The 274,161-nt window shown below is 40.5% G+C and overlaps 1 protein-coding gene and 1 pseudogene across 2 annotated transcripts; one reads left to right on the plus strand and one right to left on the minus strand.

Annotated features, from left to right (window-relative positions):
• Positions 1–24,679: 24,679 nt before the first annotated feature.
• Positions 24,680–209,231, minus strand: NOTCH2 (notch receptor 2). 2 transcript variants are annotated; one of them, XM_060090369.1, is made up of 34 exons: positions 208,929–209,231; positions 157,119–157,200; positions 127,285–127,544; positions 122,746–123,081; positions 113,008–113,130; positions 90,704–90,937; positions 89,211–89,366; positions 88,483–88,671; positions 87,431–87,544; positions 86,510–86,623; positions 81,805–82,038; positions 77,985–78,095; positions 71,451–71,643; positions 69,953–70,098; positions 68,045–68,158; positions 56,507–56,626; positions 55,956–56,108; positions 52,821–53,049; positions 51,474–51,675; positions 49,882–50,035; positions 49,315–49,499; positions 47,328–47,460; positions 42,855–43,091; positions 39,928–40,040; positions 38,468–38,973; positions 36,762–37,109; positions 35,768–35,910; positions 35,355–35,565; positions 34,810–34,906; positions 33,163–33,331; positions 32,264–32,565; positions 31,312–31,459; positions 30,217–30,314; positions 24,680–29,286 (listed from the first exon to the last, which is right to left on the minus strand). In XM_060090369.1, the coding sequence occupies exons 1-34, from the start codon at positions 208,999–209,001 to the stop codon at positions 27,898–27,900; spliced, it is 7,416 nt and encodes a 2,471-aa protein (XP_059946352.1). In that variant the 5' UTR covers positions 209,002–209,231; the 3' UTR covers positions 24,680–27,897. The 2 variants fall into 2 exon arrangements, with proteins under 2 accessions (XP_059946352.1, XP_059946354.1); XM_060090371.1 differs by lacking the exons at positions 24,680–29,286; positions 30,217–30,314; positions 31,312–31,459; ... (24 more) ...; positions 89,211–89,366; positions 90,704–90,937 and adding an exon at positions 112,603–112,856.
• LOC132483674 (ubiquitin-conjugating enzyme E2 D3-like) lies at positions 100,078–100,478 on the plus strand (annotated as a pseudogene).
• Positions 209,232–274,161: the final 64,930 nt, after the last annotated feature.

Consider the following 274,161-nt stretch of genomic DNA (forward strand, 5'->3'; position numbering starts at 1 on the left):
GGCTGGCGGGCTCTAGAGCGCAGGCTCAGTAGTTGTGGCGCACGGGCTTAGTTGCTCCGCGGCATGTGGGACTTCCCAGACCAGGGCTCAAACCTGTGTTCCCTGCATTGGCAGGTGGATTCTTAACCACTGCACCACCATGGAAGCCCTGTTGTTGTCACCTTTTTAATCAATTTTTTATTTTGTTACCTATGGTTTTAGTGTCATATCCAAGAAATCATTCCCAAATCTGGTGTCCTGAAGCTTTACCCCTAGGAATTTAATAGTTTTTGTTCTTACAATGAGCTGTTTAATCCATTTTGAGTTAATTTTTGTACATGTGTAAGGTAAGTGTCCAGCTTTATTCTTTTGCATATGGATATCATAACATCTGTTAACATATCATAACATATGTTAACATATTTGTTAACATATAACATTTGTTAAAGAGACTGTATTCTTCTTATTGTGTAGTCTTGACATTCTTTTTGAATATCATTTGGCCATATATAGAAGGGTTTATCTCTGGGTTCTCAATTCTATACCATTGGTCTATATATCTATATTTATGCCAGTACTAAACCATCATAATGACTATCAATTATTATATTTTACCAATATTAAGTCTTCCATTCCATGACCCTGGGAGGTCATTCCATTAATTTGAAACATCTTTGGAAATGTTTAAGCAATGTTTTGCAGTTTTCCACATCTAAGTCTTTCACCTCCTTTGTTAAGTATATTCCTAAGAATTTTATACTTTTTAAGGCTATAGTATTGTAGTATAGTGGGAATATTTCCCAAATTTTCATCTCAGTTTGCTCATTGTTAACATATAGGAATGCCCCTGATTTTTGAGTGTTGATCTTGTATCCTGTAACTTTGATGAATTCATTATTAGTTCTAACAGGGTTTTTTGGGGGGTTTTTTGTGTGTGTGTGGAATTCTTAGGGTTTTCTGTATATAAGACCATATCTTCTGCAAACAGAGATTATTTTCATTCTTCTTTTCCATTTTATATGTGTTTTATTTCTTTTTCATGTCTGATTGCTCTGGCTAGAGCTTCTGTACTATGTTGACTAGTAATGACAAGAGTGAACATCTTTGCCCACTTGTTCCTGATCTTAAAGGGAAAGCTTTCCCATTGAGTATGATGTTAACTGTTAGCTTTTTATTCATGGCTTTTACTATGTTGAAGTAGTTTTCTTCCCTCCCTCATCTGTGGGGCATTTTTGTCATGAAAGTGTGTTGAATTTTTTCAAATGCTTTGTTTGCATCAATTGAGATACTCATATGGGTTTTGTCCTTTGTTCTCTTAATGAGAGAACATTAAGTACATGGATTGATTTTTCACTTTTTGGACCATCCTTACATTCAGTATAAATCCCATTTGGCCATGGAATATGATCCCTTTCATGTGCTGTTGAATTCAGTTTGCTAGTATTTTCTTTAGGATTTTTGTATCAATATTCATGAGAGATATTGCTCTGTGGTCTTCTTTCCCTGTTATCTTTTATCTGGTTTTGGTATTATGGTAATGCTGGCCTCATAGAATGAGTTTGAGAGTGTCCCTGCCTCTTTAATTCTTTGAAAGAGTCTAAGAAGTCTTGATGTTAATTATTCTTTAAATATTTGGTAGAATTCTCCTGTGAAACCATCTAATCCTGAACTTTCCTTTGTTGACAGGCTTTTGATTAATTTTCAATCTCCCCACTAGTTATAGGCCCACTTATATCTTTTATTTCTTTGTGATTCATCCTTGGTAGGTGTTTGTTTCTAGAAATGTATCCCTTTCTTAGGTCCTCCAATTTACTAGCATATAATTATTCATAGTAGTCTCTTGTAATTCTTTTTATTTATATGACATTAGTTGTAATGTTTCCTCATTCATTTCTATTTTAGATATTTGAGTCTTCTCTTTTTTCTTACTATGTCTCATTTAAGTTTGTCAATTTTGTTGATATTTTCAGAAAACCAACTCAGTTTCATTGATTTTTTTTTTTTACTATTTTTCAATTCTCTATTTCATTTATTTCTGTTCTAATCTTTATTTTTCCCTTCTGTCTGCTGAATTTGGGTTTAGTTTTTTTCTTCTTATTGTAATTCCTTGAAATGTAAGGTAAAGTTATTTATATGAGATTTTGCTTCCTTTTTAATGTAAGTGTTCACTTCTATAAATTTCTCTCTTTGTGCTCCTTTTGCTACATCCCATGAGATGGGATATTGTGGCTTCATTTTCATTTATCTCCAGATATTTTCCAAATTCTCTTATAATTTTTTCTTTAACCCACTGGCTTTTAAAGAGTGCATGGTTTCATTCCACATTTTTGTGGATTTTTCATTTTCCTTTAGCTAGTTTAAAAAAATTTTTTAATTGAAAAGTATAGTTGATTTACAATATTATATTATTTCCAGGTGTATATCATGGTGGGTGATTCAGTGTTTTTACACAATGTATTCCATTGAAATTTGTTACAAGATAAGAGCTATAATTCCATGTGCTGTACAATACATCTTTGTTGCTTATCTCTTTTATACATAGTAGTTTGTATCTCTTAATCCTCTACCCCTAATTTACCCTGCCTGCCTTCCCTCTCCTCTTCAGTAAGCACTAGCTTGTTTTCTATATCTATGCGTCTGTTTCTGTTTTAAGCATACATTCATTTGTATTATATTTTAGATTCCACATATAAGTGATAGAATACAGTATTTGTCTTTCTCTGTTTAACTTATTTCACAAAGAATAATATTTTCTATGTCCATACACATTGTTGCAAATGGCAGGATGTCATTCCTTTTAACAGCGAAGTAATACTCCATTGCATATACATATCCCACATCTTCTTAAGCCAACTATCAATTTATGGGCACTTGGGTTGCTTCCATGCCTTGGCTATTGTACATAGTGAAGCTATGAACATTGAGGTGCATGTATCTTTTTGAATTAGCATTTTCATTTATTCCAGATATACACTCAGGAGTGGAATTCCTGGATCATATAGTAGTTCTATTTTTAGTTTATCAAGAAACCTCCATACTGCTTTCCATAGTGGCTGCACTAACTTGCATTCCCACCAACAGTGTATAAAATTTCCCTTTTCTTCACATCTTCACCAACACTTGTTATTTGTAGACATTTTGATAATAGCCATTCTGATAAGTGTGAGGTGATAACTCGTTGTTTTGAATTGCATTTCTATAATAATTAGCAACATTGAGTCTCTTTTCATGTGCCTGTGCACTTACCAAGGTCTGATGTGCTGTCTGTGCAGGTTTCTACAGCTCTGTTCAGACAAAACCCAAGATCAAGTCTTTTCCCCTGTTGTGGTCTTCCCAGATTTAGTGCAAGGTTGTGGCATGAAGTGGGCAGGGTTGGAGCATTTCTTCACCCAGGCCTGGGATCTCAGTGTTGTGGCTGTGAGAATGGAAGCAGCTGGGTTGCTGTCAGAAGTCGGGGCTGCTTCTATGGCACTGTTTGAGAAAGCACCAACAATGGTTGCTGCCATCACAACTGGACCTCTCCCTGGGCCTATGGGTCTCCTCTGTGTCTTTTAGATGGAGCCTTTTCCCAGGACCTTGTTGTTCCAGATCCAGTGCCACGCCGTGGCTTGGAGTGAGTGGGTCCTGCGTGTTCCCTCAGCTCAGACTGGGGGCCCAGAGACGGGGCAGTCCCTAGGGCAGACGTCTCTCCTCCCAGTCTGGTGGCAAGCCAGCACCTGCACACTCCTCCCGAGTGGAGTCTAGGCTCCTCCAGCCTTTCTACCTGTCCCAGCAGTTTTCCAAGTAGCCAAGGGGGCTTGTCTCTTCCCTGGAGTACCCCAGGACTGAGATGCCCAGTCTATGGCTCAACCCACTCACTCCCCAGGGGGAACGTCTTCCCCTGTGATCTCCCTTTTCCTCTTAGTCCCCTCCCAAGGGCACAGGTCTCAACCCAATGTGATGCTTTTCTTCCACCTGATTACATGGGAATTTTTCTTGCAGCCTTGGTCATATAGGAGGTCTTCTAACAGTTTCCAGTTAGTTTTCCATTAGAATTGTTCCACATGTATATATATTTTTGGTGTGTTGGTTAGGGAAGGCAAGCTCCATGTCCTCTTACTCTGCCATCTTCATTCCCCCACTCTGTAACAACTTATTTTAAACTGATAACAACTTAAATTCAATCGTATGTAATAAAATTATATACAATCTTAGAGGAAAAATACTTTGTAAATTAATCAAGGAGGTAAGTTTGACAGGCTTAAATGTAATTCGGGTGTTCTGTCTCTCTCCTTTGCTGTACAGAGTAGCTGAAGTGGTGCCTTCCCCAGCTCAGGTTCCCTTTCATCTCAGAGCTCTGCTCAGATAAAGTCTGTCTCTATAAAAGGAATCTTGGTGTGAGCAGCTAAGCCACTTCTCCTGCCCCCATGTTACTAAATATAAATGGAAGAAAAAATCATATGTAAGCACTCTACTCTTTTACATCCCTACCCTCTCTCATTTTATCTTATTTATGACACAAATTACCTCTTTTTATATTGCTTATCCTTAACAAAAATTTATAATTGCTTTTAAGAAAATTCTGTCCCAGACTTACAAGTTGTTAACTCACCTATATCACAATACTATGGCACTCTTTGTCTAAATATTTACCTTTGTCAGGGAATTATATATTGTTGTATGTTTTTGTATTGCTATTTATCATCCTTTCACTTCAACTTGTGGAACGCCTTTCAGAATTTTTTAAAGATATGCCTAGTGGTGATGAACTCCCTCAAGTTTTGCTTATCTGGGAAAGTCTTACTTTTCCTCTGTTTTTAAGGATAGTTGGGCAGGTGTAATATTCATGGTGACCCTTTTTTCTTTCAATAACTTTAATATATCATCCTACTCTCTATATCTGAGAGATTTCTGCTGAGAGATCTGCTGACCAATCTAGTGGGAGCTCCCTTGTATGTAACACTCACTTTTCTCCCTCTGCTTTCAAGAGTCCCTCTTGATTCGTGACTTTTGACAGTTTGATGATCATATATCTTAATGTAGGTCTCTTTAGATATATCCACATTAGAGTTTATTGAGCTTCTTACATTTGTATGTCTATTTCTCTCCTCAGATTTGGGACACCTTTGGCCATTTTTTCTTCAAACAGTTTCTCTGCTCCTTCCTCTGTTCCTCACTTTCTGGGATTCTCATTTGTATATGTTGTTTCAGTGGATCGTATCCCCTAAGTCCCTTAGACTCTCTTCATTTTTCTTCATTCTTTTGACTTTTTCTTCCTCTGTTTCACTAATGATGAAAGCCCTATCTTTTAATTTGCTGATTTTTTCTTCTGCCTGAGGAGTCCCTCCAGTGAACTTCTCAAATAAAGTATTGTATTCCTCATTTCCAGAATTTCCGTTTGGTTCTTCCTCATGGTTTCTATCTATCTCTTTGTTGATATTCTCATTTGTTCATGCATCATTTCTCTGATTTTTTATAGTTGTCTATCTGTGCTCTCGGTTAATTCGTTGATCTGTAAGTTTGAATTTTTGTCTGGCAATTCATGTATCTCCCTTTCTTTAGGTTTATTATCTAGAGATGAAATTGTTTCCTTAAACATGTCATGGTTGCCTGTCTCTTTTTATGTCTTGTTTTGTTGCTGTTGTTGTTGTTCTATTTAGGATTTTGGCGTCTAAAGCATCAGTCAACTCTCCCAGGCTGGCATCATCCAGGGCGGTTTTTCTTCACACAGCCAGGCAAGACAGTCTGGAGACCTCTCAAGTCTTTTCTCCCTCTGTGTGTGTGTGTGTGTGTGTGTGTGTGTGTGTGTGTGTGTGTGTGTGTTTAATGTATAATGTCTATGTGTCCTTTCTGGGCTTGTTTATGCAATTTTTTTTTTTTCTTTTTGCGGTATGCGGGCCTCTCACTGTTGTGGCCTTTCCCGTTGCGGAGCACAGGCTCCGGATGTGCAGGCCCAGCGGCCATGGCTCACGGGCCCAGCCGCTCCGCGGCATATGGGATCCTCCCAGACCGGGGCACGAACCCGTATCCCCTGCATCGGCAGGCGGACTCTTAACCACTGCGCCACCAGGGAGGCCCTATGCAATTTTTTTGAAGTGATTTGCCAGTTTCTATTCAGGAGCTCCCACTGCAACGTTGAAGCTTATCTGGTGTTGTAGTAAATCACCATCCTGGGGCTCCACCTAGTTTCTGTCTGTAGTGCTGCATACCCTGGTACATGGTTTATATCTTTGCTCTGAAATGCCTCAACATGGCACCTTTGTTCCTGTCAGTACTGGAGTACAGGCAAGACAGACACTTGTCCCTTGGACTGTCCCCTGAAGGTCATTTGTACTTACATTCTACTCCTTTCCCTTCCCAAGAAGAAGATGGGAGTTGAGTGTTTCCTCCCAAACGTGCTGCATAAGTGTGTTTGTGGATCAGGGGATGATGGAGAGGCTCTCTGGTAAGAAAAAGTGGATAGAGCTGCAAATTCTGTAGCCAACTTTCATGAAGATGGCTTCACGCTCCTATGGGGTATGGTCGTCTTTTTACTGGTTTCTGGATTTCTCACAGAGGTATTTTGTTGGTTTGTAGTAGTAGAGGAATGTCAGGGCTTCCTACTCCACCATTTCGCTGATGTCTTTAGTCTGTTCAGTGGAACGTTTTGCAATGGTAGAGATGTTAATACAGCCCAATACTATAGCTACTAACCTTCTGCAGTTATTGACCTATTAAATGTGGCTATTGTGACAAGGCAACTAATTCTCAAACTTATTTTAATTACAGTTAATTTAAATTTAAGTAGCCACGTGTTGCTACTAGCTGCCATATTAACCAGCACAGCTATAGAAGGCCCAATTTCCTATGTTTCTAGAAGTATTTAATATCCAACTCTTTAATATAGGCTTATTAGAAAAAGAAGACATAGCACATTATTTAAAACGACCTTCTCTGATTATTAGTGAGACTGAACTTTATAGCAGCTTAATGCCAATCTACTCTTTAAATTATTTCTAAATTGAGATAAATTTACATATAACTTTATATAAGTTGTTGGTGCACCACCTAATGATTCTCTATGCAGTAGTCTCCCCTTACCTGGGGGGGATAGATTCCAAGACCAGCAGTGGATGCCTGAAACCAGAGATAGTACCAAGTCCTATATATACTATGCTTTTCCCTATACATACATACCTATGATAAATTTTAAGTCATGAACTAGGCACAATAAAAGATTAACCAAAACAACTAATATTAAAATACAATAATTACAACAATATACTGTTATGAAAGTTATGTGAATGTGGCCCTCTCTCTCTTTCAAAATATCTTACTGTCGGGCTTCCCTGGTGGTGTAGTGGTTGAGAGTCCGCCTGCCGATGCAGGAGACACAGGTTTGTGCCCCAGTCCGAGAAGATCCCACATGCCACGGAGCGGTTGGGCCCGTGAGCCATGGCCGCTGAGCCTGCGTGTCCGGAGCCTGTGCTCCACAATGGGAGAGGCCACAACAGTGAGAGGCCCGCGTACTGCAAAAAAAAAAAAAAAAAAAAAAAAAACTTACTGTCCTGTTCTCACCCTACTTCATCTCGTGAACCTCTGAGATGATGCAATACCAATGCAATGAGATGAAGTGAGGTGAATGATGTACGTACTCTGAAGGGAATTCTCCTTTACAGTTGACCGTTGAACAGCACATGTTTGAACTATTGGCTAATACAAGATTTCTGCAAAATAAATACAGTACTACATGATCTGTGGTTGGTTGAATCCACAGGTGCAGAACCGAGGATCCAGAGAGCAGACTAACGGACTTGAGCATCCAAGGCTTTGGGTGTCTCTGGTGGATCTTGGAAACAACCCCCCGTGGATACCAAGGGACAACTATAATATTTTTGGACTGCAGTTGGCTGCAGGCAACTAATAATATGGAAAGTGAAACTGAATAATGGAAGACTACTGTATTTATGTATTGCTAAATGATCACCACAATAAGTCAAACTAACATTCATGACTACACAGTTATACTTTTTTTCCTATGATGAAAACTTACAAGATTTACTGTTGTAGCCACTTTCAAATGTACAATACACGACTAAATTATTCTTACATTTGCCACTTTGTATCCTTTGCCCATTCTCCTCTTACATGCTTTGCTCTGCTTTTTGATTTGTGGGCGCTACTAATATATTGCAAATTAATTTGGCCAATCTGTTATTTGTCATTAACCTATACAGTGTCTTTCACCATACAGAATATTTAAAGGTCTTCCACCTTCTGGGTTTCATGCCATTCTTTTGTCCTTCCTCATCCTATGATTGTAAAAATGTCTGTCTAATATGTGTTTTAACAAATTTCTCTTAGTACATCTCTGAGTTTTGATTTTGGTATGGAACCCAATACTGTCTTCCAGGTGTGGTATGATTCTGTTCTTTCTTATTATTGGATCAAGTAGTGAATAATCCTATAACTGACAAAGGGCACTCTAAATGTTTTTAACAAATCAATTAGAAAAAGACAGATAATCTAATAGAAAAATGAGCAAAAAGTTTCTGCAGACACATCATATAAGAGAAAATTCAGGTAGCCAATAAACAGATGGAAAGGTTTCAATCATATTATTAAACAGAATACTGCAAATTAAAGCTACTATCTGATGCTACACCCATCAGGTTTAGCAATGATTCAAGAAACTAATAATATGAAGCTTTGGTGAGGATATAGAATGATAAGACCTCTCTTACACTTCAGTGGCAATAAATCAATAAAATGACTTTAGATACCTGTTTGACATTATCTCATATAGTTGAAAATAGGCTCTATGATCCAGAAATTCCATCTCTACCCTACAGAAATGTGTACATATGTACACTAGGATACATGGATGTAACAGTACTCCCCCAAACGGGAAAGAAGCCTAATTTCCATCAGTGGTGACTGCAGCAATGGAGCTAACGAATCTGAGTTATATGCAACAACATGGATATTACAAACAAAACACAAATGAACATATAAGCCAAAATCAGGCAAAACTGAACTTTATTTTTAGGTGTACGTGCATAGTTGATAAAAATAAATCAAGGACATTATGAGAAGAACTCTCAGGGAAGTTGTTACTTCTGGGGTGAAGGGAAAGGGCTCTAATCAGGAAATAATGGAATAGGGGCAGGGTATGGTTCATGTAGCTTCCAGGGAGCTCTGGTGTTGGTAACACATTTCTTCAGCACTACTGTTTGCTGTACATATTTGTTAAAACTTTCCTAAGATTTCAAGCTCTTTTGTGTATATATTATATATCATGGTGAAAAAAAAGTTTTTGTAATGTAACTTTTTTGTCTCTTTCTGAGATGTGACAATTACATATGCTTTGTTATCATTAATCTTTAGGTTGACAGATTAGCATAGACTCATAAAGATATCGTTGAAGGGATAGTGCTGGTAGATTAAATATGGCTGGTATTTTTACTTACATTGAAAAAACTATCACGGGTGCATTGTGTTCCTCCCTTTTTCTCCTAAAAGATAAAAAAATAGTTTCGATTTTTTGAGATGACCATTATGATTCATTACATCCCTTTTGTTAGTGAATTAATGAAATGGTTATTATATGGACTCTAAAATGTCTCTGCATTATTCATATTAAGATAAAGCTAAGCACAACAAAGAACAGCATTTATTTCTCTTTAAAGTTACCTTCTGAATCTATCCTTTTGGGTTCAGTCAGTAGAAAGAAACTCTACAGTAATTGAAACAGGAAAATGTAATATAAAAAAAATATTAACTGTAACAAGAGAATGGAATAACTAGAGATTGGCTATTAACATGTATAAAGAGAAGTCTAAAGAATATTGAAACAGTGGATATATAATAAAGCAGATATGATATGATACATGACATGATATATATGATAAAATATGATATGATATATGATATAGCCACCAATCCCAGGGATGAATTAGAGCATCTGTGGCAAGAAGAGTTAACCTCCTCCTAGGGCTGAGATCCAGATCTCGTTGGAGGGCACAGCCTTAGATCACTGAATAGCAGAGAAATCACTGAGGTACACTCTGGTAGGTCTTGCCAGAAATCCAACCTCTCATGTCCTGGGGAAAACTGTTCACAGGAATGTGTCTCACTGAGGCACTGCAGGGCACTGGAGAAAGTTGTTCATGGTGAGGTCTGTCACTGGGGCACTCTAATACACTCTACGACAGAACCACCTGGGGAAAAGTGGGTGCCTGGTTGCTGGGTGCCTCTGGTTGCCTACACTGCAGATGTGGGGCCCTAGAGAGGCTAGCTGCACTTCAGAAGTTTGGTCTGGGGAAGCTACTTCAACTGCAGGAGAAGCCTGTCTAGGGAGTCACTGGAACAAGAAAAGCAAAACTCTTACTCCTAAAATTTCTCTCCAGCACTCTCTACTGATAAAGCTTAACTTAGTGCCAGCTAACAAATCTAAGATACTTAAGGGCCCAGATCCATTTGCACAGGCAGAAAGGGTGATTTTAGAGCTAACTGGTCATAAATTGATAATCTAGTAAGTCTGCTATGAGGGACTAGATTTGCGAGTCAGGACAGGCAAGATCAAAGAATTCTAGTTAGAGCTCTATTTTCTCTCACCCAGATGTTGGAGGCTGGAACAAGGTGTGAGGATGGCACCCTTAAAGGATGATTCTTCCTGAGGCACAGATGGAATAGGCAAACCCGTTTTATTTCCCCCACCAATGTTCTCCATTTGGTCAACAGAGGTCTTCCAACCCATACCCCTCAATTATACAGTTTTTCTCACTTGACTTAGGTAGATACACTTCTGAACCCTATGACCAGAATACATGTAATTTCCTTCACAATTTGGTTGAATTCAACTCATCACTAATAGAAAAGGTTCCAATTTCTTTAAAATGTTCTCTTGTCCTCTTTAATTGCAACAAGCTCTAAAAGTTTGTATTAGCCTGTGGACATTTTATGCATATAATTCGTTGGTCTACAAGCAATGACTGTGTGTTTCTTTCTTTTTTTTTTTTTTTCTTTCCTTGCTAGAACTAGGACTTCCAGATCAACTTCAGATTGGGAATATATGAAAGCTGGTATCTGCATTATTCCTAACTTTAAAGGAAACTAACTTATACATTTATTATTAAGTATAATGTTTTCTATAGATTAGATAACCTTTATTAGTTTTAGGAATTTTATATTTCTAACTGCTGTTATATTTCATAATTTTTATCATGAAGATGTAATTTTCCCAAATACTTTGTTGATTCTACTGAAATGATTGTATGAGTCTTCTTAAGGTGTGATATCTAGTAATTGATTTACTAGGTGTTAACCATCTTTTCTTTTCTGAGGAAAAAATTATTAGTCATAGTGTATTTGTATTCATCATTATGAACTTGCTTCTAGTTTCAGTTTGGTAATAATTGATTTACAATTTTTGCCTCTATGTTTCCAGGTAAGTTAGGTCTATAATTTTCCTTACTTGTATTATCCTTGGAGGGTTTTTCTATCAGAGTTAAATTAGATGCATATACTGACTTTAGGAGTGTTTTATTTTTCATTCTCTGGAAGGTTTATGATAGGCTGCTCTTTTAAATTTCAGTGTATTATTATAGCAGCTAGGCCTGAATTTTCCCAAACATATTAGAATAAATTTGTTTACATTCATAATTTTTTATCTACTGTATCTGCCAAAACATCCTACTTTTATTTCCCTAGTACCTGTTAGTTGTGCCTTCTTTATATTTTTATTTAATTTAACTATCTTTATTACATTCTTTTAGTTATTTCATAATTTCTGCTTGTCTTGGTTATTTCCTACTTTCTATTTCTTTGGATTTATTCTGGGTTTCTTTGTCTAATTTCTTAAACAAAATGCTATGCCAAAACAGTCTTGAGAAAGAAGAACAGAGCTGGAAGAATCATGCTCCCTGACTTTAGACTATTCTGCAAAGCTACAGTAATCAAAACAGTATGGTATTGGCACAAAAACAGACATATAGACCAATGGAACAGGATAGAAAACCCAGGAGTATACCCATGCATTTATGGTCAATTAATCTATGACAAAGGAAGTTCAAGAAAGTTCAAGAAATTTGCAAGGAAGTTCAATGGAGAAAAGACAGTCTCTTCAATAAGTGGTCCTGGGAAAACTGGACAGCTACATGTGAAAGAATGAAATTAAAACATTCCCTAACACCATATACAAAAATAAACTCAAAATGGATTAAAAATCTAAATGTAAGACCAGATACTATAAAACTCCTAGAGGAAAACATAGGCAGAACACTGTGACATAAATCACAGCAGTATGTTTTTGCATCCATCTCCTAGAGTAATGGAAATAAAAACAAAAATACACAAATGGGACCTGATTAAACTTAAAAGCTCTTGCACAGCAAAGAAAAACATAAACAAAGCAGAACAAAAAGAAAACCTATGGGATGGGAGAAAACATTTACAAACTATGCTATGGACAAGGGATTAAACTTCAAAATATACAGACAGCTCATACAGCTTAATATATATAAAAAAAACAAGCAATCCAATCAAAAAATGTGCAGAAGACCTAAATAGACATTTCTCCAAAGAAGGCATTCAGATGGCCAACAGGCACATGAAAAGATGCTCAATATCGTTAATTATTAGAGAAATGAAAATCAAAATTGCAATGAGGTATCACTTCACACCAGTCAGAATGGCCATCATTAAAAAGTCTACAAATAATAAATGCTGGGAGGAGCTTCAAGATGGGGGAAGTGTAAGACATGGAGATCACCTTCCTCCCCACAAATACATCAGAAATACACCTACATGTGGAACAACTCCTACAGAACACCTATTGAACGCTGGCAGAAGACCTCAGACCTCCCAAAAGGCAAGAAACTCCCCACGTACCTGGGTAGGGCAAAAGAAAAAAGAAAAACCAGAGACAAAAGAATAGGGACAGGACCTGCACCAGTGGGAGGGAGCTGTGAAGGAGGAAAGGTTTCCACACACTAGGAAGCCCCTTCGTGGGCGGAGACTATGGGGGGCAGAGGGGGGAGCTTTGGAGATGGGGAGGAGAGCACAGCCACAGGGGTGCGGAGGGCAAAGCGGAGAGATTAACGCACAGAGGATTGGTGCTGACCAGCTCACACCAGCCCGAGAGGCTTGTCTGCTCGCCTGCCGGGACGGGCGGGGCTGGGAGCTGAGGCTTGGGCTTCGGAGGTCAGACCCCAAGGAGAGGACTGGGGCTGGCTGCATGAACACAGCCTGAAGGGGGCTAGTGCGCCACGGCTAGCCGAGAGGGAGGCCGGGGAAAAAGTCTGGAGCTGCCAAAGAGACAAAAGACTTTTTCTTGCCTCTTTGTTTCCTGGTGCACGAGGAGAGGGGATTAAGAGCGCCACTTAAAGGAGCTCCAGAGACAGGCGCGAGCTGCGGCTATCAGCGCAGACCCCAGAGACGGGCATGAGATGCTAAGGCTGCTGCTGCAGCCACTAAGAAGCCTGTGCACAAGCACAGGTCACTATCCACACCTCCCCTCCCAGGAGCCTGTGCAGCCCGCCACTGCCAGGGTCCCATGATCCAGGGACAACTTCCCTGGGAGAACGCACAGCGCACCTCAGGCTGGTGCTATGCCATGCCAGCCTCTGCCGCCTCAGGCTCACACCACATCCATACCCCTCCCTCCCCCAGGCCTGAGTGACCCAGAGCCCCCGAGTCAGCTGCTCCTTAACCCCGTCTTGTCTGAGCGAAGAACAGACGCCCTCCAGCGACCTACACGCAGAGGTGGGGCCAAATCCAAAGCTGAACCCCGGGAGCTCTGCAAACAAAGAAGAGAAAGGAAAATCTCTCCCAGCAGCCTCAGGACCAGCGGATTAAATCTCCACAATCAAGTGATGTACCCTGCATCTGTGGAATACCTGAATAGAAAACGAATCATCCCAGATTGAGGAGGTGGACTTTGGGAGCAACAATATATATATATTTCTCTCTTTTTCTCTTTTTGTGAGTGTGTATGTGTATGATTCTGTGTGTGATTTTGTTTGTATAGCTTTGCTTTTACCATTTGTCCTAGGGTTCTGTCTGTCCTTTTTTTTCATTACTTAAAAAAATTTTTTTCTTAATAATTATTTTTTATTTTAATTATTTTATTTTATTTTACTTTATTTTATTTAATTTTATCTTCTTTCTTTTTTTTTCTCCCTTTTATTTTGAGCCATGTGGAGGACAGGCTCTTTGTGCTCCAGCCAGGCATCAGGGCTGTGCCACTGAGGTGGGAGAGCCAAGTTCAGGACACTGGTCCACAAGAGACCTCCCAGCTCCACGTAATATCAAACAGCGAAAATCTCCCAGAGATCTCCATCTCAATGCCAAGACCCAGCTCCACTCAATGACCAGCAAGCTACAGTGTAGGACACCCATGCCAAACAGCTAGCAAGACAGGAACACAACCCCATCCATTAGCACACAGGCTGCTTAAAATCATAATAAGGCCACAGACACCACAAAACACACCACCAGACGTGGACCTACCAACAGAAAGACAAGATGCAGCCTCATCCCCCAGAACACAGGCACTAGTCCCCTCCACCAGGAAGCCTACACAACCCACTGAACCAACCTTAGCCACTGGGGACAGACACCCAAAACAACGGAAACTACGAACCAGTAGCCCGTGAAAAGGAGACCCCAAACACAGTAACTTAAGCAAAATGAGAAGACAGAGAAACACACAGCAGATGAAGGAGCAAGGCAAAAACCCACCAGACCTAACAAATGAAGAGGAAATAGGCAGTCTACCTGAAAAAGAATTCAGAATATTGATAGTAAAGATGATCCAAAATCTTGGAAATAGAATGGACAAAATACAAGAAACATTTAACAAGGACCTAGAAGAACTAAACAGCAAACAACCAGTGATGAACAACACAATAAATGAAATAAAAACTTCTCTAGAAGGGACCAATAGCAGAATAACTGAGGCAGAAGAACGGATAAGTGATCTGGAAGACAAAATAGTGGAAATAACTGCTGCAGAGCAGAATAAAGAAAAAAGAATTGAGGAGAGTCTCAGAGACCTCTGGGACAATATTAAATGCACCAACATTCAAATTATAGGGGTACCAGAGGAAGAAGAGAAAAAGAAAGGGATTGAGAAAATATTCGAAGAGATTATAGTTGAAAACTTCCCTAATATGGGAAAGGAAATAGTTAATCAAGTCCAGGAAGCACAGAGAGTCCCATACAGGATAAATCCAATGAGAAACACGCCAAGACACATATTAATCAAACTATCAAAAATTAAATACAAAGAACAAATGTTAAAAGCAGCAAGGGAAAAACAACAAATAACACATAAGGGATCCCCATAAGGTTAACAGTTGATCTTTCAGCAGAAACTCTGCAAGCCAGAAGGGAGTGGCAGGACATATTTAAAGTGATGAAGGAGAAAAAACTACAACCAAGATTACTCTACTCAGCAAGGATCTCATTCAGATTTGACGGAGAAATTAAAAGCTCTACCGACAAGCAAAAGCAAAGAGAATTCAGCACCACAAAACCAGCTTTACAACAAATGCTACAGGAACTTCTCTAGGCAGGAAACACAAGAGGAGGAAAAGACCTACTATAATAAACCCAAAACAATTAAGAAAATGGTAATAGGAACATACATATTGATAATTACCCTAAATGGAAATGGATTATATGCTCCAACCAAAAGACATAGACTGGTTGAATGGATACAAAAACAAGACCCATATGTATGCTGTCTACAAGAGACCTACTCAGACCTAGGGAGACATACAGACTGAAAGTGAGGGGATGGATATTCCATGCAAATGGAAATCAAAAGAAAGGTGGAGTAGCAATTCTCATATCAGACAAAATAGACTTTAAAACAAAGACTATTACAAGAGACAAAGAAGGACACTACATAATGATCAAGAGATCGATCCAAGAAGAAGATGTAACAATTGTAAATATTTATGCACCCAACATAGGAGCACTTCAATACATAAGGCAAATACTAACAGCCATGAAAGGGGAAATTGACAGTAACACAATCATAGTAGGGGACTTTAACACCCCACTTTCACCAATGGACAGATCATCCAAAACGAAAATAAATAATGAAACACAAGCTTTAAATGATACATTAAACAAGATGGACTTAACTGATATTTATAGGACATTCCATCCAAAAACAACAGAAAACACATTTTCCTCAAGTGCTCATGGAACATTCTCCAGGATAGATCATATCTTGGGTCACAAATCAAGCCTTGGTAAATGTAAGAAAATCGAAATCATATCAAGTATCTTTTCCGACCACAGTGCTGTGAGACTAGATATCAATTACAGGAAAAAATCTGTAAGAAACACATGGAGGCTAAACAACACACTACTTAATAACCAAGAGATCACTGAAGAAATGAAAGAGGAAATAAAAAAATACCTAGAAACAAATGACAATGAGAACACAACGACCCAAAACCTATGGGATGCAGCAGAAGCAGTTTTAAGAGGGAAGTTTATAGCAATACAATCCTACCTGAAGAAACAAGAAACATCTCAAATAAAAAAATCTAACCTTACACTTAAAGCAATTAGAGAAAGAAGAACAAAGAAACCCCAAAGTTAGCAGAAGGAAAGAAATCATAAAGATCAGGTCAGAATAAATGAAAACGAAATGAAGGAAACGATAGCAAAGATCAATAAAACTGAAAGCTGGTTCTTTGAGAAGATAAACAAAATTGATAAACCATTAGCCAGAATCATCAAGGAAAAAAGGAGAAGACTCAAATCAATAGAATTAGAAATGAAAAAGGAGAAGTAACAACCGACACTGCAGAAATACAAAGGATCATGAGAGATTACTACAGGCAAATATATGCCAATGAAATGGACAACCTGGAAGAAATGGACAAATACTTAGAAATGCAAAACTTTCTGAGACTGAACCAGGAAGAAATAGAAAATATGAACAGACCAATTACAAGCACTGAAATTGAAACTGTGATCAAAAATCTTCCAACAAACAAAACCCAGGACCAGAAGGCTTCACAGGTGAATTCTATCCAACATTTAGAGAAGGGCTAACACCTACCCTTCTCAAACTCTTCCAAAATATATCAGAGGGCAGAACACTCCCAAACTCATTCTACGAGGCCACCATCACCTTGATACCAAAACCAGACAAAGATGTCACAAAGAAAGAAAACTACAGACCAATATCACTGATGAACATAGATGCAAAAATCCTCAACAAAATATTAGCAAACAGAATCCAACAGCACATTAAAAGGATCATACACTATGATCAAGTGTGGTTTATTCCAGGAATGCAAGGATTCCTCAATATATGCAAATCAATCAATGTGATACACCATATTAACAAAATGAAGGAGAAAAACCATATGATCATCTCAATAGATGCAGAGAAAGTTTTTGACAAAATTCAACACCCATTTATGATAAAAACCCTGCAGAAAGTAGGCATAGAGGGAACTTTCCTCAACATAATAAAGGCCATATATGACAAACCCACAGCCAACATCATCCTCAATTGTGAAAAGCTGAAACCATTTCCACTAAGATCAGGAACAAGACAAAGTTGCCCACTCTCACCACTATTATTCAACATAGTTGTGGAAGTTTTAGCCACAGCAATCAGAGAAGAAAAAGAAACAAAAGGAATCCAAATTGGAAAAGAAGAAGTAAAGCTGTCACTGTTTGCAGATGACATGATACTATACATAGAGAATCCTAAAGATGCTACCAGAAAACTCCTAGAGCTAATCAATGAATTTGGTAAAGTAGCAGGATGCAAAATTAATGCACAGAAATCTCTGGCATTCCTGTATACTAATGATGAAAAATCTGAAAATGAAATCAAGAAAACACTCCCATTTACCACTGCAACAAAAAGAATAAAATACCTAGGAATAAACCTACCTAAGGAGACAAAAAATATGTATGCAGAAAATTATGAGACACTGATGAAAGAAATTAAAGATGATACAAATAGATGGAGAAATATACCATGTTCTTGGATTGGAAGAATCAACATTGTGAAAATGACTCTATTACCCAAAGCAATCTACAGATTGAATGCGATCCCTGTCAAACTACCACTGGCATTTTTCACAGAACTAGAACAAAAAATTTCACAATTAGTGTGGAAACACAAAAGACCCCGAATAGCCAAAGCAATCTTGAGAAGAAAAACGGAGCTGGAGGAATCAGGCTCCCTGACTTCAGACTATACTACAACGCTACAGTGCTCAAGACAGTATGGTACTGGCACAAAAACAGAAAGATAGATCAATGGAACAGGATAAAAAACCCAGAGATAAACCCACACACATATGGTCACCTTATCTTTGATAAAGGAGGCAAGAATATACAGTGGAGAAAAGACAGCCTCTTCAATAAGTGGTGCTGGGGAAACTGGACAGCTACATGTAAAAGGCTGAAATTATAACACTCCCTAACACCATACACAAAAATAAACTCAAAATGGATTAAAGACCTAAATGTAAAGCCAGACACCATCAAACTCTTAGAGGAAAACATAGGCAGAAAACTCTATGACATAAATCACAGCAAGATCCCTTTTGACCCACCTCCTAGAGAAATGGAAAGAAAAACAAAAATAAACAAATGGGACCTAATGAAACTTAAAAGCTTTTGCACAGCAAAGGAAACCATAAACAAGACCAAAAGACAACCCTCAGAATGGGAGAAAGAATTTGCAAATGAAGCAACTGACAAAGGATTAATCTCCAAAACATACAAGCAACTCATGCAGCTCAATATCAAAAAACAAACAACCCAATCCAAAAATGGGCAGAAGACCTAAATAGACCTTTCTCCAAAGAAAATATACAGATTGCCAACAAACACATGAAAGAATGCTCAACATCATTAATCGTTAGAGAAATGCAAATCAAAACTACAGTGAGATATCACTTCACACCAGTCAGAATGGCCATCATCAAAAAATCTACAAACAATAAATGCTGGAGAGGGTGTAGAGAAAAGGGAACCCTCTTGCACTGCTGGTGGGAATGTAAATTGATACAGCCACTATGGAGAACAGTATGGAGGTTACTTAAAAAACTAAAAATAGAACTACCATACGACCCACCAATCCCACTACTGGGCATATACCCTGAGAAAACCATAATTCAAAAAGAGTAATGTACCAAAATGTTCATTGCAGCTCAATTTACAACAGCCAGGAAATGGAAGCAACCTAAGTGTCCATCAGCAGATGAATGGATAAAGAAGATGTGGCATATATATACAATGGAATATTACTCAGCCATATAAAGGAACAAAGCTGAGTTATTTGTAGTGAGGTGCATGGACCTAGAGACTGTCATACAGAGTGAAGTAAGTCAGAAAGAGAAAAACAAATACTGTATGCTAACACATATATATGGAATCTGAAAAAAAGGGAAAAAAATGGTCATGAAGAACCTAGGGGCAAGATGGGAATAAAGATGCAGACCTACTACGGAATGGACTTCAGGATATGGGGAGGGAGAAGGGTAAGCTGGGACAAAGTGAGAGAGTGGCATGGACATATATACACTACCAAACGTAAAATAGATAGCTAGTGGGAAGCAGCCGCATAGCACAGGGAGATTAGCTCAGTGCTTTGTGACCACCTAGAAGGGTGGGATAAGGAGGGTGGGAGGGAGGGAGATGCAAGAGGGAAGAGATATGGGGATATATATATATATATGTATAACTGATTCACTTTGTTATAAAGCAGAAATTAACACACTATTGTAAAGCAATTATACTCCAATGAAGATGTTAAAAAAATAATAATAAATGCTGGATAGGGTGTTGAGAAATAGGAACCCTCCTACACTTATGGTGGGAATGTAAATTGGTACAACCACTATTGAGAACAGTATGGAGGTTCCTCAAAAAACTAAAAAATAGTTACCATATGATCCTGCAATCCCACTCCTGGGCATATATCTAGAGAAAACTCTAAAAGATAAGGCACTGCAATGTTCATAGCAGCATTATTTATAATACCCAAGACATGGAAGCAACCTAAATGTCCATTGACTGTTAAATGGATACAGAAGATGTGGTATATATATACAGTGGAATTTTACTCAGCCATAAAAAAGAATGAAATAATGCCATTTGCAGCATCATGGATGGACCTAGATTATCATACTAAGTGAAGTAGCCCAGAGAAAGACAAATATCATATGATATGGCTTATATGTGGAATCTAACAAAATGATACAGATGAAATTATTTACAAAATAGAAAGACTCACAGACATAGAAAACAAACTTAAGGTTACCAAGGAGGATAGAGGGGTGGGGGAGGATAAATTAGGAGTGTGGGGTTAACATATACACACTGCTAAATATAAAATAGATGAACAAAACGGACCTACTGTATAGCACAGGGAACTATATTCAATACCTTGTAATAACCTATAATTGAAAAGAATCTGAAAAAGAATATATATATATAACTGAATAACTTTGTTGTATACCCGAAACTAACACATTGTAAATTAACTACATTTCAATTAAAAAATTTTAAATCCTTATGTTATTGTTTCAGTCTGCTGTGGCATAAATATTTAGATGAGAATTTTTCTACTTAAAAACTTTGGTTGCTTTCCATAGTTCTAATAATTACTATTTCAAAAATAGTGGTAGTATTTGATAAGAATTTTTGTATAGTTACTAAATATCTTCTAACATGTTTTATTAATAACTGACATTTATACATTAAATTTTTTTCATAGATATAGGGGTGTTGGTTAGATTTTTTGTTTCTAATTTGATAGTGCCATGTTCAGAGATTACTGTCTATATGATACTGATTCTTTGAAACTACACTAAGATTTTAAGATGGCTTTACCTAGGTATAATTTTTATGAATGTTCCAGATATTCTTGGAAAATTCATTAACTGTTATTGTGACAGGCAGTGCTCTGTATATAACGGGGTGTTGAGAAGGTATTCTTCCTGTCTTGGAGTGTCAGCACAGGCCTCTTGATGTCTTTTAGTCAAACCACAAGGAGCACCCTGGTGAGTCAAAGATGGATTCACTGATGCTTTTTGCTGCAGGGAAAATTACACACTAAGGGGAAATGTGGTATCTCAGTAAGTGAGTATTAGGAAGAGCTTATTATGGGATTGTACTTATCTTAGTTGATATTGAGAGAGGTTTAAAAAATTGAGTATCTTAATGAATATTATCAAAGTTGCAGGCATGATCAGATGAAATGTGTTCTTCTCTTTAATTACATCCCCAAACTGGATTTTGTTTATAACAAAGTTTTTCTACAAAGTAATTTTACGTTGTTTTATTTACTGAAACCTAGGGTAGGTTTTTAGTATATTTTCTTGGGCTGCCCAAGTATATAGTCTTATTAATCTCAGATGAAGATATCTTCTCTTCCTCCTTTCCAATCCTTATATGTAAAATCCTGCAATAACCATAGTAACAAGATTCTGATGTAACATGATTACTGGTTGGTGACCATCGTCTGCCAGATCCTTATTCTTAAATCTTTTCCAGGAGTGGAGGGAAAGGGATGATTGAGGTGAGGGAGAGAGAAAAATGAGACAATCCTATTACAGGAAGACACAAGCTGGGTTCTTACATCCCAGTATTTGCTGGCCTAAATTGTCTGAAATAGGCATAAGAAGCAGGTGATGATTTACAATGAAGAGCTTGCAAGTCCCTGTCTAATTACAGAACCCAGACTCAATCCCAATATGTTTATGCTGAAGCAGCTAAGTGCCACCAGGTAGTACCAAATAGCAGCCAGGGCCCAGACAGGTATGGATTCTCCTGCTGGACTCCAGAACTCCTACCCAGCTAGCCAATAGCTGGCTTGCCTTGCTCATTTAAGTAATTTTGCAATTCTGTGGTCTCACAATTTATACAACGGAATTTGAAAATATATTTGCTTCATGGATCACCTATTGCAAATAGCAATGTTGTTAAGCATAAAATAATCTCCACAAATTAAATTTATGAAAGCAAATAACTGGAAAAGGAAGGCGGGAGGAAGGAAGGGAGGGGAATGGAGGATATAGGAGTCTCACCTATATTACCTCATTTTTGAACATCTGAAACAAATATGAAAAAATATTAATGTATTATAATTTTAAAATATAAAATTATACATAGTTATATACTACAGTATTTATAATATTAGGTGTTTATACATTTCTGTCAGTATTATAGATACATTTTATTGAAGTATAACTCACATTAGTAAAATTCACAAATCTTAAGTAAATTTTACATGAAATTTTATGTATACATTCATGAAATCACCACCAAAGTCAAGGTATTTTCTGTCTCCAAACAGATTTTTCTTGCAGTCTTCTCAGTCAAGACTCCTCTGCCCCAAAAGTACCCACTACTCAGATCTTTATTTATCAGCTGTTTGCTTTTCTGACTTACATAATGGAATCATGCAGAATGTATTTTCTAGTGTCCGGCTTATCTTGCTCAACATTATGTCAATGACACCTCTTTATATTGTTGCATGTTATTCTTTTTCATTTCTGGGTAGTATTCCATAGAGTGACAGCACCATAATTTATCCATCCTCCTGCTGATGATTATCTTCAGTCTGGGTGCTCAAAGACAAGGTGGTGAAGAAACACACTAGTTGATCAGGAAAAGAAGTTAAGTCAGGATTATCAGTACATAATTTCCCTGCCTTCACATATCAGTGGCAGGCTGTCAATAGAAGTTTTTTTAGAAATATTATCATTGGAGGGAAAATGGTTTGGATAATGTTGTGTTTGCACCTTCCAGATCCACTCTCTTCCTTTCTCCACCAAGATTTCTCCTCCAGGAAGCTGACCTGTATCAATGGTTCAACAGACTCCTTTATTTTCAGTCTTTGACTTGGATTCAGCAAATAGAAAGTCCAGGGTGGAAGTGTGGTGGGGAATGAGATCAGGATGTTCATTTCTTGGCTTCCTTGCAGTGAGAGGGCCTGGGGCTCACCATGCCCCTGGCAGAAGTCACAGCTCTCCTTGAGTTAACTTGTTCTATAGGACTCCCTCCTTTCAGTTTCCAGTAACCTCTCCCAGCCTTCACGCCTTTGGACCGGGAAGTGGTAATAGATGCTGATGCTAATGAGGACTTTCTGCACTACCCCTTAGGTTTCCCCTACACCCCACACGCATTTCATAATTAGTTTTGATAAATAAGCCCTTCTTGAATTATCCTCATTTGAATTTGCCCACACTTTGCAGTCAGGACTTGACTGGTGCAGATGTTTTAAATGTGTTTTCTTAAGGTCCGTTTCAAAAGAAGGAAAAGTTGTATTCACTCTTTGCTTCACACACATTCACATACCTACAAACACACACACACACACACACACACACTCCACACGCACCACCTCTCTCTTCGGGGCTTTTGCAAGCACCTGATTCATACTTCATTTTAAAAATACTATCACCAGGGAATTCCCTGGCAGTCCAGTGTTAGGACTCCATGCTTTAACTGCCGCAGGCCCAGGTTTGATCCCTTTTTGGGGAACTAAGATCCCACAAGCCGCGTGGCAGTCTAAAGAGAAAAACAATACTGTCACCAAATGAGGTGAATGACCTCAATATCATGCAGCAACCTGAGGCAGCGTTTATTGTGAGAACTGGGAAGCAGAGGCAGTAACAGGCTTGTAGTTTGCCTATTGCCCATCACATCATCACAGTGTGCAGACATTAAAGACGGTTGGTCTATTATCATGTTCTGAGAAAAGAATTCACCCCCTCTCCTTGAGCTGTGAGGCCTTTTAGTTGCATGACAGGGAAGCCCAGTCCCGGGGTCCAAGTCTATTGTTCCAGCTGTGTGATACGGCAGCCCTTGGCCTCCTGCCCTGCTCTCCCTTCTTGCATTTCATGCCTAGGAAAGCCCTGGATAGTCCCTGCATGATCAAGCAGTAGGTTTCTACGCTTGCAGTTGCAGGAATAGGATGTGATGGACAGCCCAGATCCACTGAAGTAGGTTTCCATGGAGCAAATTTTTGTTACCACAGAATCTGAAAGGCTCTGAGAAGCCAGCCTGTAGAGAACCAGGCTTGGGCGAGACATTCCTTAGCTCTCAAATTCATTTTCTCTTTACACCATTTTAAAAACCCAACATGAGGACTCAAATGTGTTTTATATAAAATTATAACTCAGGATAACCAGTATATGATACCAATTGTGTTTAAAATGTCATATATACCATCAATGTCAAGTATTTGTGTTCAAACATCTCACTGATTGACAAGTAAATGTATGAATGAACTTGGTAACATCCATTTATGCAAAATAATATTATATAGCTGTATATTTTAACTCTATACAAAATTTAAAGAGGAATAATATTGGAAACTAATGGTTTAGTTAATAGCACCATTGGTTTTATTAGTTATATCCCAAATCCCAATTCTGGCTTTAGCAAATATTCTACATTTCCACTGGAAGGCACTTTGTCCTGAGCCATTGTCCATTTGTCACCAGTTAGTGAACAGAGAAGTAACTCAATCTTGTGATGCTTCCTATCTGGCAGAAGCTTTCTCCTCAAAAGCATTTATTTATTCTCTGCCTGGTGAAAGAAAAAAAGACTAGTGCTAGGCTCCGTGGGATTCAGAATGAGAAGAAAATGTTTTCTCTCTCAGCAAATTATGACATCATAAGGTAAATCATTGCAAGACCAGCGATGCAAGAATGGAAAATAAAAACTGCAGTGCCCATTGAGCTTGACATGTAACGTTTTTTATTTTGTGATAAAAATGCTTCCATATAAATTTCATCTTAACTACTTTCAGAATGAAACTTTGAAAATTAAAAACAAATTGTGCATTTTCCTTACTATGTATAGTCAGGAATATGCAGTCATTTTACTGGTTATGGGTTTCTCATACAAACAGATATCGTATCACTTTTATGAGAAATTTACACAAGGAAGAAGCCACAGTACCAAGCAGTTATGAATGGGAGCCTCAGGGCATATAAACTTGTCCTCTCAAACAGTCATTATACATTCAGTATATTAGTTAAGGCCAAAATCCCCAAACAACCTTCCAACAGAACATTACACCTTTGGTTCTTTTTTATGCAAGAATTATGAACTAGCAAATTTAATAATAAGATGATATAATGGACTTGCGCATCATAGCTGACTGCTTACATAAAATCTTTAGCTCTCAGTCTCTCTTTCCTTCAAACCTCTCCCTCCCTCAGCAACATGTAAGTCAGAAAATGACACTTAATACAAAAGAAACAAATAAAAAACATATCCCCAAAGGCAGACAGAAGAGGAATCAAAGGAAGAATTTATAAAGATAAAACAAAAATGTGGGGGGCACAAAGGGTGACCTATACCTGGCATAAAAGTTGTATCCCATACAAACTTAGTCTCCAATTCAGCACCCATGTGAGAAAGTGATTCTCCACCTTACCTTCTCTTTTACTAGGCACTATACAACTGAAGTGTTCTTACAATCTAAGCAATTGATAAATGCTGGAAAGGCAGTGTCTTCCTCATCACTGAAGCCTGTTGTCTTTAATGGCAGCTTTCACATTCATTTCCCCAAAACCCACAGAGGAATAAGCAAGTTAGGCCTACAGTGTGCCTGTGGATGGAGGAGGCTACAAGGGATCAAGCTACTGGATCAGAGGTTGACACTTTGAGGAAGAGGGGCTGGAATGGGATGACGGAGAAGTGCAGATGTGTGGGGTCCATAGTGATCCATGTAGATAGGTTCTCCCCACCTGTGAATCAACAAATGGGTCCAAGGATAAAGAGTCACCATTTAGAATGATAAAATACTACATACTATGAAAGGGGCTGGTAGAGTTGCCATGTGAGAGAATAAAATACAAATGAACAATCTGCTTATATCAGGGAAAAACAAAATATTTTTTTAATTCAATGAACTTGGGCAGGACTGGGAAAATCCTTTGTACAGTTCCATGCGAACAGACACACAGGGTTTCCATACGAAGTCACAGACAGATAAATCAGGTAAATGGGAAGAACTGATGAATACTCCCAGGCAAGGCAGGAATGAAAACTATCAAAACCAACACGGAGTAGGCAGACCACCTATTAATATCTACAAAATGTCCCCAGAAGAACTAATTTTCCATGTGTCATGACATCATAGCACCGGGCAGAAGTAACAGTGTGGAGACAGGACCAGTTGTTAGCTGACTCAGGGAGAAGAGGAAGAGAAGTATTTTTCTCCTCTTCCTAGTGTTGGCTAGAATGCTTCGTCCTTGACAGAGGGTCAAAAAAGTTGCCAACACCACAAATACAGGAAGCAGACTCAGGTGAGATACAATCACAATCTGAACATGAGGATGACAAGACAGTGAGTCTGTAATTGTCCATTATCATCTAGAAGGTGACTCTATGAAAGGAAAATGTCCCTGATAAGTGTCCACATTAGTTCCCTAACAGAGAATCTCATGATGGATTGAAAGGAAAAGAAATGGTAGCAAAAAATAGCAAAGGCTACCTCATAGTTCCTCCCCTTCCAACCTTCTTGTAAGCCAACATTCTATTTCCCACACTCGAACAAAGAAAACCCACTGTTCAGTGAGAACCTACTGGGTGCACCAGTAATCAGACCCCACAGTATGGAGGGAAGCTGGGTGAAGGGGCCTGGGCTCAGAAGGAACATCAGGAAGTAGAGACTACGGCCATCTGACTAGGGGAAGACGACTGTCACAGGGGGCCCTTGAGTGGAGGAAATTTCACTTCTGAACAGTGAGGGAATATTGTTTGAGACATTTGCTTCTTGGAGATATGTGGAGGGGAAGGCTCAACAGCTAAGATGATCTTCATCTGCTGGATGTGTGAGTGAAGCAGGCCGAGCGTTCTAATATCAGGGAACAAATGTGTTTCACACTGGCAGTCAATGGAATGCTTGGCAGGGATGGGTCAGTGAGTAACCACTCCTTGCATGAGTTACCTTATCTCTTGGTCATTCCAACATTCCAAACCTTTGTCTGTTTGGGTTTTTAAAGGGCTCATATTACCTACACTGCCAAGGATAAACCTTCACACTTACTAGGCCCACAAATGGAAAAAACAACAGATTCTTACTCTTCTACCTGGTAAGGTTTGTAGGAATCCTGTATGCAGGCAAGAGAATTCAGGGGCAGCCTCTTGAAGGGGGTTCTGGTCCCCTAAATGGGTTCAAAGAAAAATATTTTGCTCCCCTTCTTCTTTTAGGAATGATATTATGTAGGAGAATGCACTATGTCCATTTTCTAAAGAAACATACTTGAAAGTTTTCTGCTGAGAACCATAAAAGTAAACCCCGTGAGACTCCTAGGGACACTGGGAAAACAGGAGGGGAAAAGAAGGCTGCAGGTGCTTTCCAGAGCAGGAATGATTAAAAGCACAAAGGTCCTGCCCTATAACATGCAGGTGGGTTTCCAGCCACAGAGAGGTGCAACAATTACAGCACCAAGTGAAGTCAAAAGACTTTCCAAGGATGAGAATATAAGATAGGTCAACACCGGCAGAATTCCAGGGCACAATTCCCAATAGGACTCTACTATAGAATCTTCTCATGGATATAGCAATAGCCCCCAAGGCTGAAAATACAGTCCAAGCTGCAAGAATGTCTGCAACAGGCATCAATCTTGTTGCCCACACTGAAGAGAGGAAACACGGTCCCAAGTCTTGTATTCATCTTGCAATTCCACGAACCTGGGCGTGATGGGCAAGAGATTACAAGGAGCCTTGTCCCTTCCCTGCTCCCAAAACCCTGCAGATACACAGCGAAGCTAAGAAAATTGCTTCCTTTGCATCATCTACAAGATAAGAGCATCTCCTCTCCCCTGCCTCCGGAAGCTGGTTCCAGAGATTTCTTCATTTCTCTCCCGGACGACCTTCATTTGCTCCTCAGCAGCATTTACGATAGGAGTTCTGTCCCTATGCTGGAGGCAGAGTGTTTCATGCATAGACCTGCATGTTGCTGCGTGGCGGCTCAGACATGTGTGCCCCAGGTCCCCGCTGGCCTCCTCCAGCACCCCCAGGAGTGGGGCTGGTGGTCACATCTGACCAGTCAGAAGCAGAGTGGGGGGATGAACTTGACCACTGGTCAGGAGACTCTGGGGATGGTGTCAGGTAGGGATGCTCACCCTGGAGGTGACCACTGTGACTGGGCGTTCTCTCAGCAGCATTGGAGGAAGCATAGCTATGCTGTGAAGGGGGTGTGGGATACTTGCCCACAGAGGCTGGAAAGGGATGGTAGGCTGGGAGAATGGTCTGAGCAACCTGCCCATCCTGCTGGGGCATCATGGCAGTGGGGAAAGCCATACTGGGCAAACGAGCCATTTCTGGAATCTGATACATGGTGGGCAGGGTGCCTGCAACAGCTGGAGGGCAGCTGGATGGAGGCTGGGCAGCCCCGGCTGGTTGGGCAATGCTGCCTTTGGGGATTAGCTGGAAAGTCACGATGGGGGGCAAGGGCTCTCGAGGGGCAGGTAAATGCTTCCCTTCAGGCGGCCTGCTCTGGGGAGTTATGCCAGGGTGAGTGCCCTCAGCTGGAGCCAGGACCATACCAAACATCTCGTTGTACTGGGTCTCATTCACCTCCACACGGTTCATCCAGTCCGCTGGGACAGTGACTGGATGTAGCCTACCCAAGCTCCCCGCACTGCCACTGCCTGGGGGAACAATGTGGTGGTGTGACAGCAGCTGGCTCACTGAGGGAAGCACAGTGTTGGCCCCGTGAGCCAAGGGCTGCATCTCATGAAGGTTAGAGAAAGACAGTGCATGCTGTGCATGGACTGGGGCAGGGGGGGCAGCAGTGGCCAACACAGGGTTGGGTGAGGCCTGTAAGATTCCGGGGGATGTAATCATCGGAGAGGATGTGGTATCAGAAACGTATGTGTGAGGAGATTCTAGGGAATCGACGGGGGACAGAGTCACTGAGCTCTCAGACAACTGGCCCTTGTCACTCAGAGACTTCTTCCTCCTACTCCCCTTGGCATCCTTGGCCTCCTTGGCAAGGTTAGGGAGGCTACAGGGCACAACACTCTTGGCATTGGGCCGTCTAGACTTCTTGCCCATCGGGGTGTGCTTCAGACTGAGAAAAGATCTGTTGGGTCCACAGATGACAGGTGAGAGAGCAGAAGTCAGCACGGTGCCTGGAGGGCTCGGGGTCACATTGTACTCATCCAGCAGGCGCACAATGTCATGGTGCATGCGGTCCCGAGCCACGTCCCGGGGAAGACGATCCATGTGGTCTGTGATGTCCCGATTGGCAAAATGGTCTAACAGGATCTTGGCTGCTTCGTAGCTCCCCTCCCGGGCAGCAAGAAACAGAGGGGTCTCTTCCTACAGAAAAGGCCCACACAGAGCACATTTTAATAACACTCTTGAGAATACAGCAGTGTTTCTCAATCTGTTTGTTATCATCCCTTTAGACACGTTTTCCTAACTTCCTTCCCGCATGAAATTTTAATATCACAGATAAAGTGTATAACTACCTACGTACTGAATGGATATCTGTACTTTATACATAAAGAAAGTTAAGATTATTTTACCCCACCCCAAGAAGCAATTTTGCCCCATTGGGTGCTACATCTCCTTAGTGGGGAACATGTGAGATAAAGCATGTCCCCAAGCCAGAAATTCACTTAAAAGAGCACTGAGCTTATCAAAATAGGGTTCTAAAAGGAATAACAGGTAGAAATAAGAAAGGTATGAGGGGAAGAACCTAAAGCATTTATAGAACTGGGAAAAATAAGGGAAAGTAAAAGAAAGAAGAGACAAAACATCTGAGAGAAAGAACTAACATAAGGGAAAAGAGGAAATTAATGAGAGAAGATAAGATGAGCAAGAGAGGGGAAACATGACATAAAACTCAGAGGAAGAAAAGCAAACAGGAAAATATCATGGTGCCCAAGAACAGGGGGGAAAAGTATCAAGAAAACAAATAAGAACAAACAAGTGAAAAGGAAGTGAGTGTGAACAGAACGAAGACCAGGCGAAAGGGAAATGTCAAAGAAGAGAAAGGCAGAAAAGGCTACACCAAAGTTATTGACAGGAGAGCCTGATGCAGACTGAGTACTGAGTAGGCGGAGGGTCAATCCTGACACTTCCCTGGTTAAGCCCAATACAAGCACTCCAGCTCTCTGGACCAAGTTCCAATCTGCTTCCATCTTTGTCTATCCTTATCAAAAGAGGAGCTACAGGAGAAAAGCGAAGGCCTTATAATCTGAGGCACTGCTATGCTTGCCCCCCAGCTCAGAGCCCAGACTGTACCTTGTTGTCCTGCATGTCTCGGTTGGCCCCATTTTTCAACAGCAAAAGGGTCGCCTCCACATTATTCACAGCAGCTGCCCAGTGAAGAGCAGATTTTCCTGCAGGAAAAAAACATTTTTAGGGCTTCCCTGGTGGTGCAGCGGTTAAGAATCCTCCTGCCAACGCAGGGGACACGGGTTCGAGCCCTGGTCCGGGAAGATCCCACATGCCGCAGAGCAACTAAGCCCGTGCGCCACAACTACTGAGCCTGCGCTCTAGAGCCCGTGAGCCACAACTACTGAAGCCCGCACGTCTAGAGCCCGTGCTCTGCAACAAGAGAAGCCACTGCAATGAAAAGCCCGTGCACCCGCTCGCTGCAACTAGAGAAAGCCCACGTGCAGCAACAAAGACCCAACGCAGCCAAAAATAAAAATAAATTAAATTAAATTAAAAACAAACAAAACATTTTTATAAGCAGACACAGCAGAAAGACATGTCCTACTCCTACTACTGGGAAGCATCAGGATTTGTACAAGGAAACCTTGAACTTCTCAGACAACAGTTGGAAGCCAGTTCTCTCTGGGGGCCCATAGGAAAAACCCAAGTATTATCTTCATTTTCCTCTATTCTAGAAATACTTCAGTACAGGCTGCTTAGCCTCCAGAAGACCTCTAAGTAAAAGGATCATCTGTCTATGGTACCACATCCCTCACATGGCAGAATCTACCCTGTCACACACTGAAGACAATAACCTACTTATTTATTACATGCCAGAATGCATAGTTAGAATATCTCACAACCCTCACCTCCACAATGAAGTTGGCTCTCACATCCTCATATCAAGAGTGGTGTGCCTGGGAACGTACACAGGGAAACCTTCCCTAGACCTGCTTTGAGATCTGAGAACCCTCACTAAAAGTCCCTTCCCAGCTTCATCTATGGACCTCCCACTGTCTCAGATCTCTGAACTCAATATGGTAAAAGGAAGAATGGATGACTGAATGAATCTTCAGTGGATTCGGATCTGGGACAGCTCATTAAGGACCTTGCAACAATCTTCCTCCTTAGAGGCTTGCTTTGCAGGTAGGAATCTGGATCCCTGCTTCTCATCCCTACCGTGGTCGTCCACTGCATTCACATCTGCTTGGCAGTTGATCAGCTCTGCCACCATTCCCTCCACAGCTAGGCGGGCAGCCAGGATCAGGGGTGTAGTGCCATCATTCATCCTGGCATCTAGATCAGTTACTCGGTTGCGGATCAGTATCTAGAACACGAGAAAGTACAGAAAAGAGAGTCACCTGGATACAAAAAATAATGAAGCTAAGATAAGAAATAACAGCATCAGAGCTGAGGCTACACTGTAAGTCCCTGGAGTACAGGGAATGTCTTGCTATCTTTGTGCCCATGGTTCTACCATGGTCAGTCAATAAATATTTGTTGAATGAATGAATGAAGGAGTAAACGGATGAATGAAAATACAAACAAATAGGTGCTCAAGCTTTACAATGGCTATGTAAACTAATGTACTTCTACTTTCTAAAGAAAAAAGAGGGATGTGGGAAAATACCACAACCTCAGTTATGGTGTATAGGTTAGGATGATACAGCATGCCTCCAATTTCCTCATAAGGGTAGAATAATAGGGCATCAGGTATACATTATACAAGAAACCCACCAAGGAGCAGCTGGAAGCCCATATGGTCAGATATATCTAGAGGGAGAAGCTGACACTAGTCAGAGGCTTCATAACAGGTATCACTCCCGTCTGATCTTTTCATCTGGGAGGCATTTTGCCACGTCAGAAACAAAACAAAGCTAAGCAGTGATTAACAATCAGAAGACTGGTGTTATCTGCTGTTGGCTCTATTATTTCCTGGCTGTAAATAGTCAAGTCTGTTTGCCTGCCTCCCCTTTCCTGCTTTCCCTTTTCCTTTCCAGCAAGCAGGACTCTTATCATCTGCCTTATTCTCTCAAAGAATCATTGAACAAATGTAATGGGATATTAAGTGCCTTAATAAAGGGAAAATATACTAGATCCATAAGGAACCAACTCTTTACATGTTCTTTACCTGGAAGACACCTTGGGCATCAGCTGCCACTGCAGCATGGAGAGGGCAGCGGCCCATGTTGTCCTGGGCATTGGCGTCTGCACCTGCATCCAGGAGGCGCTTGGCAGCATCGGCCCTCGAGTAGCGGGCTGCAAGATGCAGGGCCATCTCACCAGTCCGGTCTGTCTGGGCTTGGAGGCTGGCACCCTGGTAGACCAAGTCTGTGATGATGTTGGCGGAAGAGTCCTCTGCATCTTCATCTTCATCACTCATATCTGAGCTGCCTCCTCGGAGAGAAGCCAGCATCAGTGGGGTGCACCCATCTAGAGGAAAGGAAAATTCCAAAAGGTATTCGAGGAGGGGAAGGACATTAATATTCAATTAACCCTATTGTTGTTCAATGTGAAGAAAATTATTCTTTTGTGAAAAAACTCTGTGATTCTTGTCGTAATTGGCAATTGACTTTTCCTTGATAATATCCTTTCTGTAAAGAGCAGCTGTTCTCTACGTTAAATAAGCTTTCCTGTTCAAGTTCCTAAGTGCTATGTTATTTTAAATTGGACAACTTTTTAAAATATCCAGTATTAATAAACTATGTGCACTAAGGTACGAACTAAACCAATTCTCTATCCCTCTGCTTTGGAATATTATGTTTTTGTCCTACTAAAATCAATCCCAAATAATCAGCCTGTTTGCTGTCGAGCATGCTGTATGTGAAGCAATGTGAAATCTTCCCTCTTTTCTCATATAAATTCATAATTTCTGCAAGCCTGTGTTCCTTAAACATTCATTTCCTCAAGCTGATTTCCAATCTGTGAAATCAGAAGGGAGCATATCACCAAGTGGGACAAACACAGGGATAAGGTGGAAGCCAGGGCAGGCATACGCAACGAAAAAGGGGAGGCTTTGCAGGTGCTGACCTGGGCCGCGGACGTTCACGTCCAGCACATCAACCTCCTGCTCTGCCTGTGGAGGAGTGAGAGCCAACGATGGTGTCCTACGGATATCTGCAGCTTCAAGGTGCTGCTGTGTCCACGGCCGTCGATCGATGGGATCATCTTCTTCCGAGAGTAAAGCCTCATCTTCAGCCTGAAAGGAGAAGACAACTCTCCCTATCAATCTGGCCCACGCCAGGAGCTGCAGACAAGGAGCTAGTCCAGAGTCTCCCATCACTTCTAATCTCCCACCCAGTTTTCTCTGTCCTCCTATCTAACCTTCCACATTATTATCCACATTGGCTTCCTACTGCTCTCATGATGTGGTTCCTGTTTACCTCTCCTGCATCATCTGTACAACTCTCCTAACCTCCCCAATCCCATACTCTAGGCTTCAGCCTTACTACGTCACCTATATTACCTACCTAACATGCCATCTACAGATCCCCAAAGTACCATTTTCCTGCTTCTGGGCTTTTGACTATGTTGTTCCTTCAGCCTGCCATGGTCTCTCCCAATTCTTTGTCTGACTAACTCCTGTCTACCCTTCAAATAGACAGTAGACTCTAATTCCTCTTGTTGGTCCTAAAGAGCATCCTCTGCTCACTCTTCTTAACTGAGCATGTGTTAAGTATTTACATGGCACTCCATGACAGTTTCTACTGCTACCTGAAAGGTTCCTCACAATAGGGAACAAGCCTTGCTCAAGGTTGTCTCCCTGTACCTTGTATTTATCCCAGTGCCCAGCACAGAGCAAGCATTCAGGAAGTATTTATTGAATAATAATATTATTATTATAATTTTAAAACCAGCTGCCCTTTATGAAGTATTTAGTATGTGACAGAAACTAGGTAAGGCAATTTACACGTATTGCTGTATTTAATCCACACAACAACTCATAGAGAAAAGAATTATTATTATTTTCCTTATCTTACAGATTAAGGTAATTAAATACAAAGAGGTTAGGTGATGTGCCAGAGTTTTGGACTTGGATCCAGTGCTGACTATAGCTAAAGCAACGTTCTTAACCATCATGGTGTACTTCATGCCTGTATTCCTCAAGCATTTATTTCCTCAAGCTGATTTAGACTATCCTTGGGATACATGCATATCCCAGACCTGTATATCTATGGGTGAATGGTCTCCTTTTTCATGTCAGACTCGGCCCAATGTACCTCTGACTTCTATACGGCTTTAGTTTCCAGGGCTCAAGCTCTGAAGCCTCCGAACTCAGTGGTCTTTGGCTCTCTTCCATTGATTAGTTCCACCTTCCCTTCCAGAAGGAGAAGTACCCAGAGAGGATAAGGGAGAGATCTAGCCATGAAGGAAATTGCTATTTACACACAGTAGTCCTTATTCAAGTACCATCAGCATGACACTTGAGGAAGGAAGCATGTTTGTTTTATTATTTTTAAAGAGTTCTTTTTGAAAAACTTACACAGGTAACCCAAGGCCATCAGTGACCTAAAGATTCCTGCTTTTTCAGACAACCTAGGATAGCCTCTGCCTGGGCAACATGTAAAGAATATCACCCTTTTCTCCCATTCATGACACTCTAGATACCAAAGGACAGAAATATGAAATGTGAGCAGATAGTGGATAACAATGGTGGCTCTACCATGGCTAGCTTACCTTGGCTTTCTTTGGCTGGGGCCCTTCATCATCGACCCAATGTTCACTTGTTCCAGAACCAATTAGGTTAGCCTCCGAGACTTGCACTGAGAGATTTCTGATGTGACAGAATTATGAAGGTGTAAAATAAGAACAGATGTTATATCATAAACAAACACAGAAGTTTTCAATACTTTTTCTACCATCACACACTCTCATGGCTATAGTCAGACTTTCAGGGCCTTCGGCCCAGGAAAAATGGGCAATATTACATCCCATTGCCTGAGGAAATATCCTTTCCTTTCCCACTAATCAAGAGCTGACAACAAAAGTGTGCCTGCCTCATCACAGAAGCTGAGGACCACTGTGATTATATGTACAGAATTGAAGCATCCAGACTCTTTTATTTTCTAGTCACTCAGTAGGCATCCAGAATCATGGTCAAGTGTAATAACACAGCATGGCCAGAGCTCAGAATATAAAATCATGATTCAACAAGATCTAATTTTCCTCTTATCCATGCTCATTATTACTGTGAATGGTAGCTTGTTGGCAGACTCCCTTACTTCAGCCCCACGGCATCCTGTCCCACTGGCTCACGACGTTTGTGATTGCTGGAGTCACGGCGAAGGGTGAAGCCTTCAGGCAGCCAGAGGGAGCCATGCTTACGCTTTCGTTTTGCCATGATAACCCCCAGCAGGATAATAAACAAGACAATAACAACAGCAACAGCAAGTAGATAGATAAGCTGGGTGCGTTTTGGGGTCAGGGATTCACCTGAAAGTGCAGAGAGACAGGGAAAAGTGATGAATGAAACATCCACCTCTCAATATTCCCCCTACATTCCTTTAGAGAACAACTCTGACCTCACCAGCCCTGAGAAATAGAGAGCTGCACATTGTAAACCATGCCTTGCTCTTTCTGCCCGCAAGTGACACCTTTCTCCCCATACTTTCCCCTTAATTCCAGTGCTACTCACTGACAACAGACACAAGAGGGTACGACAGGGTCCCCTGGATGGCGTGAGACGCCAGAAGAGCTGCTGCTGCATCCGTATTCTTGAAGCACTGGTCTGAATCTTGAACACACTGGCGGTTGTCAATTTCCAGGAATACCTGAGAGCTGTGGGAAGCCGAGGGGAAAGAGGTAAAAGGGAAATGGTGAGAAAACGGAAGGGTGTCAGTCCAGGAATCTGAGTTAGATAGAGAGGGTGACATGAGCCTTCTTCCTCACCCTCAGCCTCAGGCTCTCCACCTCTGGTTGCTGCCTCCAGAAAGATCTCAGAAATTAAGATGTTGTCCATCTAGATCCTAAACACTAATTCTCACTTGGAAGATGTCTCGCTATCCTTGGTTTGGCTGAGTCTAAGCATTCTGACTTAGGCAACATAAGACAAAATGAGAAAATGGGGTGAAGCTGTCTTTGGTGGGCTTCTCCTACCCGTTCCAACGTACTCAACGGTACATAGAGCCACTCTAAAAATACACTCCTGCCCCGTGTTTTTGTTCCTTACTCTCCTTTGTCTCTGCATCTGTACTTCAGTTAGCTATCGAATTGAACACTGTGAGATATACTAACAACGTGGTGTGTGAATGACAGAACGTATGCAGAACATCACTACTGTCAAAGAGACATAAATGAAGGGCCTTGAAAAGAAGGCCAGGATTAATACGAAGAGGAGTCATTACTAGAGGGATTTAAGGTAACTCTGGCAAACGGTTAGAGATTCTAGCACTTGAGGAGGCCATCCTGACATCCTGCCCCCCACTTGCTCCAGCCCACTTTTCAGGATCCCAAAATCAAGGCAAACCTTTAGCACTAACGGTAAATACTGGGTTCATGGGCTTGTGTTACTTGGTTGGCTGTTCTTTTTTGGACCTTTCATTTTTATAGGTGCAGTTATGACTTCTGTGTATCAAAGTGCTCAGCTTGATAAAATTAAGCTTTAAGAAGTTCAGAAATTAAAAACTTACCCAGCCACTTCCTGTTCTTGATCGCCAGGAAGGGACCTGCGCGTCAATCTCTGCTTCTTCATGGCAGCTGACTTTTCACCATAATAGGGGTAGACCATGAGGTCCCCCTGGGCATCCCGTTTGATGCGTAGGTTGGTGTGGAGCAGGGTGCCCAGTGCCCGCAAGAAGCTGCGAGCATCCTGGAGCAGTTGTTCAGGTGGCATCAGCACCACAATTACCAGGGTACCCTCTGCCAGGTTCTCTGGCCGGTCAGCAGCACAGTCTAGCCCATCCCAGCCACACTCCTCACTGTTGCATCCCTGGTCACAATGGTTGTCTTTGAAGTGGTCTGCACAGTATTTGTCATATCTAGGCAGGGGGAGGCAGAGGAGGAAGAGAACAAGGTAAGGGTCTCAGACCAGACTGGAGCTCTATTTGGTTTCCCCTTGGAACTAATGTGGATTTTCCTACCCATTTTCTATGGCTCAGATTAAATCCCGAATGTCCCATGAAGCCTTCTGTGACTCTCCTATCCCTGTCTTCTTGGAGTATGTATAGTCTATACCCCTTAGTGTCAGTGAGTGCTCTCTGAATGAGAAACAAAACTCACTACACTCGTGGGCCCCCAGGCAGCTCATAATCTTGTTAAATCAGATTTGTAAACAAATCTGGAACAAAAATCTACTTGGTTCATGCTTCCTTTATTTATTTTTTTATCCATTGCCTCTAGGCTTTCAGAAGTAAAACATGACTCTAGAGAGTGCTTCCAGAAACTGGATAGTAGCCCTGTACCATCAAGAGATGCTGTACAGTGGAGCATGTTGATATGGCCCAATTCTTTTCTAATCAAGATTGAATCCCAGCTCTGGAAGGTATAGATGGGGAGCAGTGTGTCCCACACAGGATACCAGATCTAATTTGTACAGTATCTTTCAAACACTGGGAAAAGGAAATTGAATCCCAAAGCCCAGTGATGCAAAAATCATTTTATTTCCACTCTCCTCTCCTCCCCCACTCCCATCCCTTGATGGTTCCACCACCTAGTACAACTTGTGCCACTCTAGCTCAGTGAGGAGGTCAGGAGTAGCTGTATGTGCTTTGGCAAGTTCTTGAACCTCCTAGGTCTCAGTTCCCTCACCTGTGAAAGGCCATTAACAATACCTATGCCTCACAAGGTTGGTGAAAATTAATCAGAGTTAAACTAAATGGGATGACTAAATGGAAAGTCATTATGTAACCCACAAAGCCCCCTATAACTGCAACAGTGAAGACCTGGAGGGTTAAGTTAGCTAAGCAAGCTTATGCTTCCTGATAAATCTGATGGGAAAACCCTGCCTTAGGGAAAGGAATGGGGCAAATAGAGAGAGGTACAGACCTTTCCATCCATCCTGCAGGCAGGTTATGTGAGAGGCTGCCTGAGAGTGGGTAACAACACTTCCAAAAGTTATTTCCCCCAGGAGGTTGTGAGAGCAGCAGGCGAGGAAGCAGAGACAGGCAGAGAGAGGGCGGTTGTGCAGTGAGCATTCCTGCACCTCTGTCAGCAAGGGAGAGCACAGGGCAGCGTGCGCTGGGACAAGGCTGACACCAGGAAGAAGAGGGCCCCAGGGCACCAGTCCGTAAAGCAGAGGCAGCTTGGGCTGAAGCACTGGAGTGGTTAGGAGCAACAACAAGAAACCAAGGTATGTTAGTGACAGTGTCCCTCAGTTCTGGGGACCCTGGATGCTTACTTGCATGTCTTGCTATTCCTCTGGCATTCAAAGTTGTCAAACAGGCACTCAGCCGTGTTGCACAGCTCATCACACTGGTTGTTGATGTAATCCCAGCAGGGGAGCGGGGAGGAGCAGTTGGCCCAGGGGTTCTCCATGGTGAGGGAACAGTCACCCCCATCCCACTGGCAGGCATGGCTGTTGCAGGCCTCATCGCAGACGCCATCCCGAGCTTTGTCGGCACAATACTGGCTCAGACAGGTGGCAGGAGGGGTGCTGGTGGGAGCTGTGTAGAATTCACAGTGGCTGCCCCAGAATGGCGGAGAACACTTGCAAGAGTAATAAGGAGGCTGGCGCTGAGGGTAGCAGCTGCCCCCGTGCTGGCAGGGGCTACTGGCACAGCCTGAGTCGCAGTCCTGGGGGTTGGGGCAGAAGCAGCGGGGTCCTGAGGCTGTGTGCACACACTGCTCCCCTCTCCTACACTTCACTTGTCCACAGCTGCTCTGGCATCTTGCCCCAGAGAATCCCTGTGGAAATCAGTGAACAAATGAGAATGGCAGGCTGACTCCTGAGGGCATGCCCCATTTTCTCTCCCAATCCCCTCTCTGCCACACCTCTAGGGAAGTAAAGACTAGACCCTTGGCTAAGATCCTTCCATGTAGCCTCCTGGACCAAGTTCTAGGAAGAGACCTCTTCAAGTCAACCTATAGGTTAGGGCTGGCAGTTCCATAGGATGAGTATAGAATTTTCTCACTCTAAGAGCTCAGTTCTAGAAATGAAGTCAACAGTTCGTGGTAGGATAAGAGTCAGGTGACACCGTATCTATTAGCACCTTTCCTAAGCATCATTAGATCACTCATACAGTGACTTTATAGGGGGAAAAACTCACTTCAGAGTATTAGGTATCTAAAAAACTTTCCTATGCCATTTCGTTCTTGGCCTTCTTGCTCAGTCCAGGCCAAGGTTACTGGACAGCTTTCCTTTTGGTATCTCTCCACACATAGTGATCTGTGTTAGAGAGGTTTTAGCCTCTGGCAGTAGCAAAAGTGTTTGCACAGCAAATGGCTAACGTTAGGCTTCCTTCTAGTTGAAGAAGCAGCCCGCTCTCAAATAGTCCCTGCCAAGGAATGTGAGCAGAGTGGCATTTCCAACCAACTCTCTCCCAGTCTGGGCAGTAAGACTACCCTCCAGCATAAGACCCAGAAGCCAGAGACACTAGCCCTGATTCCAAGGGAACATTCCATTGCCCTTGGTGTTTCTGAAGATTGACAGTCACAGATCAGGGAGCTCACTGTTTCTGGAAGTATTTTCACAGTTCTAAATGGAAAACTGAAGCACTTTCTCCTAAAGAGGCTAAAATTAAGAAATGTCCCCACCAAGATAGCTCCCCACAGAGCTCGGAAACACCAGGTTTAATCTCAGCTTCGTCACAGACTGTGTGGAAGAGAGCATCCTCCTTCAATAGGCAACATGGCACTCACCGGGGGACAACGACAAATGAAACCATCAGGCATGTTGCTGGCCACAGCACAAGTCCCTCCATTCAGGCAAGGCATCTGGGGACACACATCGACGAAAGTTTCACAGTGACGACCTCAGAGTAGAAAATGAAAGGGTGTTTTAAAAGGCAGAAGTAGTAACTGCAAGTTACAGAACAGAACACTACTGGGATGTGGGCCAGTCAAAGGATTAGAGAAGGAGGAAGAGATATGAGAATTAAGTTCTAAGCCTAAGGGAACAAAAGAGGATGAGGAAGGCACTCATTGGATCTCAACATGCGTGGCCCATCACCGACTCAGGGCAGTTCCCTCATCTGTCTTATCTATAGTAATAAGCACAAATGGCACACATATGTGCCTGAATTGACTCACAAAACAAGACTCAAAAAACAAGATTTTTTACAAAAAAAAAATGACTAATCCCTCAAAAAAAAAAAGGAAAATGACATCTAAGCTTTTTTTTGAAGGCATTTTCACTTTCATGAGTCAAAAGAAACATTTAGCAAAAGTGTTCACTGCATTTTAACACCCTCTATTTCATGAGAGGCTACACCAGACCAATACATCTAAATGGTGATTAACATATACACACTACTATATATAAAATAGATAACTAATAAGGACCCTACTGTATAGCACAGGACACTCTCTACTCAATACTCTGTAATGACCTATATGGGAAAATAATCTAAAAAAGAGTGTATATATGTATATGTATAACTGATTCACTTTGCTGTACAGCAGAAAGTAACACAACGTTGTATCAACTATACTACGATAAAAATTAAAAGAAAAAAACTAAGAAAAAGGGTGGGGCTTCCCTGGTGGCACAGTGGTTGAGAGTCCGCCTGCCGATGCAGGGGACACGGGTTCATGCCCCGGTCCGGGAAGATCCCACATGCCGCGGAGCGGCTGGGCCCGTGAGCCATGGCCGCTGGGCCTGCGCGTCCAGAGCCTGTGCTCCGCAACGGGAGAGGCCACAACAGTGAGAGGCCCGCATAGCGCAAAAAAAAAAAAAAAAAAAAGAAAAAGGGTGATTTGCAGTTTATAGCGAATTTTCATCAGTGACGTCTCTTTTCAATCATTTTCTAGCCTTTCTGTAACCTGACTGGCACTGTTTCAAAACACAACTTAATATTCCCAGAGTTAATGATCTCTAGGCACAGTTCTAAAACAGAAGGTAAACTGAGCCCACTGTTCCATGACAAACTGAACTAAGCAAATGAAATCATGGGGGGACTTTTGGCAAATGGCAGGATTCAGGCCCCATCTGGCCTTCAGGCACTTGGAAGGGAAGAGATGGCTTTAAAAATCAAAATGAAACTAAAATAGCAGTAATTTTGGCCAACCAGAATAATGAGGCAGGAGTTACAGATGTTTGTTTCTTCAAATCATAGCAGCAGACAATAAGCAAGAGCAGCCACCACATTTGCATGGGGCTCAGGGACTGATGGTCCCTTGATGTTCACCTCAGCATCAGTACCCCACCAAAACTGCAATCAATGAGTCAAAGGATTTTTTATTCACAAGTGTAGAAAATGTAGAAATACCACTTCCTGACTAGGGGACTCCAATTCAAGGTGGCCTCCATTCCTTCCTTCATCTATTTCCTTCTTTCTTTGTAAGAGCTTATCATTGTTTCCAAATAAAGGAAGCCTCAGAGGTAATGAAAGGAACAGGAGTCATTTCTTCTCTTCTGGCTTCTCAAGCACATCATGACCAATATGAGACTACAGACAGATTGTTCATATTCCTTCTGTCCAGTGTTGCCTCGAAGGCATAATGTTCATAATGGATTGTTTCTCTTTTGATAATGTACCTAGGCATTTTCTATATTTCAAAATCCATCCCATTTTTAATAAAATTCCCAAGTTCTTAAAGGTAGCACATCTTCAAAATTGGAAGGAAGAATGTCTGGATATAATAGACTCAGAATGTAGCAGAGTCCAACTTGTCAAACTATTAGTAAGTAGACTACTGCAGACTCTCATCTGACTCCCAAGGAATACTTCTACAGCATAAGATTTGGATGGACCCCAGAAGTGCAAAACAGATTTCTGAGTATCTGATGATACTGCCATATTTAGACATAAACAACTATTTTAGCTCCCCAAAGTCACCAAGCTGCCCTCCTCCAGAAATAATTAGTAAGTATCTATGATAAAGTCCCTATTCTGAGGCAAGCCTTGGTCATCTTTATAATCTGTGATGAACACAGCCAAGTCTTAAGACGGCAGGTCATACTTGTGACTTCTGAAGTTTTCCTTTTCAAACCCTCATCAACCAATTTTGGTTAAACACACCCCAATTTGGATCTACTCCCTTTAAGTGTCCTAGAAGACTCTAAGCCTCTCTGGATTCCCACAGAGGTGGAAAGGTCACAGTGGCAGCGACTACCCAGTAACTCAAGTCACTACATGCCAAAGGAGGCAGGGTGATGAAACCAGAGTTAGATGTAAGGTTCCTGAAAACAAGATGCTATTTTGCTCAGATGAAGAGTTCTGGAGATGGATGGTGGTGATGGTAGTGTAACAGTGTGAATGTCCTCAACACCACTGAACTGTATACTTAAAAATGGTAAAGATGGTAAACTTTATGTTATGTGTATTTTACCTCAATTTAAAAATGTTATTTTGCTCAACTACTCCCAACATTCTATTTCTTTTTTTTATATTTCTGCTACAATATGATATAATGAATGTATAAAAAAGAGATAGCATCTCTCAGGAATAGCAAACATCGATGGAGCACAGACCTAAGAAAAAATTGGGCCCTGAATTAAGCTGGTCTAGTTTTTCACATATGAGAAAAGCTTCACTTGGGTCTGGGATGTGTCATACAGGGCCCAATTTCCTCACTAAAATCCCCCTCCTAGGCAGAGTGGCTGGGGAGGCTGGAAAGTCACTCACCGGTAAAGGCACTGCGGCAAACACAAAGGTAGTCGTTGGTAAGCTGTATGCAGTCTAGGCTGCCCTCAGAGCTGCAGGGGTTGGAGAGGCACTCGTTGATGTCCCCCTCACACCGCTCTCCAGCAAAGCCAGGCAAGCAGTGACAACTGTAGCCCCCAATCCTATCCACACACTGACCGCCATTAAGGCAGTGGGGACCCCTGGCACAGTCATCAATGTTCTCTTCACAAAGCAGGCCTGGAGGAAAGAGAGGAGAGAAAGAAAATCATGACAATCCTTGGAACGCTGCTTTCCAGCAAGGGAGAACCACCCTTGTTGGCACTTTCACAATTAGTCAGGTTACATTCCCCAGTCTGCGGTGGGAACTTTTAGGTCAGGCAGGGCAAAACACACTCTTGATCAAGGGCAGCTGCCATCCTCTTGGTCACCAGTAAGGAAAGAAGGTACTCAGGGCTTCACATGTACTCTCCCGCACAACCAAAAGAAGCAGCCCACTAGGTAGTAGCTAGCATTATTTTCATTAATTTATTCATTTTGATTCAAAATATAAAAACAGTTAAAAAATAACAATAAATAAATAAATAGATTACAAGTAAGAATTGGAAGAATTCTTGGTAAGAATTGGAAGTAAATTTTGAGTGACATAATTGGCTTTTCCTGTAAATAGTGTAAGCACGCTAATATCTTATATTGAAAAAACAGAGGGGAAATATCCTGTTGAGAGCTCAAAGGTTATTCCATTTAAAACAGAACTCATTCAATGTGCTGTATTTGTAAATGAGCCATCAAGCATGATTATCTGTAAATATTTTTGAGAAAGAAACAAAAGAAATCAATGACTATTCTAGAAATGATTTCATGATTAATTCAAAAAATTGCAAAAGAAAGGAAAGCAGTTCTGTATTCCTACCACTTGTAATACCAAGACTATTGGAAAGAAAAGAAAAATGTAAGAAAAGACCTCATTTTCAATAGCAATAGCAAAAGATAAAATACCTAAGAATAATCTTAACAAGAAATGTGCTACACCTACATGAAGACTTTAAAATAGACCTGAAAGGCTCAAAAGGAAACTTGAATAAATGGAAAGACACTATGGTTTGGTTAGGAAGACTCCTCATCATAAAGATGTCAGTCTTCTTTACACAAATTCATAAATTTAATGTGACTCCGATAAAAATACTAACAGGATTTTTAATAGACAATCTGATTCTAAAATTATATAGAAAAACAAACTATAACCACAGCCTGGAAAACCCTGAAAAAGAAGATCCTTAATATTTAAAGCAGAGAGGCATTGATAAATTAATAGAATAATAGAACAAAAAGGAAAGCCCAGAAAAACACCCAAATACACGTGGGAATTTAGAATTTGATAAAGGTGCCATCTCAAATCACTGTATGAAAGATCAAATATTCAGTAAATTGTGTTGGGACAAGTCAGTAGCCATATGGAAAAAGTTCTCCAGTATTCTAGTACTTGAAGAAAATATGTGAGAATTCCTTTATAATCTTAGAATGTGAACAGTGTTGCTGACTAGGATTCAAAATACAGAAACCATAAAAAAAAACCTGATAAATTCAACGTGATTAAAAATAAAAATCTCTGCATGAAAAATTCCCATAAAGAAAATTAAAAAACAAAAAGAAATACATCGGGAATATACTTATATTTTGTTTCATAGACATCTGTTCTCTGTAAAATATTAAGATAAACAACATAACAGGAAAAAAGGATACAGATATGAACAGAGAAACCATAGAAAAAAGAAAATCAAATGACTCTTAAATGAGAGTATGTCCATTCACATTGAGGAGAAGCCCATAGGTTTGCTCATACCTTGCAATTCAGTAATATCAACCAAAATTACAAATGCACATATTCTCTAATCGAGCAATTCCATTTCTGAAAATTTATTCTACAAATACACTTACACACATGCTAGACAATTCACATTTCTATCATTAGGGCACTGGTTAAGTAAAATATGGTATGCCCATAAAAGGGATTTCAGCAGAATAAAAAAGATTAAGGAAGTTCTATATTTTGAATATAGAAACATCTCCAATTAAGTAAAAAAAAAAAAGAAAAAAACCAAGTACAAAATACTGTGTCTAATCTATCTTCAGAGTAAGAAGTGGGTATTAAAAATATCTTTGTCCTTGGCTTCTATATACATAAAGAAACTCTGAAGGATACATTAAAAAAAAAACTCAAGAAAGATACACAAAAAACTAAAGAAAAGTGGTGTTTACTTGTTTGTGAGAGAAGGAGAACTAGGTATATGGGAAGGAGATTTTTCACTGTATGCTCTTTCTACGTGTGTGTGTGTGTGTGTGTGTGTGTGTGTGTGTGTGTGTGTGTTGGGGCGGGGGGTTGTATAAAATTGTGGACCATGTGCGTACATTACCTATAAACAAACAAAATCAAAAATTGCAAAGTAAAAGCAAACCGGTATGTGCTCCCACTCTCATAGAATATTTGGTATTCTATGGACTGCTAGTAAAATGAACACAGATGCTTATCCTCCCATCAGAATAGAACCAGCAGTCATGAACAGACCTATCAAGTAAAAGAGAGGCCAACCTCAGCCTGAGGCAGAAGAACTATTACAGTTAGCTCTTGACGTGGGGGACTGGAGGCAACCCAGGCCAAGATCCAAAGCTCAGGAGCATAGAAAGAAAAGCAATAGTGGTAACTCTAGCAATGAGGCTGTGGGACTTGAGAGTCCTCTGGAATGTTCACCAATGGCCAGAGAGAAATAAATACCACTCCACATATCTAACCAAACACAACAGTATAATAACTCAATGAGTTCTAAGTATGACAAACTCAAAGAGATCCACACCTACACACATCATAAAAGACAAAGAGAGAATTTTGAAAGCACCAAGAGAGAAGCGACTCGTCATGTACAGGGATCCTCAATAAGGTTAGCAGCTAATTTCTCATTTAAAAAAATGGAGATCAAATCACATGGGATGGAATGACACATTCAAAGTACCAGAAGAAAAAGACTTAATAATAATAGCAAAACCATTATTTCAGCCATCCTTAACAAATTGTTAGAAGAGAGAAATTTCATTTTCTTATGAAACGATCCATTCTAGGACTGATATCTCTAATTAATAAAAAATTAACGGTAAAAAAAAAAGTTAATGGTATAGCAGAGATTTTAGTGTAGATGAATATCCATGTGCTTGCCTACATTTCCTAGTCTCCCTTGAAGTCAGGTTGAGACCATTTTACTACTTCTGGCCAGTATACTGTGAGCAGTAGTGATGGGTGTCACTTCCAGACTGAGGTATTGAAAGCTGCTACATGACCCTATAAGTCTGTCCCTCTTCCCCTGCTGTGGAGGTCTTGGAGGCCCCGTGCTGCAAGCCACATTTCTAAAATATAAAGAGAGGTAGCCCAACACACTCAGACTTGATTTGAGTGACAAAAAAAAAATTGTCGTGTTAAGCCACTGAGATTTGAGGTTTAATTTGCTACTACCAGAATCACAGCTTGTCCCATACAGTACAAGTATTCAAAGGACCAAGCTAACAAGTCAAAATTAACTTCTACTTCTCTTTCAAGTACTGAGCAGAGAACTCAGTACTTTTACAGGACAAATCTTCAAATATTCAAAGGCTGTTTCTACCAAGTTTTTTCTTCCCCCTTAACCTCGTTGCTCAATAACTAGCCTACTAGTGGGGTACTCCTCCATTTTAATTTAGCCGAACTCTGAACTCAAGAAGGGTAAATTATCAAAATTCACTGACACAAAGGTCTAAGACAGTATAAATATTTCTCTAACATTCTATTCTCTTTGACAGTGAGAATCGATTTCCCACCATTGCGGATGGCCTCTTACTTTTTATTTTTTTCACAAGCTGCTCAGAGCAGGTACCATTATAACTACATCTCTTCTAAAAAAAAAATACTCTAAGCTCTTTCCAAGAGATTGTTTGGAGGCAGGGGAATGCCCCTGGCAAAATGATGGCCCCATCATCCACCATCTAGGGTTGTATCTCATTAGGTCTTCCTGCAATTCTTAGTTACAGTCTTGGGCCATCAGTGTTCTTCCCTGGCCTTATGAAAATAGGCAAATGTTTTCATGTCCTTCATTTCCCCACTTTATGGAGGCAAAACTTGGCAAGTTTAAAAAAATACATGAGCTGGTAAGTATGAATTATTTTTTCAAGAGACCACTAGTTGTCTTCCCTTGAAGCACCAAGAAATCTTGCTAACCAGATTAACTTTGTTGCAACCTTATGTCATTTTCACATTCTATGTTTCATGGATTCCAACAACAACCAGACAGAATTGGAGTCAGAACATCAGAGCTAGGCAAGAGATGAACGAAATGGCTTGAACTACCAGGATTCAGAATAACGCTTGATTTTTAAAAACCCACTCAACACTAAAAATGCATTTATAACTTAGAGAATGCCTTGGATGGAAGACAGGTAAGGTTGATTTCATACCCCGAGTGCCTGGTGGGCAGGAGCACTTGAAATGGTTCACAAGGTCGATACAGGTGCCTCCATTCTGGCACGGCTGGTTCTGGCACTCATCCACTTCATACTCGCAATTGACACCCTGATATCCTGGGACACACTGCCAAGAGCAAGCAAAACGAACAAGAAACATTGGCCCACTGTAGGACACAGACCATGAGAGCAAATGAGATCTGGTAAGTTACTGTGACCCTCTTCCCCCAACTCCTACCCAGCCCTTGTACGCTTCTCTGGCATCATCACACTCTCTACTAACAATCTTGTGCAGAGTTAGCTCACATCTTACTGGCATTTATCACTTCCAGCCAAAAGTGATAAAAAGCCACTTGAAGGGGAAGGCAAGGACTGAATATTCTGAGCGATATTTCAGATGATGCTTGTGCAAAACTTTTGTCCCTCCTGTGTGCAGGCTTCCCCTAAAATATGCATTCCTTTGTATGTGATGAGGACCCTGTGACTCACTCAAATGGTATGTGTGGATGGTAGTAAAGATATCACATGTATTGATCTCCAGGTTCAGGAAACTACATGTTTAAGTGTGAGAAACTGACTGGTATGGGGTGAGGGCCCAGAGAGGTGGGCTAGTTAGCTGGGCTAGAGGTAGGGGTTCCAGGGCTTTTAGGGCTGATCAAGAAAGAAGATACTGACCACGAAGTGGCTCTATTTGGGAAGTGCTTTGAGTCCCTCGCAGCATAAGATCATCCAGAGGGAGAAAGAGGGTAAGGAGAGGAGGGCAGATGAACTTGGAGGGAAGGGGGTTACAGAGAAGGGGCTGATGTGGTTGGTGATATCACTCAGCAGCCAGGCCAAGGTCTGTGGATCAGAGAGCTCTGAAGGGCAGCTGTGGCTTGGTATCTTCATGTCCTGGGGCTTATCTTACCTATGGCTAGCAGTGTCTGGTGCAGGTTTGCAGAATATACAAAGCAGGCAGGCTCTAAGTGGCTAAATTCTACTTATTAAGGCTATGTTTAAAACAACTGGATGTGTAAAAATTTGAGTTTGGTTCCAGTGGTTTTTGAGCTAACAGGTCTCAGCCTGCTGTGAAGAAATAAACAACTTAGGGACCAATATACAGATGCCATCTTTGGCTCATTTATGATAAGTAGACAAGCAAAGCTTTTCTCAGTGTTGCTTGGTGGTCTAAATTGGTATCAAATCCATGTCTCTGGTCTTTTGTTAAAATCTTGATCTAACCATTATCAGCCCAGACATTAAGAAGACATGACATGTCCTTTAAAAGACACACACATCCTCAAGTATACACATGTAACAGTATGACACTACACAGAACAGGCTAAGCAACATTTTTTTTTTTTTTTTTTTTTTTTGTGGTACGCGGGCCTCTCACTGCCGTGGCCTCTCCCGTTGCGGAACACAGGCTCTGGACGCGCAGGCTCAGCGGCCACGGCTCATGGGCCCAGCCGCTCCGCTGCATGTGGGATCTTCCCAGACCGGGGCACGAACCCACGTCTCCTGCATCAGCAGGCGGACCCTCAACCACTGCGCCACCAGGGAAGCCCATAAGCAACATTTTTTTGAGAGAATTATTAGTTGGTTGATCAATGACTGTATACAAAGATGACATGGGTCAAAGGGACACGCCTCAAAGTGGCTTCTCCTATCTCAACTACTACTCAGGGAAGTACCAGGGGACGCTGGGCTGGGTGGGACTGTGAAATGCACAGCAGGCGAATGTTGGCTTTGAATCCTGGAAGCAACCCTGTGGAAGATGGTTCCAGACCTCTGTGAAAATACCTTACCAGAGCTATTTTAACTTATTGCACAGGGGGACTGAAAAAAAACAGTGATTAGTAAACATTGTAATTGTAACTGGAAAAAAAATCTATAAATTGTGAAAATAAGACATAAGCAGCTAAACTCAATATGCTAATATTCGTAGGAGTTGTGCCATCTTCTGGGAGGTCTCTGACCTCTCCCTGCTCATCTTACTCACCTCACATCTGTATCCACCAATGAAGTCCCTGCAGGTGGCTCCGTGCTGACAGGGATTGGACGAGCACTCATCAAGCTGATCTTCACAGTAGCTCCCGGTGTAGCCCAGGGGGCACTGGCAGTGATGTGAGTTGCCAGCACTGATACAGATGCCTGAGTGCTGGCACAAGCGGTCAACGGGCACCCCTGGGAAACCCAGTGGAGGAAGAAACATCATGGGAGAGCATACAACACGTCAGGTTCAGACCAACTAATCTAAGTCGGTTGACACATGAAATTTTATTATTGTCTAGTTTACAATCCTCGGTAACAGTTTTATATTAAAAATAAACAAGCCCTGAAAGTGGAATATTCCTTCATTTCACTTTAAATACCTTTCTTTTTGGAATCTCTAGAGCTGTTCCTCTGCCCTTTCACCTTCTGTTTCAGACCCTTTCTCCAGAGTCTTGTCCATCCACTCCTGTCTTCCTTTCCCTTTCCTCCCATGATAACAATATTTGCCCTAAAATGCTACTGGTCAGTCAATACTTTGTGGACTGATCCTTAAGTCTGAGGGGGCACAGCTCACCTCTGCGGGAGGCCGCAACCTCACAGGAGACACTGGGCACGTCACAGTAAGCACCAGCCCATCCAGATGGACACAGGCACCGGGACTGTGCTTTTTCCTGAATGCAGGTACCTTTGTTTTTACATGGAGACCGACTACAGAGGTTCACCAGGGTCTGAAACAGGGGCATACATATACATCAACATTCAGACACCAGAAACGAAAAAGAAGTTACACTGCATTTTAAGAAATCAAAGGAAAGCATACTAATTAATAATTTAAAAAAAGAGCCCTCACCCAAGCCTTAAACTTAGATCCACTGTCCCCAGATAATTTAATCATTTTATACAGTCTAATTCCTTTTAGCTCTGCTATTTAAAAATTCTTACCACACAAGTTTAAGAATTTGAGGAAGCCCAATAGGTTAAGTTATCCCCTACGCCACACTTATGTCTAGAAACATGGCCACCCTATGGGGCTAGAAAGAAAGAGTTAAAGCTGTCAGACAGCTCCTATGTGCTACTCTTGAGTGAGAAATCCATGTGGGGCTTGATCAAATCTGTCTGTGGTGAATATGAGTGAAAGGACTTAAAGCCTGTTAATAAACCTAAAAACTGTCAAAGAGTTTACCTGATGGGAGAAACTCAGGCTCATGAAAAGCATGAGACAAAGACTGTAAGTGAACTAGCACCTTCTCCAAAACTCACATGTGGTGGCCTGGCCCCCGGGGAGAGGAAGGCCAAACACAACAATACAGACCTTTTGTGAAAGAAAGGGGGAAGGGCAGAGCGCTCCACGAGCACCTGTAGTCTGCACTGTGAGAACAAGCAGGAGCCCCGTGAAGAATACCCTCCTGACCCACAGAATCAGTAACAAGCTGTTTAATAGGCAGAGGTGCTTACAGCACCTTTGCTTACAGCAAAGCCTTATTGAAGTGTACTCTGTAAGTCTAGTTAAACTTGGCCATTTATTCCTAAGTTCTTTGGACTGCTATTATTCTACCATGTACCATTGTTTGAGAGGTAAAGCTACATAAAATTAAACACAATGCTGTTTGGTATGCAACCTTGGAAAAGTTACTTTGCCCCTCTGGGGCTCAGTTTCTTCTTCCATGAAATGAAAGGCTAGACCAGTCAGCTCTGAGGGGTCCTGCCCTTATAGAGTCTATGAAAACGTATATTATTATAAATAGTTGAATTTAAAAGACATGTGAATAGCTTGGTTTTGAGACTGTTACAATATTGCAAGACATGATAATTCTCGTTATCCCCTTAGATGTTGTACCTGAATTTTAAAAATCATATTTTGATTGTTCTTTATTTCCCTTTTTGTATTTCCTAAATGATATCTATGTGCTTATTTCCCACATGCATTTTCTGCAGTTCTTGGTTAGCCTGTTATAACAATTTTATATTTGTTAATCCATATAATCTTGCCAGTGTCACCATTTTGGAATCTACCAGCTATTAAGAAGCTCTCCAGATTTATCTCAGGGACATCTCTAAGACCCAGAACTTTCTCTTTTGGGTGGGGCTTATTCTGCCTAGAACAGGAATAGGTACAATATTCAACTATTCTGAGGGAGCTGAATGAATGGGATGGAGTCTAATTACCTGACAGTTTTTCCCAGTGTAGCCCAATGGGCAGATGCAGCGGTAGGTACCCAGGCCATCAACACATACTCCTTCATTCAGGCATGGATGAGAGTTGCATTCATTGATCTCATGGAGGCAGAAGGGGCCAGTGAAGCCCACAGGGCACAAGCAAGAGAAGGAGTTAATCCCATCGACACATGTGCCACCATTGAAACAGGAGCTAAGAAGCAAACAGGGAGAACAACATTAGCTATGTAATCTGGTTCCTCTGATCTGCTATTTAAAAACTAAGGTTCCGGGGCTTCCCTGGTGGCGCAGTGGTTGAGAATCTGCCTGCCAATGCAGGGGACACGGGTTCGAGCCCTGGTCTGGGAAGATCCCACATGCCACGGATCAACTGGACCCGTGAGCCACAACTACTGAGCCTGCGCGTCTGGAGCCTGTGCTCCACAACAAAAGAGGCCGCAACAGTGAGAGGCCTGCGCACCATGATGAAGAGTGGACCCCACTCGCCGCAACTAGAGAAAGTCCTCGCACAGAAATGAAGACCCAACACAGCCAAAGATAATAAATAAATAAATAAAATGTGACACCTTTATAAAAAAATAAATAAAATAAATAAAATAAAATAAATAAAAACTAAGGTTCCTGGAATCTAAGATATTACAGAGGCAAATACTCCTGAGCACCCAAAACTCCTATATCCAGTAAACTTTACGTTTTTCCAAACTAGAATGGGCGCCAGTCAGCCTGAGTCTCAGCTTCCTTTGCACAGCCAAAAAGATTAGAGGAGTATTTAAAAGTCTGAGCTTATTAGAGGCTCCTAAAGAAAGTGAAGGTTTCCAAGTTTTACCCCGTGCTTCTGTAGCTTTCCATGTATCAAATTTCATTTTATCCCTAAGTCAATTTAATTTATAAGGGAAGTGTTAAATAAATAGCTCTTGACTCTAGATTTCTTTATGGAAGAGAAACAGAACAAATTTGTTGATAATAAAAAAAGAAACAAACCTCCCAGAAATTACTTAAAGAGGAATGACAAATCTACAAAGAAATAGGAATTTTTTAATTGTCAACTAAAATGAACAAGAGACCAAAAGGATATGGAATAGAATTATAGCTCTTTCTGTTCCCTATGCAAGCAACAAATGATGATCCATCTCACTAAGTTTTTCAACCTCTAACCTTTGAGCTTGTAACTAGATGCCTACAAGGAATCAGGAACTAGGAAATAAGAGGTGATTATGGGGTGGGATCCAAGTGGATGCCTTATGCCTGTCCCTTGATCCCAGTACTGTGCTCTGTAGTTTCCTCCTGTTACTCCCTTTGCCCCTAAGACACTGGTGCCTGAGGACACGGGCTGCTCACCTCTCAGTGCACTCGTCAATGTTGTTCTCACAGTGGACTCCATCAAATCCCGCCTGGCACTTGCAGGTGTAACTGTTGACATAGTCAGAGCAGGTCCCTCCGTTCTTACAGGGTTCACTCAGACACTCATCCATGTCTGTCTGACACCTGTCCCCAGTGAAGCCCGGAAGGCACAGGCAGGAGAAAGTATTCACTCCGTCTACACAGGAACCTCCATTCTGGCAAGGATCTAAGCCATTGCACACAAGAATTAGAACTCTGAACAGCAGCATCAAGTTAACCTTAGACTCATAAAGGTGAGTACCCTGCACTGAGTCACACAAAGAACAGAAACAATTCTGACTTTTCTTTGCATCTATTTTGCCCTGACTCCTCCATTTATGAAAATGAATGCAGTAACACTTCCCTGAGATTCTTAATAATAAGAATCTGTTTAATACCTGGAATGAACTTTCCATATACCACTAACAGTTCTGCAACCTTAATAGTCATAAAACTTGTATTTGTTCCTAAAACTTGCATTTGTAAATCAAATATATGGCCCAATACACAGAATCTCAGAAATATCAATAAAGATTTTCAAAAGGTGTATGTGGTGGTGGAGTGGGTTGGGTAGGATGGAATAGATATTAATCAGCCCCCTGTGCTAATCTATCTTTGCTTTCTTTTCCCTCACTCTCTTCCTTTCTTCCCCCATTTCATTTTTCAAATGTACACAGAACATTTACCAAAACACATACACTGGGCCATATGACATGCTTTAATAAATTTAAAGTAATTCAGATCATGTGAATTATGTTCACTGATCACAATGGAATTAAACTAGAAATCAGTAACAAAACCTACCTGGAAGGAATCAGCAACAAAAGATATTTGGAGACTAAAGAACACACTTCTAAATAACTTATGAGTCACAGAACAAATCCAAATGGAAACCTGAAAGTATTTTGAGCTGAACGAAAAGAACATGACACATCAAAATTTGTGAAACACAGCTAAAGCAGTGTTTTGAGGGAAAATGTATAGCATTAAATGCTTATTTTAGAAGTAGTAGAATGAAATAAAATCTAAACTTCCACCTTAAGAAACCAGAAAAAGAAGGGGAAACTAAAACCAAAGTAGGCAATGAAAAGACTAAAGAGCAGAAATCAATGAAATAGGAAACAGTAAAACAACTGAGAAAAATCATGAAACTAAAACTGGGTTCATTAAAAAGATTATAAATAAATACATACCTACATACATAAGTACACATACACATAATACATAAACAGATAGATTACTAAAACCAATAATGCTCTACCAAGAGCAACCAGATGAAAAAAGAGAGAAGACATAAATAACCAATATCTGAAATAAGAGAAGGGAAATAACCCCATTTTAAAATAAACATTAAAAGTACAATAAAGGAATATCATGAAAGACTCAATGCCAACAATTCTGACAACTTAGATAAAGTAAAACTCATTCCTTGAAAGATGCAAATCACCAAAGCTCAATGAAAAAGAAATAGATACCCTGAACACCTATTAAAGGAATTAAATTTATAATTAAAAACCTTCCCAGAAAGAAAATTCCAGGCCTAGATGTTTAGAAGAAATAATACTAATTCTACTCCAAGTCTTCCAGAAAATAGAAAGGGAACACTTCCTGATTTGTTCTATGAGGCCAGCATCACCCTCTTATCAAAACTATACAAATATAGGGCTTCCCTGGTGGTGCAGTGGTTGAGGGTCCACCTGCCGATGCAGGGGACACGGGTTTGTGCCCCGGTCTGGGAAGATCCCACATGCCGCGGAGCGGCTGGGCCTGTGAGCCATGGCTGTTGAGCCTGCGCGTCCAGAGCCTGTGCTCCGCAATGGGAGAGGCCACAACAGTGAGAGGCCCGCGTACCGCAAAACAAACAAACAAACAAACAAAAAAACAAAAAAACTATACAAATATAGTATAAGAAAACTAGAGAACAATATGTCCCATGAACACAGATACAAAAATCCTTAGCAAAATTTGAGTAAATAATATCCAACAATATATGAGAGAGATAACACATCATGACCAAGTAGAATTCATCCCAGAAATTTAAGGTTAGTTCAACATTTGAAAATCAATTAACGCAATCCACTTACATTAAAAGACCTTAAAAAACAGTATTACCACCTCAAGAGATACTGAAAAATCATTTGAAAGAAAAGTAACCCTCACTCATTATTAAAAGGAGGAAAATTCTCAGCAAACTGAAGGTAAATTGCAAAATTCTCACCAAATTGAGGTAAATTGAGGTAAATTCCTCAATTTAATGCTTTTCCCTTAGAATCAAGAACAAGGCAAGACTGGCTCCTCTCACCACTTCTATTCTGCATTTACTGAAGTCAGTGCAATAATGCAAGAAAAATAAATAAAATTCATACAGATTTAGAAATAAAAGAACACAGAAAAGAAATAAAGGTATAACAGTTTTATTTATTTAGAAATAACATAGTTTATTATCTCTATAAAAAATCCTAGGAATCTAAACTAAACCAGAAGCTATACTAATCTGGAGTTAATGATAAGTGAGTTTAGCAAGATTACAGAACAGAATTACTCATTAAAACCTTTAAAACTCATATTCCCTCTCTTCAAAAAAGAGTTTTCATTATATGATTCTATTTATATAAAACTGTAAAAAATTCCCACAATCTATAGTGACAGAGATAGATCCCTGGTTGCCTGGGACAGGAAAGTGGAAAGGAGAGTTAAGTTACAAAAGAGATGAGAATACTTTCACGGGGGTGGACATGTTCAATATCTTGAGTATTGGTTTCAGTCGTCATACGTCAAAACTTATTGACTGGTACATTTAAATACTGGCAGTGTATTGTATGTTAATGATACTTCAAGAGATGTGCTTTTTTAAAAAAGCTTTCATACCATTGTTCCCACTTTGTCAATGTACAAAACTCAGTAAGGCAATACTTAGAAGTGACTACCCTGCCTTAACTCCTAAAGCCACTAGCTTCAAAATGAAGATTTTTGAAGTACAACGATTAAAGACATGTGGTAAACTACTGGATGGCCAGCCTCAGCGCTGAGTCCTTCTCTACTCCCTATGTTCTCCTCTCCCTTGGGGGCTTAGGAGCAGGCTGGCATACTCACTGGCAAGGCAGTCATCGATGTCCTCCTCACAGTCCATACCACTGAAGCCTGGAGGACACTCGCACATGTAGCTGCCCTGGGTGTTATGGCAGAGACCGTGGTTCATGCAGGGCTTGGAGACACACTCATCAATGTCAACTGTACACCGCTGACCTGGAAACATAGGGGCAATGAACGGTCCAGTCTTTGGAAGTTGATTCCCACAGAAATTTATGTGGGGCCTGAGCTTCAGCTGGGGTAGGTGGGGCTACTCCAAGGATATTCTGGTTGGTCTCCTGCTTTGGGAAGTCCCTTAAGGCTTCTGTGCCCCTAGCAGTTGATGCTACAATCCCCCGTAGAACATCATGGTTTCAGACTCTGGTTGGAGTCCTATAGACCCAGAGACATGCAAAATGGAAAGGCTTTCTAAAACATTCCAGTTAGCAGCTTCTATACAAGGCCTCCATTCTTCACAAAAAAGGGCAAGCCTCAAAAGACCAGGTCCTCCGTGTCATCAGATAACCTGACCACTTTGTTTAAGGCTCTTGGTTTCCCCATTCCCATGTTGTTACCTTGCCAGCCAGGAGCACACAGGCAGGTGTAACTCTCAAAATTTGGTGCCTCTTTGCAAACACCAGCATTCTCACAAGGGTTTGGGGAACAGGGAGCTAATACAGTCTGACAGTTCTTGCCTGTAAATCAAATGACAGAGTTTATTATAGAGAAAAATTCCAAGGAAACTGAAACTCCCCCCCACCCCACCAAATTCTATACTAAAGGATGATCTCTGAATTCAGGTCTAACGTAATGGATAAGAGCTTTGGAATCTGAGAGACCTATGGACTTTTGTGTCTTGGCTCTGATGTGATTACTAACAGTGTGATCTCAGGCAAGTTATCTTCTCTGAGCTTCCACATAAATAAGATGGGAATGAGGATGGTATATAACTCATAGAGGCTTTTTGTGGATTAAATGAAAAAATGCTTACAAAGTCCTTATTAGCATAGGGCCCAGTACCTAGAGTAAATACTCAACAACTGTTGGGCTGCTGTCATCTTCATATTATTATCACGAGTGGTTACATGGATTTGGAATCTGGCATCAATCAGGGGTGATAGTTTCTGCATCTTCATAGCTAAGATTCAGCTACTCAGAAGCTTAGCCACACAGATCTACCTTCACATGAGCAGGGAAGAAGTAATACAGCCTCCTACTCCTCAAAACCTCTGCTGGCCTGTTCCAGAAGGCAATGGGGTTGATGAGAAGGCCATCAGAGGTGGAAAACAGTGAAGTAATACTGAATGCCTAGTAACATCTCTCCTTATATCAACATCAATAACATGACATTGATAGTTGCCCATCAACATTTCCTATCTTAGTATACTGAATATAAGACTCCAGAAAAAAATTAAAAGAATGCTTTTATTAAAGGGGAGATAGGCTTTTTCCAAGATGGCAGAAGAGTAGGAGGACGTGGAGTTCACCTCTCCCCACAGATGCACTGGGAATACATCTACAAGTGGAACAATTCTCCCAGAGCACCTGCTAAACACTAGCAGAGGACCTTGGACACCTAAAAGGACAAGAAAGATCCCCACGTAACCAAGTAGCATGAAAGAAAGAAGAAGGGAAAAGGAAGAGGGGAGGAAGCAGGATGGGACCTGTACCCCTGGCAGGGAGATGAAGGTGAGGAGAGGTTACCATATCTGGGGAAGCTTCCTCACTGGCAGGGAGATCAGGTGGGACAGAAGGGGAGACTTGGAGACTCAGAGGAGAGCCCGGCAACTGGTCTGTGGCAGGCAGGACACAGTGAGGCCTATGCAGATGGTCCGTGCCACAGCCCTGTGTGCCCCAGCCTGAGACGGGTGCCTGCAGGTGCACACGGGGGCTGGGTGCCAGAACGTGGGGTTTGGAAAGCAGACCTGGGGAGGGGACTGCTGTTGGCTGTGAGGAGACAGCCTGAAAGGACGGGAGTGAGGAGCTCTGCAACCAGGAATGCTTGTGGAAGAAGCCCAGACCGCCACAGAAGTGAAGTGCCATGTGCAAAGGACGGGGTCGCCATTGTGCAGCCTCTCTCCTCGTGAGGCGGCCCCTGCCTCCATGGGCACGAGGGAGCACTCCGGCTGGAAGCGGTTTGCGCACCCCTTCCATCTCTTCCTCTGCCCCCATCCCCCCCACCCCAGCCTGGACAGCATGCTGGCGCCTGTTGCCACCTGGGCTCTTTCCAGCCTGATGAGCTCGTTTGCTCCGGCCACCTCTGGAGCAGACTCCGGTGAGAGGAACACACACAGAGGTGGGGCTGAAACCACAGCTGAGCCCCAGGGGCTGTGTGACTAAGGAAGAAGAGCTTAAACCTCTCCTCACAGCTACACGAACCCAGAGTTACACCTCCTCTGATGGCTTCCTAAATTCAGCGCCTGCAAGACATCCAAAAGGATAACAAGTGCTCTTGCAGCTGGGATGGGTCTGGCTTTAGCAGCTGTAGGCTTTGTGGGCACATACACAAAGGTTGGGCCAGGTCAGAAGCTGAGCTGCCGCCACAGCTCCCACAGTGGGTCCAGGTTCATTATTACTGCAGTCCTGGGACCTGACTTCATTGGATCTGTGCCAGTGGTGAAAACAATGCCTGAGAGTCACCAGGGCCAACTGCCAGCATACCCACAGTTAAAGTGGGACCAAGAGCAATGCCAACAACAGTGTACTTTGTGAGCCTGCACAACAGGCAAAAGGGGACACAAAAGAGCACATTCACAGGTGAACAGCTCCAAAGGAGGAATACTCAATGACTCTTCTCCCAGTGGGAGCACTCCAATCCCACCTACCTTGCACTGCAGATCAGAAACACAGTTAAGAAACAGATCTGGGGGCCTCTACTCCAACAACTAGGGATCAGGCCCTGCCCCTGACAGGACAGTGACAACCACAGAGCAAAAAGGAGGCCCTGCTCAATATCCAGGACCAGCTCTGGTCACCACAACACCAATCAAACTCCCTATCAAGGGGATAATGGTACAAGCCTCTGGACCAACCTCACCCACCAGGGGGCAGACACAAAAAGCAAGAGGAACTACAATCCTGCAGCCTTTGGAAAGGAGAACACAAACACAGTAAGTGTGACAAAATGAGAAGTAAAAGAAATATATTGCAGGGCCTCCCTGGTGGCGCAGTGGTTGAGAGTCCGCCTGCCGATGCAGGGGATACGGGTTCGTGCCCCGGTCTGGGAGGATCCCATATGCCGCGGAGCGGCTGGGCCCGTGGGCCATGGCCGCTGGGCCTGCGCGTCCAGAGCCTGTGCTCCGCAACGGGAGAGGCCACAACAGTGAGAGGCCCGCATACCGCAAAAAGAAAAAAAAAAAAGAAATATATTGCAGACGAAGGAGAGAGATAAAAATCTATAAGAACAACTAAATGAAGAGAAGATAGGCAATCTACCTGAGAAAGAATTCAGAGTAATAATAGTAAAGATGATCCAAGATCTCAGAAAAAGAATGGAGGCAAGGATCGAGAAGATATAGGAAATGTTTAACAAAGATCTAGAAGAACTAAAAAACAAACAGAGATGAACAATAGAGTAACTGAAATTAAAAATACACTAGAAGGAATCAATGGCAGAATAACTGAGGCAGAAGAACAGATAAGTGACCTGGAAGACAAAATGGTAGAAATCTCTGTGGTGGAACAGAATAAAGAAAAAAGAATGAAAAGAAATGCAGACAGTCTCAGAGACCTCTGGGATAACATCAAATGCACCAACATTCGATTTATAGGAGTCCCAGAAGAAAAAGAGAAAAGGCCTGAGAAAATATTTGAAGAGATTATAGTCAAAAACTTCCCTAACATGGGAAAGGAAATAGTCACCCAAGTCCAGGAAGTACAGAGAGTCCCATACAGGATAAAACCAAGGAGGGGGCCTCCCTGGTGGCGCAGTGGTTGAGAGTCCGCCTGCCGATGCAGGGGATACGGGTTCGTGCCCCGGTCTGGGAGGATCCCATATGCCGCGGAGCGGCTGGGCCCGTGAGCCATGGCCGCTGGGCCTGCGCATCCGGAGCCTGTGCTCCGCGACGGGAGAGGCCACAACAGTGAGAGGCCCACATACCGCAAAAAGAAAAAAAAAAAAAAAAAACCAAGGAGGAACATGCCCAGACACACATTAATCAAACTAACAAAAATTAAATACAAAGAAAAAATATTAAAAGCAACAAGGGAAAAGCAATAAATAACATACAAGGGAATCCCCCATAAGGTTATCAGCTGATTTTTCAGCAGAAACTCTGCAGGCCAGAAGGGAGTGGCAAGATATATTTTAAGTGATGAAAGGGAAAAACCTACAACCAAGAATACTCTACCCAGCAAAGCTCTCATTCAGATTTGATGGAGAAATCAAAAGCTTTACAGAGAAGTAAAAGCTTTACAGAGAAGCAAAAGCTAAGAGAATTCAGCACCACCAAACCAGCTTTACAACAAATGCTAAAGGAACTTCTCTAGGCAGGAAACACAAGAGAAAAGAACAAAAGAGGAAAGGAAGAAAAAAGGATCTACAAAAACAATTAAGAAAATGCCGGGCTTCCCTGGTGGCTCAGTGGTTGGGAGTCCGCTTGCCGATACAAGGGACACGGGTTCGTGCCGCGGTCTGGGAAGATCCCACATGCCACGGAGCGGCTGGGCCCGTGAGCCATGGCCGCTGGGCCTGCGCATCCGGAGCCTGTGCTCCGCGACGGGAGAGGCCACAACAGTGAGAGGCCCACATACCGCAAAAAGAAAAAAAAAAAAAAAAAACCAAGGAGGAACATGCCCAGACACACATTAATCAAACTAACAAAAATTAAATACAAAGAAAAAATATTAAAAGCAACAAGGGAAAAGCAATAAATAACATACAAGGGAATCCCCCATAAGGTTATCAGCTGATTTTTCAGCAGAAACTCTGCAGGCCAGAAGGGAGTGGCAAGATATATTTTAAGTGATGAAAGGGAAAAACCTACAACCAAGAATACTCTACCCAGCAAAGCTCTCATTCAGATTTGATGGAGAAATCAAAAGCTTTACAGAGAAGTAAAAGCTTTACAGAGAAGCAAAAGCTAAGAGAATTCAGCACCACCAAACCAGCTTTACAACAAATGCTAAAGGAACTTCTCTAGGCAGGAAACACAAGAGAAAAGAACAAAAGAGGAAAGGAAGAAAAAAGGATCTACAAAAACAATTAAGAAAATGCCGGGCTTCCCTGGTGGCTCAGTGGTTGGGAGTCCGCTTGCCGATACAAGGGACACGGGTTCGTGCCGCGGTCTGGGAAGATCCCACATGCCACGGAGCGGCTGGGCCCGTGAGCCATGACTGCTGAGCCTGCGCATCTGGAGCCTGTGCTCCGCAACGGGAGAGGCCACAGCAGTGAGAGGCCCGCACACCGCAAAAAAAAAAAAAGAAAGAAAAAAGAAAATGCCAATAGGCACATAAGTATCAATACTTACCTTAAATATAAATGGATTAAATGTTTCAACCAAAAGACACAGACTGGCCGAATGGATACAAAAATAAGATCCATATATATGCTGCCTACAAGAGACCCACTTCAGACCTAGGTACACATACAGACTGAAAGTGAGGGGATGGAGAAAGATATTCCATGCAAATGGAAATCAAAAGAAAGCTGGAGTAGCAATACTCATATCAGACAAAATAGACTTTAAAATAAAGACTGTTACAAGAGACAAGGAAGGACACTACATAATGATCAAGGGATCAGTGCAAGAAAAAGATACAATTGTAAATATATATGCACCCAACATAGGAGCACCTCAATATATAAGGCAAATGCTAACAATCATAAAAGGGGAAATTGACAATTAACACAATAATAGTGGGGGACTTTAACACCTCACTTACATCAAAGGACAGATCATCCAGACAGAAAATTAATAAGAAAACACAAGCCTTAAATGACACATTAGACTTAGATAGACTTAATTGATACTTATAGCACATTCCATCCGAAAGCAGCAGAATACACTTTCTTCTCAAGTGCACATGGAACATTCTCCAGGATAGATCACATCTTGGGTCACAAATTAAGCCTCAGTAAATTTAAGAAAACTGAAATCATATCAAGCATCTTTTTTGACCACAACACTACGATTAGAAATCAATTACAGGAAAAAAACCTGTAAAAAACACAAACACGTGGAGGCTAAACAATATGTTACTAAATAACCAAGAGATCACTGAAGAAATCAAAGAGAAAATTAAAAAATACCTAGAGACAAATGACCATGAAAACACGATCATCTAAAAACCTATGCAATGCAGCAAAAGCAGCTCTAAGAGGGAATTTTATAGCAATACAATCCTACCACAAGAAACAAGAAAAATCTCAAATAAACAATCTAACCTTACACCTAAAGCAACTAGAGAAAGAAGAACAAACAACCAAAGTCAGTAGAAGGAAAGAAATCATATAGACCAGAGCAGAAATAAATGAAATAGAGACAAAGAAAGCAATAGCAAAGATCAATGAAACTAAAAGCTCATTCTTTGAGAAGATAAACAAAATTGATAAACCTTTAGCCAGACTCCTCAAGAAAAAGAGGGAGAGGACTCAAATCAATAAAATTGAAATGAAAAAGAAGTCACAGTGAACACCACAGAAATACAAAGGATCATGAGAGACTACTACAAGCAGCTGTATGCCAATAAAATGGACAACCTGGAAGAAATGGACAAATTCTTAGAAAGGTACAATCTCCCAAGACTGAACCAGGAGGAAATAGAGAATATGAACAGACCAATCACAAGTACTGAAATCGAAACTGGGATTAAAATTCTTCCAACAAATGAAAGTCCAGGACCAGATGGCTTCACGGGCAAATTCTATCAAACATTTAGAGAAGAGTTAACACCTGCTCTTCTGAAACTCTTCCAAAAAACTGCAGAGGGTGGAACACTCCCAAGCTCATTCTATGAGGCCACCATCCTCCTGATACCAAAACCAGGCAAAGATATCACAAAAAAAGAAAATTACAGGCCAATATCACTGATGAACATAGATGTAAAAGTCCTCAACAAAATACTAGCAAACCAAATTCAACAACACATTAAAAGGCTCATACACCATGATCAAGTGGGATATATTCCAGGGATGCAAGGATTTTTCAGGATCCGCAAATCAATCAATGTGATACACCACATCAACAAATTGAAGAATAAAAACCATATGATCATCTCAATAGATACATAAAATGCTTCTGACTAAATTCAACACCCATGTATGATAAAAACTCTCCAGAAAGTGGGCACACAGGGAACCCGCCTCAACATAATAAAAGCTATATATGACAAACCCACAGAAAACATCATTTTCAATGGTGAAAAACTGAAAGCATTTCCTCTAAGATCAGGAACAAGACAATGAGGTCAACTCTCGCCACTATTATTCAACATGGTTTTGGAAGTCCTAGCCATGGCAATCAGAGAAGAAAAAGAAATTAAAGGAATCCAAATTAGAAAAGAAGTAAAACTGCCGTTGTTTGCAGGTGACATGATACTATACATAGAAAACCCTTAAAATGCTACTGAAAAACTACTAGAGCTCATCAATGAATTTGGTAAAGTTGCAGGACACAAAATTAATACACAGAAATCTCTTGCATTTCTATATACTAACAACGAAAGATCAGAAAGAGAAATCGAGGAAACAATCTCATTTACCATCACATCAAAAAGAATAAAGTACCTAGGAATAAACCTACCTAAGGGGGCAAAAGACCTGTACTCAGAAAGCTATAATATACTGATGAAAGAAATCAAAGATGACACAAACAGATGGAGAGATGATACCATGTTCTTGGATTGGAAGAATCAATATTGTGAAAATGACTATACTACCCAAAGCAATCTACAGATTCAATGAAATACTATCAAATTACCAATGGCATTTTCCCCAGAATTAGAACAAAAAAGTTTACAATTTGTATGGAAACACAAAAGACCCCAAAAAGCCAAAGGAATCTTGAAAAAGAAAAACAGAGCTGGAGGAATCAGGCTCCCTGACTTCAGACTATACTACAAAGCTACAGTAATCAAGACAGTATGGTACTGGCACAAAAACAGAAATATAGATCAATGGAACAGGATAGAAAGCCTAGAGACAAACCCATGCACCTATGGTCACCTAATCTATGACAAAGGAGGCAAGAATATACAACGGAGAAAAAGACAGTCTCTGCAATAAGTGGTACTGGGAAAACTGGACAGCTACATGTAAACGAGTGAAATCAGAACACTCTCTAATGCCATACACAAAAATAAACTCTAAATGGGTTAAAGACCTAAGTGTAAGGCTGGATACTATACAACTCTTAGAGGAAAACATGGGCAAAATGCTCTTTGACATAAATCACAACAAGATCTTTTTCAATCAACCTCCTAGAGTAATGGAAATAAAAACAAAAATAAACAAATGGGACCTAATGAAACTTAAAAGCTTTTGCACAGCAAAAGAAACCATAAACAAGATAAAAAGACAACCCTCAGAATGGGAGAGAATATTTGCAAATGAAGCAACTGACAAGGGATTAATCTCCAAAATATACAAATAGCTCATGGAGCTCAATTAAAAGAAAACCAAAAAACAATCCAATAAAAAAAATGGGCTGAAGATCTAAATAGACATTTCTCCAAAGAAGACATACAGATGGCTAAAAAGCACGTGAAAAGATGCACAACATCACTAATTATTAGAGAAATGCAAGTCAAAACTACAATGAGATATCACCTCACACCCGTCAGAAGGGCCATCATCAAAAACTCGACAAACAATAAATGCTAGAGGGGTTGTGGAGAAAATGGAACCCTCCTACACTGTTGGTGGGAATGTAAATTGATACAACTGCTATGGAGAACAGTATGTAGATTCCTTAAAAAACTAAAAATAGAATTACCATACGACCCAGAAATCCCACTCCTGGGCATATATCTGGAGAAAACCACAATTCGAAAAGATACATGCACCCTAATGTTCACTGCAGCACTATTTACAATAGCCAGGAGATGGAAGCAACCTAAATGTCCATCAACAGAGGAGTGTATGAAGAAGATGTGGTACATACATACAATGGAATACTACTCAGCCATAAAAAGAATGAAATAATGCCATTTGCAGCAACATGGATGGACCTAGAGATTGTCATACTGAGTGAGGTAAGTTAGGCAAAGACAAATATCATATGATATCACTTATCTGTGGAATCTAAAAAAAGGGGCCAAATGAACTTATTTACAAAACAGAAATAGAGCCACAGATGTAGAAAACAGACTTATGGTTACCAGGGTGTAAGTCGGGGGGATAAATTGGAAGATTGGGATTGACATATACACACTAATATATAAAAAATAGATAACTAATAATGACCTACCGTATAGCACAGGGAACTCTACTCAATACTCTGTAATGGCCTATATGGGAAAAGAATCTAAAAAAGAGTGGATATACGTATATGTATAACTGATTTACTTTGCTGTACACCTGAAACTAACACAACATTGTAAATCAACTATACTCCAATAAACTTTTTTTTAAAGGGAGATAAAGTTGTTTTTAAAGTCAAGTTACAACACACACCTGTCAGAATGACTATCATCAAAAAGTCTACAAATAAAAAATGTTGGTGATGATGTGCAGAAAAGGAAACCCTTGTACACTGTTGGTGGTAAGGTAAATTGGTACAGCCACTATTGAAAACTGTATGGAGGTTCCTCAAAAAACTAAAAACAGAACTACCATATGATCCAGCAATTGCACTCCTGGGTATATATCTGAAGAAAATAAATACACTAATTCAAAAAGATACATGCACCTCAATGTTCAAAGCAGCCTTATTTATAATAGCCAAGATATGGAAGCAACCTAGGTATCCATCAATAGATGAATGGATAAAGAAGATGTGATATGTGATACACACACACACACACACACACACACACACACACACACAGAGGAATATTACTCAGCCATAAAGAAGAATTAAATTCTACCATTTGCAACAACATGGATGGACTTAGAGGATATTATGCTTAGTGAAATGAGTCAGACAGAGAAAGACAAATACTGTATGTTATCACTTATATGTGGAATCTAGAAAACAAGACAAACAAATGAATATAACAAAATCGAAACAGACTCACAGATATAGATAACAAACTAATGGTTACTAGTGGGGAGAGGGAAGGGGAGTAGGGCAAGATGGGGTAGGGGATTAAGAGATACATACTACTATGTATAAAATAGATAAGCTACATAGATATAATGTACAGCACAAGGAATACAGCCATTATTTTGCAGTAACTTTAAATGGAGTATAATCTTTAAATATACTGAATCACTATAGTGTACACCTGAAATGAATATAATGTTGTAAATCAATTATACTTCAACAAAATAAAGTCAAATTACAACTAACTCAATTTAAAATTTTATCCTAAAATTTTGTATTCAGAAAGAGAAAAATATTACCACAAATTTTCATCAATATCCCTAACAAGCTTTTAATGTGTCTGGTCAGAATAATGGCTCACAAGGAAAGGCAACGTTGCCTAGTTCCCTTCATGCTGGCCAAATTCAGTGACACTTTGAACACTTAATGACACTCAGCACTGAAATTTTAATCTACATAGGTTTCCAGTCTAATATAATTTCTCAAAATTCACAAGTAGTAAATTCTTTTAATAAGATCCTAATACACAGAAAAACCAACAGCCAGCATGTAGTCAAATATTCTTATAGTATCTGAAAAGCAAGAAGACAAATATTTTCAAGATGACCTGTGCACCTTAGTCATATTCAGGTAAGTCTATAATGTGCCTGAGCAGTGACACCTGCTTATATCTCCCTACAGCCATCAATTCTCAGTCTTTATGGTTGTAAGTGAGACCATCTGCTCAGTACCAACAAATGTGATCAGCACTATCACTGTGAAATGGCATTATTTAGACTGTCTGGGGATAGCTAGGGATCTCTGATAACTGATTTTATCAGTCAGGCTGGCTAAATGAACTTTCCCTGCATGAATGTTTCTTCTAAAGAGGTGGCAAAGATAACAATGTAGTATCAAGTCTTTCAGGTAACAGAGGCATGCTTCTGGCCACTCTGCCACTCCAAACAGCCTAGAGTCACTAGTAACAGCTATAATCAACAGCCTAAGACTCCAGGGGAGTAAGAACTCAGCCATGCTCCTGCCTGCATGCTATGCACTGGAGAAACATGCAAAGTCATTGTCCATGTTTCTGTTTTGTTCCCCACAGATGAAGAAAATGACTGACGAAGAGGTAAACGAGCCACACAAATACAACCAATCACAAGATGGCAGTAATGAGGCAGGAGACTACAAAGAAACGTCCAAGCACACTCCTATAATACCACCTGAAACAAAGAACACCTGATATGCAATGAAGTCACACCCATGTCTTCTGTGTGTGTGATCGCCATCCAAGGGGTAGTACCTCTCTGAATAAGATGCAGTGGCACTGAACATGAGGAGAAGAATGACAAGAGGATAAGCTTTGGATTCAGAGAGACTTAGGGACAAATCCTAGATCTACCACTTATCTATGTGACCTTCAGCAAGTAACCTCTCTTTGCCTCAGCTTCCACATGTGTAAAATGGTGATAGGAACTTCTAAATACTTTGTAGAATTATTGTGAGCACTAGATCAAATAATCCCAAGCATGTAAAGTGTCCGGCACATAGTAACTGACCAATAAGTGGTAGTTGTTGTGTTAGCAAAACTCAGACTAAGAGCACAGGCCATAGAGACTCTGGGTCCATTCAAATAATGACTAAACCATCAGCTATGTGTCAATTCCAGCCATATATAATTTTAAAAAATTTTCAAACCCTAAAAAATAAAGGCAGCAAATGAGTTTCCCCACCACTTGCATCTAGAGAGGCCACAGTGTTTTCTCAGAGCTGAAGACCCAGTCAGTGAGGGCAGGAAGGGTGAAGAGGGAGTGATTCCTCAGAGCAGCATCACTGCCCCACAGACCACATCTCTAAGACTCAGAGGTTTGGAATGACAAGGCAAGACCAAGCAACCCTTCTGGTCCTTGCACTTGCAGGACTCACCTGTGTATGGCAGCACACAGTGGCAGGTATAACCACTTATATCATCAAAGCAGGTTCCTTGGTTCAGACATGGATTCGAAGCACATTCATCAATATTCACCAGACAGTTATAGCCTGCAGACAGAAAAGGGGAAAAACCAAAGACAGTGAAACTTCGTTAGCCTCCTCATCATCTTATTTACTAAGCAATCGTCTCAGTGGTAAACGTTAAACGCCTCAGAAATTGCATTAACTTCTTCAGGCCACTGGAACACCTGTTCATTCATTTCAGTGTCAAGTCCCTGACATAGTCAGTCAGTAAAAAGTGCTTAATCCATCAAAAAATGAATGGAAGAACAGTATATTCTAATAGCTTGAAAGTCTAATGCACCTCCAAACATAAGTAATTTCTCCATTATGGACCATGAAGTTCATTAGGGTGAAGACCTACTACTACATCTAAATAGAAACTCTTTCTATACAGAGTAGCTGGTGAGGGCTTAAAAACAGCCTGTAAGTTATCAAGGATAAAATATTTGAATACTTAAAGCCTCTGATTTATGCTCACTCTTTCAAATGCACAGTCTCTACCATCGATGTGGTAGGGCTTCCTGAAGTCACAAAGCTGTTTCCCCTGATCCAAGACACGAAATCTACTCCTACTATGAAAAAGAGAAAAGTAAGGAAGCATTCATGGGGACAGGGCTGTACCAAATGCCACACGCCTTTGTACCTTCAGTAGGGCCTGACACAGAGCCTTAAAACTGAGGAACTACAGCACTGTACAAAAGAAAATGATGGTCTAGGAGTATAGAGGTCTGGGTTCAAACTGTACTCTGCTACTCAATAGCCGTACAACTTTGGACTTTACATTTTGATTTTGATTTTGTTGATCAGCAAGTCTCAATGAGACAAAGAAATAAAAGTGTTTTTAAATCTATAAGTTTCTTTGCAGATGTAATATATCTGAATGTCAGAAAATTACTGACTAAAATACGGTCTCAGAAAATTTTCAAGTAATCAAATAAAGTGACACTGAAACATACTGACGTATTACAGTAGCCTGGCACAATTTTTGAGTGGTGAAATCAGTGACTATATGGATAGCGAAGCACAAATGTGAATGATTTACCCACAGGTTTCTCTCTCTTGAGTATCTAAGAAAAAAGCAATGGGAAAAATACAACAGAGACAACTCAAAACGTGATTTTACACAATACCCACTATTATGCATTTTTCCAGAAGGCCATAGGTGACTATGTATCATCTAAGAATATCTTAGGGCTTCCCTGGTGGCGCAGTGGTTGGGAGTCCGCCTGCCGATGCGGGGAGCGCGGGTTCGTGCCCCGGCCCGGGAGGATCCCGCGTGCCGCGGAGCGGCTGGGCCCGTGAGCCGTGGCCGCTGGGCCTGCGCGTCCGAGGCCTGTGCTCCGCAACGGGAGGGGCCGCGGCAGTGGGAGGCCCGCGTACCGCAAAAACAAAAAAACAAACAAAAATCTTAATGTGTAAGAGAATTTGTTGGAAAGGTTTTAAATACATGGATTCTTCCATGATATTATTGCTACAATTACAGTAAAACAAAATTTTCATTCTACTACCAATATCTCTTTCGAATTATCATAGACTCAAGCCTACATTGGAGCTTATAATTAGAACACCTGTCCAAAGTTGTATAAGTGGAGTTCTAGTTGTTCACCTTAAATGGTACTGTTTCAATAACTCACCTCTCTGCTAGTCTGAAAATAGAATCCATGTATAAATCTCTTTATGTTTTTATTCCCCAACTGCCCTATAAGTATTAAGTACTCAAATTATGTTTGCTATATGAATGAGAAGGTAAAAAGGGAAAGGAAGAAGTGAGGCAAGCCATATGCACCAACAGAAAGGCAGAGAGAGAAGGGAGATAAAAATATGCACTTTTGCTTTCACCTTTAAAGCCCTTCTTGCAAGTGCACCTGTATCCATTCACCAGATTGTCACAAGTTCCTCCGTTCTGGCATGGATTAGAAAGACATTCATTTCTGTCCACTTCACAGTTGATGCCAACCCAGCCTGTATCACAGAGGCACTTGTATCTGAAAGAAGACAGAATTATTTACTGTTGGGGGATGAATGTACAATTGAGTCATAGTTGAAATACACCATTCTGAAAAAATGAAGGACCAAGGAACTCTTGGGTAAGCTAATCTCATTTCTGATCCTCTATGGACCTATACTTGAGTCACCATGTGAATCATGTGGGCCCATCTGGAGTATTCAGTAAACACACCTTCGTGGCCCACAAAGATGCTAGAGAAACTAAGTAAGTATAGTAAGTTTTCATACGTAAACAGTGGTTGGTACAACAAATCAGGACAATCTGAAAGACACGTTAACACAGATAAATCTGCAGTTTCTTTTCTTCTATATAAACTAAGAGTAACGCAAGCCTTAGGATCACTTGTTTCTGGTGTAAAACAGACACCCAGGAAGTAGTGTAGTTATCAGAGACACTAAGCCACTCTGAAGAGCTCCTGGGATGTCTGACTTCTGAGACATGCTTTGTTCTGACCTGAATCCCTGCCCCCAGAAAGCACTGAGGGTACTGAGCAGGAAAAGGAACAAAAATGAAGGTATTTGAAATATATGCACATTGTTCACAATCTGAACATCATTAGCACTTAGAATGTGGTATCAGGAGATAATAGCCTCCTAGTCTGGAGATCCCTTTAAAACAAGTGGGTGGGTTGGGATTCTTTGAAGGCTGCTATACTCTGAAACAGGAATACTGAGTTAATTCATCTTGGAAATAACTTGATTTCCTATTTACCTCTTAATACACTCTTCGTTCTTTCACCTGTTGTAAGCATGGCAAATGGTAATGCCCAGAGCCCTGTCCTCTGGCAAGCACAGCAAGAGTACACGACTATCTCACGGAACCTAACATCACACTCTGTGATTCTAGAAAATTACTACCAACACATTACACAACCCTCAGGGGCTTGCAAACTGCGAACATTTCATCAGGGCCATGTCTAAAGTTAGCTGAGACCAGATCTACTTCAGTGGCACCCACTGGTACCATGATAGAACAGAGTCGGGCTTTTCTTAAGCCGGGGGGAAAATCAAATAGAACATCCCTCAGAACTCAATCTTGCAATAAGTACTAAAAGTGCAATTGCCAAAGACTCATAAAATTACCCAGGATTCCTCCCATGTACTGACTACCCACATGAGGAAAGAGACATTCCTCCTTATTTTCCACCTACTCAGTCACAGAAGGTAGAGAAGAAGTGGCGATTTAGAAGACTAGGACGCAGACTACCGAAATCTTCAGTGAAGTCTCAGCTCAAGTCCTGACTGACTTCTACAGGGTATGGCCAATACTAAAACTCAATTGGCTTCACACAAGTCAATAAGAAACTATTAATACATGACAGCTACTCACCCACTGAGGCCCCCAGTACAGTTTCCGTGGACACAGGGATTGCTCAGGCACTCGTTCACCTGGGAGTAGCAGCTGGGATGATGGGGCCCCTCAGGGCATATACAGCGGAAACCGTTCACATCGTTGATACATGTTGCACCCTTGCGACAGGGATTGGAGGCACACTCATCAATGTCAATGTTACATCTCTGCCCTGTAGAGAAGGGAGACAGTTTTTGTCAAATACAAAATGCTTAGGGAATAGACACAGAACTATGAGATCTATTGTGTTGATACCTTCATCTTCATAGGCTATAAGATGCCTTGGGCACCGCATGTCAAGACTTAAGGAATAAGACATCCAACAGCACTTAGTGCCATGCAAGGAAGGAGCAAAGGGCACTGTGCTTTGATAATAAAGTTAACAAAATGCTAGAACAATGTTGTAGTGTTTTAACATGTATTTCTTCACTCCATCTTAGAAATGGGGAAACTTTACAAGGATTCAAAAAGCGAACATCAAATGTTACCAGAGTTGGCTGCTCCTCTTGTTGCTGTTTGGAGTACTCTCAAAGAAGCTTTCCTTATCACTGTTTTCAGCTGGTTTACTGCATTCATTTTTTCAGTTAGTCAGTCTCTTACATTTCCATATATGGTAAATCTCAATTAACAGGAATGTTTCGTGAGTAGACTATTAATTTAATGATTAAATTAGTTAAAAAGAAAAGCTATTTTACTTTCACTTTTAGAGTTGTATTAATCCATCTTTTGCCTCAGGAAGAAGAGTATTCTAAGCATAATTTTATTGTTCTCTGATCATTGAGAAAACCATCCAGGGTCTCTCAATGTAGACCAGTGGTTCTCAAACTTTAATGTGCAAAAAGAGTTGCTAAAAGTACTTGTTTTAAAAGGAGATCCTTAGAGCCCCAAAACCACATTTTAAATAATGTAGGTGATTCAAATACTACATTTTGAGAAACTCTGATGTAGACAATTATTAGTAGTTTATCATCAAATAATAATGTAAATGTTCAGAATATATGAAATTGAACTGAATATGTTCTTCCTCTAAAACATATCCAAGACTGCACTTTGAAAAGATGTCTGCTATAACCTTCACATTTATTTCTTTAAGTGGAACAAAGTATGCCAGTTATGTAAGAGTTTTGCTTTAAGTTTTGAATAAATGAGATTTAACTATATATTCCAAGATGATATAAAGTTTTAAAATAACCCATAATTCTGTAAATGAGTGGCAACAAGCAACTGCTATGAAGGAATTTATACATTTCTAAGAAGACAATTTTCTGATTTAGATAAAAACAGGCATTTTCATTTAAAAAAGAGCAACCCTGCATTTAGAACAGGAAATTCCAAATGAAATAGATACACACCCCTTTAAAGTATGGGTATTAACATTTTTTCACCCTCCACTGCTCTCTAAACCATTATTGGTGGTTCTTGAGGTAAAAACCCATAATCTGGTAGTAGTTGCTATTTTCCTCTTAAGTGTTTTATTAATAACTTATTTTAAAATACTACTTTCTTAGCTTCAACCTCTGATTTTTTTTTTGGTGTTTGCCACTGGCACCAAGATAAGAGCCAGAACTCTTCAACTGTAGCACTATCCTCAGCCTGCAATCCAGTGGAGAATGAGAGGAACAAGCCTTTTCATTTTCTGTCCTTTTTTTGGGAAGAATCTTCTCAGAAGCCACTCCTCTCACATTTCCTTCATTTGCTTTTAAAGCTCTTTGCAGAATCAATTTTCAAGTCATCTTTAGCTGAGAGGGTTAAGTGCCTCTTTGTGCAGTCTACTTGATGGACTGACAGCTGCTTCATTAGCAAGGTCCCACGCTTAAAGTAGTGTTAGAAACCCCAGCAACAGAAACACCCAGCACAAGGGTATGTGCCTTGTTGGGCTCAGTAACTACTGCATGAGAAATTAACCAATGTTTCTTATCTTGTAGGTAGGTGCCCAAAAAATTAGTATTTAATGAATGAAAGCATGGTATAGTCCAGACTCGAGAGTCTGATGTTGGGATGTCAGAAGTTCCATATGTGATTCTGGTCATTCATTCAGCAACATTTTCTAAGTGTTCCCTCTGTGCTAGACACTGTTTTAGAAAATGCTGGCTAAAAAGATAATTAGGGAGGTCCCTACCTTCTGGGAACTCACAGTCCTAGCAGTGTGACTCACTAGCTAAGACCATGGACACATCAAGCTCTATCTTTCAGTTGCCTTATTTGTTAAATGAGGATAATAAAACTTCCCTATCTGCTTTCTTTGTTTTGTTCATTTTTAAATTAAGACGTAACTGACATATAACATTGTGTAAGTTTAAGGTATACAATGCTAGTTTGATACATTTTATATATTGCAATATGATTACCACCACAGAGTTAGCTAACACCTCTATCACTTCACATAACTATCCTTTCTTTTTGGGGTGAAAACAATTAATATCTACTCTCTTAGCAATTTTGAAGTTTATAATGCAGTACTGTTGACTATAATCACTATGCTATGCATTCTATCTCTAGAACTTATTTATCTACTAGTTGCAAATTTGTACCCTTAAACAATATCTCCCCAATCCCCCACCCCCCAGGCCAGACCCTGGTAAACACCATTCTACTCTCTGGTTTTATGAGTTTGGCTTTTTTATGTTCTGCATATAAGAGATACCATATAGTATTTGTCTTTCTCTGTCCGACTTATCTCACTTAACATAATGTCCTCCAATTCCATTCATGTTGTCACAAATGTGAGGATTTCCCTCTCTCTCATGGCTGAATAATATCGCATTGTATATACACGGCATATCTTCTTTATCCGTTCATCCACTGATTTACACTTAAGTTGTTTCGCTATCTTGGCTACTGTGAATAACGTTGCTATGAACATGAGTGTGCTGATACCGCTTCCAAATACTGATTTCAGTTCCTTCAGACATGTACTCAAGTGTGGGATTCCTGGATCATAGGATAATTCAATTTTTAATTTTTTGATAACTGCCGTATTGTTTTTCCATAATAACTGTACCATTTTACATTTCCATCAACAGTGTATAAGAATTCCCTTTTTTCCACATCCTTGCCAACACTTGTTCTCTCTTATCTTTTTGAGAACAGCCATTCTTTCAGGTGTGAGGTGATTCTCTCACTATGGTTTTTTCATTTCCCTGATGATTAGTGATGCTGAGCATCTTTTCATGTACCTGTTGGCCATCTGTACGTCTTCTTTGGAAACAGATGGTCCTTTGCCCATTTTCCCCCCTGATTCTAAACATTTGTTTTCCTTCATCATTTATACATTTTTTGAAGTTTCTGATGAATGCAGTCTGGGCTCCGGATCACACTCTAAATCTTTTTAAAGGCATCATCTCATTTTCTACCACCTTTGCCACACTCAGTGCTCCTCACTCCCCTTGTGCTTAGCAGTGTGCCTGTTCAGGATATGCCATTATTCGCTTGACTGTGGGCTGGAGAACCAAAAGCAATTGCATGTTCAACATTTATAAATTTATAATTTATAAACATTTATACACCTTACTCCTGATTAGAAAATACTGTAAGAGACTGAGAGAGAGACAAGACTGTAAACCTCGTATCTATTTTTTAAATTGTATTTTGGTGACTTTATATAGTTGTATAATGACATTGTAATGAGGATTAGCTACATTAGTAGCTACGCATGACTAGCCTTTCAAATGCTATTTGAAAAACACTAGGGTTTGGTAGATTGTAAAGCTTTCAGAACCTCACCTGTTTCAGATGATACTGGATTTCAAAATACAAATAATGATTTACAAGTTAAAAATACAATCAGTCTGTGGCTAAATCATGTAGCTCTGAGAATTAGAGTGAACATTGCCAATATCCTCTATCTGGAAATTACTGGGTATTTTCCAATAATATTTTCCAAAACTGGGTATAGCTACTCCTGACTAATGTGTTTTCATTTTTAATTGAGGTATAATTGACATAGAACATTATATTAGTTTCAGGTGTACAACATAATGATTTGATATTTGCATATATTGAAAAATGATCATCACAATAAGTCTGGTTAAAATCTGTCACCATACGAAGTTAAGAATTCTTTTTCTTGTTATTTGCCCAATTTTTAATTGGATTATTTGCTTCTTTACTATTGAGTTATATGAGTTCTTTGTATATTTTGGATATTAACCCCTTATCAGATATATTGTTTGCATATATTTTCTCCCACTCTGTAGGTTGCCTTTTCAACTTATTGTTTCCTTTGTTGTGCAGAAGCTCATTAGCTTAATGTAGCCCCATTTGTTTATTTTAGTTTTTTGTTTTTTTTCTTTGTGGTACACGGGCCTCTCACTGCTGTGGCCTCTCCTGTTGCGGAGCACAGGCTCCGGACGCACAGGCTCAGCGGTCATGGCTCACAGGCCCAGCCACTCAGCGGCATGTGGGATCCTCCCGGACCGGGGCACGAACCCATGTTCCCTGCATCGGCAGGCAGACTCTCAACCACTGTGCCACCAGGGAAGCCCTATTTTAGTTTTTGTTACCTGTGCTTTTGGTTTCATATCCAACCTATGTACTTTCATGGACTGTTATAAGAAGTCAGCAAAATAATGGACATCAAGGTGAAACTGAAAAAGTAGTTTATAAAACTGGAAAGTATTCTATAGAAGTACCACATGATTTCTTACTTTTCCTGTTGAATCATTTAGTATAAAGAGGTCTGTAGAGGACAGAGAATTTAGTCTTAAAAAAAAACTCCCTTAAATCTGTTCAAGCTGTTATTAAAATTGTAATTAAAAAATAGTAGTATTAAAATAAAACAAAGGCAAGACTAAAACGCCTCATATTTACAGGTCATGAGTATATATCACAGTTGTCTCTGATATTTTCAGCAACTGACTTAAAAAAACAAATAGGAAAAACAGCCGTAGAAAACTGTTCCAAGAACAGGGTACCACCCAGTAACCAAAACATTCCATTTCTTGGTTATGCAGTTTCATGCTACACCTTAAGTTTATTTTAGAATATTTTTAGCCTATGTCCTCCCTCTTTGACCTTCCTGATTTGCTAAATGTTAAAAAGAGAGAGCATATGATTCACTGACATTTCCAAAAAATTTAAGACCAGTCTAAGGCTTACATATGTAAAAAGAAACAACAGCAGGCACCTACTTAGGCTGTCCAGTGAAGTGGGAATGAGTATGGACTCTAGAGTAGGACCCCCTGGGGTGGAATGCTGGCCGCAGTGCACTAGTACTGTTACTTAAGCTCTCTTGAGCTCTGGGTTTCTCATCGATACTGTAGAAATAATAATAGCAGTGACAATTCAATGAGCTTAGGCACTTAATTTAATGCCTGGCTCAAAATAAGGCCTTGAAAAATGCATATGTCATTCTATCTAGCAGGAATTTTTGTGTATTCAGTTGGCTGTCACTTAATGTTGGAGTAACACATTTCAGGACACAGAAGTACATCTGGCTATACCAGCAGTGCTGGGCACTAGATATAAGAGGTTTCACCACACCTGTCTTCTGAGTTATCTTCCACTGAACAGAGATTACGGTGACCCATGTGGGCCATAAACATTCCTCTCTCATGTCCACAATCACACCAAGCAGTGCAATGGCTTGTGAAGTACAGAGAGAGGTAAGTTTCCGGCAAGCAAGAGGTATCTCTTCACTTGGCTCTGATGGCCTTTTGACATCATAGTTTAAAAGAACTCCATGGGAAGTTTCTCACCTTGGTTGCAAATGACCACATGGTATTTATTAAATGGTAACATCATTATGTAAGTGCCTGCTTCTATGTGGCACTGTCTAGAAAGAATGCGACAGGCACATTATATGCTCTCTGATGGTGCCATTAACAAACGGATGTGTCAGTAAAAGCCTTCAGTAGAGGCTCAGTAACCTCTAGCACTTTTTGATCAGGAGGGTAAAAGATAAAGGTAATCTTATTAGCAACAAAAGAGGTAAAAGAGAAGATGCATGTGAGTTTGTGTGTGTGCACACATGGTGTGTGTATAAATGTTCTAGCTGCTTATAATTTAAGAAGAATTATAACCAATTTTATTTTAGTCACTTACCTTCTTCCTCCTAGAGGGAAAAAAAAACCTCTCTGTGCTGGCCAAAAATAGTTTGATCCTCCCAAGTTTTGGCCTTACCCAACAATCCTCCATAAGAGGAAGTACTCAGAAAAAAGCATTTAGTGTTTCCATAGAATTTTACCTTGGCCATGCCTTTACAGAAGGTATTCACTACTAAGTGTAGAAAAATAAGGGTGGCTTTGAAAGCTATATAATTCAAGTCTGAAAAGAAATTCTTTTCAGGTAGTTATAAACACATGGCCTAAAAACCCTAACTAATGAAAAGTTTCATGTTACAGTTTAGGGAAGCCCTGTAAGTAGAAAACTGGGCCAGAGAAGCAGAGAAACAAACTTCTAACTTTCCAAGAGACAAAGAAATAGGAAATATTTGAAAAGTAATTTTCCTTTTGATGCCCTTTTCCCAAAGTGATGGCGCTGAAGGAGGAGTCACCCAACAAAAAGGAGCATTACCTGTGAATCCTGGTGAGCAGACGCAGCTGTAACGATTAACGCCATCCATACAGACTCCATGGACACAAGGGCTACTTGCACAGTCATCAAAATTGATTTCACAATTAACACCTGCAAAGATGAAAGCAACGAGAAACCATGCAATATTAGAACAGAAAATACCAATGATCTCTGCTTGTGGTGCTAGGTGTTAAGAAATCTAAGGAGTATCTAGCCAACCCTGAATGCAGGAAAGTAGCAGTTCTCAAAGTGCAGTCCTCCAGGCCCCATCAGGGGCATCATGAGGTCAAAATGATTATATTAACCATATACTAAGCCACTATTTGTTGTTTTCATTGTGTTGGAATTTGCACTAATGATGCAAAAGCAATGGGGGTTGGATTGCTGGCATCTTAACAGGAATCAAGGCAGTGGCACCAAATTGTACTAGTGGTCTTTTTATTCTTCACCTCCATGTACTCAGTTAAAACAAAACAAAAAGACAGTTTCACTTAAGAATGACTTTGGTGAAGCTGTCAAAATTATTAACTTTATAATTTGATTATACCTTGACCCTTGAGTATACCTCTACTGTTCTGTGTGATGAAATGGAAAATATACATAAAGCAATTCTGTGGCATGCCAACCTTCAGAGCTGTCTCCAGGAAAAGCAGTTGTGTGATTGTTTGAGTACTGAACTGAAACAGTTGCTTTTTGCAAAGAATCCCATTTTAATTGAAAGAACAATTGACAGACAAACCAGGGCTATTCAGACCTAAGTACGTAGCAAACATTAAGTGAGAGAAATAAACCTGACATTTCAAGGAAAACAACTGTGACAGTACTGTGCTCCAAAGATAAAATTTAAGCTTTCACATGAAAATTAGAATTTTGGAACTTGTATCTACTACTATAAGCTTGATACTGACTGTCCCTATGATGGGCTAAAGTTAAAGATAAAGAGTCTGGTAACTTCCTTCTGGGGTATGCTGCCTTCCTCCTGGTCTGTTCCTCAGATGAATGGTAGAGTTTGGCTCTGTTTAGGAAGGTTTAATTGTAGATATGGGTAACTAAACAGTAGAGATACACCAATCGTTATTGTCACCATTATTCTCTAAAACTACTCATGACATTTCATTATTTATTTAACATGAATTTAGTCATGTGGTTGGGTATCATAGTAGAAGAATATCTTGGTAGTTTAAAAAGTCTAAAAATAAAGCCTGATAATTAGGATATAAACTAATAAATGAAACTTACACAACAAAATGCCATAGTTTTTATTCACTCACACTTTATATTAATATTTATTGATAATAATCACTATATTAACAATTTGTTGAGCCATTATCATGAGCCAAGTACTCTGCCTCCTACATTCCATAACTTTATTCTCCTCACTCCACTGCCAAATCAAGTTGTGTTATACCCATTTTATCACGAACTTGCACAACTGCATCAGCACAGTTAGGATGTGAACCCAGCTCTCTGGATTCCATACACTTCACCGCACCATACTGGTCATTCTGTGATTAATGAGGCTATACTGCCTTACTAGCCACAGATGAGGGAAGGCTTCAATATTCCTTGATTACAAATGGATACCTTTAGGAGATGTGTCGAGCCCTTGTTTGACAACCCCCGTTTACTCACAATGGACCAAGGCAGGCCCCAAACAGCCATGGAGGTCCAATGTGACTCTGCCCCCAAATCCATGTTTCATTCTAGCAGGAAGAGACACCCAGCTCAAGCTGGGCCAACGAGATTACCTCACTGAGACGTTGGAACATGAACTGGGTGACCTATGGTCTGCATGTGTCCCTTACTTCCTGCTCATCCCCCCAAAGCCTCATTGTTCAATTCTCACTTGGCATCTGTAAGATACTTCTGTGTGCTTTCACAAAATTCTTTCTGCTTGTCTGTTTTGTAGTTGTTGTTTGCTTGTTTGTTGATGATTCTTTTAGCTAGTCAAGGTGGTTTCTGTGACTTGAAACCCAAAAAAACTCACTTAAGATCACAGGTATCACAGGCATCAAAAGGCATGAAAAGTGATTCTGGGTAGTGTATTGCACTTTAAGTACTTAGTGAGTGAGAAACCACAATTATAACCAGCAAATTGTAAAGCATCCCTCTATCCACACACTCATCCAAACCCCAACCTACCAACTCAGACTATATTATGGATGGGTTGTGGATTCTTATTCTAGAACTCGAGAGTCTATTCATAATGATTGATTGAATGAATCCTTTCACCCAGGCTCCTGGTACATGCCAGGTCTTTCTCCACCCATTACAGGCTAAGATCTCTTTATGCTGCCTGCATCTCTTTGCTTTAATACTCCAAACAGCCACAGGAATGGATTTGGCAGTTTTCTGAGAGAACCAGGGCCTTCCTTCTCTATGCTGCCTGCACACCACTGTTATTCACTGCTTGCCTTTCTCACTGACAGCTACTTTCACCTTGACTTCTCTCTCCTCCCCAGGGAACACACCTGACCCAACCTGGCATGATATAATCCCAGAGAAAACAAAGTGCTTGCCAGCCCACCACTCACCCAGGTGTCCAGTACATTTGTTGTAACGGGAACGACAGCAAAGCCTAAAACAGCCCCACCATTCTAAAGGCATCCATTCAATTGCTTGTAAATCTCTCAAATTTCTTTTCCTACTGCAATTTCTCATGTCGGGGGACCAGCCCGGAAGCAAATTGCTTTTGGAAGGTTTCACAAAGATCTATTCAGCTCTTTTAGTGAGTTATCTAAACGTAGGGAGGGGGAAGGCATTTTCAACTGGGAAGGCATGGGATGTTTCTCGTATGCTTGAGCAACTCAAAAAGGACTTTGTTTTCAAACTTGGCATGTATGGGTTCCTGGATGAGGACCAGGCCTTTGACAAGTTTGAAGAAATGGATTTGGAAATAACAAGATGAAATGAGGGCAGCTAACCTCCTCCCCCACCTCTGCCCCCTACATAGGCCATTTTCCTTAAATGGAAAGTGAGTTCTCAATAAATCACTCCTCGTATTGGCAGGTTCCCTTCTAACAAAGGCACACACTAGTTAATCTTCCACTAATACATTTTCCTTTGATCGGAGACACAGAACTTCTCTGTCCATTAACCACAGTTGTGACCATAATTATTCCTCGAATAAATAAAACAGGATCTACTGAAACCTGTGAAATGCTGCTGCCTGAGAAAACAATTCAACATTTCCCCAGCAAGGAGCAGCATGCCCTCACAACTAACAAGCAGTCATTCAACTGGAGTCAGGAAATGCAAGGAACTTGGGATGGGAAATGGCAGCTCTGCATTCTAACTGACAATGGAACGTGTTGCAAAGTCTCTCTTCTCCTTTAGATTTCTCCCCCAAATGGCCAAGGCCCACCAGAGAAAAATATCAGGAGAAAAGTGTCACATTAAAAATACTCTGAAAACAGAGGAAAAACTATTGGAAGAACTGGAGGGAGGGAGGGAGGGAGGACCAACTTCATTAATCTGATTGAGGTTGAGGTTAAAGAAAAAAAGACAATCAAATCAAGCCACAAAGGCAAGATGGCTTTCAATTTTAAATAATAATTTCCATTTTTTGAAGTGGTGTGCCTCCTTTTAATGAAAAACACATACACAAAGTCATCAGATTTGCAAAGCTATTGTCTGTAATTTCTCTACTGGCTAGAGCCATCTGCCTCTGAGACATTTCTGGCTGTGGCTTTGGCTGAGCTTCTCAGAATCAAGACTATTTTTTAGGTATCTAAGCATATGCCAAGAAAGTCTGAGACACCTGCGTAAATTGTTTCTGAAAAACAGTGAAAACTCCAAAGGAAATACAGCCTGGGCTTACCTGATGTGCCTGGCTGGCAGTTGCACTGGTAACCATTTACGAGGTCGATGCAGCGACCCTCATTCAAGCAAGGGCTGCTGTAACATTCATCTATCTGGTCGCTGCAGATAGCGCCCATGTACCCTGGATTGCAGATGCAGGTGTAGGAATCAATCCCATCCTGACACTGGCCATGGTGGCAAGGATCAGGGTCACAGTTGTCGATGTTCTCCTCACACAACACACCAGTGAATCCTTGGAAGAAATTGTACCAAAGATGCTTAAAAACCAAGGCAGACATTGCATACCTGAACGTAAATGTAGCCGGCATCCACTTATCCTACACATCCTAAGTCTTAAACAATTCATACTGCAGTCAATGAGCAGTTGGAACTGACTATTTGCATTGGTTTATAAGGCAAGCCTAGAGAGTTTTGCTTAAAATAAAGTTTTTCAAGTCAGATTTGTAGAATTCAAATAGCTTTTTCTAAATAATAATTTCATTGCAGAGACGCTTTAACTGCATCTTCATTTAATATTGGACTTCAGTGGGGAATAGCTCTCAATATTTTTCCTTAATATATTTACCTCTATATTCCTTTCCTCCCAAACCCAACTGCATATTCAGGTACTATATTAATGGTTTCATGTACCTTATCTTCCCAATTCTGACCTGAGCGGACAGAGAACTTTTCTCTGTTCCTCTCAACCTCCCAGGGATCTATGCATATACAGTAAGTTTTTAATAAATACTTGTTAAATAAAATGAATGAACAAGTTATGACAGTTAAAAGAAAAGAGACATATAAAAGTTCCTTTATTCAACATTAAATCCTTTCAAAAGACTCTAGGAGGGCTCTCCTCCCGTTTAAACATGAGTTCAAGGTTTGTAAATTCTCTCCAGTGAAGATTATTCTCCACAAGCATAATCTGGCCAGAGGAAGACAAAACCTGAAACCTCTCCAACCAGAGACAAACGTTCGTGAAAAGAGAAGAAAATTAAGTGGATCATCTGACAGGGCCCTCTCTAAGTAGGCCTAATAAGTGGTAATGTTCCAATACTACTGAATTAGTAATTCTCTGTGTTTATTGTTATGACTTAGTTTGCTTTTCTGTGATCACACAAAAAGAATCAGACACATGATGCTTAAAATCCTTTAAGAATCCATCTTCTTGCAAAAATCCTCAACAAAATACTAGCAGACAGAATCCAACAGCACATTAAAAGGATCATACACCATGATCAAGTGGGGTTTATTCCAGGAATGCAAGGATTCTTCAATATACGCAAATCAATCAACGTGATACACCATATTAACAAATTGAAGGAGAAAAACCATATGATCATCTCAATAGATGCAGAGAAAGCTTTTGACAAAATTCAACACCCATTTATGATAAAAACCCTGGAGAAAGTAGGCATAGAGGGAACTTTCCTCAACATAATAAAGGCCATATATGACAAACCCAGAGCCAGCATCGTCCTCAATGGTGAAAAACTGAAACCATTCCCACTAAGATCAGGAACAAGACAAGGTTGCCCACTCTCACCACTCTTATTCAACATAGTTTTGGAAGTTTTAGCCACAGCAATCAGAGAAGAAAAGGAAATAAAAGGAATCCAAATTGGAAAAGAAGAAGTAAAGCTGTCACTGTTTGCAGATGACATGATACTATACATAGAGAATCCTAAAGATGCTACCAGAAAACTACTAGAGCTAATCAACGAATTTGGTAAAGTTGCAGGATACAAAATTAATGCACAGAAATCTCTGGCATTCCTATATACTAATGATGAAAAATCTGAAAGTGAAATCAAAGAAACACTCCCATTTACCATTGCAACAAAAAGAATAAAATATCTAGGAATAAACCTACCTAAGGAGACAAAAGACCTGTATGCAGAAAATTATAAGACACTGATGAAAGAAATTAAAGATGATACAAATAGATGGAGAGATGTACCATGTTCTTGGATTGGAAGAATCAACATTGTGAAAATGACTCTACTACCCAAAGCAATCTACAGATTCAATGCAATCCCTATCAAACTACCACTGGCATTTTTCACAGAACTAGAACAAAAAATTTCACAATTTGTATGGAAACACAAAAGACCCCGAATAGCCAAAGCAATCTTGAGAACGAAAAATGGAGCTGGAGGAATCAGGCTCCCTGACTTCAGACTATACTACAAAGCTACAGTAATCAAGACAGTATGGTACTGGCACAAAAACAGAAAGATAGATCAATGCAACAGGATAGAAAGCCCAGAGATAAACCCACGCACATATGGTCAACTTATCTTTGATAAAGGAGGCAGGAATGTACAGTGGAGAAAGGACAGTCTCTTCAATAAGTGGTGATGGGAAAACTGGATAGGGACATGTAAAAGTATGAGATTAGATCACTCCCTAACACCATACACAAAAACAAGCTCAAAATGGATTAAAGACCTAAATGTAAGGCCAGACACTATCAAACTCTTAGAGGAAAACATAGGCAGAACACTCTATGACATAAATCACAGCAAGATCCTTTTGGACCCACCTCCTAGAGAAATGGAAATAAAGACAAAAATAAACACATGGGACCTAATGAAACTTCAAGGCTTTTGCACAGCAAAGGAAACCATAAACAAGACCAAAAGACAACCCTCAGAATGGGAGAAAATATTTGCAAATGAAGCAACTGACAAAGGATTAATCTCCAAAATTTATAAGCAGCTCATGCAGCTCAATAACAAAAAAACAACCCAATCCAAAAATGGGCAGAAGACCTAAATAGACATTTCTCCACAGAAGATATACAGACTGCCAACAAACACATGAAAGGATGCTCAACATCTTTACTCATTAGAGAAATGCAAATCAAAACTACAATGAGATATCATCTCACACCAGTCAGAATGGCCACCATCAAAAAATCTAGGGCCTCCCTGGTGGCGCAAGTGGTTGAGAGTCCGCCTGCCGATGCAGGGGATACGGGTTCGTGCCCCGGTCTGGGAGGATCCCATATGCCGCGGAGCGGCTGGGCCCGTGGGCCATGGCCGCTGAGCCTGCGCGTCCGGAGCCTGCACGTCCGGAGCCTGTGCTCCGCAACGGGGGAGGCCACAACAGTGAGAGGCCCGCATACCGCAAAAAAAAAATAAAAATAAAAAAAAAAATAAATCTAGAAACAATAAATGCTGGAGAGGGTGTGGAAAAAAGGGAACACTCTTGCACTGCTGGTGGGAATGTGAATTGGTACAGCCACGGTATGGAGGTTCCTTAAAAAACTACAAATAGAACTACCATATGACCCAGCAATCCTACTACTGGGCATATACCCTGAGAAAACCATAATTCAAAAAGAGACATGTACCAAAATGTTCATAGCAGCCCTATTTACAATAGCCAGGAGATGGAAACAACCTAAGTGTCCATCATCGGATGAATGGGTAAAGAAGATGTGGCACATATATACAATGGAATATTACTCAGCCATAAAAAGAAACGAAATTGAGCTATTTGTAATGAGGTGGATGGACCCAGAGCCTGTCATACAGAGTGAAGTAAGTCAGAAAGAGAAAGACAAATACTGTATGCTGACACATATATATGGAATTTAAGAAAAAAAAATGTCATGAAGAACATAGGGGTAAGACAGGAATAAAGACACAGACCTACTAGAGAATGGACTTGAGGATATGGGGAGGGGGAAGGGTAAGCTGTGACAAAGTGAAAGAGCGGCATGGACATATATACACTACCAAACGTAAGGTAGATAGCTAGTGGGAAGCAGCCGCATAGCACAGGGAGATCAGCTCGGTGCTTTGTGACCACCTGGAGGGGTGGGATAGGGAGGGTGGGTGGGAGACGAAAAAGGGAGGGGATATGGGAACATATGTATATGTATAACTGATTAAATTTGTTATAAAGCAAAAAAAAATTTTAAAAAAACGAATCCATCTTCTAAAATAAGAAAAAAATATCTTGAATTATATTCATAACTCCTTTCTTAAACAGTCAGATGAAAAAAGAAACTGGGAATTCACCTTTTCTACTAATTTCTAGTCCTTTTCTACACAATGATGGTCTGTGCAGAAGCAAATGTGTAATAAGGGACATTTGGCTTATTCAAATCCACTCCCAAATTAGAAATGTCGCCACAGATCAGAAATGTAGAATATTTGTAAACATTCTTTTTGACCCTAGTAGCAGAAGTCAGGAAAGAGGACCCAAACTTTCCCAGACAGAGCTCCCTCCCCCGTTCAAATACACATCCAACTCTCAAAGCATCAGTCATCTTTTATGCAGAAAACCTCTGCACTTGCACACCACTGCCCCCAGATTTCTGGGCCTTTGTTCGATCACTTGCCTCAAGAAACACAGAGACAGGTCTCCTGCTGAGAAGCCCCAGTGAAAAATAGCTTTCAACTGGAACTCTTCCCTTTTCCAAAGGAGTAGGTCAAGCCAGCTGGAAACTCACCGCTGCCAAAATCTGCCCAAGAAAGACAGGGGCACCAAATGGAAATGTCCAGGCCAAGCCACGATTGTGGTGAAGGAGGCGGGTGTTGTAGAGGAAACAGTGAGAGAGCAGCAAGAAACAGGCTTGGAAGAAGCTCTTTCTAAACCCAGAGCAGCCCCATGTTAGTGGACTGGCCTGGCAGGCCAACTAGAAGAGGACGGTCTCCTGTTTTGTTCAGGCAGACCTACCAGAGGAATAAGAAGTGAAAAATTCTTACCTGTGGCGCACTGGCATTCATAACCATTTGGGTGATCTATACACTTTGCCCCATTCAGACATGGAGTACTGGAACAGTCGTCAATATCGATCTGGCAAACTGGCCCAGTGAAACCTGAAAAGGGTATAGCGATGACACAAGTCAAAGGATTATCTTATATCTTCCTTACTATGAGAATGATGCCCAAAGAGAACTGGGTTGTTATTGGCAGGGTTTATACCCGTGGGTCAGCAAATGGAGAATTATTCTCCCCAACAGGTAACTAGGATAACTGGGTGAGGCTCAGGGCATCAGAGGTACCTGCGTGTCTCTCTACCTTTTTCTTCCCAGCACAGATTTCATTTCTAGTTAAAGTAGGGACTGAATGGTTATAGGCAGAGCCCCCTAACAAGTGAATGTAGCTTCAGAAGAACTGGGACCTCCTCTCTAAAGAAACAAGAGAGGCTATAGACTCTGGCAGAAAATTTAGCATGCCTTCAACAACAGCTTTGGGGAGCAAAAGGAGAGACACAGCGTTCTCTGGAAAGAATTGCCTTGTGCTGTTTCTGTACCCATGGGTGAAATGTCTAAAAATAATCATCTCACAGAAAGGTTTCAAGAATATGACCCACAGGAAAAAATAAAATCCTGAATAACCTAGAACTAAGGCTTCCGTGAGGTATGAACTTTCCCAAATGTACACACAGACAGAGAGGTCATGGGCCATTCAGAATAGACTTGGACTTCTGGCCACAAAGGATTTGGAAGATACACTAGCTGAAACAGATCTCCCATTTCTGTACACACACACTCCTATCCTGAAGCACTCACTTTAATGACTTCCTCATGTACAGCCCACACACGTTCTCTCCCTCCTCCCTTCCCTGTGGTCAGTCAGCTTTGTGCTTTCAAAGAAAACAGGGGCAGGTGGTGGGCATTTACCAGGCGGACACAGACACTGGAAGCGATTGACTTTATCCACACACTGTCCATTGTTCACGCAAGGGTTGCTCTGACATTCATTTATCTCCAATTCACAATGCACACCTTTGAAACCTGAACAAAATGGACCACACAAGTGGCTTAGAAAAAGACAAAGGCGCGTTCTAGCCAAGAAAGCACAAAGTTGCAAAGATGACTATATCCTCTATGAGCATGAACATTTCTGCAGAGGGAAAAGAGGACTCTGCTATGATTGGAAACAGTCACTGTAAGCATCAGCCAGACAGGGGAATATTCTGGGATATCCATGTCTCTTTGGAGAGGGGGAAGAGGTCACCTCCAAAGACCTGGGTAAGACCTAGCATGCCAACAAAGACTGAACCGCATTCTCTGATCAGTCTAGGCTTTGCTTTCGGGACAGTGCCAGGCCCACAGTGCCAGTCCAAGTTCCTAAAGACCAGCTGAGTCAGAGATGCTGTTGCTCTCAGGGTGCAAGTAAAGGTCAGGAAGGCCTGCCAAGGCTAGAGAGGCCAGCACCCTCAATCAGGCAAAGCAGCCACTGGCAGCCATCATTTTTAAGCTGGTATTAGCTGTGCTGTCTGAGGATTCAAGCAATGGTCTCTGCAGAAGAGTTCCAGAGTATAACAAAGCATGTGTATCTCACTATGAGATAAATGGCAAGTTCCTATACAATTATGGGTCATATTATTTTCTATAAATGGAATGGTATGCTATTTGTAACATATCAGTGGATAAGGAAAGCTTGCTATTTAAAGAATTTTTATGATAAATCCTTTATTAAATCAAAGTCTACTTGCATTTTAAAAATCTTCTGAATTTTTCTCTCACATGTATCTGGGTTTTGACATAATGGGGTTGCTTTTCATAGCTCTAAGAATGCTAAGATGGCCTTACTTCTTAAGGGTCCCCTTGGCGGGGGATTAAGTGGTAACAGAGCTTATGGAATTGCCACGCTATACTGAGTGCTCTGACTAAGAGAAGCACAGTGCAGTGCCTCCCGTCTAGATCCCACGCACTGATGGCCCATGTACCTGGCATGCACAGACATGTGAAGCCTCCAATCTTATCCAGACAGGTGGCATCATTCTTGCAGGGGTCTGAATGGCACTCGTTGATGTCCATCTCACAACGAGGCCCTGCATAGCCCTTCAGACACTCACAGTGGAAGGCACCATCTGTGTTCACACATTTTCCTGCATGCTCACAAGGATTGCTATTGGCTGGAAGACACAAGCATCAATCACCACGATCAGAGCACTTGATGGGAGTTTCCAAAAATGTGGACTACAGAAGTGGGTCAGATTATTAGCATTAGGGCCAGGTCTTTAAAAATCTGGTTCTCAATTTCCTATTTTCTTCTGATCAATCAATCAATAAGAAAGTAAGTAATAAATAAACAAGATGAAGGAAGGAAGGAGGGAGGGAGGGAGGGAAGGAAGGGAGGGAGGAAGGGAGAAAATAAGGAAAGAAAGACAAACTAGGACAACCTCAACTCTTGTGAGTCTCTACTGTTCTTATGCCCAAACTGTCACTAAGGTAGGGCTTTATGTTAAGAGTCAAGTACAAACCTTCTATATATTGCAATTCCCAGAACAGAATATATGGTTACACTGGAAGGTTAGCTGTGAACAGTGGGCATATATCAGGTGAGATCCGAGGTTTGGGTGAAACATGCTCGTAGAGTAAAATGCGCTTCAGCTTAAATGCTTGCTGAGCTCGATAGACACCATGAGGAATCGGAAAGGTTCTGTGTACTCACCCATGGCACACTCATCCACATCTTCTGTACAGTCACCCCCTTTGTAGCCTTGTGGACAGGTGCAAATATACTGCCCATTCAGAGGGTTGGTATCACACAGTGCCCCTTTGTGGCAGGGGTTGCTGATGCATGCATCATCCAGATGACATAAGAGACCTGTCACAGGGTGGGGTAAGGAGAAGAAAGAGAAAATGTCCCTTACTCGGGGAACAGTTTTCTCTTTCATGGAGGACGGAAAACCTTATGACTGGCACATCAAAATCCAATATGAAGATTTAGAGGCAATTTCCTGACCCAATCTTAGGGACATGCTGCAGCCAGCAGCAAAGCAAGGAGCTTCTGAAGACAACCCTGGTACTCTGACCCTGAGCCCTTAGCTGGACCCCTTCCCAAGAGGAGATAAAGTGAGACCATAAAGTGAGATGGTTAGATGATGGAGACAGGAAAAGGGAGATATACTTCCCTCTGTGCTGTCATGTTTAACAAATAAAAATAGAGGACTCCCAGTTCAATCTGAATTTCAGAGAAACAACACATAATTACTTACTATATGTCCCAAACATTACATACATCCTGTATTTTATTAGGCAACCTACTTTCCCAAGATCATGCTACCTGATGATCTTGGGGCCACCTGCATTTCACTAGCCTCAGAAGAAAAAAACAGCCTAACATCATCAGCCTATACTCGGGCAGCTTTTTAATAGTGTCAACATTCCTGGCTCAAGTGCCCTCAGGACTCTGAAGATATTACTAGGCCCCATGTTCTGCATAGTTCACATGGGAACTGGATTTTCCAGTCTGAAATTAGCTTAAGAAGAGGTGACTAAGGCTTCTTCTACAAAGCTGGAGGTGGGGCTTTTGGAAAGGCATAGATATAAGAACATTTCAAAACTGCTAGGCACAAAGTTCTCTCACTAAGCAATCTCCTTCCATCACATTCCTCCCTTCACTGCTCTATTCCTAGAACCAGAAGCTGTTAAACTGAAAGGCTAGAGCAATGTTAACTTTGCAGTTGGTAAAAACCTTCCCTTAGAGGACAATATGGAGAGCTGGAATGCACTTAATTGTTTCCCTCTTGACAACTTTTTCTGAGTAAATGGATTATTTCTTCTTAAAATAAACTGCCTGCATCCATTTGTGAGTAATTTTGTCTTAATTTATGAGAAATTCATCTTAATTTCGGAGTTGCCTTTCAGCTTAAAATCTTAAGGAGGGCTATAGATGTTCCCAAGGCAATAGTTGCTAACTTTCATTTTGGGGGGATGAAAAACTGAGGTACACAGAGTTGAGAGCCAAAAGTCCTAAGGAAGAAGACTAATTTCACAGCACTTTGGCTAATTACATTTCCAGAACAGCTTTGAGAGGCACGTTCCTACAGATGGAAATTAAAATGACATACCCCGTAAGGGATGAAAGAGAAGGAGGCAGAATTCCCAATTGCTCCCCAGCCCTTTCCCTCATTTCCAACTCTGTTCTTCCGCTGGCCTTACCTGCCTTTCCTTCTGGGCACATGCAAGAGAAGGAGGCCACACGATCAATGCAGGTGGAGCCTGGAGTGCAGGAGGCGAAGGCGCAGTCGTCAATGTTCTCACTGCAGTCATCTCCACTCCAGCCATTAACACACACACAGCCATAGCCCCCATTGCGGTTGGTACAGGTGCCCCCGTTCTGACAGGCATTGGGTTGCAGCAGGCACTCATCCACATCCTCTGTGCAGAACTGTCCTTTGGGGGGAAAAGCGCCTTTGATTAGGGCTCTTAAGTCTCAGAGGATTAGTACCATACCAGCCCCCAAATACTCTTCACCCTCATGTGACCTGCCTGAAACTGAGGCAAAATGAACTCACAGCAGACCAGGTCCTCACATGAATTTTAAGGCCACCTTAAGACATCCATATAGTTATTCCAGGCAAATAATTTAGAGAATTCAAGTTGCCATCCCTAGAAACTCTGACACCATGAAATCTAGCCAACCTATCAAAGAGAAAATTGAGTCTTATAAGTTCCTTAAATCTGATTTGGTTAAATCCCTGGGACAATGAATACATAAGTGAGAAGAGCAAGGAGAGAAGAGTCTAAGAGATGAGTAAGGACAAGAATAATGAGAAGCAACCTAAAAATAAAAGCTTTAGGGCTACTGTTCTATATCTTGACCGTATCAATGTCAACATCCTGTTTATGATGCTGGATAGTAGTTTTGCAAGGTGATGTTACCACTGGGGAAAACTTGGTTAAGGGTAAACAGTATCTCTCTGTTCATTCTTATAACTTTGTGTGAAACTATAATTATCTCAAAATAAAAGGTTTAATTAAAAATAATGGTAAAGGGCTTCCCTGGTGGCGCAGTGGTTGAGAGTCCGCCTGCCGATGCAGGGGACACAGGTTCGTGCCCCGGTCCGGGAAGATCCCACATGCCGCGGAGCGGCTGGGCCCTTGAGCCATGGCCGCTGGGCCTGCGCGTCCGGAGCCTGTGCTCCGCAACGGGAGAGGCCACAACGGTGAGAGGCCCGCGTACAGCAAAAAAAAAAAATAATAATGGTAAGGGCAAGCAAGGGTAGAGAGAAGAAATTAAGGAACTAAGGACAATAAGAGCCATGGTAAAATATGAATGTGAAAGGCCAAGCCAAGATGATGAGACTGGAGCAAATACTGGATTAGTGGAATGAGATGTGGGAAGCCGACCTAATGTAATAGAAGATGGAAAAGGATCAGTTTGTTCTGCCTAAAAAAGCAACCTGAAGGATGATAATAAGACCACTTCTGAATGGACTGCAGGTCACTATGAGAGCAAGGATCGGGGACTATGGCAAAGGCTCTTAGGCCCAGTGACAATCGACTTATAAGCAAGGAATCTGTGATTAGCAAGCCAGGCCATCTGAGCTGTAAAACAAACTGATGAATCTTTCTTATCAGAGGTCTTTTAATACCAGTTTAGGGAGCTACCAAAGGGAATGAATATTCAGATCATATGGATTCTCTAAAACAGAACATGACAAGTGGCTAAAACCCAAAAAACCTCAAGGTGTCCTTAATTCTTTCCTTGTAAAAAACTCACTGGGGCTCCCCAGGTGGCGCAGTGGTTGAAAGTCCGCCTGCCGATGCACGGGACACGGGTTCGTGCCCTGGTCCGGGAAGATACCACATACCGCGGAGCAGCTAGGCCCGTGAGCCATGGCAGCTGAGCCTGCGCATCCGGAGCCTGTGCTCCACAACGGGAGAGGTCACAACAGTGAGAGGTCCGCGTACCGCAAAAAAAAAAAAAAAAAAAAAAAAAAAACCTCACTGAATAACTCAAAAAGGCACTCTGATGAAGAGGCCTCTTAATGACAAAGCACAGGACTTTTATACTCAGAAAATGCCAAGGCTATACCTAGTCCCCAGATAACAATTCAACTTGGCTCAAGTATTTTCAGAGTCTGCAAAGTGCCCAACTGTGTAGCCATCACTGCTAACAGAAGCTAGCTGTGTCTGATCCAACCTAACTGACAACCTATTCTTTACTCCTATCTAACCTATACATCCATTATTACAGAACCAACATCATTCTATTGCACTTCTTTGATTGCACAGCAATCTCCCATCACTTGGCTGCAAGCAACCTCAGTTCAGGAATATTTTTTGTATTCCCAGCTAATATCCCTCTACCTAAGATGGCAGAATGGGTGTGTGGGCATCTCTGGAACTCTGTGCTCAGGATCCTGCTTCTTTGCTGCTCTCCACACCCCATTTCATCCATATAATTCTTGAAGGAGCCACCATGTCTTTACATGGTCAGGCATGCCTTCCTGGTCACAGCTGACTGACCCAGGATGGGCATCTTATACAAACTGTCACTGTGTCTCTTTTCCAAACTTTTGGACTAGACACCCTCTACCACATGGACCAAAAGAATAACATGACCAGTCTACACACAAAAGGATAACAGTGAATCAGAAGTACACAGAAAAGAAAAATAGAATCTGGTGGCATTCAGGTTACTGATTCCAATTGTTCCCAATGACTGACTCTTCATAAGTCCATTCAAGAGCACAGCCATTCTGAGAGATGTCCCTTCCAACAGGTTTCCCTAATTTCAGATGGAGATCTGTCAATTGCAACCTGCAGTATTAACGAATACAAAGTGAGTGAGCGAGTGAGTGAGCGAGTGAGTACAGGAGCGATCATTTCCCCAGGGTAGACGATGTCATTTAGTATAGAAAGCTTTGCTCCCCTACTTTACTGGCAGAAATGCTACCTCAGATTAAAGACAGGTGTGTAATTAAGATGCAGGTGGGATTTAGAAATGAAAACATAACCAAGAAGCAGGTGACGAGTTTCTGTAACCTGGAAATTACCGAGAGTCTTGTCTCTTACACTTATGACTCAAATACTGTGCTAGCGTCAAACCAAACTGACTTGCTGAATGTGAGAAATTTGGGTGTTATTCTTCTTCCTTATTGGCTCTGTGATAATTCTGAGTATAAGACACTGTGATTTTAAAACATCTCATATGTATTTCGTATGCATTATAATACCCAGACACTTAAATATTGTAGTAAGACAGACTAGGTTAATGAAACAATGCTTGGAATGAAAATTTTGTTCTCTTGGGAAAGGAAACCAAGAGTCACTGATTGCCTACTATGAACCAGGCATTGTGCTTGAGTTGTCACAATCATTATCTCATTTATAGTTGAGGAAACGGGCTCAGAGAAGTAAAATAACTTGCCTGTTGTGAGGCAGGGAGTGTAGGAGAGCTGGGATTTAAACTAGAGCTGCTGAGTCTCAAATTCGTAACAAAGACTTGAGGTGTGAATCTCACCATATCAAAACAATCTCTGTGCATCTCAGTGTTCCCAAGCACACAAAGGCATGGGGAAGGAGACAGGACAGGAAAGGTGAAGATTAAAATCATGACTCGCACCATCAAATTACTGGGAAAAATTATGACTTCAAATTACTGTCCAAAAATCAAATGTATTTTTTGAGTACAGTTGACTGTTTTTCTAATGAGGTTGATTTTGAAGGTTAGATACCTTCATCAAATACCTTAGGTGTTTGGTGTTAGATACTGTTAGAGAAATCAAATCTACAGAGTCAAGAGAATACTGGCTTAAAAATAATCTTTTATAGAATGGATCATTTTTCTCTAAGGTTCAGGCATATTTCTCCAGAACAAAACCCTTCCCAGGCATATTTATGCCAGAATTTTTTCCTCATTCCAATTCTAGCAACCAGTCATTACATTCAGAATATAAAAACAGTAACCAGGGTGCCACTAAATTGCTTGCTCCAAAATTCCCAGTGGAAAGTCTGCCAACACACTGTGCTTCCTTCATGTCACCACCCCTCTTGGCAAAGGAGGAAACCAATGCAGAAGCCTAAAAATAAGAAACGTGAGGCTCAGAAAGGTTAGGTAACCACCAACCCCACCATCCCCACCCAGAGTCATAAACTGGTAAGTCAGAGCACTATCATACAAACTCAGATCAATTTGGCTCCAAAACTACCGTTCTTTCTACTGCAGCACAGTTAACTGTGCTGGGTCTGGTCCACAAGATCTACAGACTAAGTCCCTGATCCTAGGGTCTTAAAGCACACAGAGAAGGCATGGAAGCATGAGACAATAAAAGAAGACCCTTGGTAGAAATGAATAAAGACAAAAAGTCACTAAGTATTGAAATAGGAAAGTTTCTTGGAGATCTACTAGAAGGGCTGGGTCCATTGTCTGAGGTCATTCAGCTTTTCCCACTACTCTCCATGGCAAGAAAGCGTCAGCCTGGGCTGGAGGAAGAAGGCTTACTCAGGTTGGTAGGGTCAGGTCTTGAAGACATCAAAATGACTGGAGTCTATTCTCAGTTGGGGTTTGAAATGAGAAAAGGCTGGAGACCATTTGAGGCTTTGAATTCCAATATGAATTGATACAACAAGCAAAGGGAAGCTATTGTAGGCTCTCAGGTGGGGGAAGGTAGGAACAAAGTTGCATGTGAACATTAGTCTGCCAGTAGAATACAGGAGGGACTAAAAGCAAATGACTTTCTTTTAGTAGGGAGAGAAGGAGAAAGCACTAAGTTAGGAGCTACCTAGCATATAAAAGCCTCTGGTGAAAAGCAAGAGCTGCGTTCTTTCCATGCCCTACCTAGCTACTACACCTTCAATCCAAACAAGTCTCAGCATGTGTCAGCACACAAACTCTGCTGGTGGACTCCCAAAATATGTTGCACAGAGCTCGGTTAGGCAAGTTTTTGAGGGCATCAATTATCCCTCTTACTAATTTCACCTGCCAGGTATTGCAGGCTACTGGCACCTGACATTGGGACTAAGGCAGTGGGCTATTAGGCTTTTCCCATCTCCTATTAGAAAGGAAACCACTTGTTTCTAGAAACTACTTTCTCTATTGCCACTATGAGTCTGTACTAACTTGGTATGAAATGCTACACTACCAAATCCTTGGCTGACACCTTAAACACTTAGAGCCACCTGTATATACTGATAATTCTCTGGGTGATAGCTTTTGTTTCATAAATATATCTCAAATCTCTATCTTTCCTTCATATATTTTACTCTATAGCCACAATGGCTTACTGTTGGCTCCTTAAGCATTAAATTCTTTCCTACCTCAGAGCCTCTGCATATCCTGTTCTCTTCACCTCAAATATCCTTCTTCCTCTTATTCGTATGGCTAATTAATATTTCATACCTTGACCTTCCTTATAATTTAAGTAGACCTCCAAGCTCACACTCCTAATTTTTCTCCTTTATTACACTTACTCCATTCGGTCTGTCTTGTCATTTATCAAATGGTGTAATTTTATATTCATTTGTGTTTTGCAGTGTCTGTCTCTGTTAGACTATAAGCTCCATGAGAGCAAGGACTTTGTTGGCCATTCACCTCGGTTTACATGTCAGGCTCTGTACCAGACACTTAGCATCAGTGGTGAAGTAGACCTTAGATTCAACCTAATGTGCTCATCTTAACAGACAAAACTAGGACCAGAGAGGTACAGTGACTTGTCCACATTTACATTGTCCACATTGGAAGAAGAATTAGAAATAGACAAAATTAAAAACAGACATCAAGTGCTGAAAAGGACATTGGGGTGTGAGAAAACAACACTTCAAGTTAGTCTTCAAAATGACTGTTGAGGGAAAGGGCAGGGTTTAGAAACATATGGGAAGAGCAAGATGCCTAAGCAGTGCTATAAATGAAGACAATACAACTAAGAACAAGTATGCTATTTTATATATAGTAGTGTATATATGTTAATCCAGCCTCCTAATTTATCCCTCCCCCCCTTTCCCTTTGGTAACCTTAAGTTTGTTTTCTATGTCTGTTTTGTAAATAAGTTCAGTTCTATCTTTTTTTAGATCCTACATATAATTGATACCATATGATATTTGTCTTTCTCTGTCTGACTTACTTCACTTAGTATGATAATCTCTAGTTCCATCCATGTTGCTGCAAATGGCATTATTTCATTCTTTCCTATGGTTGAGTAATATCCCATTGTATATATGTACCACATTTTCTTTATCCATTCATCTGTCGATGGACACTTAGGTTGCTTCCATGTCTTGGCTATTGTAAATAGTGCTGCAATGAACATTGGGGTGCATGTGTCTTTTCGAATTACTGTTTTCTCTGGATATATGGCTAGGAGTGGGATTGCAGGATCATATGGTAGCTCTACTTTTAGTTTTTTAAGGAATCTTCATACTGTTCTCCACAGTGGCTGTACCAATTTACGTTCCCACCAACAGTGTAGGAGGGTTCCCTTTTCTCCATACCCTCCCCAGCATTTATTATATGTAGACTTTTTGATGACAGCCATTCTGACTGGTGTGAGGTGGTAGCTCACTGTTGTTTTGACTTGCATTCCTCTAATAATTAGTGATGTCAAGGACCTACTGTATGGCACAAAGAACTGTACTCAATATTTTGTAATAACCTATAAGGGAAGAGAATATTGCAAATCAACTATACTTTGATTAAAAATAAATAAATAAAATATGACACAAATGAACCTATCTACAAAACAGAAACACACTCACACACAGAGAACAGACTTGTGGTTGCCAAGGGGGACGGGGGTGCAGTCAAGTCTGTGGTTAGCAGATGCAAACTATTATATATAGGATGGATAAACAACAAGGTCCTACTGTATAGCACAGGGAACTATACTCAATTATCCTATGATAAACCATAATGGGAGAGAATTTTAAAAAGAATGTATACATATGTATAACTGAATCACTTTGCTGTACAGCAGAAATTAACATAACACTGTAAATCTACTACACTTCAATAAAAAATAAATTTATTAAAAAAAGAAAAACAATAAAAATAAGCACATGGTATTGATTTTGTAGGAGTGGGGTCACTTTCATAATGATCTTTTCTTATTGCACCGTCCTATGGTCTTAAAAGCAAAGAATGAATGAGTAAGACTATGGGCAGTGCCTGTGTCAGAAAATATAACAGAGTGAACCCAACAGGACTGTACTGAAATGGAAGCTGTGACCTGGGCCTCACGAGCATCAAGTTCTACCCATGTGAGCTTAGGACCACTAAACAGACACCATTTTATGAGCTGCGAGACATCTGGATACAAACAGCTCATTATGGTTTTCTCAGGACATCACAAACAAACCATCAATCTGACTTGGAGTTACAAGTGACTGGGAAACAAGAGGAAGAAAGGGAAAAAAGGAAACAAAAGAAATGGTCGCTGAGCCTTAGCACTTCTGGAAGAAGCCCTCCCCTCCTAGTCACCTCTCAACTTGGCGGCGGGGGGGAACCTTTTACCACATCAACGGCCCTGCTAAGGAGCAACTCTCATTAGCAACAACAATCACCACGGGAGGAACATGTAAAAATGAGCTTGGCTGACCCCTGCCCTGACCCTGCTACCTCCTCTTCTTTGGTTAAGTCAAGAGAATTCCGTCTCCAATAAACGCTTCCAGCCAGCAGTCACCCGGGCTCCTGAGTTGGGGAGTTTCCTCTTTTCATATCATAGCAGGGCATTCTTGTAACCTCTGTGCTACAAACCTTCTCCTCTACACACAGGAGAGTTTCCATTCCGCTCCTTAAGTGAAGGGCAGGGGACAAGCTTGACTATTCTACAACTTCCCAGGACGAAAGATGGTTGAAACATTTTGCACAAACACTGGAGTCTACAGGGTCTGCCTAATGAGAGGCTGTGTGCGTGCACTCACGTACAAGCACACACATGTATATATGAGGCTAGGGTTACAAGTGGCTAAGGGGATCCTGTAGGTGTGCGGGATACACATGCAGATAAACGCAAGAATCTCATGAACATTCCCATGAATCCTAGACACCATCATCTTTTTCAGGCCTCCTCAAAAGCCTGGTTTCCCTGCATCCTGCTCAGTTATTTTTTTCTAAAGAGTCACCAACTTAATCTCATCGTGTACAGTGGATTGTGTCATTTGCCTGTTCAAGCCCTTTGATGCCTTCCATTACACTTAGGATAAAATTCTAAATCCTATTTACATTTTCTGCCTACCTCTCCAGTTTCTCCCCTTGAAATACCACTCATGCCAGGCACTCTGGCTTTTTATTTCTATCCTTTCTCAACATGATCACAATCTTCCCCCCCCTACGGGTCTTTGCACAAGCTGTTCCCTGTACCTGGAGCACTCTTAGGTTCAACCATCCCCTAATAATTCACACCCACCATCCATAGCTGAAAGAGACAGTACATACCTACCCCAAACTCAACTAGTTCTACCTGTTAATATGCTAATAACCTCTACTTTTCCCACTAGGTACTTATTATAGTTCAAAATCTTACAGATAATATGCTTTATGTCTGTGTTACTAGACTGTAAGTTCCATGGAGAAATGGGTGGTACCATTTTCTTCATCAGTGAACCCCTAGCACTTAGCACAGTGCCCAGCTAATATTTCTTGAGAAGTAATCAAAAATATTTGTTAAACAAATTTGATCTGCTCTTGTCTTCTCTCACTTAAGTCATTCTAACCTCAAAATAATAATCATCTTTCAACTCATCTCCCTCACACCTTTAGGGTGTCTCTATCCTATTCATACTCCCAAACTTTCCATCACCCCCTTATTTACATCCCCCCATCAATACACATGCCTCTTATTCCACCCTTTTCCTTAGCTGCTGAACTCCATCTCATTTACTCCACACCAAATTCATCCTTCCTTTTGACCTTAATCCTTCAACTGTGTCTCAAGGGTGACGCTATATTGTGGGGTACCTTATTTCTTCAATTGAAACCCAAGACTTCCCTAAAGACTACATCCCATCAGCAGGCAGCCCTCCTCAATAGAGGTCCTCCTCTTCCAGTTGCCTGCATCTGCATGAAGGTAAATAGGCAAAGAATCACTCTTTCCTTTATTTCCTAATGGTGCTACTGACTTCACATAGTAAGCATAGACTTATTCAGTTATTTCTAGGTAGTAGACACTGTGATGAGTGCTTACACTGATTGTCAAATGTAATACTATCAAAATTAGTCCAGATTTACAAACATAGTACAGACCCGGTCCACACTGAAGAAAGATACTAAAGTATCTCAGGGAAGTAAGGAGAAGAGACCCTGACAGCACGCAATAATAGCCCTGAATTTGGAGGCATGAAATTGGGCCAGGAACAAACTGGAAAATTTAATGCTCCATTCATTCATTCATTCAACAAATATGAATATACTACATGCCAGGCTTGACCTGAGACTAAAATGGTAAACAAAAGAGTTGTGGATTGTACCCAGAACGTACAGACAAGTAAGGGTTTTACAACCAAATAAATAGTTATAATAGTGGGTAAGAAGTGCTCTAATAGATACATATTGCCTTAGGAACACAGAGCAGAACAGAGAAGAACTATGTTCTGAGGGTCCAGTGGGGGATGCTATGTTTCATTGGCAAGCCAAGATTATGGCCTAATGGCAGCCTGTACCAAGGCACTGTGGGTTTTTTTGACAATTCACTTTCCTACAGACTACACCTTCAAACCACCTAAGGTTGCATTTACAACAAAAATTTATCATCCAAATATTAACAGTAATGGCAGCATATGTCTTGATATTCTAAGATCACAATGGTCTCCTGCTGTAACTATTTCTGAGGTTCTTTTATCCATTTGTTCACTGCTGTGTGTTCTAAACCCAGAATGATGCCCTCGTGCCAGAGAGTGCACAGATCTATAAAACAGACGGAGATAAGTACAACAGTAATATCATGAATGGACTCAAAAGTATGCCACGTGGGTTTCCTGGTGGCGCAGTGGTTGAGAATCTGCCTGCCAATGCAGGGGACACGGGTTCGAGCTCTGGTCTGGGAAGATCCCACATGCCGCAGAGCAACTAGGCCCGTGAGTCACAATTACTGAGCCTGCGCGTCTGGAGCCTGTGCTCCGCAACAAGAGAGGCCGCGATAGTGAGAGGCCCGCGCACCACGATGAAGAGTGGCCCCCACTTGCCGCAACTAGAGAAAGCCCTCACACAGGAATGAAGACCCAACACATCCATAAATAAATAAATAAAATTTAAAAAAAGTATGCCACGTGATGCTACTTTAAAGTCAGAATAAGTGCATTACAGCTGAATAAATTGTAAATTACTGTTAAGAAAGAGAGAGGGAGAGAGAGAGGAGAGAGAGAAAGAAAGAGAGAGAGACTTTATATGTTAACCAGGTTGTGTAAGAATGTGTACATATGTGAGAGGATGTGTAGAAAGGGGGATGGTGGGGAGGGTACTTCAGGCAGAAGGAGGTATATGTGTACAGGTTTGAACAGAAGGCAAAATGTGACTTATTTGAGGCAATGAATAAAAACACTGTGGTTCAATTACAAGGCATGCATCAGTGGAGATAAAGGCTGGAGAGGGAGTTATACTCAGAGCCTTGGAACTCTATCTAAAGACAAGGGGGACCTACTGAATCACTTTGGGCAAAGAAACAACACAATCCAATTTGTGTTTCAGAAAGCCCACCATGCTGCTACGGGGAGAATGGACTGAACTCCATCCCATCCTTCCAGGTCAACAATAATTTAAAGCACTGAGGAGTCCCAGGGCTCCTGTGGCTGCTATAGCAACAAGAAAGTCTGTGGTGCTTCTGGGGCAAATTCCGGATGCAACAGCACCAAAGAGCATCCAGCCTCAGCCACTATATGGGAGTGATGGATGTTGTGCCAATGTCAGGTATTCAGAAAGCTGATGCTGGCACAGAGGCGTCTCCACACAGAGAAGAAAATGGTGCCACATTTCTGTCTCCCTGCTAGGAGGTCCACACTCTGGCTCTTGCTCTTCCTTGGGCTGCCGGGCTGTTAAACAGTTTACATAAAGAGCCCCTCACTTCCCTGGAAGAAAAAACTAACTGTAGCAGGGGTTCCAAAGAGACTCAACTTACTCTATTTATGGGCAAGCCATTACTAATGAGCAGAATGAGTAAAACAAACAAACAAAAAACAACCTGGAGTCCATTAGAACATTTTTCAATATAAAAGATGTAGAGGTACCAGTTAAGATGTAGATGAAAAGCATATTTGTGAAAAATGTGCACTTCCAGAAACTAGTACATTATAGAAAGAATTGGTTCTGTATTCTAAAGAATTTTACACACATGTAGGTTTTCAAAAAAAATGAAAATATAGGGCATCATACTCTGATGAAGTGGGGTGGGCTGAGAGAAAGGCAGAAATAGAGAGGACCTAGATGCAATGAGTAAATACTATAAGAATAAAAGAATGTAAATCAACTATACTCCAATAAAATTTTTTTTAAAAAAATATAAGAATGCCGTTCAAATACAAATCAGAATTGAAAATGATAAAGGACAGAACTGACAATGAAGAAAAGTCAGTTATGAAGGAAAAACTGAGGAGGCTCTTGTGAAATGCAAAGGAAAAAACAAGCAGGGCTTCCCTGGTGGCGCAGTGGTTGAGAGTCCGCCTGCCGATGCAGGGGACACGGGTTCGTGCCCCAGTCTGGGAAGATCCCACATGCCGCGGAGCAGCTGGGCCCGTGAGCCATGGCCACTGGGCCTGCGCGTCCGGAGCCTGTGCTCTGCAACGGGAGAGGCCACAACGGTGAGAGGCCCGCGTACCGCAAAAACAACAACAACAACAACAACAACAACAAAAACCAAGCAGATTAAAATATATAGAGAAAAGATTTTAGCTATGAGGAAGAATGAAGACCTAGTGTAAAGGTAATAGGTGTTCCTGAAGACACAAAAACAAATGAGAAACATAATCTTTTCTGAGGTGAGAATAGACCTAAGTCTGCAGATCCAAAGGGCTCGAAAAGACTAGGAAAAAATAATAGGAAATATACCTATACCAATATTGGTTAAAGTTCTGATTTTAAAGAGGGAGGAGAGAGGTGAAAGGAGAGACAGAAAGAGAGAGAGAGAAAGAATGACTAAGCAGACATTGGACTTCCCTATAATACTCATTACAAGAAGCAAAGGAACAATGCCTAGGAACTTCATAACAATGTAATTTGTGACCCAAGAATTCAGTATATACACAAGATGTCATTTGTGTATGAAGGCAACTAAATTAAAAAAAATATTTTTCAAATATACAAGAGCTCTGAGGATATGCCAACATGTCACTTTCCTGTAAAAAAATTCTCAAAGATATACTCATTTAACTGAAAAAGTAAATGAAAATAAAAGACTCAGGAATGAGAAGGTTGTGATATAAATGTACTGGTAGTTAGCACAGAACAACTTATACAGAGAACTAAGTCTAAAGTGTTATAAATTGGATTTTAAAACAGTATACATAGCAATAATTTTTAAAGAACATGGGTTAAGACTTCAAATTTCAGTAATAATAATACTATAATATAAATTTTAAAATCCCAGATCACATGAACAAAATCTGGAGAGTAAAGAGAAGATTAAGAGAAGTATGCTCATTCCTTACCTTACAGAAAAGGATATACTTTCATTTTTGACAGAAAAAAGTAGAGAGATGAATCCAAATCCAAATTATTCTAAACATGTATATCTTTTAAAATTAAAAAAACACTAAACACTAAATATAATTTAAGTCATTTCACCTCTATTGTCCTCGTGGACCAACTTCCACTTCCTCGAATTACTTAAGCACATGGTTTATGTTCCTCTCATTCTTTGCTCTCTCATCTCCCATGAAATCAACATCTGGGTTGAGGACCAATAAGGTCATCTGAGCCAAGAGTTCTTACTTTTCTCAACTCAACAGACCTCCACATCCACTCATTATCACAAACAGACTCACATTCTGGATTTCATTATAAGACACTCATTGTTCCAACTCCAAGATCTCAAACTGGTACTTCCACTCTCTGAATATAACTTCCAATCTCCCTTCTCTCCCATTCCCAACAGCCATTTCACTTAATTTTTCTCCACTATAACTTGAAAGAGTAAACCACTCCTAAATAACCCAGTTCACTAACAAACCCCTTTCCAGATACCTTAACTCTTTGTCTAGCCAAGGTTCTATGACTGGTCACATGAATGAAGTTTCTGTCCCTAAAGCTACTGCCCTGCTGCCCCGTCTCTCTCTTTCTGTCCCCCCATTTTTCACCTGTACAAAACCTTGAATAAGTAATTTATTCCCACTCCTCCTTTTACTCCTCTCTCAATATCCATTTTTCTCTTTAACCTCTTGCAATCTGGCTTTCTTCTCTCCTTTATAGAGAAACTCCATTTTAGAAGATTTCCAATGACCTCAAAACTTCTAACTAACTCTCTGCAATTATCATTTGCATTTCAGTCTCCAGGTTGTCATTCATTCAATAACCATCATTTGTTAAAATTGGTCCTGGGAATGCCAAAATAAGTAAGGCCAGTTCCCAATTCCCCAGAGGCTGAGAGTGTATTAGGCGAGGCAATAAGCATATAAAACAGTAAGAGCAGTATAATATTGCAGGTGCTATAACAGAGGCATGTAGAGTTGAGTCAAAGGTACAATCTTAAAATGCATCCCCTGACTCAGTGATGCTATAATGGCAGAGCTTCTTATGAACTCTTACACATCCCCTTCTCTTACCTTCATTCTTTGGATCCCTTTCCTCATCACTTTTCTTGAGTGTAGACTTAAGATCCAGACCCTCTGGCCTTCTCAGTCCACACACTTTCCTTACAGACTTGTACATTTCCAAGGCAACCAAAAATAAGACTCAAAATCTGAGTCTCTAGCCCCTACTACCTCCATTTTGACCTCCTAGGTCTTACTGCTGAATGTTTTCACTTGGAAAACTCACCTCAAACTCACCACCATCTCTAGCCTATTTCTTTATCTCTGTCAACAGTCCCCACGTTCTCCCACTACTCAGATTTTAAAATAGGAGTTAATTCTTCTCAATCTCCCCCCTCATCCAAACAAGTGCTTAGATCAGTGGTCCCCAACCTTTTTGGCACCAGGGACCGGTTTCTTTTTTTTTTTTTTTTTGCGGTACGCAGGCCTCTCACCGTTGTGGCCTCTCCTGTTGCGGAGCACAGGCTACGGACACACAGGCTCAGTGGCCATGGCTCACGGGCCCAGCCGCTCTGCGGTGTGTGGGATCTTCCCAGACCGGGGCACGAACCCGTGTCCCCTGCATCGGCAGGCAGACTCTCAACCACTGCGCCACCAGGGAAGCCCAGGGACCGGTTTCTTGGAAGACAAATTTTCCAAGGACCAGAGGGCGGGGGAATGGTTTTGGGATGTTTCAAGCACATTACATTTATTGTGCACTTTATTTCTATTATTATTGCATTGCAATATATAATGAAATAATTATATAACTCACCATAATGCAGAATCAGTGGGAGCCCTGAGCTTGTTTTCCTACAACTAGATGGTCCCATCTGGGGGTGATGGGAGACAGTGACACCCAAAGTGTGTTGCTTATGTCCAGTCTACTCCATAAGATGCAGCTTCATTGTCACTTGCCACTCACTGATAGGGTTTTGATGAGTCTACAAGCAATTGATTTATTATGGGCTCTGTGCAGTCACACCTCTCTGCTATTGATAATCTGTATTTGCAGCCACTCCCCAGCGTTAGTATCACAGCCTCGGCTCCACCTCCGATCATCAGGCATTAGATTCTCATAAGGAGCGCGCAACCTAGATCCCTCGCATGCGCAGTTCACAGTAGGGTTTGTGCTCCTATGAGAATCTAATGCCGCCGCTGATCTGACAGGAGGTGGAGCTCAGGTGGTAATGAGTGATGGGGAGCGGCTGTAAATACAGATGAAGCTTCGCTCGCTCACCCGACACTCACCTCCTGCTGTGCGGCCCAGTTCCTAACAGGCCATGGACTGCTACCAGTCCATGGCCTGGGGGTTGGGTACCCCTGACTTAGATGGTCCCCAATTCCTATCCATGCTTCTTTCAAATTCATGATCATTCCTACTTTTTAACTCCTATTGTGGTTATGTGTTGACTTTCTTATTTCTTCCTAGTGAATTTGACCATTCTTCAAAGATTAGGAATCGATATATTTCTTCTTTGTGTCTCTTATAGCACCTAGCATAGTATGTAACTGTAAGTTAATCAATAAATATCTGTTATTGAAGCTACCTTACAACCATTCTCTGAGGGCTTAAAAAGTCATGAAATGAAACTGGATCTTTCCTGGGATGCATCAAAAGCCAGACATTGAGTCATGGACCACAAGGGCAGAAAAGATCCCTCAGTCTCACCTCCTGCATTTATTGGGCCACACTAACCACTCACCCCTGTTCCCACCAACACAACCACTAATTAGCTCTGAGACCTCTGGGATGACAGTGCTTTAGGTTAGCACTTCAGCAGCCTGCCCAAATGATAGCAAACTGAGGTTGGGTTGGGGCGGGGGGAGCAGAATTCAAAAAAACAGGCTTATTTTCAAATCCCCACAATCAAGCTGACAGCAGAGAAATTGAAACGGGAGATGCATTTTTCCATTCCTCCATGCAGACTACAAATGAAAAAACTTTTGCAGTCCCAGATATACTTAGTTTCCACTCTCACCAAAAAGCTCCATTTCTATAGTATTAAAAATACAGAAAAGTGATTTTGAGAAAAGCCTCATTCTAAAGAACAACTTGCACCAACTAGAGGCAAGTCTGAAATAGGAGCACTGAGTTCAAAATCAAAATACCACCATGAAAAGACTCCATTCCCAGAGAGCACCTCTGGCAGTATGTAGTTGGTGATTTGTGCCAAAAATTTTTGCTAAAGTTGGAGCAATTGACGGCAAAGGGAGTCTTAACTAACACTTTAGGTTCATCGTGCTATAAAGGAGAGCTGAGAGAAAATGTGATTGGTTTTATTTGACTCATGTCCACCTAAGTTCCATTGTTCACTTCTGCTTAGTGTCCCAAAGCACTATTCCAAGCCCAAGCTGAAATTACATTTCTGGGTTCTGCACAGGAAAATAAATCATGTCTGCCCTAGGAGTGAACCCAAAACCAAAAGCTGCCAGAGAGGAATTTGTGAGTTGAGTTTAGAGTCAACTTTAATTCTGAAGGAAATGAACCTTTAAAAGGAAAATTCAAATAACAACCTATGTAGACAAAACATTAATCTACACTGCTTCAATTAATTTGGGGACCTTTTATAACTTTTTTTCTTAAGTGGATATCTGCCAGAGCAGACCTTCTCTCATAAGATGGCTTGGAGCCAAATACAGTAATAGTCAAGATGTTTGTGCTCAGGCTTCCTCAAATCCTTAGGTATACATACATATCCTAAAGGAACATCCAACTACCGACTTATCTCTATAACAAGATTCCTATTAAAAAAGTAAACCATTTGCCCAACTCCCAACACCAATTTCGTTCTTCCACCTGGGCTTTAGTTTGTCCAGAAGAGCGGTAGCCTTTGAAGGCACAAATTAGTACTATTCTAGACAACCATGTCAGGTAAAACCACTCTGCACTGGGCTAGGGCACAGTTCTGTCCACAACTGATGTGGAAACCACACAAGAACAAGGTCAACATAATTTCCTCTAGTGAGGCCAATACAAGGGCACCTCCAGGATAGCTGCACGTCCAGCCCTCTACTACCCAGAATCAAAGAGGATGCTTCTATACAGTACATTTTTGCATCTAAAGTAGGGTTGTCCACTCTATGACATAAATCACAGCAAGATCCTTTTGACCCACCTCCTAGAGAAATGGAAATAAAAACAAAAATAAACAAATGGGACCTAATGAAACTTCAAAGCTTTTGTACAGCAAAGGAAAACATAAACAAGATGAAAAGACAACCCTGAGAATGGGAGAAAATATTTGCAAATGAAGCAACTGACAAGGGATTAATCTCCAAAATATACGAAGAGCTCATGCAGCTCAATATCAAAAAAACAAACAACCCAATCCAAAAATGGGCAGAAGACCTAAATAGACATTTCTCCAAAGAAGATATATAGATGGCCAACAAACACAAGAAAGGATGCTCAACATCACTAATCATTAGAGAAATGCAAATCAAAACTACAATGAGGGGGGCTTCCCTGGTGGCGCAATGGTTGAGAGTCTGCCTGCCGATGCAGGGGACACGGGTTCGTGCCCCGGTCCGGGAAGATCCCATATGCTGAGGAGCGGCTGGGCCTGTGAGCCATGGCCGCTGGGCCTGCGCGTCTGGAGCCTGTGCTCCACAACAGGAGAGGCCACAGCAGTGAGAGGCTCGCATACTGCAAAAACAAACAAACAAACAAAAAAAAACTACAATGAGGTATCACCTCACACCAGTCAGAATGGCCATCATCAAAAAATCTACAAACAATAAATGCTGGAGAGGGTGTGGAGAAAAGGGAACCCTGTTGCACTGTTGTTGGGAATGTAAATTGATAGAGCCACGATGGAGAACAGTATGGAGGTTCCTTAAAACACTAAAAATAGAACTACCATATGACCCAGCAATCCCACTTCTGGGCATATACCCTGAGAAAACCATAATTCAAAAAAAGTCATGTACCACAGTGTTCATTACAGCACTATTTACAATAGCCAGGACATGGAAGCAACCTGAGTGTCCATCGACAGATGAATGGATAAAGATGTGGCACATATATACAATGGAATATTAGCCATAAAAAGAAATGAAATGGAGTTATTTGTAGCGAGGTGGATGGACATAGAGACTGTCATACAGAGTGAAGTAAATCAGAAAGAGAAAAATAAATAACGTATGTTAACACATATATGTGGAATCTAAAAAAAAAAAAAAAGGTTCTGAAGAACCTAGGGGTAGGACAGGAATAAAGACGCAGATGTAGATAATGGACTTGTGGACATGGGGAGGGGGAAGGTTAAGCTGGGACAAAGTGAGAGAGTGGCATGGACATATATACACTACCAAATGTAAAATAGATACCTAGTGGGAAGCAGCCGCATAGCACAGGGAGATCAGCTTGGTGCTTTTTGACCACCTAGAGGGGTGGGATAGGGAGGGTGGGAGGGAGGGAGATGCAAGAGGGAGGAGATATGGGATATATGTATATGTATAGCTGATTCACTTTGTTATAAAGCAGAAACTAACACACCATTGTAAAGCAATTATACTCCAATAAAGATGTTATAAAAATAAAAAATAAAAAAGTAGTGTTATCCAATAGAACTATCATGAGAGATACAGATGTCACTTAAAATTCTCTGATAGCACTTTAAAAAAGGAAAAAGAAACTGGTGAAATTAATATATTTTATTTAACTCGATGTATTCAATACATTATCACTTTATCATCTAATCAATATTTAAAACATTATTAGTGAGACATTTTACATTTTTTTCATACTGAGTCTTCAAAATCAGGTATTTTACAGTTGAGGCGCATCTCAGTTCGGACCAGTCACATATCAGATGCTCGAGAGCAAGATGTGGCTAGTGGCTACCATATCAAACGTCATGGACCTAAAATGCTTTACATGATAACTGTTTGCTAAATAAATGAAAAGCTCAAAAAGTTTTTTACTGCACCATTATTCTCCCAATAAGAGGTATCAGTTCTGTGAACAGCAAATAAAACCTTCCGAAGAAAGGAAAGCCGACTCATTTATCCCAAATCAAACCGTGAATAGACTTGGAAAAAATTTCTGGTCATCTTGAAGCCCAGAACTTGCTACAAAAGATCAAGCCTTCTACGTAGGTGTACTTGGAAAACAACATGGTACCTATCAGGCTCTTCTCATTAAAAATGTGGCCAATTCCCAAACCTCCATTTACTGCAAATTGATACCTAGGTTTTTTTAGCTATATAATCCCACCCATTTTTTTTCAGATAGCTGGCAACTTCATTTCCTCTCCTAGTAGCCTGCTCAAACCCTTCCTTCTCTATTTTGTTAACAGCCAGACCAAACAGTTCATCCTTCGAATGCTTCAACTCTGCAGCTGAAAATTGTAAAGGGAATTCTGAACAAAGTTGCAATGAGGCTCTTAGGTATAGTGAAAAAACCACCAGAGTGAATATAAAACACTTACTTAATATTAACTTCTAATCTCAAAGTAACCAGGAACACGAACGAACACACACACACACACACACACACACACACACACACACACACACAAAGAATAAGTCACCATATCCTAAAATAATAAAACTATAAATTGAACATTCAATCTGCTAAAAAATACTCAGTCCTTAATAAATAAAAAAAATTTTTTAAATAACCCATAGAGTCAATTTGTATAAAAAAAGACCACAGATTTGAGCACAGACTTGTAGTTCAACAAGCCTAGATTCAAACCCTAATCCACCCACTATGTGCCTTGAGTAAATTGTTTAACCCTTCTGAATATCCATTATCATCTGTAAAAGTAATATTAAAAAAAAAACCTCGGGCTTCCCTGGTGGCGCTGTGGTTGAGAGTCCGCCTGCTGATGCAGGGGACACGGGTTCGTGCCTGGGTTCCTACCCCAGTCTGGGAAGATCCCAAATGCCGCGGAGCGGCTAGGCCCGTGTCCATGGCCACTGAGCCTGCGCGTCCAGAGCCTGTGCTCCACAACGGGAGAGGCCACAACAGTGAGAGGCCCGGGTACCGCAAAAAAAAAAAAAAAAAAAAAACTCTACCCCTCATACAGTTATTGCGAAGATTACATAAAATAAAACACTGTAATTAGCTCATTATTTGGGTGCTAATAAATATTAGTTAACTCTCAGCTCCCAGCCCCATTCATTTCTTTAATTTGTATAAGGCAGAAAATACTAATGTGACTTTATTTTCAGCTCTAATGTCAATATCAATAGGAACACTACAACCCAAAATTTTCTTTCTATTCTTCTCAGAATGAGGTTGGGGCTGGGGTCAGGAACATCTCAGCTATATGCTACTGACAACAAAGGTCTGTGAAGCGCTCTGGTAACTGACGTCATCAACAGTTCAGTGACCCCATTCCCTCACCTCAAGCACATAATAATGCTAATAGTAATGTGGTGAGCATTATCACAGAGGAATGTATGGGGTAGTAAGGGAGCCCAGAGGGTAACACTTAGCTCAGCCTAGAGAGAGGGCACGGGGGGGCTTCCTGAAGGTGGTACCCACTTGATCTGAGCCAGGCAGGCAAAAATGGTGAGGACTATAGGGAGAGGAGAGGAGAAGGGAAATCCAGAGAAAAGAAATGGTGTGAACAAGGACATAGGGCATGGCTGATACAGGAAGCCGTTCTCATTGCTGAAGAAGCAGATGGGGCTGAGGCCAGGGAGGACTTCACATAATGAAGGAAGGACCTTGGACTTTATTCTGTTGGTCATCGGGACAGTAAAAAAAAACAAGGCTGTCACTGGAAGTCAAAGATTGGCATCAGTGAAAAAGAAGAAGGAAACCTGTGGTGGGAAACCAAAGACTGAGGGTATTTTAAATGACAGCAGATCAAAAGAAATAAATACTGACACATTGAACTTATCTATCATTTTCTGCCATCCCCTCTAGAAAAAATACAAAAGCACATGGAAAATGAAACATCTTCAAAGGGCTTTCATAGAAAAAAGGTATTTACTAAACACCCTGGGGTAAGAAATTTTGGTAAAATACCATTTCACTGGGAAACTTTCCCCCAAGATTGGACCTTCCTAATTAATATCAAAGCAGGAAACTGAGTGTGCTATCAAAGAAAAATCAGTAGTGAAATCACAATTATCATTTAATCTTCATTGGCATCAGGAGACTTGGTACCACACAGAGCCACTCTCTCCCACAGGGCAAGGGTGAGATTAGAATGGGGTCAAGTTCCTAACAAGTATCTCATCCTGACCAATACCACTGTGAGGATCATTAAAAAGAGAAAAATTCAAATCTTTCCAGTTACTATTTGTCATATAATTAAACTTTACAGTAATCTTTTTAAGTTGGAAAAAAAAATGGCCTATGAAAAAAATCAACAGAGAAATGGCAAAAGCTAAAAAGAAGAGAGACTAAGACAGAAAGAGCAGAGGGTTGGGAGAAAAGTCCTAGGATCAACAAATCAAGAAGAAATTCTAGGGGAAGTCCAATTTTAGGGAAACCCAGTGGGAAAGTATCTTAAAAAAAAAAAAAAAAAAAAAAAGACAGTTTGGGGATTAAAAGCAGAAATGTGTGCCCTTCCAGGAAATCGTATTATTGAAGTTTTAAACCCTTTTAATCTTTTTCTATTCCTAAGTCTACAGCCCTAAAGAGTACTCTAAATAATTAGCTGCTGCAGATGAGGGAAGGCAATTCGGAGACTCTAAGGAATACCAGGTAGTAACAACAGCAATCCAATTTCAAGACTTCTTTGCTGGGCACAATCCTTCACTGGTACTGGAGTTTCTTCCTTATAACATTAACTTGTTCTTGGGTTTCCACATTAAATCAATCAACTTCTCTCAAAAAGGCTCAGTTTTAATCACTTAATCAGTTCTTACTTGTCTCCACTTTCAGTTAGATAAACAGATATAAACAGAAATTGGAACCAAATGTCTGCATAAACTCAATTTCAAAAATAAAAGGAAAATCTGCTTAAGACAACATTAGAAACTTCCAAGAGGTTGTAAATTTAAGCAAGACTACTCTTCTAATGTCAGAGGCAGAAAAATCTGTGTGCAAAAAGGGATACAAAAAAGGAAAAAATAGCAATGGAGATGGGTGTTGTAAAAATAATGTCATCAAGAGGACCTGCCCAACCCTTTACATAACTATAGGACATGACAATAAGATGAGATAGATTTCTGTCTGTGAACAAACAATAAGCTCTGAACTCTCGCAGCCTGCATAATTTATTTTCTTTTTTTTTCAGTTGGAAGAAGGAAGAGCATTTTAATAACCTTTTCATGTAATTATGAATATTCTTTGATACTACACCAAAACTTGACAAGTTGTAGCTTCTTCTTTTCCAGCTTTATTGAGCTATATTTAACATAACATTTGTGTAAGTTTAAGGAGTACAACATGATTTGATATACATATGTATTATGAAATGATTACCATGATAAGATCAGTTAACATCCATTACTTCACACAGTTACCATTTTTTGTGTGTATATGGTAAGAACATTTATATTTTTGCGTTTAAGTATGTTCCTCTCAAATATTTAATAAGCAACTACTATGTTCCAGGCAATGTGCTGTTTTACCAGATAATAACGTCAGAGTCTTTCAATGTTCTTTCTCATCTCTCCCACAGCACCTGGCATGGTGCTGAGCTCACATCAGCTGCCCAATAAATACCCGTGAAAATATTTCTTCCTTTAAGTGAACATGGGGGGACATATGAGGTTAGCACTATACCCAATGATGTAGCACAGAGACCCATGTAAAAGATGCCCACTTCAATAACAGACTGCCTCTGGTTACCAACCTATGCCCCATTCTGACTGATTTGTCACACCGTACATACCTGTCCACTGAGGGGGGCAGCGGCAGTTGTAAGTGTTTACCCCATCCACACAAACCCCTCCATTCTGACACTTGTGATTAGGACAGTCATCAATATTCCGCTCGCAGGTGACCCCTTCAAAACCTAGTAAGACAAGAACGGAGAAAATGATAAATTCTCACACAGATGGTGTGATCTGCTCTTCTCTGCAGGGTATGGTCATCAGAACAGACTGACTTCATTATTTCAATTCAATAGCCAGCAGCTGGTCAACCCAAGACTCACCATACAAAAATCCCCCAATCTTCTGTCTTCTCTTGCCTCAAGCATAGTTAGACACTTAAAATGACTCATTATGCCAATGGCATGCCTTCATAGTTACCTCACAAGTATTTCAAAGTGTTTTCATGAAATAAAATCCCAGTGAAGATAAATGTCTACTCAGAACAGCTATTTACTTGTTCTAAAAAAAAGGGTATTAGATTTTCCCCAGCTCCATGCTAGATTAATGGGAAGAACAGATAAAAGATTACCTAATTAAATTTAAATTCCTTTTTTTCCCCCTTGGGAAAATCAGCGTGGTGGGGGGGGACATAAGAAAAAATATTGAACTTAAAAGTCTGAAGATATGGGTCAAGTTCCAACCTCACTGCTTATAAGCTATTTAATACATGGTAAATTACAAACTCTGAAGTAGCTTCCTCATCTGTAAAATGAGGCTGACTGCACCTGCCCAGCCTGCCTTTCTAGGTTGTTATAAGTGCCACATCATGAGTAAGGTAGAAATAAATATAAAAAGCTATCTGAATATGGGGTGGCATTATTACTAACTAAACTTGCTAACTAGTATTACTAACTAACCAACCCTTCAAATTCTTCATCCTCCTCTTCACATTCACAGCATTGCCTCCTTCCACTTGATTTCTCCCTTTCATGATAAATGAAACTAGCACACCAAACTTCACCCTAACTGCCCATAGAATGTTCCTCTATAATTTATCCATTTTTTTCTTTCTTTCTCTCTCCTTGCTACCAAATCTCTTAGCTATTAAAATAGAAGACTACCAGCTTTAAAACAAGAGAGAAAGTTCACTGATCATCATCTTATTTGAAATACATGTGACTAAGTATTTGCCCTCTTCAAAATGTCCCTTAAGTTTCTCGCTCTTACTCAAAACACTTATTGGGTCTTATACTAGGCACTGGTATAGGTGAGTAAAAGAAAGAGTCCCTGCTTTGGGGGCATTACAGTCTGGTGAGTGGGACAGACATCAATCACACCTTGCAATTTATTCATTCCTTACCACAAGCTACTGCGGTATTCTACATCTGCTCTGTTACACTGGAACATGGCTGGTTTCTCTGAATACAGTAGCGGTCATGTAAATAAGTATGAACCAAGTAACCAAAAAAATTACCCAGAGAGCAAAGGAAATCACTTTGTAGAAGATGGAGATAACTGAGAGCTTGACTGAAGAGAATCCTGTTTCTCTAGGTGTTTGGTACTCAGTCCATTCAAGCCGATGAGTCATTAAGTAAGCTTGAGAAAGGCTATGAAAAATTTTATAGACTCAGATTTTTTAAAAGATTAATCATATTACTCCTGTATCTGTTTAATCACATGAAAGTCTTACAAATGGACTAATGAGTCAGTAAATGTTGAATTGTTTAAGCCCACCCATAATTATGATAAAGTGAGGGCAAATCTACAGATCCAGAAAGTACAGTCCCTGAACAATAACTGAGGTCTCTGTTTCTAGCCTAGTGCTCTTAAATGGAAACATTCTTCAGAAAAGTCAAAGATAGTTTTAGAGTGTAGGAGGGAAATAAGGGGTCCTGGCCCACCGCTGTTAGAACCTGTGTGGTCTGGTGGTGTTCCAGAACTGCTATTGGTCATCCTCCCCCTAACTTGATCTCCCTGGTGACTAAATATGGTTGACTAGGGTGTCAAGGAGGTGATGAAGACTTTGTAGCCAAATTATAAGGACTTGAAACTGTGACCTTGAATTTATATTTGCCAGTGCTACAACCAACTGAATTCACCAACCACAGACAAATTAAGAAAGCAGAAGCATTTCAACATAACCACAATATATAAGAAATAAAATGTCTTCTTTTTATGACTGACTAACTATTTTAGTTCTTACCTGTCACTATGTAGGTAGGTAAGAAAACAAGTAGGTGAAGGAGTTAATTCATGGTTGAAGCATGGCCTCTGGGGCCAAACTGCCTAGATTCAATTCTCACCCTTGCCATGCAGTAGCTCAGTGAACACGGGCAAGATACTTAAACTTTCTTTCCTCTCTGGGGTAATTAACAGGACCTACCTGAAAGGTTGTTTTAAAGATTAAATGAGTCAGATATAAAAAACACTTAATTCAGTAAATTGTGTTGGAACAACTGAATATCTAGATGCAAAAGAATAAAGTTGGACCCCTTCCTCATCCCATATACAAAAATGAACTCAAAATGTAAGAGTTAAAATTACAAGACCCTTAGAATAAAACATAGGAGTAAATCTCTGTGATGTGGGCTAAGCAGAGATTTCTTAAATATGACCAAAAGCACAAGCAACAAAAGAAAACATTGAGTTTGGAATTCCTCAAAATTAAAAACATTTGGGCTTCAAAGGATAGCATAAAGAAAGTAAAAAGACAGCCCAGAGAATGGGAGAAAATACTTGCAAATCATGTATCTGTTAGGAGAATTATATCTAGGTTATATAAAGAATTCTTACAACAAAAATTAAAATACAATATATATAATATAATAATACAAATAGCCCAGTTATAAAAAATGGATAGAAAATCTAAATAGACATTTCTCCAAAGAAGATATATAAATGGCCAATAAGCACATGAAACGATGCTCAACACCAGCCATGAAGGAAATGCAAATCACAACCATGATAAGCTATCACTTCACACCCACTAGGATGGCTATAATTAAAAAGACAGATAACAAGTGTTGGTAAGGATATGGAGAAATTGGGAATCCTCATACACTGCTGGTTGTAATGTAAAATAGTGCAGCCACTATGGGATATAGTGTGGCAGTCACGAAGAGACTAGAGTTACCATATCACCCAGCAATTCCTCTCATAAGTATATATCCAAAAGAAATGAAAACATATGTCCACTCAAAAACTTGTACAAGAATGTTCACAGCAGCATTATTTAAAACAGCCAAAAAAAGTGGAAGCAGCCCAAATGTCAATTCCCTGGTGAATGGATAAATATTGATACAAAGTGGTAAATCCATACAATGGAATATGATTCAGCCATAAAAAGGAATGAAGTACTGATACCTCCTGCAACACAGATGAATTTTGAAAACATTAAGTGAAAGAAGCCAATCACGAATGACCACATACTGTGTGTTCCCATTTATATGAAATGTCCAGAATAGGCAGCTCTATAGAGAAAGTAGATTAGGAATTGCCTAGTGCTGGGAGGGAGTTAGGGGGAGGTTAGGGAATGACTGCTAATGAATACTAAGTTTCTTTTGAAGTGATAAAAATGAGCTAAAATTTATTGTGGTGGTGGTTACATATATCTGTAAATATCCTAAAAACCACTGAATTGTACACTTTAAAAGAGAAAATTACATGGTGTGCAAATTATATCTCAATAAAGCTGTTATATTAGAAGGAAAAGCACTTAAAATAATGCCTGATGCACAGGAAGTGTTTTACACATATTAGTTAATACAATTGGCTTGGCCAAAAGGTTCCCTTGGGTTTTGCCATAAGATGTTACAGAAAAACCCAAATGAACTTTCTGGCCAACCCAATATTATATATCAATGGGATCAGAGCATCCCTGAGAGATTATCTACTCTGATCCTTCTAAGTTACAGATGAAGGTAAAGGCCACGAGGCTGACCTACCCAAGTTTAAATGCCTAGTAGTCAGTACTCAACTAGAAATTTTATTCAGTTTCAATCAGTATGATCTCTGGGACCCCAGAGTTCCCTTTTATTAATCTGAAAAACTGATCTTGGGTCAAAAGTTCCCATGTCTGAGAAAACCCTAACCAAATCAGTTATCCTCCAAAGTTAAGACAGGATTTATGCTTTAAAAATAGAGTTACAGCACTCTTTGTGGAAATAGCTAGCAAATTCTTATAAGAAAGTCTACCTAAGGGCGAGGGGAGTAGGGAGGGAGGGTAAGGCTTAAATGAATAAGTTATAGTGGAATCACTTCTTAAAAATGTTTTAAGGTTTTAAGGGAAAGGGAAACAGACAAGTCTCCAGACCTGTGGGTGGGATGGGTGTAAAAGACTTACAGAAAGGCTCACATGACTGTACTAAAAGGAGTCCACTGCTTAAAGCCAATTCACATCCTTAAAAGGCCAAAAAGAAAGAAATTAAACTCAGAAGGAACATTTTAAGACTGTGCTGTTATAAAACCATGGGCCACGTAACTGATAAATGATGACAGTGAGGGTGGGGAGCAGAAAAGTGTCTTTCGAACTTGTCATCCCACACAGAGAACAGCATCTCTCAAGAGAGCTTCCATATCTTTCCATTTTCAGCCCCGGGGAGGTGTGAGGGTGGAAAGTCTTGGTACAGAGGCCCAAAGAAGACAGCAGAAAGGGGAAGCTGAGATGACACAACCAGGATTCTCCCAGGCCAGGCTGAAGGTCCTCAGGAAGAGCTTCTGTGCACAGGGATGAAAGAGTGAGGAAAACCCAGGGATGCCTGGAACTGGACAAAGGCACAAAAGTAAACAGCTACGTGCTACCTTCTCCCCCGCCTCTGGGAAGAAACCTGTCACAAGAGCAAGCGGGCCCCACCTCTGTCCCACTGGTTTCCTCGGCACACTGCATCCGTCCTCTGAATGGGCCCCAATGAGCTCACCGACCCCATGACTGGCCCCTGGATGCCTGTCCCACCACCCACCCAGGTGGCTGCTCCTACCTGCCTCCCTCTGTAGCTCCCAAATCATCTCCACTTCCCTTTCTAACTTTACCTCCAAAGAAGTCAGAGAAATGAATCAAGGGGTTGAAAAGAAAGAAATTCAGAGCATTTTTTTTAAATTATAGAATATAGGAATTCTCTTCTCTATCACATTCAATTCATTCATTTGTCAAATATTCATTAAGACTCAATTTTGTGCCAGGCAGTAAGCTGAATACTGGGGGGCGGGATTAAGATGAGGGTGTCTACTCGCAAGGATGAACAGTCAGTTTGATAAGTGCTGTTCTAGATGTATACAGGTTGCGAAAGACCTCAGAAGGTTTCTCGTCCCCACGGGGTAGGGAATATGGAAGGCATTTCAGTGAAGTAGGTGCCTGTGACACATCATAAGGAATAAGTTCTGTATAAAAAGGCAGGGGGGGGGGGGGTAAGTGACAGAAGGCTGAGGAGGTAGCACAGGGAAAACTGCCAAGCATGGCAGAACAGGCAAAACTTCCAGGAACATCAGGTAAAACTAGATACAGGGCCCAGGTTAGAGGAGCTAAAATAATGTGCCCTGCAAAACGGGACGACAATTTCTGCATCTGCTCCAGTGAAACCTGCCAGAATATGATTAGTATAATACCCAAGAGAACATCACCTGCCCGTGCATATGAGAATGCAAGAGGGAACTATTTCTAACAGTTTTTAAGTTCAGCAACTGCAGAGCAGACACAAAAGCCACAAAATGTGGTTAAGCTTTATTTTAATGATATAGGGATATAACATATAATCAGCCTGTAGTGTACAGAGGTGATCTACAAAGGATAAACCTTCCTTGTTTGGACAGGATGGATCAGACAGATTTTTATGAAGTTTAAAAATCATAAAGGAATAAGGAGGTACAGGAGAGAAAGAAAACAGGAAAGTCCATCAGGGACTGTCCTATCCAACTGTGAACTCACAGGTACAGCCAGGAGATACAAACAACCCACTGCTTTCTGATTACCTGTGCTACTTCTTAAAATATCACAAACATAAAACCAGTTTAACTCATTCTCTCCCCACTAACCCCAAAAAATTGGGAATCAGTGATTCAAGAATTTATTTTCTATTTTGTTCTTTTGTTAAAATTATTCTGGTTGAGTGCTCCTCCTCAGGGCTTCTGCTAAAAACTTTACCTAATGGTAGTTCATAAGGATCTGGATTATTAACAGTTGCTGATCCAAGAAGATGAAATACAGTTCCTTGGTTTGACTCTATCAGTTCCCTCTTGAATATATTCCTTTTTTCTTCCCTCTATGGAGAAACACTTCTTTCTTTATTACACAGGATGAGTCATTCTTGCAGTTTTAATTCCCTCCCCATCAGTCTTAAAATAATTCTAAAATCAACTCAGTAACTACAGTGCCCTTTGCAGGAAAAGAACTATATCTTAACCATTCAAAAATAATCACTAACTTATGTGGGGTTCACTGACTTTCAGAGTTGAAAAGAACTCCAATTCTTTTTACGCAGTACTAGTATAAACAAGTACAGAAGGAGAAGCTAGACTAAGTCTAGGGTGCATGTTACCAGGAAGAAAATGAAAAGACCAAAGTTACGTTCTCAATACTACCATATTATACTAAACTCAATCTGTCAATCAATAGGTATGTGCCTATTATATACCTGGCATGGTTTCTAGGTGCTTGGGACATATCACTAAATAAAAACAAAGATCCTAGCTTTCACTTTGGAGAGGGGAAGAGGCAGCAGAATTTAGAAAAGACAGACAATAGACATAATGAGGTAAATTATATAGCACAAATTATATAGTAAGATGATGACAAGTGTTACAAAAAAAAGAAAAGAAAAGAAAAGAAAAAGTAGACCAGGGTCAGTAATGAAGGGGGAAGGGAATGGTTACAACCTGAAATAGGGTGATCAGGGTAGGCCTCAGTTAAAACTGCAAAAACTTGAAGTGTGGTGGGAAGCAGCCATCTGAGAATTGCAGAACCTGGACGAAAGCTGCTTTGCCCCTGGCTGACTTGGTTTCCCCACCTTTAGAACTGAAATAATGATTCTCTTCAAATAATGGTGTTGTTTACATTGAGACAGTAATTATTATTTTAAGTAACATTTTAGTCTCTTGGACAGTGTGGAGGGCAATGGGGGAGGGACAAGGAGAATGGTACTGCACTATGAAAAGGACTCTGTAAAAGAAAATCATCTCCAGGTATTATTTCCCCATGTGGAAATAAAGTTAATACTTTGCAAACTCCACCTGGGACATAAAAACAATGAGCATAAAATCTTATACATTGTATAAATATATATTTATTCACAGTGTTACTGCATTATCTATTGTTTTGAATTCTTTTTTAATTTCCTTCTATACATGGTCCAAGCTGACATCATCTGTTTTAGATCACGCGACCCTGAAAGGCAAGAACTAGCCTACTTAACTGTTTTTAAATATCTGCATGATATGTATGTATGTATGTAACAAATACTGTCTGATCATAATTAGAAATATCTCCTTTTTCTTTTAACATGAACCTACATTTTTTTAACCCAAACACCTCTAAGCATTTAACAAAAAGTCTTACACATTTCAAAGCACCTTCAGGGGAAGAGCAGTAGTACAGTGTCATGGAACAAGATGTACAAAGCACAGGCTTTGGAAATAACCTGCTTGGATTTCAGGACTCAGCCTAACCACATGCCAGCTGTGCAACTTTGAGTAAATCACTTAACATCTCCAAACTTGAGTTGCTTCACCTGGGAAACTAGAAAAACAATACCTATCCCCAAGGTTTTTGTGTAATGGAGCTAATGGAAGCAGAAGTACCTGGCACAGTGCCTGACTCATAAAAGGCATTAAATACATGTTAGTAAACTCTTTCCCAAATCTTCTGCCCCCAACGCTGCACCCCCCTTCCTGATCCCAAACACACACGTACACGCACACACTTTGTCAGTGTGTAAAAAAATGTCTTGCTTTAAACTATAAGGAGAGTGTAAGAGACAGCCAGGATCTCCTTACTCCATCCCACTAGCCCTGGCAACCTCTCAGCTGTGGAATCCTTGGTTATTTCCTTTCTCAAGGAGGAGATACTATTCTGGTTTGACAGATCCTTTCCTGGACACACTCTCAGAATTCCCTAAGGTTGTTATCGTGGCTAATGGATAACAATGCAGAGGCTATGGGAGTGAATAATCACTCTCTCCCTGCTAAAAACTTCCTTTATTGACTTCTCTAACTTCCCGTTAGTACTTTGCTGCCAAATCAACCTCTTGTTCTAGGCAACTATTAAAAGTAATTTTCTTGAAACTAAAAAACACATTTAGTCTTCAACGATAAATTGCACTAACCTCAATTACTAGCCACTTAGGCTATTAGAATATTAGACTATTAGAAAATGTGCAAAATTAAATTGTTTACATTTCTATTTCCTTCTTTTAACCCTTAAAATGCAAACAAAAACGGGAGTGAAGAAAGATATCTTTTAGTTATTCCTTCTACAAGATAATGTGGATGACAGTAATATTAGGTAAATAAATATTTAGTGTCTAAAATGACAGCATTATCTATTCTTCATTGAAAGAGAAACTGAAAGCAATGCAATTAAATAGCTTGTTCTTGTGGCTTAGAGTTAAATGGTATCTTTTTCTATTATGTGGCAGTCTTGTATTGCTGTATCTCAAGCACACAGCACCGTGCCTAGAACATAGCTGGCAGCCAGTAAATTTTAACTGAATGAAATGAATAAATTACCATTTGCTTTTATCCCGAGGACCAACATATGACCTTTAATCCCCAAAAGATAAAACAAACGATCCCATTATATGTGAACCATATCCACAACACCAGAATCTAAGATTCCTACTCCAAAAGAGTGGCTAAAACAACTTCTTTTTGAGGCAATTCTGCTTACTTAGCACATTATTCCCCCCTACAGTTTTCCTTCTTTTGTTTTTGCACTAAGGTTATTTGTATAAAAAGCAGAATCTTTGTTGCCTAGTAATTCATCTGCTCCAGCTGCTTGTGTTCTGTTCCCAATCAAAATTCTCGGTTTTCAGCCTCCTCATCATTTTTATAAGGAGTTCCGTGAATCTGCCAGCCTGGCTCCTTTTTCCATCCTACAGAACACTGGGCCCCAGGCTCCCATACACTGCTCCTCTTTTTGCTTCTACCTTGGGGTTATGTATGGCTGTGCCATACATAATCTATCAGCGCTCATCAAAAAGTGTCCACTGATTAACAGAGCACCACTGCCACCCCAGTTCCAAAATTCTCCAACTTCAAGTCTGGGCAGGGCTACCCCAAAGTCAGAGAGACTACATGGAGAGGGTTCTAAAGATCAGAAGCTCAGTGAAAGTCACAGAAGGGTAGGTGGGTACAATTAGGTAGCTAGTAAAATAATCCATTATTCTATCAGAGGTAGAAACATATAGGAAAGTTGATCATCTATTATTATTGTCAATTCAGTTTAAAGCATTTTATTAATCATACATACACATTTTTCAATGTCTAATTCTCATTGTGTTCCTTTCCATTCCATAGACTTGTCTATTGTTTTCCCAGAGCTCTGTGTCCCTTATTTCTCACTGTTCCTCCAAAAAGGACAATAAAAAATTTCCAAGCCACTCATCATCATAAACCCTGACATGTTAAATTACCCCCTGCTCAGTTTACGGACCACATGGGCCCATAAAACTCCTCTCTCACCAGCAAACCACCCCACACAAAATTCTCACTTCCCCTTTTCCCTCCTGGGAAGGATACTTCTTAAAGGAACAATTGAACCACACCTATCCCCTTCCTTCCTGCTGGAGGTGCATCCCCCAACCCAGGACACTAGGGGGACTCCTTACCTGGAAGGCAGTTGCACTCAAAGGCGAAGTCACCAGTCTGCCGGCAGGTGCCTCCATTGACACAGGGGGAGGGTGCACAGGGCACGTAGGGACTGTCACAGTGCTGGCCTGTGAAGCCCTGGGGGCACTGGCACTGATAGGAACCCGGGAGGTTGAGGCAGGTGCCACCGTGCTGGCACTGTCCTGGAACGTCACACTCATTGACATCACTTGCACACTTCTGCCCTGTGAAGCCTGCAAGGCATGTGCAGGAGAACTGGTTGGCCACAGTGGTACAGGTACTGCCATTTGCACAGGGCTGAGACAGACAGGTATCAGTCCATTGGCACAGTTTACCTAGAGGAAAGATAACAGAACTCAGTACTGCCCACAGAAATGAGGGTCAGCCCCGTCCCACCACCCCACATCTCCCACCCAAAGGGTGACATAAGGGAGCCTCTGCATGGAGAGTCCCTAAGCTCTTTGTATTTTACAGGAAGCCCATATCAGAGCTTCCTCAAGTTCACCTGACAGGGGCACTCTCCAGGGCCCTCAGCTGAGACACAAACACTCAGTGGGTCACATGGGAGGGGGAGGGACTGTAGGTTAGTCGCAGGAAGCCTACATCAATCCCTGCAACACAGGATCCAGAAGGGTCTGGATCCACCTACTGTCTCACACCTCCTTGTCTTTGCATAAGCTGCTCCTCTGTTTGGAAGGCCATCTTCCTTCGTGGTTACCTGATGGGCTTCAACTTATCTTGACAGCTCTACTCATAAGTCACCACTGCTGTAAAGTCATCCTTAATGCTCCCCTCAGCTCCCCAAATCCCCACCCCCTCTCCCTCACACACACACACCCCTGCACATGCAAACATATACCCCAAGTTTGCTGTTTCCTTTTATATCACCTGTCACACTGGCAGGGGTCAGATCCCTGTAGTAGGCTCTCAAATCATGTCTTTTGGGGTTTTTTTATTTCTTTTTTTTATTTTTTTATTTTTTTTTTTGCTTTATAACAAATTTAATCAGTTATACATATACATATGTTCCCATATCCCCTCCCTTTTTCGTCTCCCTCCCACCCTCCCTATCCCACCCCTCCAGGCAGTCACAAAGCACCGAGCTGATCTCCCTGTGCTATGGGGCTGCTTCCCACTAGCTATCTACCTTACGTTTGGTAGTGTATATATGTCCATGCCACTCTTTCACTTTGTCACAGCTTACCCTTCCCCCTCCCCATATCCTCAAGTCCATTCTCTAGTAGGTCTGTGTCTTTATTCCTGTCTTACCCCTATGTTCTTCATGACATTTTTTTTTCTTAAATTCCATATATATGTGTCAGCATACAGTATTTGTCTTTCTCTTTCTGACTTACTTCACTCTGTATGACAGGCTCTAGGTCCATCCACCTCACTACAAATAGCTCAATTTCATTTCTTTTTATGGCTGAGTAATATTCCATTGTATATATGTGCCACATCTTCTTTACCCATTCATCCGATGATGGACACTTAGGTTGTTTCCATCTCCTGGCTATTGTAAATAGGGCTGCAATGAACATTTTGGTACATGACTCTTTTTGAATTACGGTTTTCTCAGGGTATATGCCCAGTAGTGGGATTGCTGGGTCATATGGTAGTTCTATTTGTAGTTTTTTAAGGAACCTCCATACCGTTCTCCATAGTGGCTGTACCAATTCACAAATCATGTCTTTTGAATGAATAAAATGTATTGATAGTTTCCACAATAAATTATGACTAAATAGACCTCTTAGATGATAGAAACAAGTCAATATGATTTCTATTTCCCTTCAACACAACACACGTGCACACGTATTCTGGGAAACATTTTGTTGATTGTGGTCTTGACAAAAATATTGCTGGATGTGTTTGAAGGAGATACAGACTCTCTGGCTTCTTATATATGGAAATAACTAGAAGCTGTCATGAGAATAAAGGTCTAGAAAGGTAATTCTTGTGGACTCTCTCAGGTAGAAAAGTACTAGAAAGAAGCAGGAAGAAATTACTGAATCTCAAGGCATAACTCGAAGGAATCAAAGCAGATTCTTTGAGGTAGAAAGAGAGAGAAGAAAAATACTCCCGTGCTACTAGTAAATTTGGTATTCACGTGGTTTTTTGTTTTCATTAGTTTAAGCTTTTTCTCAAAACTAAAGATATGAGAACCCCCTGAATTTGTTAGTACTCCAATTGGTTGTCTAGATAAACATCCAAATCTTTGACCCCAGAGAAAAGCAAATGATAGTCATGACAGCTTCTCTAAAAGAGAGAGAGAGGTGACACTTGAGCACACAGAAGCGCTCTCTGCCTATCAGGAATATCAAAGCAAAGGGAAAAGGTGCAATAAAAATTTGGGTACAGCATGTATATCTCAGAGTGCTAAGCAGAGAGAAAATGAAGGAACCTCAATCTTTCTTCCTATTTTTTCTTCTGAGAGGTACTTACCCACAATGGAGAACAGATAAAAATGGTTACTTTTGACAACTGTGTATATCAGAGTATTTGCCTACAACTGAAACAAGAAGGTCTCTGACCTTGGTTTCCCATATATGTTTTGTACAAGCACTAACTTCCTGCCTCTGTTTCTTTATCTATGAGTGAGGTGAGCTCATATGGTCTGACGAGGTGGTATAGTGAGCTATCCCAAAACCAAAAGGGTGAGCTTGACCTGTGGCAGTTCCTAAAGGGACAGACAAAGTGGCAGATGTGTAAAGATGATCAGAACCCTGCAGACCACCAAGAAGAGTTTGCTTTAATGGCAAAGGAATACATTTTAATTTGAGGGTTATTTCAGAGTAACATTTTAGTTATGAAGAAGGCACTACTGCCATTTCCACTAGTCAGGATTAAAATGTGTTAAATAGATATGCCTTCCCTTTGCCTTGTGGAGCCAAACAACTCGAAACTGACAATCAGGAAAAAATTATTCTCTTAACCACCAAATCTCTTCAGTGACTCACAGTATCAATGCTGTCATAGTCATGATGGAGATAATGGATCATCCTAACTATCTTCTACCCGTAACAACACCTTTTAATGAAAAACCAGTATAACAAGTATTCCAAACTAAATGATCCAGTCTAGTTTTCTGAATATGTCTTTCATTTTTTATTAGATTTATGGAATTGTTGATAGTGGGGGACAAAATGATGGATAGTTCTCCTTTTCTCGTCTAACTTCATAAACACATGTGGTTCATTCTGAATAAAGCTCAGACCCAGCTTTGAAGAACCCACAATATAGTCAGATGAGAGACATGTAAAAATTAATTACAATAAAATGTGACACATAAAATAACAGAGCATAGAGACTAACTGTGTAAAGGAATCATGAAAGGGTCACTAAGAGTTTACAGTAACATTGGGCAATCCCCAGTCGTAGAAAAGGGCGTTCCAGACAAAGGGGTGTGCAAAAGCACAGAGGCAACAGGAAGCATGACATTTTCAGGAAATGATGAGAACGCTGGCGTCACTAGAGCTAGATGCGTGTGAGGAAGTGAGGCTATAAGAAGACATAAGGCCTAGACTGTAAGGACTACGCAAGCCATGTAAAAGAGTTTGTACTCTGCAGACAATGAAAAGTCACTAGGCTGGTAAGCAGGTGAGTTTGTGAGAAGATCTGCATTTATGTTAAAGGTCCGTGGTAATGTGTCAGGTAAACAAGAGGGGGAGAAAGTAAAGGCAAGGAAACCAGTTAGGAAACAACTGCAGGAGTCCAGGTGAGAGATGACCTGGACCTCACCTACAGAGCAGAAGAGGAAATGGAGAGTAGACAGGTGAGAGGTATTTCAGAGATTAGACTGGGTGACTGAGTCTAAGTGGGGTTCAGAGAAGTGAGAGGGAGTTTCTAGTTTGGAGTATTTGGAGTGTACGTTGGTGCCACTATTATATCAACATGTTGAGTTTGAGGTACCTGTCGAATTTCTAAGGATAATATGCAACGGATAGTTAGAAATACGAGCCTGAATGTCAGGGTTGGGGTACAGCTAAAAGGATGACCATGAGAGGCATCAGCAAGGGATGAAGATGGTGAGAGTTGAAGCAACTGGAGATAGCGAGATTCCCTGGGGAAAGCTGTGCTATGACTCAAAACAGGGCTCAAAACAGAATTCCAAAGAACACAAAAATTAAATGCATGAGGACAAGGATAAGGCAATGTAGAAGCAAATGGAACAATCAGTTTAGAAAGCCCGAAAAGCCAATGCCCTGAATGTCTGGGGAGAGGAGATTTCAAGGAATAAGTTATCAGTAACATGAAAAACTTTTCTTCTGGTGACAGTGAAGTAATTCTGATCCCCAATCCTGATACATATTCTTCAGGCAGTCAACTACTTCTGAGTATCTGACCCTTTTTCTTTCTCTTTCTATCCTTTCAAAAGGAACTGAAGGATAGTTGATTGGAACATTCCAGTTCCTTACCATAATGTTTAACATGTACCAGAGTTAGGGGACCCTAAAGAACCAGATGACAGTATCTAAAAGATGCTAAATAAAAGTACCTGCTGAGAATGGGAAAGTATGGCCTTGAGTCCCATTTGTTACCTGTAAAACCGACTTGGCAGGTGCACTCATAGGTATCCCGGCTAAGCACATGGCAGGTGCCTCCATTCAGGCAAGGGTGAGACACAAAGCAGGGGTGAGTGGTCGAGTACTGGCAGTCCTCGCCTATGAAGCCCGGGGCACATCGGCATGTGGCTTTCCCCAACATAGCCTGGGCCACACACGTCCCACCATTCTGGCAGCGGTTCTTCTCACAGGGGTCTCGATGTTGACAATATTCTCCCAAGAATCCCTCTGGGCATCTGTATGGAAAAGAGAGGAATCCATGAAAATGCTTGACTTCTTGTAAGTCCCAAAACTTACAAGATAACGTAGTCCATTCAAGAAAACACTAGACTGTAAATTGAGAAACCCAAAGGTGCAACTGTAAAACTGACTCACTTTAGGAGAAGAAGTGTTTAGAGTACTTAACTGCATACCCTCATGTCTTTTTGAGTTTTGGCAGGTGACAGAATATCAGGTGGGTGACCCAGCATGGTCTGCCATGGCCAGTCAGCATGACCCTTATTCAGAGGCAAAATACAGCCATAGCTTTTTTCATGTAGATGCAGGCTGGTATGCTGTAACAGCACCTTTTTGTGCAGCATTGTTGATACTTGTCTTCAAATTCATTAACTTTCTCATTTTGATTAAGTCAATTGATAGAATTAAGACATTCACATGATAATGTATGGACTGAGCCTCTTATCCTCTCCAATTTAAAATATATAAAATATCTCTCAAGCATTGGGAAATAATAAGTTCTACTTTTCTTGTTTCCACTGAGACATCAGTTGGCCTATACCTAGATTTCTGGGTTATGTTTGAGGGGTTGAGACTGTGATAAAGAAAAAGGAGGTACAGGAATGGGGAATGGTTCAAAGGGGCTTTTCAGAAACTTAAATCTGTTAAGATATTAGTAGCAGGCAGCTTCCCTAACCAAAAAAAAAAAAAAAAAAAAAAAAGCACAGAATATAATTAAAATAACATTTAAAATATCTAAGGTACCATACAAACACCAAAGTGAAGAAGGGAAAACAATTCAAGAATAACATTCTATAACATTTTCCACACACTGTGTTGAGGAATCTTTTTATATGCCATCCATTGATTCATAAGATACACAACCATCTCAAATAGTGTGTAATATTTATGACAGTTTTATCTAAACACCATAAAAAGGCATGGAAAGTCTCCATTTTCATAATGAAGGGTTGTTCAAATGGGACCTCTAAGAAGCATTTAACTTTTTTTTTTTTTTTTTTTTTTTTTGGTACGTGGGCCTCTCACTGTTGTGGCCTCTCCTGTTGCGGAGCACAGGCTCCGGACGCGCACGCCCAGCGGCCATGGCTCACGGGGCCAGCCGCTCCGAGGCATGTGGGATCTTCCCGGACCGGGGCACGAACCTGCGTCCCCTGCATCGGCAGGCGGACTCTCATCCACTGCGCCACCAGGGAAGCCCCTAAGAAGCATTTAAATGGAACACAAAGTCTTTGATTCTAACTATAAATCTTGCCATTTGGCTGTAACCCAGATATTTGGTTCAACCTCTTTCTCCATTTTACTTTTTGGAGGATAGAAAACTAACTTAAAGGCTGTCCCACCATTACCTCGAAGATAACGCATTTAAATCAATGTGTTTAAATCCTATCACATCTTCCGATGCTCAATCACTATGTTCTGACCCTCCCAATCACCCAGACTTGAAGCACTGGGGTCCCGTCTCACTCCTTCTTCTCTTTGCCAACCATATCCATGATGTTTTATTAGCCACTGGTTGACCAGGTGAGGCCTTTAGAGGTCACAGTTTTGAGAAAAGGAGAATGAGATATTTGGGAACTAAGATAGTACATGCCCAGACGAATTACACAGTAGCTAAAATGGCTGGAGGAGGAAACAGAGCTAGTAAGTAGCTACAGTGGCAGTGATGTAACTGACCCCAGCCTCCTCACCTTTTCCCAGAGCTCTGAACAGTAAGAGTGGTAGAGCCAGGAGCAGCTAGAGCTCTGAGCATCCTCATGAACAGATGAAGCTAGAGAATGAGAGGCAGTGAGGAGAGGGCACAGCACTGAAACCAAAGACTGGCTGAAGTTTCCAGTGAGGAGTCTGCACCTCATACGGTGAGGAGACCCATTTGGAGTCCTGGTGTTATGACCTTGGACAAGTTATTGGGTTGGCCAAAAGGTTCGTTTAGTTTTTTCCATAAGATGGCTCTAGTAGCACTTAGTTGTCTTTAACTTCATTCGAAACAATTTTGTTAGACTGTATTGTGACAGCTGTCATATCAGTGTACATTTTTTTAAAAACTTACCAAAATTGGTGAGTTTTTGTGTAGCCATTTTAATACTGAAGATGGAAGAAAAAGGCAGCATTTTCGGCATATTATGCTTTATTATTTCAAGAAAGGTAGAAACACAACAGAAACGCAAAAGAAAAAGAAGATTTGTGCAGTGTATGGAGAAGGTGCTGTGACTGATCGAATGTGTCAAAAGTGGTTTGCAAAGTTTCGTGCTGGAGATTTCTCGCTGGACGATGCCCCATGGTCAGGTAGACTAGTTGAAGTTGATAGTGATCAAATAGAGATATTAATTGAGAACAATCAATGTTCTACCATGCAGGAGACAGCCAACATACTCAAAATATCCAAATCAAGCATTGAAAATTATTTGCACCAGCTTGGTTATGTGAATCGCTTTGATGTTTGGGTTCCACGTAAGTTAAGTGAAAAAAAACCTTCTCGACAGTATTTCCACATATGATTCTCTACTTAAACGTAATGAAAACATTCCGTTTTTAAAACAAATTGTGATGGGCGATGAAAAGTGGATACTGTACAATAATGTGGAATGGAAGAGATCATGGGGCAAGTGAAAGGAACCACCACCAACCACACCAAAGGCCAGTCTTCATCCAAAGAAGGCGATGCTGTGTATATGGTGGGATTGGAAGGAAGTCCTCTATTATGAGCTCCTTCCAGAAAACCAAATGATTAATTCCAACAAGTACTGCTCTCAATCAGACCAACTGAAAGCAGCACTCAACAAAAAGCATCCCGAATTAGTCAACAGAAAATGCATAATCTTCCATCAGGATAACGCAAGACTGCCTGCTTCTTTGATGACCAGGCAAAAACTGTTACAGCTTGGCTGGGAAGTTCTGATTCATCCGCTGTGTTCACCAGACATTGCACCTTTGGATTTCCAATTATTTCCATCTTTACAAAATTCTCTTAATTGAAAAACTTTCAGTTCCCTGGAAGACTGTAAAAGGCACCTGGAACAGTTCTTTGCTCAAAAAGATAAAAAGTTTTGGGAAGATGGAATTATGAAGTTGCCTGAAAAATGGCAGAAGGTAGTGGAACAAAACGGTGAATATGCTGTTCAATAAAGTTCTTGGTGAAAATAAAAAATGTGTCTTTATTTTTACTTAAAAACCGAAGGAACTTTTTGACCAATCCAATACTTAACTTCACTATCAGCTCTCTCACATTTTAAATAGTTAATAAAGCTACCTGCATCGTGAAGCTGTTGTAAGAATTGAACAAAATCAAGTATGTGAAAAACTTTATAAATATGTAAAAGTTTTGCAGATGAAAAACATTTTTTCTCTCTTTGCATTTATTGAGGAAAAATATAATGCTTTATTCAAATCACAGCTTGATTTTATAATAGAATAGGTAGGTTATTTGCTGATTATTTTTTAAGTAAAGGAGCAAAAATTGCCAACGTGGCATAGATAAAATTAACCCTGAGCTATATTATTAAAAGCATTTGCAATTATTCAAGGTATCTGTTATGGATGATGTTAGAAACTGCGACACAATTCTCATTCACAGTGACAGTCCTCTGGGCATTAAGCCTGGCTAACACCTCTCGATTCTCCCACACGGGAATTCTTTGCCTTGTAAATAATGGCAAACTTTAAAACCTGGGTGGGCTTTGCCCAGCTTTGCTTCCACCACCTCCCCAACACTATCATATGGCATCTTCTCGGAGAATGCAAACTCATTCAAAAATGAGCTTCATAAACATGTAATGAAAACGTAAGGTTCCCAGGAAAACAAAAATGAAAACAATATGCAAGATTCTGAAGCCAAACAAACGTATTCCTGAATTATCTATTACTAAGGTTTAATCTACATTGTTGCTTCCTACCAGTACGAAAAAATAAGTTTCAACTAAGGTATGTTTAAGAAACCAGTAAAAACAGAGGTGGTAACTACAGCTTGTGGGTCTACTCTGACCCACTGCCTATTTTTTATGGCTGGAGAGCTAAGAACAGTTTTTACATGTTTAAATGGTTGAGGGAAAAAAATTTAAAAAACAATAATATTTTACGACATTTGAAAATTATGTAAAATTCAAATTTCAGGGTCCATACATAAAGTCTTATTGGAACACAACCATACTCATGCATGGAGGGACTGTCTATAGCTACTTTCGCACTACAGTACAGGGTTGAGTAGTTGTGATGAAACGATATGGCTCGAAAAAGTGTTTACTATTCAGTGCTTTATAGAAAAAGTTTGCCAACTCCTGACTGATAGAATATCTGAAGCCTAATTCTATGTATAGCATCCAACATGCTTATTAATAATGATGTTGATGATGAAGAAGAACATTCTCATATCAGTTTCCACAAAGAACGTTACACTTGGGCCTCCCTGGTGGCGCAAGTGGTTGAGAGTCCGCCTGCCGATGCAGGGGATACGGGTTCGTGCCCCGGTCTGGGAGGATCCCATATGCCGCGGAGCGGCTGGGCCCGTGAGCCATGGCCGCTGAGCCTGCGCGTCCGGAGCCTGCGCGTCCGGAGCCTGTGCTCCGCAACGGGGGAGGCCACAACAGTGAGAGGCCCGCATACCGCAAAAAAAAAAAAAAAAAAAAAAAGAACGTTACACTCATTCATTCATGCAACAAGCATTTCCTAAGTGCCAGGCATTGTTCTAATGCTAGGAAAATCCTTGAACTCATGGAGTTTAAATTCTAGTAGGAGAAGACCAAAAGCAAAATTAGTAAGTAAAATATATAATTTGTTATGTGACATTAAGTGCTATGTACAACAATAAAACAAGAAAGGGGCACAGGAAGGGAATGAACTGGGGATAATGGAGGTGGATTAAGTGAGGTATTTCAATTACAAATAGGAAAAGCAGAAAAGGCCTCACTGAAAGGCACATTTGAGTCAGAACGTGAATGAGGTGAGGGACTAGCCATGCAGGTATCTAGGGAAGGCATGTTCAAGGCAGAGAGAACAGCAAATGCAAAGGCCCTTAAATAGGAAACAGTCCTGGCATGTTTGAGGAATAGCCAGGAGACCTCTGTGGCTCCACCAAAGGGATTAAGAAAAAAAAGTAGCAGAAAATAGATTACAGCTATAACTGGGAGGCAGATGATAAGGAGTCTTCAGGCCACTGCAAAGAAGGATTTAGGGTTTTACTCTAAATGAGATAATACTTAGATATGATGTACAGCTGACTTATTCTCCTGAAGTCCATTACAGAAACACGTCTTATTTTTATGGGAAACTAGACCCATTGTTGGTATAATAATAAAGACTTTCTTATTTAAAATGTTCTAAAGGGCTAGACATCAGCCTATTCCTTTACCTTAAAACGTGTACAAGTCTCTTTTAACCTACATTTTTCACTAAGCCTCATTTCCCTTTCCAAATTCTTCCTTCACATACAAACTTCTATAACTGTAGCCTAATTTTACAGCTATTTTCCCTTTCTTTTCCATTTTCTTATTTGTTCCTTTGCAGTAAAACTTTCATTCTACTTATTGCCCAGAAACTATGTCCTAAGAGCAATGACTTTCCCCTTGTCAAGTTCAATGGTCTCATCTGAGATTTCTTCATAAGGAAATTCTCTCTCCTATAGGAGGTACTGCTGACCATGTCTCCATCACTCTACTTGTTTTACATTTGGCTTTTATGACTCCCTCTGTATCTCAAAGCTTGGTAAATTCTTAGTCTACATTGCTGAATCCTCTTCTTCTTCCCCATCAATTTATGGCCACTTGAAGCTTAAGTCTGGGCTGGACTACTCTTTTCTCTCTTAGGCATTTGTTATTTTTGTTATTGTTCACTTTGTTTTAAGCAACTACCTTCATGTATACAGCTCCAGTTCTATATGTTCAGTTTACTAAAAGTCATCTACTTACCCTAATATATCCTGCCAATACTTGAAACTAAACATTTCAAAAGTAGGATTATATTTCCATGAAACTTTAATTCCTCCATTTTTCTAAGGCTTCCATTCACAATCTCAGAAGTCATTTTTGGTTAATCCTTTTACATTATATACAACTTATGAACATGTTCTGATGTCTTGTTAACTGAATTCCTACAGTACTCATCCTTCACACACACTGTTCCCTTTCTGATAAAAAATTCTGATCATCTTAAAAGCCTCAGGCCAGACATCTTGTTGCTGTCTTTTTCCCCACTTCCATCCATCCTTGTAATAACAGAACCTTGGGATTAAAGACATCCTAAGGTAATTTCTACCCAAAGAGATAATTCTTTCTAAAATATCCCTAAAAGATGACCACAGCCTCTACTTGAATAAAAGTAGTTAAGCATGGTGTCTGAGAAATAGAATTTAATAAATACTTGAAGTTATTTTGTTCCTATTATTAAAAGCACAGACACTAGAACCAGATCACCTGGATTTCAATCCCATGTACTCTATGAGTGATCCTGAGCAAGTTACTAAACCTCCTTGTTGTAAAATAAATTTAATAATAGTGCCTACCTTGTAGGGTTTTAAATAATTGTAAAGCACTTAGAACAGTATGTAGCACATAGCAAATGCCATGTATTTGTTAAGTAAAATAAAATTACTGGCTCACTACTTTTTTTTTTTTTTTTTCTTTTTGCGGTATGTGGGCCTCTCACTGTTGTGGCCTCTCCCGTCGCGGAGCACAGGCTCCGGACGCGCAGGCCCAGCGGCCATGGCTCACAGGCCCAGCCGCTCCGCGGCATATGGGATCCTCCCAGACCGGGGCACGAACCCGTATCCCCTGCATCGGCAGGCGGACTCCCAACCACTGCGCCACCAGGGAGGCCCCTGGCTCACTACTTTAACAATAGAACTCTCTTCAGTGTGGGTGGATCCCCATGTCAGGAAGCTCTTTCTTTCTGATGTCTTCAAATTCTACCTTCCTTCCTAGGTATGGATAGAGCAAGAGGGATAAAACATAAGTCCATGCAAAAATCTGTAAAGAATGTTCAGAGCAGTATTATTCATAATAACGAAAAGTAGAAACAACCCAAATGTCCATAGCTGATGAATGGATAAATAACATGTGGCATATCCATACAATGAAATATCTTTTTTTTTTTTTTTTTTTTTGCGGTACGCGGGCCTCTCACTGTTGTGGCCTCTCCCGTTGCAGAGCACAGGCTCCGGACGCGCAGGCTCAGCGGCCATGGCTCACGGGCCCAGCCGCTCCGCGGCATGTGGGATCTTCCCAGACCGGGGCACGAACCCGTGTCCCCTGCATCGGCAGGCGGACTCTCAACCACTGCGCCACCTGGGAAGCCCCATGAAATATCATTTGCCATAAAAAGGAATGAAGGTTTGATACATGCTGTGACACAGATGAACCTTGAAAATACCATGCTAAGTGAAAGAAGCTAGACACAAAAGGCCACATATTGTATGATCTCATTTTTGTGAAATGTCAAGAATAGGCAAATCTATACAGATAGAAAGTAGATTAGTGTCGCCAGGGGCTGGGAAGAGGGAGAACTGAAGAGGCACTACACTAAGGAGTAGAGAGTTCCTTTAAAGGTAATGAAAATGTTTTAAAATTAGATAATGTTGATGGTTACACTTAACTGTTAATATACTAAAAACCACTGAATTGTACACTTCAAAAGGGTGAATTTAATAGTATGTGAATTACTGTTGGTGGGAATGTAAATTGGTGCAGCCACTATGGAAAACAGTATGGAAGTTCCCTAAAAAAACTAAAAACAGAGTTACTATATGACACAGCAATCCCACTCCTGGGCATATATCAATATCTAGACAAAACTCTTTAATTTGAAACGATACATACACCCCAATGTTCACAGCAGCACCGTTTACAATAGCCAAGACATGGAAGCAACCTGTCCATGCCTATCAACAGATGAATGGATAAAGAAGATGTGATATATATGTATATACTCACACACACACACACACACACACAGAGGAATATTATTCAGCCATAAAAAGGAATGAAATAATGCCATTTTGCAGCAACATGGATGGACCTAGAGATTATCCTACTAAGTGAAGTAAATCAGAAAGAGAAAGACAAATACCATATGATATCACTTATATGTGGAATCTAAAATATGATACAAATGACCTTATTTACAAAACAGAAACAGACTCACAGACATAGAAAACAAACTTACGGTTACCAAAGGGGAAAGGGAATGGACAAAGGACAAATTAGGAGTATAGGATTAACAGATACAAACTACTGTATATAAAATAGATAAACAGTAAGGTCCTACTGTGTAGCACAGGGAACTATATTCAGTATCCTGTAATAAACCATAATGTAAAAGTATATGTGTGTGTGTGTGTGTGTGTGTGTATAAAAAACTGAATCACTTTGCTGTACAGCAGAAACTAACACAACATTGCAGGTCAACTATACTTCAATAAAATTTTTTTAGTTAAAAAATTTTTAAATAGTATGTGAGTTATATCTTATTTAAAAACAATAATTCTGCCTCCCTATAATTTCCACCTGCTGGCTATGCCTGTCTTCTAGAACAAAACAGAACAAGCCTTCCACTTCTCTTACACGTGGCCCTTCAAGAATGTAAAGATTGGACTTCCCTGGTGGCGCAGTGGTTAACAATCCGCCTGCCAATGCAGGGGGCACGGGTTCGAGCTCTAGTCTGGGAAGATCCCACATGCCACGGAGGAACTAAGCCCGTGCGCCACAACTACTGAGACTGTGCTCTAGAGCCCATGAGCCACAACTACTGAGGCCACGTGCCACAAATACTGAATCCCACGCACCTAGAGCCCGTGCTCTGCAACAAGAGAAGCCACCACAACGAGAAGCCCACGCACCACAACGAAGAGTAGCCCCCGCTCGCCGCAACTAGAGAAAGCCCGTGCACAGCAACAAAGACCCAATGCAGCCAAAAATAAATAAATAAATAAATAAATAAATAAATATATATATATATATATATATATATATATATATATATATATATATATATATAAGAATTTAAAGATAACTATGTTGACTCTTTGTTTTCTTTTTTCCAGGATTCAATGCTTTGGACTATTCCAGACTTCCTCACCATTTTAGTGGCTCTCTGATGCTTAAGATAACAATAGTAATAATAATAACAGTGACCAACATTTTTGAAGCACTTACTATGTATTATGTATTTGCTAAGCATTTTATTTTTATTACTCCCTATAACAGTTATGTTATATTATGATCTCCATTCTGTATACGAGGACCTTGAAGCTTAGAAAGATGAAGATTTCAGAGCTACAATATATCAGAAGCAGGATTCAAATCCAGGTATGACTCCAGAGCCCACGTACTTCAAAACTGGGCTATCCTGCCTAGCCCCAACTAGATGATTCTAGTTCATCAAAAACCTCTTTAAAAGGTAGGGCCCAAAATGGAAAAAAAACACCTGATACCTATGTTCTTACCACTACAGTATAGAGCTGGACCATCACCTCCTGTGATCTGGACACTGTTGTTTCTAATATTGCAGCCTAAAGTGGTGTTCACTTTTTTAGAGGTCACAAAATCCAGTCAGTTAAAAAGTCCATATTTTTTTTCACATGAACTATTTTTATGCCATATTCCTCCCATCCTATATTAGTACAACTTGTTTTTTGAACCCAATAATTGGACCTGTAATTTCTTTCTTTTAAATTCACCATGTTGAATCTTTACCCCAAGTTTCCTTGATTGAGATAACTTTTACACTTTATTCATATAATCACAGAATTTCAGCACTGCACCAAACCTCAGAAGTCAACTGGTCTGAACCCCTATTGCACTGATAAGGACACCAAAGCTAACTGACCTGCCCCAAGTTTGTCTGCAAATGTAGAAATTTCCCCGAGTTTTGCATCATCTACAACTGTATTTCTATCTTTACCTAGATCCTTTATCAAAACATAGACTATCACTTAACTGAAAGTATTCTACGAAGTCTTGCCCCAAGACTGGTAGCCATTCAGTCAGCTCTATCATCTCAATTACCCCAGCATCCTGTCCACACCTCTCCATTAAGGGTAGCCAGAAAATTGCTCACTGAAAGAATGATCCTTCTCAAGTATAATTTTGATCATGTCACTCTTCTGCTCAGAAACTAGCTTTAGGGCCCAGCCCCTCAAATCCTTAGAATCTATGACCTACTTGTCTGCCCCACTCCTACCACCCGTCTTACTCCTCAGAGATCCATAACTTAAGCACTCCAGATTATTTCCACATTCATATCTACTCTTCCCTATATACATATCTTCTTTCTAATCTCCAGTGAGAAACATCACATTTTCCCATCTGATAATGTCTCTAATTTATTTTCCTTTCGCTGATCCTTGCTTCAGAGACCTGCTCAAAAACCTATGTCCATTATTAAGCTTTCTCCACACCATCTCACCATCTCACTGATCAGATCATCTCTGATCTAACAGTAGTTGCATTCTATGTTACATGCTACATAATTTCTAACAGTATGGCTCTTCTTCATTTAAGCCATAATTAGGTCTTTCCTGTGCCTCTCTCAAACTCCTATTTGATATTTTTTTGTGTGAGAAAGGGCATATCTTCAGACCCTGGCACAGGTGCCTTGAATACCATGAACACCTGTGTTGCAAAGTCCCCTCCCAACCTCACACTATGCTCTGCCTGGTAGAACACAGGCCAAGGCCACCTTAAGAATCATCCTGAGGTATAAGATTATCTCTCACACCCCAGGAGGCTAAGCAGAATTATGAACATGGGAAGAAAGGGGAGAAATGGGTGAGAGAGCCAGAAATAAAGGGCCCCTGTTTCCTAAAGCAGGAGACCTTTCAACTTTGCAAATCCCTGTTCAACTCTAATACAAGTACACCATATACCCTGTTAGTCTGAGTGGGAATTAAGGCTCTCCACTGAAAACAGGAGCTTAAATAGCCCTCTTCTTGAGATGGCGCAAGTTGAGTTTATCATCCAAGTCCCCTTATAAATGTTTAGTTCTATTAAGTTATTAGAACTTCTATTAAGTTCTATTAAGTACAATTTTTGGAAAATAGCCTAAATCTTGAACTAAAGGTGTATATAAAAAATTTCTAAAAGATAACCAAAAAACTCTAACAGCTGCCTTTTGTTCCCAAAACAATATGAATGCCCGCCTCTCGGAAGGGAATTTATCACTTATTTAAGTAGTATTCTCATTGACTTCCTCCTAATCTCTTCCTTTCTCTGGCTTTGGATCTCTGAAAGAATATAGTTCACAGAAGAGGTTGTGAGTACAGGTAAAGTTTTGGGGGGCTTTTTCCCTGTAAAATAATTTCACAAACTAATCTGAATACTTATCAGCTCCATACAGATATATTCATGCCTTTTTCGGAAAAAGGTCTGCCATTTCTGACACAAAGAGGTCCACTCTTTTATTGTTACTGTTCAAACACACACATGGCGAATGAGGTGAAGGGGAGGGATGGAGGAAAGAAAAGAGAGAGGAAAACAAGGGATTCCTCCTAATGGAACTAGAAAACATTCCAACTGAATGGATGCCCATACAGTCCCCCCTCAATAAAACAGATGAAAACCAGACCCCAACTCTCACATGTCACCAGCAGCCTGGATTGGTTTACATGTAGCCACTTTACAGACTTCAACGAAGCTGGTATTTGAATAGCAATTCCAATCTATCTGGCAATGGCTGCAGTTCAGGATCAGTCTCCCTAGTAATACAGGACAGAAAAATTTGTTCTTTCAAGTTTCCTAAGTGAATAGCCACTCGTCTAGAGAAAAGCTTAAAACACTGCAGCAGCTTGTGTCAGCTCCAAGATGACTGTAGTCTGAGCAGGAAATAAGCCCCTTTTCCAAATAAAAGCCAGTGTTCTCTCTCCTTGTTTTCTCCACCGAATGTTCTGTATCAGCAGGGTGAGCCCAAATGGCATGCAGGGCTTCGCTGCAGCTCTGCCTTTAGCTTTTTTTAGCGAGGATTTGGTCATTTAAAAAATAAAACAACAACGCAAAACCCCACCACATACAAGAAGAAGAAAAAAAGAGGCGTGATTTACGAAACAGCTATTTCAAAATCATGATTTTTAAAAAACTATACAGAATGTGGAACGGAGGGGAAAAAAAATGTCTCATGTGGGTTGTGTCGGCCCTGCAGCTGCTCCTCATTAAAGCTCCTCTTTACTCCCTCTGGGCTGGTTTCCAGCAGAAAATTCTTTAAACAGAACTCCGCTTTCAACCCACTTTCTTCTTGCTCTGGGCCTCTCGGCCCCCCAATCCACAGTGGCAGCCTGCCCTAGCTGAGCTCTAGAGGGGGAGCTGTCGTTAAGGGAAATGAGGTAAGGGCAGAGGGAAAAAATAAGAAACCAAATTAAGCATTGGTCAGTAACAAAGGTCTGCAGTTTGAAAAGGCCCCAAATCAGTCTGTTCTTTCCTGTGACCATAATGCCAGCTTAGTTTCCTGCCCCCTCCCCCAGGCCCCCGTTAAAGTAGATAAAAAATAATTGCTAACAGCCAAGGCTAACTGTAACCAGTTAAAGTTCCTATATAACACTTAATTCCCAAGGCTCCGGCTTACAAACTCCTAGATGCCCCAGAGCCTACAGAATCAAGTCTAAACTCTTGGTTGGCATTCAAGAGGCCCAACGTACTAATCCAACCTCACCGTCCCCCTCCTCTCAGTACCACCAGTTTGACATCTCATCAGACTGTCAACTTTTTAATTCTATAACTCTGCATAAAGGTAACCAACTGGGTTATGCTAATTACTGACTTTGTTTAAAAAAATAAAAAGAACAAAACAAAACAAAACAAAATAGTACATGAAAACTTCTTGTTAACTTCCTGGTAAAGAGGGGAAAAGGGAAGAGCTCTGTGATGCTAACTTCTTGCCATTCCCACTCCCACTGTCACCTCCCCTCCCCACAAAAAAGAAAGAAAAAAAAAAAAAGGAAATACTATAGCTTACTCAGCAAGAAGGAAAAAGAAAAAGAACTAAAAAAAGCATTCATGAAATGGTACAGATGAACCGGTTTGCAGGGCAGAAATAGAGACACAGATGTAGAGAACAAACGTATGGACACCAAGGGGGTTAGCGGCAGGGGGGTGGGGGTGGGGGTGGGATGAATTGGGAGATTGGGATTGACATGTATACACTGATATGTATAAAACAGATAACAAATAAGAACCTGCTGTATAAAAAATAAAATAAAATTCAAAAATTCAAAAAAAAAAAAGTATTCATGTATAGAGTTAGGGCCCAGTGCTGGGCTGTTTGTGGTAAAACACACTTTCTAGGGCTTTGCTGGTTTGATGTAAAGGAAACAAAGACAAATATACAATCAATTTCTCTCTCTCTCTCTCACTCACTCATGCACTCACACACACACACACACCTTTTTCTTTTACCACAACTAATAAACAAAGACTACCAAATACTGCAGGACAGCCCATTTTTCTACTATGTAAATTCAGCTTCCTGAACAGAACATTTCTGCTTTTCTTGTAGAAGTAGTTCAGAAAATGTTAATCTTGGTTCCCACATTAGGCTGAACGCTTCCAAATTAAAAGTTTCCCACAGGAAAAGGATTACATGGGGAGTTGTGAGGCTGGGAATTGTCTTCTGAAACTCCACCTCGTTGGGTTTCCACGTGTTCAGCTTTTTCAACCACCCCCCCATCTGAATAAAGCAATAAACACACACCAATTTTAATAAATCCAAACCAACCAGAAGCTGCCGTGGTATATGCTTTAAAACTGTTAATTCATAGCATTGTTCATCTTCATCAGAGACTATGAAATCAGTAACCACCGCAATGGGAAACCATGCTTTATTTACGTAAGAATTTGCAAACACCCTTATCTTCCAGTTTATAGTCTGGGCTCATTTATCAGAACTCAAAAGCTGAACTGAGTGCCTAGCCTCTTCAATCATCACTTGAAAGATTGGGCAAGGGCACACAAAGAGCACTGAAAGAGTTCTGTTGCTGCTATAACAGAAGATGGTCTTTCCTCTGTCTTCGAGCACACAATCAGTACCTTGCCATATTTCACTGCACTGGACCCTGAGAAAATATCTACTTGTGATTAGAACATGGCAAACATACTCTAAACACATAAGTTTACAAAAAGCACCCTTCACAGTAATAGGCAAAAATAATGAGTTAAGCCAGTTGTTCCCAAGCTATGCACCGTACAGTTGCTGCAAGGAGTCTGTAAACGCTTATAAAACACTCTCTAGACTACTAAATAATGTCCTGTCCATATTAAATGGACTGTAAATGCTGTTACAATTATTAAAATTTTGAGGTATTATGAAGGGTTATTGAATTCTGAGTAGATTTTGACATTATGCATTGTATTCAAACAAGAGACCATGAAGTGGCTTCATCTCAAGATCATCTCTCCTTTATGCCTCACACTCTCGTGAGGCTCAGCTTCTTTAGCTCCTAGAACATGTTACAGTGTGCCTCCAGACCTTTGTACATGCTGTTCACTCAGCCCAAAACACTTTTCCCCTCCCCCTTCTTAAGCCCTAAAATTCCTTTAAGCTTCAGCTCAAATTTTATTTCTTTTGAGAAACAGGCTTGATGCCCCCTGCTGTATATTCCCATAACCCTAACATATATCACTCATTACCTTGTATTATGATTATTTGTCTGCCCAACAGACTAAGAATTATTCATCACCATACTCCCAGTGCCTAATACAGTAACTGGCATATAGAAGGCATTCAACTATTCAGTGCTTATATTCTTAACAGAAGCCAAAAGGCAAAATGCAAGGGTCCATGGAGTCTTTACACCTTCAAAAGACTTTAATTATACTCAAAGTTTGGGAACCACTAGGTTGAGCTATTTACCCAAAGGGTTATCAATACTAATTAAGATTCCTGATATATAGAGGACTTCTTAACCTTCACTTACCCCTAAATCATTTAAAGTGGGCAAGCCAAATCTATATGGAGTAGATTTTTTAAATCACATATTCCCCCAAAATATGAAGTTAACACACACACACAGAGTCTGCATTTTCTTTTATGCTTTCATTAATCTTTGATAAAATACTGACTACATGAAGCACCAGGATTCTGAGTGACAGAACATCCTGCAAAGTGGCCTCGGTAACATAAACTGCTACACTCTTTTTAGAAACTTAGCAGTAAAAATTAAACAAAATTTCAGAGAAAAAAATTGAGTGTGGGTGCTTGCTTTCTGTTCTCCAACATGAGTAGGTGACCACCTGTAAAATTCTGAAGTCTAAAAAATATATGAAAACAGAAAGTTACAAAAGCTTATGGTTTGGTCTGAAAGGATTCCTAGTTCAAAAATAATTGTACTCAAATCATATCAAACCAAACCTGAATGTGAGAGTAGGCTGGAGAAAAACCTGCATTTCTCCAAGCTTTAAGAGGGTAAAAAATATTTCTTTGCAGATTCTGAATACATCATTCTTGAAAAAAAAGTAATAATCACACGTATAGGTATGCAAAGCCATTCAATGAATAATTGGAAAATACAATTTCAAAATGCCCTGAAACACTACAAAATCCCATTTAAATGGCCTTAATTAGAACCAGAGATAATAAAAATAGTGGGCATCATGGGAAAAATAAATAACAGTTCCTTGAACCCTATTTCAAGACAAAAAACACTACTTCCCATAAAAGATAGGACAATGGCCCAAAGGGTTAAAAAAATGGTTCTTGGAGATAAAAAGAAATCTTAGATATTACAATGGTTTGTGAACTTCCAAAGGGCCACAGTAGATAAACTGATATACAATATATCTATGGCATTAATATTGCATGGGGCAGGGGTGGGGAGATTAGGAAAAAACTCTAAAAGGTTCCTTTGGAGCAAGGGGTGATAATGATGAAAAGGCTGAGAAACAATGATATAGCATATCCAAATAAAGTAATTTTTAGCTTAGTATCTGGCACTCATAAATGTTAGCTGAATTAAACAGAAAAGTTTCCTACAAATGTTGCCTATATGCGTATATATTCAAACTCACATGTCTTCAAAAAAGTGTTCCTCAGCTTTGGAAATTCCTTTACCTATGCCTGATCTGCTGTATGAAATCAAATTCTATGCCTCCATAGGGTCCAAGTGAAATCTTGCAAAGCTAAATAGTGGTCTAATGAGAAAATTTATCTAACATACATGCAGATACCATACAGATTATTTCTTTTAAAAATACAATGCTATCATTGTTTTATGTACTCTTGCATTCTTATAACGAAAACAGCAAAACTTCAAACCCTCATTGCATGGACAATGCTTGTAGCGCACGTGAAAGTCTTAGCCTACTGGTATCTATACTTGGAAGCATGCTCTATCATCAACTACACGGGTGGGACTGGATTTGGTTTGTTTATCTGTTTCCCTCTAGATTCTAAGCTTTTAAGAACAAACATAATTATTAAAATCATCACAATAATCACCCAAAACACTTTTCCACACAAAGAATAAGTTTCATGAAGTTAATGACATCTCACAAAATTCATTATTTTTATGACAATAAGGTAACAGTTACCGTCAAAGAAAAAAATGTAATGTTTTTATTCATTTTATTGAAAACACTCATTAATTTAACAGGATCTCGGCTTTAGTGCAGACCTCCAGCATAGGTCATCTCAACTAGAAAAGTGGTATCAACCAAAAACTGATACAGGAAGATTCAGATATAATTCTTTGTTCTAATTTCAGCAACATCTGCTTTAAGAATTTCTTTTGTATATTAAAAAAAAAAAAAAAAAAAGCTTAGCCCAAAAATGGCTCTTCCAGTCTATACCACATGCCCTCCAAGGACATGAAGCATTTCAAGTGGTTATTATGCTCTAAGGTAAAGGTCAACAAATATTGCCCTGGGCAAAATCCATGGGCCACCTGTTTTTATACCTCCAGTCCAGGAGCTAAAGCTGGCTTTTACATTTTTTTAATGGTTATGCTTTAAAGAGGTATATAAGTACCTACGTTATATCCTCAGTTTGCTTCTTAGCCAGCAAAGCTTAAAGCCTTTACCATCTGGCACTTTACGAAAAAAGTCTGCTGATCCCTGCTCTAAGGCCAGGACAGCATTAAAGTACACATAGGCTAAAAACACCTTCAAAACACGTGCTTACAATTTAGGTAACTTTTTTTGTTTACTAGAAGTCAGGGCACTTTAGGAGCACTTGTTATGCACTGCGTTTAATTTCAGAAAGGCAATCCAATGGTCAAAGAATCATCATTGTCAATTGTCATACCTCTGCATAATTAGAACCAAAGATAATAAAAATAACGAACATCGGGCTTCCCTGGTGGCGCAGTGGCTGGGAGTCCGCCTGCCGATGCAGGGGACACGGGTTCGTGCCCCAGTCCGGGAAGATCCCACATGCCGCGGAGCGGCTGGGCCCGTGAGCCATGGCCACTGAGCCTGCACGTCCGGAGCCTGTGCTCCGCAACGGGAGAGGCCACAACAGTGAGAGGCCCGTGTACCGCAAAAATAATAATAATAATAATAATAATAACGAACGTCAAGGAAAAAAATTATGGTGTATAACCTTAATGTGGTGACTCAAGACAAAAACCACTACTTCCTTTAAAAGATGGGCCGTGGGCTTCCCCGGTGGCGCAGTGGTTAAGAGTCCGCCTGCCGATGCAGCGGACACGGGTTCGTGCCCCGGTCCAGGAAGATCCCACATGCCGCGGAGTGGCTAGGCCCGTGAGCCATGGCCGCTAAACCTGCGCGTCCGGAGCCTGTGCTCCGCAACGGGAGAGGCCACAACAGTGAGAGGCCCGCGTACCGCAAAAAAAAAGGATGGGCCGCTACTTCCTTTAAAAGATGGGACCATGGCCCAAAGGGTCAAAAAAATCTAAGATATTACAATGATTTGTGGCCTTCCAATATCAAGCAAGAATCCTGAAAGTATGCACTCAAGTTCACACAAAGTGAAGATAAATTCATCCTGAGAGGCACTTCACTTACTAAACTGAGTCAAGGCAAAGCCATGCCTGATGTGGCTACATTCTCCTGCCCCATTCTGCTTAAAAAACCCATGTCTACTGGTAGGTGAGATGTACTTACAGCATACCTAAGGATGGATGGATGCACAGATAGACAGATAGATAGATAGCTATGTAGTTATGAGTTTGTTTTTTATCTGAATAAGAATAAAAATATGTTGGGTTTCCCTGGTGGTGCAGTGGTTGGGAATCCCCCTGCCAATGCAGGGGACACAGGTTTGAGCCCTCGTCTGGGAAGATCCCATGTGCCACGGAATAACTAAGCCCATGTGCCACAACTACTGAGCCTGCACTCTAGAGCCCGCGAGCCACAACTACGAAGCCAAGCCCACGCGCCTGAAGCCCGTGCTCCGCAACAAGAGAAGCCACTGCCATGAGAAGCCCGCGTGCAGCAACAAAGACTCAACGCAGACATAAATAAATAAATAAGTAAATAAATTTATTTTAAAAGAAGAATAAAAAGATAACTAGTATATTGTTTTACAAAAACTCTCACCCAAGACTTTAGCATGTTCTCAGAGTTTTTGATTGAGTGGCTCCCCACAGACCTTTCCTCTAGATCAGCCCTGGCTCTTCCACCAGATGTGAACCTTGAACTGGCCACTTTACTTCTCTGAGCCTCAGCCTCCTCATGTACTAAAACAAGATGCTAGGCCAAATAATCTCTAATATTCCCTTTAACTCTAAAATTGTATGATTCCATTAGGTATGTTCTACAACCCCCTTGGATATTAATATCCCTTAGGAGGATTAAAGACCTCCTTTAGCAGGAATGCAAAAGAATTTCCACATTGTTTTTGTTTCATGGAATGTTAAAAAATAAAATGTATAGCTAGAGTTAAAATTCTTGGTCTTTCAAACTGCCTCATAAAAGCCCTAAATTGTTTGTTTTTAATTCTGCTTTCCTCTCTCCTTCTCTCCTCCCCTTCTCCCTATATATTCACCCTGTTCCTTGAGGGTTGGTACCAAAAATGAAAAGAAATAGCACTGAATCTTTAGGTCACCTAATGGGGACTGAGAAACAGCTTTTAGTCCCACTCTACATTCTAATCAGTTATGTAATACAGGATAAGTCACTTGGCTATATTAAGCCTCACATATAAAACAAGATGAGTGGGAAAGGTGCTCAACAAAATCCCTTCCACCTCCTAAGTATGATGACTCTACAATTTTGTCTGTTGAATTCCGTCAGCAATATTGCCCAAGAATGTAATGATGCTTGCTGACGGTAATGCTTGGGGTCAGTGGTTGTGTATATCTCAACCATCAGCCCACTCCAAGCAGGGGCTCCCTGGGGCAAGAATTGGCCTGTGTCTCTTCTTTTATATCCTTCACACTGCCCAACTATCATCCTTCTAAGTGCACAGAGAATTCAATACATATTTGTGTAAATGAACTGTTGTACAACTCACACTTTCAGCTAACCCCTCACAGGAAGCATAAGGAAGCAAAGAATAAGCAAAAGAGAAAGAGTGATGTATTTAAACAAGATATGGAGAATAACGAGGAACGCTGAGCCTAAAAGGGAAAGTCCTTACCATCTTCCCCAAGACATCTGGCCAACATGAGAGCCTGTTTTCTTCAGCACAGAATGGTGGGAGACATTGCAGTCCCTTTATGGAATCAGGTCTACCGAAAAATTTCACAAGACTAAAAATGACCGATGTGTGTGTCTGGGAAGAGATGCACCAAATTTAAACTTGCAGGGAATCAATCACTTAATTAAATTCATGTAGGACCTTTTTCCAGATACAGTTTTTATATATCCTCTCAACACAGCAAAAGTACCTATCTTACTCATTTCCCCAGCTCAAGATGTTCTCATTAATTCTTATAAAATTTGGGAAAGAATAGGTGATATCCGATAATTAGAGAGTATGCTTCTCTGAAGACTAATTATAAACTCTGACTGTCAGTGTCAACCTTTGCCGGAAGGAAATGAGTCAACTTTTCATTAGTCATCAAGCTCTGTCCACTTTTTTAAGAGTGACGCAGAAATTCAAGGCCATGAGTTTTAACAACATGAGACAGAAAATCAGACTTCAAAAATATTATATACAAATGGGACTAAGAAAAATTAAAGCCAAAGAGGCTCCCGAGGTACTTTTCAGGCTGAGTGAGGTTTCAGAAGGGGCAAGTTACCCAGTTGCCCAGTAAAATAACTACCCAAGGAGATGTCTCTGGCTTACACAATAAGAACCCCAGCATTTCAAAATTTTAAAGGGACAGGTGGTTAAATGGCTAAGGCACTACCATGGTCAAGGTAAAAAATCATAACCACTGTCAAATGTTTTCCACATAGAATAGGCATCCCTGGTTTATTCTGGATAATTGAGGGTTTGGATATGTACTATATAATCAGAGGAAACAAGCAGTAAAGGACATGAGCTAATTTGGGGTAACCAGAGATGTGGCTAACAGATGCTTGCTTACTCTGGATCCCTGAACTGAACTGGATCAGGCCAATGATATGCTGGACAGAAGAGATCTGAGGTGGGAACACCTAAATTCTCAGCTATAACAATGCGCTATGCCTTACATGAAGACTGATCCTTTTCCTGGTGTCTCTGTTTTTCCATCACTCCTCCTATCCCAACCCATTGTTTTTCTTGCCTCAGAGATTCTTGAATTCTGAGTTTCCCTGTAAATGGTGTCCACAAGCCAACCTGGTCACTCTGCTCTGGAAGCAGCACAAGACTCAACAGTCAAGGCCAAAAAGGGGAGGGGAGGACAGATGACTGCTCCCAGCTGCCCTCTCTTCTTGTCCCCAGTCTCCCCACTCACCCCTAACTCTAGACAGTCTATCTTCAAGCATTCAAGCCAGCATGTGCTAAAGGAATGATTTTTGAAATCAGCTATCTAACAGTGTGAAACAGATTAATCCACATACCAGTTTAGTAAAACCTCACACAAACTGAAGTATAGACAGAAGGGAACACCCAAGATGTAGAAAAGTTTTAAAACTATGTCATTAAGGAAAAAAATGATGAAGACATTGGTAACAATTATTCCAGTTAATAATAGCTCTCTAGTCCCCTCAGTCTCTCTACTTCCAGCCTTCTACCTATCCATCTCCTAAGACACAGTCAATATTCTCAGACTCTAAGTGAACCACAAAAAAATCCCGATTGTAGTCTTCTGTCCCATAATAGTCATTCCCTTGTCTGAATCTCCATAGTTCTTATCATCTGTGCTGCTCCATTGGGCAGTAACAGACTGTATGTGTGTGTGTGTGTGTGTACACACACACACACACACACACACACATATGCCTCATCTCACCAACAAGCTGGCAAGACATCAGAGGACTGCCACCATGTCTTACTCAGGAAAAACACAACATTTATTAGCAGACACTCCCAGTACAGGTACTTGTGAATAAGAAAGTCAGACAGCACAGGCCTCCTCTCAGCCTTTATGTCTGTTCACAACACCCAGCACAGTGCTCAATCATAGTAGCCAGCTCAATAAACAGCAGTTTGATGAATATTAAACTTTCCTTTGAAGAGTGCTATGGACTGAGTGTGCCCCCTCAAAATTCTTATGTTGAAACCAACATCCCCAGTGTGATGACATTTGGAGCTGAGGCCTTTGGGAAAAAATTAGGTAGATGAAATCATGAGGGTGGGGTCCTCATGATGGAATTAGTGCCCTTAAAAGGAGACAAGGGACCAGAGCTTTCTTTCCCTACCATGTGAGGATATAGTGAGGAGGTGGCCATCTACAAAGCAGGAAGCAGGTCCTCACAGGGAACCAAGTAAGCCAGCTCCTTGATCTTGGACTTCCCAGCCTCCAGAACTGTGAAAATAAATGTCTGTTGGTTAAGCCACCTCGTCTGTGCAGACCGAGACAAAGAGTGAGGATCCTAAAGTGCCTCAGAGTCTTACTTTCAGAGTTCAGGATACAGGACTATACATATAGTAACTACAGGAAAGTTACTGAATCTATACAGACTCAAGTACCCTAAATGCTACTATTCTACATAAGGTCTAATCACGCTCTTTTCTTATTAACACCTACCTTCTCCTCATACTTACATGAAGAAAAGAAATGGATATAATGTTCCATTTGGATGTGTTTCCTGAGTAATACCACCTGTTACTTAAATAATGCCTTTATTAGTCTTTGCTTTCACTTTCTTTTCATAAAGGCCTTTTCATAAACGTCCAAGTAGGAGATTGTTTAGGAGAAGAACATTTTATTTTATTTTTTTTTTTTTTTTTTGCGGTATGCGGGCCTCTCACTGCTGTGGCCTCCCCCGTTACGGAGCACAGGCTCCGGACGCGCAGGCTCCGGACGCGCAGGCTCAGCGGCCATGGCTCACGGGCCCAGCCGCTCCGCGGCATATGGGATCCTCCCAGACCGGGGCACGAACCCGTATCCCCTGCATCGGCAGGCGGACTCCCAACCACTTGCGCCACCAGGGAGGCCCGAACATTTTAAACAGAAGATAACTGCATTAATAAGGGAAGGCTGAAGGCATCAGTATAAGAGTCAGTAATACAGTTTTGGACACAGAGGATGAAGTGCTAGTGAAGATTATTGATGATGGATAAATAGGATATAGAAAACTTTGGGAAGCCCCAGACAAACTGTAAATTACCTTACGTCGAGATGTAAAATAAAACACAACTAAGACAAATATGAAAACAAAACACTCACATAACACACACAAACATACTCAAACAGAACACAAAACACACACACACACACACACACACACACACACACACTCTCTCACATGATGGGGTGGAAGAAACACTAAACTTCATTTCTACCCACAAAATTCCTAGCAACAGGATGCTGAGAAGAGGACTTAATGAAAACCCCCATCACGCCCACACATTTATGCTAGCTTAACAGAGAAAAAAGCACTTGGAAATTTTTAGATAATTACATTTTTATCACATTCTGACTTCTTCAACCCCTTTATATTCAATCTTGCTAGCCTTGATGAAAGACAGCCAAATTTTAAATGAAGGATTTAATTAATTACTCCAGATCGAGAAAGAGAAATGTTTCTCATCCTGCTTAGTCACAAGAAAAAAGGGGATAAAGGAATTACTATAAGAAATTAATGGTGCTGACACGCCACAATGGAACAATGAGAACGAAATTTCACTTAGGATTATGGTTAACCTGGGGAGGGTGTTGAAAGAAGCCTAGCTAAACTCCTATCTATTCATGCCAGGTTTGCAGGCCAAAATTAGTTGATTTAACTTACTGGCAGTGACCCAAGACAGGCAAAAGGATACAGGCAGAGCCTAAGAACCACCTTCTCCTACTTCTCTACCTAACACTGAAGTTTATAAAGTTTCCAACCTAAAGAATAAAAATCAGCTGAAAAGAACATGAGAATTCTGTTGTTATATACTGATAAGAAGCTATTCATCAAGATTTCCTTTATGAAAAATTCCTCAGGGACACAATATATTTGTTAAAGGCGTTTTCAAGGACATAAGTGTTAATAAGAAGAATGGCTTAGTACTGTTAAAGGGTCCAGACCCCAAGTCCTAAACAAGGAAAGCCTCACAGGACATACATCTATCTATACATCTATAACTCGCAATACAAATATAAGGCACTATGTTTAACAACCTGTGACTTCTGTGCTGGCAGCACCATTTATCAGAAGTTGTAGAATTTAACCTGTCTCAGTTTCACAGGTGCATAAAATCTGCCTGGACTTGCTCATCTTCCATTAGGAAAAAGAAGGGAGACGTTTCAAGTTTTTAAGTTTAGTTTTCTCTACTAAAAAGCATTTTAGTACACAATATCCTCTACCCCCACCTTCACTGCTCTCTTCTTATATTTCATCTGCATTAATTGCACTGAACTTTCAAGTGCAAGGCCACTTCTCAGAATCGCAGCATTAGCCAAGCCTGGCTCATGTACACTCATGTAGCTACAAGCAAGTTCAATACTCTAGTATTATATAGTATTATGAGCTGCCCAGGTCTACCTATGTCTCTACTTTAAAATCAGGAACTATATATAGAATTTTAATCATAATCCTGATCTGAAAAGCTACCTTTTATATACTTTCAAATGTTCCACACTTCCTTTTCAGAAGGTCCTGTTTGAAATACCACTTTAAAATAGGTAATTTTGTCCCATTTTACTAATAAGCAAACTGAGACTCAGAGCAAAAGCACATTTTCAAAGAGCACATCTCAGGTCAGATACTTAAGAGTTATGTAATCTTGGGCAAATTATTTAACCTCTCTGAGTTTCCATACACTCATTGGTAAAACAGGGATATCAAGACTCTCTACCTTACATGAGGACTAAAATAATACCTGTAAAGAGCTTAGTTGAGCACACAGCCTAGTATGTAATAAGTGCTTAATAAATATTAGCTAGCATAATATTCCTCAGCTTGCCAAAGATCCAATTACTGACAGGATTTAGGGCTCAAATTCAAGTCTATCTGGCATAGAAACCCGTCCTCTCCATGTCACCAAGCAGGGCTCTTCCAGATGTCTTAATCCACTCACCAGTGCCAGACTGAACCATACAGGAGCCTAGCACAAAAGAAAAAAATCAGCAGTACTGATTTTATCTTTTTTAAAAATTTGGATATTTTTAATCATAATTTCTGCATTAATTTTGATTTTTGAACTATTGCCTTAAAGTATTATTTATCTCAACTGAAGGAACCTTGCTGGCAGAACCAGCTTCAGCAGAAAAAGAGAATGTGATTTAACAGTTGATATTTTTCCCAGTGCATTTCTTTGATCTGATACTGCCCCTGAACAGCACTCACCAACAAGGTGAGTGAAAGGGGAAAATGCTGAGTCAGTCATGACTTTTGAAAATGCCTTTCTAGGGCAGTATGGCCACAACACAAACATTGATAATGCATCCTCTACTATAAGCAAGGCTCTGGAAGATTCTGAGTATCTCTATTCTCTCGCAACTCTAAAGAAACTTATCAAGAGGACAAAGAAGGCAATGGCTCCAGTTTTCTTGGATGGCTTTTGGAGGCCTGGACCACCAACACTACTCTCTAATCCTGGCAAGGAAAATTGTTAGTTGTTAAAGTTTAACGTTTCTTATAGCTAATAGATAAATTTTAGGTAAAATGGGACACAGTTATATTTTATAACATTTTCTATTTATAATAATTTACTTTAAAATGTAGTTTCTAGTTAGATACTTTGGCAAAAAGTAGAGATTCTCAAATGCAATCACCCATCCACAGGAGCCTATATAGCTCATGGTGACTTTCCATTGTTTAACAAATATTGCGCTAGTTACCTCCTAAGTGGTACGTAGAAAACTTTGAAAGACTCCTTTAATATTATAATTCTTACCATTAAAAGTAATGGCAGAGTAACTTAGATCAACTCACCCGTTCATAATAATTATAAACTCCAAACAAAATATTAAAGGTACCAGAGAGCAATCAAAGCGGGCAGAAATTAGAAGGGATATGAGCCTCGAAGGAAAAAACAAACTACGTATATGAAACATGCATTTATACACCTTTTTCCCTGAAGGTATTCCCCAGTTCATGAAGCACAAGAGAAACAGAAAGCAAGCAGAGAATGCAAGTCTTACTGAGCTAAAGAGTCAAAGGTGTCTAGAATTGTCAAAGCAGCTGAAATTTGAGGAGGAGAAATCCTGGAAAAAACAGAACCACAGAGGAGGTAGCCCTAAAATATGTAATGTAACTCCACAACAAGATGATATTTAGGAACACAGTGGAAAGCAAGAGCTAGAAGGCTGAAAAGCTGAGCATGGTTCTGGGGAGTCAGAGGTTTTACTTTAAATCCTACCAAATTAGAGGGGCTTGGGATACACCCCAGAATATGGTAAAAACCTCACGCTTTCCACTGAACCCACTGAGGGGTCATACCTCGGGAGTAAGGATTATACCTAGAGCCCAAGTCTAGACCAAGACGCACCACCAGACTAAAAGCAAAACAGACCCCCTATAGCACAGCCCAAATAGCATCAAGGTGATCTTCCAGTAACATTCTTTCACAGAAGATAAAGTTTAAAATGCATCACTCACAATGTCCAGAAAACAATAAAAACTACCATAAACATGAAGTAAAGGGAAACTGTACCCACAGTCGAGTTAAAGAGCTGTTTATGGAAACACATCCAAAGACAACCCAGATGTTAAAGAACTGGCAAACAAGGACTTTAAATAACTATGATAAATGCGTCCTTAAAAATACACATTTTGTGAATTTTACAAATCATAACCTCACCCACCCGCAACATTCTAGTGAACTTGAGTTGCCCATGATTTTTAATCAAAGTGGGATTTGGAATGGTTTATATCTGAAAGCCTGAGAAAACAACTTGAAAGTGATTAATGACAGCCAAATTTAATTATATATTTACATCTCCCAGTAGGACAAGCGAGAGAATGAAATGCCTTATCTCTCTGTAGTGGGAGGGCTTTATTAAGATATGACAACAACTATTTAGGAGCAAGAATTGAGTTTTATGCAAGATTACACCGTTTCTCCTTGTCTGGCTCCCAATCTAATCACAGACTGATAGAGTACTTAGACTCTTAACAGTTAGAAAAAACAGTTGAGCTGTGTACAAAACTAACCTTTAAAAGTACTTATCCTCATCTGTCAATGTGATCTTATCAAGGATTTCTATAACTTCCATAAACAACCATTATAATTTAGCTGAATCAATAACATTATGCTCTTTAAAGAGACAGTCAGATACATTCTACTTTAAAACATTTTCCATTAACTCCTACCCACCCACCCCAGTAAAAAAATTTGGCCTCAGCTTTCTTTTCCTAATCCACTAAGCAATCTCACGAATAAAAAGACAATCATATGTCCTGCATATCTGATGTAATTTTTATAAACCTTCTAAGTGTTCTAATATTTATTAGCATTTTGTGAAAACAGTATTTACTGAGCAAGCTGGAGTAACTTCTTTCCCCAGGGAAAACAAGCAAAGCTGGCGAAGATATACTGAAAGGTCTGCTAAATAAATGTTATTTTTACTTAAATTTTTCTTAACGTTTTGTGGAGGTTGGCTGGCATGGAACTGTAGGACGACTGATTTGGCTTCCCTGATATTGTTCTTGCTTTTCCTGTGTCCACTTATGTTGACATTGATACTCCTGAAGATGCTAACATTACTTTTATTGAAGTAGAGAAACATTCTCTTTTTACAAGTTTTGTTGTTCACATCGGTCTCCCGAAAAGATGGCCTTGCCCATTTTATTCCCTTACTCTCCCTTTCTCTAGAAGCTTGTTTCCCTCACAACAGGGTTGGAAGACATCTAAGGGATGTCCAGGACTAAATCCAGAACTATATCCATAAGCAACCCACCCCATCAATAATTAACAAGTATCCAGGGACAGAATTCAGGCAGCTCCATTTTTGTCAATCACAAAGTGGGTTCCCTGTTTCCTAGCAATGCTTCTTCCAAAAACTAGGGTCATCTTTGTCTCTCTCACCTTGGCTGCAGAGTCTGAGACTAACAGCTCACACATCTGTTTTCTCCCCGAAATGACCCTTAGTGTCCATTCCTGGTAAGTGCTCAGAGACTGGTCTCCTCTACAGCCCTCTTTCCCCATGTCAGACCACAAATATGTAGGCCAACACTTAGAACGTATTTGAAATTCTCCCTACATAAGTCACCAAGTTGAATTATCTCTAAATAGAACTAAATTGCCTCTCTGTATAGTACTACCATCCTGAATGCTACATGAAGCCAACAAAATTCTCAGAGGAAAGGACCAGTTTCTACTTATTTAAGACAAACAGATTTAAAGACATGTGAATGATATCTACTGAGCACTTTTGGTTCAAGAAACATATCGTTGAGCGCTAGCTACATACCAGGCGCTGTACTAGGCATTAACTGTGCAAAAGCACACAAGACCAGGACTTCACACTCTAGTGGGAGAAACCAACACATCAACAAATGATCATAGTATAATGGATTAACTACCACGAGAGAGATAAATAATAGAATAAAGCAAGTAACTAAGACACCAGATGCCAAAAAGAGATTAACAAGATTTCAGTGGCCAATTCTAAGGTACTAAGTCCCTTTCCTTATTATCTCCCGTTGTGTTTCCATTCTTAGAGGAGACTATATCACATGTTTTCGGCTGGATTTTTTTCCCAGCTAGAAAAACTAAGTGAACAGCCCATAATCAGTTACATAAAAAGTTTCACTTCCAGTGTTATATTTATTCCAATCCAAACAACCTATCGTTAAGCTTTACTGTCATCACAGCTTAAAATATTTTCACTTTGGTGAAGAAAATTTTTTCTGACTTGGAAAATTCTTGTTCATAACATTAAAGAACTTAGATCCTATTGTCAGAGTAAAATTGATTGGGAAAATGTCATTATTATAATTATGTTTTTCAGTTAAATATCCAGAAAAGAAACAAACCCATGTTGGATAAACTCACTTCAAATGCTTATCAAGGACTTCCCTGGTGGCACAGTGGTTAAGAATATGCCTGCCCATGCAGGGGACACAGGTTTGAGCCCTGTGTCCGGGAAGATCCCACATGCCGTGGAGCAACTAAGCCTGTGCGCCACAACTACTGAGCCTGCGCTCTAGAGCCCGCGAGCCACAACTACTGAGTCCACGCACCACAACTACTGAAGCCCACGTGCCTAGAGCCTGTGCTCCACAAGAGAAGCCCCCGCACCGCAACGAAGAGTAGCCCCCGCTCGCCGCAACTAGAGAAAGCCTGTGCACAGCAACGAAGACCCAATGCAGCCCAAAATAAATAAATAAATTATTTTTTTTAATGCTTAGCAAGCAAATACTTCTACCAAAGCAAAGAACAAATATATCCCATAAAAGTGTTAAAGAAGATAAATGTCATATTACCAAATCTTATTTTCCATTAAAGAAATAGAATGGAAACACGTTCCTATCAAATATTTTCAATTGAGGTTGAAGAGGGAAAAAAATTATCCATAGGCAACCTAGAGATTTTATGAGATTACCTCACATGTTTCCTCAAACAAAAAGTATGGCTACACTAGAGGATGATCAGAGAGAAAGAAAAGAAATGCTCCTGAGGACTAGCCTAAACCCCCTAGTCCTATCTACTCCTCATCCTTATTCTTTTAAACCTATATAATGACGTTCAGCCACAGCCCCTGCTCCCCACCCCATCCCTACAAGCATGTGTGCATCTTCTCTCAGTCTCTCTTTCAGAACTGATTTTTTATATTAGATAAAAAAGTTTCACATGGCTGTAGTATTTACTTACAGTAGGCAGAATTAAAATTAACATCTATTTGGTTTGACTTAAAAACAAGATCACAGCTAACACGTTGAGAAGCGATTCCGAGGCTTTGCCTTAAACTGAAAAATGTAAAAGAATGCACTCACTATATTTAACTAGCTACTCACTGAAAGTCTTTTTCATGATGAAAAAGATAAGACAGTAAGTTCTTATTAACCATTTATCTGACATCCACATCCTCATCCCCCACAAAAACTACATCAGAAAAGTTAGAGAACCAGTAACATTTCACAGAAGTATTAAAAACAGAGTAGTATTACTAAATCTTGTCCAATTTCCTATTGAGGAAAAACAAAATACATAAAGAAGGAAAAAAACAGAGAAAAACTTACTTGCAGTACCCTGTACCATTGTGGTAGGTAACACATATTCCTTCATTTACACAGGGCTCATAGCCGTCCCGACATTGCAATGCTAAAAACAAAAACAAATACACATTAGAAATAAGTCACTAGTCATAACCCTCAGACATCAGAGAAACATCATCCAATCCAGGTCAACATTCATTCCCATATCCAACTTGATTTAGGTTTCCCTTTAGAGTTTTAATCATCTTTTTATCTTTTGGCTCCTGCGGTCATAGAAGTACAGAAGCTCATCCCAAAAGTCTCTTCCCACGATTAACTGTTCTGTGGTCCTGAATGATACTCTTAATTCTCTGTGCCTCTATCTCTCTGGCTGTTACATCCCTATTTCCCAATGATACTAAGAAAATTAAAGCTATACTATCCATGATATGCCATGAGCATCTTGGGATTTGGATACTTCAGATGAGCAATGTAAGGATTCATCAATGAATATCTAGGAAGACCTGGGTAGATACTAGGTCACCATGATATTAATGAATTACTTAAGCCTCAGGTGAAGTTTCAAAACAGGCCATTTCAAGAAATAATCAGAAACATCAATAATATTCGTTCAACAAACTGTATTTGAGAGCCTTGTGTGTACCAGACACTACAGTAGGATCCAGAGGAAAAAGGGGAAATGGAATTCATAGAGAAATGAATAAAACATAATCTCTAACTTTAAGGGGCTCCCACAAAGATGGGGAGTAGACTACAAATAGAGATTGTAGAGGAGGAGGGGAGGGATTAAAGCGAAGAAAATGAGAAGTTAATTTTATATATATAAATAAAACAATAATTCACAAATTCTTGAACCCTAGTCCCTTTAATAAAAAGGTACTTCATCATCCTAATCCCTCCCAAAAGCAGACTACCCAGAAATAAACAGCAATAGTAGAAACTTTCATTGATTTCAGCCAGAAGAGGAGGAAGGCCACCCAAAGCCTCGTTTGCTGGATAATTACAGTACCTTGATTGTTTAGCTTTTAGAGTTGGAATTTTCATCACCAAAATGCTTATCAAGAATACTAATAACAAGTGGAATTGCAAGACAGAAAGAAACTTTGTCAAACAATAAAAATCAAAATTGAAGTCCATGAACTTTTTCTAGAAGATTATTAAGATCTTCATCTCCTAGGATGGTTCAAGTATAAATACCTGAAAGCAAAACCGAGAAGTCTCCACTTTTGAGTTTCCTCTGTGCGTACCACTCTATGAATAAACTGCGATATCAGAGGCTTTAGGTCTGCCCTTCCGGGGCATCAAAACCAGCTTCTTCTCACAGCGGGGCCCAGGCACAAGCTGGATGTTAGAAAAGCTCCTCCATTAACAATTACTGCATAAGAGCCTTCTATTTGCCCAGTACTGTTATCAAGTGATGAAACCCTTTGAGAATATGTTTACAAAAATCTCAGCTCTTAAGGTAATAATATTTTTAAAAACTAGTGATAACAATAGCAGCTAACACATAGCACTTACTAAATACCAGGTATTGTTCTAAGCCCTTTACACAGACTACTTCAGTCTTCCCAACAACCCTATGAAGTAGTTAATTTCATTAAACCCATCCCACAGAAAGGATAAGTGACCCGCCTATTGTCACAACAGTGAGTGAAAGAACCAGAATTTGAACGTAGGGAGTCTGGATCTCATGAGAGAGTCTGTTTTCTTAACTACAGTAATACACCGCTTCCCACCATCTGACATTTTTCTTCTCAAGATGGGCAAAATAGGTATTATTATACCCACATATTAGAAAGTGAAGGCCAAGAAGGTTAAGAGGTCTCCTCATGGGGCATTCCTCCATAGCACTAGCTGTGACACTGCTGGGCCTTACTGAGTCCAGCCCTGTCTCCATGACAGCTATTGGTATCACACAAGCAGTCACTAGGCTGCAGCCTGAGCAGGCATATTCAGGAAGAGGGTCATCTTGTTGTCCATATCCCACTTCCCTGTAGGGCTCAAATGCTCCCTCTTCCCACACTGATAAGCCCAATGCAACAACTATAATTAAAACAGTTAATGTCAGGTTATTTCCTCCATACCAAAGTTCTCAAACTGATTTTTTTATTCTCTTTAGACACTTTTATTAGTTTCAATGAGAACTTCCTGACTTTTTTTCTATTTGCTTTTTTCTTTAAATAGGAAAGGAATGTCCCGCAGGCCCAGAGCAAGCCACAGCTCTGTCCTCCCCCTGCAGCCCAGAGCAAGCCACAGCTCTGGCCTCCCCCTGCAGGAATCCTGGGGCAGTGGAGGGAGTCAGGAGTCCTGAAACCCTGGCTCTACCACAAACTAGCTGCACTACTGCAAGAAAAACACAACCTCATGGGGGCTCAATTTCCCAACCTGTAAACCAAACTGGGGTAAACTAAATGCTGCTGAAGGATCCCCTGTGATCCAACAGTGACAACTCCCTCATTAAAAGTAGATGAATGGCATGCCTGGTACCTAGAGAAATCTATCCAGAAGGACAAAAGAAGCCAGCCACCCATGACTCAGAAAGCCATGGGTGCAAAAAAAAAAAAAAAAAAAAAAAAAAAAAATCACAGTCTGTTCCTATTAAGCATCCCAGCAAATCATTACAGTGACAGGTGCAGAGAAATACAAACAACCTAAAGTCAACATGTGGCAATCAATCTAGAAAATAACTTCACAGCGTAGCCTTAGTGAACCAATCAAATTCAGGGACCAAAAAGGAGGTAGGCTCACAAGGCTAATAATTAATGCCATTTGGCTGATCCGTAGGATCATGCTACCTTGAACCTTTAACATTTACTAAGCCACGGTTCTCAAACTTTAGTATCAGAATCATCTGGAGGGCTTGTTAAAACACAGACTGCTGGACTCCACCCCCCCAGTTTCTGAGTGAGTCAGTCTAAAGGGGGCCTGGGAATGTGCATGCCTAACAAGTTCCCAGGTGATGCTGATGCTGCTACTCTGAGGAGCCACACTTGGACACAACACCTGTACTAAGGCATGGTGGTCCACTTTAAGGAATCCCCTAAGACTATATAATCCACCAGAAGGCTTGGATGATCTAGATGACAATGTATTGCCTGGATGAATAACAAAAACAACAAAAAAGTAAAATTTGAGACTCACAACTTTGCTCAGAGGTTATTTCTGAATGAATACTGTAATTATTTGTCATAAATATAGAAGTTAAAACTTTGATAACTAAAAACCATGACAGTGAGGCTGGGAAAGATCTCATTTCAAAATTCAATTTACTTTTTTCCCAACGTAAAACACTTAAATTTAACAATAAAATTAAAAGCAGCTTTATATTTGTAAAGTAAAAAGTGAAATGTTCCATCATATCAGTTAGACATTAAACTGATGTTTTAATAGACTCAGAGAAACCGGTCGCTCAAAAAAGGAGTGACTTTTTCCCGAATTTTCATCTTAAGCTACAGAGGTTACTCAATAAATGCTGGCTGACGAATATCAATCTCATATATGTATGTGCCCCCTGCCCCCCAAAAGGGCAAAAACAAAAAGAAGCAGTGGATTCCAATTTCATCACTCCATCACTTGGCAATGTGACACAATATCTAGAATATTTCCAATTTTCACACATTTTCTGTACTGCATATTTGGGGACTAGTCTTCCAATACTCAGAAACATACTTACAGACGGAATTCCCTGGAGGTCCAGGGGTTAGGACTCCACACTTTCACTGCCAAGGGCACGGGTTCAACCCCTGGTCGGGGAACTAAGATCCCACAAGCCTCAGGGAGCAGCCAAATTCATTTAAAAAAAAAAAAAAAAGTACTTACAGAGCATCTACTACGTGAGGTGCAGGCCCTGATGTCAGGGAAACCATGGTTAACAGAATAAAGCCCCTGTCCTCATGAACCTTATTTCTACTAGGGAAAGACAGATAATGAATAAGTAAATTTATTTATTATCTCACAGTGGTAAGTGATAGATTCTATTGGAAACAGAACCCAGTTATGGGATACAACATAATCAGGAAGGCTGGAGGTGTAGGGACCTACTTTAGATAAAGTGACTAGGAAAGGCCTCTCTCAGGTGGTTTCCTTTGAGCTAAGACTTAAATGAATAAGAATAATGAAGATATGGGGAAACAGTGATCCCAAGCAGAGGAAACAGCAAGCGTAAAGGCCTGGAGATGGAATGAGACTGGTATTCCATGTCTGTATGGCTAGAAATTATTAAACAATGGGGAGGGTAATAGGAAACAGCAAAGAAAGCAGGCAGGGGTTAGATTACAGCTTCTACTCTAAGGGTGAGCATGAACTACTGGGCTGCTCTAAGCAAGGAAAGCAACACAACCAGATCTGTGTTTGAAAAAAGTCAAGACTGTTAAATGTTCCAGTGTGTGAAGGCTTTTCTTCCTTTCTTATATAAGCTTATGCAAGTCACCCCACTTTAGACTAGGCCGAAGCCACTCATTTTCTCAGCTCCCCTGCAAATGGTAAGGATTTTATTCTAATCCCATCTAACCTCCCAAAAAGACAATGTTACAAGTGTCAGTCCACCACTCGCTAATCTGCAGTGGCTTTCAGTTCTTACTCAGTTTTCAGAACTTATTCTCAGCTTGGCTTCAGAAGAACCAGTTGAGAGGTGGATGCAGTACCTTCGGTAGGTACAGAGCCAAGCTTGGCACTTTTTCTTCCAGGGACGAGTCATTCCTTCCTTCTTCCAGTCGAAGCCCTCACCCTGGCCTTCAAGATCGCAGCCTACATTATGCGCCCAGCATTTCACCTCGAACTGCTTTGGAACGCAGCCTCTTGCTTGCACGGACCACTGTGAACTCAGTTCCTTGCCTCCACTAGTATCTCAGCTTCCTCTGATTGCCACTTCCCCTTTACTATCTAAATTCTGCTCCTTCCTCCCAGGCCCAGCTCACCTTCTGCCTGGCCCACAAAGCTTCCCCTGGACGGTTCTGTCCTCACAGGCCAACCCCTACCCTTGTAACACTCATAACTCACAATTTAGCATTTAATTCTGTACTGTCTCCTAACTCCCTCGGCTTTTACACTTTTAAGTTCCTAGATGACAGAAACCATTTCTTCTCTTCTGTATATTTGAGGCAATATAGTTTAGTGATTGAAAGCATAAATGCTGAAATCAGGATCTCAGTTGGAATTCCAGCCCCACCATTTACTGTCTATCTGTGTATCCTCTTTGTACTTTCATTTCTTCTTGTACAAAATAATCTCTCTCAGAGCCCTGGCAAGAATGAACTAAATTAATACATTTAAAGAGCCTAGAACAAATGCCTGACACATAGTAAGAGCTCAAAAAAGGACTGCTCACATAGTAGGTACTTAAATTCTTTGTAATTGATTCCATGATAAATGGTGGCTTTAGAGGAACTTGTTATATCAGTCAAATCCCAGTTTAACAAACTGAGAAATCTGGAAAAATAGAAGAGCCCTAAGCAATTTAGGACATATCAATAAATGGAATAAATTCTTCCCAGTTGCCACCAATAAAGGTCTAGTAAAAGATATCCTGAACTACTACAAAAAAACAGTCACTCACTGTTCAAAAAAAAAAAAAAAAAAAGGTATAGCACTGCAAGCATAGGGAGAAGTGATTCATGAAAGGTAAAATAACACTATATATGAGCAAAAATGTCATTCAGTTTTAATATGGTGCTTTTACTACTTGTTGAACGACTACTCGGAGTATGGCCCTCTACTAAGCACTGCATGAAAATCAAACAGGGACAAAGCAAACAATTCCTATTCTCATGGTGCACACAATCTAGGGAAGTTAGGAATAGGGACAGACAGAAAATGACATACCCAAATGACTAAGATAAATAGGAGTAAAACAAAAATTGTTTTTACTGTATACCTTTAGCAGACCCTCTCAATATCAATTTCAGAATCACTCCAGAAAGAACTTTTAAGAAATACAACACAAACATTTGTTGTTTAGCACTAAGTATAACTCAGTCCAGACAAGGTTCTAGTAAAGTTTATCAGCCTCATTTGTATATAAATACTGCAAACAACAGAATAAACTGTCATTGATTTTTACCAGTTCCAGTGCCTAAGGAATTTGCCCATTTAGGGACAGGCCCAAGATATCCAGACTTAATGGAACTGTCCTTAAAACTTCCTCTAGGCATTTACCTAGGTTTTCCAGGGCTTTTCAGTATCATGCCAGCTACATATCACTGGTTTAAAAGCCTCCCTTTGTTTTAGGAATCTCTAACATGAGTAATTAAGTCTGCACCCCAGCCGGTGTAATCTGAGCAGCCTTCAAATGTGTTTCACTTGTTGCATTAACATGTAATCGTTTTAAATTGGCATTACTTGTTGCTTTGTAGCCTCTTCAAATAAGCCTCTGTTGTCCAGCTCACATGATTTTTTTCATATCCTGCTCCCCCTGTCTGCAGGATGGCATCTGTTTGTGCTTTTACATCCACTGATGACTCAAAAGACATTTTAATGCCTTGAATGGCTGGGGTTCCTAAAATACGTGAAGAGGAGGCATAGAGGGCCCCTTTAATTTACTTTTCAACGTTTATGCAAATTTCAAGTAGCAGCATTTGAGAAAGATGAAGTCTGAGTTTATGCCCTAGGACCTTGGCTGTGGCTGGCTGCTATTGCTTCAGGCACATGGTGCTGGAAGAGGCTCAGTAAAATGAACAAAGCAAAGTTTTCTAAAATGACTGCTTGCATTATTACCAAAAATAGGAGAATTGAGGGCAGACAGGGAGACATCAGGGATTTGCAATAAGTCTCGCAGCACCCTGCAATTTCAAACAACAAAGCTTTCGCTAAATTTTTTATTCCAGTTTTTGGGATTAAGCCATGAAAAAAAAGAAAATCCAAACAAACAGAAGTGCAGAAGCTTCAAATCCCAAGTAGTACATTTAAAGAAAAACAAAATGGAGAAACATCTGTCTTCCTCCTTGAAATCTGCCTTGATTAAAAGGCACATAAATGAAACAAGAGAGATATTAATTTTATTTTCCTGATAGTGTTCCAAGGATTTCTATGCCCCTTAAAGGTATCATCTAATAGAACATTTGTTTTCTACTTAAGAGATGATGATACCAGACCCACAGAAATTAAGGCTTAAGCTGTAAGATTCATAGCAAAATATTACTACTTTTCAAAAGCAGGTATGCCTTGATTTAAGAAAATATAACCAACAAAAAACTGAATTTATAAATAACATAAGGGTATTTTTTAAATTATTAATAGCATTTTTGTTTTATAAAGATATTCATCCCAGTGAGTTGGTGAATCTATAATAATCTTTCATTTTAAAAATTCCAATTTTTGTCCTATTTTATAATGTTGGATTTATTACAAAAAACAAAATTTGGCACACTTGCTGAACTATGTTAACATATATTATGCACTGCGTTTTTTTCTTTTTCTTTTCTTTTGCTGTATTTTTAAAGACTGCAGAAAAAATTTACTTATGAGTTAAATTTTAATTTCTTAGTTTTGGGGATGAAAATGGACTTCCTCTTCCATATGAAGTGCAATATATGAAAAATACACATACACTTATAAATCATGTGACCAATTTGTTAATAATCATCTCTACACAAACATTCTTCCACCTGGAAAATACTTCCCCTCCCTTTCTTCCTTCTCCATCTTGCTAACCCCTACTTATATTTCAAATCACGAATAAAGCATTACCTTCCTTAAGAAGCCCTCAGAGACCCTCCAGTCTGATTTACATGTCCCTCCTCATACTCCCCTTACATCTTGGGCAGATGCATTATAAATACAGGCTCACCAATTTCTCTCCACCTCTGAGCAAATTCCCTAAAGGCAGTGACCATGATTGGCTCATCTTTATATAACCAGGACCTAGAACAGTGCCTGGAACACAGCAGGTATACTCAATATTCATAAAATATTCAATGAACTAACTATCTCTAACTTTGACAAAACCTTTTAACAAACTCAACAATCGGTTTATGTGTTTAAAATATTCCAAGGCTCCAATTTTAATAAGCATGGGGATACCCAAATGTGACTGTGCCTAATAATTCTGATTTCATATTGTGTAAGGAGTAAAAAAGTAAAATATGGAGGAAAAAATGGTGCAAATTTCCTGGCCTTTAACAGGGATGAAAAGTTGAGAAAATGGAACCATACTTTTTAATCTTCACAAACCTAAAACATCTTTGGAAGTTCCTATCTTAAAATTTGCATGAATAAATAAACACCCTTCCCCGTGAATCTTAAGCCATGTGTATTATGGTAAGAATTGATTTAAATGGTTTGAACTGAAGCCAAATAATTTACATCTAAATGGCAAATGCAGAAAACATAGGTATAAAAATTCCAAATGAATGCTAAGCTAAGATAGTATGCTTTTTTTTAAAAACATCTTTATTGGAGTATAATTGCTTTACAACGGTGTGTTAGTTTCTGCTTTATAACAAAGTGAATCAGCTATACACATACATATATCCCCATATCTCTTCCCTCTTGCATCTCCCTCCCTCCCACCCTCCCTATCCCACCCCTCTAGGTGGTCACAAAGCACCGAGCTGATCTCCCTGTGCTATGCGGCTGCTTCCCACTAGCTATCAGTTTTACATTTGGTAGTGTATATATGTCCATGCCACTCTCTCACTTTGTCCCAGCTTACCCTTCCCCCTCCCCGTGTCCTCAAGTCCATTCTCTACCCCTGAATCTTTATTCCCATCCTGACCCTAGGTTCTTCATGACCTTTTTTTTCTTTTTTTTTAGATTCCATATATATGTGTTTAGCATACGGTATTTGTTTTTCTCTTTCTGACTTTACTTCACTCTGTATGACAGACTCTAGGTCCATCCACCTCACTACAAGTAATGCAATTTCGTTTCTTTTTATGGCTGAGTAATATTCCATTATATATATGTGCTACATCTTCTTTATACATTCATCTGTCGGTGGACACTTAGGTTGCTTCCATGTCCTGGCTATTGTACATAGAGCTTCAATGAACACTGTGGTACATGACTCTTCTTGAATTATGGTTTTCTCTGGGTATATGCCCAGTAGTGGGATTGCTGGGTCATATAGTAGTTCTATTTGTAGTTTTTTAAGGAACCTCCATACTGTTCTCTATAGTGGCTGTAACAATTTACATTCCCATCAACAGTGCAATGGGGTTCCCTTTTCTCCACACCCTCTCCAGCATTTATTGTTTGTAGATTTTTTGATGATGGTCATTCTGACTGGTGTGAGGTGATACTTCATTGTAGTTTTGATTTGTGTTTCTCTAATGATTAATGATGTTGAGCATTCTTTCATGTGTTTGTTGGCAATCTGTATATCTTCTTTGGAGAATGTCTATTTAGGTCTTCTCCCCATTTTTGGATTAGGTTGTTTGTTTTTTTCATATTGAGCTGCATGAGTTGCTTGTAAATTTTGGAGATTAATCCTTTGTCAATTGCTTCATTTGCAAATATTTTCTCCCATTCTGAGGGTTGTCTTTTCGTCTTATTTATGGCTTTCTTTGCTGTGCAAAAGCTTTTAAGTTTCATTAGTCCCATTTGTTTATTTTTGTTTTTCTTTCCATTTCTCTAGGAGGTGGATCAAAAAGGATCTTGCTGTGATTTATGTCATAGAGTGTTCTGCCTATGTTTTCCTCTAAGAGTTTGATAGTGTCTGGCCTTACATTTATGTCTTTAATCCATTTTGAGTTTATTTTTGTGTATGGTATTAGGAAGTGTTCTCATTTCATTCTTTTAAATGTAGCTGTCCAGTTTTCCCAGCACCACTTATTGAAGAGGTTGTCTTTTCTCCATTGTATATTCTTGCCTCCTTCATCAAAATTAAGGTGACCATATGTGCATGGGTTTATCTCTGGGCTTTCTATCCTGTTCCATTGATCTATATTTCTTTTTTTTGTGCCAGTACCATACTGTCTTGATTACTGTAGCTTTGTAGTATAGTCTGAAGTCAGGGAGCCTGATTCTTCCAGCTCTGTTCTTCTTTCTCAAGATTGCTTTGGCTATTCGGGGTCTTTTGTGTTTCCATACACATTGTGAAATTTTTTGTTCTAGTTCTGTGAAAAATGCCATTGGTAGTTTGATAGGGATTGCACTGAATCTGTAGATTGCTTTGGGTAGTATAGTCATTTTCACAATGTTGATTCTTCCAATCCAAGAACATGGTATATCTCTCCATCTGTTTGTATCATCTTTAATTTCTTTCATCAGTGTCTTAGAGTGATAGTATCCTTTTATTGTACAGTACCATTTTCCCCATGGGTAGATACACTGATACACATCCACAAAACAATAAGCACCAATATGGTCCAAAATAGCTCCAATGTATTTCTTCACTGTAAGTATCTAACCCTTTGTAAAATGACACTGACCAAAATAGTTACAAGGTTTTCATGTCCAAAAGGGTCAGGATCTTAGTGTAATAAAACCCAACAGAGGGTAAGAAGCTATATCATATTTGGAGTTAAATTATTCTCCACACAAAGGACTATATATTTCTGTACTGCTTAGTGGTCATAAAAGGCCAATCTGAGGTATTATTCCACTGTCTTATATCTTCTATTATCTATTCTGTTCTATGGTCTCTATCTGCTCTCTTATCAGAGACAAACTCTGCCTGTCACCAATTTCCTGTGCTTTTAGTAAACACTCCCTTTGTAAAATTTTTAAAAGACTATTTTGTTAAGCACAGCTCCATTTATCAAAAACCCCTTAACTTCAAATACATGCTTTTAAGTACCCTTGCCAGAAAAGAATTTTATAAATATATATAATTTTCTTGATACCCACCCAAAAGAAACAAAGTGTCCTTTTAGCTTAAATTGTTCAGAATGCTTTTTAAATGGAGTAGACAATTTCTACTGTTTGTTAATTTAGAGGTAGACCCTAAAAAGAAAGAATAAGGGACAAAATTATGTCCAAAATGAAAATGGAAAAATCTAAATTGTTATATGTTATTATATAAAATCATAGAAACTTCCCAAAACCAAATGGGGAAAACCCAGGGAACAACTTCAGATTTCCCCATGGGCATCCTTCCCCACAGGAAGGATTTTTTAAAATCCTTGGTTGGTAGCAGTAAATGTTACTCCCAAGAATCAAGTCACTGGAACACCATAATCAGTGTATTACACTAATGGATGATAGGAGGTCTGAATATACAAAGTCGCACTAAATGTTCTGAAGTCAGGATTTGCACAGCCTAAGCTCCTAACATTTGGGTCACTTCTATATTATTATCTGGGTCACTGAGGTTCTATATCTTCAGCCAAATGTAAACCCTATTCACCTGTGGACAATATTCAATTCAAAATTCCTTCACACATCACTGAGAACTGTCTAAACCCAAGAGCTCAAAAGGTTCTAAACTGTAGGCTCATACCCAGAATATCCCAGATAAGCAAAGAAACCAGCACTGTGAGGAAAATACCTAAATCTGGAGATGGTAAATGCATATCATTCCCATTTCCAGAGAACATGCCTGGGGCAACAACCTTGGAACAGAAGAAGGTAACAGAAGGAAAATAATCTTTATTAAATATCAAGGGTAAAAGAAAACATGAAATACAGCCCCAAACTTCCATTTTTATGTAGTTTTGTTTTCAATCCCTCCCTTCTTTTGTTTCTTCAAACACAAATCTATGCCAACTCATGCAAACAAAACTTTGGCCCCATGGTCAACAGAAAAGAATAATAATAAGGCATGTTTAAAAATATTTGATGAAGAGCTGATAATTTCAATGTTCAATCAATCCCTCTGAAAAACCCTAGTCCTCCAACTCCATAAAACTTTCAGGTACTCACATTCTTTCTTTACTGTGCACGTAAGCAAGAATTTATCTCTAAGACTACTTAGACTTCTGTGGAGTTAACACCAGTCATTTGAATAAAAACAGCCCAGCACACTAACAGTCACAATTTGGCCTGCAAATGTTCATGTCCATTCTTGCTCATCTAACTGTTGCTGGATGAGCCAAGAAAGACAGCAAACAGAAAATCTTATATACAGGCTTATCTCATTTTACTGCATTTTGCTTTACTGCATTTTTACAAATTAAAGGTTTATGGCAACCATGCGTGGAACCAATCTGTCATGCCATTTTTCCAACGGCTATTCCTCGCTTCATGTCTCTATCACATTTTGGTAATTTTCACAAAATTTCAAATTATTTCATTATTATTATTTCATTATTATTATTTCATTATTTTTTTTTATTATTAGAGGTTGGTTCATGAGGTTTAAGGAAAGAAGTCATCTCCTTAACATAAGAGCAGAAGGTGAAACAGCAAGTGCTGAGCAGAAGTTGCAGCAACTTATCCAGAAGACTTAGCTAAGATAATTAATGAAGGTGCTACACTAAACAACAGGTTTTCAGTATAGATGAAACATCCCTGTATTGGAAGAAGATGCCATCTAGGACTTTCATAGCTAGAGAGAAGTCAACACCTGGCTTTAGAGCTTCAAAAAACAGGCTCTTTTGTTAGGGGTTAATATAACTGGTAACTTTAAGTTGAAGCCAGTGCTTATTTACTGAATACTACTCCAAAAATCCTAGGGCCCTTAAGAATTATGCTAAATCTACTCTGCCTGTGCTTCAGAAATAGACCGACACAGCCTAGGTAAGAGTACACCCATTTACAACATGGCTTACTGAATGTTCTAAGACCACCGTTGAGAACTACTACTCAGAAAAATAGAGTCCTTTCAAAGTATTACCACTCAATAACAATGCACCTAGTTACCCAAGAGCTCTGATGGATGTGTGCTATGAGACTAATGTTGTTTTCATTGCTACTAACACAACATCCTTTCTGAAGCCCATGGATCAATAAGTAATTTTGACTTTCAAGTCTTATTATTTAAAAAATACATTTTGTAAGGCTATAGCTGCCATAGATAGAGATTTCTCTGATGGATCTGGACAAGGAAATTGAAAACCTCCTAGAAAGGATTCACCATTCTAAATATTATTGAGCTCATTTGTGATTCGTGGGAAGATGTCAAAATATCAGCATTAAAAGGAGCTTGGAAGAAGTTGATTCAAACCCTCTTGGATGACTTTGAGGGGTTCAAGACTTCAGTGGAAGCCCTGCACTCCAGGAGGCTAGCACCAACCCCAAAGCCCCCTCAAGCCAAACAGTCAATTGCATGGGAAACCTACCCTTCCCTCCTGCTGGCCCACAGCTACTGCATGAGACATGGCCTTGCAGTCAACCAGGCCAGGGCCCAGCCCCACTTATCAGCATGCACACAGGTGTTATCCCTGCCACAACAGTAGGGTGCACAGAGCCCACACAGGAGATACCCCCAGAACATATAGCTCTGGTAATCAGAGTGGAGCATGTTGCTGGGCCTTATCACACATCCCCTACATAAGGCCACTTCTCCAATAACGGGAAACATAACTGACTTACCTAACACATAGAAATAAACATGGAGAATTGGGCAAAATGAGGAGATGGAGGATACGTTCCAAAGGATGGAACAAGACAAAATCTCAGTAAAAGAACTAAACAAAGTGGAGATAAGCAATCTGCTCAATAAAGAGTTCAAGATAATGATCATAAAGATGCTCAACAAGCTCAGGAGAAGAATGGATGAACACAGTGAGAATTTTACCAGAGTTACAAAATATAAAAAAGAACCAAATAGAGCTGAAGAATACAATAACTGAAATAAAAAAATACAATAGAAGGAATCAACAGTGGATTAGATGATACAGAAGAACAGATCAACAATCTGAAAGACAGAGTAGTGGAAATCACTGAAGCTAAACAGAAAAAAAGGAAAACAACTTTTAAAAATGAGGACCATTTAAGAGACCTCTGGGACAATATCAAGAATACTGATTTTGCATGACAGGGGTCCCAGAAGAAACAGACAGAGAGAATGGAGCAGAGAACTTATTTGAAGATTAATAGCTGAAAACTTCCCTAAACTGGGGGTGGAAACAGACATCCAAGTCCAGGAAGCAAAGAGGGTCCCAAACAAAATGAACCCAAAGAGGTCCACACCAAGAGACACTATAATTAAAATGGAAAAAATTAAAAATAAAGACAGAATCTTAAAAGCAGGAAGAAATAAGCAACAAGTACAAGGAAACTCCCATAATACTATCAGCTAACTTTTCATCAGAAACTTTACAGGCCAGAAGAGAGTGGCACAATATATTCAAAGTGATAAAAGGGAAAAACCTACAACAAAGAACAGTCTATCCAAAAAGTTTATCACTCAGAGTTGAAGGAGAGATAAAAAGAGTTTTACATACAAGCAAAAGCTGAAAGAGTTCAGAACCACTGAACAGGCTTTACAAGAAATGTTCAAGGGACTTCTTTAAGCAGAAAAAAAGGTCACAACTAGAAATATGAAAATTATGTAAGAAAAAATCTCACTGGTAAAGGTAAAAATACAGTAAAGGTAGTAGATCAACCACTTATAAAGCTAATAGGAAGTTTAAAAGACAAAAGTAGTGAAATATATAGATGTTTATGTTGTTATATATGAGACTCAGGGTAACCACAAGCCAAAAATCTGTGATACACAAACAAAAGAGAAAGGAATCCAAATACAACACAAGAGATAGCCATCAAATCACAAGGGAAGAGAGCAAAAGAAGAAAAAACAACAAAGAAATAAAAAAAACAATTAACAAAATGGCAATAAGTACATATCTATCAATAATTACTTTAAATGTAAATAGACTAAATATTCTAATCAAAAGACAGAGAGTGGCTGAATGGACGCAAAAACAAGACCCATATATATGCTGCCTACAAGAGATTCACTGCAGATCTAAAGACACACACAGACTGAAAGTGAGAGAATGGAAAAAGATATTCCATACAAATATAAATGAAAAGAAAGCTAGGGTAGCAATACTTATATCACACAAAATAGACTTTAAAACAAAGACTGTAACGAGACAAAGAAGGACATTACATAATGACAAAAGGATTGATCTAAGAAGAAGGTTTAACAATTGTAAATTTGTGTGCACCCAGCATAGGAGCACCTAAATACATAAAGCAAATATTAACAAACGTAAAGAGAGAAATTGACAGTAACACAATAATAGGGGACTTTTAACATCCCACTTACATCAACATACAGATCATTGAGAGAGAAAATCAATTAGGAAACACTGGCCTTAAATGACACATTAGACCAAATGGATTTAATAGATATATACAGAACACTTCATCCAAAAAAACAGCAGAATACTCATTCTTTTCAAGTGCCCATGGAACAGTCTCCAAGATAGATCACATGCTAGGCCACAAAACAAGTCTCAATAAATTTAAGAAGACTGAAATCATATCAGGCATCTTTTCCGACCACAACAGTATGAGACTAGAAATCAATTACAAGAAAAAAACTGCAAAAAAAAAAAAAAATACACACATGGAGTCTAAACAACATGCTACTAAAAAATCAATTGAAAAAATCAAAGAGAAAAATCAAAAAATACCTAGAGACAAATGAAATGGAAACACAACAACCAAAATCTATGGGATACAGCAAAAGCAGTTCTAAAAGGGAAGTTTATAGCAATACAAGTCTACCTCAGAAAACAAGAAAAATCTCAAATAAACAATCTAACCTTACACTAAAAGGAACTAGAAAAAGAAGAATAAACAAAACACAAAGTTAGTTGAAGGAAAGAAATAAAAAAGATCATAGTGGAAATAAATGAAATAGAGACTAAAAACAATAGAAAAGATCAATGAAACTAAGAGCTGGTTCTTTGAAAAGATAAACAAAATGGATAAATCTTTAGCCAGACTCATCAAGAAAAGAGAGAGTACTGAAATCAATAAAACCAGAAAAGAAAGAGAACTTACAACAAACACCACAGAAATACAAAGAATCATAAGAGATTACTACAAACAGTTATGTCAATAAAATGGACAACCTAGAAAAAAATGGATAAATTCTTAGAAATGGACAATTTCCCAAGATTGAATCATAAAGAAGTAGAAAATACGAACAGACTCGTTATCAGAATTGAAACTGAATCAGTAATTTTAAAACTCCCAACAAACAAAATTGAAGAATAGAAATCATATGAGCATCTCAATAGATGCAGAAAAAGCTTTAGACAAAATTCAACATCCATTTATGATAAAAACTCTCAATAAGTGAGTACAGAAGGAACATACCTCAACATAATAAAGGCCATATATGACAAACCCTCAGCTTAATGGTGAAAAGCTGAAAGCATTTACTCTAAGATTAGGAACAAGACAACGATGCCCACTCTTGCCACATTTATTCAACATAGTAGCAGCAGTTCTAGCCACAGCAATCGGACAAGAAAAAGAAATAAAAGGAATTCAAATTGGAAAGGAAGAAGTAAAACTGTCACTGTTTGCAGATGACATGATACTATCTGTAGAAAATCTAAAAAAAAAAAACTATTTAGTTTAAAAAATAGTTTAAAATATAGTTTAATAAAATAGCTTAAAAAAACTATTAGAGCGCTTCCCTGGTGGCTCAGTGGTTGAGAATCTGCCTGCTAATGCAGGGGACACGGGCTCGAGCCCTGGTCTGGGAAGATCCCACATGCCACGGATCAACTAGGCCCGTGAGCCACAACTACTGAGCCTGCGCGTCTGGAGCCTGTGCTCCACCACAAGAGAGGCCATGACAGTGAGAGGCCTGCACACCGCGATGAAGAGTGGCCCCCGCTTGCCACAACTAGAGAAAGCCCTCGCACAGAAACGAAGACCCAACACAGCCAAAAAAATAAATTAATTAATTTTTTAAAAAGTCCAGTAGGTGATTTAAAAAAAAAAAAAAACTATTAGAATAAATAAATTCAGTAAAGTTGCAGGATGCAAAATACAGAAAACTGTTGCATTTCTATACACTAATAATAATCAGAAAGAGAAATTAAGAAAACTATCTCATTTACAATTGTATCAAAAGAATAAAATACCAAGGAATAAATCTAAAAGGTAAAAGACTTGTACTTGGAAAACTATATGACATTAATGAAAGGAACTAAAGATGACACAAACAAATGAACAGATATACCATGCTCATGGATTAGAAGAAGCAATACTGTTTAAATGTCCTAACTACACAAAGCAATCTAAGATTCAAGACAATCCCTATCAAAATATCAGTGCTGCCAGGAAAATGCAAAACCCAGAGTTGATGACAAAAAAAAAAAAAAAAAAAAATCAGTGCTATTTTTCACAGAACCAGAACAAATAATCCTAAAATTTGTATGAAACCTCAAAAGACCCTCAACAGCCAAAGCAATCTTGAGAAAGAACAAAGCGGGAGGTATCATGCTCCCAAACTGAAACTATACTACAAAGCTATAGTAATCAAAACAGTATGACATGGCACAAAAACAGATACATTGATCAATGGAACAGAATAGAGAGCCCAGAAGTAAACCCAGGTTTATATGGCCAATTAATCTACAACAAAGGAGGCAAGAATATACAATGGGGGAAAGACAGCCTCTTCAATAAATGGTGTTGGGAAAAACTAGACAGCTGCATGCAAAAGAATCAAACTGGACCACTTTCTCACACCATATACAAAAATAAATTCAAAATGGATTAAAGACTTAAATGCAAGACCTGAAATCATGAAACTCCTGGAAGAAAACATAGGCAGTACGATCTTTGATACTGATCTTAGCAATATTTTTTTTGGATCTATCTCTTCAGGCAAGGGAAATAAAAGCAAAAATAAACAAATGGGACTACATCAAACTAAAAAGTTTTTGCACAGCAAAGGAAACTATCAACAAAACAAAAAGGCAGCCTACTGAATGGGAGAAGGTATTTGCAAATGATATATCTGATAAGGGGCAAATATCCAAAACGTACAAAGAACTCATATCAATCAACATCAAAAAACCAAATAACCCTATCAAAAACTGGGCCAAGGGGCTTCCCTGGTGGCACAGTGGTTGAGAGTCTGCCTGCCAATGCAGGGGACACAGGCTCATGCTCCGGTCTGGGAAGATCCCACATGCCGCGGAGCAGCTAGGCCCGTGAGCCATGGCTGCTGAGCCTGCGCGTCCGGAGCCTGTGCTCCACAACAGCAGAGGCCACAACGGCGAGAGGCCCGCGTACCACAAAAAAAAAAAAAAAAAAAAAAAAAAAAAAAAAAAAAAAAAAAAATTGGGCCGAGAATTTGAATAGACATTTTTCTGAAGAAGACGTACATATGGCCATTAGACACAGAAAAGATGCCCAACATCACTAATCATTAGGGAAATGCAAATCTAAACCACAAGATGTCTCCTCACACCTGTCAGAATGGCTATCATCAAAAAGAAAACAAATAACAAGTGCTGGTGAGCATGTTCAGAAAAGCGAACCCTCTTAAAATGCTGATGGGAATATAAATTGGTGCAGCCACTGTGGAAAATAATATGGTGGCTCCTCAAAAAGACTAAAAATAGAATTGCCATATGATTCAGTAATTTCTGGGTATTTACCCAAAGAAAACAAAAACACTAATTTGAAAAGATACATGCACCCCAATGTTCATAGCAGCATTATTAACAATAGCCAAGATATGGAAGCAACCTAAGTGTCCATCAATAGAAGAATGGATAAAGAAGATGTGGTATATATAAACATAGAATATTACTCAGCCATAAAAAAAAAAACTTTCCATTTGCAACAACATGGATGAATCTAGAGAGCATTATGCTAGTGAAATAAGTCAGACAGAGAGAGACAAATACCATATGATCTCACTTTATATGTGGAATCTAAAACACAGAACAAAAAAAGCCAAAATGAAAACAGACTCACAGATACAGAGAACACATGGGTGGTTGCCAGAGGGGAGAGGGTGTGGTGAGGCAAAATAGGTGAAGGGGATTAAGACGTATGAACATCCAGTTATAGAATAAATAAGGCACAGGAATGTATTATAAGGAATATGGTCAATAATACTGTAATAACTTTGTATGGGACAGATGGTTACTAGACTTATCATGGTGAACATTTCATAATGTATGCAAATGTCAAATCTCTACTCTATGTGGTACACCTGAATCTAACATAATATTGTACATCTACTATATTTCAATTTTTAAAAAAAGACCTCATAGTGGACACAATAACTGCAGATGTGGTGGAAATAGCAAGAGAACTTTAATTAGAAGCAGACCCTGAAGATGTCACTGAATTGCTCAATCTCATGATAAAACTTTAACGGATAAGGATACGCTTCTTATGGATGAGTAAAGAAAGTGGTTTCTTGAGATGGAATCTACTCTTAGTGAAGATGCTGTGAAGACTGTTGAAATGACAACATAGGATTTAGAATATTTTATTAAACTTAGTTGACAAAGCAGCAGCAGAGGTTGAGAAGACTGACTCCAATTTTGAAAAAAGTTCTACTGTGGGTAAAATGCTATCAAACAGCATTGCACGCTACAGAGAAATCATTCACAAAAGTAAGAGTCAATCGATGCAGCAAACTTCACTGTTGTCTTATTTTAAGAAATTGCCACAGCCCCCCCAATCTTCAGCAACCACCTGATCAGTCAGCAGCCACCAATATCGAGGCAAGACCCTCCACCAGCAAAAAGATTACCATTTGATGAAGGCTCAAATGATGGTCAGCATTTTTAGCAACAAAGTATTTTTAATTAAGATATGTACATTGTTTTTTTACATATAATGCTATTATACATGTAATAGACTACAATACAGTGTAAACATAACTTTTATATGCACTGGGAAACCAAAAAAATCATGTAACTTGCTTTATTGTGACATTCACTTTATTGCAGTGGTCTGGTACTGAACCCACAATATCTCCAAGGTACACCTGTACGTCAATAAGTGACCATATCGGGAACATATGTATATGTATAACTGATTCACTTTGTTGTAAAGCAGAAACTAACACACCATTGTAAAGCAATTATACTCCAATAAAGATGTTTAAAAATAAATAAATAAATAAGTGACCATATCGAAATTTGTCTTCCATGTTTGTGTCTTCAAACAAGGGAAGGAAGTCTAGGTTTCTCTATTTGCAGCAACACCTGATCTGGCAGAAGTTACACTGCCTTTCACAAAGGTTTTTTGGTTTTAGAGAGGCCAAAAGACTTCCCTTGTTCCAGTTTCAGTCCAGCGTTCTCAGAAAGAGCAAAAGCAATGATCTAAACTCCAATATATTAGATTAAAATTTGGGGGGTAAATCCAGTAAGGGGTGTTGACTTTCTGGAGCTCAGTGCTTCCCCTACTCTCATAAATGAGTCATAAATTCCTAGAAAAATTTTTAAGCAGATGCCCTGGCCTACCACTCATTTCATCTGCTTTGCTGCCACTCCTCCTGCCTGACAGCCCAAGGGAGTTCCAGCAAAAGAGAGACTCTGGACTGGGCAACACCTACACCATGTCTGCTCTACCTAGCTTCAACCCATCTAAGAGGCCAGGCACAGGGGAAATGAAATGCTTGGAAAATGTTTGCCAAGCCAAACTGTTGAAGGAGCAGGCCAGTCGTTTCTCTCTCTCTTGAAGAGAACATAAACAAGTCCTTAATTTCCCACAAAAGAAGACAAAAATAAAATCTGCAAAATGATAGTTTATTCTAGCTTTCTAAGGTCACAGTGACCTGACAGAGGAGATATTTTAATCTCTTTTGTTTATCACTCTTAAAATACCCTCCTCAATAAAAATTCATTCCACTTTGGGGAAATGGGAGTGACACTCATGTTGAACAAGAGGGATTTACAAAGGGAGTTTTACCAGTTATACCACTCCAGGCCCAGTGGGAATGTCCTTCTCACCATCACTTCATCACATTAACAGGATTAAGCCCTCTGGAAAACCGGTATTAAAGCAAGTAACCCTCAGTTCAAGCAAAGGGACAAAGGATTCAGTGAATGTGGTTATTAGTGTATTAGTGTTTGCTGGTGATTAAATAACATCTCTCCTCCTCCCCACAAAAGCACACATCACCTCATCAAAACCATTAAAACCAAGGCATTGTAATCACTTTGGCACTAAGCCTGAATATAAGTTACCATAGAAAGTCAAAAATACTCTAAGTTTTATATTAAAAACATCAAGTGAATCAAGTATTCTCTCCCTCAATGTAATCTGGCTTTAGAATAGCTAAGTAGAACATGTTTATAAATTTAAGCACAGTGAGCTTCCATCTCCACAGAAAATAACCCCAAAGCATCAACCTGCCAAAGACACAGTACCTTACCCCTCAAGGGGTAACTCTAAAGTTACCACACTCTTGTCAAAAACAAAGGCAATACTGAGTTCCCAGGATAAGAGCCACTCTTCATGCACATGCCCTAACAAGGACTGACATCCATTCATTAGTATCACTCCTACCTCTACAACAAAAGAACCCCACTTTTGAAAACTTGCCAACCCTAGGATTCAATACACTACTATGTATTATCAATATTTCTTAGGAAAAAGACAAAAACAAACTGCTCTATGAGATAAAAGACCAGGTGAAATTGTAGAGTTCTTCCTTTGTGAAATTGTAACTAGATACCATTTCTTCTCAACAATAGAGTAGCATCACAGAAGCAAAAGGAAATTATGGAACCAGATCATAAGAATGATGACACCTTATCTTGACAAGATTTTACTCTTACAAATGATGACCCTATTAAAAGCAGGCAATCTATCATCATTTGATTAAGCTACCCACAATTCAATTGATTACAAATAAATCCCTTCAAAGAACACATCTGCAGTTAAGTTAATGAAAACTGAACCACTAAACAGGAAAAGTATGGTCTGCTACTCAGAGAAGGTGGGTAATAACTAATGTGGTAAACCGAGAATCCATAAAAGAATATTTTCCTCATCTGGTCCGCTTCTCTCCAATTGAAGGAATCCACCGAGAAGGAAAAAAGACAAAAACTCACCTTCCCAAACCTAGAAATAAACTATCCAGACACATACCCATAATGATACTGGATCCCACTCAAGAAAACCTCAGACAGCTCAGAACACTGTTTTTCCACAGGCTGAGAATACAAGACTCGTCTCTTCCAAAGTCAAAAGGATAAATTTCATTACTACATTTTGGTACATTGTTCCATAAAATACTACCTTACTTCATGTCCACACCACTAAAGAACTGTAGAAAATAATGACTTGTTAAAATAGATTACTGTTCTGTTTCCCTTACAACATTTTTTAAAGGATCTCTGACACCATATACCAACCCGGGTCCATTAATTGGTGGAGAAATTCAAAATAAAGTTTCAAATTATAATTGGTCTATAACAAATAATATATTCTCTATAAATAAGTATTCCATCAAAATTCAGGAAATCTGATGACAGAAATGTAAGGAGAAAATGGGTTTTTGAAAAGGCTCAGGCAAAAAGAAAACTAAATGGCTATAATTGAGAAAAGAAATGGGCAAGGTTGGTTTTTTTGGGTTTTTTTTTTTTTTGCATCTAAGCCACACTTCTGAAACAACAGCTCTTTGCTCAGCTGGAGGAAAACCACAGGACTTGGAATAAGTCACTTAATATACTGTCCCTCCTTACGTTAAAATGACACTGTTGACTCACCCTCAGTAGGATATGTGCTTGGTTTAACTCGTTTTTCCAGTAACAGTAGTGAACTGAGCTGCTCTAATATTGAAATGATTTGCAACCTCACAAATGACAAAAATATTGGGAAATACATATATGTAATACATGTATATATATAATATACATTTCTATTATGTATATTTCATATATTTCATAATACATAATATATATGTATTATGTATATATATCATAGAGTATATTTATATACTCTATGATATACACTATATATATAACATATATAATATACTCTATAAATGTACTAAAATAGAGTATATTTATATACTCAGCGTATTTTTACGCTGAGTATACGCTCAGATTACTCAGCGTATCTTTGTCTTAGCTAATCCTCATAGTCCTGGGCTTCTAAACCCTGAGATGAAATGAACGAATTTATTTTCATTACTTCTGATTACAAGTCTTGCTCAACTTTGGGTAATATTGCAGAAGGCCGAAAACAAATTAACAACCCTTTCAAATTACCAGTAGCATTCAACAGCATTCCATAGGAAAGCGTGGTATATTCTCCATCCTGCTTCTCTGTCATCTCTAATTTGCTCTAATTTGCATCTCTAATTTGTTAAGGCTGAAAGTATTTTTTTAAAAATCAGCAAACATTTACCAAGCCCTAATATGGATTATGAAGCAGGTTAATCACTATAGCAGTGGGGAGGGAAAACTTAACGACATCAAACAAGGGTTTTGCACCAACACAGACCATAAAAGGGGAAGTTGTTTATTCTCCTTAGATCAAAAACAGCATCCTTTCTTAAGGAGAAATTCAACCTAATTCATATACATCCTCCATCCTTATCTCGTCCACTCTGGAAAGACAGCTTTTTAATTCAAAACCTCAAAAACTACTTTGCAGAGGGACATTCAAATTATTGGGATTAAAAAGTAATCTATCTAATGAAAGAACCAATAGCTTTGACATTAAACTGTTCAATTTTCAGTCTGGACCAGTGGTCTGCAAAATCAGATGTGTATATCCCAGAGGTGGAGGGGTTCAAGACCATCCACTGGGGAACCAGAAGAAATTTTAGAATGTCTACGTATTTACAGTCTAAAAAACATATAATTGAACTTTACTAAGAGTTAACATATGCACATATGGTATAACAGTTGTACAGGTACATAATTTATAAATATTTATTTACTTCCTTGGAGGAGAGGGTCCATGCTCAAAAAAAAGTTTTTCTTGGGGCATACATTTGTTTAAAGTTTGGAGGTTCCTCTACCCCGGCATTTCACAAACTAGGACACACATAGCCCTGGGGAGCCGGGGGGCAGGGGGCGGGTCACAGCATCTGGGGGGAAATGCAAAGAAATTGAATAAACCTGGCACATGTTCCTGGTGCCTCTGTTTCATTCATCCTAGGGTAAGGGAGAGTCACTCTCTTCTGTTATCAGGTGCTTTGGAAGACAACTCCAGTAAACATGTCTTAGGATGAAAGGGGCCACAGAATGATGATCTAGGTTCCATGCCTGGCTCTCTATCACCTAGCTGCCACCTGATCGAAGGCCAATCACTTCACTCTTTCAGGACTTCTAGGCTCCTTCTAATTCAAATTTTATGATTCACAATTGAAAGTTATCACCCCATCCTTACTTGCTTCTACATATTCTTCTAACTGAAATGTGCAAGCCTCCCCTCCCCACAAGGGGAGGCCTTGGCTTTTCATTCCCTCAGCTTCCATGCATTATTTGCATAATGCTAAAGCGCACTTGCTGGAAGGGTTTGTAAGCATTCTCAAGTTATTTCCAAGTGTGCCCCAGTACTCTTGGACAGACTGTAGTAAGCTCCTTTGTGTATAGGGTTGGGGCAGCATTCTGCATGAGGGAACCAACGTACACCATCACCTATTCATGCTGACAATCTACAGCCCTGGCCCTGATGCAGATCAGCAATGTACTAATTTAAGGAGAAAGGTAACAGGAACCTAAATTACCCACCTAACAAAGGTGGATGTTCTGAAACAAGAAAATAAAGCTGAGACCATGTTCAGGTAAGCCAGGCTGTGAGAAAAAAATAGCTCTGAACTCAGCAGGAACAAAATGAGGAACTGGAGACAGCACAGAGGAGTGTTAGCACATGCTGGTAGGACGCCCCCTCTCACTCAAAACAGCCGTTCATGACCCAGCCATGGCCACCCTGTCAAAATAATTGGTACTTAAATGAGTTAGTATATGAAACATGCTTACAGCCTGGCAGTGTTAGTTAATATTATCCTCATTCCATCGAGTACACCAGCATTAGCAGAAGAAATGTTAGAGCTTTATCTGTAGACTTTGGGGGCTCCATGGCAGAATTTTCACCTACCCAGAGCAGGCTGATTCAACTTCCCTTTTCAGGTTTTGTCAACATCTGTAAAGGTTCCATGGCATATTTCCTATCACATGAAAAGATAAGACTCAATTCCCAGGCAATACAGTGCACTTTTAAGGAAGCAGCATGGTGTGAGGGATAAAGCAGTGGGCCAGGGGCTGAAAAGTCAGACATCTTGTCTTTGTACTGCCACTAATTTTTGTGCTCTTGAAAAATTACTTACTCTCCTAAGGCCTGAATTTTCTAGTCTGTCTTTTAAAATGATTAGATGACCTAAAGTCCCATAGTCAAGAAGGCAGTAGCTTACAAACATTTTTACTGTGATCTACTGTAACAAATAGTCACATATATATGTACACAGCCAAAACAAAAATTTCAAGAAACAATGCTTACCCCTACCTTGTGGTTTTTCTATTCGATTCAATTTTTTCCCCAAAAAGTGCAGTTTGAGACCTACTAAATTGGTTTCATGACCCACTAGTGGTCACAATCTGCAGTTTAAAAAGCATGGTAGTAAAGAGTGTGGTCTTGCAGTCAAACAGACCTAGCACCACCGTTAACTAGCTGCATCATCTTGGGTAAGTTACCAACCTTTCTAAAGTTCATCTTTTAAATGGAGATGAAAACACCAGGATTGTTCTAAAGATTAAATGGGATAATGAATGTAAAACACTTAGCTGCACAGTATGTGACACAGAACGAACACTCAATAAAAAGTTATGGTGATGATTAATAATATCAATGTCATTATTACTAAATTCAAAGATTCCAAAAGAAAGTAAAAATAAGTAGAAGGAAGCTAGGAAAAGAAACAGGCTCACCTGCAAGGACTGATAACCAGAAGGACTGATAATCAGGTTAATCCTGGCCTATGCTCATGGAAGTTTCACAAATGGAGGCATTTTTGTATGCTTTCTTCACAGTATCCCCTAACAACTGAAACGCTCATGTGTTTGCTGAATGAATTAATACACCTGGAAACTCACTTCTACACACTGCAGGAACTATAAGAAGACCCCAACTAAGCTTACGCAGCTCCCCAAACTTAAACACCCGAGGATGCTCTAAGCCAATGGTTCTTAAAGTGTTGTTCCCAAAACATTAGCAGCATCACCTGAGAACTTGTCAGAAACGTGAATGATCAGGTCCCATGCCAGGCCTACAGAATCAGAAACTCTGGGGGTGGGCTCAGCAATCTGTGTTCTAACAAACCCTCCAAAACTTGATGCACATTCAAGCTGGAATACTACTATTCCAAACAGTGATGACTTGGAACCCTATAGCAATCCCAGGGAGCTATACATACAAGCAAAGGGACTCCTGCAAAGTTTGCTTGTCCTAGGACTAGTTACACGGCTAGCTCAACCAAGACTCTTTAGAGCCAGCTATAACCTCCAAGGAAGTTCTCAAGAATTGCTTCTTCTCTTCTTCTTCTCCTTAGCTCATCAATAGAAGTCTAAACTAGACAAAGAAGCACAAGGCCTCATTCTTAGAAGCAATACAAAGCCTATTTCTTAATGGTCTCTTACCTAAGCACATTCCCTGGGCTCACACTGTCCCATACCAGGACTTCTGTACCACAGCTCAGAGTGCTTCCTGAAACTCTGCATCAGCTCTCAAGTAACGAGCTGGGTCTCACAACCAGTAAGCACACAGCAACCCTGGCACTGAAGTTACACGGCACTGCTCTACCCATATTCACCTTGCATCTTACCGCTTGCCAAATTAATGAGAACTTATTAAGCATCCATTGTGTGTACAGGTATATATAAATGCTCCAAAAAGAAGGTAATCAAATATTAACACTCCAAAATCAAAGTCTGTAATCTGTTGTTAAATCAAAGAATACATTTGTATCACTAGATTTAGGCTACTCCTTTAGAAAGTAATGGAAAAGCTCGTTAATTTCTATAAAACCTAGAGAGGGCAGACAGCAGAAGCAAGAAGAACTACAATCCTGCATCCTGTGGAACAAAAACCACATTCACAGAAAGATAAACAAGATGAAAAGGCAGAGGGCTATGTACCAGATGAAGGAACAAGATAAAACCCCAGAAAAACAATGAAATGAAATGGAGATAGGCAATCTTCCAGAAAAAGAATTCAGAGTAATGATAGTGAAGATGATCCAGGACTTCGGAAAAAGAATGGAGGAAAAGATCAAGAAGGTGCAAAAATGTTTAACAAAAATCTAGAAGAATTAGAGAACAAAGAAACAGAGATGAACAATACAATAATTGAAATGAAAACCACACTAGAAGGAATCAATAGCAGAATAACTGAGGCAGAAGAACAGATAAGTGACCTGGAAGACAGAATGGTGGAATTCACTGCTATGGAAAAAATACAGAAAAAAGAATGAAAAGAAATGAAGACTGCCTAAGAGACCTCTGGGACAACATTAAATGCAACAACATTTGCATTGTAGGGGTCCCAGAAGGAGGAGAGAGAGAGAAAGGACCCGAGAAAATATTTGAACAGATTATAGTTGAAAACTTCCCTAACATGGGAAAGGAAATAGCCACCCAAGTCCAGGAAGCGCAGAGAGTCCCATACAGGATAAACCCATGGAGAAACACACCGAGACATAGTAATGAAATGGCAAAAATTAAGGACAAAGAAAAATTATTGAAAGCAGCAAGGGAAAAATGACAAATAACGTACAAGGGAACTCCCATAAGGTTAACAGCTGATTTCTCAGCAGAAACTCTACAAGCCAGAAGGGAGTGGCATGATATACTTAACGTGATGAAAGGTAAGAAACTACAACCAAGATTACTCTACACAGCAAGGATCTCATTCAGATTTGATGGAGAAATCAAAAGCTTTACAGACAAGCAAAAACTAAGAGAATTCAGCACCACCAAACCAGCCGAACAACAAATGCTAAAGCAACTTCTCTAAGTGGGAACCACAAGAGAAGAAAAGGACCTACAAAAACAAACCCCCCAAAATTAAGAAAATGGTAAAGGGAACATAGATATCAATAATTACCTTAAATGTGAATGGATTAAATGCTCCAACCAAAAGGCACAGGTTTGCTGAATGGATTCAAAAACAAGACCCATATATATGCTATCTACAAGAGACGCACTTCAGACCTAGGGACACATAAAGACTGAAAGTGAGAGGATGGAAAAAGATATTCCATGCAAATGGAAATCAAAAGAAAGCTGGAGTAGCAATACACAGATAAAATAGACTTTAAAATAAAGAATGTTACAAGAGACAAGGAAGGACACTACATAATGATAAAGGGATCAATCCAAGAAGATATAACAATTATAAATATATATGCACCCAAAATAGGACTACCTCAATACATAAGGCAACTGCTAACAGCTCTAAAAGAGGAAATCAACAGTAACACAGAAATAGTGGGGGACTTTAACACCTCACTTACACCAACGGACAGATCATCCGAACAGAAAATTAATAAGGAAATACAAGCTTTAAATAACACAATAGACCAGCTAGATTTAATTGATATTTATAGGACATTTCATCCAAAAACAGCGGATTATACTTTCTTCTCAAGTGCGCATGGAACATTCTCCAGGATAGATCACATCTTGGGTCACAAATCAAGCCTCAGTAGATTTTTAAAAACTGAAATCATATCAAGCATCTTTTCTGACCACAACACTATGAGATTAGAAATCAATTACAGGGAAAAAATGTAAAAAACACAAACACATGGAGGCTAAACAATACGTTACTAAATAACCAAGAGATCACTAAAGAAATCAAAGAGGAAATCAGAAAATACCTAGAGACAAATGAAAATGAAAACACGATGACCCGAAACCTATGGGATGCAGCAAAAGCAGTTCTAAGAGGGAAGTTTATAGCTATACAAGCCTACCTCAAGAAACAAGAAAAATCTCAAATAAACAATCTACTGTTACACCTAAAGGAACTAGAGAAAGAAGAACAAACAAAACGCAAAGTTAGCAGAAGAAAAAATCATAAAGATCAGAGCAGAAATAAATGAAATAGAAACAAAGAAAACAATAGCAAAGATCAATAAAACTAAAAGCTGGTTCATTGAGAAGATAAACAAAATTGGTAAACCATTAGCCAGACTCATCAAGAAAAAGAGGGAGAAGACTCAAATCAATAAACATAGAAATGAAAAAGGAGAAGTCACAACAGACACCGCAGAAATACAAAGCATCCTAAGAGACTACTGCAAGCAACTCTATGCCAATAAAATGGACAACCTGGAAGAAATGGACAAATTCTTAGAAAGGTATAACCTTCCAAGACTGAACCAGGAAGAAATAGAAAATATGAACAGACCAATCACAAGTAATGAAATTGAAACTGTGATTAAAAATCTTCCAACTAACAAAAGTCCAGAACCAGATGGCTTCGCAGGTGAATTCTATCAAACATTTAGAGAAGAGCTAACACCCATCCTTCTCAAACTCTTCCAAAAAATTGCAGAGAAAGGAAAACTCCCAAACTCATTCTATGAGGCCACCATCACCCTGATACCAAAACCAGACAAAGATATCACAAAAAAAGAAAATTACAGACCAACATCACTGATGAATATAGATGAAAAAATCCTCAACAAAATACTAGCAAACAGAATCCAACAACACATTAAACAGATCATACACCATGATCAAGTGGGATTTATCCCAGAGATGCAAGGATTCTTCAATATATGCAAATCAATCAATGTGATACACCATATTACAAACTGAAGAAGAAAAACCATATGATCATCTCAATAGATGCAGGAAAAGCTTTTGAAAAAATTCAACACCCATTTATGATAAAAACTCTCCAGAAAATGGGCATAGAGGGAACCAACTTCAACATAATAAAGGCCATATGCGACAAACCCACAGCAAACACCATTCTCAATGTTGAAAAACTGAAAGCATTTCCTCTAAGATCAGGAACAAGACAAGGATGTCCACTCTCACCACTATTATTCAACATAGTTTTGGAAGTCCTAGCCACAGCAATCAGAGAAGAAAAAGAAATACAATGAATCCAAATCAAAAAATAAGAAATAAAGCTGTCAGTGTTTGCAGATGACATGATACTATACATAGAGAATCCTAAAGATGCCACCAGAAAACTACTTGAGCTCATCAATGAATCTGGTAAAGTTTCAGGATACAAAATTAATGCACAGAAATCTCTTGCATTCCTATACACTAATGATGAAAAATCTGAAAGAGAAATTAAGGAAAAACTCCCATTTACCATTGCAACAAAAAGAATAAAAAACCTAGGAATAACCTACCTAGGGAGACAAAAGGCCTGTATACAGAAAACTATAAGACACTGATGAAAGAAATTAAAGATGATACAAACAGATGGAGAGATATACCATGTTCTTGGACTGGAAGAGTCAATATTGTGAAAAAATGACTATACTACCCAAAGCAATCTACAGATTCAATGAAATCCCTATCAAATTACCAATGGCATTTTTTACAGAACTAGAACAAAAAATCTTAAAATTCGTATGGAGATACAAAAGATCCCAAATAGCCAAAGCAGTCTTGAGGGAAAAAAACGTAGCTGGAGGAATCGGGCTCCCTGACTTCAGACTATACTACAAAGCTACAGTAATCAAGACAATATGGTACTGGCACAAAAACAGAAATATAGATCAATAGAACAGAATAGAAAGCCCAGAGGTAAACCCACGCACCTATGGTCAACAAATCTATGACAAAGGAGGCAAGGATATATAATGGAGAAAAGACAGTCTTTTCAATAAGTGGTGCTGGGAAAACTGGACAGCTACATGTAAAAGAAATTAGAACACTCCCTAACACCATACACAAAAATAAACTCAAAATGGATTAGAGACCTAAATGTAAGACCGGGCACTATAAAAGTCTTAGAGGAAAACACAGGAAGAACACTCTTTGACATAAATCACAGCAAGATCCTTTTTGATCCACCTCCTAGAGTAATGGAAATAAAAACAAAAATGAACAAATGGGACCTAATGAAACTTCAAAGCTTTTGCACAGCAAAGGAAACCATAAACAAGACCAAAAGACAACCCTCAGAATGGGAGAAAATATTTGCAAATGAAGCAACTGACAAAGGATTAATCTCCAAAATTTACAAGCAGCTCATGAGCTCAATATTAAAAAAACAAACAACCCAATCCAAAAATGGGCAGAAGACCTAAATAGACATTTCTCCAAAGAAGACATACACATGGCCAAGAAGCACATGAAAAGCTGCTCAACATCACTGATTATTAGAGAAATGCAAGTCAAAACTACAATGAGGTATCACCTCACACCAGTTAGAATGGGCATCATCAGAAAATCTACAGACAACAAATGCTGGAGAGGGTGTGGAGAAAAGGGAACCCTCTTGCACTGTTGGTGGGAATGTAAATTGATACAGCCACTATGGAGAACGGTATGGAGGTTCATTAAAGAACTAAAAATAGAATTACCATATGACCCAGCAATCCCACTACTGGGCATATACCCAGAGAAAACCATAGTTCAAAAAGACACATGTACCCCATTGTTCACTGCAACACTATTTACAATAGCCAGGTCATGGAAGCAGCCTAAATGCCCATCGACAGATGAATCGATAAAGAAGATGTGGTACATATATACAATGGAATATTACTCAGCCATAAAAAGGAACAAAATTGGGTCATTTGTAGAGACGTGGATGCATCTAGAGACTGTCATACAGAGTGAAGTAAGTCAGAAAGAGAAAAACAAATATCGTACATTAACGCATATATGTGGAACCTAGAAAATGGTACAGATGAACCGGTTTGCAGGGCAGAAATTGAGACACAGAAGTAGAGAACAAATGTATGGACACCAAGGAGGGAAAGCGGCGGGGGCTGGGGGTGGTGGTGTGATGAATTGGGAGATTGGGATTGACACGTATACACTGATGTGTATAAAATTGATGACTAATAAGAAAATAAATAAATAAATAGTTTTTTAAATTTCTGTAAAACCTTACTTTTCCAAAAGGCACCTTAGTCAGAAGCCTTGCAGTGCTACAAGATTCTAGTTAGAAACAAAAAAATTTAGAGAAAAAACAATGATTTTTATCAAAAAGCAGAAAAATATAACTGCTGTCTTTCCACTGTGGAAAGAACTGCTAACATAGCTTCCAAAGGCAAAAGAGTACCTTTTAAAAACAGAAAGATCCCAAATTTCTGTCAATAAAATGATGATCCAGTTATACACCAAGGAAGAGACAGAAAACCTGGCTTCGGTTCTCCAACTATCCCTGGTACCTACAGTGTGACTTTGGATTTGGTCTCACAGGGTGTCTGCCTCAGTCTCCACAAATGAATACATGATCTTACAAAAGATATAATGCACATGAAAGTGCTTTGCCATCTATTAGATATTATCTTCTCAACATGTCAATTTATTCCTGTGAACTGATTCCTTCCCTCCAACTCACAGTGACCAAAATGATTTATTTTAGAAAGTGCTCATAAGTGGTTTGACAGCATGTGTAACAAAGGTGTAAGCTAGAAAAGATACTGAATACTTTCATACACATAAAGCAGCATGAAGCCATGGACATGAACAGTTATGACAAAGAAATGGGTTAGAAAAATGACCCATAGTACATTGCCCTTCCTGGTTCCGGCAAAAATTTGAGCTGGAAAGACACAGTATCTAAAAAGGAAAACTAATGACAAACAAGAAATAAAGTGAACTATTTCAAAACCTCAGAAAACCGTAGTTTGAGAGCAAGGGGTCAGGGAGAGCTATGTTTTTGTTAGGTCTGACTTGCCCTTAGCTATGGGTGCACTGTCTTTTCATGTGGCCCCAAAGAAATAGCTGAGCCATTATTGTTGTTGATAATGATGAGCAGATGCTGACGGGATGATTGCACATCAACAGTTCTCAGACTCAGGTCTTGTGTAATTGGGTGTGTCGATCTATGTCACTCCACAGATGGTTATTAAACCAGTTACAACTTCCCTAAATCTTTTCACTAGAAGTGAACAACACTCTGGATAGTTATTCTCTGGTGCCAACTGAGAATAGGCACTATCATAAAAAATTTTTTTAAAACACTTTCAATGTTTATCCGTCCTCCTCCCAACACACACACGCACACACGCACACACGCACACTCTTAAAGTCGGGATGTTTGTTTAATTCAAAAATCCAAATTATCAAATTTGGAATTTAAATACCATAAATACTTCTTTACTACAATGCCTATAACAAGTCTATTAATTTCAACCTGGCATGAATAAAAAAATATCATCAATTCCCAATTTTCTATCAACAAATGATATGCACTTTGGATAATCTATGTGCCTCAGGAACAATAACAATCCTGCTATCAAAGCTCCCCTCAGGTTGATGGAACACGGGGAATCCCAGCTCTCATGACATAGAATTGCCAAATTCTTCTTAGTGAGAGAGGTGCAGCCCCACCCCCGATGCGGCTAGATGACAGTGACCTTTATGGAGGAAGCTCTCAGCTGACCACAGGGCATGGCCAAATGTCCAACTGGACTGCTAGAGGAGACAAAATGGTCCATTTGGCAGTTTGTTGATACTGAGGTGTCAAACCTTCAACTAATTGGCCACTCTTTGCAGTAAGATTTCCTACACTGTACACCTGAAAGCACGCTTGTTGAGATGGCTCCACTGAATGAGAAGCACAACTTTTGAAATGCACTCTTGTGGAAAGGCCAGCATACTTTCATATACAAATAGATGTAACAAGCCACACGCTCATATGTTTTTAGCCTCAGAATTAGTAAGCTAAACTAAAGTGCAATATGTGAATTTCATCAGTTTTCTTTCTTTCCCCATGACCATTTGGCAGAGTTAAAATTTTAGCTATCATGCATTTTCTTCCCTGAAATGTATCAGTTACAGTTCTCCCACAGAAGCTAGCTATGCATTTCCTTGTGGGTGTATGCATAAAACTACCATAACAAAACATTTTCTATTTCCTCATTTTGATCAAAAGGAAAGAAGAAATGCTAAAGTGCACTTACATAAGTGACAGTGCAAAACTGACATGCCTATCTGAATAAACAATTTATATTCTGTTTAAATTTAAGGCTATGATGATTAAGGAGAGAAATGCCAAGAGCTATGAAATAAAATTACATTAAGGGGTAGCCCATGCTGCATGCTCTTGAGAGACTTAAGAGAAACTTTAAGGAATAGCAAAGTCACTTCAGGCCACTCAGGAAGAACTAAGACTTGAGACAGTAAAAACAGCTGGGAAAAAATACTAAGAAACAGACACCAGAACACATAAAATACTTGTAAATGAACACAACATTATGGACCCATTGGCAGAACATGTGGAAGTTGTGATGGGTTAAGGTGAGTCAGCCACACTCTCCAGCCTATTTCACTTTGGATCAACAGCAGCAGGGACAATTGGTTACTGCAGGCACAGAACAGCTTTATGAAAAGCTAACTTACCCATCTAGAGAAAGACTCCTCAACCTCTGCTTCATTATTGTCATGCTCTAACTGACACAACTAATCAAACAAAAGGAAAGAGAATCCTTTCAAATCATGGGGAACAGAACTCAGATTTAGGGACATTATGGAGCAAGCAATGTGATATAATGAAACAAGAACTGCCCCAGAAATTAGACCTGGATTCTAATCATGGCTTTGCCATATACTCACCATGCAATCTAGAGGAATTCCTTTATGCTATTTGAGACTTACTGTTCTCACCTGTAAAACTAAAATATCACCAGCCCTCCTTCCTTAGCAGATTTCATTTGTGGCTCAAATAAGATCATGTTTATAAAAGTGATTATAAACCAGGAAGCATTATTTAATGTAAAATATTATTGTATGTAAAATTCCCAGTCCAAAATTCTGTGAAGCAGAAAAACTTCACCATCTAGCCCCCAAATGATAAACTATTACATGACTCAAATGAGATCACATACATCTATATTATGAGACCAGCCTAAATGGGGATGGGAGGTATTATGTGTGTTAGGTTGGTGTAACCAACTTTAACCATTACTTAAAATATTTCCCCACTGCTCTCCTAGTGTCTCAAAAATGCTCAGGAATTACAAGCAAGAGAGATAATCTCCTCAACCTCCCCTAGCCTTCTCTGGCACAGAAAGCTGACATAGGCCACTTCACATGCCTGATTAGATAAGCTTTCCCAATGCTGAAAGCCAACTGCTTCTAACATTTCAAACCTGATTTCCATGAAGACTCAGGGGTGAAAGATGGAAACAAATAAGCCAACCAAGTAGATCCTCCTTATTGAAAGAGTTCTCCAGCTTTGACTTGAAGTACTAAATAATTTTTTTCTATGAACCAACTGCTTCTGAGGTGATAGGTGCAAGTTGCTGCAAACTGAGCAGACAAAAGTGTTAGAAAGGCTTCTAACTTACACACAATTAATCCTGCAAACTTCAAATTACTAAAATGATAGTGCTTTAGTCTGTTCTTTAGGTGATCCATAATCCTGCCTTGGCAATGGAGCAGAGTCTAAAGGGAATCATTAAAAGATATTAAAACAAGAAGTCCAGAGACAAGTATTCCCAGACTACATCTTCCAAAGGAGGAATTGCCATGAGACTAATGAAGTTTAAACTTTGGGGCCCCCTGCACTTGAGCGCCTATTCTGTGGCCAGAACCATGCAGTTAAGTATGCAGTTTCCAATATTTACAAACAATCCTGCAAGTTAGGTATTACTATTATTACAATTATATAAATCAGGGAATTGAGACTTAGAGAAGCTGAGTGGCTTGCCCAATACCCTTAGCCAAGAATCGGAGCCAGGCCTAGCTGGTTCCAAAACTCACCAGCTATGCTAAAGTAAACATCAAAATGTATTTGGAAGGGTATCTAAAGTCATAAATAATCAGCCTTTACTGTCATTTATCTCTCATTATGCTTCATATCCCTGGGCATTCTCTCCTTCACCATTCAACTGGCAGCTGAACACAACTAAACCTGAAGGAGAAAGTCCAGTATGTCTGAAAGGACCCACATGTCTGATCATGCATGTTTAGACTGTATTTTAAAACAGAAGGGATTATCTGGGATTCTGTTGATGTCAAACATACTTCTCTCATCTATTAGTATTGATGACCATCAATTTTCAGTGACAAAGGAGATAATAAGGAAAATGTTCACAGAAAAGAAGAAAAGCCAAGGTTATCCCCATGCTTTTTCTGTAACACTATGTGTAGAAATGCTACACACAGTTAATTTCAAAGTTCCCAGGCCTAGATAGTTTAGTCCTGGGCAGTTTTAGTATTGGCTATGTCCACTTTCATATGCTGAGGCATTCCAATCATTTTACATGGTCTTTTATATCCCTTTCAGAAAGATACAATAAGAATGCAAGCACACAGTCAAGAAAAGCTATCTGCAATTTAAAAGGCTGGCACAAATAGGACTCTGGATTGCCATTTTCAGACTTTCAAAATGTTTTTTATTCTTTTAAAAAAGCTACACATTCATTCCTAGCCTTAATCTACTAAAGAATTTCTTTTAAGATCAAGAAGTAATAGAGAGAGAAATGCTAAACAACTTTCCTTGGATTACAACAAATATAAATCCATCCCTCTCATTTTCAAAGCGACTTAGAAAGAACTGCAACTCGTCAAAATGGAATTTTGACATTTAAATAATTTCCACATTATGTAAATGTTCATTCAGAAGTAAGATGTTAAGAAGTGTAAAACTTAAGTCAATTTAATACAGAAAATATTACTAAATCCAAAGTTACACTCTCTGTAGGGCTACAGGACTCCACCAAATGACAAAGGCATCACTTAATAGTGGGTAAATGTGTGAGCTCTGGAGTCAGGCAAGGGGGGTTCCAGCTCCTGGTCTATACCAGCTCCTGGTCTTTATCACTAACTGGGTGACCTGGATGACCATGCCTTAATCTTTCAGTAAGTAAGAATTATAACACCTACTGTGAGGACTAAAGCAAACACATAAAGCACTTTTTCCCCAGGCATCTGTCACGTAATAAACCCTCAGTATATGGAAGCTATTGTTACTTCTTATAAGCTCCACGAGGATAGAGTTTTTTGTCTGTTTCGTTCACTCTATTAATAAAGAAGCATGCCCCGGTCAGCTTTCATGCAAATACAGTTCCTCCAAAGTGACATTCACACTTATCTACATTAATTACATTCAAATGCTGCTACCCTTAGTATATACCTCCTCTCTTTTACTGTAAGTGGCTGCAGCTGCCTTTGCAGGATGATTTAAATTACTGGGAAATATTTTAAGTGTTTTAAGGGTATCTGAGTTAACATATGCACCACTTACATTTTCAGTGTGCTTACACATAATTATAAATATCTCAGACCATAAAAGAAAACCTTTCATAGTACTCCCACAACTGAAAAACAAAGTCTTAGAAATAATTACAGAGGGAGCAGAAGGGAGTGGTAGGTAGAATACAGTTTACTAAATTGGCAAAATAAAATTTGGAGTTTTGTCTTAAAACAAAACAAAACAAAAAACCTGACAACCATTTGTTCAAGGCTGCCAAAACTTGAGAATAAGTAAACTGTCATGGGAAACAAATGTTAAAATATGAAACCCTTTTCTGAGAAAGTTACTCCACCAGTCCTGGCTAATCCAATTCTGAATCACTAACGACTCCAGTCCTGCTGGGTTGTCTTAACCACTACAAAGAAGTCCAAAGGGACAGGCAGGGTCTCACAGGCAAATATTTTCTCTGCTGTCACTGACATTTACAATACAGCAACACTTCTCCCCTCCCCCACCCTTCCCACTCCTTCACTGTTCCCTTTTCAGATTTCAAAAATCAGAGGGTCAACATACTGATATATCATTCGACTAAGGAGTATAGAGGAGAGATCACTTGACTAGAAAAGGAGAGCTTGGATTCTGGCCCCAACCTTGACCTAGCTCTGGGCCCTCTGGCCAGTCACTTGGGCTTTGCTTTCCTCATCTGTAAAACAAGGATGGACTAGATGGGTGGTTCCCAGCCCAAGATCCCAAAATCTCCAGGAGCCCCTAAAGGTGTAATAACAGATCATGAGGTATTTCTATTATTCCAAAGAGATTCCATTAAGTGCCATAAGGCTAATTAAAACATCAAATGCATGGTGACACTAGATGGCACATGATGATGTTTATCATATCATAGGAAAGGGGGGAACAAGAGTGTTGGACCTGATATTGTCCTCAAAGCTACACCTCAGAAAAATCATAGTTTCCGTACTAAACATAATCCAACCACAAATGTCTGGTGAATAAATAAGGGGGAAATGATTTAATACCTATCAATACAATTTGTATAGTAGACAAATTCTCCAAATTGAAGATACACCCCATTAAGGGAACAGACTCAAATATAATACCCTTAAATATTTACAGGTTCATGGGAAACCAGTGAACAATCTACATGCTGCAAACATGAAGCTCCTACTTCTCACCAAGGATCTGAATCACTCATCCACTTTTGATTAAAGAAAAGTGAAAGCAACAAAAAGCCAGTCTAAACTGCAACATAAAATAACACCACCAACAATAACTACTATTCACTGCACTCTTACTATGTGCCAGGCACCATACTACAAATATAACACTGATTAACTTATTTAATCCTCATAACAACCCTAGCAATTACATGCTATTACCTTCATTTTATAAATAATGAAATTTAAGCATAGAGTGCTTAAGAAACAGGGACACAGGGCTAGTCAGTTAAGAGCCCTGTGTATCCCCACCCTTTCTCACTCTAAGCTGACAACTCCTTCTCAAAGAGAAGTCTCTCAAAACACAAACAGAGGGCTTCCCTGGTGGCGCAGTGGTTGCAAGTCCGTCTGCCGATGCAGGGGAGGCGGGTTCGTGCCCCAGTCCGGGAAGATCCCACATGCCGCGCAGCGGCGCAGCGGCGCAGCGGCTGGGCCCGTGAGCCATGGCCGCTGAGCCTGCGCGTCCGGAGCCTGTGCTCCGCAGCGAGAGAGGTCACAACGGGGAGAGGCCGCAACGGGGAGAGGCCCGCGTACCGCAAAAAAAAAAACAAAAAAACCACAAACAGAAATGTCCCCAAGCAGAGCCCTTAGGAGTTGGGCCATTGCTCTTGACAGCAGGCTTCTGAGGAGCTCATAGCTGTGGCCCATTCTGGCTTAAAGACATCCTTAATGGGAACTCCCCTCTTCTCAGCCCAAATTCAGTCTGCTTGTCCTGATGACAGAAATCAACTGAGAGAAGCCCAACGCCATTAGTCAACTAAAATCATCCCATTTATTCAGAAGGTACAAATGATTCCTAATAGCTGGCTCCTACATTCAGAGAACCTATGATGAAAAACATGCATTTTCAGTGTACTAGAATGAGTAAGGGTTATGGAGACAAATAGACCAAAACAATCAGTCAATCAATCAATCAATTCCAAACCTGCCACTTACTAACTGCATTATCCTGAGCATGTTACAGGTCTCAGTTTCCCCTACTCCCCATCTCAAAGGGTTGTTGTGTGGGGTAATCATGTGAATGTACAGAAAGTGCCATGGCTGACTGCAGAAGCCCTAGAGCCAGAGGTCTGAATCCTGGCTCCATCCCTCACTAACCACATGATTGGCCCCAACACCCAAAGCTGCGAATCTAAGCTCCTATTTCCTTACCTGTAATACAGCTAATTACTCTCTACCCCAAAGGATAGCCACGCGAATTAAATAAGGAAATATATGTAAAGCCCCTAGGAGAAGGACTTACACATAGTAAGAATTAAGCAATTTTTTTTAAAAAGCTGAGGTTTTAAAAGTCAAACCACAAATTTAAGTCCCAGCTCTGTTACTTATTATCTAGGGCTAAACAATGGTATACAAGCCAACTAACCCCTCAGAGGCTCAGTTTCAACCAAGATTTTGTAAAGATTAAAGGAGGCAATTGTGTAAGAGTGTTCTGTAAACTCCGCATTGCTATGTAAATGTTAGGGTTGTTTTACGTTTTATGTTAATTGTATCGAGTGGTCCTTTCAAATACTATCTTCATCTTTAAAATGGAAAAACTGAGGCAGAGAAATTTTAAGCCATAGAGGGAAGGCTGATAATCCCAAAAGTAGGATGGAGAAAAGGATTGGGCCAAAATAAATTCAGATCATGACAAAGGAGAAAAGTAATAAGCCTTCAAGAGGAAAGATGAGAATAAACATCCATTAACCTACGTTTTTAATCAGCAACTTCACCTGCTGATTAAGCCTCTCAGTGCACAGTCCAGGCGTAAGAATTCTCTAATTTCCTCCCAGAAACAGTATTAGACTTCAGGGTGAGAAAGAGCTTCACTATCAAGCCTCTTTTCCCATCCGTAAGTTAATTTTGTGGCTGGGGCAAAGACCAGGGGACACAAACTGGAATCTCACTCTAACTGGCTTTCTCTTAACCACACCTTAAAAAAAAAAAAAAAAAAAAAAAAAGTTGCAATCTTTCAGAGAGGTATCCTTCTTTGGTTGGTCAGAAATGTCCTTGTTCCCCAGGTCTCCTCATGCTAAATATGGTAATAGCTGGCAAACAAACAGCCCAGTAAATTCCAATGATACTTAAGAAAGCATTAATATTGCCTGAAATTACTCTGAATCAAACACTTAAGACCTACAGGGCTGCCACATAGAGCAGTTCAGCTGGAACTCTTATGCCAAAAGCAGCAGGATGCCTTAAGAACATACAAGCTTGAAAAAAAAAAAAGCAAATCTACTCCTCTTTATTGCAACATTCTTCAGCAACAACACTGATCTCCTACCCACTGTGCACACAGCACTGCACTAGGGCAGTGGGAGGCTGGAGGGAGAAAGCTAAGAAACAGGTGGTGTTCGTGGGGTGCCAAAACAACAGGTTGATTCAGTCAGTTCTGTCCCACAACTAATCAATTTGGTAAAGGGAGAGGGGAAGGAATCTTAGTCATCCTGTTGGCCGACCAAACTGACTGGCTAGACCATTGCACAATTATCAATTAGGCCAAAATGTCAGATTTAATAGTGCATATTAGCCCTGCCTAATGGGATGTTACACACTTCCAAGATCTTGGATATCTCAGAAGACAACACAGAAGCAGATTACCCTCTACCCACCCAAAATCACATATCAGGCTCCAGAATACACTGGTTTTTTCCCAGTATCTTTTTATAAGGTATTAAAGTAAATGTGCATTTTCTGGGCACATACAACTGACAGCTTGTTGATTTATGATACAGTCAGATTAGAATTTTAAAGTAATTACAGAAAATACCAGTTAACAAATACATAGAAAATTGACCAAGCACATTAGAAATCAAAGGATTTTTTTAAACTATCAAATAAATTTTTGATATCAATATTGGTAGCAATTTGATATTATGTAGTTTAATGTGTCCATACATGTTTTGACACATTTTAGACAAAGAGATAATACCTTTAATATTTGAAGAAATATTTTAAATCAGTAACCAAAAACTAAATACCTTGATGAATAAAAGACACAATATACCAAAATAAATAAATAAAAAGAAAAGGCAGTACAAATGTCCACTGACCATATGAAAAACATTCAACATCACTGTAAGCAAAGAGACCAATTAAGATGAGGTAGCATTTACTACTTATCCAATTGGTAAAGAGTTGTAAAAATAAAAACCAGTGTTGACAATGGCTGGAAACACTGAGAGTCTCATATTCTGCTGATAGAAGTATAACTTGGTCAAACTATATGGAAGGAAACTTGGCAGTGTGTATCAAAAGCCACACAAAGACCCATACTCTTTAATACAATAATTTGACTTCTTGGAATTTATTTTAAGAAAATAAATATTCCTATCAAGATTTATATATAAGAATGTTCATCACAGCATTATTTACAAATTATGAAAATTGGAAACTAAGAATAGACTTCAGTTTAAATAAAATATAATAGAATCTTCAGATAGAACAATATGCAGCCTTTAAAACCATGTTCTTAAAAAATATTTATACACAAGAAGTATATTCAATATCTTGTAATAAACTATAATGGAAAAGAATCTGAAAAAATATTATATATATATATATATTTTTTGAATCACTTTGTTGTACACCAGAAACTAACACAATATTGTAAATCAACTATACTCAATGAAAAGGAAGAAAGAAAAAAATAAAAGAAAGAAATATTTATATAAGGGAAAATGTTCACAATATTTTAAGTGGTGCAGAAGTATATAATAAAACTGTAATATGTTAAAGTCCTAATTATAGTAAGAGACACAGAAACAAAACTGTATGAAATGTAACAAAATAGTAAGTGTGGGTTTTGATTGGAGGTGATAGGATTATTGGAGATTTTAATTTTCTCTTATGTTTTTCTGTTTAAAAAATTCTATTTCCCAATTTTTAAAAATCACTCTCTTTGAGATAGTCATTTCTCTTCTGGAAATCTAGCTTAATGGAAAAATCCTAAAGAGGGAAATTTTTGTATAAAGAAGATCAATGTCATTTATATAGAAAAAAAAAAAAAAAGATGGAGCCAAATATGCAACCAAAGCAAAGGAGAAATCACCAAAGAAAGGCAGAACAGAAAATTGTGTATACATTATAAATATACAATTTTTAAAACTAAGAGTAGATAAAAAGACCAAATGATGTACACCAAAATATTAACAGTGGTTAAGACTGTGGATTTTTCTTACACTTTTCTAGACTTTTCAAAGGTCCTTAACTACCTTTAAATGTAATTACTTTAAACCCCCCCACCACCACCACCAAAGGGCGTCCCTGGTGGCGCAGTGTTTGAGAGTCCGCCTGCCGATGCAGGAGACGCGGGTTCGTGCCCTGGTCCGGGAAGATCCCACATGCCGCGGAGCGGCTAGGCCCGTGAGCCATGGCCGCTGAGCCTGCGCATCCGGAGCCTGTGCTCCGCAACGGGAGAGGCCACAACAGTGAGAGGCCCGCGTACCGAAGAAAAAAAAAAAAAAAAAAAAAAACCCAAAAAATCTTATAAAGGTGCCAGAGAAAATCAACAAAGTATAAATATGAGTTAATTACATGTAAACATAAGGAATAATTCTGTTGCTATGCAACCCTACCTTATAATGTAACAATGTTTGTTTTCAGTTACAACCATTTTCCTTAAATATCTTAGAAAGTTTATGTCACAGGAGCCCTGACATATTGTTACTTACTTTATATAGTAACATCCAAAACTTGCATGGTTACAAATATGTTTTTTTCTCTAATAATCCTCATAAAGATTAGAAAGTGCTTTAGATGTTGTAATAAAGTAAATATCCTTCATGTTTCCAATTTTAAAAGATATAGCAAATAAATAAAGGCATATTCATTCTCTGCAAAGAAAACATAGTAAAAAGTAATAATCAAAACATAGATGTACTCAAACTTCAATGAGTCTCCACACTTTAGAGACAAACAAAAGCATGTGAAAGCAGAGAATTAAACAAAAGTTTCTTTGCAGCATACCACATTAACCATTTAGAGAAGTTAACAAATTAGCACTATCTAGTTTTCTTACTATTCATATTCATAAACTCAACAGAACATATTAGTGTATAAATAGTTCTCAATTTTTCTTATTTGAATGTTGGATAAGTATGCCAACACAGCAACCTCTCCCTGTTAGGTACTAGTTAAAATAGGCTATTTAATCTTTGAGGCTTAAAACCCTCCCAGAATCTCCTCACAAAAGAGAGGTGAGAGTAAAAAGAGATGAAAAAGAAGCAAACAACAATTTTAAAAGGCACCTGCCTCTGAACAAGGTAATATACTTTAGAAAGTAACCACAGCTTCTTGTACAACACTTTAGTCCGCAAGCAAAACTGTATTTTAAAGGGATACTATTTGTTAAAAGACAACAGACTATTAGGGAGACAATATCTGACTCCAATCAAAATATTATCATCATGTTTTCCTTAGCTCACAAAATACACACACGCTTTCTTCATATGAATAAATATATGAGGGTGGGAGCGCTACCCTTAACCCAGAAACAGGTTCTGCAACACCCACAGATCCAACCTGTCTTTGTGAGATGATAAGTCCACCTTGGCACGATGTTTGGCTGAGGCATTCAAAGAACCAGAGTCACTGCCAATATCCTGCAGAAGGAACTGACTTGAAGACCAGAAACTGCCCTAGAGGCCTCTGGAGAAGGTGCTCCAGTTCACTGGGAAGAGAGACACATGCCCCTCACCGCCTGACTAGGAGAGCAAGGGCACCAGAACTGGAACATGGTAACCCGCCTGCAGTTCAAGAGTGGCAAGGGACAGTAAAATGATCCCCCAAGAGTTTGTCCAATCATCCAGTAAACCCCAAACTTTGAGGGGCTAGTAGGACAGGGTTTTGTCAAGACAAGCACAAGAGGGTGAGGGAGATGTTAGCATGATTAATCAATGCCATCTGAGCAACTCGGGGTGTGTCCACACTACACCTCAGTCATTGCCTGACTGTGATGAGAAGTTCCTTCAGCTACTGCCACTGAGAACTCGATCTTCCAAAGGAGCCCCTTCCACCTTAACTTGTCCTAGATCAGGCTCAGTCAGCATCCAAGACTGAGAACACAGCCCTCTCTCTTGCCACAAACCCACTAAGACACCACAGCAGGTGCCAAATTTATATTTACAACCCCACCAAACAAGGGGTCTTTGTCTTTTCCCCAAGTCAAGTTTTGATACTTCTGAATTCCAACAGAGAAAGAGGAGAACAGCAGAGAAGCCCAGCAGGGGTGAGCTGGGGGTCGCCGTTCCCTGGTGGTCCTAGAGTTTCCTCCCTCAGACCCTACAGCTCTTAGTCACCCTGACTACAGGAAACTGCTCTCAGAGAGTGTAGATAAGTTACTAAATAACTGTACTTCATGTTCCTAATTTTGTGTGCTCATCTGTCTTGTCTCCCTGATGATGTCAGCTCCTTGGGGGCAGTACTCTATCTTCCATTTGGTCAGTGATTCCCACACTGCTAGAAAAGTAAAATACCCTGTACTCCCTGCCACATGATACTAAGGAAAACACACAAATTAAGGATGACAACACACCACAGTCCTCCCTAACACACCCTAACAGGAGAGCTACACAGGTAATTAAATCTTAGAGCCAATATGGCTAGGGCTCCTACTAGAGTATTATATAGAAACATATATTTACATATATAAGTAAATTAATACAATAATTGCTTTGCTTTGCTCATTCCTAGCTATGGCTTTTCATCCCGCCTTCTTGGCTTTACTATTCTTTTTAAAGTCACAATGTATTTTCTGCCACAAAGCTGGTCCTCCCTTCAAAAAGGAGAGGAGAAAAGAAAGAACAGACCTACAGCCAACTTCCTACCACTGCCAACGAACACTGCTGTTTGTCCCATCCAGAGGCCATGAGCATATCCTTTCAGATCTGAAGCCACTTCCTTCTTCCTATCAAGAACAGCAAGACCAAGTGTCTTTGTCAGAGGAGCACTCCTGGGCCCCTTCTTGCAGACTGCTCAGTTCTGCTCAAGAGGTCCTCCATTCCTCCTTTATTCTCCCTTCCTTATTTCATTCGCTGCAGCAGCCCAGACACACACACCCCAAAGCAGTACTGCCTGAAATGAGTTACCTTTATTTCTTTTTGCACTAACATATCTGAGGGAAATCCCTGCACCAGACATGTGTTCATAGGTTAACAAAACAGACATCCTCAAAGACAGCATCATTCACAAGGGCTGAGGACAGAATTCCTTAATGGACACCAGAAAGTCTGTGGAACTTTTAAGTTTTCTGGTATCTCAGGTAATATTCTGATGGAGGGATAAGGAGGCTTCCACCAAAGTCATACAAGACACACACATGGCAGTCCTAAGACTGGATAGATCACAAAAAAACTTTTTTTTTTTTTTTACAACAAAACAACTTTACTAGCCTTATGGGGACACCAGAGCAGCTTCCTTCTCCCTGGTGAGCTAGGCATTCCGTAAGAAGCAGGGGAAGAAAATGACCACAGGACGCAGTCAAAGCAACCCACCTCTAGCACTATCAAAGAATAAACAAACAAACAAAAACAAAACAAAAAGCCCTTGGCTTCCCTAGGTTCACTCTGCAGTGATTCCAAAACTTCTCTAGTATAAGAATTACCTGGCTATTTCTTAAATATACAAATTCCCAGACACTATTCCATACTCACTGAACCAGAATCTCCAGGAGAAGACCCCAGGTATTCCTATTATAAGAGAGGTTAGGGAAACACTGCTCAACAAATGCTTCCCTCCCACAAGCGCCCCTCTGGGCAGGGAAGTATAAAACACATAGGGCTAAGGTGATTAACCCAAACAATCACCCCAGACAGGATCATCTTCATGCTCCTCACTGAGTTTAACTCCTTCTATGGAGGGGTGGGTGTCAGTTCAGTAAAGGGTACCTTTGGATCCCTGTCACCCACAAAGGGCTCAGGACTCTTTGAGACAAATGCCTGAGAAGAATGCCAATGGGGGCACGTCATAAGGAGGCAGATTACAGCTGAATATAAAAAGATCTTCCTAAGAATTACAGCTGTCCAAATCTAGACTCATCTGCCTCCGAAGGCAGGGAGCTGTCTATCACAAAAGGTGTTCAAGGAGAAAAAAGGTAGGCTACATCTTAACCAGGATGTTGTAAGAGGATCAGAATCAGCACGGGAAAGTTAGGCCTAGGTGAACTTTTTAAAGTTCCTCCCAATACATAAGTCAATAAAGAGGAAAATTTCAGCTACCCATTAATTAATAAAAAGAGATAGCATAAAAGTCTGTAGGTGAGGTCAGCCTTCAACTGATCTTTTCTCTTCAAAGGAGAAAGGAGTATAAGGACACACCCCTGACTCACCATTGCTCTCTTCCAGAATGTCCCAAAGCTGGGGAGGGCAGAGCAGGAGTCACAGGTGCTCTAACCAGGACCTGCTGCCCAGCTGACTCTGCATGCTGGGCACAGGTCAGAGAAGGGATGTGTGTGACATGGCCCCTGCCCTCAAGGAACAAATCTCATTTTGGAGATAGCTCACACTCTATGCTTCTCTCAAAAATGTATTTATCATGTCTCACTGTTAGAGTTTCTCGTCAGTGGTGGTGGTTTTCAAGGGAACCCTCTTGGTGGGAAAAAACAAATACACTTAATGTAAATATCCTCTCAGTCGAGTACAAGTTTGCAATACCCAGCTCAGGATGAAAAAAATCTCAAAAAAATCACCTAAACAAACTTAGTTAATTCTAAGTTTGGGATTGACATGTACACACTACTATATTTAAAATAGATAACCCACAAGGGCCTACTGTATAGCACAGGGAACTCAGCTCAATATTCTGTAATAACCTAAATGGGAAAAGAATCTGAAAAAGAAAGGATACTTGGATGGGTTTAACTGAATCACTTTGCTGTACACCTGCCAACTAACACATCATTGTTAATCAACTACACTCCAATATAAAATAAAATAATTTTCTTAATTCTAATTTTAAAAACACTATATTCCAAGAATCGCCAAAATGTCCAAATTACAGTAAGGTGTGGCAACTCTGGACAAAATAAAAGAAATTGCTGCCATAGTAATATAGTAATACAGGAAGCAGTAGAAGCAACTCAAGTGAGAGCCTGGGGGTGGATGTCAGCACCTTTGAGGTTAAATTCCAAAGTAAAAGTGACCTTTATGAATTGCAGAAGTGATCAGAAAAAAAAAAAAAAAGAAAGAAAGAGAGAGAGAAGAAACTACACACACACACACACACACACACACACACAAAGAGGGAAATTCAAAATGGCAAGTTTAAATAAAACATCTGGGGAAGGGAAAAATTTGGTTTCTCCCCCAAATGTAAGGTAAACAATAACTCTTGCAAATACTGTCTTTAAAAAAAACTGACTTGAAGTACCACAGTAGTCCAGAATAAGGAAATGACTAAAAGTAATTGTTCAATTAAACAAATATTTATTGAGTGCCAATTAGATGCCAAGGCACCATACTAGGTACAAGGGGGGGGGCATTAGAATAAACACAACTGAAAAGACACAATTCTTTTCCTCAAGAGGCACACATTAACAATAAGCACTTGAGGAAGTTCTAAGTATTTTTGTGTACATGAGCTCATTTGTACAAGAGATGGAAGTGGTGTGGAGAATGGACAAGGAGGCACTAGACTGAGGACCAGAAGAGAGAAATTCTAGTCTCGACTCTAGTCTTGGCTCAGTGATTATGAACAAAGTGCCTGAGCAAACGGAGGACCAAAGCAGTGCCCCTCCAGCAACAGCACAAGACTAATTAATAACTGATCTGAAGGAGAATTCTGGTCTTCTGGCTTCTAGTCCAGTAATCTGCCCAAAATATAATGCATATGGTAGCCTGATAAGAAAGAAAAGTAGAGGAAAAGAAAACCCTTTGGTTTCAAGTCATTTGCAGAGAAAGGAAAGAAGAGAGAAGGAGAATAAGGAAAGGGTGGGAGTAAAATAAAAGGTTCAAGTTGTGGCATCCAGACAGAGATGTCAAGAAAAGAAGCACTTAAATAAGCACTGTACACACAGTATAATGTAAAATCTCTGATTATATTCTCATTCAAATCATGGCTTAGAATTTTTCGCTCTAAAACCATTAAGGACCAATAGACAAACTGTCCAAAAATGATACATATGAATGAAGCTTGAAGAAAAAGAGATAAGAGAGAAGAAAGGGAGGAGGCAGTTTATAATAATATTCTGCAAATATATGAAGCCCTTCTAAAGAGACAGTGTAGACCCATTGTGCCCAGATGAACAAGAAGAAATAGTATTATACTCTATAGCTTTTATGCTGGCAATTTTAAAAATCTTTGGGAGTCAGAAGGGTTAAATACTGGAATGGCTGATTAAGGTTCAGTCCATTCTGGAAATTATTAAAATTAAAAAGGAAAGACCCCATATACACACCTGAAGGCAGAATAATGAAATATCATTGAGTTCCAACCAAGTTACTGTATCAGAATCACGTGTAAACCTTGAAAAATACAGAATCTCAGATCTACTGTACCAAAAGCACCCCAGCTGATTTTGATGCAGCCAGGATGTGGAGTTTTGTTCTACTGCAGTGGACAGGGTAAGGAGGAAGACCACTAGGAATGGCATCGGAGAGTGGGAACTAGATCAATGCAAATTTTGTGGGCAAAATAGAATTTCTGCGGGTGTGATATTTTTAAGATGTATTGTAAGGCTGGTCTGAAGCATCCAAGCATATCCCACCGAATTTAAACATTTTCTAAGGGTCCTGAAGTCAGCAACTATAGTTCAGGTGAACCGAAAGTTACTCCTCTATGCTATAAGAAGCCCACAGAAGAGGCAGTAGAGTGGGAATGGCACAGGGAGATGCCAAAAAGATGTGGTAAATATTTCTTTAAATCAAAAAATCAGGAAAAAGAAAAGAGAGACTAAAAAAAAAACAAAACAAAACACTCGCCTTCATCCCTCCTCCCCAAAAAGAAATAATAACAATACAGAGAGAACAAGAAGAAAAAGGAAAACAGTTTTAGGGTAAGTTTTATCTCCATCTGAAAGAAAAAACAATTTGTGATTTTTTTAAAAGCAAGAGAAGAATTCAACTGAGAAATCATCTAGCAGGCAGCAAAACCAGGGAGTCACTTCCCATTGCAAAGCAAAAGAAAACAAGGAGCAAGGGGTGGTCTTTGATAGCTGTTTAGACAATCTGACAGATGGGTTGACAGCTCCTGGCCTTAGGAACTCAGCGATGTTTAAATTAACAATTGGCCACTAGCCAAATACAGGAACACTCAAAAGTTTGGAAGGGTGTGTTATAATTGGTACCTTGGCAAAACACAATGATAATAAATTGAGAAGATTCAAGAAGCTTTCACTGCTAGACTCTGAAAAGATTCAAGATTTGCACCAAATAACAGGTTTTTTAATCTCTTCTATTTTTGTGTAGTTTAGCATCTGAAGAACACCTGTCTAAAAATCAAAATACCTAAATCCTGTCCTTTGAGCTAACACTAACACTCGACTTGTCCACCTAAAAGCTAGCTAGTAAGAGCAATACCTCATCAGTGCAGGAGTATAGGTCCTAGAATAAGAGAAACCTTGTGTGTCAGAGTAATCCTATTTCTGACATCAGTCTCATCATTAAACACTTAATTTAGCAAATCGCTTTGCAAACATATTTATTAGTCCCTCCAACTCTCTAAAGTAAGTGATCTCTTTGGCTCTCTTCCATAGATGAGACAACAGACCATGAAGATTAAATTATTTACTAAAACAAGCTAATGGTAGACCAAGGATTATAACCCCAGACTAGCCCATTGTTTATACTCCTCTCTATCCTAAATTTACACTTATACTAGAGCTTTCACTCAAAGAAAAAGGAAAGGCAAAAATACTATCATATGTGTTTTGTTAAACGCTTCTGAAACAAGAGCTTTGGTTCATCATCACACAGCATCCTAGCCCACTTCGGAAATTCTGAGGGACCCAGAGGTGTATGGAATTTGAACTTTCCAAGAAGGATCTGGTTGGTGTTGAACAATCCAGCACTGTGATAAATAACCTTGATGTCTTTTAAACATCTGTGATTGGCATGTCGACTGTCTGTTAACAATGAACAAAGAGCAAAGTTTACTGAAGCTCATATTCATAACTTTCTCTTTGCAAAGAGACATAGATCATGTACTAGTTTTCTTGGTAAGGATAAAAATCTTCCTTCAGATTAGGCTAGGAAAAGAAGGGGCCCCTTTCAGCTCAACAAACATGCACAAGCCACCATCCCACTGGAAGCAGAGAGCTCAAAAAATAAAATAAAACACAGCCCTGCCCTGAAAGGACTTTCTGAATACCTTTTGACTGCCATGGGTTTAATATACATTCTCTTAATTAATCCTATTAGCTGGGTAATTTCATTCCTATTTTATTGGTGAGTTCATACAACAGAGCTGGATTTGAACCCAGGATTAAAGAGCAGAGCTCCAAAGCCCAAGCTCTTTCCACTGAACAGTCTGAAGAAATCTGCAATATAAGAGTGTGGGTGGGATGGGTAAGATATGATTCGATTTCCTTTCCTTGATCCAACCGTGTTCAGAAAGACTGTTGCAAATATCCAACCATAAAGAAGCTTTCGAAGGCACCACTTTGAATTAACGTATCCACTGTTCCTCACCCTCCCCGCCCCACCTCCAACCATGCCAAAAGAACAGCAAAAGCTGCTGCCAGGTTGGAGGAGTTGGTGATCGTCACACCACATTCCTGGGGCTGGACACAGACTCTGAAACAGCGCCCGAGCTCTGCGCCTCGGAAAGAATAACAGCAGTGGAGATTTTTAAATCATGTGGCTCAGCATGCAGCCACACCAGTTTTCCTACTGCTCCTGCCTCCACCTTTCAAAGACTCGAGCAAAACTTTACACCGGATTCATGGGGACCGTGGATTCAGAGTGTCAGAACTCAGGCGCGCCGCAAAACCCTGTCCCCATCCAAACCAAACCCACCCACTCAGGCTGTGGGCCTCCTCTTAGCAAAGCTAAGTCTGGCTGTGAAGGTGTAAGCCGTTGGCCTTGGAGGCCCTGCCCCCGCTCGCTCCACGCCAGGATCTGGCATTCCTCCGCTCAGCCCATCTGCGCTCCGCGGCCGGCGATGGTTGTCCCGGGCAGCCAGCCCTTGGCTCTCCCTCGACCCCAGGAAACGCGGAGCGAGTGGGCAAAACTGCCCAACTCCCCGAACTCAAGTGCTCCAGAAAGGGAGTTTCTGAGACTTGCTGCCCGCCTCCGGCCGAGGAGGCGTGCGTGCGGCCACCGGCAGCGGGGAGCAGGAGGCGGCGAGGAGCGCGGGGGAGGGGGCGCGCCCAGGGAGGGGGGCGATGATGTCCAAACTTTAGGAACTAAGTGGCCTCACTCCACGCCGACCGCGAGCCCGGCCTTCTCGCAGAGTGGAGGACTGAAGGGTGGGGAGGGTCGCCCCAGGTGGCCGGCCGGGCCGGAGGGGCGTGGGCCGGGGAGCAGGAGACAGCACCCCACGCCCCGATACTCACCACGCGCGGGGGTCGCGCGGCACAGCCACAGTGCCAGCAGCGCCCACAGCGGAGCGGGGCGCAGGACGGGCATCTTCTCGGTCGCCTCCTCCTCCGCCGCCGCCGCCTGGGCAGATCCACATGGGGAGGGGGTCCCGACAGAGGAGCCCCCACTTTTCCTCCTCTCCTCCTGCTTCTGCCGCTCACGGCCTAGCGCTGCGCCCCGAAGCTCGGGCTTCCGTGCCTCCACTCCCTGCACCCCAAGTCCGCCGTTCTTGGGCCGCCGCCTCAGCCGCCGCCCGAAGTTTGGCTGAAACTTTCTTGGGTGTGCAGCGAAGCAACCTCGTGTGTCCTTCCGCCTCGGCCTCCTCCTCCCACCGCAAACCCCGCCCCGCTGTCGCCGCGGCCAGGCCCCGCCGCCTTCAGCACCCAGGGGTTTCCCGCAGGAAGAAGCGCCGGCCCGGGCTGAGCGCGGAGGGATCTACTATGAGTCCACAGACACCCCTTCCAGCCTCGCCAACCCGCGCCGGGTCCCGACGCGCCTTAACTCGATCGGCGCTGGAGCGTCTCTCGGGGCCCGACCTCAGCCGAAGGGGTGGGTGTTAGGACCCTGAACTTGAATCACTAGGGTTGTCGAGATCCTGAACTTGCCGGAGCGACAGACATCATCCAGTGAGATAGGTTTCGCCCCCACACACCCACACGTCCATCCACACACTCCCGGCCAGCAAGAGGAATGCGGTAGAGAGGGACCAGTGCTGTCAAAGAAGGTAAAGGGCCAAGACGCCAAAGTCCATTTAAAATGAACAGAGCCATCAACTGGGTTGTGTTGCACCCTTCATTCATTCATTCATTCATGCAGTCAGTCAGTCAGTCATTTAGCAAATATTTCTTAAGCGCCTTACTTTGAGTAGCGCTGTGCCCCGCACAATGGACTGTTACTAAAGACGCATGATGCACAAGCTAGTTTTGAGGGCTGAGACATTGCTGCTGCGGGCTGCAGGATTCAGGGAAGGCTTTCATGAAGGACCTGGGATGAGAGCAGGATCTTGAAAGGTTAGTAAAACTGGCATAGGACAAGGAGATCAGCTAAGAATATCCCATTGTAAGATGTTGATAATAGCTAAAAATCGGAAACAACCTAAATGCCCACCCATAGAGGAATGGATGAATAATGTATGATATATTTGTAAAATGAAACACAATACAGCAATTGAAAAGACTGTATTCATATATGTCAATAGAGATAAGTCTTAAAAATAAAAAGATAGTAAAAAAACTAATTGCAGAAGGAACTATCAAGTATACCATTTCTGTATATTTAAATGTTTTCCAAACAATACTATATATTATTTATGAATACATAATACACAGTATATGGTAGAAGACTATAACCAGAATAATGGTTACTTCCCTGGCAGGAGAGTGGGGAATGTGATCAGGTATGGGTACAAGTGGGCTTGCTATTTGTAAGAAAAGAGCTGAAATAATCAAAAAGTTTGTGTGAGCATAACATTCCAGGGGAAAGCCATCATTAAAAGCAAATAAGGGGCTTCCCTGGTGGCGCAGTGGTTGAGAGTCCGCCTGCCGATGCAGGGGACACAGGTTCGTGCCCCGGTCCGGGAAGATCCCACATGCCGCGGAGTGACTAGGCCCCTGAGCCATGGCTGCTGAGCCTGTGCGTCCGGAGCCTGTGCTCCGCAACGGGAGAGGCCACAGCAGTGAGTGCGAGGCCCGCGTACCGTAAAAAAAAAAAAAAAAAAAAAACAAATAAGAAAAGGAAATCAGTAGATGAGCTCTGGCACTATTTTTTATTTATTTATTTTTGGCTGTGTTGGGTCTTCATTTCTGTGCGAGGGCTTTCTCCAGTTGCTGCGAGTGGGGTCCACTCTTCATCACGTTGCTCAGGCCTCTCACTATCGCGGCCTCCCGTTGCAGAGCACAGGCTCCAGATGCACAGGCTCAGTAGTTGTGGCTCACGGGCCCAGTTGCTCCGCGGCATGTGGGATTCTCCCAGACCAGGGCTCGAAACCATGTCCCCTGCATTGGCAGGCAGATTCTCAACCACTGCGCCACCAGGGAAGCCCTGAGTTCTGGCACTATTAGCAACGACCCACCGGAGTCAAGGCGGGAAAGGACGTTGGCAGAAGATTATGCAGGACCTTGAATGACAGTCAGGGGATGAGGGGTACAGTTGTCTCTCAGGTCATAGAAAACCATTGAAGGTTTTTGAACACGAGTGAGACTTGATGGAAAGGAAAGTTGCTCTGATAATCCTCTGCAAAATTAATTGTCAGGAGCAAAAGGTGAACCGGAGTCCAAGGACCAGTCAGGAGCTTGTGAGACAGTCCAGGCATGGGCGATGAAGGCCTGCAGTAATGAGGTAAATTCCAGAATGGAAAGGAGGGAATGGATCTGAGACAATCTTGAAGAAAAAAAAGGGGGGTGGGAGGTGGGAGGTGGGAGGGGAGGCAAACCTATGTGACTAGTTGGATGTGGGAGTTTATGATCCTGTTGGGAAGGGGAATCCTACCCACAGAGCCTCTCCCTTGCTCCTGCAGGATAAAATCCAAACTTCTACAAATAGTAAACATAAGGCCTTTACTTCACTGGGCTCCAGATCTTGTCCTCTCTGCCCCCACTGTGAACTTTACACAGTAACAATATTGAATGACTTGAGATTCCCCTGAACATATCATCTTGCTTCAGACTCTGCACCTTCTGTCCCCTGATTTGGAATGACTCTTGTAGTCCCCTTCCCTCTTCCTCTTGGTGAACTTCTAATCCCTCATCCTTCAGGCCTGAGAAGGCGCTACGGAAACTGTTACGAATTTCCATCCCTCACTGACAGTCCCTCCACTGTATTGCTTCTTTATCTTACACTGTTATCTATTTTTTCACACAGGACCGTTTGTATTTCTATCTTCTCAACCAGATTAAGAGGGCCGTACGGGCAAGGACCATGGCCTTATTCATTCCCAGTATCTATCACATAAGAACTAGAATGTAAAACAACACTAAACGAGTGCAAGTCAGTATGATCATAGGCCTATGAATTTCCAAACCGGATTTTCATAAGCACTTTATAATAGAGAAGCAAGTACTATTATTGAAAGTAGTCAGCTTGGGATGCTAAAAACTCTTTTCAAAAATAACATAATTAGTCAAAATAGTTTTGGAATTTCCCTTGTACAAATATGTTCAGAAAAAAGATGATTAAATTACTTTTTAGGTGTTGACCCGTGGGGTTACCAGCTTGATCATTCACCTTACTCACTAAATACAGTTCATAATGACTTGGCTGTATACAAATTTTTGAAATCACCTACAAAGATTTGATTTGTCATTATTAATAGATCCAGAAGAATGTAAAAGTAATCACCCCAAAGAGCAGCTCCAGAAATAACTGTGGCTATGACAACATTATTAAAATATGTATGTGATTTCTCAAGGTGACTGTCTCAAGGAAAGCAATTATTTTGTTCACATGTAAGTTTTGTTGGATTTGTTATTAAGTTAAATTTATGGCATACATCCCCATAAGGACAAAAGTAATAAAGAATAAATGTCATGAATGGAAGTAGGGGAAGGCTATGACCAAAGAGGTATTTGAAGGGACGTGTTTTGAAGGAAGTTATGCATATAAATTGGTAAAAATGAAACAAAAAGGGAGCTGAAAATCAAGGGAAGAAATTGGAATCAGCAAAGACTGAGAGATGAGAGCAAGTAAGTCCAACCCATCAACTGGCATTCCGGTGAGTATTTACCATGGTCCAGATCCTGTATGAGGAGTTGAGGGATAAAGAAAGAGAGAGAGGAATAACAGACAATTAATATCCAGTGCAACAAGTAGAATGTTCACAGCTGAACATTCACAGCTGAGGGACTGTGTGTCATGTCCCAGCCCAGGGGTGGTCAGGGAAGGCTTCCTGGAAGACCTCAACAGCTGGACTAAGATTTGGAGGACCAGAAGATTAATGAGGTGAAGAAGTGGCGATTTCGCATGGTTAGAGGTCTAAGCCATCTCAAGCACAGGGAATGAGTGTAGAGGCAGGTGAACAATAGAGATGAGAGATTGTTCCCTGAAGTTAGGCAGGGGCTGTGGGCGTGCAGGAAAGATAGGCATTGGCTCCTAAGACTTGTAACTGCTTAGGTGAGAGAGGAAAGGTAGACCAAGGAATCAGCAATGACCTCAGTATCTTGAGGTGTTATGAGCTATTCCCGGATACCGGAAATACAGAAGGAAAAGGAGGTTTTGTGGAATAGATAAGCAGGCAAAGGAGCAGTGTAGCTGAAGTGGAAAAACTGTGTTTAGCAGTAGCAGCTTGGGCTGTTGACTGCTTTAAGGAGAGCTGGGAGGAACCCGACTGATTAGCAGGATGGAATTGCACTGAAATATGCTTTCTACTATGGGTCTCTCCCCAAAGCTAAACCTAAATTCCACTGCGTGCATTTAGATGACTGTTTCCCTGATCCCTGCCAGAAGCCGGGGGTCTAGTGGTGGTGCCTCAAAACATGAATAGCATCTGAGGACAAAAGATGCCAGGATCTACCTGGTGATGTCAACCCAAAGTGTACTCAGCAGTTTAATTACTCAACTAGATTGGGGGATGGCCTTCCCCAAGGACAGTACTTCTAGTCAAAGCAAATTCTAGTGTATAGGAGAAATTGGCAGGAAAACATTCAGGTGATCCTATAACTAAGCAGAGCTATTGCTATTCCTTAAAGTTCTATAGCTTGACTGATACAAAGGAAAGTGAGATCCCACAAACTTTCATCCGGGGGAAAAAAAATCAGTCTCCAAGACCAAATTAAAATCTATAGACCATTAGTAGTAGAAAAACATGAATAAAAGCTACCGCTAGGGCTTCCCTGGTGGCGCAGAGGTTGAGAACCTGCCTGCTAATGCAGGGGACACAGGTTTGATCCCTGGTCTGGGAGGATCCCACGTGCCGCGGAGCAACTAGGCCCCTGAGCCACAACTACTGAGCCTGCGCATCTGGAGCCTGTGCTCCGCAACAGGAGAGGCCGCGATAGTGAAAGGCCCGCGCGCCACGATGAAGAGTGGCCCCTGCTTGCCACAACTAGAGAAAGCCCTCGCACAGAAATGAAGACCCAACACAGCAAAAATAAATAAATTAATTAATAAACTCCTACCCCCAACATCTAAAAAAAAAAAAAGCCACCACTTATGGTTTTGTCAAAACTAAAAATATACATATATGTCTTTACTAATTATAATTCACACATAAAATTGCCTCCCAAGACAAATGCAGAATTAGGCACTTACTTGTTCTCATGTTTATTCTCTCAAACACAATAAGCTGAAAAAACCCTCAGTGGCAGAGATCCTGTGTTGTCTATTTTGCCCCAGTTGTAGCACAGTAGTTAGTGCACATAAGTGCTCAACAATACATGTTTTAGATAAATGTAGAATGAGGAGCATATATATCTATATGAATTGGCGAGAGGTGCAATATTAACAGAAAGTTTAGGTGTTTTGGAAAATCCAGTGCTAAATCAACTAAACACTATATATGTTGAAGAAGAGATTCTGGAGTTCTTATCAAGCATAGGTTGATGTATCAAGGCACTTCATAGCTTGACATATAAAGATACTCCATACATCTCACCATATAACCCAGGGATGCATAATGAAATGTTTGTGGAAGAGGAATTAAAAGGAAGATTTTTTTGCAAAATAATGCCTTGCATTTGTGCAGTGCTTTAGGCTTTCCAAAACACTTTAAATTGTATTATCTCATTTGATCCTCAAAGCAGTTGTGGGGAATAGCCAAGCCAGTCATTATTATCCCCATTTCACAGATGAAGAAACTGAGATAGAACATGTGTCTTGCCTAAGGTTAAATAAGTAATTGGTGACAGAGCTGAGACAAAACCCCACTATTTCTGACTTCTTATTCAGTTGCATTCCACTGTCCCTTCCTGCAACACTGTGAAGCATATCCAAGATGATATTTAGTGCGGGGACCTCTGGGCAGAGGTCTGGGCACAGCTTCTCATCACTTCCCTTTCAGTACAGGACAAGCTGACCCACTTGTAACTAGGAAACCTAAGCAAGCGAATGCATTCTTTTATTTAAAAACATTTTTTGAGAGCCTACCTTCTGCAAAGCATGTCCTTGACCCTGTGGCAGTACAGACAGGAATCAGATCCAGCCCCTGTTCTCCAGAGATCACAGTGGGAGGCCAACATACAAACAGCATAACTACAACAGTGATAAAGCACAGAACTATGGGAAAGTAGAGAGCACTGTGATTAATTCTAAGGCCACTTTCATTTCGCCCTGTCTCCAGCCAGCAATATATAAATGACCTGAGGTGGCCTATACAACTGGAGTGTAAGCAGTATAAACACAAGAACCATTTCTTACTCATATTTATAATCCCACAGTAGTTAGTTCTATGTCTTGCATGGAATAAGTGTCCAATAAAGACACATTCTGAGAGGTCTTCAAGTTAAGCCAAACAGAGGACAGGTTCCAGAAGGTAGGAGTTAATCTCAAGATTCAAACTAGCTCTGAGAATTAGGAGCCAGTCAGACCCTTCAACTGAACATAGACCCAAATGAGTAATATAAGAAATCTTAATGTGAGCTTCTTGGCATATGTTTGCCCCTTTAGGAATGTGATTATCTCAATTTAATTGATGTCAAGGAGAGGAAAATTTAAGATTGTCCTTTTATAATTAAATCTTCCTCATATGCATGTGCTCTGTATACTATATGGCAATGTCACCTATAAAACTTAACTAGAAATCCAAAATTCTCTGCTATCCATGAGATAAGCAGGAAAGTTAGTATAGGAATGCTCGCTTTAGTACTACCTGACTTAAAATTTTCTTTTAAGTATTTTATGCTTCAATTCCTAAGTGGGTATATACTTTTTATACATAATGATGTAAAAGAAAATTGACCTGTATGTACCAGGATGTCACCCCAACTCAAGAACAGCATAAATCCACAACTGTGTAATTATCAAACCACAATATTATTGAATGAGTTGTAGCATTTCAGTCACTAAAATGGTTATGTAACTCCAGATATTTGTAAAGTGTTAAGGTTTTTGTTCTCAGAAAGTATTCAGTTGTTTCCACCCAACATTCTTATTTTCTTCCCTCACAATTAGCCAAGAAATTCTTGAGCAGTGAGGTCCAGGCATACAGAAAGTTTCCACCTTAAAATTTGGCAAAATGTTTAAACTATCTGAGTGCAGATCACATCTAAGTCCACTTATGGGGCATCGAGAGTAAGGAAAAGAAATCCCACTTTTAAAAGTAAGAATAGGGCCTCCCTGGTGGCGCAAGTGGTTGAGAGTCCGCCTGCCGATGCAGGGGATACGGGTTCGTGCCCCGGTCTGGGAGGATCCCATATGCCGCGGAGCGGCTGGGCCCGTGAGCCATGGCCGCTGAGCCTGCGCGTCCGGAGCCTGCGCGTCCGGAGCCTGTGCTCCGCAACGGGGGAGGCCGCAACAGTGAGAGGCCCGCATACCGCAAAAAAAATAATAAATAAAAAAATAAAAGTAAGAATAAAAAAAAACTTCTAAAGTAATTCATCAGGAGATAATTAATGGTATTTACAATGGAAGTGTACATGGCCTTAACAACGGGGTGTGCTCTGAAGACATTCTAATTAAAAAGGGAAAGAGTAATTTTGTAGGAAAGTACAAATCAGTGGTGTGTATGCATGCTAATGTGTACATAGACAGAGGTGGTAATTGCTGGGCTCAGAGCACGTATCTGTTGCTGAAGATAATGACCTTGTAAATATACCAATAGAGTTTCCAACAAAGCTGAGAGTATGTCATTATTATTTGCCAATGTGGAAAGGAATGTGAACTTGGAATTCAGCAGGTGAATCTGCTAGATACCAACTTGTTTTTGTTTTTAATTATTCTGATTTCTGTTGAGAACAGTATAAGATGAATATTTGTTCTCTTGCTCAGACCAAAGACCTGGTCATTTTTCTTTCAAACCGTTGACTCCCTCCCTCGTATCACACTTCTTGAAAGTCTAAGCGGGAAAAGAAGAACAGATGCTAGCGAGACAGAGAATGTTCCCCACATTACGATCTACATCTGAGTCCAGAAAAGTACACCTCATCGCTGAGAAGAGCCCTGTGGACAGTTCACATCTCCATTGGTTTCTTTTGCAAGGTATAGTTACCTCAAAAGAGCCTTCCTTAATTGAACTCTTATGGTCTGGAATACTTGCCTGTGTACTGATGACTGTCATTTAAGAGTATTTACTCAAGACAATGGTTAGGGGTATAGATATATTTGTAGGTAAGTGAAGGAGTGGATAGGGTGAACACAGACTGATTTCTATCAACTCCAAGTGCTGAAATCAGTAGACAAACTTCAAGTTTTGAAAAGGCCAACTTGGGACATGCAAAATATAGTGTAGTTCCTTGCTCATCCACCCCTTGGGGTTTTGAGAAGAAAAGGGAAGTAAGAAGGGTTGAAGACAAGAAAAACAGAAGAGTGGGAGAGGAAGGTGAAAGGGTGCTCTGGAGTAATATGCACCTGTTTAGAAGTGGGGAAGTAGCATGAACACTAGCAAAAGAAGAACCAATGCGGAGTTCCTCCTTGCACGGCTCCTTCTTCCCTCCTGAAGGCTTGGGGTGAACCCACAGCACTATTCTAGAGGTAAAAGAGAACCTCACTCAGGACACCTCCCTGAATTCCCTCCAGATAACTCAGAGTGCCCCTACTCTAAATCAGTTCCCTCCATCATAAATATTTATGGGTAATTATCAATAACAACAATCATTAATAATGATAATGGAGTTAACTTTTATGGACAGCTTACTGTTTAATACAGTTTACCCACTTCATTGTTTATAATGCTCCAGCCAGTTTATGAGTAGCTATTAGTATTCCCATGTTGTAGAGAAAGGGGAGCCTGAGAAGTTGCCCAGGATCACACACCTGCTAATCAGTGGCACAGCCCAGATAGCTGACCACCTCCAGTGGCCCACGGCTGACCTCTGTGTGGTATATATGCCTGCCCATGGGTCTCCGCCTGAGAGATCCAATCCCATCCATTGTTCAGACCATCCACTTGAGCACCGTATAAGCTGTTCTCTTGTCATTTGTTTTAAGCCTGGTCTCCCAAACTTTTTGTGAGACAGAGCTTGCTCACATACCTCCTTTGTGCTCCCCTACAGCACGATGCCCCAAATCAGGCTTGTCAGCGTCCAACCCTGGGACATCTCGAGGACTTCATTTCCCTGCTTCTGCCCCCGAGATAAGAGAAGGTCAGACAATTCTGCCGGTTGGCTCTACACTACATTTTTTTATTCTGAAATACTGCCTTCTATGTGTACCTAATGAAAGAAAACGCCAGTAGAGAAAGAACCAATTCTATGTATGGCCATATCATTGTTTAAATTATAAACAATATATATTATATATATATTTTAAACATATATATATATTTAAAAATTAAAGGAAAATCACCTATAATACCACCACTGATAGCATTTTGCTATATTTTATTCAGTTGTTCCTTCATATGCACATTTCAAATAGTTATAATCAATCCTGCTTTCTCAGCTAATTCACATAGCATAAATCTTGTCCTGTGTTGCTACATAGGCTACATAGTTATCATATGTAAAGTAACATGGTTATTGTCTGCACTATATTACAACATTGATGACATAGAGAGCTAGAATGCTTTCTACGTAGGTGTCGGGATTTGTAGCCAGAGTTGTCCATCCTATTGCAGAAACAGCCTCTGCAGACAATCCACCTATACTGCTTCCATTGCCAAAGCCAGTGGGGTGAATGGGTGGGCCCTTCAGCAGCTGAAATGAATCAGCCCCAAAGACTCCCCTGCTGCCGCTCTCTAACCTCAGTCCTTCCCCCCCAGCCCCTTACCACACCTCCATAACTTTTACAAACCTTTCCCACTGTCCTCTAGCCTCTTTCTCTTCCCTGTTTCCTTCCCAGCAAAAGGCCTTACTTCCCACTTCACTTAAAGACATCTCCTAGCTCAAACATCACCTCCCCTGTAACCTTCCCTAGCCCTCCCCATTTCTATACTGGCAGGCCATCTAAAAACTCCCCAACCTCTCTCCCTACAACCTCACAGCTTAACTCTTGTGCACCCACCTTTATTTCCTTTTCTTGTATCTCAGAGAAAGGGCTTTCCTCCATTCCAATGCTAATATCCTTCTGCACCGGCCATTGATTTCATCCCCTTCTGCGTTTTCCAAAACCATGTTGCCATTCATGATCCATCTGCCTCCACTGTCACTGTCATTCATCTCTCCCTCTCTGCTGGCTTAATCGTCTCAGCCAACAATTTTCTTCAGTCTTAACTCACACTTGCACAAGTACTTTCTATGGTAGGCTCAGGCACCTGTCTCTTTCCTTGCACTTCCCAACCTCTTCAAAGGGTAGTTTGTCCCTTTTGTTCTTACTTCTTCAACCCCTGACAACTTCCTCTCCCTACATTTGTTGAGCATCTACTATGTGAAAACAATGGGGAAATAGAGATGAACAAGGCAGTCCCTACTCCTGAGGGGCTTCCACCTAGTGGGGAAGACAGATACTAAAGCAAACAATGCAATACAATAAAACAAGTTGCATAATAGTAATATGTGCAAAAAAGTATCTGTAGAAAGGCTGCCTGGGGAATATTGGAAAGACTTCTGAGGGAGGTGACACTTGAGTTAAGCCTTGCAGAATGAATTCCATATCACTAGGTAGAGACTATATATGTATATAGATTGCACTGGGGAGAGCACACAACTGACAGAAGAAACGGCTTATGCAGAGGGCGGGGAAACCATAAGATTAACAATTCTTTAGGGAATAGCAGACAGCTCAGTTATTGGAAGGGTAGGGTTCCTAGTAAGGAATGCTTAGAGAAGAGATGGAGAAAGATTTGTTTAGGCCACTGGTTCTCAAGCTTTCATGTGTTCATAATCACCCAGAGGGCATTTGAAAACAAATTTCTGGACTCCAGCTCCAGAGTTTTAGGGTGGGGTCTGGGTGGGGTCTGGGTGGGGCTGGGCAATTTGCATGCCCAGCAAGTTCCCAGGTGATATTGACATGTTGGTCTGGAGACCACACTTTGAAAACCCTTGGCTTAGTAACCTGACTTCTGCTTGAATTGTTCCAGTGAAATTACTTTTAGATGTCACCGGAGACCTTCAAGTGCCAAATCCAGTGAACTCCTTCTCAGTCTCATTCTCCTTGACCATTTTGCCGCACTTGACACAATTCATTTCTTAATTGGTCTTCCAGCTTCCAGTCTCACCTTCTTTCAGTCCATTCACTACACTGATGCCCACAGGACTATCCAAAATACAAGTAAAATCTTATCACTCTGTACTTAAAACCCACCAGTGGCTCCCCATTCATTGTGGTTAGAGCCCGAACTCCACAGGCTGGGAACAGAAAACCCTGGCATTCTGGCCATACTTACCTCCTCTCCTGCTGTTACCCCATATGGTACAGCCCATATTCCAGGTACATCAACCTACCAGCCAGTTCCCAGACATGCTGTGGGCTCATGTACTCCTCACGTCTGCTTCTGCACTTTCCTTTGCCTGACATGCCCTTCCTCCCTCCCCTCGTCCACCCCATCTTCCCCTTGACCTGTGGAATCCTAGCTCAAGGACTAGCTCAAACGTTGTCTCCTCTGTGAAGCGTTCTTCAGCTTTGTTGCAGCTTTCCCCAAGCCCCTCTGCAGTTGCTTTCCGTATATCATACATACCACTTACCAGTTAGATGAATATATGACTACTATATTGGGACCTACTTGAGTGCACAGTCTGAGTCTATCTTATTATTTTGTTATTCTCATAGAAGGTGTTCAATGTAGATGTGTTGTGTTGTGTGAATGAATGTTGGTTACATAGTACTCACTGAATAAATAGTGACTGGGGTAGACACACTGCCTGCCCGGTGGAACCCAGCAGTAGGCAGGCAGGCAAATAGGAGGAGTAGGAGGACATACAGAGAAACTGTTAATGAACAAGAGTCAAATGTGCCACTTCACAGCCACCTGACTCCCTGACTGGGAGGTTGAACCACAGGCTTTTATTTCCCATGACTCTCTCTTTCTTTGATGACACACTGGTTTGTCAGCTTCATGGGCTAGGCAGTTATGCAGCTGCCTTTCTTGCTTTCAGCAAAATGCTCTCCAGGGGACTTATCCAGACTAAGGAACAACATCTGTGGAGACTGGGCAGGAAACACTTTGGTTGTTTGGCTTGGTGAGCACACCACCAGCAGGCAGCCATTTCTTTTCATTCTTGTCCCACTGCTGACGGAATGCTAGAGATTCTTTACCTTTGAAAAGCACAGATTCCCCATTTTCTCTCTCTGTCTCTCTCTCTCTCTTCCTCAGCCCCTCCCTTACTCCTGCGCATCCTGATTGTGGGGTGACCAGATCCTGTAGAAATAAAACAGGCCTAGATTTCCATGGGGCCAGGCTGCATTCTCCTCATTCTCTAATGATACCATAAGGTTAGGAAACCATTTAGCAGCTAATGAGCTCAGAACACCCATGCTTTTTGGCACCTAGCCTCTTATCTCTGCACAGATATTCCTATGAGAGCAGCCATGTATTTAGTGACTCCTATATACTAGGTGTTTTATATACATGATCTCACCAGACCCTCACAACATTCCTGCAAGGCAGATATCTTTATCTCCATTTAACAGATAAAGACACTGAGGATCAAAGAATTTAAATAACTTGTCCAAACCCAACAAGCTAATAAGTGGTAAGGGTAGGATTTGAACACATGTTGTAATAATTCCAACACCTGCGTGTTTTCCTTTAGTCATATATCTTGGAGAACCAAAAAGACTGAAAGTTACAGAGTCAGCCAACGTCACAGCAGGGATTAAATTCAAGGTGTCCTGATTTCTAGGTCAGCCTACAAATACCCACTATATTGAAAGAACTGTTTGAATGGGTAAATATGATGTTCCAAGAATTTACAAAACTTAAAAAATGTATTGAGGCTGCAATGTGAAAATGACCCAGAATGGGAAAAGCTGTCTAATTATTTACCAGTGTCCCTCGTCTCTATTCTCCTGTGGCCAATGGCCCCTCTCAGTTGGGTGCACCCGAGCAGAGATGTTTCCCTATCCCCTAAAGTGATACCCTTTTCTGTGGCTCAAACCCCCCCCCCACTCAAAGCAGTGTTTTAAAAATCTCCCTTCTCCTGTTTTCCATCCTCTGAAGTATGAAGTCTGACCAGGAAGAAGGAATAAAACTGTGACTGCATGCACAAGTAGTTTGACAAAATATAAATGATTGTTTATTTCTACAACAATGCCAAATTCAATAAAACAATGATGTTTCTTCTTTTCTGGTCAACTTGACACTTAACAAGTATGTTTTCCTGAAGATTTCCGTGTTCAACTGGTGCTCTTGGCATTGTGAATAAACAGAACTGATGATAACATCCATCAGAGTTAAGCACACAGAGTGGGTGATAAAAGTCAACAAGAAGCTGAAGGCAAGATTTACCCCCGATAAGCTGCCAAGAGTTGGCTATGGATTCTCAGCGGACACTGTGACTCATTCATCTTCCCCCTTCAGCCTTCCACCACCACCATCATCCCTGCTTCAGCACTCAGGACAAAAGCAGGAAAGCAGGAGAGAAGGAAAGCTCAGGAGTCAAGTACATGAGATGAATACGTAGCAGAGATGATCTGACTAGGATAAAAGGCGAAGACTCAGTGGTAGATTCTTAATGCATGCCATAAGAGAACAAAGAAGGGCCCTTTAAAAGTCAAAGCAAACAACCAAATAAAGGTCACGCTCTAGAAGAGCAAGCAGACACCAGTGATTACTAAGCTTCCTTTAAGCACCCTTCCATTTTCTTGTCCTAGCCTCCTCTAGCCCAGCCAAGGAGGTTCCAGAGTCTGTGCATTGTTCCAAGACTTGAAATTGTTTGCCTTGGATTATTCCCACTCCTGTATTTTCTTTGCCTCCTTTTCAAAAGTAGGTTAAGGATGTTCAGGTTTCCCTCAAGCATCTTAATCAGTTAGTCTTGATTACAATTGCATCTTTTAAATTGCCCAACCCATTGAAAGGCTGCCATGAAAGGAGCTTCTACAAACACAAGCTGGGCTGTGTTTTTCATTTTATTATGTTGCAAAATGTGAAGGAGGAGTTACCTCCAAGTGTGTACTTAGCATAAAAGCTACCCAAGCAGAGAAGAGAGAGGTGGGCTACTGCCTCAGTGGAAAACATTTCTATTGTTCCCACAAGGGACATGTCCATTGAGACTAAAATAAAGAGAAGCGTTTTGCTAACAAATGTGAAAGTGTTTCACACAGCTCATGGCTCATAATACTAAATGCTCAAAATGTGTTTGCTAGATTGGAATCTTCTCCATGATCTACTTCTCAGTCAAGTAACCAACCATGGTCACCTCCATTTCCTCACCCACTCTTCTTGTACTCCTCTTGGCGCTTGAATTTGTTCCTCAACATTTCTCCCATGATTGCCCTCCTAAGGAGCCATTTTAGACATTTTTAATTGCTCCCCCCACAATATTTTTTTTTTTTTTTTTTTTTTTTGCGGTACGCGGGCCTCTCACTGGTGTGGTCTCTGCCATTGCAGAGCACAGGCTCCGGACACGCAGGCTCAGCGGCCATGGCTCACGGGCCCAGCCGCTCTGCGGCATGTGGGATCTTCCCAGACCGGGGCACGAACCCGCATCCCCTGCATCAGCAGGTGGACTCTCAACCACTGCGCCACCAGGTATATTGTTTATTGTGCTCCCCCCACAATATTTTAATACCACAGATATATTGTTATATCAGTTTAAGTTCTGCATTTGTATCTGTACTCTACATTAAAAAATTATTTTTCATCCCTCAAGAACTATTCTCGCACTCCTGTTAAGAATGCATGACCTACCAAGCCAGAGTAGACTGATCTAGGACATAACAGAAACAGATCACAGACCTAAATGCTGGATGAAATCGATTTCGGGGAAAATCCAGGCAGGTGGCAGGCATAAGAGTTTGTCTAAATCAGGCTTGAAATGGGTCAAGACAGACAGCTGGCCATAAAGTTTAGCCAAGCAGGATGTAGGTTGGAGAAAGCAGCTTTGGTGGAAGACAGGAGAGCAAGGTTCAAGGCAGGCAGAGGCATGGAGAATACTGGTCCGTTGGGTCAGATAATGCCTCATATAGAGAAATCCCAATATTCAGAAAAGCTCCATGGAAGAGAAATTGCTCCCAGCTCTGAAGCCAGATTAGACAGTTAACTTTGATTCTAAAGAGCCCCTTGACTACTAGGCTGACTATGCCCCATTGATGAAAATCTCTGCTTATTATAGGGGAACACGTCAAGTGGGTCCCCGCATTCCCTGAGAACCAACATCTCCCAGTACTTTGAACCTTCTGTATCAGATGCAAGAACCAAGCCTTCTAACCTGACTTGGAGCTTTGCTGTGGCGTTCATGTCCTCAGGCATTCAAACAGGTTGGTCAGATAAGAAGTCTGGCTTTCCTCTTCCTCAAGTCATCTACCTTCTGGAGAACCTTCCTCTCCTGACCTAAAAACAGGAGTGGACCCAGGGCCCTGACTGAGCACACCCAAAGCTGTGCTTCCTAAAGCCATTAGAATCTCTTAAAAGTCAACTCCGTCAGCCATTCTCGCTGATTTCCCAGGTCAGGGTCTCAGTGACATTTCTTACTGCAGCTCACACTCTCCTCCTTAGTTAATGGTCAGGCACTCTACCTAGGGTCTTCATCACACTCTACTTCCTTGGTCCTCTGAACACTCACCTTCTCAGTCTCCTTATTCCTCCTTACCTTCCTCAAGGGCATCCTTTACCTATGGTTCCTTCCTGTTGCCCTCCATGCTCATCCCCACGATGCTGATCTGTTCATATGTTCAATTTAATTTCATAAACATGGTTGAGCACTTGCTATATGTCTAGCATGGGTGTAAACAAGATATGGTCCTTGCACACTCTTCTGGGGGGAACAGATATGTACATAACCAAGCAAAACACAATGTGAGGTATGTAATACAGATATGTACAAAATATCTTAGCACCCCAATGAGGAAGTGATGAATTGTGTATTGAAGAGACTGTAACAGGCATGAATTTTCCCAGAGGGAAAATTTTTGATTTGTGCCTTGAAGAATGAATAGAGATTCATAAAATAGAAAAGGTGGAGGAAGGGCATTACAGATAGAGAGACGAGGATGGGAAAGTCACGGCATGATCAAGAAGGGTTAGAAAGCCCTTGTGACTTGAGGGGAAGTAAGTGTGAAAGTGGGCAGGTTTGGGGGAGGAGTGATAGGAGATGAGGCTGGAGAGTCCGGGACACACTTCAATCACCATTTAAATTTACGTTTCTAGGTAAAATGAAATGGATCATCACATTGCCCAACATATTTAAAAAACTAAATAAATTTAGCTCATATTTACTATATGCTGTGTACTGTGCTAGGTGCTGGTGATACAAAGATAAATAAGCTGTCCCCTTGGGAGCTCCTAGTAGAGAGATAGACACATCTAAAAAATTAATATATGCAGTACAAGCTAATCCATGCAGTGATGGTAGCTTGTACATGACACAAGATACAGAGGGACTGGCTTTGAGTGGAAGGATTAGCAGAGGATGCTTCAGAGAAAAAGTGATATGTGAGCTGAACTTTAAGAGATCAACTGGAATTGGATGGTGTGGTAGGCAGAATAATGGCTCCCCAAAGATGTCCATGTCCTAAACCTGTGAATATGTTAAGTATCATAGCAATGGGGACTTTGAAGATGTGATTAAATTCAGGGATGATAGAAAGATTATAGATTATCCAGATGGGCCCATTGTTATCATGAGGGCCCTTATATAAAAGGGGACGGGAGTGTCAAAGCCAGAGAAGGAGATGTGGCAATGGAAGCAGCGGTTGGAATGATGTGGCCATCAGCCAAAAAAGCATAGGCAGTCTCTAGAAGCTGGAAAAGACAAAGAATAGTTTCTCTCCTAGAACCTCCAGAAGGTATGCCGCTCTTCTGACACTTTGATTTTAGCCCCACAAGACTTACTTCAGACTTAGGATTTGCAAAAAAGCAAGCTAATAAATTTGTGTCATTTTTAAGCCACTAAGTTTGTGGTAATTGTTACAGCAGCAAAAGAACACTGATACATATGGAGCAGTAGGCAGGCTGTGGGATGGAGAGACTTCCAGACAAAAGGAATAGCATCAGCAAAGGCATAGAGGCACAAACTACATGCCACACCCTGGGGCAGGGCTTACAAGTAGTTTAGTGTTGCTGAGGCTCAAGGATCACCAGGTAAGGAGCAGAAGAAAAGGCTGGAGTGTGAGGCAAGTGCCAGATGATAGACGTCCTTGTAAGCTCCTACCAAGGAGCTTAGGTATAGTTTAAGCTTAGAAAGTAAATCAGGGGGGTTTAATGGTTTTAAACAAAAAAGTCTAAGTACCACATTTTCAATTTGAAAGGAAGGTTGAATGGGAAAGAGCCTGCGGCAGGGAGACTACTTAAGAAACTACTGCAAATGTCCTGGGGAGAGATGCTGCAGCTTGAACTACAGGAGTGTAAGACAAGTCAGAATAAAGAGATATTTAGGACTCAGAGAGTGACAGACTACTGGGGGCAAAAACAAAAGGAAGAGTCAAGGATGACTCCAGAGTTGTGAACTGGACCTTAGGGGATGGCCATGCTGCCAGCTGAGAAGGGAAAAACTGGAGGTTACTCCCAATAATTCTTAGATTCATATTTTCTTTATTCCTGTGGCCACTAGGCTGATTAGTCCCATCAACCTATATTTAAATTGTCTTTAAATTCTCCGACTAGCCTTTCCTCTCCTCAATCTATTCTCTATGTTGTAGGTAGAACAATTAACTCCATATTTAACAGATTCTTACTTAGTGCCTACCATGCGCCAGATACTGTTATAGACCCTGGGCATATTGTAATGAACAAAATAACTTAAAAAATAAACTAGTTTACATTTAATCTAGAAGGTCTTCTTAGAAGGTAATTTTGGACATTTCCATCACCAGTTCACATCTTCTACACTGAATTCCAATTTCCTCTCATTTTATAGCTAAATTTTTGGGATGTGCTGAAGCTCTCTGTCAACTAACTTGTCTCAAACTATTAGAAATCTTAATTTACAAATGGGTTGTGATCTGAATCTGTGCTTCTCAAACTATCTGGGGGCAGGGTGGTGGGGTAGTTGTATGGGTGTTTTTTTTTTTTTTTTTAGTTTTTAAAAAATTTCCAAATGACTGTTTTCTGCTACCTGGTCCCCCTACACAAGACTAGTGCACAGGTCATGCCCCGTCTGACTCACTGTGTGAATTCCACAGCACCAAAACTCATCCATACCCTGCTCAGTGACACAAGTCCACTGATGACCTGTGTGTATGTCACAGAATTCTTGATTTGCTCTGAAAATTTCTAAGTGCTTCCTCTCAATTTCTGTACCCTCAAGTTCAACACTGTCCATAGAACACATGCTGAATCCCCACATTTACCAAGTCCCTTAGTAAAATAGTTTTGAGGAAGTTGAAACAAATTATATGGTGATTGCAATTTTCTGGGCCACTGAAGCCTATATCGGCCATGCTAGCTTATAGTTTTCCTATAAATAGACCCTAGACTATGTGGAGGCAGGAGAATAAAGACCTCTAGGACAGCTGTTTGGCAGATCACCTTTTTAAAGAGCAAACACTTCTTATTTCCCCCTCTTTTTCATGTTTTTTAAACTTCTTTAGTCAGCTACCTCCTTAACCCAATCCCAATTCACACAAATGAAGAAGAAAATGTGAGAGTCCCTCAATTCTTTATCAAGTTCTTGCCAGAGATAATCCAACAACCTCAGTTTCACTAGCCCTAAATAGATGAAGCTATTTAGCATAAACCATAGTTTAAGTCAACCTCAGGCTTATGGACTGTATGGGTCTAGGAAATAAAAGGAGCCTTTTGTCTCTGATTCATTGGCTCAACGCTGGGGCTGGCTTATCCTGGACTTCCTCCAGCCCCCAATGAGTATGTTTGTAGCCTTATATTACAGTTCTCCTAGAACTTTTTTTTCAATCCTCCACATCCTTTCTTCGCTTTTGACACCATTAACTCTTTCTTTTCAGTGAATAAACTCTCTTATTCGATGGCTTCCATGACTCCACATTGGATTTGTTCCTACTTTTTTGTTTCATCCAATTTAGTCTTTGTGATCTCATCTTCCTTTCTCTCCTCCTTTCCCAAGGGCCTTATGCTAGACCTTCTTCCCTCACTCTCACATGATGTTCTCACTCTCCAGATGCTCTCATCCTCCCCTATGGACTCAGTTATCATCTAGATATTCTCATGACCTAAACTCTTTCCTCAGCATGATACACATAATTCCAACCATTCTCAACATCTTCATCTAAGTATCTTACAAGCATCACAAACTCAGCTTAATGTCACTTCTCAAAAACCTCTCCTTCCTGAATTTCATATCAGGACACTGCTATCCACTTAAACATTCAAGATCAATGCTTGGAGTCATTCACAACTCCTCCCTTCTCCTCATTCCTCATCTTCAGTCAGTCACCACTCATCATTCCCCCACTGCTGTGTTTCTTCAATCATTCTCTTTTTCTCCACCTCCACTGCCTGACTTCATGCTCTCATCACTTCTCACCAAGACCATTCTCAGTTCTCCACAACCCTCAGTGCTGGAGGGTGGGTCTTCCCAGGACTCAGAGCTCCCAGTCCCATCCATCTCTAGAGCAGCCTCTGCTCAGTTGCTGCATTGCCCTTTCTTTTGACAGGAAAATCCAATCATTCATACTCTTGAATACTGACTTTCACAACTCTTCTTTCTTTAACTTCTTATAATACAATCAAAAATTTTTTTCTTTTAATGGATTACCAGGACTTTCACACATAGGCCTTGACTGACTTTTATAGACTCTTCTAGTTTAACGACAACAAAAACACAGCCTTTATCAAACTTGTCAGCATTTCTCAGACTTCTGCATTCTATTCTTGCCACCAAGTATGAGCCAATGCCTGCCATCTGCCTAGATGGGTTACTAATCGTCTAAAACTTGGTGCATATGCTTTATCTTCTGGGGCACTCCTCCAAGCACTGATCACTGCTCCTTCCATTGTGTTACCATAGCACTTTGTAAGGGCCTCTGTGGGCAGTTCATTCAATGGAGTTTTATGAGCAAGTTGCTGAGTTATACTCTAAAGGTACAAAGAAGATGGTACTGCCATCAAGGAGCTTACCTTCAATTAACAGAGAAAGACATGAGTGTAAATAGCAAATATGTGTATTTATTTTTAAGAAAACAACATTACAAAGTACTACTGGTGCTGTAGGAGAAGTATAGGCAGGACACGGTGGACAATAAACAAAAGAGGGAGTGTCCACTTCTACCTGTGAGACTGGAGATTGGAGGAGAGAAACCTAATGAAATATGTTATAAAAAAAGATAACCCTCCTAGCAGATGATGAAAAGAGGGCATTCCGGGCAGAGGCCTGGCAGGATGAAGCAGCAGGTCATGTTTCAGGAAAAGCAACTGGTTCTCTATGGCTAAACAGGGGCATCAGCATAGACGCAGTAAGACAGGAGGTCAGAGAACAAAGAGAAAGATTTACCTTATAGGCAATGAGGAGCCACTGCAGGATTTTAAGCAGAGACAGATAAGATGTTCCAATTTGTATTTTTAGAAAAATCATTCTAGCAATAGTGTACAGGAGATAACATAAAGCTTTTTTGGCAGGGGAAGGGAAATCTGTCAAAATATCTATTTTCCCTATTAGATCTTGAGCTCCTTGATGTCAAGTACTAAATCTCTTACATTTTTATCTTCCCGGTGCCTAACACATTCATTCATCAAGCAATAAGAGAGAGGCTTCATGATGTTTGTGCTGGAGTGTGGGTCTAAGAGTCAGGGGAACTGAGCTTTGGACCAGGCTTTGCCCCAGCCCCTGTGAGCCATCAACAAGTCACTCTCTGCTTCAGTTTCTTCGTCTATAAAATGGTGGTTTATTCAAGATCATCTTTCAGTTCTCTTTTGCTCTAACATTCTGTAATTCTATAAGGGAGTTTCCTTTCTTCAAAGTTTGCAGTCAATATTTGGTAATGCAAAAAACAAATCTGTCTCCAGCTTATAGAGGTGAGTGTCAAGAGCTTAGTGCACCATGAAGCACAAGTTGACCCAAAGGTTATATAAACCATTCTCTGAATAGTGAGCTCTGATTCTGGTTAAACTATTCACACGGTAAAAGGATGGGTTCTTCCTGCTGAAGGGGTATAGAATTTTCTCTTCAAATGTTTATTCCTTTTTTAAGGAAAATACACAGAACTTAGGTTACTGTTATATAAGCCTTTAAGTGATAAGACAAATACATTTTGAAAATATTAGAAGCTTGAGAGACCCATCAGTTTTATCCATCTTGAATTAGTTAGTTCTCTACTTATCAGCTCAGCAGAATACACAGAGTTCTATCAGGTTCTCCATGGTCCTTTCATAATTTTAATACATCTTTGACTTGGTAGAATATCCTCTGACATTGCTGCTTCATCAGTTTAATACTGACCTGATTACCAGAATTTAAATTTCAGGATCTCTAGCAACAAAGTTAATATGTATTGACTGCACCAGCAAAGGCTTTTCTTAGCCTTCATACTATTTGATATTTATCTTCACAAGCTATAACCTTCAACTCTCTTCAACTTTCTTTTTTGGCTGATGATGTGATTTTACTCTCTTTTACCTAGAGGTTTTTCTTAGTTTAAAACAAGCTTCTTCAGTGTACTTCTCTACTATGGTCTTTCTCCATTGATACTGGAATGTAATTATTTAAATTTAATTTATTGGAGATATTGCTTTTAAATTTTATAATGTAATGTCTTATGAGGCTTTTCCTAGGAAATAATTTACTCTCTAGTACTGAGCTCAAATATATAAATTATCTAATTTCTTAATATACTATCCATTCATTAAACAAAATTCTCATTTTGACCACATTCTCATAATAAACAATGCGCCTGGATTTCTTTTTGCTGTAAAACAGCTGATAAATTTGTTCCAGGGCATAATTTTACAGTGTGGCTTGTAAACCAGCCACAGTAATTTGAAGATGCTTCAACTGAGTTGTGCCTCCTTTATAGCAAACATTTAGACCAGGAAAGGAGGTTTGTTTATTAGATTGGTGGACACAAAGAGAAAGACAGTGGTGACACCACCCTTCCCTATTCTCTCACAGACATTCTCATGTCAGGTGGGCGAGTGTGGCCTGTGATGCTAGTAATCCCTTGGGCTTTGACTTAGCTGAGTGTGGACCATGTTTTCAGTTGCTTGGCTCGTTCTTAGAGAATAAGCCAGCGGAGTGGATTTGGGGCTCATAATATCATCCAAACAAACAAGATGTGTGGTGCAGCAATTCCACCTCCAGAGAGGGGCTCGCCTTCTTACAGTACTCCTTTCTTGACCCCCTCAGCCCTCCTGTACATGGGAAGAAGCAGGTCTGTCCCTGACTGGTCCATCTCCCTGAGGCTGTCATTTCAGAAAGGGCTTATTTTCATTGGCTCATTTACCCCTAAACCCATGAAGAGCATCTAATTTTCATTCGTTGAACTACATATGAAATATACTTGGGGGTATAGGATTAATAACCTTGAGGAACCACAAATGTCTCCTGGCCAGGTCACCAAGCCCCGATGAAAGTTCTAAAATTCACGGCATATTTTGAACCAAAACGCACTGTCTGAAACTTAAACAGTTTAGAGTATAACTTTAGCTTCTCTTTTATCTCATGAAGAAGTTCAAAATAATGTTCTCTAGGAAAATCCCCAGTATACAGGCTGTACTTGCTTTTCCTTTCCTTATCACCAGAATGAGATTTTTAAATAGTTTTTAAAATATCCTATGCAAGGACTAATAATGGGAAGGAGAAATGTCGCTCCAGGTGAGTTTCTCCTCCCCATCACAGTCCTAGCAGAAGCTGGAGAAAATAGCCTGATAAGAGTTACTAAAATGCTAAAAATCATAAATTAACAAATAATAAGTCTGAACTCTTTCCCATCCACTTCTTTTTCCTGGTTTTTCCTTAAAGGTATCAGATGTGAAAAGGCTAGTCTTATATCAAACCTGGGAGAAATGAGAGGGAATTCTGTACTGACAAGAAAAATAGCAAATAAGAAAAATGAAAGGTACTTTTTGTTATAAAGAAAGATTTTAATGTATATAAATAAGCAAATTTATAATCTTTTTCATTAGTATACAGATTGCCTTCACATACTGGCAACTGAAACCTGTTCAAAACAAGGTTCTGGTTATGGAGAACAAACTAGTGGTTACCAGTGGGGAGAGGGAAGCAGGGACGGGGCATGATAGGGGTAGGGGATTACGAGCTACAAACTACTATGTATAAAATAAAATAAAATAAAATAAAATAAAATACAATAAAATAAAAATAGATAAGCTACAAGGATATATTTTATAGCACAGGGAATGTAGCCAATATTTTATAATAACTTTTAATCTATAAAAATATGAATCACTATGTTGTACACCTGAAACTAATATAATATTGTAAATCAACTATACTTCAATAAAAACAAAAACAAAGCTCTGGGATGCTGGCCCAACTCATGAAAGAATGGCCTTCTACCATTTGTCCTCACAAAAGTAACTCTACACTCATTTTGTTTCTTAAAAATTTACTATCCATACAACTACCTCTTGTGGAAAAGAAAGCACCAAAAGATGGTTTAAAAAGCTAAGCGTGTTGGGACGAAGTGAGAGTAGCATCGATGTATATACACTACCAAATATAAAATAGTTGGCTTGTGGGAAGCAGCCTCATAGCACAGGGAGATCAGCTGGGTGCTTTGTGACCACCTAGAGGGGTGACATAGGGAGGGTGGGAGGGAGGCTCAAGAGAGAGGGGATAAGGGGACATGTGTATGCATATGGCTTATTTTCTTTGCTGTACAACAGAAACTAACACAGTATTGTGAAGCAATTATACTCCAATAAAGCTCTATTAAAAAAAAAACAGCATGTTGCTTTTAGAAACAAAGTTAACAAATTTCAAAGGGTAATGGGTACTCATCCAACAAATGGGTGCCAAACATTTAAACATCTAAGAGTTGTTTTAATAAACCATTTACTTGGAGATGCATACTGGGAAAACTAAATCTGCAGAGCTAGGGTAGTATGGTGGCTGCCAGGAATCAGACTGGGTGGGAATCCTGACTGTCACTCACTAGCTGTGAGATCTTGGACAAGTTGCTTACTCTCTGTGCCTCAATTTCCTCCTAGGTAAAACTGAGTTTAATGAGATTTGAATGAGTTAATACATGTAAAATGATTAGAAAAGTGCCCGGCATAGATTAGGGCCTTAATAAATGTTAAGATTGAATTACACTTATTGATTCTGCTTTAAAATTCTTTGTAGGAATGAATGGCCTAAATTTTTAAGGGGGTATAGGTCTAAGACTGAAATAACACAGACCACAGATCTAGAAACTTTTAGAAGAAGCTCCTAAAATCTGTCTCCTGGAATCCTCATTGTTTACAAAAGCAGAGATTAAAATCTTTTCAGTTAGAACCCATACCTATAATCATATATCCATAATTAAATATGGTTTTAAAGGGAACTTTCATTTTGGCTCCTTCTCTTGTTTCTTCTACTATTCTTTTCCCCTTTTTCTACTGGTATAAAAATTTTTTTCAATTAATATAATTTGAGTTCCAGTTATAGAAAAGACAGTGGGCTACAGGCTGTATAGGAGTCTGCAGTCTGTATAGGAGAGAGAGAGAGAGAGAGAGTTTTAAATGGACTATTATAGAAATCTTACAAGTATGTACAACACTGTTACTAGGGAAAACACATTCCACAAAAGCAAAAAATTGTTTGAGTATTCCTCTCCATTCTATTTAATAAGTCAAGAAACTAGGGTTGTTGATTACACCAGCTCTGTTTCTTCAGTTCCCTTCTAGTAACTAAGAGGAATACTCTTACCATGGAAAATAGGAGTAATCTCGTAGGCCCACTTGCAGGCTGAGTGAAAGGGGGCAAACACCCTAACTTGGGAAGCTCATAGCCAGGTTGCCCTTATGAGTTAAGTGGTTACCAAATGTAGTACCTAAAGGGTTTGGGGGGGATCATCGCTCCAGATTATCCGCGCACTGACCTCTACCCTTGCAGTGATTTAAAATCCCTACACTCTACTGTGGCTTTCCCCTGTGATTTATGGTTTGGCCATATAATAAAGGGGTGATGGATCATGCCCTTTCCCCTGTTTGCTGCTGCTTCTATTGAGTGATTTGAACTATACTTGTTTTAAGTGATTACTAAGCCCAGTAATTTAGGCACACTGCTGCATTTAGGACTGAAAATCAAAAGTCCCTCCCCTGCCCCCCACAAAAAATGTCACAACTGTATATCTAGAAATTACTTAAAGAAAGCATAAAGTAGTTAACTTGCTTATCAAACATAAATAAATAATATCAAGTTGAGCATAGAAAATAAACACAAATTCCCAGGACAATATAAGTATTATATCAGCCAGACTGTGCTGTCCCCAACCTGATCTCTCTGCCCAAGCCACTGTCTACCTCTTGCAGATGCAGCCCTGCCCAGTCCTTGTGCCAGTGAGAGCCAGACATCATTCCAATTCTTTCTCCAGAAGAGAGGGGAGAAATCAGGAAATAGTGTATTAGGAGCTTGATTCCCAGCACCTAGCCCAGTGCCTGGCACAGTGCCTGGCATATAAAGTGCACTCAGTAAATATTGACTGATTGAACAAATACACTGCCAACCCCCAGAGCCAGTATCCAGTGTGACTTGGGATGGATTTTGCCTTTTGATGCTTCTTGTACATATTATTTCTCAGTTTCCCTACCTGCCTCTCACCATGTGTGACTGACCATCCTTGCTGGCCCTTCTGATCCAGTCATCTGCCCCTGGTTCCCCTTCCAAAACCCCTGGAAGGATCATAGCATATTCTGCAACACCAGCTGATGGACCAGGGGTGAGGGGGAAGGTGAAGTGGCCTGACCTTGTTACCTGGGTCCTACAGTTCCTTTTCCCTAAGCTAAGGCCTGTTTCAAGACCTCTTATGTTGCCCAGGAACCTCATGATTAATAACCCCTCATCATACTGTTAAGACTCCCCTCTCCCCAAGGCTTTGCACTGCTTCCTGACTCATTCCTTGGACACTCTTGTCAGAATCTTCTCCATGTTAAGACACAACTTTGACTCTTTTTGCCATAAGGTCTTTTACTCTCATCTGTTTTGCAGTTAAAATCCAATTATGAAATCCACATTAACTTTACTATAAATATGCTCAAAGCTGCAAGGGCTTACATTTACTTGATCTGTTTCTTTCTTTTTTTCTTCCTGAAATAAATTGAAGTTACCTCCCTCTTAGAGGAAATCCCCCTTTCCTCGTTTGATTTTTACGGGCTACTTCTAGCAGTGCATTGAATTCTGTCTCCCATGTTTCTAATCAATCTTCACAGTTTCTTTCCTTTCCATCTCTTTTTTTCCGTTCCCATTTCTACCGTATCAGTTAAGGCTTTTGTTAGCTCTTGCCTCTGCTTCAGCAATACCTCCTACACGGTCTTCATACTTACTATACTAGTTTATTCTGGCCTTGGCCCTTATTATCTGTGGGGCCTGGGCAAGTTGCTTTTGCTCTAATCCCCAATTTCCTCATCTGTAAAATAGGCATATTATAGTATGTACCTTATAGGGTTATTATAAATGAAAGCACATATTCTAGGTTCCTCTAGGCTATAAATCCAGATGCTAATTAAACTCTTAATGGTTATCATCCTTACCCAAATTTGGGGGAAACTTACAAAATGGATGAACTCAGTGACTATTTATTGAATACTCTGTGCCAGTCACTGAGCTAGACTCTGGGGACACAGCAATAAACACATAGACCTGGATGCTACTTTCATGAGTTTACATTCTGGAGTAGGAAAAAGACAATTTTTTAAAAAGAAGAAATAAGAAAAACTACCGTATGTGAAATGGTGATAAATGCTGTGGAGAAAAAGTTGGGGTGGGTGGTACTGGGGAGGTGGGGTGGCAAGGGTATTTGGTTTTATACAGAGTGTGAAGGTGTTGTTTGCACAGCACAAAAGATGGGAAAGGTATTGTTGAATCATTAGTGAGCAGCTCTTACCTGTGTTCTTGAATCAGTTATGCCATCATTTGTTGTTACAGTTAGCTTCACCTAACGCCATGACGCTGGCTCTGACAGCACCACGGTGAGCTAGAAGCCCACACCCATGCCTCATTTGGAGCCTTGCATTGTTCCCCTAGTCAACAATGCTTTTGAAAAACAGGAAGTAAGAGAGTCCATTTTTTTCAGCATTAATGCTCAAGGTAAAATGTTACCGAACTAACTGAAGTCTGCTACCGTTACCTTGCTGCAAATTAAAGAAAAACTTTTTCTGCCACCACAGCTGGCCCCGTGGTGCTAGTTTTGTGGGAAATTTAGGGCTGGATAGCCCCTGTGATGCCTGTCAGCATCCTCTCTCAAAGTGAGAAAGGAAAGACTCTTTTCCCGGATGCTACACTCAGTTACCCACCGGGTGATAGGCCCTAGGGCATTTCAGAGTTTCACAAAATGGCTCTTTCTGTTACACAGAGGCCATTCTTTGTTTTCTTCCGGAAAGAAACACACGAGGAAGCTGAGTTAGGCCCTGCCACATAACAGCCAGACTGGCCATGGCCTTGCAGGACTAAAGCCCAGCCTTACCATTGCAGACTCCTTCCTCAACAGGCTGTGCTTTCCCTGGGGGCCCCACTATACCTGCCAGCCATGTCTACCTCTGGAACTACCCCCAGACATGGCTATGCACAAGCAAAACCCTCCTAAAGCCAGAATTTGAGTTTTCCCCCAACAAACTCTTAGCCCCCTTGTAAATCAGTGGATGCTAATTATTGCTTGAGGGGAGGAGATATTGTCTTACTCCATGTCACAGACATATCTGTCGTAATTCTGGCCCAGCTGGGACTTTATATCACACAGTAAATAGAAACACTATTTATAAAGTGACTAGAACAATTCTTCTGTTTAGTAGGTACTCAAAAATGAGTAACTATCATAATTATGTAGGTAGTTGAATTATGGGGAATTATACATTTATTGCTTATAATTTTTATTTTTTCAAAATGTTGGACAAAATTATGTATTATACAATCAGAGCAAACTCTTAAAGTTAAAAAAAAAACACAAATCTTGACATGTAGATGTTTCCTTCCCCTCCTTTTCATCTAAACTTCTCAGAAGAGTAGTCTATACTCATTATTTCCACTTCCTCAACCTGCTTCTATCTGGTTTCTACCCCAATCATTCCTCTAAAATTTCTCTCACTGAAGCCACCAACTATTTCTTAATGTCATGCCCTCAGGAATATGTTGGTGGGCTGGGAAGGGAAGGCACCCTCAGGCAAATGATAACTTGAAGCAGGGTGAATCTGAGTAGAAAGGAGGGGGCAAGGGCGCAAGATGTGAGGCCATTTCATCCAAGTTGAAAGCATGATCCAGAACCAAAGCTGAATCCAAACACTTACCTTGTCCAAGAGTCACGCAGTCTAGTTAGAAGCCAACTCACCTAAGTAGAAGAGAGTCCAGAAAGAGCCAACTGCAAACAGGTAAGAAGCTGACAAACCAAGGTAGTCCCAGAAGAAAGAGTGCAGAGATGGCAGGCCAAGAGGAATTCCAAACTCAGCAAGTTACCAGCTGCATTTACCTGGGCATTCCTGGGAATGCCTGGTGAAAAGTTCTAACTTACAAAGTCACTTTTCAGAGATGAGAGATGGGCTCCCAGGAGCACTCCTATACTGGATATGTCAACAAAGTGCCTGCCACACCCAACTTCCTCTTCAAGATGAAACTGCCCCACCCACAGCCCCCTGCTCTGAGAAGCAGAGCTAGATTGTTCTTTACCCAGGGATGGCTCCTGATTGGACCAGGAATTGGGCCCTGACATTAGAGATGCCCCTCCAAAAACCAGGGCTTGAATGGAAAAGGTGAGGTTGGTCAATCAGATTCTCTCCTTCTGGGATTTGAACTGGGAAACATGGAGATAATGGGGCAGTTAGCCATGAAAACTGGAGTTGAAAGGATGCCATACAATGGAGTGGTGGCCATGGAGGGTCATACTAAAGCCACTACTTTACTACTCTACTAAAAACCACTTTCCTGCCACCCAGATTTACTAGGGTTCCTGTGTTCTTCATTGGGTCAACCCCAAATTCCTGTATTCTGTGCTAATATTTGTTAGTCACCTACTACTAGCTAGGCATGGTTCTAGGTGTTTGGGATCCATTAGTGAATGAAACAGGGAAGTAGTAGTTATAACAAACCCTTGATTACTTTGAGTAGGGTCTCTGTTTCAAAGGGCCAAATTAAAATAATTCCTCATGCCCTCACTCTTTCCCGTGGTCCAGTTGGTGAGGTCAGTCACAGTGTCATAATGAGTCTACTTCCTCTTGGGAATACAGTTCATGTTTATTCCCCCTCTTCTTTGGGGTTGTGGCTGGAGATTTAGGAGTAGAGAAAAGAATAGAAGGAGCTGGGAGATTGGACATGGAGGAAGTTAGCTGATATATGACAATGACAGCAAGGTGGCTGAATGCCCAGGCTTTAAATTAACTGGGGTTTGAAATTTGGCTCTACCACTTACTCATTATGTGATCTTTGGCAAGTCAGTTTTCTCAGCTATAAATTAGAGGTAAAATAGTATCCTCTTTATGGCATTGTTGTGAGGATTAAGTGAGAAAATATATGCCAAGCATGTAGCACACTACCTGACCCATAGTGAGTGCTCAAGAAATGATAGATCTCTTTGCTGGTGGTGTTATTATTATCAGCAATCCTTAGCTTTCATATTAGATAGGTAGAATAAATGTGTTAGGGGAGAATGAGATGGTTTCCCATACTCAATCTTCCTCTCTGAAGGCTGCTGCTAGCAAAAACTTGGTATACTCATCAAAATTCCTTCAAGTTGGTGCATACCTTCCCAGGTACTCTTTAGCTGCAGGAATATCAATAGTGCAAGGAAGAGGGGGTGCAAGAAAATGATAAGGATGCAAAATATTGTTGCACAGAAAAGTAATTCTGAAAAGAGGGAAACAATAAATTCTGAAAGCAAATTCTGTGGCAGTGACACTAGACAGAGCAGTCAATTGTGTGTGTGCAGTAGAAGAATGCAGGTATTCCTTAAGCACTACTCTTGTCACCCATTTAGGGGTAGCAGGCAGGTGGACGTGGACCTGATAGGCCCAAGGGCTCTGGTTGGAAAGCAGTGCTTTGACAGACCATGGAAATAGAAACTCTCTTTTACCCGTCAGGGTGTAAGGGGCCGGAGTGGATAAAGGAGCAATGCAGGGAGGGAAGCATGCCTTCTTTATAAAGCTGTCACTGCCAGGACAGAGTAATGATTGGGCAAGAGAGGCAGACCAGAGATGGGAGTCCCATAGGTGGAGTCCTGGAGGTGTGTGGGGATCAGAAGGAGTCACAGCTACTCTTTAGGAAACCCAGGTAATATCTGCTTGAGGTCCAGGTCTTGTGGTAGTGTACCAGAACACATCATAGGCCACAGATTGTGTTTTGATAGAGGAGCAGATGGGTGGCTGAGCTGAGACTACATTCAGGTCTTCCTGGCAGGATGTGCACCACCCTACTCTTATAGACGTCTTCCTAGTATTTCATACCTCTCTGAGTTGCACCCAAAAGGCTATGGATCTGGATTAGGAATACATGTATGTGAATACATGTATATGACTGAAAGATAATTTGGGCTGAAGGACTGTGAAATATGCAAGTCAGACTCTTCCAAGGTTGATGGCCTCTGCTGCCCCTTGTATTCAGGCTTACAACCTAGACCATCTGCCCTGTGGTTCTGTTGCTGGGTGTGTAGCTAATGGGGCACCCAAGGCTCATAAAATAAGGCAAGCCACCTTGCATAGCATGAGCTAAGCTTCCAGGTTTGTAGTGGATGCTTCAGGCTACTGCAGACTGAGCTCACTATCATGCATTAGACCCTCTAGGCCTTGAAGACATCTTCACAGCAAGCCATTCTCCTTCCCAAATGGGGATAATGGAGGACAGAACAGGGTCCTCCTTGGTCAGGAGCACCAGTGTCAGCAGCACCAGTCCCAACAGTGTTAGGTTGAACCGAGCTGGGTCCAGGCTACCTAAAGTTGGCACAAAGGTTAAGAGGACAGATTCTGGGGCTAGACTGCCCACATTTGAATCCCAGTTTTTACTTCTTAGCAACTTTTTAACCTGTGTGACCTTAGAGGAATTACTTAATCTCTCTATCTCAGTTTCCTCATCTGTAAAACAGCAGTGGTAACAGCATATACCTCATAGGGTTATTATAAGCATTGAATTTATTAATACAGGCAAAGTCCTGTATTAATAAATTCAATGTAGAAGAGTTTCTGGCACATAGTAAGTGCCAGCTAGTGCTATAATGGGGCAAAGGTGAAGGGAGTCTTGATCTGCATGCAAAATATTGTCCAGCTCAGCACATCAGGCCAACTTCCCTCTCTTTTTAGGAAGTCATTACTAGGTCAGTTGCACAGAAAAGAACAAAATGCTATCAAGCCGAATTTGGAATGTCTATGTCAACTGACCAGGGGCCTCTCACTCTAGAATCATAGACACCTGGCTACACCAAACTGGAGTTGTCTGGAGATGGTTTTGGAGGTGCTGATGCTTCAGGTAATTCAGGATTGCTGGACTGAAGAATTATATGAGGCATAGTTGGACAGGGTATGTGTGGAGGTGTTCAAGTGTACGTTAGGACATTGTCCAGGAAATGCAAAAACCATCCCCTGGACAGTCATGCAGGATACTGATCATTTGGTGCTGCCACAGATCAAGGATATCATGGTCTCTACAAACTGTCTAGACACTTCTAAAAGCCATCTTTCCCTCTTTGTCTTCCAAATGCAGCTGAGGGAAGGCAAACAAGGTTCTAGGCACTCAGGAGGTGTAATTTCATGGATTCCCTGGAACTGCCCCAGGAGCATAGGAACCCAGACAGGATCAAGACCCCAATAATCATAGCAGAGGCCCAGTTCTCTGATTTTATTCTTCACAAAGTGCCCCAGTGCCTTCCTGGGAGAAGTGGAGACCAGTGGATCCCAAGGCCTGTGGATCCCTACTGAGTCTCAGGTAATGGGGGATAGGACAATCCCATAGGATTGTCCAGTAAAAAACAGGACACCTAGTTGAATTTGAATTTCAGATAAATAATGAATAATTTCTTAGTATAAGTATATCCCAAATGTTGTATAGCACATACTAAAAAAGTATTTGTTGTTTATCTGAAATTCAAGTTTAACTGGGTGTCCTGTATTTTTATTCAGTAAGTCTGGTAACCCTTGCTGGGGGGTTGTGGTCATAGCAAGGTGATGGATGTGTGCAGCATCCAACTGAACACAAAAAGCAGAGATGCTGGAGGATCCTAGAGCTCTTACCTCAGAGGGCACCCATAATACTGGTTCATTCAGTTCAAGCTGCTGCGAGTAGAGGAGATCTGGATACTCATCCACTCTAACGGTGAAGTTGGGCACTCCATGGACAAAGGGCTCTTACCAGTCAGTCATGGCTATGAAAAAGTCCCAGTGGTGCCCACAGTGTAGCCTTCCCAGCTGTAGTTGAACAGCTGTTCAGCATCCTGCTTTCCCAGCAGACATGAAAAGTCCCATTTACATTAATGTCCTCTTGTCCCAAATATAACTGTCATAGCTCCATAAACTGCTGGAGCTGGATTAAAAAGCATGGCAACTGGGAGGGCTCACCTGAAGACTGAGAGGCTGCTCTGACAAAAGGCGTTGTAAGGCTTGGCAAGGTCTGACCAGCAACCTGTGATCTCAAAGCCAGCAGCCCTACTGTCAGTAATTTGCCACATCATACAGCAGCCACCATCTGAAACCACACTCCTCATTTCAATTCTGGAAGCTGAGTTGCAGAGAATCAGCAGGAGACACAGCCCTGTGGATTGAGGGACAGTGTCCGACCTTACTCCCTCAAGTTGGGAGTAGGTAGTAACCAAGAGTAGGCATGTGGTGTAAGGATGGGTTTCCTAAGCGGAGAAAACAGGCCAGAACCTCAGACATGTACACACAGGTACAGAGTCCAAGAGCCGGATCACCAAAACCCAGAAACATAGACCTACTCAAACAGGTCAAAAAGTCAAGGCAGTCTCTGGAGGCAGAGTTCAAAGAGAATGAACCAGCAACATGTTGGCGTTTACAATGTCAGCATGTGACCAGCCACCTACAGTTGATATTTCACTCCTGGGGTTCTGGGTGGGGAAGATAGCCGGTTATGGATGCTTCTGTGAGGATATAGGTATTTTCAGGGACTAGACCTAGCTGCCAACACCCATGGACCTTTCCCAGCCCTGCTCTTCAAGTACTCTGCAGTCACTGCCTCTGTTAGACACTCTCTTTTCATTGTCACTCTCTACACACTTGGCTTCTGAGACTTTGCACTCTTCTGGTTTCCTCCTACTTGTTCCTTCTCTGTCTTCTTTAAGGGATCTTCTTCCTGATCCTTGAATATTCATATTCCTCAGAGTCCTACCCTTGACCCACTGTTCTTATCTTCTCTCTCTTTCTGTAGTGCCTGGATGTTCTCATTTGCTGTCATGGTTCCAACTAAGAGCATACTTCATTGAAATGTGGGTTGTGGAGGCAAAGCACTTGGGTCCTTTTTTGCAAATTCCTAGCTGTGAGACAGGCGAAGTTTTGTTTGCTTTTTAAAGCTTCTTTAGATTTCATACCCTTATCTACACAGTAAGGATAAACAACACGGACCAGGGATATGATGAGAATTAAGTAAAAAAATGTATGTAAATTGCTTCTCACAGTGCCTGACATAGTAAGTGCTCAATAAATATAATCATAATAGCTGTCACTTATGACTACTTATATGTGATTGAATCTCAGATCTTTGCCTCTAGCTCAGTACTCTCTTGGGAGCCACACTCATATAGTCATCTGTCTACTGAATATTTCTACATGGATGTTCCAAAGACACCTCATGTTCATTGGGTCAAAAATAAAACTTGCCCCCCCCCCAAAAAAGGAGGAGAGGGTGAAAGAATCAATAAAGTGGGTTTTCAGGGGACAGCTATAAGGAGCAATAAAGTTGTCTTCTCAATCTAAAACAAAAACAAACTTGCCCTTTCTCCTTCTAAACCTCCTCTCCTTCTCTGTTCTCTATCTCAGTTGTTGGCATTATCACTCATCAGTCCTGGAGTCCTAGAAGTCATCTTTGACTCTTGTCTTTTCCTTGACGTTTGTCATCCACCTCTGCTCCTCAACAAATCAATCACTAGAATCTGACAATTTTGCCTCTTCAACTCTTTCACTTTATATTCTTCCCCCATTTCTTGCTAAAAACTTCTTGAAAATGTAGTGATTCAAGGCTAAGGCCCTGGCTCTGAGGAAGTTCATGACTTTGGTGACAAAGACAGAGTCCTGTGGTAGATTATATTATTGTTCAGAATATTCACTACCCCTGCCTGTGAGGCCTGTAGGAAGAATATACATCTCTGTCCCATTGACATCTGGCTTGGCTATTGACTTGAGTTGGCCAATGGAATGTCAACGCAAGAAACAAATTGGCAAATGGAACATGTGCCACTTCTGAGCAATCATGAGCAGAAGCTATAAGAGTTATCATGTTGTTCCACCATCATTCTTTCCTCCTGCTATGATACCGTCATGTCCCAAATAGGGCCTGCTCCTTTAGTCTAAATGATGAATGAACAGATGAAACAGGGCTGCAACCAATACATGATGAACACACAATATGAACAAGAAATAAATCTTTTTTTGTGGTTAGGATATTGGGATCATTTGTTATTGCATCATAACCTAGCCTAAACTGACTGATACAACTCCTTTCAGGATTATTTATTGAGTATTTTAAGCTAATGCACAAAGATATGGAAATCAGTGAGTCACAGTGACGTGAGGCATAGTGTTCTCCAACAAAGTAAGAAAGCTGGATGTCTGCCAAACATCACAAATACTTCACATATGAAGATTCTTCTTCTGGTCAAAGTTCTGTTTGGCAAAGTAAATTTTTACCATTTTGAAGATGTAGTAGCTATAGGACTTTCCAAAAGAGGCCAACAAAATCAGACTTAAAAAAAAACTCTGGGGCTTCCCTGGTGGTGCAGTGGTTGAGAGTCCGCCTGCCGATGCAGGGGACACGGGTTCGTGCCCCGGTCCAGGAAGATCCCACATGTCACAGAGCGGCTGGGCCCATGAGCCATGGCCGCTGAGCCTGCACGTCCAGAGCCTGTGCTCCGCAACGGGAGAGGCCACAACAGTGAGAGGCCCGCATACCGCAAAAAAAACCCCAAAAAACCAACTCTGTTTGGTGTATGCATAATGGGAAGGGAGACAAAAGAAGAGCTGACTGAACTGAGAGATATCAGGGATTCACAGAACTGCATGTTAAAAGGAAATGGCATTGCTGTGAGTTTATTTATGACCTATTTCAACATATTGGAAGAAATGTCAGCAATTTGGAGGATGGTAACATAATTTGACAGAAAAAGAGCTTCAGTTTTCTAACTCTACCACAAACCCCAAATCGGCTTGACCATTTCTAGGGCACACATCTTTGCTTGGCAACAACAACAGTAACAACAGCAATAGTAATAACAAATATTGCGTAGATTGAACTGTGTCAGCATATCAAGAGATGTTAAAGAAAACATACTTTGTTGTTCTATGTGACAAATTTGTGTATTAACAGGGCTCTTCGAGACTAAAGTAGTCTTACTAAATATCAATATTTAGTATTTAGTCAATAATAAATACTCAATATTAAAGCAATTTCTAAACCTCAGCATATTGACACTGGGGCCAGATAATTCTTTGATGCAGGGACAGTTGTGTGCATTATAGGATGTTTAGCAGCATCCCTGGCCTTACCCATTAGATGCCAGTAGCACTCCCACATCTGTGACAACCAAAAATGTCTCTTGACATTGACAAATGTTCCCGAAGTGTCTTCCTGTTCTAAAGGAATGACGCTGGTGGTGGTAAATGGGAAACCATGGCATACTAAACTGAAAATACTTCCTAGTAGACAGGCCTTTGGTTTATCTAATTAGTTCAGGCAGTTAGCTCTTCACTTTGCTTATAAATCAAGCTACACCTGACCCAATACCTTATAACAGCTATTGATTGAGTACCTTATTGTAGGCAGTAATCATAATTTGCATGGTAACATGGAGATTAAGCACTTGGCTTTGGTGTCAGACAGCCTGGGTGAGAATCCTGGCTCTGCTATTTGTTTGCTGTGTGACCTGCGGTATGTCTCTTTACCTCTACCATTGTTTCCTCATCTATGAAGTGAAATAACATAGCACATATGAACTAACCTAGGGCTGTTGTGAGAATTCAGTGAGTCAGTGCACATGAGGTGCTTAGAACTGAGCTGACGTTACGGAAAATAGTCAGTAGATGTTTACTGTTATTCTTAATCCTTACAGAAGCCTCCACAACTTAAGCAACATCATCCCCATTTTATACATGTGGAAGCGAATATTCAAGAAAATCAAATCCAAAATCACACAGCTGCTAAATTACTTGGCTGTCAAGAAGGGGAATCAGGATTCAAACTCCAAGACTGAAGTGTTTCTCACTACACCCCAGGCTGGGTGGAAGACAGGTTAAACCCAGGAGGAGTTTTCTTTCAGAGATAAAAATTGGAACTTGTCCACTTGGCTTGTTGTGTGTGCGCATAGTAATGGAAAGACCCACCAAACAGGCTGTGAAAAAACGGCTTTTACCACTGACTAGCTGTGAGAACTTGGGCAAGTCTCTCAAACATCCTGAGGCTGTTTACTCATCTGCAAAATGGACACAAAAACACCTGCTCTGTGTTCTTCACGGGTGGTGGTCAGAGTGATGTGAGAAAAAGTATGCAGCAGAGTACTGTAAAACTGTCAAGTGCTCGATGGCTGTCGGGCTGGATTTGTGCCATGGGGTAGGCACACCTAAGACCTGCCTTTCCTTGGTCCCGTCCAGCAGCTCCGCCAAAGTGAGTTTTTCGGCCCCCCCCCCCCCCCACCGCAGTCATTGGGCCTCAACCACAGCAGACGGCCCTGGAGGCCCTGTGGTCCCCCATCCCCCAGTGGACAGAGGTTGGCCCTTCTCCGCCTGGTTCCAGGGTGGGCAATCTGCATGCAATGTGGATGCAGCAGCTGCTGCTTATCTGTAGTTAGTCAGCAACCCAGACAGATGAGGTGTCCGTGGCGACCTTCCTGCCTCAGTGAGTGTGGGAACTCGGGGCTTCCCAGGGCCGAGGGGTGGGAATGTAAACGAAATGGTCCCTGCTGAAGGCTGGCCTCGCGTCCTCCCCCTGCTGCGCTAAGGAGGCATGAGAGATGTGGAGGCTCCTGCACCAGAGTGCAGAGGGGAAAAAGCCAGGGCTTTAGGGTGCCAAGGTTGCTCTACCTCCTGGCCCGATCCTGACTCCCCCAGAGATGGACACTTCCTGTCAAAAGTCCCACTACTGCCACTGTTTGCTGTCAACAAGGCAGAGTCAGAAATACCTCACCCTGGTGGAAACTCTCCTTCCCTCCCTCTTCCCCTCTGTATTCTGTAGGCAGTCATCTGTAGAGAGCAGGAGTCCTGATCTCTTTCTAGCAAAAGGCAGCCAACAAGAGGCTGAGAAATGTCTTGTTCTCAGCCCCCTTTCATTCATCAGCCGAAGATTGGGCCTAGGATGGGCTCTTCCCATGTTTGTTACTCTTTATTTTGATTTGCTGCTCCATGCCTTTCTTGTATGTTGGAGTCTTTCCTTCAGTTCCTTCCAGTTGCCCAGTCTACATTTCCTCACTTCTCCAATAGAGGAGTGTATCTGTGGCTCAGAGTGTATCTGTGGCAAAATGGTAAAACATTTTAAGTTCTGGTCGGTGTCTTCTCACTTTTTTCTTAATCTTCTTCCTCTTCATCTTTCTATTGGCCAGCACCTGCTCTGCATTTAACAAATGTGCCAGACACCATAAGGGTGCTGGGGATACATCAGCCAGCAAGCAGGATAAAGTTGATGATTTTTCACTGCTTACATTCCAGCTGGGGAGAGATATTGGACAAGTATTCTCACAAGAAGGCATTCAGGGTGCTGTGGGTCCCTGTACCAGTAGGTGAAAACCTAGACCAGGCTCGGGAAGGCCTCCATGAAGAGCTGTTTGTGTTGAGCCTGGAAGTCTGGAGCATTATTCAGGTGAAAGATCCGGGAGAGGAGGGAAGGCAGGCGGGAAAGAGGACAATATATGTGAAGGTGATGAGGGAAGACAGCATTTGCAGAACCAAAAATGAATAGCACAGCCGCTTGTGGTACATGGCCTGGGCCTTGTCTCTCCCCCCACCACCCCTTGAGCAGTGCTTTATCTCTAAACACTTCTGGCTACTCACCCACCATAAAAACTGTCAGGAATGCTCTTCCTCTGAGGCTCTGCTTTTTTCCTTCCATGATTGCAGTGTCAACTGATAATTTCCTAAAATGGGCTTGGAGTCTGGAGACTTAGATTCTTAACTGAATTCCACCACTTAACTGTACAACCTGAACAAGTAACTTAGCCTCTCTGAGCTGTGGGTCCTCATCAGTAATATGGGCCAGTCATGTACTAATAGTAACATTTAATACTGTTTGCTCTCTGCCAGCCCCCAATGCTAAGTAGTTTATTGCATTTAATCCTCACAAATTTCATCCTCATGAAGTAGGTAATATTTTTATCCCTTTCTACCGTCTCAAAGGGAAGTCTGAGTGTGACACTAATCACGGACATGCTCTGTAAACATTAAGGGTTAATGCAAAAATGACATAATATTACCAAGGTGTTCACAAGTGCATGTGCAATGAATAAATTCATTTGTTAAATGCCATAACAGTTCTGGGCTATACATAATTAAATGAGGGTCAAAATCTTTTGTGTCTGCCTCCTAAGCAAACCAAACAAAAAGCAGTACAAGAATGAGGTGTTGTCATCACCAAAGAGCTAACTGCATGTACTGCCAAACCACTGAAGGGAGAATTCCACAGACGTGATCCCGAACCTCTGAAGTTTACAGTCTGATGACCACCACTGCCCGGAATACATATGTAGACAACAGAGTGAAAGCTCAGAATCAGCTCATGAAGAGACACTGAGGTTGTCAAACCTATTGCCCACCAAGGGTAAGGGCCTTTCAAGGAGGCTGAATGAGCTGGGAGAAATTCATAAGCTTATAGCAGAATTCAAGGTTGGAGCTGAAGCCAGAAGGGTCTAAGTTTCTTGGTATTCTCCTTAGTATGTATCCCTGCACTTTTTATCACTTTATCGTAGCATTTTTCACTCCAAAGCCCAATTCTGGGAAATTATTTGTACATGATATATGCACTGTCATAATAATGACAAACTCTTAAATTGTCAGGTTCTGAAACCATGGCTGTGCGTACAAAGTAATATGAATATATGTGTGTGCGCGTGCATGTGTTGATGAGCGTGGGCATTTGTGTGCTTGCTTGTGAGTGTGTGAGCGTGGCTTCCTACACTTACGCTCCTCCACTTGGCAAGAAGTGGCGCTGGCTGGCCCTGAAAGCAGCCAGTGTGGGAGGAGAACTGACATCAAAAACAAATGAGGTGAAAGAGGATAACGGTGGTTTGATACTCTCAGATCCACATGAAAAGCAATGAATAAGAAAGTCAATGAGCTGAAAATGACTTGAGTACAGGCACCTCCTTAGGATTATAACTCCTCTGAATGATTGTAATAAACATTTGCTTAAACTCCTTTAAAGTGCTTTGAAACTTTACTATCCATTTCTCCCATCAAAATATAGGTAGTCTATCTTGGAGGTTAAGAGTACATTCTGTGCTCAAGTCCAATGTCTTATTAGATTCTGCCACTTACTAGCTGAATGATATTGGGCAAGTCACAATTCTCTAAGCCTCTATTTCTTCACCTCTAACATGGGAAGAGTACCATCTACCTTGGGGAGTTCTTGTGAGGATAAAGGAAAGTAATATGTGGTGAGTGTTTTTGATGACATTTTATAGGTTACAAAACAGATGTGCAGAGAGGTTAACTTCCTCTTCTGGGGCCCCCCAGCTAGTTAGTGGCAGGGCTGGGGAAGCAGTCAGGCATCCCGTCTCTGGCCCAGGGCTCTTTCTACTCAACCACGTGGAGCACCAACCCCACACTGAAATAATTTTCAGGTCACAAGTGATTTTTTATGCATAACCTTTTTAGTTTGCACTTCTCTGCCAAATCCACACACTAGCAAGCTTGGAGCCCTGAAGGGAAGGGTTATGTAGGACCTTCTGGAAAATTAGTCTAGGTCTGAGGTGGCCAGAGGAGACCTAAAGAACTATATGTGAGAGAAGAAAAAAGACACCCTCTCACACTCCCTTCCATTGTGGACATGTAGATTATTTACTCTGTGGATTGATGTAATGCAATATTTAATCCCATGTTGGCTACGCTCTACCACTTCCCTCCACCATCAGGGGGTGTGTGCTCAAGCAATGTAAACTCAGGAAAGTAATGCAAAACCAGGGAAATAAATCTGCTTTTTACACCTTTCACCCCACTTCAGCCTCCTCCTCTCTTTTTATTTCATCCCTCTCAAGCTTTAGAAAACCAGGGATAAATGCATTTTCTATTATCTTTGCTCAACTCCCATTATGAAAATGATAGAAAGACAGCTGGACTAGGAGTCAGGAAGCCAGGGGCTTTAGTCCAGGGATGACATTGGTTAATCAGGCAAGTTAGATCAATTTTTCAGGCTTTGGTTCCTCATCTGTAAAATAAAAGGAAGAAACGAGTATTTACAGGGTGCCCATTCTTTGCCAAGTGCCTTCAATTATGTCACTTTATTTAGTCCTTTTAAAAAACACTGCTTGATAAGAATTTTGATCTGCATTATGCAGATGAGAAAATAAAGGGTCAGTGAAGCTAAGTAAATTGCCCCAGGCCCAGGTGGCAAAGAGAATCTGAGGTGAAAATTGAACCTAGGACCATCTGATTCCAAATTTTATGCTTGTGCCAGTAAACCAATACAATCTATGATGTTCCTTCCTGTTCTAATATTACGCTCCTCTGTGAGCACAGTTAATCAATAGTTGTCTGAGTTTGTCACAGTGAGTCATTCCTGCATGTCTTGAGGTCTTATTCTGAGTGGGCAGAGGACCTGAGGAGATTTACTACCGCCCTTATTTGATCAGCTGTCTACCTTAATATTATAAGAAGTAGTTTTATCACCATCAATGGAAGTTTGATACTTACCTTCATCTTAAATACTTCTCCCAATAAGGAAAACATTTCCTTAGAAGTCCTTCCCTTCCTTGGAAGCTTAATATTTATATAATTGACATTACCCTCAATTATTGAAGAGTGTTCATTAAGAAACCAAAGATATTTCACATTTATCTATTTAGACACTTCTAACCCATATAGAATCAGGGGGTAGTATGAAGGGTACTGGATTCCTGAGATGGGGGAAGATGAGAATATTGGTGAGGAGCACAGGATGTGGAGGCCCCAGCTACTCACCATTGTATGGAGATCTGTCCTTCTCCCTCCTCTTCTCAGGTGCCTCTGAAGTTGGACTCAAAGAAGAACGTAACACGTCCTAACTGTAACTTCACTGCATGATGGCTGGGAGAGTGAAGTACTATAGTGGAGTGTACTTCATGCTACAGGAGGAGAGACAGGTATACTAAGTGTTACCTATTCCTTTTGTAGTCAGCCAGGTATACCATCAAGCCTAGTACTTTCACACTGTAGTTACGCTTTCTAAAGGTAAGGATGACGTTTATTTGTTGTTGCACCCTAAGGCTAGCCCAGTGCCTAGCACACAGTCAATAAATATGTGTTAAAAAATGAACTGGACAAGGCAGGCCAATAGGGAAGATAATTAGGGTAACCTAGGTCATCACTGGATTAAATGTTAGTTAGCAATTTAAATCTACCTGAATCATGTGTTAGTAGCTCCTTGAGAGCAGTGACCATATATTACTCATCTTTGTGTTCCCCAGAATTTAGCCTTGTATAATAGGGGTTCAAGTGTTTCTATGGAATTAAATCATCTTTAGGGACTCCTATGACAGTGTAGTAAAAGCACCCTAGAAGGTGAGATGGTGGAGGGATGAAAAAAGTTTAAGTGATTTGAAGGCAGTAATGATAAGGACAATAACAATGATCACATAATCAAACTTGGTGCTGGTGGAAGACCAAGTGCTCCCGGAAAGGAATGATACTAGTGCTGGTGAAACTGCAGCAAACGTCCAGGGAAGGGTTGTGGTGTCTGAGTCCTTTCTCTGCTGCTCCAAGGGTGCCAAAGTAGGGTCCATCCACATTGGTAACTTAGGGAAAGGGATTCCTGAACATTTCACTCCATTTTTCCCCCATAATATTGTAACTATCACCGATCAGGTTGTTATTTCTTTTTTCCTGGTCTCATATACAGCCACTTCCTGGATACATGATCCAGGATGAATTCCAGTGTCTGCCATCCTGGACCCACTACCACATCCCTCTTTCTCTCTAATGACAACTTTTCACCAAAGGATGGGGTGGGGGATTTCATTATACCCATGACTCCTCTCCTTGCCCTATCCCTCTAAAGATAGCCATGCTTAGTGATTCCAAGGTGATTCCCTATTCTACACTGTGACTGACAACTTCTACTAAAGAGGAGAAAAACCATATTTTTAAATCTTTACTGGGACAGCTCTGGTTAAGAGGGCATCTTGTTATGTAAGAAGCCCAGGATTGGAGAACAGAGGATGTAATGATGCTTCATAGACTTTTGGTTGTGGGGTCAACGTAGGAATTGACTCAAATCCCATTTACCATTGCAACAAAAAGAATAAAATACCTAGGAATAAACCTACCTAAGGAGGCAAGAGACCTGTACTCAGAAAACTATAAGATACTGATAAAAGAAATCAAAGACAACAAAAACAGATGGAGAGATATACCATGTTCTTGGATTGGAAGAATCAACATTGTGAAAATGACTCTACTACCCAAAGCAATCTACAGATTCAATGCAATCCCTATCAAATTACCAATGGCATTTTTCCCAGAACTAGAACAAAAAATTTCAAAATTTGTATGGAAACACAAGAGATCCCGAATAGCCAAAGCAATCTTGAGAAAGAAAAACAGCTAGAAGAATAAGGCTCCCTGACTTCAGACTATACTACAAAGCTACAGTAATCAGAACAGTATGGTTCTGGCACAAAAACAGAAATATAGATCAATGGAACAGGATAGAACGCCCAGAAATAAGCCCACACATCTATGGTCACCTAATCAATGACAAAGGAGGCAAGTATATACAATGGAGAAAAGACAGTCTCTTCAATAAGTGGTGCTGGGAAAACTGGACAACTACATGTAAAAGAATGAAATTAGAACACTCCCTAACACCATACACAAAAATAAACTCAAAATGGATTAAAGACATGAATGTAAGACCGGACACTATAAAACTCTTAGAGGAAAACATAGGAAGAACACTCTTTGACATAAATGACAGCAAGATCTTCTTTGACCCACCTCCTAGAGTAATGAAAATAAAAACAAAAATAAACAAATGGGACCTAATGAAACTTAAGTTTTTGCCTAGCAGAGGAAACCATAAACAAGATGAAAAGATAACCCTCAGAATGGGAGAAAATATTTGCAAACAAAGCAACTGACAAGGGATTAATCTCCAAAATATACAAACAGCTCATGCAGCTCAATATCAAAAAAAAAACAACCCAATCAAAAAATGGGCAGAAGACCTAAATAGACATTTCTCCAAAGAAGACATACAGATGGCCAACAGGCACATGAAAAGATGTTCAACACTGCTAATTATTAGAGAAATGCAAGTCAAAACTGCAATGAGGTATCACCTCACACCGGTCAGAATGGCCATCATCAAAAACCCCACAAATGATAAATGCTGGAGAGGGTGTGGAGAACAGGGAACCCTCTCGCACTGTTGGTGGGAATGTAAATTGATACAGCCACTATGGAGAACAGTATGGAGGTTCCCTAAAAAACTAAAAGTAGAATTACCATATGACCCAGCAATCACACTGCTAGGCCTATACCCTGAGAAAACCATAATTCAAAAAGACACATGCACCTCAATATTCATTGCAGCACCATTTACAATAGCCAGCACATGGAAGCAACCTAGATGTCCATCTACAGATGAATGGATAAATAAGATGTGATACATATATACAATGGAATATTACTCAGTCATAAAAAGGAATGAAATTGGGTCATTTGTAGAGACGTGGGTGGACCTAGAGATTGTCATACAGAGTGAAGTAAGTCAGAAAGAGAAAAACAAATATCGTATATTAACTCATATATGTGGAATCTAGAAAAATCGTACTGGTGAACCTATTTGCAAGTCAGAAATAGAGGCACAGACATAGAGAACAAACGTACGGACACCAAGTGGGGAAAGGGAGGGTGGGATGAATTGGGAGATTGGGACTGACATGTATACACTCTTATGTATAAAATAGATAACTAATGAGAGCCTGCAGTATAGCACAGGGAACTCTGTGGTGACCTAAATGGGAAGGAAACCCCAAAAGGAGGGGATATATGTATACGTATAGCTGATTCACTTTGCTGTACAGCAGAAACTAACACAACATTGTAAAGCAACTATACCCCAATTAAAAAAAAAAAGAATATGTTGTGAACTTTTTCTCTGTTCAATAAATATGAAAATGTTGTTGTTAAAAAAAAAAGCTGGCAGGGCTTCCCTGGTGGCACAGTGGTTGAGAGTCCACCTGCCAATGCAGGGAATACGGGTTTGTGCCCCGGTCCGGGAGGATCCCACATGCCGCGGAGCAGCTGGGCCCGTGAGCCATGGCTGCTGAGCCTGCGCGTCCGGAGCCTGTGCTCCGCAACGGGAGAGGCCACAACAGTAAGAGGCCCGCGTACCGCAAAAAAAAAAAAGCTGGCATAAATAGGAATAAATTAATGCCTTTGGTGGAGGGTGAGTAAGACTGCTTTAAAGTCTGGAGGGAGCAGTATCCTACATAGTTTAATAAGACAGGAAATATTCTTAAATGGAGCAAGAATGTTGGAAACATTTGGATGAGAAAACTGAGATGAATAAAGAAATGCAGAGAGCTTTAAAGTCCACATTGAAGGTTTTGGAAGATAATAATAACTAACATCCACCTAGCACTCCTCTAAGCTCTTTAGATATACCACTCTATTTAATCTTCACAAGTCCAGGAGGTAGATATTAGTTTTATCTCCATTTTACAGAAGGGGAAACCAAGGTACCAACCTGTGGAGTAACTTACCCAAGGCTACATACAACTAAGTGATAAAGAAAGCTGGAATTTGAAGCTTAAGCTGTATCTGGATCTAACATTTATTCAGCACTATGTGCTAGGTAGTATGCTTTAGTCTACATCTGGGGTGACCCCAGGAGACCTAAAGCGCTATGAGTGAGAGGGGGAAAAAAATTCCTGTCACACTTCCCGCAATTGTCAACATGTAGATTATTTACTTTGTGAACTGATATGACACAGTCTTTAATCCCACATTTTTTATACACATCCTTCCCGTACACGCTGTTAAGTGTGTATACGTTGTGGTATTTATATATTCAAATACAATTTACCACCAGTCTTCAAGATCACAAGATCATGCCTCATTATTACCTCTAGTTTTTAGTATGGTTTCCATTAGCTGTTCCTGGGGGGAAACGAGCCAGTCCTTCCATTTTACAGATGGTGAAAGTGGTTTGGAGGAGGTCAGTGGCTGGAGCAAGGTCACGAATCAAGTTAGCAGCATTTGGCTTAAATCAGGATCAATAACCTCTGTCTCTCCAGCCTGATCCTCAGAGGGTCTGCCTGTCCTGGGGCCTGGGCCACATTCCAAATTGGGTAATCTGGTGCACGTTGCCTGTCTGAAATTCCCCTTGTGGTTTTGCTCACATCTGGTGTTTTTCACTTCTCTTTCTAAACACGTGCTTTGATCCTATTGCTGCTACAGCAGAAAGATGTCCATAGTTCCAAGGAGCATAGTTAATTTAGTGAGAGGTGAAAGATACTCCTCTCAACAGGAGTTCTAAAAATAAACAGTATCAGGGCCTCACCATGTCATGCTTGAAGCACTTCCCGGAAACCTGCACACTTAGTAACTTCTTCACAGTGTCTCTATAGCCCCCAAACCTCTAATGTGCCTGGACTCCTAGCTCTCCAGCTCTTCTCAAATGCCAGGCAGGTCTGAAGTCTTGTGTTGTCCTTCCTTTTGTTCATTTTCAAAGTAGACAGGCTGACGTGTGGTTAACTGTCTTCCATAAGAATTCTGTGGTCATATTTCTCCATTGGTTCACATACACTGAGCTGAGAGCTATGTATATTTACTTCCAGAAAACCTTATCTATAATTAGCTTTCCTGTTTTATTTATTTTATCAGACTTCCTTATTCAATCTGCCCTTTACCTAATCTTAATAAGTCTGTTTCTTAATTATAAAAGCATTTTTCTGTTACATTAAAAACTTTAGATCAATAAAGAATAAGAAAAAAATCCACAATCCTAGTACTCTAACATAGCCATTATTAATTATTTAGTTTGTTTTCTTCTAGGCCTATTGTCCTTGTATGTGTATTTTTTATTTGTTTATTTGTTTTTACATTGCCAGAATCATAATTTACATGCAATTTTTGTGTTGTCTTCTTTTCACTATTAAATAGTATAACTGTTTCCCATGTTGCTACAGAATTTTTCAGGTATAAAATGAAGGGGGACATGAAGGTTTTGGCAAGAGAAGTGGGCAAAAGCCATCAGTGACCTCCCATAAAGGCATGAATTGTGAATATCATTTGTGGGGACACAATTTTTCCCTAAGTTGCTGGGATTTCGAGTGGGGATAGAAAAGACACAGCTGAGTATGAAGAAGCAAAAAAGCCCCCAATTTTTGGAGACCAAGGATTAGTTTGAAGTCATACATGGCTAAATTCAAGATTCAAGACAATTCACCCTCCCTGCTCAGATAAGTCAGAGGCAAAGCTCAATGTTTTAGTAGCATCTACCTAAACAGTCTCCAGAAAAGAACATCTTATCACAGGTCTGGATAGAAAGGGGATGTTTGGGGAACAACCCTTCTCAGGAAAGAACATCTTCCCATGGGCTGTGGAAAGTTATAAGTAAATTGTGTTGCCCACACCATTCCCGGAGTGTTTTCAGAGAAGAAATGAGGAGGCAGGGCATTCTTCCTATTGGAGGCAATTGCTTGACTTCCTGACTATGTTTTCTACTTTATCTTGGTCCCTCTTTCCTTTTCAGTCGCCCCATCAGACCCCCACCCCAAACCGAGAAACATCACCCCAAATGGACTGTTATCCTCATTTAATTAATCTTCCTCTGATCAACCTTCCAACCTCTCTTGCTTTTCTTTGCCGACCCTCCCAAGCCCAAGGCATCCAGCCAGCTCCTTTGTACCATCCCACTCCCCATATCCACCCTTACCACATGAGGAGACCAGTGCTTAGCAGCCTTGGCAAAGCCTCCTTTTATGAACTGAGCAGTCCCCTAATGATGAACTGAAGAACCACAGGCTGTTACGCCCGGCTTTACTTCTTTGGAGCTGCTCTCCCTAGTCTAGGGACACCAACTGACATACTATGTGTCAGACACTTTAATCCTCACAACAATCCTGGAAGATTGGTATGGCTGTTCTCAAATTATAGATGAAGCTAGAGGATTTGTCTACGTAATAATAAGTAATATTGCAGAGATGTAAGAGAATTGAGAAAATACCTAAAGGCGCAGGGAGAAATACAAAGCAAAATTACTCATCATCCACCTCCCCAAAAGAACCACTGTACACTTTTGTATATATTTTCTTTTATTTGTGTGTGTGTGTGTGTGAGAGAGAGAGAGAGAGAGAGAGAGATAAGAGAGGAGAAGGAGAATCCCTAACATACACAAGTTTGTTTTGTTTAACAAAATTGGGATTATACTATTTCTATTAGTTTGCTAAGGCTGCCACAACAATGTACCACAAACTGAGCAGCTTAAACAACAGAAATGTATTGTCTCACAGTTCTGGAGGCTAGAAATCTAAGATCAAGGTGTTGGTAGAGTTGGTTCCTTTTGGGATCATGAGGGAGAATCTGTTCCAGGCCTTTCCCCTAGCTTCGGGTGGCTTTCTGGAATCTTTGTTGTTCCTTGGCTTCTGCTGCCAATATCTGCCTTCCTCTCTATATGGTGTTCTCCCTGGGTGCGTGTCTGTCTCTCCACATTGTGTTCTTTTTATAAGAACAACAGTCATATTGGAGTAGGGACCCACCCTACTCCAATATGACCTCATTTTAACTTGAATAATTACAGTAACGATGACCCTATTTTCAAATGAAGTACTGGGGCTTAGGACTTCAACATATGAATTGAGGGTAGATAAAACTCAACTCATAGCAACTATTTATACAATATTTTATCATACTTTGTTATTTTCACTTACCATTCTATTGAGAACATTTTCTGGGACAGGCACATTTTTGTCAGCAAAAGGGACTAGAATATGCAGAGGGCGTGTGTGGGCAGGGAGAGAAGACCTGAGTGGGGCACCACGATGGGGAGAAAGCCAAAGCCATGGGGAGAAGGCAGGAAGTGAGAAGAGAATATAGAAAGTGCAGGAGAGCGGTCAGAACACTGATCAGCATCACGGTTTGCCTGCCTCACAGGTTTTCTGAGGGCTTCTCAGAAACATGTGTTAGAAAAGGAAAGCTGCCAGGACCACCCGGTCTCCTCCACGACCAGTTCCCCACCAGGCACCAGGATCCAGCTTGGAACAGATTCGGGGAGGAGGACACAAGAGGAAGCATGAAAACCATCAAGAAGGCATAAGCATGAGGGCAGTTTTGGAAGGTGGATGTAGAAGGTTTGTCAACTAGGAAGCCCTATAACATGATAATTAAGAAGTCCTACACAGAGTCAGAGAAACGTATTTTCAAATTCTAGCTCTGACACTCATTCTCCTGTAAGAGCCTCAGTCTTTCTAAGCTTCAGTTTCCTTGCCTGATAATAGGGGTTGAATATGGGTTGATGTGAGAATAACAATGAGGTGACTTATGTAAAGAATTAACTGTAGTACCTGGCATGAAGAAATCACTTCATTCGTTCACTCATTCATTCATTCAACAAAAATTAGTATTTACTGTTCAAGGGACGGTACTGAATGCTAAGTATAAGGTGGTAAACAAAACTGACACGGTTCCTGTCCTCATGGAATTGACACTCTGGAGAGAAAGGTAGATATTTAAGCAAATTAACGTATAATGAAACGAAAGCCTGTGATTACAAACTGTAAAAATATTTTGAAGAAAAAAAAATGAGTTCTAAGACCAAGAAGTGGGAAAGCAGATTTAGTTTTGTGGGGGTGGGGTGGGGAGGCCATTCAGGAGGAGCAGCCTGAGGAAGTGATAGAAATCCGAGACCTAAAAGTCAAGCTGGAAATAGCCAGATGGAGGGGTGGGGAAGAGCGGCCCAGGTAGAGGGAAGAGGCCCTAAGGCGACAAGAGCTGGTGCATTAGAGGAGCTGAAGGAAAAGTCAGTGTGACCAGAGTGTAGTGAGCAAGGGAGACAGGGTACACATGAGGTGGGAGACAGAGGCCAGATCTGGCGGGGAGTCAGTGGATCTCTGGGGATGCCTATTCTGCAGAGGCGGGTGGAGGAGAGGGCAGCCAAAGAGAGACTAAGAGAGATGGGAAAACCAGGAAGTGTGAGAGGTGAAGAATATGGGAGAAGGAAGGGAATCGAGAGACAGAGACAGAGAGCTAGCAGGAAGAGGTTTTAAAAATCAAAGGCTTAGGGCTTCCCTGGTGGCGCAGTGGTTGAGAGTCCGCCTGCCGATGCAGGGGACATGGGTTCATGCCCCAGTCTGGGAATATCCCACATGCCCGCGGAGCGGCTGGGCCCATGAGCCATGGCTGCTGAGCCTGCGCGTCCGGAGCCTGTGCTCCACAACGGGAAAGGCCACAACAGTGAGAGGCCCGCGTACCGCAAAAAAAAAAAACAAAAAAAACAAAAAAACCAAAGGCTTAGAGAGGTTGAAGAAGATGAGGACTAGATAGGACCAAGGGTTTAGCAGGTAGGAAGTCCTGAGACCTCTGAGGGTAGCAGGTTCAGTGCGATGGTCGGAGTGAAAGCCAGATTGCGCAAGGTGAAGAGGCAGCATGTGGTGAGGAAGTAGAGGAAGAAAAGGAAGTTAGCGTGTGTTCTTTTTAGAAGTACTATGATGAAGGAAAAGAGAAAGTTGGGGTGATAGCTAAAGTGAGAATTTCTTCTTTGATCATTTTTTATTTTAGATGGGTAATTTTTGAGCATTTTTCTAGGCTGAGGAGAAGGATCCAATGGAGAGAGATTGAAGACAGGATGAGAAAAGAGGACTAACTCAGCTTTCAAGAGGCCTCATCCCCATGGATATTTAGCCTGCAATAGAAGGTGGCAGACTCTGGTGTCTTGATGGGGCCACAGACCTAAACAATGTGATTTCAGTCATAGAGATGGTTAAGCAAAACTCTGTAGAAAGCATTTCCATGTTTTCTTTAAATTAAAATTATAAATCAAAATAGTCATATTTTTAAATTTTGGATTTTAAGGCAATAGGCATTTAAAGTAAAATTTCAAGAAGTGTATATCCAGACACAATTAAGAATTTATTCCATTGACACTTTAGTGCTATTAATATCCCCCTTAATGTAATGCTGTTTTTGTTTTTTAATTTGGTAGAATTATTTCTTTGCAATTACCTGGATCATTTCCTTGGGTCAAAATCCTCCTAGGTCAGCCCCAGATTTCAGGTCAGTTTGGCATCAACAGCTGTTTTAAAATTTTTTAAGTCTTAATTTCCCAGTTGCTCGTAATTTTTTTTCCCTGCCTCAACAGGAGATGAAAAGACAATAGCTTTGCTGGGTTGATAGACTCAAGAAACAAGTTTCACTTTACCTTCCCAGCTTCCTTCTCAGCTGGGAATGATGCACATTCTCCATCTCACTTCCTCCCTTTTTCATATAGCAGAATAAAAAAGATAAATTACCAATTTTTATTATTTATATCAAAATTAAATATGCACATAGTTTAAAGAATTGAATAGTTCTACATTACTAAATAGCAGCCCCCCACTCCACATCCCCCCACTTCTCACTCTTCAGAGGAAATCACTTCTAATGCTTTAACTAATCCTTTTTTTTGACTCACCATATCTCTAAATAGCTCCTTCTTAATTTAATCTATTGACTTTCTAATGTGGGAAATGGGGATTTAGCTTTCACCCCTTCCATACCACACACACACACACACACACACACACACACACACACACACACATATTTCCTGGACTTATATAGCTATATCATTATTGGGTTGATACACAGTATTTACATTATTTTGACCAAATAAATACTACTCACACCTGTGTTGTATAATAAATTATAATCATTTTCCTGAAAAACATTTTGCTTTCTCTGGAGTTAATAATTGCCTAGATTTCCTATGCATGCCACTAATTTAATCCCTACTGTCCTCCAGTTGTTTAAGTCTCCTCTCAATTCCACCTCTTCCTCTTTCTTGATTCACTCCACTGTTTGGGCAGAGCACATCTTCCAGTAGTTTCCTAAGAAACAGTGCAGGAAAGATAGAACAGCTGCCCTCAGTGCCTGCCCATGTTCTCTTGGTACCTACTAAATCCAGGCATTCTAAATTACCAGCACGATGTCCCTTTGCATGAGGGCTTTTTCTGGCCAGTGAAGGTTTGCTTAGGAAGTATTGGTGAATTAACCCCCTCCTCCCTAGGAGCAGCCCTTAATGAGAATTGGTAGATAAATACCCCAGCTTCCTCAGCTCTGAGTGGGGGTAACATTGAGGTATGATTTCTACACTGGCCTCCCAAAGTTCCCCAAAGGAATCAAGTTACAGCTATTCACAGTAACTTGCTGGTTATATTGGTTTCCTTGTTTCACTTCCCTACTGCCCTTCAGGTGTTTGCTGGGATCATCTCCAAAATAAACTACTTTTGCTCTTTATCTTCCATTTCCCATATCTCATCTCTCTGCTTTATTTTCTACCTTCCAAAGCTTCTACTGAGCTTTTTTATTTCTGTAATCATATTTAAATTTCTAAGATCTCACTTTTGTTCTCTACATGTTTCTTTAAAAAATAGCTTTCCATTCTTATTTCATGTGTGCACTATCCCCTCTTATCTCTCTGAGGATATTAATAATTTTTTGTTTTCTTGTCCTCTCAGAGATGCTGCTGTTTCCAAATGATCTTTAGGGCATCTCTCCAGTGTGTCAGGCTCCTAGAGAATGCGTTCCTATCTCCTGGCTGGATGCCAGAATTGTACAACCTATGTAAGGGAAGAAGGCAGGGGGTGTCTAGGTAATGTTTTCAGTATTTTGTCCTTTCACACAACTGTGCCTGGTCCTCCCTCTGTCTGGCTCTCCCATCAGAAGAAAAAAAAGAGTCTGTCCACCTGACAGCAGCAAGGGGAAAAAGGGGTCTAGGGACCTCACTGCTTCTTGAACTGAATTTCAACTCAGCCTACTGTTTTAACCACAACTTTACTCACAAAATACTCACAAAAGTACCTGGTGTCTCCAATTGCTGGGTACATGGAGGATTCTGAAATGTAAAGCAAGTTGTTGTAGCTTTCTCTTCTGCTGGCTTAGAACTCAGCTTTCTCTTGATTCAGGTATCACTCATTTATCTACATTCCAGCTATTAAAGTCATCCTGCTGTTGTCCCTTTCACATTCTCTTTGTCTTTGTAGGTTTATCCTTTTACCTAAGTTTTTATTGCCTTACATACGTATAAAGAAACTCTGGAAACACACATGAGAAACTAGTAACAGCGCTTACGTATGAAGAGGAAGGAGGTGGGTCCTGGGCCAATGGGAGACATGGATGAGGGAAACGTTTTGGTCTGTGCCTTTTTACATTTTTTGGCTTTAGAACCACATGAATGTGTTACCTCATCAAACATTAACTTGTGGTTGAGTTCTAGGAGGGATCAGAATACAGTGCATGAGTTTAATCTTCTGTCTTCAACCAGAAATCTCAAGTGTTGTTTTTCTAAATAAGCAGCTTTGATGTTGAGACCATAAGAAGCTTCCCAACCAAAAGGCCTTCTAAGCAAAAATATGGGCAAATTTGACTCCACAAAAATTAAAGATTTCTGCGAGGCAAAAAAAAACCCCCCAAAAAACTGGGTAAAATTAGCAAGGTCAGAAGACCAAAAAAAATTGGGAAAAAAATATTTGTAAAAAATATGAAAAAGGGCTAGTTCCCTTAAAATATGGAGTTCTTACAAAATAATTTAAAACAGATCAAAATCCAATTTAAAAAAACAGGCAAAGGGCATGAATAGAATACATAGGTAAATAAATAGTATGTATAAGAAAATGCTTTTTCTTTTTATATATAAGAAAAATACTCAACCTCACTTATGGTTTAAAGAATAAACATTAAGACAATGAGAAATCATTTTTCACCTATCAGAATGGCAACACTATAAAAATCTAATAACACACATTCATTGGGTGAGAATATGGAGAGACATGGAGTTTAAAGCATTTTGGCAGGATTAAAAATTGATGCAGGGGCTTCCCTGGTGGCACAGTGGTTGAGAGTCCACCTGCCAATGCAGGGCACACGGGTTCGTGCCCCGGTGCGGGAGGATCCCACATGCCGCCGAGCGGCTGGGCCCGTGGGCCATGGCTGCTGGGCCTGCGCGTCTGGAGCCTGTGCTCCGTGGCAGGAGAGGCCACAGCAGTGAGAGGCCAGCGTACCGCAAAAAAAAAAAAAAAAAAAAAAAAAAAATTGATGCAATCTCCTTGTATAGTTTGGTGCTATCTGTCAAAATTAAAAAGTTATACCCTTTGACCCAGCAACTTCACTGTCAGAAATTTATCCTATGAATATGCTTGCACTGAGCATTAAAACATATTTAAGACATATTTTCAGCTTCTATAAAGGGAGGTTGTCTCTGTAACCCATCAGGGCCCATAAAGTGGGGTGTGTCCCAAATACAGAAAGTTTAGATAATGGGTAGTAGCAAAGAAAAGAGGGGTAGGGGAGGAAGAGAGTTTTCCATCAATTTTCACTTTGGTTTGGAGGAAAGTAAGAACTTCTCTCCTGGCTCCCATCTGTCATGCACACTTTCCAAGCTGGCTCTTTGCATGCACCGTATTCAGAACCATAGGTCTTCAGAGTAGAAAGGTCCCTGTAGGTTATTTGGTTTAACAGCCTTGTTTTGTCATCGAGAAATCCAAACTCAAGTTAAGTTTGGGCAAATTCAAGTTGCCCAAGGTGACTAAATGAGAATTTTGATGATGTGATTAGGGCTTCCCAGTCTGGGCCTCTGTCCTCTGTAGAATCTGTGCATACTCGGTACTTTAGCAAGGCCTCTAATGAAGTATAAAGATGCAGATTTGTTTCTAGCAGAGCCTCTTCTTGAATAGCAGGTGCCACTTATTACAACTATTGTTGAAACATTTGTATAGGACTTCTAAACTTTATTTTTAAAACAATTTTATCTTTAATTATTAAAGTAGTTTATTAAAAACAAGCTAATGATATAGAAGGATTTAAAGTAACTGATAAAATTTCTACCCTCATCTCCACTCTCCTACACCCTAGGAATAATCAATGTTAAAAGTATGGTGGGTATCTCTCAGTTCTTTTTCTGGGTATAAACACATATATTTATATTTATTTATAGATATACACAACATACAAATAGTCTTTTATAACTTGCTGTCTCACTGTACATATATAATGGACATTGCTGAGACTGAATGAAAGTGGCAGCATGTCAGTAGTTACTGGTGGTCTGGTAAGCCCCTCATAGAAACACAGTGTCTGAGGGGGGGATGTCATGCACCATGGAAGGCTGGTGGTAAGGTGATGTTTTTGGTCCAGTGGGCCTCATGGTGCCCCTCAAAATGTAGTTGTCTCATGTAGAAAACCACCAACTTCATCTATATTGATGGCTGCTTCAGAGCATGAAGGGACCTCCATAATCATGTAGTCCAACCTCATTTGTAGGTAAAGAGCTATTTTCCCGAGAGGAGAGGAGGGAGAAGTGGTTAGGGGCCTCACCCAAGATCACCCAGCCAGGGAGAGTGACAGAATTGAAATTTCTCCAAGATCCTTGCTCATTGTATTGTGTTGTGTTGTTTTCTGAAGCTTTAGGAGGAAGAGGGAAGGCAATGCTCAGTTTGAAAACATTCAGATGCTCAGACCACACTTTATTTCTCAGACAGCAGAGCTGGTACTCCATATCTGACTTTCTGCCCATGGTTCTTCCATGATGTTTTACTTTTGCCTGTTGTGTACATTAAACTACCATTAACTATCTTCTTTGGGACTTTCAGTCTTGCACTTTAAATTAATTAATTAATTTATAATTGAAGCATAGTTGATTTACAATGTTGTGTTAGTTTCTGTTGTACAGCAAAGTGATTCAGTTCTATATATACGTTTATAACTGAATATGTATATATTTTCTGTTTCATATTCTTTTCCATTATAATTTGTTACAAGATATTGAATATAGTTCCCTGTGCTATACAGTAGAACCTTGTTGCTTATCTATTTTATATATAGTAGCTTGTATCTGCTAATCCCAAACTCCTAATTTATTCCCCTCCCCCTTTCCCCTTTTGTAACCATAAGTTTGTTTTCTATGTCCATGAGTCTCTTTCTGTTTTGTAAATAAGTTCATTTGTATCATTTTTTAGATTCCACATGTGATATCATATGATACTTGTCTTTCTGTGTCTGACTTACCTCACTTAGTATGATAATCTCTAGGTCCATCTATGTTGCTGCAAATGGCATTATTTCATTCTTTTTTATGGCTGAGTAATATTCCATTGTATATATGTACCACATATTCTTTATCCATTCATCTGTAGATGGAAATTTGGGTTGCTTCCATGTCTTGACTATTGTAAATAGTGCTTCAGTGAACATTGGGGTGCATGTGTCTTTTTGAATTAGAGTTTTCATCTTTTCTAGGTATACGCCCAGGAGTGGGATTACAGGATCATATGGTAAGTCTATTTTTAGGTTTGTTTGTTTGTTTGTTTGTTTGGCCATGCTGTGCTTTATGTGGGATCTTAGTTCCCTGACCAGGGATACAAACTGTGCCCCCTGCAATGGAAGCACAGAGCCTTAACCACTGGACTGCCAGGGAAGTCCCTATTTTTAGTTTTTATACTGTTTTCCATAGTGGCTGCAACAATTTACATTCCCACCAAAGTGTAGGAGGGTTCCCTTTTCTCCACATCCTCTCCAGCATTTATTATTTGTAGACTTTTTAATAATGGCCATTCTGACCTGTGTGAGGCGGTACTTCACTGTAGTTTTGATTTGCATTTCTCTAATAGTCAGCAATGTTAAGCATCTTTTAATGTATATTGTATGTCTGTATGCCATCTGTATGTCTCCTTTGAAGAAATGTCTATTTATGTCTTCTGCCCAATTTTTGATTGGGGTTGTTTGTCTTTTTGTTATTGAGTTGTATGAACTGTTTGTATATTTTGAAATTTAATCACTTGTCAGTCGCATCGTTTGAAAATATTTTCTCCCATTCTGTAGGCTTTTTGTTTTGTTTATGCTTTCTTTTGCAAAAGCTTATAAGTTTGATTAGGTTCCACTTGTTTATTTTTGCTTTTATTTCTATTCCAGTTTTGTACGTTTCAACGTTCTCATGGTACTTGCACTCTTTACTTCTCAAACACAGCTTTATTATTTGCTCAGGTCTTGGCAGAATATTGAACAAGACATGGGATTATATCAGATGGATGACAAAAGGAGGGGAAAAAGCAAAGAAAGACAACCAAGTTCATATAGATGCAAATTCATTTGTTTGGGGAATGGTTAAGTGCTAGATACTGAGGATGAAAGTGGGATATAAATCAGAAATACGCACATCTCTTGCCCTTGAGGGGCTTACATTCTAGAACAGTTATGTGCAAATTCTTTTCATCATTCCACTCCATCAAAAATATTGAGCATACTTGTTATAAATTATATATGTTATACAGTACTAATCTTTAAATATTGGTAAAGCTTAATTTTCTTCATATTTTAAAGAATAAATAGAAGCAAGTGTTCACATATTTCCTTCCCACGTCTCAGTGTATTATCTTAGGCAACCCACTTTGGAGCTCACTGTTCCAAGGGGAAATCAGATGGATACTCAATAATACTGTAACACGAGAGAGTGTGAAGAAGGCTCTAATAGCAGGGTAAACAAAGTATTCTTAGAGCATCAAGGAAGCACTGCCAAAGGAAAGGAAAGTTGAGAATATTCGAGGACTTCTGACCTAACCCCTGAGCCCAACTTCCCTGGGCTTGGGCTAGGGATTAGTGCCAGGCTTCATTTCCTAGCTGGTGTCTGTGTAAAGACTGCCTGATAAAAAAGCTGCACATGAAAGCCTACCTCACCCCAGAAGCATCCATTTCCCAGTACCTCGAGCATGTGAGGGCTTAATAAATAACATGTCATTCTGTGATGCTAGGGACAGTCAATTCTGACCCATGGCCCAGAGCCACCTTCAACCATCTACACTCAGCAGTGGAGTGGCAAGTGCCCTGGATGTGGTGTAAGGAGGCTGAGCTGAATCCTGACTCTCTTACTAACCAGTTGTAAGACTACAGCCCTTTAGCCTCTCTGAGCCTTATTTTCTTCATCTGTAAAAAGGGTACAATAAACGCCTCCTAGGGTATTAACAATTTCTACATTCGTTGGGTTTTTCATTGTGCATAACATGTACCATCCTGTGAAATCTTCATGAAAATATGACAAAGTAGATGCTATGATTGTTTCCGTTTCACACGTGTGGAAACTAAGTTGTGGAGAGAGTAGATAATTTGTCCAAGTTCACACAGCTACAATGTGCAGAGCCTGAGTTCTGAGGCTTGTTGGACTCTAAAGCCCATGCCCTGCCCACTCTGCTCAGCCACTGACCTCACAATGCTGCCTGGAGGGGCAGATAAGTAACATGAACTCTGAAGTACACACAAGGTACACATAGGGTAAGATTTAGTTCTCGTCCTTAAGTCTAAATTCAAAATACGTTTTTCTACAAAGCCCTGAAGGTCAACAAAATAGAATTTGGTTAGAAAGAAAAGGTGGAGAAAGAGAACTTTAAAGTTAACTTCCTTACTTTTAACCCCTTACAACAGTGTACGATAATCTGGAAAGAGCACTAGGTTAGGAACGAAGAGACCCATTCTGCCCCAGGCTTAGTCTCCACCTTTGGGCACATCATTTAAGCTGAGTTTACTTGTCGATTAGGGGTCCGAGTAAATGAGCTCTACAGAGTCTTCTTGTTTGACGATACCCAAACTCCAATCTGAAAACACTCTGCAATGTGGACTCTCCCTGCTCTCTGGGGAGAGCACTGGAGAGAGGCCTGAGGACAGGAGGCGCTGGCCAGGTCAGCCAGGGCTTACCCAAACAAGGCCATGGGGGCAACAGAGAGGGTGGGTGGGCACTCTAGCCAGAGCTCTGGTGGGCCGGGCCAGTAATTTTAAGGAAACATTGCAGAGAAAGTTTCTGTTGTGGTTGTTCCCTCTGTTTACTTTGGGCAGTTCTGTCATTTTTTAACTGACCCTTCCCAGATGAGATCGTCAGTTTTCAGCTGAGTAAAGTCAGAGCCTTGAAACTGATGGAGTATTTGAATTCTCTGTGGCTCCGTTGTTAGAGGGAGGCCAGGGCAGCTGACCCCCCTCTCTCACCCCCGTTCAGGGAAGTGAAGCCAGGGCTTCAAACTTGCTGACAGTGGCCGGCAGCCTGCAAACCCAAACATCCTCCTCTCCTCTGCCTTGGTGTAGCAATGCGAAGAAAACAAAGCCACAAGCTTTCCAGAGCAGGGGAAGGCTCCAGCCATTCCCTTCCAGCCTTTCCCTCCTGGCTTCAGCTCACAGCCATGTGGGTACAAGGTTATAGTTACAGTTGAAAACTGCTGACATCTACTTTTCAGTCACTACTTTAAAAAAAAAAAAAAAAACCACATACATACACTTTCCTTCATGGCTTAAAACTTCACATAGTTGATTCAAACCCAAAGGTGAATATTTATTTTGTTTTGCTTTTCATATTTTCTTAAGTTTGAACAATATGAATGTGACGGCTTAAGAGTCAGAGAGAAGGAAAGCTCATCTGCTTAGTACTTTTCCTAAACTTTCCAGTTTCTTTTGGCTTCTGAAAACCAAAGAATAGAGTCTTTTATGCGCCTAAGATTAGAAACATCTGGCCATCACATTTGAGTAAGGCTGGGCCGAAGTGGGGCAAAGCCAGGTGGAATGGCTTGCCTATTTGAATTATGAAATTCTAAGCACTGATGGCACTAAAAGTCTCTAAATTCAACCTCTTCATTTTACAATTAATGAAACAGGCCCAGCGAGGTTAGGATTTGCTTAATGTCACACATCTGATAAGTGTCAGAGGTGAAACCAGACTCCGGAGGTAACTGGGAGAACCTTACCCCCAGCCTACCACTCTGTTCACATACCCATGCATAGGGAGGGCTTGTTTATTAAAAAAATAAAATGAGGGCCTCCCTGGTGGTGCAGTGGTTGAGAGTCCGCCTGCCGATGCAGGGGACATAGGTTCGTGCCCCGGTCTGGGAAGATCTCACATGCCGCAGAGCGGCTGGGCCCGTGAGCCATGGCCGCTGAGCCTGCGCGTCTGGAGCCTGTGCTCCGCAACGGGAGAGGCCACAGCAGTGAGAGGCCCATGTACCGCAAAAAAAAATAAATAAATAAATAAATAAAATGAAATATTCTTAATCCCTCTATTTGCCATACCCAACTATTTCTACTTTTGTATCCACCCAATTCTTATCCACTGGATATACAGTCTTCCTCAGGAGAAGATAGGAATTTAATGTTCATAGAGCACCTGCTATGTGCCAGGTGTTCACCTATAGTTTCTCATTGAATTTTTACAACAGTACTACGAGGGAGGCGTTATCATACCTGGTTCACAGAGGGTGAAACCGAGAGGTTATGTCCACTTGCCCAAGGTCACACAACTAGAAAGTGGCAGAGTCAGGATCTGAGTCCAGACCTCTCCAACTCTGCAGCTCCCAGACTGCACTACTCCCAGGCCACACTGCCACTGCCACCATGCACCATGGTGCATGCACCATGTGACGTCACGTTTATATCTTTATATTTTCCCACTTGCAAAATTACAAACTAGTTTTGATAATTACTACTTGTATGGAAGTATTCATTCATTCAACAAATATTTTTTAGACAGCTTCTCTGTTCAAGGCAAGTCAAGACACTGACAATATGGTAGCAAGCAACATACATAAATCCCTGCTCCCATAGAGCACAGATTCTATGGGGAGAATTGGATAGTAACCCAAATACATAAGTCAGATAAATGCAATGGGGAAGAATAAAGCAAGGAAGGGAAATAGGAAATGCTGGGAGCTGGGCGTTGGGGGCAGAGAGCAATTTTAAATAGGATGGTCCAGGGAAAGAAAATCTCACCTATGACATTTGAGCAGAGAGCTGAAGGTGGTGAGGGAACAAGCCAAATGGATATCTGGGAAAAGAGGGAAGAGTGGGTTCAAAGTCACTGAGGCAAGAGAAGGCCTGGTGTGTTCAGGAAAGAGTAAGGAGGGCTGTATGGTCAGAGTGGGGCGTGAAAGAGGAAAAGTAGCATCAGATGAGGTCAGAGAGTAATGGGGGCCAGAGGAGGTAGGGCCTGGGGCCAACAAAAGGCATCAGCTTTAAATGAGAGGGGAGCCAAAGTTTTTACATAGAGGATTGACATGTTTAAGTTTTTAAAGGGTTCCAATGACTATTGTGTTGAGAGTAGACAAGGGAGTGGGGTGAAAGCAGAAAAAACAGTTGGGAGGTCACTGAAATAATTCAGGTGAGAGATTATGTGACTTGAACCCAGGGTAGTAGAGAATGCAGTGCGAAGTGATGCCATTCAGGGTATTTTTTTTTTTTTTTGCCGTACGCGGGCCTCTCACTGTTGTGGCCTCTCCCGTTGTGGAGCACAGGCTCCGGACGCGCAGGCTCAGTAGCCATGGCTCACGGGCCCAGCCGCTCCGCGGCATGTGGGATCCTCCCAGACCGGGGCACGAACCCATGTCCGCTGCATCGGCAGGCGGACTCTCAACCACTGCGCCACCAGGGAAGCCCCAGGGTATATTTTGACCATGGAACTGATATGATAATCTACCATATTTACGTGCCATGATGTCATAAAACATTTATTTTAGAGATTTAGGTTGTCTCAGCTGGTGCTGTTATAGATAACACCCTCATTAACATTGCCACTCACAGCTTTTTCATGTTTTATTTCCTTAGGATAAACTATCAGGAGTTGGATTCCTGAGGCAAAGAATGTGATCATCCTGACACCTCTTGTTACATATTGTCATATTCCAGAGTGGGCTCCTCCCACGGTACCTTAAAGATCTTTATTTTAAGTGCTCCAGAATTCCTCTCCCACTCCAGCATCTCTAACCCTCTCTCCCAGTATGGTTTTCTTCTTTTTCTCCCTCCCCTCCCTCTCCTTTTGGGGAACTTATAAAGGGGAAGGGGAACAAAGATGGACAAAGGTTAGGGCTGGCCACAGAGAGAGGTAAGATGGGGAGGAATTTCTTCATTTTTTCTTGTCTTACAGCCCAAAGAAAGGGCCAGCTGCTTCCCTTAGTTAGATGAGAATCTTCTTCTGTAAGAATCAACAAACTAACAATACTGCTTACTTGGAGATCTTTTTTTCTTCTGGGGAGATCAATGGACTTAACAATTTCAATTATCTTTCACAATGTCCCCTGGTGCTAGATCAAACTGCCTTCTCTGAACAAACATTCCTCTCACTAGGGTGGGAAGTTCACCAAACTTTTTGGCTCCCTTATTCCCCTCCTCCATCAGTTTGGTCCCCCTTTCAAAGGACCACCCTGCTTTACACAACTCCAAAGTGTACTTTACTCAATCCTTCTTATCCAATTTCATCTTGAGTATGGAAGAAAATGTTTTAATAATTTAATAAAAGTGGGGAATGAATTTTAGGATCAGTTTGTCAATTTCAGCTGATCCTAAAATTCATATGGAAATGCAAGGAACTCAGAATAGTCAGATGATCTTGAAAAAGAAAAAAGTTGGTGGACTCACACTTCCTGATCTCAAAGCTTACTGAAAAACTACAATAATCAAGACAGTGTGGTACTAGAATAAGGACAGACATATAAATCAATGAAACAGAATTAAGAATCTACAGATAAACCATAACAGTTCAACTGATTTTTTTTTTTTTCAATACGTGGGCCTCTCACTGTTGTGGCCTCTACTGTTGTGGAGCACAGGCTCCGGACGTGCAGGCTCAGTGGCCATGGCTCACGGGCCCAGCCACTCTGCGGCATGTGGGATCTTCCCGGACCAGGGCATGAACCCATGTCCCCTGCATTGGCAGGCGGACTCTCAACCACTGCGTCACCAGGGAAGCCCTCAACTGATTTTTGACAAAGAGGCCAAGACAATTCAATAGGGAAAAAATAGTCCTTTCAACAAATAGTGCTGGGACAAGTGAATAACTATGTGCAAAAGAATTAATTTGGACCTCTACCGAAACTCAAAATGGATCATGGACCTAAATGTAGGAGCTAAAACCATTAGACTTGTAGTAGAAAACATGGGAGGAAGTCTTTGTGACCTTGAATTAGGGAACAATTTCTTAGATATGACACCAAACACACAAGCGATAAAAGAGAAGATTGATAAATTGAACTTGATCAAAATTTAAAACTTTTGTGTTTTAAAAGAGGACTGTATGAAGAAAGTGAAAAGACAACCCATAGAATGGGAGAAAATATTTGCAAATCATAAATCTGAGAAGGGACTTGTATCTAGAACTCTTACAATTCAATAATAAAAAGACAAAAAAATCCAGTCTAAAAATGGGTAATTACAATAGACATTTTCCCAAAGAAAATGCTTATACAAATAGTTAATAAGCACATAGAAAGTCATTCAGGAAATGAAAATGAAAATCACAATGAGATACCACTTCTCACTCACTAGAATCGCTGTAATAAAAAAAGGCAGACATTAACAAATTTTGGTGAGGATGTGGAGAAATTGGAACCCTCATACACTGCTTATGAGAAAGTAAATAGTATGATGCAGCCACTTCGGAAAACAATTTGGCAGTCCCTCTAAATGCTAAAAATAGAGTTACCTTATGACCTAGCAATTCCAATCCTAGGTTTCTATCCAAGAAAACTGAAAACTTATGTCCACACAAAAGCTTGTACATAAATGTTCATAATAATTTTATTCGTATAATAGCCAAAAAATGCAAACAACCTAAAAGTTCATCAACCAATGAATGGATAAACAGAAAGTGATATAACCATACAATAGAATATTATTTGGCAATAAAAAGGAATGAAGTACAGATGCCACATGCTACAATATAGTTGAACCTCGAAAACATTATGTAGGTGAAAGAAGCCAGTCACAAAAGACCACTAATGTGTGGATCTCATTTATGTAAAATGTTTAGGAAAGGCAGATCTATAAAAAGAGAAAGTGGTTGCCTAGAATTAGTAGGAGCAAAAGGGTGAGGAGGGGAGTGAAAATAGTGAGTGACTATTAACTGGTATAAGGTTTCTTTGGGGGATAATGAAAATGTTCTAAAATTAATTAGGGTGATAGATGTACAACTCTCTCTATTTATATATCAATACTATAAACCACTGAATTGTACACCCTAAACATTTGAACTTTACAGCATATAAATTATATCTGAATATGGTTATTTTTCATTCATTATTGGAAAAAGACACCAGGTTGTTCCATTCAATGTCCTCAAAAAATTTGTTCATGTAATGCATGAAGGAGCATGCTATGGATTGGCCTGAGGGGTTGCTAGTAATAAAAGCTGGAGGTGGAGAGGGGCCAGGGGAAGAGGAGGATGGACTAAGGGATGGAGGAGGGACGATAAGGAATAGGTGAAGAGATGCGCCCAGAAATGAAGGCATAAATCATCTCAAGGTTGGAAAACCACACAGGAAAGGGAGAGGAAATGTGGGAGTGGAATTTGTAGGATATCTTTACTGCAAACTGTGTAGGAATGGGGGTGGGATGGCTCAAAGCAAAGTTGCAAAGCAAATAATTACGAGGATAAAGACTGATTCGCTGAGTATATAAAGCTGTGTAGAGCTGATGGGAATTGTTTGATAAAAGGAATCATGATTGCTGTGGCCAAATTTGTTTCAAAGCAAAATTATAATGTGATCCTGTAAATAGCCAGAAAAGATAAGAAGTTAACCCTTCCTACAAAACTGGATTAACATTAGGTAACTTCTAGGAAACTGCTCCTTTGTCTCAGCAGAAATTCATGTCTATAATATTATTTGTACATTCCCTTGCATTTCAAGAAGGGTATTTTTAGTTTCTAAAAATGTTTTCCCTAAATTAGAGCTTTATGGAGAGATGTTGGATCTGAATGTGTCCATTTTTTTAATAAGAATTTAAAATAATAGATAATAAAATAAGAAACAAAAATAGTATTATTTAATATTATTATTATTAATAGTATTATTAATAGTATTATTTGGTAACAAAGTATCTAGTAAGACACACACATGCACACACACACAGACACCATCCCCCAAGGTTCAAAGCATGACAAGATACAAATCATACCACTATTTATTAGCCTCTTCCTTGTATGTCTTGGCCCTGCCTACTCAAGAGCCCATCTCGTCCTCACAGCTGTCATATAGGGTAGAAGACACAGAGACAGAACAGCTGTGACCAGGGCTTACTCATCTGTATAGTCACTAGATGATGATAGTTATAATAATCAACATGTTTATAAGGGCTTTGCAGTGTTCAAGCTACTACTGTGGATTTGATTTTAATTTAATTGTAATCTTCATAGAAACTTCTTTTTTTCCCCAGATGAGAGAATCAAAGTTTAGAATGAAGTAACTTGCTTAAGATCTCTCACCACACTCTTTCTCAAGTATGTGCACTTCCCTAAACCTCTCAATTAAAAAAAAAAAAAGAAGTCCATTCTTTACTCTGTATGTCCTCTAGCCAACCCCTCTTCTTTCATAAGTAAGCTTTTTCAAAAAGTAGCTCACATTCCCTGTCTCCCCCTTTGCACTCAT

Source organism: Mesoplodon densirostris, chromosome 2 (genome assembly GCF_025265405.1).
Source record: "Mesoplodon densirostris isolate mMesDen1 chromosome 2, mMesDen1 primary haplotype, whole genome shotgun sequence".
NCBI classification, from domain to species: domain Eukaryota; kingdom Metazoa; phylum Chordata; class Mammalia; order Artiodactyla; family Ziphiidae; genus Mesoplodon; species Mesoplodon densirostris.

Excerpts from the sequence above, each read along its gene's own strand:
- NOTCH2 (XM_060090369.1), bottom strand. The coding sequence starts at position 209,001 with ATGCCCGTCCTGCGCCCCGCTCCGCTGTGGGCGCTGCTGGCACTGTGG. Across the intron at positions 78,096-81,804 it reads CTGCCAGCCAGGCACATCAG|GTGTTAATTGTGAAATCAAT; the intron begins GTAAGCCCAGGC and ends TCATCTTTGCAG. Across the intron at positions 32,566-33,162 it reads CGTGAACGTCCGCGGCCCAG|ATGGGTGCACCCCACTGATG; the intron begins GTCAGCACCTGC and ends CCTTTCCTCTAG.